Genomic DNA, 288,358 nt, shown 5'->3' on the forward strand with positions numbered 1-288,358 from the left:
AGGAAGGAAGAAAGGAAGGAAGAAAGGAAGAAAAGAAAGGAAGAAATGAAGGAAGAAAGAAAGAAAGAAAGGAAGGAAGAAAGGCAGGAAGGAAGGAAGAGGGAGGGGGGAAGGAAGGAAAGAAGGGAGGGAGGGAGGGAAGGAGGAAGGAAAGTGCAGGGAAGGAAAGGAAAGAAAAATGTTTTAGCCCCCATAACTTCAGTTAGGGCTGGCACCAGGCACAGCCTGACTTCAGGCCAACCTAGAACCCTAGGAGCCATGTTGGCTTTGCCTCCTCAGGGCTTCATCATCAATCTGGTTCCTCTCCTGATGGTACAATGGCTGCAGCAATCCCATCTTCCTCGTATCCTTAATTCCCTAAACCCAGAGGAAGAGTGAAAGCCTCTCTGTTCTTGAAGTCCCTCAAGGTCTTATTAGGCCTCATTACTTCTGTTTAGATTATGTGCATATTCCTGAGTCGGTCGCTGTGGGGACTGAGGGTTGGGATAATCTGATTGAATTGGTTTATACCAATCTGGACCTGCCCTTATGGCTGGGAGTGGGTTCCAACCCCACATACAATATGGCTGAGAACAAGGGAGGGTGTATGTTATAGAGACAATGAGTATTCAGAGGCAGTCTAGAAGACTTAGTGTGTCAGCCCACCAGTTTCATCAGAGACTTCTCCAAGGCCCTAGAAGAAGAATTTGAGCCACATAATAATTAGCAAAAAATGTTTCTAGGTTAGAAAGTGAGGATTTACAGCAAACACCTTTAATTCCTAGTCCCTGGCCATCCTCACAGTCCTCCATTCTGCTTATACTATTGCTCATGGACTCTTTTCCTCCCCAAACCAGAAGCTGCCAGGGCCAGTAAAGATTTCTCTTTGCAGAAGCCTCAAGGTTAAATCTGCTCCAAGTGTATCTGTATATACAGTTTTCAAGAGATTATGTGGCCCTGAGATACTGTTTCCATGAGAACTCTAAGATGGGTAATGTCATCACTTCTCCTGGGAACAATAGGAACTTATCTTTGTTACTATGTGTATAGACTCAGCTAAGTTTTTGTGTGCAATTCAACCAGTCTAGGACCTTAAATGTTCAGGCATGGTTTTCCCTTTCCTTAGTCCATGAACACAAATCTGCATTCATGTGTACATCCAACCTGTCATACAGAGTAGATTCTTTTAAACACAGGTTAAATTTAAAATAAGGTAAATTTTATTTCATTTCTTGTTTTTCAAAAATACAGAAAAAAGACATCCATGTGTCCATGACTGAGATTAAACAAGCATTAATTAATTGCCATATTTATTTTACTTTTTTGTTGTTATTGTTAAGTATTAGTTTCAGAACTAAGACAGTTTAGAAATAGCTTAAAAACAAACAAAACAAACAAATAAAACCCCTAACTCTCACTTTCCTCCTTCCCTCTCTTCCTCAAAAATAACCACTACCCTGAAGCTGATGTACATCATTCCCATTCTGTTTTGTTTTAAGGGGGTTGGCAACATTTTTCTGCCTGTGTGTATATCCAGAAATAAGATATGCTATGGTTAAATCAGTTAGGATCCCAGCAAGAAGGAGATGGCACACTCAAAGGAATAATTAGAGAGAGGTTACGGAGGGTAAAAAGGGACTGTTCACGGAGGGATGGGCAGTTATAAAGAAAAGCAAGACGTGGTGAAGCAGCCAGGAAGTAGCAACGGTGGGAAGTCCTGACCCCCTGTGCATTTGAAAGGGCAAGGGGAGGGAGTCCTGTTTCCAGAACCTGGTGTGAGCTGCAGTTTAGGACAGGGGTCTGATGGAGCTTCGACCTGCAGTACAGGAATTAGAGGATCTCAGTTGTTGCCTAAACCAAGGCCTTCTAGGGAAAATCAATACCAGGCTCTCTTTCCTCCCTCCTCTGATCGCTTGCCTGTGCCTTCCATTGGCCACAACCAACTAAAAGCCAAGATAGCTTGTCTGATGCTCTCCATAAAGGTCAGTTTCCTGTGGCACAGAACAGGGAATAGAAGGGTGGAAATGCGATCTGGAAAGTCAAACAGATAACACAATGGTTCTGTATTTTAAAAGTTAACATAAAGACTATCATAACGTACATAAATCTAATTTTAAAATGATATATAAACTGTTTCCTTCAACCATAAGTTAAGAAACCAAGTTACTAAACTACAAGTTTTATCTCTGAGCACTACAGTTATTCATCAATATGCATTTGATAATCAAAAAAAAGAAAGAAGAGAAAAAGAGGTTGAGGTGGAGGGCGTGAAGAGAGGGGGGGATGAGAGGGGGTTGGGGAGCGGGGGTGGGACACAGAGAGGTTGGTCGATTCCAGAGTTCGTTGAAGAAAGGGGTAGATTTATGTTTCCTCTATGGTGGCTTAGAGAAGCAGCAAGAGCACAGAAGTTTCTTATTTCCTGTCAACTGAGCATCTTCAGAATCACTACGGGTTCTACCCTTCACCTTGCCCTAGTGGAGGATAGAGATATAGCATCTGAAAAAATGCATAAGCAAATAAGCACCATTGTCCCATCTTAAAAACAAAACAAACAAACAAAAAACTTTGAGATATAATACAAATACTATACAATTCACCCATTAAAATTGTGCAATTCAATTGTTTTTGTATATTCGTAGATTTGTGTATCCATCATCACAACCAATTTTAGAACATTTTCATTATCCAAAATAGAAAGTCCACACCCCTTAGCTATCACCCCAATACTTTCTCTTTTTCAACTCTTTGGTCGCTTGCTGTAACACTGCAAAAAGTAATATTGTTATCTAATTTATGCAACTCCCTAACTTACACAATCTACAATTTTCCTGTAAATTCTGATTCCAGAAATCTAAAGAACTAGACCAGATATATTATAGTAACCTATTGAATGTACTGGAAACATTGTTAACATTCTTCCCTTATTTATTACCCTTCAACACAGATGCCCAAATTAATCCATCAAACCTGTCAATAACTATATGTTCCTTCTCACTCTAAATTACTATTAGATACGCTCTGAGGTTTTTAATTACTTTGAGGAGACTTCAATTATTTTCTGCTTCTTTCAGTATTGTCTTTGGTAAGTGAAATACCTTTTAGGATAAAATAAATTATTTAAAATCTTTGAATTATATGAATGGGGACAAACAAAAAAGACGTTGAAATTCCTTGGAGGTAGTTCTGCTTTGTTGGGGATTAATCATAACCTTTATTAATGAACTGCCTCTTATTTTAGTTCCTTCATTTAAGCATATCGTACAAAAACAAGTGAATGTCCAGAGGGGAACAAAGGAAATAAAGGATTATAAAAATGAGTAGGTACGGAGAAATTAGAAATGGGTGTTTAGTATTGTTTCACTCTGAAAAGAAGAAGGCTGAGGAACAACTTGGCTGTCCTCAAGTTTACAGAGAGGATATTAATTCATCTCCATCTCCACAGACCCTTACATATACACTCTTCTTGGACAACATCATCTACTTCCATCATTTCACCTGCCATTTATATTCAACATGGATTGTGGGTTTATAGCTTCAGCCCTAAGCTTCTCCTTTGGTTCTAGTCTCACATATCCCACTGGACATCTTTACTTAGATGTTACATGAAACTCAACATGTCCAAACTGAACTCATCTTTCCCCTCTGTGGCCCTTGATTCCAGCCTCATAGTGTTCACACCTTTGTGTAACCCTTTCCCCCTGACAGTGGGTGGGGCCTGAGACTTGCTTCTAACCAGTAGAATACGGCAAAGTTGGTGGGATGGCACTCCTGTGGTGTTAAGTTATACTAGATTCTGTCTTGCTAGCAGACTTCCTCTAGGGACTCCTTGTTGGCTAAACAAAATTAGTAGTCTGGTTGGGAGGGTTCAAGTGGTGATGATCTGTGGCCAGCCTCTAGAAACTGCAAGGGGCCTCAAGGAGCTGAGGGCAGCCTCCAGCTGTCACCATCAATAAGCTGGGGCCCTCAGTTCTACAATCACAGGACATGAATTTTGCCAACAATCTGAGTGGGCTTAGAAGCATATACTTTCCCAGTTGACCCTCCAGATGAGAATGCAAACTTGGCCAATACCTTGACTACAGCATTGTGAGACATTAAGCAGAGGACCCAACTAAGTCATGCCCAGATTTCTGGCTCACAGAAACTGTGAGATAATGTGTTGTTTTGAGCTACTAAGTTTATGGAAATTTGTTACACAGCAGCGATAACTAATATACCCCAGAATCTCATCCATTTCCGCTTTTCTCTGTCTCCTTATGGCTATATGTTCTACCCTGTTGACCAAGCCATCCTGAATTCTTCCCTCTTCACCTCTACATTCAACCAGTCTCTGTGGGTCACCATTTCTGCCTCCTGAATAGCTTCTTAATTTAACAATTCGAAAACTCGGTTCCACGGACTGTAAGTAGATACTGCACACACAAAAATTTTTCAGTGATATATCAAGTATGCCATATATAAATTCAGATCTTCAGAATCGTTTTCCTGGATATTGCTATAGCCTTTTAATCAGTTTCTCTATATCTATCCTTTCCTGTTTCCAATCTGTTCTCATAGAACTACAAATCTATCTTTCTAAAGCGTAAATCTAACCATTCCGCTCCCTAGGCAATAACTTCATATTTACTGACAAAATTCCTTAGCATAACTTTGATCCAACTACCCTTGTCTAGTTTCATTTCTCACCATTTCCGCTCTACTCACACTGCACTTTCAGTTCCCATATACATCTTACTTTTCCCCACAAACACTTGCACAGACTGTTCTTCCATCCTGGAATTCCCTTTCTGTCCTTACGTCAACAGGACAACACCTACTCATCTCTTTTTACTTAATCTTGGCATTATTTCCTCCAGAAAATTGTCTCAGACGTCACTACCTGGATCCATGTGAGATGTCCTCTTGAGATGCCTTTCCTATGTACTCTCTGGGCCTTATTAGACTTGATCACAGCAGATGGGTTGTTTGCATTTCAGTCTCTTTTATGAGATAGTGATCCCCTTGTCTTCTGGATTCTTGTCTTATTAATTTCTGTTCCCCCTGTAGTTAGCATTGTGTCTGAACCAAGCAATAAATGGTTGTTTAATTAATGAATCAATAAGCTTGCACCTTTAAGATACATGGAAGTTGGCAGAGAATGCAGTTAACTACACAGTGACAAGGTATTGACGCGTGGAGCAACATGTGAAAGAGAAAAGTAGCCTTTCGTCTGCCCTCAGCTCAAGGTTAAGTTCCCATTTCTAAGGCATGTGCTTCACAGGCACTTCATCTTTGCAGAGAGAGCTGGAGGGGTATTGAACATGGTTCTTTAAGCTTCAGTCTTGGCTCAGCACATTTCTAAGATCTTTGAGGCACTGATGGAAATAGTAGAAATCTGGGGATGGGGAAAAATGTCATCTCAGAGCTACGATCAGTCTTTGAGTATTGGAAGATATAGAGAATTGAATGCAGCTTTGATACGAGTTATTTTTAATTTGAAAAAAAGCCACCCAAGTAGAACATTTAAATATACAAAAGAAAACTGGAGCACACGGAAAATGGTGTAGAATTGGAGTTCTGTGATTTTTAGTTTGGGTCTTCCCAATACCTGAAACAGAATCAGGACTTGGGTGCACGTTGTTTATTTAGGAGGTGATCCCAGGAAGCTGAAATAAAAGGGTGGAAAGAATGAAATAGAGAAAGGAGAAGAGCTAACAAAGAGTGCCTCATTGACCTGTGGGCAATTGGGGTTTGATTCCCCCTGGGAACCCTCTGAAGAACCATGTAGAATGTGCTCCAGAATCATTTTATTAAAGAACTGGAGGGGGGCTGGTTATTCTCTCACCTCCCTCCACCAATGGTTGATAGTTGCCCACAGGGCTGTTAACTATCCCCTCTCCCAACTTTCCAGCTGAGCCTGCTTGTTCTGAGTGGCCTTCTGTGGCTTCAGAGAAAACCGTGAGCTAGAAAGGTGGAGAGATTTCACTGCCCACATTGAGACTAGACACTGGCACTGTGCTTGGAATTGTCCACCACCTCTGTGCTGGAATCACATGAGCTAATGGGATATGACATGGGGCACCCAAGTGTCTGCTTTGTGTGTTCTAAAAAGCTGAACTGAATTTGTGATCATGGATTTGTCTCTTTGCTTGAGCCAGAACTGAATCTCTGCAATCTGGTTCCTCTTTGGAGAAAAGTTTACTGTGAGTAGATTTAAACTGCACTGTGCCTATAGAATGTTGCTGGGTTCTGATGAGATGGCTGTGTTCTCACTTGAGTGGTTATCACAGATAAGACCCCGTAATCCTAAGAATGGCAGGAGCATGTGCATATATTTTCATCTCACACTGGAGAAGAGGTCATAAAAGAAACTAGACTGTGTTTGACAAAGCTCATCTCAGACTGAATTGCTGCTGTCACACGTATATTATTTAAAATATAATAACACAGGGTTGAGAAATGTTTTTAAAAATCTGTCTCTCTGCTATTTGGAAGTGGGGGAGTTAAGGTTGCAATTTCTCTGCTGCTGGGAGTGCATCTCCCGTACTCATATCAGATACTGTGCATTGAGCTGTCATGTCAGGGACGGTATTCGAGCTGTTATGAAGGGTGTGATTATTGTCACTGTGAATCATCTTTGGAAGATAAGGACCTTAAATAGGGTGAGAAGGGAATTTTCCCCCCTTCTCCAGGCCTGGGTTCCAAGTACATGAAGCTATTGATAAGAGGAGAAGGAAACCAGCCTCTGCCACAGAAGCAGTGTGGTAACTAGGCAGAAGAGAAGCTGTATGGATGAACCAGGGTTACAAAACCAGCCACACCAGGTAGCCAGTAGTCTGTACTGGGCTTCCCTTCCATATACTCTGAGACTTCAGTGGAGTATTTTTTTTTTACAGCATAGAGTCTAGCTTCAAGCTCAGCTGTGAGGATTTAAGTTTGTGCTTGATTTGGAGTGCTCTATTGTAAAATTCAAGTGCAGAGAGTATGTCCAAAAGGATAAGGGTGATAATGGGGTCATATCTGCACAGGGGTCCGGAGGAATGGTGGCAAATAAAAGCCCTTGGGATTCTGCAAAATGGAGGTCAACAGTGCCATTTCAAATGGTCGTGACAGGAAAGTATTGAAGCTAGTCACCCAATTACAATATCTACAGAGAGATAAGAGAAATGGAAAACAATCAGTTCAGAACAATCTTTCCATTACAAACTAAGAGAAATAATGTGGTTTTTTAGTTAAAAATTATTTTAACTGTCACACCCTCAAATTCAAACTGAGACTTAGATTATGACTTCACAAAGTTACAAATCTAGAAAGTTTTTCTCCCTCAAGTTCAATTATTTTCCAGCTGGAGACCTTCAAGATGACAGAGGAGTAAGACGTGGAGATCACCTTCCTCCTCATAAATACATAAAAAATACATCAACATGTGGAACAACTCTGATAGAACACCTACTGAATGCCGGCAGAAGACCTCGGACTTCTCAAAAGGCAAGAAAATACCCATGTACCTGGGTAGGGCAAAAGAAAAAAGAAAATCAGAGACAAAAGAATAGGGATGGGACCCGTACCTCTGGGAGGCAGCTGTGAAGAGGGAAAAGTTTCCACACACTAAGAAGTCCCTTCCTTTTCTTCTGAGCCATGTGGCTGTCAGGGTCTTGGTGCTCCGGCAAGGCAAGAGAATAGCTAACACCTATCTTTCTCAAACTCTTCCAAAATACAGCAGAGGGAGGAACACTCCCAAACTCATTCTACAAGGCCACCATCAACCTGATACCAAAACCAGACAAAGATGTCACAAAAAAAGATAACTACAGGCCAAAACCACTGATGAACATAGATGAAAAATCCTCAACAAAATACTAGCAAACAGGATCCAACAACACATTAAAAGAATCATACAACAGGATCAAGTGGGGTTTATCCCAGGAATGCAAGGTTTCTTCAGTATATGCAAATCAATCAATGTGATAAACCATAATAACAAACTGAAGGAGAAAAACCATATGATCATCTCAATAGATGCAGAAAATGCTTTTGACAAAATACAACACCCATTTATGATAAAACCCTCCAGAAAATAGGCATAGAGGGAACTTACGTCAACATAATAAAGGCCATATATGACAAACCCACAGCCAACATCGTCCTCAATGGTGAAAAACTGAAACCATTTCCACTAAGATCAGGAACAAGACAAGGTCGCCCACTCTCACTACTATTATTCAACATAGTTTTGGAAGTTTTAGACACAGCAATCAGAGAAGAAAAAGAAATAAAAGGAATGCAAATGGGAAAAGAAGAAGTAAAGCTGTCACTGTTTGCAGATGACATGATACTCTACATACAGAATCCTAAAGATGCTACCAGAAAACTACTAGAGCAAATCAGTGAATTTGGTAAAGTAGCAGGATACAAAATTAATGCACAGAAATCTCATGCATTCCTATACACTAATGATGAAAATTATAAAAGAGAAATTAAGGAAACACTCCCATTTACCACTGCAACAAAAAGAATAAAATACCTAGGAATGAACCTACCTAAGGGGACAAAAGACCTGTATGCAGAAATCTGTAAGACACTGATGACAGAAATTAAGGATGAAACAAACAGATGGAAAGATATACCATGTTCTTGGATTGGAAGAATCAACATTGTGAACATGACTCTACTACCCAAAGCAATCTACAGATTCAATTCAATCCCTATCAAATTACCAATGGCATTTTTCACAGAACTAGAACAAAAAATTTCACAATTTGTATGGAAACACAAAAGACTCCAAATAGCCAAAGCAATCTTGAGAAAGAAAAATGGAGCTGGAGGAATCAGGCTCCTGGACTTCAGACTATACTACAAAGCTAAAGTAATCAAGACAGTATGGTACTGGCACAAAAACAGAAATACAAATCCATGGAACAGGATAGAAAGCCCAGAGATAAACCCAAGCACATATGGTCACCTTATATTTGATAAAGGAGGCAAGAGTAAACAATGGATAAAAGATAGCATCTTAAATAAGTGGTTCTGGGAAAACAGGAGAGCTACATGTCAAAGAATGAAATTAGAACACTCCCTAACACCATACACAAAAATAAACTAAAAATGGATTAAAGACATAAATATAAGGCCAGACACTATCAAACTCTTAGAGGAAAACATAGGCAGAACACTCTATGACACACATCACAGCAAGACCCTTTTTGACCCACCTCCTAGGGAAATGGAAATAAAAACAAAAATAAACAAATGGGACCTAATGAAACTTCAAAGCTTTTGCACAGCAAAGGAAACCTTAAACAAGACAAAAAACCACCCTCAGAATAGGAGAAAATATTTGCAAACGAGGAAACTGACAAAGGCTTAACCTCCAAAATATACAAGCAGCTCATGCAGCTCAATATCAAAAAAACAAACAACCCAATCCAAAAGTGGGCAGAAGACCTAAGTAGACATTTCTCCAAAGAAGATATACAGATGGACAACAAACACATGAAAAGATGCTCAACATCACTAATCATTAGAGAAATGCAAATCAAAACTACAATGAGGTATCACCTGACACCAGTCAGAATGGCCATCATCAAAAAATTTACAAACAATAAATGCTGGAGAGGGTGTGGAGAAAAGGGAACCCTCTTGCACTGTTGGTGGGAATGTAAATTGATACAGCCACTATGGAGAACTGTATGGAGGTTCCTTAAAACACTAAAAATAGAACTACCATATGACCCAGCAATCCCACTACTGGGCAAATACCCTGAGAAACCATAATTCAAAAAGAGTCATATACCACAATATTCATTGCATCTCTATTTATAATAGCCAGGACATGGAAGCAACCTAAGTGTCCATCGACAGATGAATGGATAAAGAAGATGTGGCACATAAATACAATGGAATATTACTCAGCCATAAAAAGAAACGAAATTGAGTTATTTGTAGTGAGGTGGATGGACCTAGAGTCTGTCGTACAACGTGAAGTAAGTCAGAAAGAGAAAATCAAATACCGTATGCTAACACATACATATGGAATCTAAAAAAACAAAAACAAAACAATGCTCATGAAGAACCTAGGGGCAAGACGGGAATAAAGACACAGACCTACTAGAGTATGGACTTGAGGAGACAGGGAGGGGGAAGGGTAAGCTGACCCGAAGTGAGAGAGTGGCAATGACATATATACACTACCAACTGTAAATCAGATAGGTAGTGGGAAGCAGCTGCATAGAACAGGGAGATCAGCTTGGTCCTTTGCGACCACCTAGAGGGGTGGAATGAGGAGGGTGGGAGGGAGACACAAGAGGGAGGGGATATGGGGATATACGTATGCATATAGCTGATGCACTTTGTTGTACAGCAGAAACTAACACAACATGTAAAGCAAATATACTCCAATAAAGATTTTTTTTTAAAAAAAGAGAGACATGTACCACAATGTTCATTGCAGCACTATTTACAATAACCAGGACATGGAAGCAATCTAAATGTCCATCAACAGATGAATGGATAAAGGAAATGTGGCACATATATACAATGGAATATTACTCAGCCATATAAAGAAACGAAATTGAGTTATTTGTAGTGAGGTGGATGGACCTAGAGTCTGACATACAGAGTAAAGTAAGTCAGAAACAGAAAAACAATGGGAGGGAGATGCAAGAGGGAGGAGATATGGGGATACGTGTATATGTATAGATGACTCACTTTGTTATAAAGCAGAAACTAATGCACCATTTTGGGGCAATTGTACTCCAATAAAGTTGTTAAAAAAACAGATACCATATGCTAACACATACATATGGAATCTAAAAAAGAAAATGGTTCTGATGAACCTAGGGGTGGGACAGGAATGAGGACAGACATAGAGAATGGACTTGAGAACATGGGGAGGGGGAAGAGTAAGCTGGGACGAAGTGAAAGAGTAGCATTGATGTCTATACACTACCAAATGTAAAATAGTGGGAAGCAGCTGCATGGCACAGGGATATCAGGTCGGTGCTTTTGACCACCTAGATGGGTGGGATAGGGAGGGTGGGAGGGAGGCACAAGAGAGAGGGGATATGGGGATATATGTATGCATGTAACTGATTCACTTTGTTATACAGCAGAAACTAACACAACATTGTAAAGCAATTATATTCCAATAACGATGTTAAAAAAATATTTTCCAGTAGCTTTCAGGAAATAAGCCTGTGGCTTGAGAATGAGGCTATGTGACTATATTTTGATCAACTGGATGTGTTTAACTTCCAGGGAATATCTTTAGGAAGGAGAGGTGCTCCTCTTTATTTCTTCTTTTCTGCCTTGTGCAGTACAAAAATGATGGTTAGAGCCTGAGGAGCCATCTGGAACCATAACGTGGAAGTCCCTTTTAAGGATGGTAGACAAGAAATGTCTAGAACCCTGGCACAAAGGAGCATCTGCCAGCCCTGATCTGTCCACCTCCTGATTTCATTTACATGACCGAGAAACAATCCCTCCCCCAACACCATCTTATTTAAGCCACTGTTATTTTCAGTTTACTGTCACTTAACGCAAAATCTAACATTAACTGAGCATCTGGGGATGTGAGCAAGTGAGTGCAGCCACGTTGATAGAAAAGGAGATGGACTGTGGTCTTAGTTGGTAATCTCAATGGAAATTCAGGTTTATGTATTGACATTATCCTTGCTGGGTCTAGCTAGTAAAATTTCTAGTTGTCATGGACATTTGTTCACTTTGCCTGAATGCACCCCTTTCTCCTTCGGAGAATTTGTTACTTTTTCCACGTGCTTCTAGTGGGACTGCCATTTCATTACCTTCCACATAGTTGCGGGGGAGGGGTCTGCAGGAACCTCGGGCAATTCTGGCTTATCATTATTCCCTCTTCCATCTATTGGGATAATTGGTTCAATGGTTGGGCGCCTGACCCTAGCCAAGCCAATTGAAGTCCTCCTCTGAGATTCTAAATGGCTCTAGGGCATAAAGTCCCATTTGACTCCAAAGACACAGGGCTAGAAAGAGGTGAAATTGGCGCTGCTTACAGCCATGTTCCTTACCATGTGGGAAAAGCCTGTATCTGCAATAGAAGTGAGGTCAAGTAGAGATAAACAGAAGGAAGGGTAAGTTGGTGGAAGTTGGGGGGGAGGGGGGGAGAGAGAGGGAGGAGTTGGGCCCTAGCCTTGCTAAGAATAATTTAAGTCAATGGATCCATTTTGTGGCTGAGCTAACTGTATTAGTTTCCTCTTTCTGCCATAACAAATGGCTACAAATTTAGTGGCTTAAGACAATATAATTTATTACCTTACAGTTCTGGAGGGCAGATATCAAAAATCAGTGTCACTGGGCTAAAGTCAAGTTATTGACAGGATTTATTCCTTCTGGAGACTCTAGAGGAGAATCTGGTTCCTTGCTTTTTCCAGATTCTAGAGGCTACCTGAATTCTTTGGCTCATGGCCCTTTCCTCCATTTTCAAAGCTCTCTCTCTCTCTGACCCCTGCTTCCATTATGTCATCTTCTTCTATAATTCTGACATTCCTGCCTTCCTCTTTCCCTTATAAAGTCCCTTGTGATTACTTGGACCCAGAAAATCCAGGAGAATCTCTCCATGACAAGATCTTCACCTGTGAAGTTCCTTTGGCCATGCAAGGTAACATACTCACAGGTGCTGGGGATTAGGATGTGGACATCTTTGGGGGGCCATTGGTCTTTCTACCACACTAAATCCTCCCTGGACTTGTAAAAAATCATTTTCTTCTTCTCTTCCTCTTGTCACTTGCAAATAAGAGTCCTGGCCTCACTGACTGAGCACAAAACTCCTCATATTAAATCTTACAGAATAAATAGTTTGAGTTCACTTGGATTTATCATGGTCTGTAAACCTCTTCACCCAGGTCCATGAGGATTCATCATGGGAATTCATTCACCTGTTACATTCTAGTATAAATTCTCAGGATTCATGAGGATTGATGGTCTTGGGTAAATCAAACATGATATTGCCTTTTGCATATTCTGAATCCCACAAAGTCCAAAATTTTAGAGCAAAATTATTACCAAACAGTGCTATATGGATTATTAAGATATTGCTTAGGATGTGGTTATGCCCTGGAAATCTCAACCCCTTAATTCCATGCAGGAGCTAAAACCTTATACAAATATAAACCATGGACAGTATATGAATAGCAACTACCTGGGGACTTCAGGGAGAAAAATAACAGGTGGGCCATGGAGAGGACTCAAAATTTGAAGAATGGCCTGTGCAGGGGTTAATTTTCCTTTCTTCTTCTTTTTTTCTTTTTCTCTTTTATCTGCTGCTGTTAACCTAAGGAAAACTCCAGTTGTGTGTAACTGTGTAGTACCATGGGCAACTATAACTCTGAGAGAAATACCATCTTTCTAGTCGGAAGACTGGGAAAAGGGGCCCTAAAAAGTTGGAGAAAATGATGGAAATATCAGAGAGGAGAGAGCTAAAGGAGATCCTTTGGTTCTGTGTATGAACCAACATAAGTCAAAAGCTCACCACCGAGATGTACACACATGGAATAAATGTAAAGTAGCATAGAAAAGCCTTCAAAAATTGAAATGATATTGGAGCCACTCCCACAGAAGTTGAGACAGAGCTTAAAGTGTGAACCTAACTAGGTGGATTTCTGTTAAATCAAAAAGTAATCAACATTCTCCAGAGGACTTTAACAGGTCCCAGAGTCTCACTAGATATTATTCAAAATGTCCAGAACACAATCCAAAATTACTCAACATACAAAAAACTAGGAACATGTGGCCAATTCTTAATGGAAAAGACACTCAACAGATGCAAAGCCTGAGATAACCCAGATCAGGTGCAAACTTTTTATGTAAACAGCCAAATGGAAGGAATATTTTCGGTTATTTGGGCCATATGATGTGTGTCACAACAACTCAGCTCTGTCATTGTGGTACAAAAGCAGTCACATACAATATGTAGATGAATAAGCATGGCTGTGTTCCAATAAATTTGTATTTATGGAAAGTGAAATTTTAATTTCATGTAATTTTCACAGCACAAAATATTAGCCTTTTAAAAAATTTTTTCCCAACCATTTAAAAGTTTAGCTTTGGTTAAAACTGTAGTGTGAAAACAATTCTTTGCTCATGAACCAAACAATACCAGACAATAGGTTGGATTTGGTTTACAGGCTGTAGCTTGCTGGCTCTTGATACAGATGGTGGAAACATCAGACAAAGATTCTAAAGTAGCTACTTTAACAATACGCCATATGGTAAAGGTAAACACTTGAAATGGATGAAAAGATAGAGATCTTCTCAACTAAGAAATAGAAACTAGGGTTTCCCCGGTGGCGCAGTTGTTAAGAATCCTCCTGCCAATGCAGGGGACATGGGTTCGGGCCACGGGTTCGAGCCCTGGTCCGGGAAGATCCCACATGCCATGGGGCAACTAAGTCCATGCGCCACAGCTACTGAGCCTGAGCTCTAGAGCCCATAAGCCTCAAGTACTGAGGCCACGTGCTACAACTACTGAAGCACGTGTGCCTAGAGCCCGTGCTCCACAACGAGAAGCCACCGCAACGAGAAGCACATGCACCGCAACGAAGAGTAGCCCCCCCACTCGCCACAGCTAGAGAAAGCCAGGGTGCAGCAACGAAGACCCACCACAGCCAAAAATAATGTAAGAAATAAAGAAATTTATTAAAAAAAAAAGAATTAGAAACTATAGTAATTATAAAAAAGAACCAAATGGGAATTTTAAAACAGAAAAACTACATATCTGAAATAAATGTCAAGAAACTCAGAAAATCCTTAAATATTATTAGGAATTCTCTGCTCTACCGAGACACCCAACAGTATCAAATGTATCACATAAGTCTAAAGGTGCTTATGTGGAATGAAACCAATCATTTCTGAAGCAGAATGAAGTTTTGTAGGGGCAGGATCTGGGACCAAAATCTTCTAGGTATTAGAATTATTTTATTCTTATGTATACTGGGGAAAGGGAATGGAAAATAAGTCACCAACTAAAAAATACCTGGAAGCTAAAAACATTTTTGTCATTTTCTTTTAGTATTTTTTGTCTTATCTTTATCAGGTTTTTTATTACAAAAGTAAAACATATTCATAAAACATTTTTTCTAATAATACAAAAGTGCATAAAGCATAAAGTGGAAGGAATTTATCCCTCATCTCCCAATTCCAATCCTGAAGATAAATACTAACGGTTTGTGTATCTATGCAAGCTCTTTATTGTCCATATAAAATAAATACATGTATTCAAAGCTTTTTCTTTTAAATGAAAATAGGATCGTATGCATATCTCACAATTTGTTCTTTTCATTCAGTAATGTATTGTATACATTTTCCATTTTAGAACATTCAGATTCACTCATTCTTTCTGATGGCTGCTTAGTATGAATACACTCTATTTAGTTAGCCACTTTCCTATTGATTATGGTAGAGTAAATTGTGGATTCCAATCCTTCACTCTTCTATAGTACATTGAACATCCTTACCATGGCTTTGGGGTGGTCTTGGTATAATTTCCCACGTCTTGACTTCGGGCTTGGCTGTGTTACTTGCTTTGACCATTAGGATATTATCAGATGTGACACAAGCAGAGGCTTGAAACGTGCTTGTGCAATTGGGCTTGCCCTCTTGTTCTTCCGTCATTCCCAAGAAGAGTATGCCCCAGATAGTCACTGCCCCCTTTTGCCTGGGCCCCAGAAGGGGACACGTGGAGCAGAGTTTTCCCAGCCAACTTACAGACATCACGAGTGTGAAAATAAATGCTTGGCTTTATGACACTGAGTTTTAGAATGGCTGTGTTTGATGGTATTACTGTGGTGATAGCATTTTTATAGGATGGTCATTTATATTTATTCCAATTTTTATTAAAAATTTACAATTCATATCTAGCACTTTACACATATCTCACAACCTTCAGCCTGACAAATTCCCAGAAGTATAATTGCTAGGTCAAATCTTAGTATTTTTGATGCTAAATAATGTTGATGGTGATAAATATTAAGATTTGTTGAACATTTTCTACATTCCAGACTGCAAGACTGTCATATGTGCCAAAAACTGTAAAGGGTCTCAGATTTCACCCTACTTTCAAGCTAACAAGTTATTCTGCCACAGTTTCATGGATGCTGACAGAGACACGAGACTCCTGGGTAAGAGACAAAGGACTTTGTTACTCTGGACACAGCAAGCAGCATAAGGATCAGCATGTTTGCATTAGTTCCCTTTTCCTCAAATTACCAGAGGGGCCTCATTGCATATGAAGTGGATGGTGTTACAGGAAGGGATCCCTGAGCTTTGGGAATCCAAATCTTTTATAATGGATGGTAAGCAAGACTTCCCTTTGCTCCAGAGGCAGACTCTATCTCTATTTTCCCTCTAAAAATATTCTTGAAAAGAGAGTCCAGAGAAAGGGCAATCAGTGCCTTTCTTCACAAGTCATAGAGAAATGTGAGAGACCTAGAGACAATTGTATCCTGGTGGTATTATAAACTTACTTAATCCTCTCTACTTTACAAATATGGAAACTAAAGTACGGAGAGTCTAGTAACTTTCCCAAGATCACACAGCTAAAGAGTCAGGCATATTGGTTAATATTTCTAGAACAAAGATAGATTTCTGTTTAAGAAAAATCTTTAATACTGTAATCCTAGAATAAGGAATATATGAACTCAATTTCTTCATTATCATATTAAATAGTAGTCCTTTTAACTTCATTAAGCTGTTGAGTTTATATAATGAAAAATATTATATCTTCATAGCACTGTATCTAGAGAGAATGTTTTCCACGAAGAGTTAGTTTAAGAAGCCAGGACGCTTTCCAGGGAGAGAATACAGGGGGGTAGAAAATGAAACCAGCCAAGTTGTCAAAGGTTTCAAGAGACAGTATGCACTTCAGAGCTAATATAGAAGCTTGATTTTATCATCAATATGTTTGACTGAATTTACTATCTTTGTGGGTTTTCAGTACTGATTGTTATGGAGGAAACAAAGAAGAAAGCAATGTGAATATGGATTTTTCTGTTTGTTGAGTGCCAGAGGAGAAACAGTTCTACTTTGTCATATAATCTTATTAAATAATGTTTTATAAAGATTTAACCTTTTACCATTTGATCATTGTTTCACCGAGATATCCAAGTGATACCTTGATCTCGATTTGAATGTTTTTAGTGGAATACATATATTTATATTCTGTAGGGATTATCACTATTGTAACAAAGTGTCATCTCTGTCCAAATATAATTATGAGAGGTCTGTAAAGGAATCATAGAACCTTAGCAATAATGGAACAGATTCTGAGAAATAATATCGATAAATTGGCTGTTTAGAATTCAATGCCTGGGTAAAACATTATTTTGATTTCCACCTTTTTCACCCACCTGAAATTTCCTATATTTTAGATGAGACACATTCCTGTTGTAAATACTGACCTGTAGCTTATTCCAGAGCCTTGTGTTTTGAAGGGCTGAGTTAACCTTTGATTATTAAAAATAGGAGCATTCTTATTATTTATAGGAACACTTATCTGAATTCATTACTTACATTTAACTTATCAGATCAGTTCTTTAAGAACCTTTTTTCATTCCATAAATAAAATTTTTATTCTATTCATATGACTTATTGACTCACGGAACTCAAGGAGGTACTGAATATACAATAATGCAGCTAAATTTCAGAAACAACTGAACTAAGGTCCTTGCTGCAGTTATAACATTTCACCCATTGAATTCTAAACAACCACTTTATACATTTTATTTCTCATCAATTTTCCCGTTACTGTGCAGCTTCTCTTGGCCAAAAATTATGTGGAAAAGACTCTGGCTGTGCTGGAGACATATATACAGAACAAAGTATGAAAATGGAAATCCCCACAGTAACCCTGGAGATGAGGCACAGGTTCTGAGGAAAAGGAACAGTGCTGAGGAAACCCTCAATGATGCCCTCTGCAGGACCTCAATGATGCCCCTTTCTTTTCTCCCGATTTTCTACAGGAAGTTGCAGTTTATTCTTTCCTCATATGTAAGATGCTTCAAATAAATCAAAAAGCAGGCAAAGAAAGATATAAATAATGAGAACAATATAACCAAGTCTGAGATAATAATATTCATGTCACCAAACCTGCAGGTTAGGAATACAGAGCAAACTAATCATTCAATTCTGATACATATGTTGTAGACTTTCAGAGTTGGATATATAATGATTATCCCATTTTCTCCAATGAAACTCGGGTAATCACCAATGATAACTAATTGAGTGATTCATTCGTTTATTCAACAGCATACACTGAGATCTTACTTTATGCCAGATATTTAAAGAAGTACATTTATTTTATTTTTAATAGGTTATACATTCAAATGATTAAAAATGAAAATAATACTAAAAGGTATACACTGTAAAGTTTTATTCCCACAGAGGTTCCCAGCTACCATTTTCCCCATCCCACGTATCCTATAGGCAGAGTGACCATACACCCTGGTTTTCCTGGAACATTTCCAGTTTGTGCTTTTTATCTTGGTTTAATTATTAATAGTACCCCCTTTTTATTCTTGAAAATGTTCTGGTTTAAATAATAAACATGAGAGAAAAAAATCAATAAATATGAAAACAGAAAATCAATGGAGAGAATCAATGAAACCAAAAGCTTGTTTTTTGAAAAAAAATCAATAAAATTGATAAACCTGTAGCCATACTGACCAAGAAAACAGACAGAAGACAAAAATTGCCAATATTAGGAATGAAAGAGGAACTATCACAACAGATCCTAAAGAGAATAAAAGGACAATAAAAGAAGACTGCAAACAACTCTATGCCTATAAATCAACTCAGATAAAAGAGACCAATTATTAAAAGACAAAAATTACTTAAACTCACTAAAAAACACTGCAATACCAAGAAAAAAAAGAAAGAAAAAAGAAAAAAAACCCAGTCCTATAGCTATTAAAGAAACTGAATTTGTAGTTCAAAACCTTTCAACAGAGAAAACTCCAGGCCCAAATGTTCACTGGCAAATTCTAAAATCACTTAAGGAAGAAATAATATCAATTCTAAATAATCCCTTTCAGAAAATATAAGAAGAGGAAACACTTCTCATGTATTTTATACTGCTAGGATTATCCTAATATCACAACCAAACACATTATAATAAACTGAAAATAAATACCAGTATCCTCCCCATAAACATAGATACAAAAATCCTCAATAAACTATTAGCAATAAGATATGGTACATATATAAATGGAATATTACTCAACCATAAAAATGAACGAAATAATGCCATTTGCAGCAACCTGCATGGGCCTAAAGATTATCATACTAAGTGGAGTAAGTCAGACGGAGAAAGACAAATATCATATGATATCACTTATATGTGGAATCTGAAAAGATGATACAAATGAACTTATTTACAAAACAGAAACACTCACAGACTTAGAAAACAAACTTCTGGTTACCAAAGGGAAAAGGTTGCAGGGAGGGATAAATTAGGAGGTTGGGATTAACATATACACACTACTAAATATAAAATAGATAATCAGGGCTTCCCTGGTGGCGCAGTGGTTGAGAGCCCGCCTGCCGATGCAGGAGATACGGGTTCGTGCCCCAGTCCAGGAAGATCCCACATACCGCGGAGTGGCTGGGCCCGTGAGCTATGGCCACTGGGCCTGAGCGTCCAGAGCCTGTGCTCCGCAGTGGGAGAGGCCACAACAGTGAGAGGTCCGCATACCGCAAAGAAACAAAACAAAACAAAAACAAACAAAAAAAGATAATGAATAAGGACCCACTGTATAGCACAGGGAACTCTACTCAATATTCTGTAATAACCTATATGGGAAAAGAATCTGAAAAAGAATAAATATACGTACATGTATAACTGAATCACTTTGTGTACACCTGAAAGTAACACAACATTGTAAATCAACTATAGTCCAATATAAAATAAAAATTAAAAGAAAAACGATTAGCAAATCAAATCTAGGCATATATAACAAAAATAATACAGACTGACCAAGTCGGGCAAAACCTAGGAATACAAGGTTGGTTCAACTTCTGAAAACGCAGTGTAATTCACCACATTACCAGACTAAAGAAGAAAAAAAAACAAAACAAAACACGATTATCTCAATAGCATTTGACAAAATTCAACACCTCTTCATAATAAAAACGCTCAACAAACTAGAAATGGAAGGAAAATTCCTTAACCTGATAAAGGATAACCATAAAAAACCTACAACTAATATCAAACTTAATGGGAACATGGTAAAGATAATCTCCTTTCACCACTCCTACTCAACACCACAGTGAAAGTCCTAGCCAGTGTAACAAGGTGAGAAAAATAAAGTCATTTCAGATTGTAAGGGGGGAAAATACTCTATATACAGATGACAGGATTTTTACATACAAAATCCCCCCAAATATAGCAAAAACAGTTCCTAAAACTAGTAAGTGAATTTACCAAAGTCACAGGATAAGAGATAAATACAAAAGTCAATTACATTTCTATAAACTAACTTGGATTTAAAAATATTAAAAACACTTTACAATAGCACCAAAAAAGGAAAACTTAGATATAAATCAAACTATGAGTAGGTTCTATATGCTGAAAACTACAAAATACTGATAAAATAAATTAAAGAAGACTTAAATAAGTAGAGAGATATATCATGTTCGTGGATTGATAGACTCAATAATATTAATCCTAAATTCTCCCCAACTTGATGTACAGATTCAGCGTATTCCCCAACAAAACCTTAGCAGAATTTTTTGTAGGTATCAACAAGTTGATTTTTAAATTTCTAGGGAAAGGGAAAGGGATTAGAATAGCCAAAATAAAGTTGAAAAAGAAGAACAAAGTTGGAAGACTACGCTTTCTGATTTCAAGAAATACTGTAAACTACACTAACCAAAGACAGTGTTGCACTAGAAGAAAGGATGGATAATCTTTCCAACAATAGTGCTAGAATAATTGGATGTCCATAACCAAAAACAAAACAACTTATACCTCATACCTAATTTTAAAAAATAACTCTAGATCATAGACCTAAAAGTAAAACACCAAATGGTACAACTTCCAGAAGAAATCATAGGAAAAAATCTGCATGACCTAGGGTTAGGCAAGGAATTTTTAGGTATGACACCTAAAGAGCAATACATAAAAGAAAAAAAACTGGTAAGTTGGTTCTATCAAAATTAAAACCTTTTGCTCTGCAAAACACCGTTCAGAGAGTGAAAAGACAAGCCACAGACTAAGAGAAAATGTTGTCAAATCACATTTTGATAAAGGACTTGTATCTCAAAAAATTGATCAGAAGAAAACCACCCCATTTTTAAAATGGGCAAAATGTATGAACAGACAAATTATTATAAAAGATACCTTCATGTCAAATAAACATATGAAAATATGTTCAACATCATTAGTCACTGAGAAGATGTGAACTAAGCCACAAGATACCACTACACACTTACTAGAATGGCTAAAGAAAAAAAAATACTGACACTATCAAGTGTGGACAAGGATGAGAAGCAACTGGGAATGCCATACATTGTTGATGTATATGCAAGATGGTAGAGCCACTGTGGAAAGCAGTTTGGCAGTGTCTTACAAATTTAAACATGTACCTACTATATAATTCAGCAATCCCACTCCTAAGTGTTTAATCCAAGAGAAATGAAAAATTTATTTTTACACAAAAACTTCTATGCAAATATTTATAGAAGCTTTATTAACAACCACCTCCCCAAACTGGAAACAACTGAGATGTCCTTCAACCAGTGAAAGAATAAGCAAACTGATATATCAATAGAGTGGAATGCTAGTCAGCTATAAAAATGAATTTTTTTTTTATGGTACATGGGCCTCTCACTGTTGTGGCCTCTCCCGTTGCGGAGCACAGGCTCTGGACATGCAGGCTCAGCGGCCATGGCTCACGGGCTTAGCTGCTCTGCGGCATGTGGGATCTTCCCGGACCGGGGCACGAACCCATGTCCCCTGCATCGGCAGGCAGACTCTCAACCACTGCGCCACCAGGGGATCCCAAAAATGAATTATTGATTCATGCAACAACATGGATAAATCTTAAATGCATTTGCTAAATGAAAGAGGTCAGACCCAAAGGGTATGACTGCATTAACATGACATTTTGGAAAAGCAAAATTATGGGTATGGAAAACATATCAGTAGTTGTCAGAGGCTGGGAGGTGGGGGGGAGGGATTGACTATTAAGGGGGAGAATGATGGAATTTTGAGGGTGAGGAAACTTCTGTATACAACTGTGGTGGGAAATAGAAAACTCTAATAATTTGTTGAAACTCATTGGACTGGACACCACAAATAGTACATTTTACCATATGGAAATTAGAGAAAACCAACCAGGATTTGGACAGAACACAAGCTGGAATGCAGACTGGGACATATGAATCTAACTGTATTCCAAATAAATCCAATAGCCACCCTGAAGCAGGTGGAGAAGGAAGGAGTGACCCAAGTAACTTTGGAAAATGATGTTTGGACTGGGTGCTATAAGGCTAAAGACAAAAAGATCTGTGCCCAAGCAACATGCTCTAGTTTGAAATGTGTTTCTTATCTGGTATGGATGAGCAATTTTTAAAACTGCTTTATATGTGTACTAGGGTTGAACAAACAAGTAGATGTATTGTGGATAATGAGAGCCAGGTTTCCCACAGTCACAGAAAGAAGTTCAAAGAAAAGGGCAAAAGTTAGAATAAACTGTGGTGCTGGATTTGAGTGGGAATATCAGTATGAACTCATGTCTTGTTTATATATCCACACATTTACATACACGTAAAACATATATATATACACAGATAGATACAGAAATATAGATATATTAATGTATATGCATGGGGTGGTATTTATACATATATTTCCTATCTCTGTCTTCTGAGAGGAACTAGAAGCAGTGATAGCCTAGCATTCAGATTTTAAATACCATTCTTTAATAAAAAGAAACAGGGCTCCTTGGAGAAGTGGTTGAATCTAGGGCTGGGCCAGGAAAATAAAAGATGAGCCTGGAAATCTTGCAATGATAGAAAGTAGGGTAGTGCTTAAAGAAAAAAAAATGAGACACAGTGGCTCCTTAATGGTCTCTGAATGGCCAAAGCTGGAACAATTTCAGAAATAAAAGAATAATGGTATTGAATTATAACCCAAAGAATGAAATAAATATCCATAAGCTCATACTGATGTAAATAACTGAATAAATCAATAAATGGGAGAAAACATACAACTCGTCTCTACAAAAGAACTCAAACTAGTAAATGAGGAAAGTAGAAAGCCACCATTAACACACCATAAAAGCTGTTAGCAAGAAAAACCAGCTAAATTTAGTGGGTGAAAGTTTAAGGAGAAACAGGATATTTGCACAGGCTTGAAGTGTCTCTCCCCAAATACTTATTAGTTACAGAGAAGAACACAGTAAGATTACTGGAGAAATCTAACAGGCATCACCCTAAGCAAGGGATGAATATTAACTTAAACAGTAATAAGGCAGGCATATCATGTCCCCCCGAATATGAGGCACCAAGAAGTACACAATATCACTTCTGTGGTATTTTTCCCAAATTGCATAACCTCGATCTAGTCATGAGAAATCATGACAAACCCAAATTGGGGGACATTTTACAAAATAACTGACCAGTAGTCTTCAAAGATCCTAAGGTCATGAAAGACAAAGGCTGAGGAAGGAGACAGGACAAGTAAATGCAATGTAGGCTCCTGGATTGCATCCTGAAACAGAAAAAAGACATTAGTGGGTAAACTGATGAAACCCAAATGCAGTTTGTTGTTTCATTAACTGTATCATACCAGTACTAATTTCTTAGTTTTGATCACTGTACCATGATTATATAAGATTAGTCAGGAGAGTGAGACATAACCTCTGTAGAAGCATTCAAAATGTATTCATTAATTCATTCACTAAACAAGAACTTACCAAGCCTCTACTGTCTGCCAGGCATTGTGCTTGCTGTTGAAAACTTAAAAATCAAAATAAAGAGAACAAAGGTCCTGTCCTCAAGTAGCTTACAGCCTAATCAAGGGGAGGTAAGGCACACTGACAATTATGCTGTACAATAAACACTTTGGGAGGGAACAGAATGGCTCTACAGAAGAGGTTACATTTCTGTTGAATTCACCACACTGATAAGAGGCAGGGCATGCCTGGCGGAGGGCGCAGAGCCTGCAAGCACAAAGACGTGCCTGTAGGCTTGAATTCAAGGTTCCCTTGGGGGGCCAGATGCAGATGAGGCTGGTGGATTAGGCTGAAGCCATTAGAAACTTGGGCTTCATACTGTTCAATGGGAAACTAAAAGTTCAAGTGGGGAACTATTAAATGTTTTTAAGCAAAGGAATAAGATAATCAGATTTACTTTCTCAAAAGATCATTTTAGTAGCTATATGAAGGATGCTTTGGGAAGAGTGATCAGAAAACCAGTTAGAAGGCTATCATAGTAGTCATGAGAGAGGATGGTCCTCATGGAATCCCTAGGATTTCCATGGCTGAAAAGACCTTGTTTTGGAGTGGGGTCAACAAGTGTGAAACTATTTATCAATTGAAAATCAAGAGGGAAATCAGAAAAAAAAATCAATATGTTCAGGCACTTAGAATAAAAACAGACTTTTAGGGCTTCCCTGGTGGCGCAGTGGTTGAGGGTCCCCCTGCCGACGCAGGGGACACGGGTTCGTGCCCTGGTACGGGAGGATCCCACGTGCTGCGGAGCGGCTGGGCCCATGAGCCATGGCCGCTGAGCCTGCGCGTCTGGAGCCTGTGCTCCTCAACGGGAGAGACCACAACAGTGAGAGGCCCGCGTACCACAAAAAAAAACAAAACCCAGACTTTTAATATAGTAAATTCTCAGGTGTCCAGAAACCCCTTCTCTAACAGATGAATTAGTTTATTGACGACTTCAGATTCTTTAACTCTGTAATTGCCTGACTTAAGTTCTAATGTGGTTTACCAAATAGTAGACAGAGGAAAATAAATTAAAAACACTAAATTTAATCAATTTGGCTCCCTGACTGCTGTTTAATATGGAGAGTCAAGAAGGTGAAAACTCTCATTACGCTGAAGTGTGCAGATTATCTACCAGGTGCATACACATATCCCCCATCTTCATCCATAAATCAGAGGTCACTGCAAGAGAAAACTTACGAGTAATTGGCTCTTTGTATTGACGCTCTAAAATACTCTCCCACTTTTCATATTAAAAGCTTTATTTGGCCCCTTCACCTGAATGACGTTTGCGGTGCTCGTTTCTCCTTCACCGAATGGCCCCACAGTTTGATGAATATGCCTTACAGCTGTGGTTTGGACATTCTCTCCATCTCACGTGAGTCTCATCTATCAGAATAAGAATTGCCAGATCAATTCAGCCAGCCACTCGCTAAGCAAAGGAGGACTCATCTCGGATCTGACTGCATTCACTTGAGGGCTAAAGTTCTTCTCAGCTGCAACCCCAGAGAGACGAGAAGAATACATTAATTGCCCTGGTGCTGGTAAAAGGTGTTCTGTCCAGCTACCTAAAGCAAAGCCGTGTTGCCTTTTCACTGTAGAAGACTTCCCGGTAAGTGTGGATTCCCAGTCTTACAGCAAAACTCAGAAACGACTGTAGTTTTACTCTCGGTGCTCTCTCTCGTTTCGCAGCTACTTACAGTCAAACAGAAATACCTACTCACCTGTAGACAAAGCAAGAAATAAATTATGCTGAAGAGACAAAAAACCGGGGAGCAGACATGTGTTTTACTCTCGGTCTGGCCATGATGAATGAGGATGAAGAGGGGCTTGTTTTTTTCTTCAATGAGAATGTTTGAGCTCGGTATTTTTACCATTTTTTATGCTCATTAACAAAATCTTATTTTCCTGTCGTTCATAAGTTACTTGATACTTTCATCCTTCTAAAACTCAAAACATTTTCTTCTCTTGGACTCTGACCGGATGCAGGGAATGTGTCAAATGACCCAAACGCCGCACGCTCACCGGCATGGGACGGGTAATTGCGCAAAGCGGACGCCGCAGGACCTCCGGGACGTGAGTGGGCTGAAACTACCTATCCCGGCGTGCCCCGCTCGCGAGCACAACGAAGATCTGTAGTCGTCCGGGTCACGGGGCTGCGCGCTCCGTGCGCGCCCCCGGGTAGCAGCCTGGGTCCCGCCCAGGGCGGAGGGCCCTCCAGGGCCGGGAAAACTGTGATTCCCGGCATGCCCTGCCACGGGTGCGCCTGCGTACGGGAGCTACCGCGCGGAAGAGCGGGTAGGTTTAAGCGCTGTCTTAGTTGCATAGAAAGCAGCCCACCTGCTGCAGGACAGAGCCACAGGCGGACCGATGGACTGTGGGGTGAGGCTGCGGGGCCCTGGGAGGTCCGGAGTCCGCGGGGGCGGGTCGGCAGTTCAGATAAGGTCCCAGTCATCTCTCCCTGCCGCCCTCTCCCCTAGCTGGCGGAGTTTACTCTTGCCCTCTGGACCTCAGGAGCCTGATTAATGGCGCTTCTGCGCTGGATGCCAATGAAAACCGTTTAGGAGCGAGGTTTGCATTGACCTGGCTGCAGCGGGGGAAGGATAGCCACCAGAGAGGGCCGCGCATAAGCCCCAGTCCGACTTTTCTTTATTTATATGTTAGGTTGGCGTTATAGGTTCCTGGGAAAGCCATTTCGTTAATGTTATGGTTTTGCCACCGGTTATCTTCCCTGGCCCACTCGTTAGAATGCAGGTGTCAGGAATTTACATTCGTTCATTGCTGTTTCCCCAGCTCCTACCAATTAGGCTGGAACAAAGTTAAGTTTTTGTTGAACTCTACCGCTGTTTGCCACCCACAATGTCCCATGTACTGTCTGGGCTCTGAAGATAGAAAATGATTAAGAATCTGACCTTACTGAGGTGAAGCTCGGGTTAGTCTGGCTTAGATCAGTCTGCTCCACACTGATCTTGGAGCGCCCAGGACTGGGTCCTTGAATCTTTTCTGTTCTCTGTTATCCAGTCTCCGCGGCTTTAAAAGCCATGTATATATTGACAACTTCAGAATTTATATCCCTTATTTGGAGTCAGGGGAGAAAGGTCCACCTTTCTCCCCTGACTCCAAATCTACAAGTTCAGTCAGGTATTGGGCATCTTTCGTGTTTTTAATTTAACATTTCCAAAACAACTCTTGATCTTTCCTCCTGAAACTTGTTCTTCCTAAAGGCTTTCATTGTCTCAGTTAATGGCATCCAATGCATCCTTCTAATGCATCCTTTCTCATCTAATCTATCAACCAAACCTATCTTTAAAATATGTCTGGACTCTGACCACTTCTGCCTGTTCCGTTGCTAGCACCCTGGTCCTAGCCAGCGGCATCTCCCTTGGGTTATCGTAGTAGCTTTACAAGTGGTCTTCCTACTTTGCTGTTGTCTTTCTACCATCTCTGCCTGGCTACCATCTAGGCAGGCTGATCGAGTTAAAAGTTAAGGTAGATCACAACACTTCTCCACTCTAAACCCTCCAATAGCTCTGAAAGTAAAGGCAGACCTTTACAATAGCCTTTAAGGCTCTATGTAACCTGTCCTGTTATTACTCTCTGACCTTATCTCCCACTGTTCTCGCCTTCACTTTGTGCTTCCCAGTCAAACTGACCTCCTTACTGTTTGTGGACCCATCAGGCCTTCTGACTTGCACTCTCTGTTCACTCTTTCTGGACCTTTCTGTCCCATCCAGATGTCACTCCTGTACCTCCTTCCCAGGTCTTTGCTTAAATATCATCTCAGGGAGGTTTCCTTTGACCGCTCTGTTTAAAATGGATGCCTGCACCACAGCCTCCCTCCCATCCTCTTTCCTACTTTTTCTCCATTGTACTTATCACCAGTGAACAAACTATATATTTTACTTATTTCTTCAACTGGAATATAAGCTCCAGGAGGGCAGGGAGTTAGTCTCTTTCTATCATTGCTGTATTGCCTGGTGTCAAAAGAGTTTCTGGCTCATGGTAGGCGTTCAGGAAACGTTTATTGGACATATGAGTGAATGAAGAAAATATTTCTGACCCAATTATTTTCCAGTGATTGTGGTAAGCAACACTGAGTTCCTGGCCTGTTACTTTGGAACCGAGAGCATCTAGTTGTAGCTATTGCCAGATATAAGAATGGAGCCTGTGCCTACAGAAGCAAGTGTTGCCTTTTCAAAGCCACCTGGCTTTTACTAGTATATTACTTATGACATTTGTCTTATTCATGCCATGCTTTCAGTGAGGTAACCTGAGCTCTCTGGAAATACTTTCCCTAAACATAGAGACAGCACTGTATTAATTTGATCATGATATATTTAGGAAAGTAATTGTGAATTAACTTTTTTAAAAATAAAAGCTTATATCTTCGTATTTTTATTCTCGTTGCTATCAAGCATCAGGGCTTAGGTTCAAGGCTGCATTCAATGATATTTACTCCCTTTCAAAAACAGCAAAGCACAGATATGTTTAAGGTATAGTCTCTTTGCTGGAATATTAGCAATTAGAGCTAAGTTCTCTTCTTGTAAGAAGAGTTATGGCTTCTATCCCCATAAGTTATAGATAGAGTTGAAAGTCTGTAACTTCTTAATAACATATAGAGTTATAAGTCTACTGAGCATGGAAGTCATAGAGTTACGGCCACTGACCTCCAGGTGGCCTGTGGATTGTGTGTGGAGGCATGGTGTTTCTGTTACCCTTGCTTGGACCTGCCGGATGAGGGAGGAGAGGCAGGGGTATGAGCAACTGCAACGAAAATGAGAATCTCTCCTGACTCTAAACCTCAACTCAACGGATTCACTGGATCCCAAGTTCTTACTTTACTCTTCCTTTAACAGGCTCGCAGGTACTCAGGGACTTCCTGGTGGATATTAAGGCTGTCCTGCTCTCGCTACGGGGCCACCATTGCTTCCATTTTTGTTTCTGAGGGCTCTCCTGACCTTGACATTGTTTTTCTCCCCATGTGGAGAGGGGGTAGGGAAGAATTTTCAACTAACCCTGAGACCTGTTTGTAATAAATCCTCAAAGGGTAGATTGTCTTGTTTCGTTTTTGAATCCACTTCTTTGATGACCTGAACCTCACTGATTGACTAAGAGGATATTTCAAGGACAACACCATGTATTTCACTCAAAAGCTTTATCCTCTGCCCACCGTCAGTCAGTGCCCCAGGCACCTCGATCTCTCCCTCCTTAGCATGAATTTTCTATAAACCTCCTCTCCCTCAGAGGCTGGGGCCCAAGTTTCTTCTTCCTTTTTGTTTGAGAGTATTTTTTCTCTCCAGAAGCCTGAGACACTCCAGTCTAGACCAGGTTCAGGTGGGTGTGAGTGATGATGCCAATCAAATTCTTACCTAAACACATATAGACTTACTTTCTCTTTTCTGAGAAAATGAAGCCATTTAATTTGTGTTGTTTTCCATCTTGTTTTTATGGCTGAATGCGCACACATACCTTGTAAGGTTATGTAAGCCTTTTATATCTATTTTGGGTACCTTGGGGAAATAACAGCAAAATTATGACATTTCGACAATTACGCGAAAAAAATTTAGGTGGGAATCTGCATCTTGTTAAAAATATGCAGGAAACTTGTACTCCATTTTCTGTATTTTTTTTTCCAAAAATGAACTTTTATATTTGTGTTAGTATTATGTATCTGACTTCTGACCTAAATTAATTAGACAGTCCTCTATATTATAACCAGCTCCCTGGGCCTAACAAGTTGCCACAGAAATTGCCCTCCCCTCCCACCTCCGGCACCGCTTGTCATTTTCTTTACCTCCTCCTTCTTCCTATTTCTCTACCAACTATTATCTGGGACTACTATGTATTCCAGGACTGCTTTTGTTGCAAGCAACAGGAAAGTGTGACTAAACAGAAGTTTATATTTCTCACATAAGCAAAGTTTGGAGGTTACTAGTTTTATTTCAAAAAGTCAGGTTAATCTGAGCTTCTCTGGCCTTTTCCTTGTTTCTCAGATGCTGGTGATCCCCGACTCTTTGTTTACATTTAACAGTGAGGTACTGCATGGCTGACTTAAAGAGAGCCCTCAGAGCTCCGGGCATCATACAGGGGAAGGAAAGGACAGGTGCCACCATTTCTGTTCTTTTTATCAGAAAAAAAAAGTCTTCCCAGAAGCTTCTTGTAAACTTCTGCCTAAAGTCTCACTGGCCAGGATATGTGACATGGATGTGCCAGCTGTAAGGGAGGGTGGAGACATGAACTTTTCAACTTCTTTTGGAGGTAGGACAAAGGAGCCAACTGCCTGTCACAAACCCCATTAAACACCCTTTCCATCCTTTTCTCCCAACCCCAGGCCTGGTTTCTTTCTATGTTGGCAGTAGCCAGACAGCAGGTGACAGAAAATGGAATGGAGGGTAAACCCATCTGGTGTTTCTTCACTGTTACCTCTCTCTTTCCTTCCCACCCCACACTATTGGTGGTTCCCCCAACCCTAGCCCTGGTTTCATGGCAGTAGAACCAGCCCTAAGGTTTGTCTTCGAGGCTCTTCTTTCTGTTACCTGAGGCACACTGTCCTGGCCCATGTGGTCACCTGAGCAGGAAACTCCAAACCTGGCTTTTTTCAGAAATGTAGATGAACCTTGCTTCACATCTTTGTGTATCCAGAGACTCTATTAATATCTGTGTCTACTTTTGTCATTCCCTTCAAGAATGAATTGAAAGCATGAAAAGCAGTTAATAGAAGAGAACTTCTTTACCCCCTGTCCTTAAGCTGTTTGTTAACAGAAAATCTAAAGAATTCAAAAAGGTTATGTGTGTCGGAAATGCATTCTGTTTTATAGAGCAGCACAAAGGAGAGAAATCTTGGTCAGGAGCACAAAATAAGAATAAAAAGAAAATTTGTACCCTTTGACCCACATCATTCCATTTCCCCTATCTTCCAGCCCCTGGCAACCACCATTCTATTCTCTGTTTCTATGAAATCAGATTTTTTTGGTTTGTTTGGTTTTTAGAGTCCATATCTAAGTGATAACCACACACTGTTTTTTCTCTGTCCAGCTTATTTCACTTAGCATAATGCCCTCCAGATTCATCCTGCAAATGGCAGGATTTCCTCTCATGTGGCTGAATAACATTCCATATATATATATATGTACATCACATCTTTATCTGTTCATCCACTGAAGGACGTTTAGGTTGTTTCCATCTCTTGGCTATTGTGAATAATGGTGCAGTGAACATGGATATGCAGATATCTCAAGATGTTGATTTTAGTTCCTTCAGATATATACCCAGGAGTGGGGTTGCTGGATCATATGGTAGTTCAAGTTTTAATTTTTTGAGAAACCTCCATACTGTTTTCCATTATGGCTGTACCAGTTTACATTCCCACCAACAGTACATAAGGTTCCCTTTCCTCCACATCCTTGCCAACGTTTGTTATCTGTCTTTTAAAACTAGCCATTCTAACAGGTGTGAGCTACTATCTTGTGATTTCGATTTGCATTTCCCTGACGATTGGTGATGTTGAGCATCGTTTCATGTACCTGTTGGCCACCTGTATATTTTCTTTAGAAAAATGTCTATTTAGGCCCTCTGCCCATTTTTTAATTGGATTATTTCTCCCTTTGCTACTGAGTTGTATGAGTTCTTTATATATTTTGGATATTAACCCTTTATCAGATATATGGTTTGCGAATATTTTCTCCCATTCTGCAGGTTGCCTTTTCAAATAAGACATTCTGAGGATCAAATGTATAACATGGTGACTATAGTTAATAATATGGTATTGTATACTTGAAAGTTGCTGAGAGTAGATCTTTAAGTATTCTTACCACAAAGAAAAAAAGTTACTTACGTCAACTATGTGAGGTTGTTAATTATGTGGATGTGTTAATTATTTTGATCTTGGTAACCATTCTGCAAGGTATATGTATATAAAATCATCATGTTGTACACTTTAAATGTATACAGTTATATTTGTCAACTATTCCTCAGTAAAGTATTTGTTTGTTTGTTTGTGGTTTGTTTTGTTTTGTTTTAAGTAAAAAGAGAGAAACAGGCCGTTCTCTGGGACCAGTGGGGGAAAGACAGAAGGTGGTTAGAGAGCTGTCCTCAGGGGCTGTAACAGTGTTACATTGGCAAGAAGCTCAGCCTTTCCACTGGTGCCCCCTAAAATCCTGCCACCAGTTTTAAGACTTCTTTAATTCCTTCCCTGGGTCCTGGGGACCACCTTCAGTGACTTGAACCTAAGGGAGTCCCCACTTCCATTGCCTGGGATACCTCGGGGAGGCATCTAATCACACAGCAAGTTGGAGAGAAAGTTGTATTACGAATATCCCAGGTGGGGCCTTTGTGAACACATTCCCACAGATACACCATTGCTAGTGATGCTTAAGGTTTATGGTTTGATTAGTATAGAACTGTCTGTACAGGATAGAGTTGCAGGAAAATGTCCTTAAAGTTTCCACCAATGATCTTGTCATTGAACTTTGAGCACATGATTCGTTTAAATGTTGGGACTTCTTATAAGCTGATTCTGCTTCTGTCACTAATACCTGAAAGAATAGTCTCACTACTCCCATTTACTCTCATGTGGTCTTGCGGGAGGGGTCTGGAAATTTGATGTCAGTAAGTGTAAAAGAGTCTTTGCTATGAAGTTATGTTTGCAAGTTCTTTTTAAAAGTCACTGCTTCAGGGTAGTTGGTAAACCTATTTTATGACAACTGCTCAGAGATCCAAGTACTGTAGAGTGTTGTTTTGTTTTGTTTTCAGAACAGTTGGATGGGAGTATGTTAAAATGAAAATGGCTGGCAATGAAAAGAGGTAATAACTTCTTCTGCCAAGTCATAGGTCCTAATGTATGTCTAATAGTAGCAGACAGGTTAGACTAGACTGTGCTGCAGTAACAAACGACCTAACAATCTGCGGCTTATAACAACATTAGTTTCTTGCTCACTCACACTGTATGTCAAGGATGGGCCATGGCTCTGCTCATGTAGTCTTTACTCTGGGATCTTGGCACATGGAGCAGGCCCTCTCTGGGATGTTGCTCATCGCATGGAGAAGGGAAAAGAGATGATGAATGACAAGTTGGCTCTTAAAGCTTCTACCCACATTTAATTGAGCAAGGCAGGACACATGGCCATTTCCAAGCTCAACAGGACAGGGATGTATAATCCTCCACAGGAAGGGGCAGTGGCTATTCTGAACAATAATAGAACCGACTACACTAATATTGTGACTTTAATCTCAGGTGCATATGGAAACTACAATGTCCAGACCAGTCTTCTCTCCAGCCCGCTTCAATGTTACAGCTTCTGAAACATTCACGGTACTTCAGCAAAGGATGAGAATAGTTGAGGAACAGACCAGTTCTCTGAGGGATGACCTAATAATGTTGGACTTTGGTGAGAAAAGGTAACAAATAAAAAAATTGTGTTACAATATCTTTGTAGGTTGAAGAAATTTTGCCTCACTGGTTACTAATAAGGAGTCACAGTGTGGGTGGTTTGGCAGGTGAAATAAGTACTTAGAAAAGAATTGAGAAATAACATTAGAATACTAATTAGGAAATATTTGCAAGATAAAGAGTTGTCCTCCTGTAATGGAGCTACTACCACTATTCTAAACAGATTTTTAAAGTGTGTTAATTAGGTGCACAAACTTTGATATCCTATTCTCCCTCAATACTTGATTAAAAACAAATGTAATTTTTTACATAATTAGAAAAAAAAATTGGGGCCTTTTTTAAAAATAAAAATAGACTTTGATATTAGTTAAGGTGAACATCTACTACTTGATTCATGCCATTAATATGGTCTGTATTTTCTTTCTCCAAATTTATTGTAAATTAAAAGAAAGGTTATAAGTCTTAAAAAAAATTCATAGTTTAGAATGAAGTACTCAAAAGAAGAACTGTGTTTTTCCTTTGTGCTCCTGAAGAAGTTATTGCCATTAAAAGTTAGATTGTCAAAAGGCCTTGAGGAATCTGGGTGCTTAAGTGGCCAATGTTGAATTTACTGGTGTGATTGTCTTTAAAATTACGTATGTATTTCCTGAGTGTCTCTTATGAAGACCTAAAATTGGTATAGTTGGTATTATAGCACAGGTAGAATAAATAACTCTTCAGCAAAGATTAAATTTGTACCAGTGTTGAGTATGTTAGAACAAAATGGGAATATTTATTATCACCTTGTTTAAAAATTTTCTAAAAAGGATGTGAAATACTGCCTCCATGCTCACTTTAATTCTTAGTTTACCATTATAGAATTAGCATTTAACCTGTTTTATATATCACTTGCTTTTACATACAAAATAAGTTTACAAAAAATTCCGATTAAAATAACCGTTAAAAAATCAGTGGTCTTGGGCTTCCCTGCTGGCGCAGTGCTTGAGAGTTCACCTGCGGATGCAGGGGACACAGGTTCGTGCCCCGGTCTGGGAAGATCCCACATGCCACGGAGTGGCTGGGCCCGTGAGCCATGGCCACTGAGCCTGCGTGTCCGGAGCCTGTGCTCAGCAACGGGAGAGGCCAAAACAGTGAGAGGCCCACGTACCGCAAAAAAAAAAAAAAAAAAAAATCAGTGGTCGTTACCCATCCCACATTGGTCTCGTCCTCTTTACCTAATAGTGCTCTCTATGTTTAAATTTGCAGGGGCTATCAGATACTGGTTAACTAAAGACTATAGTTTTTATACTCAGTAGAAGTGTTACATTGATTCGATGGTTGGGATTACCCTATAATATTGTTATATTGGGATCTTTGTCCAGAGGCCACTTGGAAACTCCAAAATATTTAGAAGAGCCTGTGAGCCAGAACATCATTAGCCCTATCCAGAATGAAATAATTTGTTCAGGAAAAACAGATATTTTATGGAAGAACTGTGAGTTTCTGGTAAATCGAATGTGCCGTCTGGAAAGCCTCATCCAGTCCTTGAAGATGAACGTCTTCATCTGCAAACTGAAAAAGATTTGAACCCACAGAAAACAGGTATAGAGAGAAGAGAGTCATCAGAAATTTGGTCCTGTGTGGGTGCTTGATGAGTTCATGATTCTTTTCCTTTCCTGACCTTCTTTAAACTGCTTGATGACCCTCCTGTCCTGTCTGATAGATTTTCTGAAGGAAAGACTGAATACCACACAGGAGGAGCATTCCACGGATCTGAAGCTATTGCAACTGGAAGTGATGAATGTGTGCCAGCAACTAAGAGATGTAAAAGAGAAAGAAGACACGGCACAAGATGAGGTGCAAAGGTTGACTGTGACTCTTCAGCTTGCCTCAGAGACAAAGGTTTGAGTCCAGAGTCCTGGAATACAAACTCACTGTTAATGTGTTAGCTGGAGGAGGCAACAGACCCATAAAGCTGACTTTTAAAAATAGGTGATGTTGGTGTGAGGATTCTTGACATCTGAAATTTATCTACATCGATAGCCTATAACATTGTGTGCTGTCGGTAATTGAGTATTTATAGATTCCTACCCTCTACCTGTGACTGTGCAGATCCAGAGATATGAGGGAGTCTGTGCTCTACAAGAGCTTGTATGCTAGCTGGGAGCACAAGGCACAGCAGGAGAAAAGAGAGAAAAGAAGGGTATAAGAAATATTAAAGGACAGTGTAGGACAATAAGCAAATATTGCCAACTAAGTGTTCTGTATTCAGGTGGGTTTGAGAAGGTACACATGTCCTGTCTAGGACAGATTAGACTAGGCTTCAAGGAAGACATGGGACTTGAGATGAGCCTTTAGAAGGCAAAGCAGTGAGGTGAGGACATTTAAAAGACCTCACACAGAGGCAGCAAAAAATAAGACTAGGGAAAAAAAACTAATGATTTTGTTTTCCCTTCACAGGCCAGGCAGTGTAACAGATTTTATTTTGTTTAAAACATGTTTTGTTTAATCTCTGCAAAACCTCAAGATGTAGGATATTGTTGTCTCTCTCTTTTTTTTTTTTTGCTGTACACGGGCCTCTCACTGTTGCGGCCTCTCCCATTGCGGAGCACAGGCTCCAGACGTGCAGGCTCAGCAGCCATGGCTCATGGGCCCAGCCGCTCCGTGGCATGTGGGATCTTCCCGGACCGGGGCACGAACCCGTGTCCCCTGCATCGGCAGGCGGACTTCAACCACTGCGCCACCAGGGAAGCCCTACTGTCTCTATTTTAATGATGAGTGTACTGGGGCTCAGAGAGAAGTCATCTCTCTGAGATCACACTTGCCTGTTTTCTTCCTGTAACTCAGATTTGAACCTAGATCTTTCCCTTGGGTGCAGTTAGGAGGCAATGCATAAGCTAGCTGGAGAGGAGTGAGGATTGTTTGTGTAAAATAAGTTGGAAATTGGCAAGGGTTAACGTCATAGAGGATCTCAAAATCAAGAATAATTAAGTAGTTGGGCTTGATCCTATGGGGAGTGATTAAATTTTTGATAAGAAAGTGACATAATTGAAAACAAGAAAAGTAATCTAGCAGTAGTGTAGAGTATCAATTATAGGAGAAGAGATTGGAGATAGGAAAACCCATTAGGAATCCATTGCCTTATTTGAGACATAGACCTTATTAGGTCTGAACTACGGTTGTGGCATTTTGAGAGGAAAGATATGTTAGAATGTGGTATTGGATAGGGGCTGAAGGTAGAGAAGAAGGCAAGGACAGCTTTGAGTTTTTACATCTTAGATTATAGTGCCATTAATAATAATATAAAAGAGGATGAATAGTGAAAGCTGTGTTTTTCATCCTCAACTCCTAAGCATAGATAATATTTGAGGCTAGAAAAAATGGAGTACTTAGGGCTTCCCTGGTGGTGCAGTGGTTGAGAGTCCGCCTGCCAATGCAGGGGACACGGGTTCGTTCCCCGGTCCAGGAAGATCCCACATGCCGCAGAGCGGCTGGGCCTGTGAGCCATGGCCGCTGAGCCTGCACGTCCGGAGCCTGTGCTCCGCAACGGGAGAGGCCACAGCAGTGAGAGGCCCGCGTACCGCAAAAAAAAAAAAAAAAAAAAAAAAAAAAAAAATGGAGTACTTAAAAAAATAGGACTATACCCTGTAAGAAAAATGTCTAGCAATTACCAGGTTTTCCTCTGATTATTGAATTTTACATAGGAGGTACATGTGACTAATCATTTTTTAATTACCTGAAAGGGAAAATGATACAAGTCATGAATGAAAGTAATAAAATCACTTTAAATATCTCATTGTAATAATTACTTTAGACTCATAATAAGAAGTGTTTATAACTGTATTCAGAATAGCATTTATAGGTTGCCCCCAAGAAGTCTAGATTTGAACTGTGATATACCGTAGACAGTTTCTTCCTGTCATTTCAGATTATTTAGAACCTTTTCTCCTTCTATTTTTAGAAGAATGCAGCCATTATTGAAGAGGAACTGAAGACCACAAAATGTAAAATGAACCTTAAAATTCAGGAGGTAAGATAAAAAGGAAGCTGGAAGGTGAAGGGGGCGTTGGAATTGCAGAGGGGGAAGTCAAGGTAGTGGACAGAATGAAGAGAAACCATTGAAGAAGAAAATATGTGGCTGTTTATTCGGAAGACTTTAAAAATATGCCCCATGAAGTTATGCCTGCCCGTATGTGACATTAAGACTTCCTTTCACCCCAGTACTGCCACAAAACCAGAAATAAAAAATAAATGCTCTCTGAGCCAGGAGGGAAACAGTTACCGTGAAACTCATGCAGTTGCCCATATACTAGAGTTAAGTGGACATAAAAAGACCTTTTACACTAAAGTTGTGTTTAAAATGAAAAGCTTTTAATAAGTCTGCTCATCTAATTTTACCTTAAAACTTTCATTTCAGTCTAAATTTCAGTAGATAACAGATTGGAATTATGGAGTAGGTGGCTGCTAAAAGTTGTTGGACTAAAAATTTGCAGCCGAAAGCAGTGGAAGAGTCAGAAGAATTACCAGTTCAATACACCTTGACAGTGGCCTAAAAACCTCAATATTCCCTGACAGAATAATAGTTGACATTAGTCCAAACCAAAAGGATCAAGTTCTATTTAAAATATTCTGTTTTACAAAACAGAAATAGTTACACTATTTTAAAAATTATGAATTTCAGTGTGTTTAGGGTGGTAAGTGTGGCTATCTGGGACATTCTCTCACGTAGAGTATTTTTTTTGCCAATAGTTACTGATAAAAGCATGATTGTTCATTGTTAGTTGGAGTATATTGTTTCATGCTTTAAAAAATATTTTGGCTATTTTAATAGATTCTTTTTAGAGCAGTTTTAAGTTTTTAGAAAAACTGTACAGAAACAGAGTTCCCATATATCCTTTCTCCCCACCCCCAGAGCTTCCTCTCTTATTCACATTCTGTATTAGTCTGTGATGAACCAGTTTTGATACATGATTACTAAATTCACAGTTTAGATTAAGTTTTACTTTTTGGTCATCACAGTATACAGAATAGCTTCACTGCCCTAAAAATGCCCTGTCCTGTACATACACATCACCCCGCGCCTCTCTCCCCCACCCCTGTCTTTCCCCAAGCCCCTGGCAACCACTGATCTTTTCACTGTCTCTCTAGTTGGAATCATACAGCATGTAGCCTTTTTGGACTGGCTTCTTTCGCTTAGCATATGCATTTAATCCTCCATGTCTTTTCATGGTTTGATAGCTCATTTCTTTTTATCAGTGAACAATAATCCATTGTCTGGATATACCGTAGTTTATCCATTCACCTACTGAAGGACATCTTAGTTGCTTCCAAGTTTGGCAGTTATGAATAAAGCTGTTGTAAACATTCATATGCAGTTTTTTATATGGACATAAGTTTTCACCTCCTTTGGATAAATACCTAGGAGTATGACTCATACTTATCATATGATAAGCTTATGTTTAGCTTTCCAAGAAATTGCCAACCTGTTGCAGTGGCTATGCCATGTTGTGTTTCCACCAGCAGTGAATGAGAGTTCTTGTTGTTCCACATCCTCACCAGCATTTTGTGTTGTCAGTGTTTTGAATTTTTGCCAAATTTATAGGTGTATGTACAGTATCTTGTTTTAATTTGCAGTTTTCTACGGACGTGATATTGAGCATCTTTTCATATGCTTATTTGCCATCTGTCTATCTTCTTTGGTGAGGTATCTTAGATCATTTGCCCACTTTGCAGCTGGGTTTTTTTCTTATTGTTGAGTTTTTAGAGTTCTTTTTATATTTTGGATACCAATCCTTTATCCAGTACGTGTTTTACAAATATTTTCTCCCAATCTCTAGCTTATCTTTTCATTCTCTTAACAGTGTCTTTTGCAGAGCAGACACTTTTAATTTTTTTTTTTTTTTTTTTTTTTGCGGTACACAGGCCTCTCACAGTTGTGGCCTCTCCCGTTGTGGAGCACAGGCTCCGGACGCGCAGGCTCAGCGGCCATGGCTCACGGGCCCAGCCGCTCCGTGGCACGTGGGATCTTCCCAGACCGGGGCATGAACCTGTGTTCCCCGCATTGGCTGGCGGACTCTCAAGCACTGCACCACCAGGGAAGCCCCAGATGCTTTTAATTTTAATGAAGTACAACTTACCCATTTTTTTTCCTGGATTGTACTTTTGGTATTATATGTATTAATAAAATATCATTGCCAAACCCAAGGTCACCTAGATTTTTCTATGTTATCTTTTAGAAGTTTTATAGCTTGCATTTTACGTTTAGGTTTTGAATTATTTTTTGTGAAAGGTGTGAGGTCTGTATCTAGATTCTTTGGGTGAGTTTGTGTATGTGTATGTCTAGTTGTTCCAGCACCATTTGTTGAAAAGACTATCCTTTGGATTGCCACTTAACACTATTTTATTGGGGAAGTCGTAATTCTTGGTGCTGTAGTAAAATGTTGAATTTTCATGGAACTTGTCAAGGACCTGTAGAAGGACTGTGCTAGTCAAATAGGTACATTTTGAGGGTATGTGAGGCAGGAAGGATGTATTAGTCTGCTGGGGCTGCCATAACAAAGTACCACAGACTGGTGGCTTTAACAACAGAAATTTATGTCTCACCATTCTGGAGGTGAAAAGTTCAAGATCAAAATATCATCAGCAGGTTTGGTTTTTTCCTGAGTCCTTTCTCCTTGGCTTGCAGATGGCTGCCTTTTTTTCTGTGTCCTCACATGGTCTTTTCTCTGTGTACACATCCCTGGTGTCTCTTTGAGTACAAATTTCCTCTTCTTATAAGGACAACAGTCATGTTGGATTAGGGCCCACCCCAGCGGCCTCATAACTGAAACAACTCTTTAAAGGCCCTATCTCCAAACACAGTCATATTTTGAGATACTGGGGTTTAGGGCTTCAACATATGGATTTCAGAGGGATGCAGTTCAGCCCATAACAAAGGGCTATACAAAGATAAAGTAAATGCAGTATATATCTTTCTAAGAGATAAGAAATATATATATATATATGAAATCTGGTTCTGATGAACATGAAATAGATTAACTGATAGCCCTTCATAATGCTTTAGGGATGAATATCTTAGTAGTATAGTTATCAAATAAAGATTCCCTTTATAAGTCACTTAAATTGTATCTTGAGCAAATTATACTATATAATTCGATGTAGAGCTTAGAAAAGTATATTATGCTACTCTAAATTATAAAGTGATTATAATCTGATACTAAAATAAAACCTGAAGAATATAGCCCAAAACAAAAACTATAGCTCATTCTTAAATAAGATTCTAATATTAATATTTAACTGATTATTGGATAAGGAAGGAATTTCCAAGCTTGAAAAGAAGGAACAGGATTATAAAAAGCCCGATAAGTTTGACCATATAAAAATTAAAATCTTATATATGTATAAAAAAGCAAAACTAATACAACATAACAAAACTAGACAGTTAATAATCTTCCCTTTTAAAGAACTTAAATTGACTTAAAAAAACAGAAGGCAAAAGATAAGAACAGTTCAGAAAATATATAAAGAACTAATAACCATATTAGAAACTGTTTAATCTCACTAGGAACCAAAGAAATGCAAAAATATTAAGGTGTTGTTTTTCATTTATTAGCAAAGATTTAAGAAAGTGATAATCTGTAGTGCTGATGAGATTTATTCAAATACTACTGATAAGGTAAAATTGGAAGAATTACAAAATGTATCAAAAGTCTAAAAAATGTTTATACCTTTAACCTAGTGATTCCTTTTGTAGGATTTATCCCAAGGAAGTAATCAGAAATTCAGTGAAAGATTTATTCGCAAGCATGTTCAGCAGAACAGTATTTAGAATAACAAACCACTGGAAATGTCCAAATGTTCAATATTAGGTGTATGGTTAAGAAAATCATAGAACATTTCCAAAATGGGCTATCTTGTAACTATTTCGTGTCAACATATTTTTCAACTCATTTCACTTTTTAAAAACTTCTGAAGTTGTTAAATATATCATCCTTCAAGAAAACACATATAAAGTGCATATGTACAATGTAGAGAAGAGTTATAAAGTGTACTCTTACGTCATGTTTACTGGGGTTTAAAAATAGAATTTCTGGAACTTCCCTCATGGCGCAGTGGTTAAGAATCCGCCTGCCAATGCAGGAGTCATGGGTTCGAGCCCTGTCTGAGAAGATCCGACATGCTGCGGAGCAACTAAGCCCGTGCGCCACAACTACTGAAACCCACTCACCTAGAGCCCATGCTCCACAACAAGAGAAGCCTCCACAACAAGAGAAGCCACCACAACAAGAAACCCGCGCACCACAACGAAGAGTAGCCCCCACTCACCGCAACTAGAAAAAGCCCACGTGCAGCAACGAAGACCCAACGCAGCCAAAAATAAATAAATAAGTAAATAAATTAAAAAAGAAATTCTTTCAATTTAACGTCACTTCATGAAAGGAACAGCATTTTTCAGTTCCCATTTAAATTAGAAAGGATTTCTTTACTTCATGATAAAAGAGACTCTTAACCTTCTTTGTATCTTTATCTGACTCATTTTATAGTCATTTATTGATAGAAATAAGGTCAGTGTACCCAAATTCTTGAGTGTTGTTTTTGTCTGCTGCTTAGCAACTACTTCATTATTTGTTTTGATCTTTAAGTTCCAATACATGAAAAAAAAAATTCCAGTGCATAATTGAAACAGCTTTCAGAGGAATGTTTATAATACTATGGGATAAAAAAGATATATATATATATATATATAGGTGAAGAAATCAAAATACAGGAAAATAAAGAGTTAAAAAATAAAGTTAGAAAATAGAGGAAATACAGAAAATACATATACTAAGACATATTAGTGTTTTTCAAACTTCTTTTGACAGCAATACATTGTAAGACATATTTTACACTGCAACACCATACATACATGCATATACACAAACATTTCATGAAGCAGTACTTACCCTTCCTTACTACTTGCTATGTGCTCTGATATTTTCTTTGTATTCTTTTCTCCCCCCTTTTTCAAGTGCTTCTTGCAACTTACTAATGCGTCTTGACCCACAGTTTGGAAAACAGACTTACACAGTAGGAAGATGAGGGTAACAAATTTGACTCTGCATTTCCTAGAAGGTTATCCGTTAGGGAGAAACAAAAGCATGTTTCTGAGTAGTCATAAATGAACAAAGAATGGGGGTGAGATGGCGTGTCTGGTAAACTTTTTATGGTGACTTTGATCTTTGTTAAACTGCTATGAAGTTCCCTTGGTCTTGCCTAACTGCAGTGTTGCTCTATAGCTAAGGAGACAACTGTCTCAAGAGAAGCACCTAAGGGAATCTCTTGAGAAATCTGGATCAGCCATGCTACTCAAAATTCAAGAAATGGGACCAACAGTGGAGGTGGAACGGAAACAGGTAGAGAGATTTTCTCTCCTTGTTTATGTTGGGAAAGTGAAACCAAAAGGGAAAAGCCAATGATTTACCTACAAACCTATAGTTTTGCTTATTTCCTCTAGATTTATTAAATTCCTTTCTTTAGTATTCCTCTATTAACATTCTTACTACAATTTTAAAAATTTTAGTGCAAAATAAGAAAGGACTCTGATGCCATTTAGTCCAGCGCTCTCAATTTATGAATGAGGGAGCTAAGGACAGAGAGGATATTTTGTCTCAGGCTTTACAGAAGTGAACTCTTAGTTCCTGGGAGGGAATCCTTCCCTCTACACCATATAATCTCTGTTCCAAGAGTTGATTTTGGAAGGCACTGACCTAGTCTCATGCTATATGTATTGTATATGATGTGCATAGAAAAGAAAGATTAAACTGAGCTGACATTTGAAGCAAGGAATAAGTCAGATAATCAGGAATGTGTTTACATTGCTGTTTTCAAGTCTCATTATTTTATCAAAATATTTTTGCTTTCATCAAAGTTGTTATTTGAAATATCTATATGTTATTTAGAATATTTTAAATTCTAAGTACTGAGGCAATTAGTAGTTTCAAATCATAATACCTATTATTAGATTCCATAATTTTTATTATTTTAATGAGTGCTGTCCTTCTACAATGTCCTTAAGTAGAATAAAGAGGATTCTACTTAAAGAATTTGCAAATGATCCTTTATTGCTATACTTTATACTGCCAATATAGTAGGCACTAGCCACATGTGGCTATTTAAATGAAAATTAATTTTATTTGTTAAAATTAAACAAAATTAAAGATTCAGTTCCTCACTCACTCTGGCCACATTTTGAGTGCTGTTGAAGAGTGCACAGAAAGTTCTCCTGGACAGCACTGCTGTAAGACACTGCAGTCTGTTGAGATCTTTTAACTGTAACACATAAACACCGCTTCTTCCTGCAGGAACATTAAGATCAGAAAAATCTGCCTTACACCTGTGCTATAAGTTAGCTTAGTAGAAATCTTTACCTTACAGAAAAGGAGTTTTTCTTATACGATTTCAGGTGCAAATTTTGCAGCAAAACTGCGTTGCTGTTTTCAGACCACCCAAGAACTACTGGCACAGGAGCGACAACAGAAAGGAGAGTTGGAGACCGCTACCTCACAGCTCAAGTCTGATCTAGGTATGAAAACAGATGCTAGAAATTACACTTTTGTTAGTTTTTTGAGATTTCATGCGAAAACTCTTAAGATTCCAAATTCTCGAAGTGGCCAGTGTTACTGGTATTTCCCACAGACCTGAATGTAAAAAGTTGCTGATTTCCTTTTTATGTGTGGCACTGAAAAAGACAGAGAATGTTGGTAATAAAATAGAATTTGACCCTCTTAATTGTAAACTTATGTGGGTTTCTTTCAGGTTTATTTAGCTGTGGACTTGGGAACATTTGGGTTCTATAAATCTAGATTGAATATTGGATAATAGAATGCTAATAAGGAAATGAGGTCATTAATCCTTGCTATCCTACTGATTCTAACGATTTATCATGTCAGACTCTCCATTCTTCAGGTTATCGACCTATTTTGGTCAACTGGTATTTGTAGTAAAGGATAGTTGTAAGGTACCATAGAGAGAGGTTAGATTAACTACTCGTTTGAGGAGGAAAAAATGTCTGTTTTAAAAAATAGTCCTAAAAGGTGACAGAGCTAGGAAATGGAAGTGTCTAGACTTGATCCCAGGACGCTCAGAGACATGCTTCTTCCAACCCAACAGCCCTTATCTGACGACTGTTTGTTAATATATAATTGTAACAGCAGTGTTCAGGTAGATCTCACTATAGAGATCACACAGAGTTTCAGTGCAGTGCTTTACGCATGAATAACACTTCACGGTTTACACAGGGCTTTCACATACGTTATCTCATGTAATACACAAAACTATCTGTAATTCCTAAAGTTACAAAATGAATAAATGGTGAAGTGAGGCCTCAACCTGGATCTTCTAACTCCAAACCCAATGTTCTTGCCACTGTGGCCCGCCTGCTCTGTGGCTGTAATGAGGACAGGGAATACCAAAAGGGAAATGAAAATTAGAAAAAAGAAACCATAAAGGGTAACCCATTCAATGCTTTTACTTACTGCTTTTAGCAGAAAGTATTCTTTTTCCATATAGTTGTTGAGTAATGAATTATTCTGTGAAGTTCTCACTGATAATGTCCCTAAATAATTTTCTGTCTTCCTGTGACTGCATGCCTACAAAAATACATGTTACATTTTATTGTACTACCACATTATCCCATTTGAGCCTTACAGCAAACTAGTGAGAAAGATAAGAAAATGTACCCCATTCTACAAAAGGATGAAAAGATCAATAGTGAAGGACCCACAGTAAATAGAATAGCTGGGACTAAACACAGATTTTTCTATTATATTAGTTGTCCTTCTGATTAAGTGATTTTTTAAAATGTTACTTTCTTAATGGATTAATGCTTTTTGAATTTTGTAAGAATATATGGAAGACCATTAAAAACATTGAGATTAGAATAACAGTAATTCAAATTAACATAAAAAAGGAAGTCTGTCTGAATACCAGCTATATGCTTCATAGTGAATAATAGATGCTTTACATGCATGCAATTTTATTACTTTAAGGTACAAATAGTTATTCTAACTATATTAATAAAAGGAATGCCTTTAGATATTTGCTTCAATGAATTTTAAAATGTACTTATTTATTAATAATTGTTTATTTATTAGCAATAAACATTATGTGTGTGTGTATGTGTGTGTATTACACACACATTAATTAAAGTGATTAAATTGTTCTCCAAAGTAGGATAAACATTCCCCTTTTAGTCTTTCTTTGGCTAGTGGAATTTTCAAAATAGATCATGTAGTTTATCTTTTTGATCCTTCACATATGTTAAATTAGAATTGACTTAAAATGAGTCTTGGACTCATTTTCAAGAAGTACAGTTTTTCTGAGTATATCCTAAATAAAATGAGTTTTTATATGTTTTATAATTTTCTGGCTTTAGAATTTTTAAGTGAAACAAAACTAATAGATCTTTATGAATTTTCTATGAAGCCAAACATTAACCTCAGAAAAGTTTATATCTCTTGGCTACTAGTATACAGTGCCAAACTGTTCTCCTATTTCTGCCTTTGGTTTTATTTTCACTGTATATACATACTCTGAGTGGTTTCAAATCTTTTTTTTTCCTACACCAAATCATCCTCCTGAGCTCCAGATGGTATCTTACTGCCAACTAATCATCTATATTTAGATGCTTTGCAGATACCTCAAAACACATGATGAAAGCTTAAGTGTTGCAGTCATTTTTACTCATTATATCCCCCAAACCTGCTCCTTGCCCTGAATTCCCTGTTAGAATCCACCAACCACCCCCACTGTCCAGGTCTGTACACTAGATATTTTCCTTGACTCATCTATTGCCTTTACACCACTGGTCAGTCACCAAGTCCCGACAATTCTCCCTGCTTGCTTTTCACAAGTCTTTTCCTTCTGCATCATTACCTCAGAGCCAGCTCTCATTGTTTTACACTTGGATTACTGCAACAGCTACTAAACTGATCTCCCTGTCTTTATTGAGCCTTTGTCAGAGTAATCTAACAAAAGGCTTTTTGATCTTTTTGATTGTGTGCCTCTCTGTCTTGAAATCCCTCAGACTCATCATCATCTGTGCATTGAGTAAAACGTGACCTCATTTACCATAGTACGTGACTGTGGACTAGTTTCTTGATAATTTCAGGATTTAGTTTCCAGTCTATAAAAATATGATAGAAATACTTGCGTTCTCCTTATTTCTGCAAACTACAGACGAAAACAATTTTTTTTTAATCAAAGTTCCTCAGGGAAAATACCATGTGATTTCAATGTACTTGTAAGTTATTATCATCATAGTTGTGTGGACTTTTTTTGTTTTTAGTTTCTAGAGATGACCTCATTTCCAAGTTGGTGGAAGAAAATAAGGTAGGTTTTGAGGTTTTGAGTACAGAGGTTTTCTTTCATCTCTTCACTAAATAGTATTTCCTTACTCATGTTGGTTTACAGTCCTTCTGATTCTCCTAAAATCTTTATGAAAAAAAGTTTCAGTGTAAATGAGTGTATATCCAGAACTGTTGTCAACTGGGTATTAGGAAATAAATCATTTCATGCAGGTTAGTATAGTTTGAAAAAAGGTGAGTTGGCAAAACTAATGAGACTTATTTGCATTTTATACCTATTTCAAATGAATTGCTGTGAAGCTTTTTTTATGAAATGTAAGAAATATTAACTATTTTTGGTGATGGTTTATCAACAACATGAATGTATGTACTTACTACCACTGAATTTAACACTTAATACTTAAATAGTTTTAAGTGAACTGTACTCTTAGAAATAGTTAAAATGAGGATAGTGCTCTACAGTAGGCCCTTGCTGGTTATCTATTTTATATAGAGTAGTGTGTATATGTTAATCCCAACCTCCGAATTTATCCTTCCCCGCCCCTTTCCCCTACAGGGGAAAAGAATCTGAAAAAGAATACATATTGTTATATGTAATTATATAATAATATAATGTATATTTGTATATAATATTAATAGTATTATTATTATATATAACTGAGTCACTGTGCTGTACACCTGAAACTAACACAATATTGTAAGTCAACTATACTTCAATAAAAAAGACATTTCATTAAAAAGACTTAAAAATGGTTAAAATGAGAAATTTTGTTATGTGTATTTTACCACAATAAAAAATAAAAAATAGGATAAATGTTACTACTTTTATATCAAGACATTTCTAAATCAATCTCATGGTGTAGATGTTATATGATGTTAACTTTTCTTGAGATGCTTCTTCTGGAAAGCTAGAAAAGTGGTTCTCTCTCTGAAGGAAGAGGACTTAGACTTTGTTCTTCCCCATTTGACTAAGTACCTATTAGGTAAAACCCAGCCCAAAACTCACATCCCTATCACCTTTCCCTCATCTCAAAGAGAACATTTTTTTTTCACAGAGCAAAGGTGCTTTCTTCTGCTCCACCCTCAGGTATTCCTTGATGAAAATCTCTTCCCCTACTTATAATTTTAAAAGATCCTTGCATGTGTTTCTTTGAAATAATAAGCTCATACTACTAATAGGAAGAAATGTGTATGTAACATAAACTAAAAATATTTCATCTTAGTAGAATTTTTTTGACATAAGGATACCAGGTAAATATCAAGGTTTGTTTTTAGGCAAATTCTTTCTAATTGGAGTCCCAGTATGAGAATATTTTTAATAAATAGTTTTGATAAATAATTTATAAATTAAGAGAAGTTTGGGAGTTGGATATATCAAGATTTTAAAAAATCCTTTATAAGACACTTATCTATGTATATTAGAACTTGAATTGGTACTAGCCACAATACAGAACAGGTATTTTGATAGAGATACATGTAATAGCTCTTACATGTAGAAAAAGAGAAATTCTTTTTTTTTCCTGTAGGATATACAGTTGTCTTTCAACAAGGAACATGAAGAAAATGCATATTTGAGGTCTGAAATAATATCCCTTCGTGAAGCATCAGAAAAAGCACAGGTAAATCTTCCCGTTTCTCTAGTGTTTAGATGTTAATTTTGTTCAGTTAAAGAACCAAGAACCAAGATTGATCCTGGTTACATGAATTCATACCATTGCCATCATCCAAAATTTTTATTTCCATAAGATTTACTTCATTTGTGAAACATCATCAAATTAACCACATTTCCCATTTCACCCTCTAAATTCCTGTGATACGTAGGTATTTGAGATATACTGCTAAACCATGCACTAGTTTAAACTTTGCCTTGTTTGCTTTCTAATTTACTCACTAAATGTATACCTTTTATTTCCCCCTATGAAACTCTAAGCAGTTCAATGCCAAGGGCTATCTTATACTTTCTTTGTATCTTCTATGGCAAAGCACAGTAGGAACCGAATAAAAACTTGCTGATTTTGGAGTTATGTGTAATCATTTTACGCGGGATGGTGGTTCCCACATTCAGCTGATGTTTTCTCTATATGCATGTATATGGAAAGGAGTCACCACATATGCAAGCAACCGAGTTATTTCTCATAGGGCCCAAAGAAATAGTATCGATCGTTTAAAAGAACTTTTTGTTAGTACAATTTGATTATTTCAATGTTAGGATCATAGTGTTGTTATGCTGTCTTTATGATAAAGAAAATACAAAATGTGATCTTTCATAAAATAATGATAACAGTAACTACTACTACTCTTACTATAAATGATAGTTAACATTTACTGAATCCATACTACAGTCATGGCACAATTCTAAGCACTTCATGTTACTAACAAATTGTAATCCTCTCAATAGGACTTCTTTAGAACTATTATTATTCCCATTTTAAAGATAAGAAAGTTGATATACAGAGAAGTTTAATAATATAGCTAGGGCTTCCCTGGTGGCACAGTGGTTAAGAATCCGCCTGCCAATGCAAGGAACAGGGTTCAAGCCCTGGTCTGGGAGGATCCCACATGCTGCAGAGCAGCTAAGCCTGTGGGCCACAACTACTGAGCCTGCTCTGTAGAGCCTGCGAGCCACAACTACTGAGCCCGCGTGCCACAACTACTGAAGCCCTTGAGCCTAGAGCCCGTGCTCTGCAACAAGAGAAGCCACCGCAATGACTGGCCCACACACTGCAATGAAGAGTAGCCCCTGCTCACCGCAACTAGAGAAAACCAGCGTGCAACAATGATGACCCAACGCAGCCAAAAATAAATTTAAAAAAAATATATATATATAGCTAGTATGTGACGCAGTTGGAATTTGAGCCCAGCAATCTAGCTGTAAAGAAAATTAGCTATTTCTTTTCAAGGAGCAAGAGTTCTCCTCTGTCTTACCCCCAAGTATTCCTTGATAAGTAGTTTGTGCATCTGGTTATAACTTTAAAATGCCCATGAATGTATTCCTGTCTTATGATGCTGTCCCACTTATGATGCTGTCCAGATAATCTTTATCTCTCCTTTCTTTTTTTTTTTTTTTTTTAATCAGTTATACATATACATATGTTCCCATATCCCCTCCCTTTTGCGTCTCCCTCCCACCCTCCCTATCCCACCCCTCCAGGCGGTCTCAAAGCACCTAGCTGATCTCCCTGTGCTATGCGGCTGCTTCCCACTAGCTATCTACCTTACGTTTGGTAGTGTATATATGTCCATGCCGCTCTTTCACTTTGTCACAGCTTACCCTTCCCCCTCCCCATATCCTCAAGTCCATTCTCTAGTAGGTCTGTGTCTTTATTCCTGTCTTACCCCTATGTTCTTCATGACATTTTTTTTCTTAAATTCCATATATATGTGTCAGCATACAGTATTTGTCTTTCTCTTTCTGACTTACTTCACTCTGTATGACAGACTCTAGGTCCATCCACCTCATTACAAATAGCTCAATTTCGTTTCTTTTTATGGCTGAGTAATATTCCATTGTATATATGTGCCACATCTTCTTTACCCATTCATCCGATGATGGACACTTAGGTTGTTTCCATCTCTGGGCTATTGTAAATAGGGCTGCTATGAACATTTTGGTACATGTCTCTTTTTGAATTATGGTTTTCTCAGGGTATATGCCCAGTAGTGGGATTGCTGGGTCATATGGTAGTTCTATTTGTAGTTTCTTAAGGAACCTCCATACCGTTCTCCACAGTGGCTGTACCAATTCACATTCCCACCAGCAGTGCAAGAGTGTTCCCTTTTTTCCACACCCTCTCCAGCATTTCTTGTTTCTAGATTTTTTGATGATGGCCATTCTGACTGGTGTGAGATGATATCTCATTGTAGTTTTGATTTGCATTTCTCTAATGAGTAAAGATGTTGAGCATCCTTTCATGTGTTTGTTGGCAGTCTGTATATCTTCTGTGGAGAAATGTCTATTTAGGTCTTCTGCCCATTTTTGGATTGGGCTGTTTGTTTTTTTGTTATTGAGCTGCGTGAGCTGCTTATAAATTTTGGAGATTAATCCTTTGTCAGTTGCTTCATTTGCAAATATTTTCTCCCATACTGAGGGTTGTCTTTTGGTCTTCTTTATGGTTTCCTTTGCTGTGCAAAAGCTTTTAAGTTTCATTAGGTCCCATGTGTTTATTTTTGTCTTTATTTCCATTTCTCTAGGAGGTGGGTCAAAAAGGATCTTGCTGTGATTTATGTCATAGAGTGTTCTGCCTATGTTTTCCTCTAAGAGTTTGATAGTGTCTGGCCTTACATTTAGGTCTTTAATCCATTTTGAACTTATTTTTGTGTATGGTGTTAGGGAGTGATCTAATCTCATACTTTTACATGTCCCTATCCAGTTTTCCCAGCACCACTTATTGAAGAGACTGTCCTTTCTCCATTGTACATTCCTGCCTCCTTTATCAGAGATAAGGTGACCATATGTCCGTGGGTTTATCTCTGGGCTTTCTATCCTGATCCATTGATCTATCTTTCTGTTTTTGTGCCAGTACCATACTGTCTTGATTACTGTAGCTTTGTAGTATAGTCTGAAGTCAGGGAGCCTGATTCCTCCAGCTCCGTTTTTCGTTCTCAAGATTGCTTTGGCTATTCGGGGTCTTTTGTGTTTCCATACAAATTGTGAAATTTTTTGCTCTAGTTCTGTGAAAAATGCCAGTGGTAGTTTGATAGGGATTGCATTGAATCTGTAGATTGCTTTGGGTAGTAGAGTCATTTTCACAATGTTGATTCTTCCAATCCAAGAACATGGTACATCTCTCCATCTATTTGTATCCTCTTTAATTTCTTTCATCAGTGTCTTATAATTTTCTGCATACAGGTCTTTTGTCTCCTTAGGTAGGTTTATTCCTAGATATTTTATTCTTTTTGTTGCAATGGTAAATGGGAGTGTTTCCTTGATTTCACTTTCAGATTTTTCATCATTAGTATATAGGAATGCCAGAGATTTCTGTGCATTAATTTTGTATCCTGCAACTTTACCAAATTCATTGATTAGCTCTAGTAGTTTTCTGGTAGCATCTTTAGGATTCTCTATGTATAGTATCATGTCATCTGCAAACAGTGACAGCTTTACTTCTTCTTTTCCGATTTGGATTCCTTTTATTTCCTTTTCTTCTCTGATTGCTGTGGCTAAAACTTCCAAAACTAGGTTGAATAAGAGTGGTGAGAGTGGGCAACCTTGTCTTGTTCCTGATCTTAGTGGAAATGGTTTCAGTTTTTCACCATTGAGGATGATGCTGGCTGTGGGTTTGTCATATATGGCCTTTATTATGTTGAGGAAAGTTCCCTCTATGCCTACTTTCTGCAGGGTTTTTATCATAAATGGGTGTTGAATTTTGTCGAAAGCTTTCTCTGCATCTATTGAGATGATCATATGGTTTTTCTCCTTCAATTTGTTAATATGGTGTATCACATTGATTGATTTGCGTATATTGAAGAATCCTTGCATTCCTGGAATAAACCCCACTTGATCATGGTGTATGATCCTTTTAATGTGCTGTTGGATTCTGTTTGCTAGTATTTTTTTGAGGATTTTTGCATCTATGTTCATCAGTGATATTGGCCTGTAGTTTTCTTTCTTTGTGACATCCTTGTCTGGTTTTGGTATCAAGGTGATGGTGGCCTCGTAGAATGAGTTTGGGAGTGTTCCTCCCTCTGCTATATTTTGGAAGAGTTAGAGAAGGATACGTGTTAGCTCTTCTCTAAATGCTTGATAGAATTCGCCTGTGAAGCCATCTGGTCCTGGGCTTTTGTTTGTTGGAAGATTTTTTATCACAGTTTCAATTTCAGTGCTTGTGATTGGTCTATTCATATTTTCTATTTCTTCCTGATTCAGTCTTGGCAGGTTGTGCATTTCTAAGAATTTGTCCATTTCTTCCAGGTTGTCCATTTTATTGGCATAGAGTTGCTTATAGTAATCTCTCATGATCTTTTGTATTTCTGCAGTGTCAATTGTTACTTCTCCTTTTTCATTTCTAATTCTATTGATTTGAGTCTTCTCCCTTTTTTTCTTGATGAGTCTGGCTAATGGTTTATCAATTTTGTTTATCTTCTCAAAGAACCAGCTTTTAGTTTTATTGATCTTTGCTATCGTTTCCTTCATTTCTTTTTCATTTATTTCTGATCTGATTTTTATGATTTCTTTCCTTCTGCTAACTTTGGGATGTTTTTGTTCTTCTTTCTCTAATTGCTTTAGGTGCAAGGTTAGGTTGTTTATTCGAGATGTTTCCTGTTTCTTAAGGTGGGATTGTATTGCTATTAACTTCCCTCTTAGAACTGCTTTTGCTGCATCCCATAGGTTTTGGGTCGTCATGTCTCCATTGTCATTTGTTTCTAGGTATTTTTTAATTTCCTCTTTGATTTCTTCAGTGATCACTTCGTTATTAAGTAGTGTATTGTTTAGCCTCCATGTGTTTGTATTTTTTACAGCTCTTTTCCTGTAATTGATATCTAGTCTCATAGCATTGTGGTCGGAAAAGATACTTGATACAATTTCAATTTTCTTAAATTTACCAAGGCTTGATTTGTGACCCAAGATATGATCTATCCTGGAGAATGTTCCATGAGCACTTGAGAAAAATGTGTATTCTGTTGTTTTTGGATGGAATGTCCTATAAATATCAACTAAGTCCATCTTGTTTAATGTATCATTTAAAGCTTGTGTTTCCTTATTTATTTTCATTTTGGATGATCTGTCCATTGGTGAAAGTGGGGTGTTAAAGTCCCCTACTATGATTGTGTTACTGTCGATTTCTCCTTTTATGGCTGTTAGTATTTGCCTTATGTATTGAGGTGCTCCTATGTTTGGTGCATAAATATTTACAATTGTTATATCTTCTTCTTGGATCGATCCCTTGATCATTATGTAGTGTCCTTCTTTGTCTCTTCTAGTAGTCTTTATTTTAAAGTCTATTTTGTCTGATATGAGAATTGCTACTCCAGCTTTCTTTTGGTTTCCATTTGCATGGAATATCTTTTTCCATCCCCTTACTTTCAGTCTGTATGTGTCTCTAGGTCTGAAGTGGGTCTCTTGTAGACAGCATATATATGGGTGTTGTTTTTGTATCCATTCAGCCACTCTGTGTCTTTTGGTGGGAGCATTTAGTCCATTTACATTTAAGGTAATTATCGATATGTATGTTCCTATTCCCATTTTCTTAATTGTTTTGGGTTCGTTATTGTAGGTCTTTTCCTTCTGTTGTGTTTCTTGCTTAGAGAAGTTCCTTTAGCATTTGTTGTAAAGCTGGTTTGGTGGTGCTGAACTCTCTCAGCTTTTGCTTGTCTGTAAACGTTTTAATTTCTCCATCAAATCTGAATGAGATCCTTGCTGGGTAGAGTAGTCTTGGTTGCAGGTTTTTCTCCTTCATCACTTTAATTATGTCCTGCCACTCCCTTCTGGCTTGTAGAGTTTCTGCTGAGAGATCAGCTGTTATCCTGATGGGGATTCCCTTGTGTGTTACTTGTTGTTTTTGCCTTGCTGCTTTTAATATGATTTCTTTGTGTTTAATTTTTGACAGTTTGATTAATATGTGTCTTGGCGTATTTTTCCTTGGATTTATTCTGTATGGGACTCTCTGTGCCTCCTGGACTTGATTAACTATTTCCTTTCCCATATTAGGGAAGTTTTCAACTATAATCTCTTCAAATATTTTCTCAGTCCCTTTCTTTTTCTCTTCTTCTTCTGGAACCCCTATAATTCGAATGTTGGTGCGTTTAATGTTGTCCCAGAGGTCTCTGAGACTGTCCTCTGTTCTTTTCATTCTTTTTTCTTTATTTTGCTCTGCATTAGTTATTTCCACTATTTTATCTTCCACCTCACTTATCTGTTCTTCTGCCTCAGTTATTCTGCTATTGATCCCAGCTAGAGTATTTTTTATTTCATTTATTGTGTTTTTAATCGATGCTTGATTCATCTTTAGTTCTTCTAGGTCCTTGTTAACTGTTTCTTGCATTTTGTCTATTCTATTTCCAAGATTTTGTATCTTGGAAATAGAATCTTGGATCATCTTTACCATCACTATTCTGAATTCTTTTTCAGGTAGACTGCCTATTACCTCTTCATTTGTTAGGTCTGGTGGGTTTTTATCTTGCTCCTTCTCCTGCTGTGTGTTTTTCTGTCTTCTCATTTTGCTTATGTTACTGTGTTTGGGGTCTCCTTTTTGCAGGCTGCAGGTTCGTAGTTCCCGTTGTTTTTGGTGTCTGTCCTCAGTGGCTAAGGTTGGTTTAGTGGGTTGTGTAGGCTTCCTGCTAGAGGGGACTAGTGCCTGTGTTGTGGTGGATGAGGCTGGATCTTGTCTTTCTGGTGGGCAGGTCCACGTCTGGTGGTGTGTTTTGGGGTGTCTGCAGACTTTTTATGATTTTAGGCCACCTCTCTGCTAATGGGTGGCGTTGTGTTCCTGTCTTGCTAGTTGTTTGGCATAGGGTGTCCAGCACTGTAGCTTGCTGGTCGTTGAGTGAAGCTGGGTGCTGGTGTTGAGATGGAGATCTCTGGAAGATTTTCGCCGTTTGATATTATGTGGAGCTGGGAGGTCTCTTGTGGACCAGTGTCCTGAGGTTGGCTCTCCCACCTCAGAGGCACAGCACTGACTCCTGGCTCCTCAATTTGGGATGATTTGTTGTCTATTCATGTATTCCACAGATGCAGGGTACATCAAGTTGATTATGGAGCTTTAATCCGCTACCTCTGAGGCTGCTGGGAGAGGTTTCCCTTTCTCTTCTTTGTTCTCACAGCTCCTGGGTCTCAGCTTTGGATTTGGCCCCGCCTCTGCGTGTAGGTCGCCGGAGGGCGTCTGTTCTTCGCTCAGACAGGACAGGGTCAAAGGAGCAGCCTCTTCGGGGACTCTGGCTCACTCAGGCCGGGCGGGAGGGAGGGGCACGGAGTGCGGGGCGAGCCTGCAGCGGCAGAGGTCGGCGTGACGTTGCACCAGCCCGAGGTGCGCCGTGCGTTCTCCCAGGGAAGCCGCCCCTGGATCCCGGGACCCCGGCAGTGGCGGGCTGCACAGGCTCCCGGAAGGGTGGTGTGGACAGTGACCTGCGCTCGCACACAGGCTTCGTGGCGGCGGCAGCAGCAGCCCAAGCGTCCCACGCCCGTCACTGGGCTCCGCGCTTTCAGTCGTGACTCGCGCCCCTCTGTGGAGCCCCTTTAAGCAGCGCTCTTAATCCCCTCTCCTCACGCACCAGGAAACCAAGAGGGAAGAAAAAGTCTCTTGCCTCTTCGGCAGCTCCAGAGTTTTCCCGGACTCCCTTCCGGCTAGCTGTGGCACACTAGCCCCCCTCAGGCTGAGTTCTCGCCGCCAGCCCCAGTCCTCTCCCTGCGCTCTGACCAAAGCCCGAGCCTCAGCTTCCAGCGCCGCCCGCCCCGGCGGGCGAGCAGACAAGCCTCTCGGGCTGGTGAGTGCCACTCGGCACCGATCCTCTGTGTGGGAATCTCTCTGCTTTGCCCTACCCAGGTATGTGGGGAGTTTCTTGCCTTTTGGGAGGTCTGGGGTCTTCTGCCAGCGTTCAGTAGGTGTTCTGTAGGAGTTGTTCCACGTGTAGCTGTATTTCTGGTGTATCCGTGGGGAGGAAGGTAATCTCCGCGTCTTACTCTTCCGCCATCTTACCCGGAAGTCTCCTTTCTTGTTACTGTTGTTTTTGAGGGATTTTTCTATTAACGCTTCAGAGTTATTTGCCCCATCCTTAAAGAGTTTATACATTAAAACATAAGATCCTTACCAAATATACTTTGCAAAAATAACTGAGAATTAAGATAAATATTTTCCACAGGAATACAGATTTCAAAATACCAAAAGGACAAGAGAATTATAAACTAACTACATGTATGTTACAGAAGAGATTTTTGTTTTATTTTGGAAGGTTAATCTTGTGAAATGGCACAGTGATCTGTATTTTGCTTTTTTGAATACTGTAATTGGTGATGAAGGAGCTTAGATATTTTGTTATCAGCTAAACAGTTCTGAAAGCTCATCATCCAGTTTTGAGAATGGATTTCTATAACATGGGCCGTGCATCTACATTGTAAATTCCATTCTGTAGATGTCTTGCTGTAATTGACCAGCATTCAAAATTATGAAGAATGGAAGATTGGTAAACTGCCAAATGCTTCAGTTGTTCCACTGTATCACCAAATTTCCCCTTTTAATTTACAGTTGTTTAGGATGATGACTCCAAATATTTGAAAGTATTTTATAATCTAATGAAATATCAATTGAGATTAGGTTAAATAAATTAAGTTCACATGTATGGTGAAATACTATGCCATTGTTAAAAATGATGATACATAAGTAAAAAGACTTATTTATTGGAGTGATCTGTGCTTTGCTGTATATGTTGTCTTAGGTTTTGAATGACCAAATGACTAGAAAGTGTTCAGAGCTGAACAGAATGCTTCAGACTGTTAGAATGGAAAATACCAGAATCATTGCTGACCACCAAGCCCTTCTGCAGGTATTCATTTTTAACACTAGTCAATTTCTGGTAGAGTCATCAGGAAGCCTCCTTGGCTAAGAGATCAGGAAATACAAATAGCCAACTGGGTACGTAAAACATTTTAGCAATTAATTTCAAGGATTTTTCTGAATTATTTTATTTTTTAATTAGTTGTTTTCTGTTTTCATCAGAGGGGTCATTTGGCCTTACACTCAGAGCTTTCTTAATGGTTTCTTCTCAAATATCATTACTTTAGGAAAAGTAATTACCTGTCCCAGTATTGATAGAATTATGGAGAATACTTATGACTGACCCTAAAGTATTTATCTTTTCCCCAAAGACCTGTGCTTTCCCATTTTGCTTATGCCATTGCCTCTGCTGAGAATGGTCTTTACTTCATTTTCAACTGTTTGAGATTGTGTTCATTCTTTAAGACTCACTTTCACCCAGAAGCTTGATCACTCCAATGAGAAAAAATCAGTTTTGTCTTTTAATTTCTACTTCTAGGACACTAAACAGGCTGTAATAATAAGGCTCTCTCTTTTTTTTCTTTTTTGAGCGTACTTACTATATACCAAGCATTGTGCTAAGGATTTTACATATATTACCTCCTTTAATCCTAGCAGTTACATAAAGGGATATTTATCATCCTCGTTTTACAGATAATAAAAATAAGATTTAGAGAAGTTAATCAACTTGCCCAAAATCACCCAGCCAGTATAGGGTGGAGCCAGATTTCAATCTAGACTTGACTCCAGACTCAGTGTTTTTAATCATTTATGTTATGTTGCTTCTCTTGTTCTGCATTCTATAGTAGTAGTTTATGTGCATTGCTCATTTCCTGTACTACATTCCTAGGACATTGTCTTACATACCTTTGTTATTACCTATAGGGCTAAGCGTGTTTTGCACATAACAGGTACTCAATAAATATTTTTTATTCAGCAAGCATTTAGTGTTTACCTCATGCAAGTATGTTGCTAGATCTAGATAGAATTATGGCAGTGAACAAGACAAGTCCCTACTTTCATGGAACTTACAATTTAGTAGACTGAAGAATGTGACTTATGTATGTAACACTTTCACAAACATTTTAAAACCTTGGAATATGACACAAGTGAGATCCCATTTTACCAAGTATGAAGGTGTGAAGGTTTACCTTGCAATGAAATATTGTTCAAAAAGAAGTGTTTTAAAATATGTTTACAAATATAATTATTAATATGTACTATATTTACAAAAGCTTTGTAAATTGTAGGTAGAGGAAGTGTGCATAAAAATGCTGTTTTGATAATTGAAGTAAGCAAGAGGAAATTGTGCAGAACAGTTATAGACGTCTGCTGTAGCAGTGTCTGAGTGCAATTTCAGATACTGTCAAAAGAATTTAAACTATGAAACATGATTGTCCCTGGAGAATGGAATTATTTGGAAGAGATGTGGGGGAGATAGAGGTGGAGCGATCATTTTACTTTATATACGTTGATATTGTTTTACTTTTTAAAATATAGTATCATGTTGAAATTTTGAAGTACCAAAATATACTTAATATAGTTTTTTTTTTCATCTTTTTTGGAGTATGGTTGCTTTACAATGTTGTGTTAGCCTCCACTGCACAACAAAATGAATCAGCCGTACACATACAGATATCCCCTCCCTCTTGGACTTCCCTCCCATTTAGGTTACCACAGTGCATTAGGTAGAGTTCCCTGTGCTATACAGCATGTTCCTATCAGTTGTCTATTTTATACATGGTATCTAAAAATTTGTTCATGTTAGGAGTTTTATAAATTTTGCAGCAAGCTGGATAAATAATGCCTCTTGATTATTTGCTAGAAGAGCTATAAAATGATAGAATTGTGGTCAGGCCAGGGTAGGTACAAAGAGCAAGCTGGACATTAAGATAAATTCTTTTAAAAAGGGGTTTTATTTATATAAATTAAATTTGACCTTTGTAAATATCAGTATCTTTGATCAGTTGTTTAGAGTGATACCCTATCAAATGACTTCTGGCATCTCAACTTTTAATATTGCTTCTAACACTCAGGAAGAACAGAAAATGATGACACAGACATTTCAAGAACAAAACTTACTGCTGGATGCAGCCCATGCCAGTATCACAAGTGAACTTCAGACTGTTCAGAATGAGAAAACACAACTCCAAATGCATCTGTAAGTAAACTGTGGGCAACTTTTGTTTTTGCATTTGTATTTCTTATCTTTAATGAAAATATTTAATTCTGCATTTGCTGGGCCAGTCACAAAAATAAAGACTCTGCTCTAAAGGAACTAGTTTTGTTAGAACATTTTGGTAACTGCTCTCAGGCAGGAGATATGTTCTGTAAGAACATTTAGTCTTTCTGTTAAGGAAGAACTCTCGTTCAGCTTTCATATCTCCTTGTTCTCTTCCTGCAGGGACCATTTAGTCCTTGAGCATAACCAGTGTATCCAGAAAGCACAGGATGCTGAGAAGAGGGCAGCTGTGCAAAAAGAGCTGCTAGAATCAACTATTGCAAGATTGCGAAGTGAACTGGAAGCATCAATGCAAGAGAAGACCTCTCTGCTAGAGGAGAAAGAAGGACTTCAGGGAGAGGTAGGTAGAGGCAGATTTATGTTACCTCCTGGTTGTGGTGATGATCTTGTTTTAAAATTTTCTTGTAAGTGCAAAAGGTAAGAAATACAACCCAGATGCAGTTTGTCTGAGTTCCCCATGAAAGAAACCTTTGGGTGGCTAATCTGTGTCTTTTAGCATGTGAGTGCACTGTGCCAAATAGTTGCCCTTATATAGCGTGAGTGAATGTTAACCATTCACACATCCTCATGTTAGTTAAGGAGTCAGATTTAAAACTCGATTTTCCCAGTAGAAGTGGGAGAGTGTAGTGGAAACAATGTAAGGGGAAACAGCCCTGTCTTCCTAGTTAGGAAAGAACCGGCAGAGTCTGACATGCAGACGTGTCTTTCTACTTTCAGGGCTATTTGTGAAGTCTGCTCTGCCTCAGAGACTCCCCGAGTGGCCCCTTTTCTGAGAGGATGTGCTATCTCTGCAGTGTAGGTATTAATTGACATGCAGGGTGTAACTGCTGTAGTAGAGCCTGTCTGCTGTTTTTAAAATGACCCATTTCTTTTTTTTCCCTTCTCTTGGGCAGGTTAATAAAACTGAGAAAGAAATAGCAGAAGAAAAATGCAACTTGGAAAAGGAATTAGCTAAAAGCAAGGTATTCCACATTTTATTTGTTGTTATGTCATTATATTTAATTCCTTCTGTATTGCTGCCTCCTGTATCAGCTTATCTGAATGAGGAGATGGGTTATTTTGTTGAATACCAAAACATGGGGGAAATAGAGAAGCCGCGAAGCTGGATGCACTTGGAGCACTCCAGTCACTTCAGCATAAGGCTGCGTCTGGGGAGTGTTTGCTTGTTGAGCATCTCATGTTTGCCAGTGTGTCATCACTGCCTCGGACCCTAGTGTTCACCGAGTAGTTTAGCCACGGAGTCCCCTGAGAGTGAGCTAATGGGCCTGTGGGCTGCAAAGGGATGATTGCTGACGATGCTGGTGTTTGTTTGTTTGTTTTTTGTTTTTTTTTAAACTAAGCTTCCTAACTTGTTAGCACTTGCCACTTTATTTGTGAGATACCCCTTTCTGGGTTCTATGAAGGTAGAATGGCCAGAGAAACAAATACAATCCTTATTCAAACAAAAAAAAATCTTTCAGACATTGCTGTTTGCATTTCAAAATTTGAACAGGGTAAAGATTGTGTCTCACTATCATCTAGAGAATATATCTGGAGCATCAAGGACTCTCAGCCCATCCACATTCAATAAACCCAGCAACAGGTGTCAGATATAGTCATCAAGCCTTGACTGTTTCTTGGCTCAAGTAAATAGCATTCTTAGTACCATATATGTGAACTTTTAATTTAAGAACTGGGGAGAGAAGAAAAGCTAAATTCTGAGCTGGAGCTCAAAGACAGTTCACTAAGCTGGCAGGTACCTTCTGTGGTTTAGTCACTCATATCTAGTGATTTGAAAACAGTCCACCCAAAAAATCTTTCAAATAAAGCTGACTTCCTGTGGCAAGGACTTTGCTGGTGTCAATGTGGCCTCAAATATGTTTTTTAAAATTTGGGAATTTGGTGGATACTATTAAATTCATTAATACTTTTTGCTTTAAAATGCTAGTGAATATTTCATGGCTAAGGCAAATGCTATTTGTGATTAAAACATGGTATTATTATTTTGCTTGTCTGATTTCATTTGTTTTAATGTAGACTAAGTGTATGTTCATGGGGCTGAAAGATACTTGCTCGTTAGAGAGGTTCTATTAAGGCAAATGACAGTGCTTCTACAGAGTTCCGTTTTTTGGTCTAACTTGATGTTTTTTACATGTGTACTCATTGTAAAGCTATGTTTTCTTAAAGTCAGGCTTATTGAGTTATAATTTAGAGTGAAATTCACCCTTTTTTTACTGTACAGTTCTGTGAGCTTTGATAAACACAATCATGTAACCACCACCACAACAATCAAAATATAGAACATTTCTATCACCCCGGAAAGTTCCCTTGTGCCTTTTAGTAGTCAGCCTCTTCCTCCATCCCCATCCCCTGGCAACCACTGCTCTGTTTTTCTATCCCTGTAGTTATACCTTTTCCAGAATATCGTATAAATTGTATCATACAATATGTAGCATTATAAGTCTGGCTTCTTTTATTTAGCATAAAGCATTTGAGATTTGAGATTCATGCATGTTACTGTATGTATCAGTACTTTATGTTCCGTTATATCACAGTTTCTTTACCCATTTGCCAATTGAAGAACATTTGGATTGCTTCCAGATTTTGGCAGTTATGAAAAAACCTGTATAAATATTCATATGTGAACATGTATTTTTATTTCTCTTGGATACATATCAGGAATTGGACTTCTAGATCCTACAGTAAATATATGTTCAAGTGTCTTGCAAAGGATGTGTGCCATCTTGCATTCCTACCAGGAATATATGAGTTCCAGTTTCTCTACACTCTCACCAACCCTTGGCATTGTCAGTTCTTTCAGTTTCAGCCATTCTGATTGGTGTGTAGGGGTATGTCATTGTGGTGTACTTTGCTTTTCTCCAGTGACTAGTAACATTGAGTACCTTTTCATCTGCTTATTTGCCATCAACAACTTAAAGTGTCTCTTCAAATCTTTTAACCATTTTTAATTCAGTTGTTTGTTTTCTTATAATTTATATTTCAGAGCTTTAAAAATAGTGTCCTATTAATCCTCATGTAATAGTTATTACTATTTGTATATAAACAAATTTTCTATGTGCTTTACCTACTTTTCTTCTGTATTATGCCTTTTCATGCTCTTTTAAAGAGCAGAAGTTTTATATTTTGATTAAGTCCAGTTTATCAGTTCTTCAACTTTTATGGATGATAGTTTTTGTGTTGTAGCTAAGAAATTTTTGCCTAATCTAAGATTACATAGATTTTCTCCTTTGTTCTCTAGAACTTTTTTGTTCAATATGAGGTGTATGATCCACTTCAAGTTAATTTTTGTATATCATGCAAGATGTAGTCCAAGGTTCATTTATTCTTAGGTGGATCATCTGATTGTTTTAGTACCTTTTATTATTGAGATATAATTAATATACCATAAATTCACCTTCTTAAAATATACAAGTTAGTGATTTCTTAGTATATTCACAAGTTTGCACAAATACCACCACTATCTTATTCTAGAACCTTTTTTATCATCCTAAAAAGAAACCCAGTACCCATTAGGAGTCACTCCCTATTTACCCCTGCCCACCTCTGGCAACTACTGTTCTACTTTCTACCGCAGTGGATTTGTCTGTTCTGGACATGTCATGGAAATAGAATCAAATAGTATGTGGCCTTTTGGGTCTGGCTTCCTAGCATGATGATTTCAAAGTTTGTCCATTTTGTAGTGTATATAAGTACTTCGTTTCTTTTATGGCTGAATAATATTGCATGACTATAACACACTTCATTTATCCATTCATCAGTTGATAGACATTTAAGCCGTTTCCATTTTTTGGCTATTAAGAATAATGCTATGAACATTTGTGTACAGTCCTTTTTGTGAGCATATGTTTTCAGTTCTCCAGGAGCAAAACTACTGGGTCATGTGATAACTCTGTTTATCATTTTGAGAAACTGCCAAACTGTTTCACAAGTAAGGTAGTTGCACCATTTTACAATCCCACTAGCAATGTATGAGCATTCCACTATCTACGTCCTCACCTAAACTTGTTTAAAAAAACTTTAAAAAAAATTACACCCATCCTAGTCGGTGTGAAGTATCTCATTGCGGTTCTTTTTTTTAACTGAGGTGAAATTCACATACTATAAAATCAGCCATTTAAAAGTGAACAATTCAGTGGCATTTAGTACAATATTCACAATATTGTGCAACCACCACCTCTGTCTAGTTCCAAAACATTTCAATACCCCGAAAGGAAACTCCATACGCATTAAGCAATCACTCCTTATTCCCTCCTTCCCCCAGCCCCTGACAACCACTACTCTGCATTCTGTCTCTATGGATTTACCTATTATGGATATTTCATATGAATATAACGATACAATATGGGATCTTTTGTATGTGGCTTCTTTCACTTAGCATAATGTTTTTGAGGGTCATCCATGTTTTTGTATCAGTATGTATCAGTACTTCATTCCTTTTTATGGTTGAGTAATATTCATTTTGTGTGTGTTTGTGTGTGTGTGTGTGTGTTGAGTTGGCTAAAAAGTTCGTTTGGGTTTTTTGTAAGATTTTACAGAAAACCCAAACGAATTTCTTGGCCAACCCAATATATGTATGTGTGTGTGTATACATGCACACACACACACGTATATATATGTACACACACACATACCACAATTTCTTTATCTGTTTATCTGTTGATGGATGTTTGCATTGTATCTGCCTTTTGGCTGTTGTGATTAGTGCTGCTATAAACACTTGTATGTGTATTTGTAAGTACCTGTTTTCATATCTTTGAGATATATAGCTATGAGTGGAATTGCAGGGTCATATGGTAATTTTATGTTTAACTTTCTGAAGAACCACCAGACTGTTTTCCACAGTGCTGAACCACTTTTTCTTCCCACCAGCAGTGTACAAGGGGCCCAGTTGCTCCACATTCTCACCAACACGTTATTTATTTATTTATTTATTTATTTATTTTATTTATTTTACTTTTGGCTGTGTTGGGTCTTTGTTGCTGCATGTGGGCTCTCTCTAGTTGCATCGAACGGGGACTACTCTTCCTTGCAGTGCGTGGGCTTCTCATTGCAGTTGCCTCCCTTGTGGTGGAGCGCAGGCTCTAGGGTTGCGGGCTTCAGTAGTTGTGGCACGTGGGATCTAGAGCGCAGGCTCAGTAGTTGTGGCACATGGGCCCAGTTGCTCCACAGCATGTGAGATCTTCCTGGACCAGGGCTCGAACCCATGTCCCCTGCATCAGCAGGCAGATTCTTTTTTTTTTTTTTACATCTTTATTGGAGTATAATTGCTTTACAATGGTGTGTTAGTTTCTGCTTTATAACAAAGTGAGTCAGTTATACATATGCATATGTTCCCATATCTCTTCCCTCTTGTGTCACCCTCCCTCCCACCCTCCCTATCCCACCCCTCTAGATGGTCACAAAGCACCGAGCTGATCTCCCTGTGCTATGCGGCTGCTTCCCACTAGCTATCTATTTTGCATTTGGTAGTGTATATATGTCCATGCCACTCTCTCACTTTGTCACAGCTTCCCCCTCCCCACATCCTCAAGCCCATTCTCTAGTAGGTCTGTGTCTTTATTCCTGTCTTACCCCTAGGTTCTTCATGACATTTTTTTTTCTTAAATTCCATATATATGTGTTAGCATACAGTATTTGTCTTTCTCTTTCTGACTTACTTCACTCTGTATGACACACTCTAGGTCAATCCACCTCATTACAAATAGCTCAATTTCGTTTCTTTTTATGGCTGAGTAATATTCCATTGTATATATATGCCACTTCTTCTTTATCCATTCATCCGATGATGGACACTTAGGTTGTTTCCATCTCCTGGCTATTGCAAACAGAGCTGCAATGAACATTTTGGTACATGACTCTTTTTTTTTCCCCCAAGGTTTTCGCTTTAATGGCACCATAGATCTTTCCATGCTAAAACTTACAAAGGTCTTTCATCTACCTTCTTACTGGATTAAAAAGAATGTGCAATTTAAGGGAAAGTTATGATACATTAGTTTAAGCAGTCTAATGTAATTTTGCTAGTAATTAAGTCTAATATCTATTTCTCACTCCCAAGAAGCCTAAATATCAGAAGAATGCATTTATTCTTTTTTTTAGTTTCTGCTTTACAACAAAGTGAATCAGTCACACATATACATCTGTTCCCATATCCCTTCCCTCCTGCGTCTCCCTTCCTCCCACACTCCCTATCCCACCCCTCCAGGCGGCCACAAAGCACCGTGCTGATCTCCCTGTGCTATGCGGCTGCCTCCCGCCAGCTATCTACCTTACGTTTGGTAGTGTATATATGTCCATGACTCTCTCTCGCTTTGTCACAGCTTACCCTTCCCCCTCCCCATATCCTCAAGTCCATTCTCAAGCAGGTCTGTGTCTTTATTCCTGTTTTACCCCTAGGTTCTGCATGACAATTTTTTTTCTTAAATTCCATATATATGTGTTAGCATACAGTATTTGTCTTTCTCTTTCTGACTTACTTCACTCTGTATGACAGACTCTAGGTCTATCCACCTCATTACAGATAGCTCAATTTTGTTTCTTTTTATGGCTGAGTAATATTCCATTGTATATATGTGCCACATCTTTATTCATTCATCCAATGATGGACACTTAGGTTGTTTCCATCTCTGGGCTACTGTGAATAGAGCTGCAATGAACATTTTGGTACATGTCTCTTTTTGAATTATGGTTTTCTCAGGGTATATGCCCAGTAGTGGGATTGCTGGGTCATATGGTAGTTTTATTTTTAGTTTTTTAAGGAACCTCCATACTGTTCTCCATAGTGGCTGTACCAATTCACATTCCCACCAGCAGTGCAAGAGTGTTCCCTTTTCTCCACACCCTCTCCAGCATTTATTGTTTCTAGATTTTTTGATGATGGCCATTCTGACTGGTGTGAGATGATATCTCATTGTAGTTTTGATTTGCATTTCTCTAATGATTAATGATGTTGAGAATTCTTTCATGTGTTTGTTGGCAGTCTGTATATCTTCTTTGGAGAAATGTCTGTTTAGATCTTCTGCCCATTTTTGGATTGGTTGTTTGTTTTTTTGATATTGAGCTGCATGAGCTGCTTATAAATTTTGGAGATTAATCCTTTGTCAGTTGCTTCATTTGCAAATATTTTCTCCCATTCTGAGGGTTGTCTTTTGGTCTTGTTTATGGTTTCCTTTGCTGTGCAAAAGCTTTGCAGTTTCATTAGGTCCCATTTGTTTATTTTTGTTTTTATTTCCATTTCTCTAGGAGGTGGGTCAAAAAGGATCATGCTGTGATTTATGTCATAGAGTGTTCTGCCTTTGTTTTCCTCTAAGAGTTTGATAGTTTCTAGCCTTACATTTAGGTCTTTAATCCATTTTGAACTTATTTTTATGTATGGTGTTAGGGAGTGATCTAATCTGATACTTTTACATGTACCTGTCCAGTTTTCCCAGCACCACTTATTGAAGAGGCACTCCTTTCTCCATTGTACATTCCTGCCTCCTTTATCAAAGATAAGGTGACCATATGTGCCTGGGTTTATCTCTGGGCTTTCTATCCTGTTCCATTGATTTATCTGTCTGTTTTTGTGCCAGTACCATACTGTCTTGATTACTGTAGCTTTGTAGTATAGTCTGAAGTCAGGGAGCCTGATTCCTCCAGCTCCGTTTTTCGTTCTCATGATTGCTTTGGCTATTCGAGGTCTTTTGTGTTTCCATACAAATTGTGAAATTTTTTGTTCTAGTTCTGTGAAAAATGCCAGTGTTAGTTTGATAGGGATTGCATTGAATCTGTAGATTGCTTTGGGTAGTAGAGTCATTTTCACAATGTTGATTCTTCCAATCCAAGAACAAGATATATCTCTCCATCTATTTGTATCATCTTTAATTTCTTTCAACAGTGTCTTATAATTGTCTGCATATAGGTCTTTTGTCTCCTTAGGTAGGTTTATTCCTAGATATTTTATTCTTTGTGTTGCAATGGTAAATGGGAGTATTTTCTTGATTTCACTTTCAGATTTTTCATCATTAGTGTATAGGAATGCCACAGATATCTGTGCATTAATTTTGTATCCTGCTCCTTTACTGAATTCATTGATTAGCCCTAGTAGTTTTCTGGTAGCATCTTTAGGATTCTCTGTGTATAGCATCATGTCATCTGCCAACAGTGACAGCTATACTTCTTCTTTTCCGATATGCATAACTTTTATTTCCTTTTCTTCTCTGATTGCTGTGGCTAAAACTTCCAAAACTATGTTGAATAAGAGTGGTGAGGGTGGGCAACCTTGTCTTGTTCCTTATCTTAGTGGAAATGCTTTCAGTTTTTCACCATTGAGGACGATGTTGGCTGTGGGTTTGTCGTATATAGCCTTTATTATGTTGAGGAAAGTTCCCTCTGTGCCTACTTTCTGGAGGGTTTTTATCATAAATGGGTGTTGAATTTTGACAAAAGATTTCTCTGCATCTATTGAGATGACCATATGGTTTTTCTCCTTCAGTTTGTTAATATGGTGTATTACATTGATTGATTTGTGTATATTGAAGAATCCTTGCATTCCTGGAATAAACCCCACTTGATCATGGTGTATGATCCCCTTAATATGCTGTTGGATTCTGTTTGCTAGTATTTTGTTGAGGATTTTTGCATCTATGTTCACCAGTGATATTGGCCTGTAGTTTTCCTTCTTTGTGACATGCTTGTCTGCTTTTGGTATCAGGGTGATGGTGGCCACGTAGAATGAGCTTGGAAGTGTTCCTCCCTCTGCTATATTTTGGAAGAGTTTGAGAAGGATAGGTGTTAGCTCTTCTCTAAATGTTTGATAGAATTCGCCTGTGAAGACATCTGGTCCTGGGCTTTTGTTTGTTGGAAAATTTTTAATCACAGTTTCAATTTCAGTGCTTGTGATTGGTCTGTTCATATTTTCTGTTTCTTCCTGATTTCATCTTGGCAGGTTGTGCATTTCTAATAATTTGTCCATTTCTTCCAGGTTGTCCATTTTATTGGCACAGAGTTGCTTGTAGTAATCTCTCATGATCTTTTGTATTTCTGCAGTGTCAGTTGTTACTTCTCCTTTTTCATTTCTAATTCTATTGATTTGAGTCTTCTCCCTTTTTTTCTTGATGAGTCTGGCTAATGGTTTATCAATTTTATTTATCTTCTCAAAGAACCAGCTTTTAGTTTTGTTGATCTTTGCTATCGTTTCCTTCATTTCTTTTTCATTTATTTCTGATCTGATCTTTATGATTTATTTCCTTCTGCTAACCTTTGGGTTTTTTTGTTCTTCTTTCTCTAATTGCTTTAGGTGCAAGGTTAGGTTGTTTATTCAAGATGTTTCCTGTTTCTTAAGGTAGGATTGTATTGCTATAAACTTTCCTCTTAGAAAAGCTTTTGCAGCATCCCATAGGTTTTGGGTCATTGTGTTTTCATTGTCATTTGTTTCTAGGTATTCTTTAATTTGCTCTTTGATTTCTTCAGTGATCACTTCGTTATTAAGTAGTGTATTGTTTACACTCCATGTGGTTGTATTTTTTACAGATCTTTTCCTGTAATTGATATCTAGTCTCGTAGCATTGTGGTTGGAAAAGATACTTGATACAATTTCAATTTTTAAAATTTACCAAGGCTTGATTTGTGACCCAAGGTATGATCTATCCTGGAGAGTGTTCCATGAGCACTTGAGAAACATGTGTATTCTGTTTTTTTGGGATGGAATGTCCTATAAATATCAATTAAGTCCATCTTGTTTAATGTATCATTTAACGCTTGTGTTTCCTTGTTTACTTTCATTTTGGATGATCTGTCCATTGGTGAAAGTGGGGTGTTAAAGTTCCCTACTATGATTGTGTTACTGTCGATTTCCCCTTTTATGGCTGTTACTATTTGCCTTATGTATTGAGGTGCTCCTATGTTGCGTGCATAAATATTTACAATTGTTATATCTTCTTCTTGGATCAATCCCTTGATCATTATGTCATGTCCTTCCTTGTCTCTTGTAATAGTCTTTATTTTAAAGTCTATTTTGTCTGATATGAGAATTGCTACTCCAGCTTTCTTTTGATTTCCATTTGCCTGGAATATCTTTTTCCATCCCTCACTATCAGTCTGTATGTGTCTCTAGGTCTGAAGTGGGTCTCTTGTAGACAGCATATATATGGGTCTTGTTTTTGTATCCATTCAGCCAGTCTGTTTCTTTTGGTGGGAGCATTTAATCCATTTACGTTTAAGGTAATTATCCATATGTATGTTTCTATTCCCATTTTCTTAATTGTTTTGGGCTTGTTATTGTAGGTCTTTTCCTTCTCTTGTGTTTCTTGCCTAGAAAAGTTCCTTTAGCTTTTGCTGTAAAGCTGGTTTGGTGGTGCAGAACTCTCTCAGCTTTTGACTGTCTGTAAAGGTTTTACTTTCTCCATCAAATCTGAATGAGATCCTTGCTGGGTAGAGTAATCTTGGTTGTAGGTTTTTCTCCTTCATCACTTTAAATATGTCCTGCCAGTCCCTTCTGGCTTGCAGAGTTTCTGCTGAAAGATCAGCTGTTAACCTTATGGGGATTCCCTTGTGTGTTATTTGTTGTTTTTCTCTTGCTGCTTTTAATATGTATTCTTTGTATTTAATTTTTGACAGTTCGATTAATATGTGTCTTTGTGTGTTTCTCCTTGGATAGCAGGCAGATTCTTAACCACTGCACCATCAGGGAAGCACCTATTTTTTTGTTTTTTGATAATAGCCATCCTAGTAAATGTGAAAGTGGTACCTCATTTTGGTTTTGATTTGCATTTCCTTAATGGCTAATAATGTTGAGCATCTTATTATGTGTTTATTGGCCATTTGTATATCTTCTTTGGAGAGCTGTTCACTCAGATCCTTTACCAATTTTTAAGGTGGGTTATTTAATGTCTTTTAATTGTTGAGTTGTAAGAGTTCTTTATATATTTTGGATGGTAGACTCTTATCAGATATGTGACTTGCAGATATTTTTCTCCCATTCTGTGGGTTCTGTTTAAATTTTTATATTTTTATAAAGTCCAGTTTATCAATTTTTTCTTTAGTTGCCTGTCCTTTAAACGTCACATCTGAGAAACTGTTGCCTGATCCAAGGTCACAAAGATTTACACCTTTTTGTTTTGTTTTGTTTTTATATCGGAGTATAGTTGATCAACAATGTTGTGTTAGTTTCAGGTGTACAGCCAAGTGATTAAGTTATACATGTACCTATTCTTTTTCAATTTAGGTTATTACAGAATATTGAACAGTTTCCTGTGCTATACAGTAGGTCCTTGTTGGTTATCTGTTTTAAATATAGCAGTGTGTACATGTCAGTCCCAAACTCCCAATCCCTCCCCTCCCCCACCCTTCCCCCTGTAACCATAAGATCATTCTCTAAGTCTGTGAGTCTGTTTCTGTTTTGTAAATAAGTGCATTTGTATCTTTTTATTTTACATTCCACATGTAAGTGATATCATGATATTTGTCTTTCTCTGTCTGACTTACTTCACTTAGTATAATAATCTCCAACTCCATCCATGTTGCTGAAAATAGGATTATTTCATTCTTTTCAATGGCTGAGTAATATTCCATTATATTTATGTACCTCATCTTCTTTATCCACTCCTCTGTCAATGGACATTTAGGTTGCTTCCATGTCTTGGCTCTTGTAAACAGCGCTGCAGTGAACATTGGGGTGCATGTATCCTGTGAAACCATGTTTTTTTTGCAGATATGTGCCCAAGAGTGGGATTCCTAGATCATATAGTAGTTCTAATTTTAGTTTTTTAAGGAACCTCCGTATTGTTCTCCACAGTGGCTGCACCAACTTACATTACCACCAGCAGTGTAGGAGGGTTCCCTTTCCTCCACACCCTCTTTAGCATTTATTTTTTGTAGACTTTTTGTTAATGGCCGTTCTGACTGGTGTGAGGGGATATCTCATTGTAGTTTTGAGTTGCATTTCTCTAATAATTAACAGTGTTGAGCATCTTTTCGTGTACCTCTTGGCCATCTGTATGTCTTCTTTGGAGGAATGTCTATTTAGGTCTTCTGCCCAGTTTTTGATTGGGTCGTTTTTTTGGTATTGAGCCGCATGAGCTGTTGGTATGTTTTGAAGACTAATCCCTTGTCGGTTGCATCGTTTACAAATATTTTCTCCCATTCTGTGGGTTGTCTTCATTTTGTTTATGGTTTCTTTTGCTGTTCAAAAGCTTTTGAGTTTAATTTGGTCCCATTTGTTTATTTTTGTTTTTATTTTCATTACTCTAGAAGGTGGGTCAAAAAAGATCTTGCTGTGGTTTATGTCAAAGAGGTTTTTCCTATGTTTTCCTCTAAGAGTTTTATAGTGTCCAGTAATACATTTAGGTCTTTAATCCATTTTGAGTTTATTTTTCTGTATGGTGTTAGGGAGTGTTCTGATTTCATTCTTTTACATGTAGCTCTCCAGTTTTCCCAGCACCACTTATTGAAGAGGCTATCTTTCCTCCATTGTATAGTCTTACCTCCTTTATTGTAGATTAATTGATGATAGGTGGGTGGTTTATTTCTGGGCTTTCTATCCTGTTCCATTGAATTATATTTCTGTTTTTGTGCCAGTATGATACTACTGTTTTGATTACTGTAGCTTTGTAGTATGGTCTGAACTCAGGGAGCCTGATTCCTCCAGCTTCGTTTTTCTTTCTCAAGAGTGCTTTGGCTATTCAGGGTCTTTTGTGTCTCCATACAGATTTTAAGATTTTTTGTTCTAGTTCTGTGAAAAATGCCATTGGTAATTTGGTAGGGATTTCATCGAATCTGTAGATTGTCTTGGGTAGTATAGTCATTTTGACAATATTGCTTCTTCCAGTCCAAGAACATGGTATATCTTTCCATCTGTGTCATCTTTGATTTCTTTCATCAGCATCTTACAGTTTTCAGAATAATGGTCTTTTGCCTCCTTAGGTAAGTTTATTCCTAGGTGTTTTATTCTTTTTAATATGATGGTAACTGTGATTGTTTCCCTAATTTCTCCTTCTGATCTCTCATTGTTAGTGTATAGAAATGCAACAGATTTCTGTGTATTAATTTTGTATCCTGAAACTTGACTGAATTCATTGATGAGCTCTAGTAGTTTTCTGGTAGCATCTTTAGGATTTTCTATGTATAGTATCTGCAAACACCTGCAAACAGTGACAGTTTTACTTCTTCTTTTCCAGTTTTGATTCCTTTATTTCTTTTTCTTCTCTGATTACTGTGACTAGGACTTCCAAAACTGTGTTGAATGAAAGTGGTGAGAGTGGACATCCTTGTCTTGTTCCTGATGTTAGGGGAGGTGTTTTCAGCTATTCACAGTTGAGTATGACGTTAGCTGTAGGTTTGTCATATACAGTCTTTATTATGTTGAGGTAGGTTCTCTCTAGGCCCACTTTCTGTAGAGTTTTTATCATAAATGGGTGTTGAATTTTGTCAAAAGCTTTTTCTGCATCTATTGAGAGGATCATATGGTTTTTATTCTTCAATTTGTTGATGTGGTGTATCACACTGATTAATTTGTAGAGACTGAAAAATCCTTGCATCCCTGGGATAAATTCCACTTGATCGTAGTGTATGATCCTTTTAATGTATTGTTGGATTTGGTTTGCTAGTATTTTGTTGAGGATGTTTGCACCTGTGTTCATCAGTGATATTGGCCTATAAGTTTCCTTTTTTGTGGTATCTTTGTCTGGTTTTGGTATCAGGGTGATGGTGGCCTCATAGAATGAGTTTGCAAGTCTTCCCTCCTCTGCAGTGTTTTGGAATAGTTTCAGAAGGATAAGTGTTAACACTTCTCTCAATGTTTGATAGAAGTCGCCTGTGAAGCCATCTGGTCCTGGACTTTTGTTTGTTGGGAGTTTTTAAAGCACAGTTTTAATTTCAGGGCTTGTGGTTGGTCTGTTCATATTTTCTCTTTCTTTCTGGTTCAGTCTTGGGAGATTATATTTTTCTAAGAACTTGTCCATTTCTTCTAGGTTGTCTGTTTTATTGGCATATAGTTGCTTTTAGCAGTCTCTTATGATCCTTTGTATTTCTATGGTGATTGTTGTAACTTCTCCTTTGCCATATCTAAGTTTACTGATTTGAGTCCTCTCCCTCTTTTTCTCGATGAGTCTGGCTAAAGGTTTATCAATTTTGTTTATCTTCTCAAAGAACCAGCTTTTCGTTTCATTGATCTTTTCTGTTGTTTTCTTTGTCTCGATTTCATTTCTTTCCACTCTGATCTTTATAATTTGTTCCCTTCTACTAACTTTGGGTTTTGTTTGTTCTTCTTTCTCTAGTTGCTTTAGGTGTAAGGTTAGGTTGTTTATATGTGATTTTTCTTGTTTCCTAAGGTAAGATTTTATTGCTAGAAACTTCCCTGTTAGAACTGCTTTTGCTGCATCCCATAGATTTTGGATCATTGTGGTTTGGTTTTCATTTGTCTGTTAGTATTGTTTTATTTCCTCTTTGATTTCTTCAGTGATCCATCGGTTGTTTAGTAACATATTGTTTAGCCTCCACATGTTTGTGTTTTTTACAGTTTTTTTCTTGTAGTTTATTTCTAATCTCATAGCATTGTGGTTGGAAAAGATGCTTGATATGATTTCAGTTTCCTTAAAGTTACCAAGACTCGCTTTGTGATCAGTCCTGGAGAATGTTCCATGTGCACTTCAGAAGACTGTTTACTCTGCTGCTTTTGAATGAAATGCTCTATAAATATCAGTTAGGTCCATCTGGTCTAATGTGTCATTTAAGGCCTTTGTTTCCTTATTGATTTTCTTTCTGGATGATCTGTTCTTGGATGAAAGTGGGGTGTTAAAGTCCCCCACTATTATTGTATTACTGTCAATTTCTCCTTTTATGGCTGTTAGTATTTGCCTTATATATTGGAGTGCTCCTATGTTGGGTACATATACGTTTTCGATTGTTATAGCTTCTTCTTAGATCGATCTCTTGATCATTATGTAGTGGCCTTCTTTATCTCTTGTAACAGTCTTTATTTTAAAGTCTATTTTGTCTGATATGAGTATGGCTACTTCAGCTTTCTTTTGATTTCTATTTGCATGGAATGTCTTTTTCCATCCTCTCAATTTCAGTCTGTATGTGTCCCTAGATCTGAGGTGGGTCTCTTATAGACAACATATATACGGATCTTGTTTTTGTATCCATTCAGCCAGTCTTGTGTCTTTTGGTTGGAGCATTTAATCCATTTACATTTAAGGTAATTATCAATATGTGTGTTCCTCTTGCCATTTTCGTAATTGTTTTGGATTTGGGTTTTTTTGTGGGTTTTTTTGGCTGCATCCCTTGTTTTGGGACATGGCAGTGAAAGTGCCAAGTCCTAACCACTGGACCACCAGGGAATTCCCTGGATTTGTTTTTGTAGGTCTTTCTTCTTTCCTTCCTCTTTTGTTCTCTTATCTTGTGCTTTGATGACCAACTTTAATGTTGTGTTTCAATTCCTTTTTCTTTTTTGTGTGTATCTATTGCAGATTTTCGGTTTATGGTTCCCATGAGCTTTTGATACAGCAGTCTGTATATAAAGAAGATTGCTTTAAGTTTCTAGTCTTTTAATTTCAAATGCAATTCCAATATCCTGCATTTGTGCTCTCCTCTTCTCACAGTTACTGGTTTTGATATCATATTTGTGTGCAGATGATTTCCTACATTAACTGTATGTTTACCTTTACTGCTGAGCTTTCCATTCATAATTTTCTTGTTTCTAGTTGTGGCCTTTTCTTTTCCACCTGGAGAAGTTCCTTTAGTGTTTGTTGTAAAGGTGGTCTGGTGGTGCTGAATTCTCTTGGCTTTTGCTTGTCTATAAAGCTTTTGATTTCTCCTTGAAATCTGAAAGAGAGCCTTGGTGGGTAGAGTATTCCTGGTTTTAGGTTCTTGCCTTTAATCACTTTAAATATATCTTGCCACTCCCTTCTGGCCTGCAGAGTTTCTGCTGAGAAATCACTTGATAGCCTTACGGGAATTCCTTTGTATGTTACTTGTTGCTTTTCCCTTGTTGCTTTTAATATCTTTTCTTTGTCTTTCATTTTTGTCAGTTTGATTAGTGTGTGTCCTGGCATATTCCTCCTTGGGTTCATCCTACCTGGGAGTCTCTCTGCTTCCTGGACTTGGGTTACTGTTTCCTTTTCCATGTTAGGGAAGTTTTCAGCTATTATCTCTTCAAATATTTTCAAAGGTTCTTTCTCTCTCTATTCTTCTTCTTGGAGGCCTATAATGTGAATGTTGGTGCATTTAATGTTGTCCCGAAGTCTCTTAGACTTTCTTCATTTCTTTTCATTCTTTTTTCTTTATTCTGCTCCATAACAGTGATTTCCACCATTCTGTCTTCCACCTCATTTATCCATTCTTCTGCCTCAATTATTCTGCTATTGATTCCTTCTAGTGTATTTTTCATTTCAGTTATTGTATTGTACATCTCTGTTTGTTTGGGCTTTAGTTCCTCTATGTCTTTTTTAAACATTTCTTGTATCTTCTCAGTGTGTGCCTCCATTCTTTTCCTGAGATCGTGGAACATCTTCAATATCATTACTCTGAATTCTTTTTCCAGTAGGTGGCCTATTTCCACTTCACTTAGTTGTTCTTCTGGTGTTTTATCTTTTTCTTTCATCTGGGACATATTCCTTTGCCGTCTCATTTTGTCTTAACTTTCTGTGATTGCGGTTTCCATTCCGCAAGCTGCAGGATTGTAGTTCTTCTTGCTTCTGCTGTCTGCCCTGTGGTGGCTGAGGCTGTCTAAGAGGCTTGTGCAGGCTTCCTGGTTCCTGCCCACTGGTGGGTAGAGCTGGTTCTTGTCCCTCTGGGCAGGGCCATGCTCAGGAAGACTTTAAGCAGCCTGTCTGCTGATGGGTATGACTGTATTCCCGCCCTGTTGGTTGTTTGGCCTGAGGCGTCCCAGCACTGGAGCCTACAGGCTGTTGGGTGGGGCTAGGTCATTGGGAGGAAATGGCAGCGTCCAGGAGTGCTCATGCTAATGATTACTCCCCACAACTACTGCTGCCAGTGTCTTTGTACCTGCAGTGAGCCATAGCACCTCCCCTGCCTCTCCAGGAGACCCTCCAATACTAGCAGGTAGGTCTGGCCCAGTCTCTTATGAGGTCACTGCTTTTTTTCCCTGGGTCCTGGTGCACATGAGACCTTGCCTGTGCCCTCCAAGAGTGGAGTTTCTCTTTCCCCATTCCTGTGGAATTCCTGCGATCAAACCCCGCTGGCCTTCAAAACCAGATTCTCTGGGGGCTCTTCCTCCTCTTACCAGGTCCCCACGCTGGGAAGGCCGACATGGGGCTCTGAACTTTCAGTCCTGTGGGAGACCTTTTCAGGTATAATTACTTTCTAGTTTGTGGGTCGCCCACCCAGTGGGTATGGGATTTGATTTTATTGCAGTTGTGCCCCTCCTACCATCTCGTTGTGGCTTCCTCTTTGTCTTTGGATGAAGGGTGTCTCTTTAGGTAGGTTCTAGTGTTTTATGTTCTATGGTTGTTCAGCAGTTAGTTGTGATTTTGGTGTTTTTGTATGAAGGAGTGAGCTCATGTCCTTCTACTCCCCCATCTTGCAACTGTCATCCTGCACCCATTTTTTATTCTAACAATTTTATAGTTTTACAGATTACATTTTGGTCTTTGATCCATTTTGTGTTAAATTTTATATATGGTATGAGGTAGAGGTTTAACTTCATTATTTTGCCTGTGGATATCCAGTTATCCCAGGACGATTTGTTGGAAGACTGTTCTTTCTATTGAATGATGTTGGCTCCCTTGTCAAAATCTAGTTAACCATAGATGCATGGGCTTATTTCTGGACTCTCAATTCCATTGCATTGATATATATGACTGTACGTATGCCAGTACCACATGGTCTTGATTACTGTAGCTTTGTAATAAGTTTTAAAATTGAGATGTGTGAGCCCTCCAACTTTATTTTTTTTGAGATTGTTCTGGCTATTCTGGATCCTTGCATGTCTATATGAATTTCAGGATCAGATTTTCCATTTCTGCAAAAAAAGAGGAGCTGGAATTTTGATAGGGTTTGTATGATCCTGTAGATCAATTTGGAGAGTATTGCAATCTTAACAATAGAGTATATATTTTCTCTATATAAGGTTGTGCCATCTGCAAATGGAGATAGTTTTATTTTTTCCTTTCCAATTTGTTGCTGTTTGTCTCTTTTTCTTGTGTAATTGCTTTGGCTAGAACCTCCAGCCATGAGAGGTTGAATAGAAGTGATGAGAGCAGACATCCTTGTTTTGTTCCTGAGTTTAGAGGGTTAGCTTTCAGTTTGGCACCATTAAGTATGATGTTAGCTGTGTCCGAAATGCCCATGATCAGGATGAGGAAATTCCCTTCTATTCCTAGTTTGTTGGGAATTTTTATCATGAAAATATGTTGAACTTGTTCAGTTGCTTTTTCTATATCTGTTGGAATAATCTTGTGGATTTTGTCCTTTATTCTATTACTAAGGTGTATTACATTGATTGATTTCAAATGTTGAACCAAGTTTTCCTTTGGGGGATAAATTTCACTTGATCATGGTGTATAATCCTTTTCATATGTTGTTTGATTTGGCTTGCTATTATTTTGTTGAGGATTTAAGAATCTATATTAATAAGGGTTACCACATAGTTTTTTGGGTTTTTTTTCTTGTGACATCTTTGGTTTTGGTATCAAGGTATTGAATAATATTGGCCTCTTAAAATGATTTGATAGTGTTCCCTCTCCTATTTTGAGAAGACTTTGTGAGGGATTGGTGTTAATTCTTTCAGTGTTTTGTAGAATTCAACAGTAAAGCCATCTGGTTCTAGGTTTTTCTTTGTGGGGAGTGTTTTGTTTTTAATTATTATTATTATTGATCCAGTCTCTTTATTTGTTATAGTTCAATTCATATTTCTACTTCTTTTTGAGTTTTAGTCATTTGGGTCTTTCTAGGAATTTGTCCATTTCATCTAGGCTATGTAATTTATTGGCATACAGTTGTTCCTAGTAGCCCCTTTTTAATTTCTGGGAGTTCAATACAATCTCTCTTCTTTCATTTCTAATTTTAGCAATTTGTGTATTCTTTATATTTTTTTCTTGGTTAATACCACAGTGGTTTGTCAATTTTGTTGATCTTGTCAAAGAACCAACTTGTGGTTTTACTGATTTTCTCTATTGTTTTTCTAGCCTCTGTTTTATTTCTGCTATAATCCTTATTATTTTCTTCCTTTTGCTTGCTTTGAGTTTAATTTTCTTTTTCTAGGTTCTTAAGATGGATGCTTAGGTTATTGATACCAGATATTTCTCTTTTTTTAAATATAAGTTTATACAGCTACATATTTCCCTCTAAACACCACTTTAGCTGCATACCATACATTTTCTTTATCATGTTATATTTTCATTTTCATTCATCTCAAAATATTCTTTAATTTCCTTTGTAATTTCCTCTTTGACCCATTGATTATTTAGAAATATGTTGTTGATTTCCCCATATATGTGAATTTTCCAAATTTCCTTCTTTTATTCATTTAATTTTCTTTCATTGTTGTTGGAGAACATACTTTATATAATTTCAGTCCTTTCAGATTTATTGAGAGTTGTTTTATGGTTTAACATGTGGTATATCCTAGAGCACGCTTCATGTGCACTTGAGAAAAATGTGTATTCTATTATTGTTTGGTGGAGTGTTCTAAAGATGTGTGTTAGGTCCAGTTGCTTTATAGTGTTGTTCAAGTCATCAGCTGTTTCTTCATTGATCATGTAACTGTTCCACCTATTATTGAAAGAGGGATATTGAAGTCTTCAACTGTTAGTGTTGAATTGTTATTTCTCCCTTCAATTCTGTCAGTTTTTTCTGTATTGTTTTTGCTTCATTGGGGTTGTGTTGTTAGATGCAAATGCATTTATAAATGTTATCTTCTTAATGGGTTGATCCTTTTTTCAATATATAATGTCCTTCTTTTTTTTTTTTTTTTGTTTCGTGGGCCTCTCACTGTTGTGGCCTCTCCCGTTGTGGAGCACAGGCTCTGGACGCGCAGGCTCAGCGGCCATGGCTCACGGGCCCAGCTGCTCCGCAGCATGTGGGATCTTCCCGAACCGGGGCACGAACCCATGTCCCCTGCATCGGCAGGCGGACTCTCAACCACTGCGCCACCAGGGAAACCCTATAATGTCCTTCTTTATCTCACAGATTTTTGTCTTAATATCTACTTTGTCTCATGTTAGTGTAGCCACTCCAGCTCTTTTCAGATTACTGTTTACATCATATATCTTTTCCCATCCTTTTATTTTCAACCCATTTGTGTCTTTGGATCTAAAGTGTGTCTCTTATAAACAGCATACAGTTGGGTCTTTTAAAAAATTTATTCTGCCTGTCTCTGCTTCTTAGTTGGAGTGTTTAATCCATTAATATTTAACATCATTACCCATAAGGTAGGATTTACATCTGCCACTTTACTATTTTTTTATATGTTTTATGTGATATTTGATCCTCTGTTTCTCCAGTATTGCCTTCCTTTGTGTTAAGTAGATATTTCTGGTGCACTATTTTAATTCCCTTAACCTTTCTTTTACTATATATTTTTGATTTATAGATAACTGAGTTACAAACAAGAACTACATATTTATATGTCTTCTACATGTACCTACATTGCTACATTTTCTGGTACCCTTTATTTCTTTATGTGGATTCCAGTTATTATCTAATCCCCTTTTATTTCAGCCTGAAGAGCTCCCTTTAGCATTTCTTACAGGGCATTTTTTTCTAGCCTCACAGTCTAGACCCCACCAAAGGGCGGACACTGGTAAATTATCCCACACAATTTAAATTGGGATTAGAGAGAATTGACATCTTAGCAATATTGTATCTTCCTAATACAGGGCCACAGTATGTCTCTCCATTTTATTTAGGCTTTTGATTTGTCTTGTCAGCATACTGTAATTTTCAGCATGTCAAATATTGGACATATTTTTTCTTAGATTTGTACCTAAGAATTTCATGGATTTTGGTGCTGTTATAAATGGAACTTTTAAGAAATATCAATTTCCAATAGTTTGTTGCTAATATATAGAAATACAATTGATTTGACCTTGTATCCTTCAACCTTACTAAACTCACTTATTCTAGGATTTCTTTTGTAGATTCTTTGGGATTTCCTATGTAGACTATCATGTCTGTTGTAAGTGGAGACAGTTTTCTTTCTCCCTTTCCAATTTCTATGCTTTTTATTACTTTTTCTTACCTTGTTGCACCAGCTAAGGCCTCCCGTATGATACTGAATAGGAATGGCAAGAGCAGATATCCTTGCCTTTTTCCCAGTCTTAGGGGAAAACATTCAGTCTTCCACCAATACTGATATTAGTTGTAGGTTTTTACAGACATAATTGATCACATAGAGGTGGTTCCCTTTCATTTCTAGGTTACTGGGTTTTTATCATAAATTAATTTGAATTTTGTGAAATGCTTTTTCTGTGTCTATTGAGATGGTCATATGGTTTTTCTTCTATAGTCTATTGATGTGGTGAATTATTGTAATTAATTTTGAATGTTGAACAAGCCTTGTATTACCAGAATAAACTACACTTAGTCCTGATTTGTTATCCTTTTATTTATTGCTGGATTCATTTTGCTAATATTTTTTGGAGTATTTTTGCCTCTATATTTATATGCTCGAGTTAATATATAAATAGGTACCAAGTATCAGAAGGACTTTCACTTCTAGTAAATGTACACTATGCAATTTGTAATAACTCTCCTGCTAAAGACAACTAAAAAGCAGGGAAACACATTCATAAGATACCATTTATTTTACAGTTAAAAATGTCATTTTAAAAACAAGATAAGGGCTTCTCTGGTGGTGCAGTGGTTGAGAGTCCGCCTGCCGATGCAGGGGACACGGGTTCGTGCCCTGGTCCGGGAAGATCCCACATGCCGTGGAGCAGCTAGGCCCGTGAGCCATGGCCGCTGAGCCTTCACGTCCGGAGCCTGTGCTCCACAATGGGAGAGGCCACAACAGTGAGAGGCCTGCGTACCGCAAAAAAACAAACAAACAAAAAACAAGATAATATTTTTGGATCTGGCATAGAATTCTTTTCTCTTTTTTCTTCTAAAGGTAGGCATAAATGCATTAACCTGCAACCTGCAAACTCTAGAGCAAAAGAATAAGCAACTGGCAGATCAAATTGCTTCCCTAGAACTTGAGCAAGCAACTTCTGATTACCATTGGGGGTATAAAAAGTCAGTCTAAAGTAGCAATTAATGACTATGAGTTTTAAAAACAATCAGAAATCAGGAGATGGGTTTCCTTCATTTTTTTGATAATTATCACAAGTCTGAATAATGCAGGCTAAATATGTCAGAGAGCCCTACGGTATTCAGACAATAGAGGATTTAGGAAAACAAGAGTTTAAGACAGCCTTTAAATGTCTGCCTACACAGATGATCTATAATGCTGAAAAGCACCAATATTTCTAATGCTTTAAAATATTTTCTTTTCCATAAATTGTGAGGAAGAAACTTGTATTTTTTTTCTCTTTCTGACAGTTCGATCCATTAGGAAATGAATAGTAAGTTCGATTCCTAAAAGCTACTTGACAAGGTCAATCCATTACTAATAAATGGTAGAAGTCTTAAAACATCTCCAGGTGAAGGAGATTTAAAGAGATGATTGTTATGTTAAACAGCTAATAAGCTTTCCATGTGCTTCTGAATACTTGAGAAAGAATTAGCCATTGCTTCTATAACATGCAAATCATCTTTCAAAATTCCAAAGAAGGCCCTGTTGTGAAGTCTGCCTTAATCTGAACTAAATTCTTTCAAACTCTGTCATAAGCTGCTCATTACTTCAACTATAAAAAATTACAGAGACTAAATCTAAATCCTGGGACTTCCCTGGTGGTGCAGTGGTTAAGAATCCGCCTGCCAATGCAGGAGACATGGGTTCAAGCCCTGGTCCAGTAAGATCCCACATGCCACGGAGCAACTAAGCCCATGTGCCACAACTACTGAGCCTGCGCTCTAGGGCCCGCGAGCCACAACTGCTGAGCCCTCGTGCCACAACTACTGAAGCCTGCATGCCTAAAGCCTGTGCTCTGCAACAAAGAGAAGCCACCTCAATGAGAAGCTCATACACCCCAATGAAGAGTAGCCCCCACTCACTGCAACTAGAGAAAGCCCGTGCGCAGCAACGAAGACCCCATAGAGCCAAAAATAAATAAATAAATAAAAATTAAAAATATATGTATAAATACTCTAATTTTTCATGGCTTTAGAGCCAGACTATCTATATTTCAATTTTGGCTGTGACCTTGGGTGTGATCCTTAACCTCTCGGAGCCTGAGTTTCTTAATGTCTCAAAATGGGGATAATCATACTATTATTAGGAGGTTGTTGAGGTTAAGTAAGTTAATACATGTAAAACATGTAGAGCATTCTAACATTTATTGAATTCTTAGTATCTCAACTGTCTCAGAAGAAAGCCTGTAAGTTCCTATCAGAGCAACAAGGTGCATTAGCTCTAATTCCTGGTACTGTCTCAAACCACGCCTCCCTCCCCCAAGATTAAAGATTCATCCATGTCCTTTCCTGTTGGCCAGGCCTCAGCTGGGCTTATCCACCCACCTGGCTTGGGTCTCTCTGGAAGACCATATCTCAGTCTGCATGATTCTTTCATGCCTCTACTGCCAGTGAGCAGGCCTGTGACCTTATCCTATTAGTGACTTTGACGGGTCTTGCAAGTGATTTGCTCAATGCTGATTCTTGCCTGTCCACAGCATCTCTTGATTAAGGTCTCCCAGTGATATCCCATACCTCAATTCCAGCTTATATGTCTATGCAAAGAATCTTCTCTGACCAAACCTGCCTGGAAGTGCCTCACTTGGCTGTATGAGTCTTGAGGAAAGAGGTTAAGAACTTTTTTTTTTTTCAATCCGAGCAATGTCATTAAACCTATTGTTCTTTGAGAATTAACACTTGAAATTCTCAATAAAAACTACCCTCTAGTATAACCTCTTACTGATTTTTAGAGATACACATATGAATGTGTGTTGTGTATGCCACACCACAGATTTAAATTCAGACCTGGTTACAATACTCGGCTCCATTTACTGTGTGACCTGGGCAAGTTCTTAACCTCTATGGCCTTCAGCGCCAAGGGGATCTGCCCTAACTGTGGGGTTCTACTGTGCAAACCCATATCAAAATAGTTACTACATTTCTAACTGCTAAGTTAGAAATTGACCTGCTTATGCATCTGCCTTCACTCTCTTCTAATGCAAGAAGAGTAGTTACTCATCTGTATACTCCCTTGCCTACCGTAACGCCTAATACATAATAGGTGTTAAAGAAATGTTGATTGGGTAGAGCACAAAGAGGGTCATGTGTGTCTTACCAGGCTGTGAGGATTAAATGTCATACTGTGAGTAAAGTGCCCCTCACAGGGCCAACATATACAGTATACTTGTATAAATATAATTTCTTCTTTTTCTCACACTTCCTAATTTTAGGTTTATGTTTGCCATTTCAGCCTTTAATGACTGTGTAATTTTTAAATTTTTTTATTGAAATATAGTTGATTTACAACGTTGTGTTAATTTCTGCTGTACAGCAAAGTGACTCGGTTATACTTTTATATTTTTTTTTTTTTTTTTTTTTTTTTTTTTTTTTTTTTTTTTTTTTTTTTTGTGGTATGCGGGCCTCTCACTGTTGTGGCCTCTCCCGTTGCGGAGCACAGGCTCCGGATGCGCAGGCTCAGCAGCCATGGCTCACGGGCCCAGCCGCTCCGCGGCATATGGGATCCTCCCAGACCGGGGCACGAACCCGTATCCCCTGCATCGGCAGGCGGACTCTCAACCACTGCGCCACCAGGGAGGCCCACTTTTATATTTTTAAATATTCTTTTCCATGTGGTTTATCACAGGATATTGAATATAGTTCCCTGTGCTATACAGTAGGACCTTGTTGTTTATATAGTCTATATATAATAGTTTGCACCTGCTAACCCCAAACTCCCACTCCCTCCCTCCCCCATTCTCCCCTCCCCCTTGGCAACCACAAGTCTGTTTGCTATGAATAATGGTGTAATTTTTTTTTTTTTTTTTTTTTTTTTTTTTTTTTTTTTTTTTTTTTTTTTTTTGTGGTACGCGGGCCTCTCACTGTTGTGGCCTCTCCCGTTGCGGAGCACAGGCTCCGGATGCGCAGGCTCAGCAGCCATGGCTCACGGGCCCAGCCGCTCCGCGGCATATGGGATCCTCCCAGACCGGGGCACGAACCCGTATCCCCTGCATCGGCAGGCGGACTCTCAACCACTGCGCCACCAGGGAGGCCCCAATAATGGTGTAATTTAAGTCCGTTACCACAGGCAGTCATGCAGGGAAACACAATGAGAAAAGATCCAAATGTGAGAAGGTTACTATTCCTGGATTCAAGTTAAATGACTATTTGCCCCACTTCTCATTTGTATTTTAAACATACGTTTTCAAATGGTAGCAGCAGACAGAAGTAGAATTAGTTGCATACACAACTAGGATTATAATGACTTGAAATTAAACAATGTATTAAATGTAGTATTTCTTAAAACTAGGGTGACATTCAGTCAGTGTATACTTGTGAGGGTGACAGAGTCGGTTCCATTTGCGGGGGCCTATGTCATACTGGTTGTTAAACATTTTGAATAAAATTCGTACTTAACAATCTACTTATAAAACAGCTTTACCAAGATGCTACTATCTCTTGGTTTTATGTATCCTTCTAACAGCTTCTGCTAACTTTTAGAGCTTACCCAGATTTTTAAAATTATTTTAGAAATCACTTTGTGGCTTACTGTTGATCCTTGTCAACCTACCTTTCATATCTTAAGATAATTCTTTCTGTGTTAGCTTCCTCCTTTTCCAAGGAGTGATGTTTTTGTGCTTGAGTTAAAATGTATATTCTAACCATTAGCATTTTTCTTTGTATGCTGTTTCTGGGGTGATTCTCCAGTTTCTGTTTTGCTCTGTATATTAATAAATTTTATAGTATATTGCCAAGATTATTTAAGCAAAGGTTACATTGAGTTCTGCATTCCACAACTCAGAATCTGAGATATTCACTCATTTAAGTGGTCTCTCTCTAATTTTTGGTGTTCCACCAATTTCCTTAAGTACAGGGCCTATTTAAATAATCTGAAAACAGTCATTTAAGTGACTGCCTTAACATCTACTTTCCTTTAGCAACTGGAACAATTTATTTTTGTTTGTCATAAATTTAAATAAGTGACTTTGTGTCAAACAGTAACACATTTTGATTTTTCTTAGTTTTCACTTATCAGTGCATTAGTGTTCTCTTGGGTGGCAAAAAGGGGAAATTATTTTAAAAGTGTATTTGAAAGAGTAATAGAATTCTTTATGCCTTTGCCTAAAAGAGGGAATTTTATTGAAGAAAAAAGTGCCATTATTTTAAAAATTCTTGGACACATTTTATAAGAGACCCAGACTATCCAAGTTATTTAAAAAAAAATAAAAAGCCTTCCACATTCCAAGAAGGCAAGCAAAGTTATTTTTGAGTGTTTTTATTTGTAATAGCTAGCATATTTTTGGTTAAATCTGGCTCTTGACTTTTTATAAGCTATACCTACGTTTTGCAGCACATTGGGCACCTTGATTTATAGGACTTGGAACTGAATTTTAAGTTTTAAATAATTCAGCTTTTATGGTTATGGTGTAGCTTTGTTTTTGTAGCATTATTGGCCATCCTTGTCATATATTTTCTGCTGAAGGCTTGACCAAAACATAATCCCAGGGCTTCCCTGGTGGCACAGTGGTTGAGAGTCCGCCTGCCGATGCAGGGGATATGGGTTCGTGCCCTGGTCCAGGAAGACCCCACATGCCGCGGAGTGGCTGGGCCCGTGAGCCATGGCTGCTGAGCCTGAGCATCCAGAGCCTGTGCTCCACAACGGGAGAGGCCACAACAGTGAGAGGCCTGCGTACCGCAAAAAAGAAAAAACCCTCATTATTAAAGGCTGTTTGAATGATTAAATATGTAATTTCATGAAATACAGAGACTTCAGTAATGTTTGTCCTAGATAACATTACGTTGAGTACTTGATCAAACAATGTTGGAGTTTCCGACAAACATTTCTTTTGTTTTTTTTTCAGTTTTTTTTTCTTTTTTTACTGCCTTTTACTATGGTAACTGAGGTGTCTGCTATTGACCAAATGGTTGTGATCATTTGTAGCTCCCACTGTCTTAAATAACTACAATCATCCCTCAGTATGTGTGGGGGATTGGTTCCAGGACCCCCCAGATACCAAAATCTGTGGATGCTCAAGTCCCTTATATAAAATGGTGTGATATTTGCATATAATCTATGCACATCCTTCCATATACTTTAAATCATCTCTAGATTATTTATAATACCGAACACAATGTAATGCTATTTAAATAGTTGTCAGTTGCCCGTGTGTGGCAAATTCAAGTTTTGCTTTTTGGAACTTACTGGAAATTAATTTTTCCTGAATATTTTTGATCCACAGTTGGTTTAACCAGTAGATGTGGAACCTGTGGATACAGAGGGCCAACTGCATATAATCCTCAAACTGCATATCTGCAACCACTGATAAAACCACCCCACATCTGGGTTAGGTTGCAACTACAAAGGAATACTTGACATAACAAAAACAGAATTAGGAAACAAAGAACAACAGTGAGTCCTAAGGCACTCATATTTTCATTAGCAGTCTCTCTACATGTTTCATATTACACTATGATCAGCTGTCTAAAGACAGACTAAGTGGTAGCAGTAGCAAATAAATATGAATCCTGGATTCATTACTTTAGAAATAGTAAGGGTATAAATACTTGTTTAAGAAAGAAAATGATTATTCATTCTATGCCTAGAGGTACTGATACCTGTGTTTGCTTTATCAGCTTGCCCAACAGCAGGTGGAAAATGTCTTGGGAAAAATTACTGAGAGTAAAAATAAACTGGCCTATGAAAAGGGAAGACTACAGGTATGAGATTTCGTTTTTTGATTTTTGTTTTCTAATTTTTTAATGCCAGTTGTCAAGCTAAATTTTGCTGGATTTTGAGAGGACTTAGCTCTGTCATTTACTAATTCTATAACTTTGGACAAGATTTTAAGCCTCCCTAAGTTTGGTCCCTCATTGAAATCCAGGTGACTTCTATTTACACACCTATAATATAATACTGAAACCTAAAATTGTGAAGCCAAGGCTCATTCTGTGACAGTATAAAACTTTATTATAATTATTTTATGCATGGTCATTTGCTGCCAATGTAGAAAGCCTATGTTCTCTCTTTCTTTATCGAAGTATAGTTGATTTACAGTATTACATTAGTTTCAGGTGTACAACAGAGTGACTCAATACTTTTATAGATTATACTCCATTTAAAGTTATTATAAAATATTGGCTATATTCCCTGTACTGAACAATCAGTCATTGTAGCTTGTTTATTTTATACATAGTAGTTTGTACCTCTTAATCTCCTACCCCTGTTTTGCCCCTCCCACCTTCCTTCCCCCCACTGATAACCACTAGTTTATTCTCTATTTCTGTGAGTCTGTCTCTGTTATTTTCATTGCTTTGTTTTATTCTTTAGATTCCACATATAAGTGCTAACATATAATATTTGTCTTTCTTTGTCTGACTTATTTCACTAAGTATAATACCTTTCTGGTCTATCCATGTTGTTGCAAATGGCAAGATTTCATTCCTTTTTATGGCTGACTAATATTCTCTCTCTATATATATATATATATATATGTCTGTGTCTGTGTATATATACGTACACGTATGTATATGTATATATAGAGAGAGAGAAAGAGAGAGAATATATATATATATTCTCACATCTTCTTTATCCAGTCATCTGTTGATAGACCCTTAGGTTGATTCCATATCTTGGCTATTGTAAATAATGCTGCTATGAAGATTGGGGTTTTTTCCCTCCTAAAATAATGGGTTTATTGAGATATAATTCACGTTTAAAATGTAAAATTTAGTGGTTTATAGTACATTCACAAAGTTGTGGAATCATTACCACTGTCTAATTCCAGAATATTTTCATCATGACAGAAAGAAACCCTGTACCCACTAGCAGTCATTCCCCATTCTCCCCTTCCCTAGCCTCTGGCAACCACTAATTTACTCTCTGTCTCTGTAGATTTTCCTATTCGGGACCATGTTTAATTTTTGAAGTGTAAAAAAGAACTCTTTTTTTTTCTTTTTTTTTTTTACTACCCCCTCCCCGGAGCTGCTTTCCCCCCTTGGTGTCCATACGATTGTTCTCTACATCTGTGTCTCTATTTCTACCCTGCAAACTGGTTCATCTGTACCATTTTTCTAGGTTCCACATATATGTGTTAATATACGGTATTTGCTTTTCTCTTTCTGACTTACTTCACTCTGTATGACAGTCTCCAAGTCCAACCACGTCTCTACAAATGACCCAATTTCGTTCATTTTTATGGCCGAGTAATATTCCATTGTATAAACGTGCCACATCTTTATCCATTCATCTCTCGGTGGGCATTTAGGTTGCTTCCATGACCTGGCTATGGTAAATAGTGCTGCAATGAAATTGGGGTGCATGTGTCTTTTTGAATTATGGTTTTCTCTGGGTATATGCCCAGTAGTGGGATTGCTGGATCATATGGTAATTCTATTTTTAGTTTTTTAGGGAACCTCCATACTGTTCTCTATAGTGGCTGTATCAATTTGCATTCCCATCAACAGTACAAGAGGGTTCCCTTTTCTCCACACCCTCTCCAGCATTTGTTGTTCATAGATTTTCTAATGATGCCCATTCTAACTGGTGTGAGGTGATATGTCATTGTAGTTTTTTTTGTGTGTGTGTGTGTGGTACGTGGGCCTCTCACTGTTGTGGCCTCTCTCATTGTGGAGCACAGGCTCCGGACACGCAGGCTCAGCAGCCATGGCTCACGATCCCAGCCGCTCCGCGGCATGTGGGATCTCTCCGGACCAGGGCAAGAACCCGTGTCCCCTGCATCGGCAGGCAGACTCTCAACCGCTGCACCACCAGGGAAGCCCTGTCACTGTAGTTTTGATTTGCATTTCTCTAATAATTAGTGATGTTGAGCAGCTTTTCATGTGCTTCTTGGCCATCTGTGTGTCTTCTTTGGAGAAATATCTATTTAGGTCTTCTGCCCATTTTTGGATTGGTTGTTTGTTTGTTTATTTAATATTGAGCTGCATGAGCTATTTATATATATTGGAGATTAATGCTTTGTCCTTTGATTTGTTCTCCCATTTTGAGGGTTGTCTTTTCTTCTTGTTTATGGTTTCCTTTGCTGTGCAAAAGCTTTTAAGTTTCATTAGGTCTCATTTGTTTATTTTTGTTTTTATTTCCATTACTCTAGGAGGTGGATCAAAAAACATCTTGCTGTGATTTATGTCAGTGTTCTGCCTAGGTTTTCCTCTAAGAGTTTTATAGTGTCCAGTCTTACGTTTAGGTCTCGAATCCATTTTGAGTTTATTTTTGTGTTAGGGAGTGATCTAAGTTCATTCTTTTATATGTAGCTGTCCAGTTTTACCAGCACCACTTACTGAAGAGACTGTCTTTTCTCCATTGTATATCCATGCCTCCTTTGTGATAGATTAGTTGACCATAGGTGCATGGGTTTATCTCTGGGCTTTCTGTCTTGTTCCATTGATTTATATTTCTGTTTTTGTGCCAGTACCCTATTGTCTTGATTACTGTAGCTTTGTAGTATAGTCTGAAGTCAGGGAGTCTATTCCTCCAGCTCCGTTTTTTTCCCTCAAGACTGCTTTGGCTATTCAGGGTCTTTTGTGTCTCCATACAAATTTTAAGAATTTTTGTTCTAGTTCTGTAAAAAATGCCATTGGTAATTTGATAGCGATAGCATTGAATCTGTAGATTGCTTTGTGTTGCATAGTAATTTTCACAATATTGATTCTTCCAATCCAAGAACATGGTATATCTCTCCATCTGTTTGTATCATCTTTAATTTCTTTCATCCGTGTCTTAATAGTTTTCTGCATACAGGTGTTTTGTCTCCCTAGGTAGATTTATTCCTAGGTATTTTATTCTTTTTGTTGCAGTGGTAAATGGGAGTGTTTCCTTAATTTGTCTTTCAGATTTTTCATCATTAGTGTATAGGAATGCAAGAGATTTCTGTGCATTAATTTTGTATCCTGCAACTTTACCGAATTCATTGATTAGCTGTAGTAGTTTTCTGGTGGCATCTTTAGGATTCTCTCTATATAGTATCATGCCATCTGCAAACAGTGACAGTTTTACTTCTTTTCCAATTGGTATTCCTTTTATTTCTTTTTCTTCTCTGATTGCTGTGGCTAGGACTTCCAAAACAGTGTTGAATAATAGTGGTGAGAGTGGACATCCTTGTTCCTGATCTTAGAGGAAATGCTTTCAGGTTTTCACCACTGAGAATGATGTTTGCTGTGGGTTTGTCATATATGGCTTTTATTATGTTGAGGAAAGTTCCCTCTATGCCCACTTTCTGGAGACTTTTTTTATCATAAATGGGTGTTGAATTTTGTCATAAGCTTTTTCTGCATCTATTGAGATGATCATATGGTTTTTATTCTTCAAATTTTTACTATGGTGTATCACATTGATTGATTTGCATATATTGAAGAATCCTTTCATCCCTGGGATAAATCCCATTTGATCATGGTGTATGATTCTTTAATTTGTTGTTGGATTCTGTTTGCTAGTATTTTGTTGAGGATTTTTGCATCTATATTCATCAGTGATATTGGTCTGAAATTTTCTTTTTTTTGTAGTATCTTTGTCTGGTTTTGTTATCGGGGTGATGGTGGCCTCATAGAGTGAGTTTGGGAGTGTTCCTTCCTCTGCAATTTTTGGAAGAGTTTGAGAAGGATGTGTGTTAGCTCTTCTCTACATGTTTGATAGAATTCACCTGTGAAGCCATCTGGTCCTGGACTTTTGTTTGTTGGAAGATTTTTAATCACAGTTTCAATTTCATTACTTGTGATTGGTCTGTTCATATTTTCTATTTCTTCCTGGTTCAGACTTGGAAGGTTATACCTTTTGAAGAATTTGTCCATTTCTTCCAGGTTGTCCATTTTATTGGCATAGAGTTGCTTGTAGTAGTCTCTTAGGATACTTTGTAATTCTGCGGTGTCTGTTGTAACTAACTTCTCCTTTTTCAATTCTAATCTTATTGATTTGAGTCCTCTCCCTCCTTTTCTTGATGAGTCTGGCTAATGGTTTATCAATTTTGTTTATCTTTTCAAAGAACCAGCTTTTAGTTTTATTGATCTTTGCTATTGTGTTCTTTGTTTCTATTTCATTTATTTCTGTTCTGAGCTTCATGAATTCTTTCCTTCTGCTAACTTTGGGTTTTGTTTGTTGTTCTTTCTCTAGTTCCTTTAGGTGTAAGGTTAGATTGTTTATTTGAGATTTTTCCTGTTTCTTGAGGTAGGCTTGTATAGCTATAAACTTCCCTCTTAGAACTGCTTTTGCTGCATCCCATAGGTTTTGGATCGTCATGTTTTCATTGTCATTTTCTCTGGGTATTTTTTGATTTCCTCTTTGATTTCTTCAGTAATCTCTTGGTTATTTAGTAATGTATTGTTTAGCCTCCATGTGTTTGTGGTTTTTATGTAATTTTCCCTGTAATTGATGTCTAATCTCACAGCATTTTGCTCAGAAAAGATGCTTGATATGATTTCAATTTTCTCAAATTTACTGAGGCTTGATTTGTGAACCAAGATGTGATCTATCCTGAAGACTGTTCCATGCGCACTTGAGAAGAAAGTGTAATCTGCTGTTTTTGGATCGAATGTCCTATAACTATCAATTAAATCTATCTGGTTTATTGTGTCATTTAATGCTTGTGTTTCCTTATTAATTTTCTGTTTGGATGATTTGTCCATTGGTGTAAGTGAGGTGTTAAAGTCCCCCACTATTATTGAACATTGGGGTTTTTGAATTAGTATTTTCATTTTCTTCAGATATATACTTGGGAGAAATTGCTCGATCATATGGTAGTTCTATTTTTAGTTTTTTGAGGAACCTCCATACTGTTTTCCATATGGCTGCAACAATTTACATTCCCACCAACATTGCACTAGGGTTCCCCTTTCTCCACATCCTTGCCAATGTTTGTTATTTGTGGTCTTTTTGATGATAGCCTTTCTGACAGGTGTGAGGTGATATCTCATTGTGGTTTTGATTTGCATTTCCCTGATGATAAGCAGTGTTGAGCATCTTTTCATGTGCATGTTGGCCCTCTGTACATCTTCTTTGAAGAAATGTCTATTCAGGTTTTCTGACCATTTTTTTAATTGGGGTGTTTGGGATTTTTGATATTGAGTTGTATTTGCTGTTTACGTAGTTTGTTTATTAACCCCTTATCAGTCATTCCATTTGCAAACATTTTCTCCCACTCAGTAGGTTGTCTTTTCATTTTGTCAATGGTTTTCTTTGCTGTGCAAAAGGTTTTAAGCTTAATTAGGTCCCATTTGTTTTATTTTTGCTTTTGTTTCCTTTGCCTTAGGAGAAAGAACCCAAGAAAGATTGCTACAATGTATGTCAAAGAGTGTTCTGTGTTTTCTTCTAGGAGTTTTGTGGTTTCGGGTCTTACATTCAAGTCTTTAATCCATTTCAAGTTAATTTTTGTAAATGGTATAAGTTAGTGGTCCATTTTCTTTCTTTGTCAAGTGCCTGTCCAATTTCCCCAACACAGTTTATTGAAGAGACTACCTTTTTCCCATTGTATATTCTTGGTTCCTTTGTTGTAAAATAATTGACCATATATGTGTGGGTTTCTTTCTGGACTCTCTGTTTTGTTCCATTGATCTATGTGTCTCTTTTTATTCCAGTACCATACTATTTTGATTACTGTAGCTTTGTAGTATAGTCTGAAGTCAGGGTGCATATGTTAACTCCAACTTTGTTCATTTTTCTCAAGATTGCTTTGGCTATTCAGGATCTTTTGTGGTTCAATATAAATTTTATGATTATTCCAGTTCTGTGAAAAATGTCATGGGTTTTTGATAGGGATTGCATTAAATCTGTAGATTGCTTTGTGTAGTATGGACATTTTACCAAAATTTCTGTGAACATGGGATATCTTTCCCTTTCCTTATATCATCTTTAATTTCCTTCACCAGTGTTTTATAGTTTTGGAGAGTATAGGTCTTTCACCTTCTTGGTTAAGATCATTCCTAGGTATTTTATTCTTTTGGTGTGATTTTAAACAGGATTGTTTTGCTTTCTCTTTGTGATTGTTCATTGTAAGAGTATAGAAAAGCAACAGACTTCTGTATATTAATCTTGTATGCTGCAACTTTACTGAATTAATTTATTCTAATAGTTTTTTGGTGGAGACTTTAGGGTTTTATATATAAGTATAATGTCATCTGCAAATAGTGACAGATTTACCTTTTCCCTTCCAGTTTGATGCCTTTTATTTCTTTTTCTTGTCTGATTCCTGTGTCTAGGATTTCCAATACTGTGTAAAATATAAATGGGAAGAGTAGGCATCCTTGTCTTGTTTCTGATTTTAGAGGAAAAGCTTTCAGCTTTCCAACATTGCGTATGATGTTAGCTGCCGGTTTGTCATAAATGGCCTTTATTTATGTTGAGATATGTTTCATCTATACCAACTTTGATGAAAGTTTGTATCATGAATGTTTGTTGAATTTTTTCAAATGCTTTTTCTACATCTGTTGAGATGATCATGTGATTTTTATCCTTTGTTTTGTTAATGTGGTGTATCACATTGATTAATTTGTAGGTATTAAACCATCCTTGCATCCCTGGAATAAATCCCACTGGATCACGGTATATAATCCTTTTTATAATTGTTGAATTCAGTTTTCTAATATTTTGTTGAGGATTTTTGCAACTATATTAATCAGAGATGTTGGCCTGTAATTTTCTCTTTTTTTGTGGTGTCTTTGTCTGATTTTGGTATCAGGATAATCGTAGGCTCATAGAATGAATTTGGGAGTGTTCCCTCCTCTTCAGTTTTTTGGAGTAGTTTGAGAAGGATAGGTATCAGCTCTTCTTTATATGTTTGTTATTGATAGAATTTCCCTGTGAAGCTGTCAGGTCCTGGACTTTTGTTTCCTGGGAGTTTTTTGATTACTAATTCAATTCCACTACTAGTGATCAGTCTGTTCAGATTATCTCTTTCTTCCTCATTCAGTCTTGGAAGATTGTATGTTTCTAGAAATTTATCCATTTCTTCTAGGTTGTCCAATTTGTTGGCATATAGCTGTTCATAGTATTCTCTTCTGATGTTTTTATGTACCTCTGTGATATCAGTTGTAATTTCTCCTCTTTCAGTTATTATTTTGTTCATTTGTGTTCTCTGTCTTTTTTTCTTAAAGTGCCTGGCTAAAGGCTTATTGATTTTATTTATCTTTTCAAAAAAACAGCTCTTAGTTTCATTGATCCTTTCTATTGGTGTTTTTTTTTTTTAGTCTCCTTTTCATTTCTTCCTCTCTGATCTTTATTATTTCCTTCCTTTTGACTTTGGGCTTTGTTCTTTTTCTAATTCCTTTAGATGGTATGTTAGGTTGTTCATTTGAAATTTTTCTTTTTTCTTGAGGTAGTCCTGTGTCGCCGTAAACTTCCCTCTTAGGACTGTTTTTGCTGCATCTCGTAGATTTTGGAAAGTTGTGTTTTTATTTTCATTTGTTTCAAGGTATTTTCTGATTTCCTCTTTGATTTCTTTACCTACCCATAGGTTTTAATAGCATGTTGTGTAGTCTCCACGTTTGTGGTTTTCCCATTTTTCTTCCTGTAGTTGATTTCTAGTTACATACCATTGTGTTCATAAAAAAATGCTTGATATAATTTCTGTTCTCTTCAATTTGTTGAGACTTGTTTTATGGCCTAGCTTGTGATCTATCCTGAAAAACATTCCATATGCATTTAAATTTTATTTATTTTTTATTTTTTTAAATTTTTGGCTGCATTGGGTCTTCATTGCTGTGCGCAGGCTTTCTCTGGTTGTGGCACGCAGGGGCTGTTCTTCATTGCTGTGTGCAGGCTTCTCATTGCAGTGGCTTCTCTTGTTGTGGAGCACGGGCCCTAGGTGCACGCCCTTCAGTAGTTGTGGCACGCGAGCTCCAGAGCACAGGCTCAGCAGTTGTGGCGCATGGGCTTAGTTGCTCCGTGGCATGTGGGATCTTCCCAGGCCAGGGCTCGAACCTGTGTCCCCTGCATTGGCAGGTGGACTCCCAACCACTGTGCCACCAGGGAATCCCCCATCTGCATTTAAAAAGAATGTGTATTCTTCTGTTTTTGGACGAAAGTCCCATAGATATCTATTAAGACCAACTGGTCTAATGTGCCATTTAAGACCACTCTTTCCTTATTGATTTTCTGTCCATTGATACAAGTGGAGTGTTAAAGTCCCGTACTATTATTGTATTGTTGTCTTTTTCTGCCTTTCTGTCTGTTAATATTTGCTCTATATGTTTAGATGCTCCTGATTAGGTTCACCTGTTTTATGTACATATATGTTAATGAAAGTTAATCCTATTCTTGTACAGATCCCTTTATTATTATATAATGCTGTTTGTTTTCTTTTGTTATAGACTTTATTTTAAAGTCTACTTTGTCTGCTATGAGTATTGCTACCTCAGCATTTTTTTCCTCTTCCATTTACATGAACTATCTTTTTCCATCCCCTCACTTTCAGGCTGTGTGTGTGTCTCTGAGATGTGTCTCTTGCAGGCAGCATATAGATGGGTCTTCATTTTTATCCAGTCAGCCACCCTATGTCTTTTGACTGGAGCATTTAGCCCATTGATATTTAAAGTGATTATTGATAAGTGTGTACTTATTGCCATTTTGTCCCTAGTTTTCTGGTTGTTTTTATAGTTCTTCTCTGTTATCTTCTTCTTTTACTTCCTTCCCTTGTGGTTTGATGATTTTCTTTAGTGGTGTGCTTGTATCTATTGTAGGTTTGTGTATCTATTGTATCTATTGTAGTTTTTTTATTTGTGGTTACTGTGGAGTTCATATATGTTGACCTAGAACTTTATGTGCTTATTTTAAACCGATAGTCATTTAAGTTCAGATACATTTATACACTTTTAAAAAGCCACATTTTTTATTCCCTCCCCCCACATTTTGTGTTTTCAATGTCATATTTTACATATTCATGTCTATCCCTTAACTATTTATTGTAGTTATGGTTGATTTTATAATTTTTGTCTCTTAATCTTGTACTAGCTTATTTAAGTAGTTGATCCACAACCTTTATCTTATATTTGCCTTTTCTAGTGGGATTTTCCTTTCCTATAAATTCTTCTTGTAGCCTTTTCCACTTAGAGAAGACCCTTTAACACTTGTAACATCAGTTAGATGAGCTCTCTTAGTTTTTGCTTCTCTGAGAAGTTGTTCATCTCTCTTTCAATTCTGAATAATAATTTTGCTGGGTAGAGTATTCTGGCTTGTAGGTTTTTCCCTTTCAATACTTTAAATATATCATGCCACTCCCTTCTGACCTGCCAAGTTTCTATGGAAAAAGCAGCTGATAGCCTTACGGAGGTTCCTTTGTATGTTAGTCTTTATTTTTTTTTTCTTGCTGCCTTTAAAATTCTCTCGTTAACTTTTGCCATTTTAATTATATGTCTTGGTGTGGGTCTTTTTAGGTTCATCTTATTTGGAACTCTTTGTACTTCCTATACCTAGAAATCTGTTTCTTTCTTCATCCTCAGGAATAAATTTTTTCAGCCATAATTTCATCAAATACATTTTTAACCTTCTTCTCTTGCTCTTCTCCTTCTAGGACCCCTAAAATGGGAATGTTGTCCCAGAGGTTCCTTCAACTATCCTCATTTTTTTAAATTTGTTTTCCTTTTTGCTCTTCTGAATTGGTGATTTCCAATACTGTATCTTCCTGATTACTTATGCATTCTTCTGTATCTCCTAGTCTGTTATTAATTCCTTTTAGTGTACTTTTTTTGTTTTGTTTTTTGTGGTACGCAGGCCTCTCACTGTTGTGGCCTCTCCCGCTGCCGAGCAGAGGTTCCGGACGCGCAGGCCCAGCGGCCATGGCCCACAGAACCATCCACTCCGCGGCATGTGTGATCCTCCCAGACCGGGGCACGAACCCGTGTCCCCTGAATTGGCAGGCAGACTCTCAACCACTGCACCACCAGGGAAGCCCTTTAGTGTACTTTTCATTTCAGTTATTATGATTTTCAGCTCCAACTGGTTCTTTTTTATATTTTCTAGTCCCTTGTTAAAATTCTTACTCTATTCATCTATTCTTTCCCCAAGTTCAGTTAGCATTCTTATTACTAATGCTTGGACCTCTATATCTGGTAAATTATTTATCTCTATTTCATTAGTTGTTTTTTTCAGGGTTGTTTTTTGTTCTTTTGTTTCAAATACATTCTTTTATCTTCTCATTTTGCTTTACTTTCTGTATCTCTAGGTAAAAGTTACTTATCCCAAACGTAAAGGGGTGACCTCGTGTGGGAGTGTCCCTGTGCAGTCTGCTCGTGTCCAGTGGCTTTGTTGGGAGAGCTGAATCTGAAATGAGCACAGGTTACATCTTCCCCCAGGGTGTGCTGGCAGTTACCACCTTGGTGGGAGGCAGGGCCAGAGACGGAGGGGCTAGAACCAGAGCAAGGTGTGAGCTGGCATTTCTCCTCTGCTCAATGGCTATAGCCACCCTATCAGGTGTAGGGCCAGGTATCAAGGTGCTGGAGCAGAAGCCCTAAGGGTTAGGTCCAGGCTGGTTTTTTCCCTGTTAAGTGTGCACTCCCTCTCCCCTCCAGCAATGGCAGCCTTCAGCCTAGTGGGCAGCTGCATCGGAGCAAAAGGTTCCAGAGTAGGTACCTGGCGTTGGCTGGGGTATGCACTGGGATGGTCCCAGCACATCAGTAGGAGTTCCAGGTAGCTCCTGCCCCACCACTTCTGCACACACTGGTAATGATTGCCCTCACCCTGTTCAGATGCAGGGCCCAGTCTGAACTGCTCCATCTCCCCCAAGTGCTTATCCTCCTTGACAGTGGCAGCCTTTACCTAGTGTGGAGCTGCTCCAGAGCAAGAGGGGCTGGAGCTGTCATCCGTGCAGGCTAGGGCAGCTGTTGGGGTGGTCTTGGGAAACCGGCCAGAGCCCCAGGCCATTTTTAATCTGTTTCCTCTCCATTGTTCCTGGGAGTAAGCAAGCGTGTGTGCACTCTTCAGTAGCGGAGTCTCAGGTTCTTACAGCTCTCTGGTATGTCCCACTGATTTTCAAACCAGCTAGTGGGATTCATCTTTCCATTGTTGGTCCCCAGGACTGAGGTTCCTAATATGTGGTTCAAGCCCAAAAATCCCCAGGGAGGATCTCTGAACCTGTGATATCCCCTCCTCTTCTGTATCCCTACTAGGGACATAGGTCCCAACCTGATCACTTCTCCCTTCCTACCAAACTCTGTGGATCTTTCTTTGCAGCCTTGGTTGTAGACATCTTCCTGCCAGTCTCCAGTTTGTTTTCACTGAGAGCTGCTACACATATAGATGTGTTTTTGATTTGTTTGTAGGGGTAGGTGAGCTCAGCATCATCCTACTCCACCATCTTGATTCCCTCCATCGCATATGTTTTCCTTTTTGCAAAATTTTTATAACATTCCGAAAAAGAAATAACCCTGGAAATTGAGATGCAAGGCAATAGAATTGACTTGTGCATGAGATGATACTCTTCTTTCACTCCATGTGAGTTTTGTCCCTAAAGTGTCCTCAGAGCAGGAAGCTTGCCACTAATAAGGCTAGACCTGCCTTAAACCAACTTCAGTAGAAACACTGAAGTCTAAATTAGTGGTTCTCAGCCTTAGCTACACAGTAGGCTCCCCTGGGGAATTTTAAAAACTCTTCATGCTAGGAAGTATATGATGTCTGCCATTTACTTTGAAATGAATCATTAAAAAAAGAAAAAAGAAAATCGTTTGGTAGATCGATACAGGAAATGATGGATGGATATATGATAAGTAAGTATAAAAATGTTAATGGTTGAATTTGAAAGGCAGGTGTATGCACATTTCAATTTTTCTGTATATTTAAATTTTTTCATAATAAAATATAAAGGGAAAACTCCCCATGAGCGGGCTTGCACCCCAGAGCACTTAAATCAGAATCTCAGGAAATAAGTCATAGGCTTCAATACTTTTTAAATCCCCGTTGATTCCAATGTGCACACATAGTTGAGCACCACTGGACTGAATGGTATGAAGTGAAGTCTGGTTAGGCTTGGCAGCTATAGAGCTGACTGAATAAGTAATCTCAATAGAGATTTGCTGAACACCTCAGTGTTAATCTTATCTCATCTTCCCAAGGAACTTGCTATAGGGTTAGCAGACAAAATCCAGCCCAGAAATGGCAAGTGATCTGAAAAGCAGTTGCTAAATCATGGTTGTGCAACACTATGTTGTCCAGTAAAACGATAACGCTGGGATTCCCTGGTGGTGCAGTGGTTGAGAGTCCGCCTTCCGATGCAGGGGATGCGGGTTTGTGCCCCGGTCCGGGAAGATCCCACATGCCGCGGAGCGGCTGGGCCCGTGAGCCATGGCCGCTGAGCCTGCGTGTCCGGAGCCTGTGCTCTGCAACAGGAGAGGCCACAACAGTGAGAGGCCCGTGTACCAAAAAAAAAAAAAGTTCCTTTTCATCCATTTCTTAGGTGTCTCACAGTTTCTATAGTGTTATGTTTTTATAGTTTTATATTAGAAAATATATGGAAGGGGCAATATTAGGGTAGGAGATTAAGAAGTACAGACTACTGTGTATAAAATAAGCTACAAGGATATATTGTACATTACATGGAATATAGCCGATATTTTATAATAACTATAAATGGAGTATAATCTTTAAAAATTGTGAATCCCTATGTTGTATAGTTGAAACTTACATAATATTATAAATCAACTCTACCTCAATTTTTAAAAATATGTATCTATATATATTTAGATCATTTGAAACAGTAGGAGGACATGACCTTGACCTAAATACTGGTATTTCCGAGACTGCCTGGTAAGCTAGCTGTGGAAGCTACTTGGATTTTAATGACACAGAAACATCAGATCTCTGAGGGCAGCAGGATTTATTTGCTTCTGTGTTCTTCCCCATTTCAGTGTCCTGAATTAGAAATTCTTCCAGAAAAGAAACCCAGTATAAAAAGTAAAGTGCTTTATAGATGAGGACATGCCTTCTGACAAGTTTCAGGGCATTTTATTGAGTACTCTGAGGCTGGGGGTAGCGTCAGTTACCTGAGAAATATTGTGGAATAAGGATATTCTGTGTTTTGTTTGAAGAGAGGCAAATCGAAAATTCTTGAGTGTTCATCAGTATTTTCCACTGAGTTCTAAGGTTAACAGCAGTTTGCTTACGTTTAAAATGAGAATAAGTGTTGCATCAATACCTCTCTTTAGAGGCAGCCATTCTAATTCTGAACGTTAAGTGAATACACTTAAGGGCGAGCCATGGAACATGTTTTATACTGTACACTGTGGAAAAGAGCACCAGAAACAGGCAAAGATGAGAAAAAGGATTCTGCTGATGGAACAAGAGAGATTTCCTAAGACAAAATGTGTTTTCATGTAGCGTTCTAAAAAAAACGAAGTATTAGCACTCAAATTTTAACAGTTCTTGAAAACAATCAGTGGCTACAACCAAGAGGAGTTTGCCCTTCAGAGGTGGGAAACAAGAAAAGATACTGAGAGAGGAAAAAGTTGATTTAAATTAAAAATTTTGGATGAATTTTTTTCTGATTCAGAGATAAGCTCAGTAATGTTAATTGTCGATTTGTATTGAGAGGGTTGGGAATAAGAGGAAGAAAATGTAGAAAAACACACAATTTGGAGATTTGTGAGTAAATATTAATGATTTTATTCCCCCAAATCATCTTTTCTTTAAAGTGAAAGATGTGAGTAGTCAGCTTTATGAGTTAGTTTTCAAATATAATTCAGCCTATAAGAATTCTGTTAATTCAACTTTCGTAATTCTCTGTGGGTAAACACAAGACTCTTGTCTGCTTACATATTGACAATTCTAATTATCCGTACTCAGAAAGGGTTTTGAATACTAGATACCACAATTTCTTTAAAATTGAAATATTTTACCCACAAAGTCTCACTGTTATATTCATGAGTCATGTTAATTTGGACTTTCCATAAACGCTATAAACCAAATGAATTATCTCAGTACATGTATAAGGCTATAGCCTATTTTATTTGTTGAAATAGCTATTTTAGTAGAAGTAGCGTCATTAGAAAAACAGGATCGCTTTTTACAAGGTTTAAGGATTTTCTGTGATTTTTTTCTGCAAAACTTGTGACATCTTTTTTTTTCTGTTTTGGAGTGTGTGTGTGTATATATATATATATATATATATATATATACACACATATATATATGTATATATACGTATATTTATATATATATATATATTTCGTTAATGAGACTTGTTTTTTTATTCTTCTGTTTTTCCTCTAGATAAAAGTTAAGCAGCTAGAAGAACAACTACATTCTTTTTCTGAAACCAGTTCACAGAACGACCATCTACGCAAGTTGAATAAGGCACTAGAGGGCAAATATGCTCAGGTGTGATTAATAGCTATAAAACAGATTGCTTCTATGTTGTTTTAATTAGCTTTTAAGAAATTGGTGACTTTCTCCCCACCTCACCGTATGATCCCAGAAAGATGAATATTCTCTCACTTGACTCAATTTATCAAAAATATTTTAAACACCCTCGATGTACAAGGTTCCACTCAACCACAGAAGAGTTCATAAAGATGCCTGAAGCAGTATTGGGACATTGAACTTGCATGCTCTAATTGCAGGATTAGGAATGTACTCGGCAGACTTTATTATAGAATAGAAGGTTATGCCTTTCAGAAACAAAATAGATTGTATTGTGAGCATGCATAGGGAACATCATCATGATGAAAGCCTCGAGAATCTCTATCATAGAGGAAGTGTTTTTTTAATTTGAACCTTAAAACTTTTGGCAGAGGTGAGGAACAAGTATCTTTGGGTTTTTAATTACAGGCGAACGCAGAACTCATTGCCAACAAGATATACTTGCAATAGCGCACTAGAAAGAGGTATTAGTAGTGAAGGTGCTTACTTGTTAGCATGGTGGCTATTGAGACTGAGACTATTGAGACTATTAACAATGATTTACAAATTTATCACATTATTTATTTTTAATTTTTAACAGTGTAAGCGTGTGTAACTTCTTTAACTATAACGTTTGTGTATGTATACCCTTGGTAACCAAGCAACTAGAATGTGTCTTCAAATGGGTTCTAACAATCTGACTATACTGGCAAAGGGGACCTCATTAGATATGCTTTGTTTCTTCATGAGGACATACTTTACACTAGTATTTTCTTCATTCTGAAAGCAAAGGAACACATTTTAAAGTATATTTTCCATCCCAGCTTCATTTAGAACGTTGTGCTGTTTCTCATAGTAAAGGGGGCACTCACTGAAAAATAATTCTAGGTTTAGTTGATTTTGTCTTTTTAAATTGCTGATGCTTCCAAGAAGGAGGAAGTCTCCAGAGAGGCCTGCATCTTCAAAATTACTTTAAAGCCATAGGCCCCGTGTCAACAATGTAAAGGAACGAAGTTCATCAGTTGTTTTGCCCAGTGTTAGGCCAAACCCTACACACCATGTGACCTTTGCACCTACCGTGACTTCTGTGAGGTCTTCTCAGGAGATTGGAGACTCTGGGATCTCTCTAAAGACTCTTTTGAATGCCATTAAAACCATGGAGGGAAGACTGGAAGGTAAAATAGACATTCTTGCCTCAAGACCATTAAAAAATGATGAGTCACCAAATTTTCTTCACCGGGATTCGGTAAGTGAAGGCCACAAATTAAATCATAAGGAAATTTCAGATTTATACAACAATGAAGAAAAGTAGTAACATCTAGAAAGATAACGTTTGGAGGTGTGAGTAACAACAAGGAAAGAACTTCTTCACAAACAGCAAAAACTGATGATGTAGATCAAAACCATCATTCTGGCTATTGCATACTTAGTTTTTGATTTGGACACAGAAATGTCATATTTGGCTTAAGAGTAACCATTGAGATTTTTAATCTAATTTTCACTTTAAAAATTAATGCTAATAGTCTTAACATTTACAGTAAAATGGGTAAAGCCTGATTTTCAAGTAGAAATACATAAATAGAAGCCCTGAGAACTTGAACACTGGAAAATACTTCCCAAAGAAAACTTACTAGAGCATCCATCTTTGTTTGGTATTTAAAAATAGAAAGTACTGTAGCTTGTCTTCTAGAGTTAACTACAATTTAGACCCTTTCTGTAAGCACTTTTGCTAGTGGCCTTTTCATTTTTATAAATAATTTATAAGCACTGGTAAAATTATAAAAACTATATTCTTCCTAATGTGCTTTTCTAGAACAAAATCCAATAGGTTTTCAAAACCTTATAAGTTAGCATCTTTTGTAGTATTCTTGAACCCTTACAGAAGACGTTAAAGTATTTTTAACGTTACAGGTTAAAAGTTATAAGGAAGTATAATTTGAGGAAGATGTGGGGAAAAGGCATTCTTCTTTGCTGCTGTTTGGAGTGCCCTTTTCCTGTGGAGGACAAGTTGGCTTTGTTTATCACCTTACACCCACAGTTGTACTTTTTCCTACAGATACACTAGCTTGTACATAAGACATGTTTACAAGGTTACTTTCTGAAGTATTGTTTGTTATTAGCAAAAGACTAGAAACAATCAAAATTCCATCAGTAAGAGGCTGGCTAAATAAATCATGGTATATCCATAGTTTGGAATACTGTTTGAAGATATATTTATCTTAATCATAACATATCTATTATTAGGTTAAAACAGTCAAGGTTCAGAAGAGTATACAGAGTATTTTACTATTTGTGTGCAAAAGGGTTGGGGCGATGAAGTATACATATGTATTCACTTTTGAATAGAGTCTCTCTAAAATGAATCGTAATAAATTGGCAACATTATTTTCGAGGAAGGAAACTGGGTGGCTGGGAGATTTTTCACTTTATCCTTTTGTACCTTAAGAGTAATGTGAATGTGCTACCCATCCAGAAAAAATTTATGAACATTTTATTTTCAACAGAAGTAAAAGTAGAGAAAGGATGGTCTTTTCAACAAATGTGCTAAAGCAATTGGGTATCATATGCAGAAACAAAAAAACAAAATACCTTTGATCCATACCTCTTGCCATACATAAAAATTAACTCAAAATGGATGAAAGCCCTAAAGGTAAAACTTAAAACTGTAAAACTTCTGAAACATAGGATGAAACCATTGTGATCTTGGATTACACTAAGATTTCTTAGATTTGACATCAAAAGCATGATCCATAAAGGAAAAAATGTAACATTGACAACGTATGCTCTTCAAAGACATTGTTAAGAAAATGACAAGCTACAGGCTGGGGGAAGAAAACATTTGCAAATCACATATCTGATAAAGGTCTTGTCTCCACAGTTTATTAAAAACTCTCAAAACTCACTAAGAAGGAAAAACAATCTGAAAAAAAAAAAGGCGCAAAGTATTTTATTTATTTGGTGAACACACGTTTCACCAAAAAAGATATACGGATGATAAATAAGCACCTGAAAAGATGTTAAACATCAGTCATTAGGGAAATGCAAATTAAAACTGCAGTGAGGTACTACCACACACTATTAGAATGTCTAAGATTGAAAAACTGATTACCCCAAGTGTTAGTGAAGATGTGGAGGAACTCTCATACATTGCTGAAGGGAATGTAAAATCACTCAGCCACTCTGGAAAATAGTTTGGTAGTTTCTTTAAAAGTGAGACATACTACGACCATACAACCCAGGCATTCCACTCCTATGCATTCACCAAAGATAAATGAAAGCATATATCTACACGAAGATCTGTATACAACTGCCCAGAGCAACTCTACTTGTAACAGCTTAAAACTGGAACAACTCCAGTGTTCAGCAGAACACTCTTCAGCAACAGAAAGGAAGAAGTATTGATATATAAAGAAGAGTGAGTGAATCTCACAATAATTGTGCTGAGTGGAAAATCGTTCAAAAATGAGTACATCAAATATGATTTCATTTATATAAAATTCTAGGAAATAAAAGTGAATTGATTGTGACAGAAAAGAGGTCAGTGGTAGCCTTGGGTGGATGTGTAGGAACAGGGAGAGATAGAAGTGGGGGAAATTACAAAAAGGCATAAGGGAACTTTTGGGATAATGGAAGTGTTCATTATCATGATTATGGTTTATACATATATCAAAATTGTACACTTTAAATATACATAGCTTATTGTATTTCAACTATATCTCAGTAAGGCTGTTTTAAAAAATGTGAATGTATTATACTAAAATTAATTATTTTTAAATGTTTAAAATAACATTCTTGAAATGACAAAAGCAGTAGCGATAGAGAACAAATTACTGGTTGCCAGGGGACATGGGATGAGTTTGGGGGAGGGTGTGAACACAGAGAAGTAGCACAAGTGAGTTCTTTGCGGCAGTGGAGCAGTTCTGTATCTTGATTGTCGTGATCACAGGAATATGTGCATGGGGTCAAATTACATAGAGCTACGTGCATGTGTGCATACACAGATGAATGCAGGTTAAAAAAATGGTGAAGGGCTTCCCTGGTGGCACAGTGGTTGAGAGTCCGCCTGCCGATGCAGGGGACGCGGGTTCGTGCCCCGGTCCGGGAAGATCCCACATGCCGCGGAGCGGCTGGGCCCGTGAGCCATGGCCGCTGAGCTTGCGTGTCCGGAGCCTGTGCTCCGCAACGGGAGAGGCCACAACAGTGAGAGGCCCACGTACCACACACACACACACAAAAAGTTCCTTTTCATCCATTTCTTAGGTGTGTCACAGTTTCTATAGTGTTATGTTTTTATAGTTTTATATTAGAAAATATATGTAAGGGGCAATATTAGGGTAGGAGATTAAGAAGTACAGACTACTGTGTATAAAATAAGCTACAAGGATATATTGTACATTACATGGAATATAGCCGATATTTTATAATAACTATAAATGGAGTATAATCTTTAAAAATTGTGAATCCCTATGTTGTATAGTTGAAACTTACATAATATTATAAATCAACTCTACCTCAATTTTTAAAAATATGTATCTATATATATTTAGATCATTTGAAACAGTAGGAGGATATGATCTTGACCTAAATACTGGTATTTCCGAGACTGCCTGGTAAGCTAGCTGTGGAAGCTACTTGGATTTTAATGACACAGAAACATCAGATCTCTGAGGGCAGCAGGATTTATTTGCTTCTGTGTTCTTCCCCATTTCAGTGTCCTGAATTAGAAATTCTTCCAGAAAAGAAACCCATTATAAAAAGTAAAGTGCTTTATAGATGAGAACATGCCTTCTGACAAGTTTCAGGGCATTTTATTGAGTACTCTGAGGCTGGGGGTAGCGTCAGTTACCTGAGAAATATTGTGGAATAAGGATATTCTGTGTTTTGTTTGAAGGGAGGCAAATCGAAAATTCTTGAGTGTTCATCAGTATTTTCCACTGAATTCTAAGGTTAACAGCAGTTTGCTTACGTTTAAAATGAGAATAAGTGTTGCATCAATACCTCTCTTTAGAGGCAGCCATTCTAATTCTGAACCTTAAGTGAATACACTTAAGGGGGAGCCATGGAACATGTTTTATACTGTACACTGTGGAAAAGAGCACCAGAAACAGGCAAAGATGAGAAAAAGGATTCTGCTGATGGAACAAGAGAGATTTCCTAAGACAAAATGTGTTTTCATGTAGCCTTTCTAAAAAAAACGAAGTATTAGCACTCAAATTTTAACAGTGCTTGAAAACAATCAGTGGCTACAACCAAGAGGCGTTTGCCCTTCAGAGGTGGGAAACAAGAAAAGATACTGAGAGAGGAAAAAGTTGATTTAAATTAAAAATTTTGGATGAATTTTTTTCTGATTCAGAGATAAGCTCAGTAATGTTAATTGTCGATTTGTATTGAGAGGGTTGGGAATAAGAGGAAAAAAATGTAGAAAAACACACAATTTGGAGATTTGTGAGTAAATATTAATGATTTTATTCCCCCAAATCATCTTTTCTTTAAAGTGAAAGATGTGAGTAGTCAGCTTTATGAGTTAGTTTTCAAATATAATTCAGCCTATAAGAATTCTGTTAATTCAACTTTCGTAATTCTCTGTGGGTAAACACAAGACTCTTGTCTCCTTACATATTGACAATTCTAATTATCCGTACTCAGAAAGGGTTTTGAATACTAGATACCACAATTTCTTTAAAATTGAAATATTTTACCCACAAAGTCTCACTGTTATATTCATGAGTCATGTTAATTTGCACTTTCCATAAACGCTATAAACCAAATGAATTATCTCAGTACATGTATAAGGCTATAGCCTATTTTATTTGTTGAAATAGCTATTTTAGTAGAAGTAGCGTCATTAGAAAAACAGGATCGCTTTTTACAAGGTTTAAGGATTTTCTGTGATTTTTTTCTGCAAAACTTGTGACATCTTTTTTTTTCTGTTTTGGAGTGTGTGTGTGTGTATATATATATATATATATATATATATATATATACACACATATATATATGTATATATACGTATATTTATATATATATATATATTTCGTTAATGAGACTTGTTTTTTTATTCTTCTGTTTTTCCTCTAGATAAAAGTTAAGCAGCTAGAAGAACAACTACATTCTTTTTCTGAAACCAGTTCACAGAACGACCATCTACGCAAGTTGAATAAGGCACTAGAGGGCAAATATGCTCAGGTGTGATTAATAGCTATAAAACAGATTGCTTCTATGTTGTTTTAATTAGCTTTTAAGAAATTGGTGACTTTCTCCCCACCTCACCGTATGATCCCAGAAAGATGAATATTCTCTCACTTGACTCAATTTATCAAAAATATTTTAAACACCCTCGATGTACAAGGTTCCACTCAACCACAGAAGAGTTCATAAAGATGCCTGAAGCAGTATTGGGACATTGAACTTGCATGCTCTAATTGCAGGATTAGGAATGTACTCGGCAGACTTTATTATAGAATAGAAGGTTATGCCTTTCAGAAACAAAATAGATTGTATTGTGAGCATGCATAGGGAACATCATCATGATGAAAGCCTCGAGAATCTCTATCATAGAGGAAGTGTTTTTTTAATTTGAACCTTAAAACTTTTGTCAGAGGTGAGGAACAAGTATCTTTGGGTTTTTAATTACAGGCGAACGCAGAACTCATTGCCAACAAGATATACTTGCAATAGCGCACTTGAAAGAGGTATTAGTAGTGAAGGTGCTTACTGGTTAGCATGGTGGCAATTGAGACTGAGACTATTGAGACTATTAACAATGATTTACAAATTTATCACATTATTTATTTTTAATTTTTAACAGTGTAAGCATGTGTAACTTCTTTAACTATAACGTTTGTGTATGTATACCCTTGGTAACCAAGCAACTAGAATGTGTCTTCAAATGGGTTCTAACAATCTGACTATACTGGCAAAGGGGACCTCATTAGATATGCTTTGTTTCTTCATGAGGACATACTTTACACTAGTATTTTCTTCATTCTGAAAGCAAAGGAACACATTTTAAAGTATATTTTCCATCCCAGCTTCATTTAGAACGTTGTGCTGTTTCTCATAGTAAAGGGGGCACTCACTGAAAAATAATTCTAGGTTTAGTTGATTTTGTCTTTTTAAATTGCTGATGCTTCCAAGAAGGAGGAAGTCTCCAGAGAGGCCTGCATCTTCAAAATTACTTTAAAGCCATAGGCCCCGTGTCAACAATGTAAAGGAACGAAGTTCATCAGTTGTTTTGCCCAGTGTTAGGCCAAACCCTACACACCATGTGACCTTTGCACCTACCGTGACTTCTGTGAGGTCTTCTCAGGAGATTGGAGACTCTGGGATCTCTCTAAAGACTCTTTTGAATGCCATTAAAACCATGGAGGGAAGACTGGAAGGTAAAATAGACATTCTTGCCTCAAGACCATTAAAAAATGATGAGTCACCAAATTTTCTTCACCGGGATTCGGTAAGTGAAGGCCACAAATTAAATCATAAGGAAATTTCAGATTTATACAACAATGAAGAAAAGTAGTAACATCTAGAAAGATAACGTTTGGAGGTGTGAGTAACAACAAGGAAAGAACTTCTTCACAAACAGCAAAAACTGATGATGTAGATCAAAACCATCATTCTGGCTATTGCATACTTAGTTTTTGATTTGGACACAGAAATGTCATATTTGGCTTAAGAGTAACCATTGAGATTTTTAATCTAATTTTCACTTTAAAAATTAATGCTAATAGTCTTAACATTTACAGTAAAATGGGTAAAGCCTGATTTTCAAGTAGAAATACATAAATAGAAGCCCTGAGAACTTGAACACTGGAAAATACTTCCCAAAGAAAACTTACTAGAGCATCCATCTTTGTTTGGTATTTAAAAATAGAAAGTACTGTAGCTTGTCTTCTAGAGTTAACTACAATTTAGACCCTTTCTGTAAGCACTTTTGCTAGTGGCCTTTTCATTTTTATAAATAATTTATAAGCACTGGTAAAATTATAAAAACTATATTCTTCCTAATGTGCTTTTCTAGAACAAAATCCAATAGGTTTTCAAAACCTTCTAAGTTAGCATCTTTTGTAGTATTCTTGAACCCTTACAGAAGACGTTAAAGTATTTTTAACGTTACAGGTTAAAAGTTATAAGGAAGTATAATTTGAGGAAGATGTGGGGAAAAGGCATTCTTCTTTGCTGCTGTTTGGAGTGCCCTTTTCCTGTGGAGGACAATTTGGCTTTGTTTATCACCTTACACCCACAGTTGTACTTTTTCCTACAGATACACTAGCTTGTACATAAGACATGTTTACAAGGTTACTTTCTGAAGTATTGTTTGTTATTAGCAAAAGACTAGAAACAACCAAAATTCCATCAGTAAGAGGCTGGCTAAATAAATCATGGTATATCCATAGTTTGGAATACTGTTTGAAGATATATTTATCTTAATCATAACATATCTATTATTAGGTTAAAACAGTCAAGGTTCAGAAGAGTATACAGAGTATTTTACTATTTGTGTGCAAAAGGGTTGGGGCGATGAAGTATACATATGTATTCACTTTTGAATAGAGTCTCTCTAAAATGAATCGTAATAAATTGGCAACATTATTTTCGAGGAAGGAAACTGGGTGGCTGGGAGATTTTTCACTTTATCCTTTTGTACCTTAAGAGTAATGTGAATGTGCTACCCATCCAGAAAAAATTTATGAACATTTTATTTTCAACAGAAGTAAAAGTAGAGAAAGGATGGTCTTTCCAACAAATGTGCTAAAGCAATTGGGTATCATATGCAGAAACAAAAAAACAAAATACCTTTGATCCACACCTCTTACCATATATAAAAATTAACTCAAAATGGATGAAAGCCCTAAAGGTAAAACTTAAGACTGTAAAACTTCTGAAACATAGGATGAAACCATTGTGATCTTGGATTACACTAAGATTTCTTAGATTTGACATCAAAAGCATGATCCATAAAGGAAAAAATGTAACATTGACAACGTATGCTCTTCAAAGACATTGTTAAGAAAATGACAAGCTACAGGCTGGGGGAAGAAAACATTTGCAAATCACATATCTGATAAAGGTCTTGTCTCCACAGTTTATTAAAAACTCTCAAAACTCACTAAGAAGGAAAAACAATCTGAAAAAAAAAAGGCGCAAAGTATTTTATTTATTTGGTGAACACACGTTTCACCAAAAAAGATATACGGATGATAAATAAGCACCTGAAAAGATGTTAAACATCAGTCATTAGGGAAATGCAAATTAAAACTGCAGTGAGGTACTACCACACACTATTAGAATGTCTAAGATTGAAAAACTGATTACCCCAAGTGTTAGTGAGGATGTGGAGGAACTCTCATACATTGCTGAAGGGAATGTAAAATCACTCAGCCACTCTGGAAAATAGTTTGGTAGTTTCTTTAAAAGTGAGACATACTACGACCATACAACCCAGGCATTCCACTCCTATGCATTCACCAAAGATAAATGAAAGCATATATCTACACGAAGATCTGTATACAACTGCCCAGAGCAACTCTACTTGTAACAGCTTAAAACTGGAACAACTCCAGTGTTCAGCAGAACACTCTTCAGCAACAGAAAGGAAGAAGTATTGATATATAAAGAAGAGTGAGTGAATCTCACAATAATTGTGCTGAGTGGAAAATCATTCAAAAATGAGTACATCAAATATGATTTCATTTATATAAAATTCTAGGAAATAAAAGTGAATTGATTGTGACAGAAAAGAGGTCAGTGGTAGCCTTGGGTGGATGTGTAGGAACAGGGAGAGATAGAAGTGGGGGAAATTACAAAAAGGCATAAGGGAACTTTTGGGATAATGGAAGTGTTCATTATCATGATTATGGTTTATACATATATCAAAATTGTACACTTTAAATATACATAGCTTATTGTATTTCAACTATATCTCAGTAAGGCTGTTTTAAAAAATGTGAATGTATTATACTAAAATTAATTATTTTTAAATGTTTAAAATAACATTCTTGAAATGACAAAAGCAGTAGCGATAGAGAACAAATTACTGGTTGCCAGGGGACCTGGGATGAGTTTGGGGGAGGGTGTGAACACAGAGAAGTAGCACAAGTGAGTTCTTTGCGGCAGTGGAGCAGTTCTGTATCTTGATTGTCGTGATCACAGGAATATGTGCATGGGGTCAAATTACATAGAGCTACGTGCATGTGTGCATACACAGATGAATGCAGGTTAAAAAAATGGTGAAGGGCTTCCCTGGCGTCACAGTGGTTGAGAGTCCGCCTGCCGATGCAGGGGACGCGGGTTCGTGCCCCGGTCCGGGAAGATCCCACATGCCGCGGAGCGGCTGGGCCCGTGAGCCATGGCCGCTGAGCTTGCGTGTCCGGAGCCTGTGCTCCGCAACGGGAGAGGCCACAACAGTGAGAGGCCCACGTACCACACACACACACACAAAAAGTTCCTTTTCATCCATTTCTTAGGTGTCTCACAGTTTCTATAGTGTTATGTTTTTATAGTTTTATATTAGAAAATATATGTAAGGGGCAATATTAGGGTAGGAGATTAAGAAGTACAGACTACTGTGTATAAAATAAGCTACAAGGATATATTGTACATTACATGGAATATAGCCGATATTTTATAATAACTATAAATGGAGTATAATCTTTAAAAATTGTGAATCCCTATGTTGTATAGTTGAAACTTACATAATATTATAAATCAACTCTACCTCAATTTTTAAAAATATGTATCTATATATATTTAGATCATTTGAAACAGTAGGAGGATATGACCTTGACCTAAATACTGGTATTTCCGAGACTGCCTGGTAAGCTAGCTGTGGAAGCTACTTGGATTTTAATGACACAGAAACATCAGATCTCTGAGGGCAGCAGGATTTATTTGCTTCTGTGTTCTTCCCCATTTCAGTGTCCTGAATTAGAAATTCTTCCAGAAAAGAAACCCAGTATAAAATGTAAAGTGCTTTATAGATGAGAACATGCCTTCTGACAAGTTTCAGGGCATTTTATTGAGTACTCTGAGGCTGGGGGTAGCGTCAGTTACCTGAGAAATATTGTGGAATAAGGATATTCTGTGTTTTGTTTGAAGGGAGGCAAATCGAAAATTCTTGAGTGTTCATCAGTATTTTCCACTGAGTTCTAAGGTTAACAGCAGTTTGCTTACGTTTAAAATGAGAATAAGTGTTGCATCAATACCTCTCTTTAGAGGCAGCCATTCTAATTCTGAACCTTAAGTGAATACACTTAAGGGGGAGCCATGGAACATGTTTTATACTGTACACTGTGGAAAAGAGCACCAGAAACAGGCAAAGATGAGAAAAAGGATTCTGCTGATGGAACAAGAGAGATTTCCTAAGACAAAATGTGTTTTCATGTAGCCTTTCTAAAAAAAACGAAGTATTAGCACTCAAATTTTAACAGTGCTTGAAAACAATCAGTGGCTACAACCAAGAGGCGTTTGCCCTTCAGAGGTGGGAAACAAGAAAAGATACTGAGAGAGGAAAAAGTTGATTTAAATTTAAAATTTTGGATGAATTTTTTTCTGATTCAGAGATAAGCTCAGTAATGTTAATTGTCGATTTGTATTGAGAGGGTTGGGAATAAGAGGAAGAAAATGTAGAAAAACACACAATTTGGAGATTTGTGAGTAAATATTAACGATTTTATTCCCCCAAATCATCTTTTCTTTAAAGTGAAAGATGTGAGTAGTCAGCTTTATGAGTTAGTTTTCAAATATAATTCAGCCTATAAGAATTCTGTTAATTCAACTTTCGTAATTCTCTGTGGGTAAACACAAGACTCTTGTCTCCTTACATATTGACAATTCTAATTATCCGTACTCAGAAAGGGTTTTGAATACTAGATACCACAATTTCTTTAAAATTGAAATATTTTACCCACAAAGTCTCACTGTTATATTCATGAGTCATGTTAATTTGCACTTTCCATAAACGCTATAAACCAAATGAATTATCTCAGTACATGTATAAGGCTATAGCCTATTTTATTTGTTGAAATAGCTATTTTAGTAGAAGTAGCGTCATTAGAAAAACAGGATCGCTTTTTACAAGGTTTAAGGATTTTCTGTGATTTTTTTCTGCAAAACTTGTGACATCTTTTTTTTTCTGTTTTGGAGTGTGTGCGTGTGTATATATATATTTATGTGTGTATATATATATATATACACACATATATATATATGTATATATACGTATATTTATATATATATATATATATTTCGTTAATGAGACTTGTTTTTTTATTCTTCTGTTTTTCCTCTAGATAAAAGTTAAGCAGCTAGAAGAACAACTACATTCTTTTTCTGAAACCAGTTCACAGAACGACCATCTACGCAAGTTGAATAAGGCACTAGAGGGCAAATATGCTCAGGTGTGATTAATAGCTATAAAACAGATTGCTTCTATGTTGTTTTAATTAGCTTTTAAGAAATTGGTGACTTTCTCCCCACCTCACCGTATGATCCCAGAAAGATGAATATTCTCTCACTTGACTCAATTTATCAAAAATATTTTAAACACCCTCGATGTACAAGGTTCCACTCAACCACAGAAGAGTTCATAAAGATGCCTGAAGCAGTATTGGGACATTGAACTTGCATGCTCTAATTGCAGGATTAGGAATGTACTCGGCAGACTTTATTATAGAATAGAAGGTTATGCCTTTCAGAAACAAAATAGATTGTATTGTGAGCATGCATAGGGAACATCATCATGATGAAAGCCTCGAGAATCTCTATCATAGAGGAAGTGTTTTTTTAATTTGAACCTTAAAACTTTTGGCAGAGGTGAGGAACAAGTATCTTTGGGTTTTTAATTACAGGCGGACGCAGAACTCATTGCCAACAAGATATACTTGCAATAGCGCACTAGAAAGAGGTATTAGTAGTGAAGGTGCTTACTTGTTAGCATGGTGGCTATTGAGACTGAGACTATTGAGACTATTAACAATGATTTACAAATTTATCACATTATTTATTTTTAATTTTTAACAGTGTAAGCATGTGTAACTTCTTTAACTATAACGTTTGTGTATGTATACCCTTGGTAACCAAGCAACTAGAATGTGTCTTCAAATGGGTTCTAACAATCTGACTATACTGGCAAAGGGGACCTCATTAGATATGCTTTGTTTCTTCATGAGGACATACTTTACACTAGTATTTCTTCATTCTGAAAGCAAAGGAACACATTTTAAAGTATATTTTCCATCCCAGCTTCATTTAGAACGTTGTGCTGTTTCTCATAGTAAAGGGGGCACTCACTGAAAAATAATTCTAGGTTTAGTTGATTTTGTCTTTTTAAATTGCTGATGCTTCCAAGAAGGAGGAAGTCTCCAGAGAGGCCTGCATCTTCAAAATTACTTTAAAGCCATAGGCCCCGTGTCAACAATGTAAAGGAACGAAGTTCATCAGTTGTTTTGCCCAGTGTTAGGCCAAACCCTACACACCATGTGACCTTTGCACCTACCGTGACTTCTGTGAGGTCTTCTCAGGAGATTGGAGACTCTGGGATCTCTCTAAAGACTCTTTTGAATGCCATTAAAACCATGGAGGGAAGACTGGAAGGTAAAATAGACATTCTTGCCTCAAGACCATTAAAAAATGATGAGTCACCAAATTTTCTTCACCGGGATTCGGTAAGTGAAGGCCACAAATTAAATCATAAGGAAATTTCAGATTTATACAACAATGAAGAAAAGTAGTAACATCTAGAAAGATAACGTTTGGAGGTGTGAGTAACAACAAGGAAAGAACTTCTTCACAAACAGCAAAAACTGATGATGTAGATCAAAACCATCATTCTGGCTATTGCATACTTAGTTTTTGATTTGGACACAGAAATGTCATATTTGGCTTAAGAGTAACCATTGAGATTTTTAATCTAATTTTCACTTTAAAAATTAATGCTAATAGTCTTAACATTTACAGTAAAATGGGTAAAGCCTGATTTTCAAGTAGAAATACATAAATAGAAGCCCTGAGAACTTGAACACTGGAAAATACTTCCCAAAGAAAACTTACTAGAGCATCCATCTTTGTTTGGTATTTAAAAATAGAAAGTACTGTAGCTTGTCTTCTAGAGTTAACTACAATTTAGACCCTTTCTGTAAGCACTTTTGCTAGTGGCCTTTTCATTTTTATAAATAATTTATAAGCACTGGTAAAATTATAAAAACTATATTCTTCCTAATGTGCTTTTCTAGAACAAAATCCAATAGATTTTCAAAACCTTATAAGTTAGCATCTTTTGTAGTATTCTTGAACCCTTACAGAAGACGTTAAAGTATTTTTAACGTTACAGGTTAAAAGTTATAAGGAAGTATAATTTGAGGAAGATGTGGGGAAAAGGCATTCTTCTTTGCTGCTGTTTGGAGTGCCCTTTTCCTGTGGAGGACAATTTGGCTTTGTTTATCACCTTACACCCACAGTTGTACTTTTTCCTACAGATACACTAGCTTGTACATAAGACATGTTTACAAGGTTACTTTCTGAAGTATTGTTTGTTATTAGCAAAAGACTAGAAACAACCAAAATTCCATCAGTAAGAGGCTGGCTAAATAAATCATGGTATATCCATAGTTTGGAATACTGTTTGAAGATATATTTATCTTAATCATAACATATCTATTATTAGGTTAAAACAGTCAAGGTTCAGAAGAGTATACAGAGTATTTTACTATTTGTGTGCAAAAGGGTTGGGGCGATGAAGTATACATATGTATTCACTTTTGAATAGAGTCTCTCTAAAATGAATCGTAATAAATTGGCAACATTATTTTCGAGGAAGGAAACTGGGTGGCTGGGAGATTTTTCACTTTATCCTTTTGTACCTTAAGAGTAATGTGAATGTGCTACCCATCCAGAAAAAATTTATGAACATTTTATTTTCAACAGAAGTAAAAGTAGAGAAAGGATGGTCTTTCCAACAAATGTGCTAAAGCAATTGGGTATCATATGCAGAAACAAAAAAACAAAATACCTTTGATCCACACCTCTTACCATATATAAAAATTAACTCAAAATGGATGAAAGCCCTAAAGGTAAAACTTAAGACTGTAAAACTTCTGAAACATAGGATGAAACCATTGTGATCTTGGATTACACTAAGATTTCTTAGATTTGACATCAAAAGCATGATCCATAAAGGAAAAAATGTAACATTGACAACGTATGCTCTTCAAAGACATTGTTAAGAAAATGACAAGCTACAGGCTGGGGGAAGAAAACATTTGCAAATCACATATCTGATAAAGGTCTTGTCTCCACAGTTTATTAAAAACTCTCAAAACTCACTAAGAAGGAAAAACAATCTGAAAAAAAAAAGGCGCAAAGTATTTTATTTATTTGGTGAACACACGTTTCACCAAAAAAGATATACGGATGATAAATAAGCACCTGAAAAGATGTTAAACATCAGTCATTAGGGAAATGCAAATTAAAACTGCAGTGAGGTACTACCACACACTATTAGAATGTCTAAGATTGAAAAACTGATTACCCCAAGTGTTAGTGAGGATGTGGAGGAACTCTCATACATTGCTGAAGGGAATGTAAAATCACTCAGCCACTCTGGAAAATAGTTTGGTAGTTTCTTTAAAAGTGAGACATACTACGACCATACAACCCAGGCATTCCACTCCTATGCATTCACCAAAGATAAATGAAAGCATATATCTACACGAAGATCTGTATACAACTGCCCAGAGCAACTCTACTTGTAACAGCTTAAAACTGGAACAACTCCAGTGTTCAGCAGAACACTCTTCAGCAACAGAAAGGAAGAAGTATTGATATATAAAGAAGAGTGAGTGAATCTCACAATAATTGTGCTGAGTGGAAAATCATTCAAAAATGAGTACATCAAATATGATTTCATTTATATAAAATTCTAGGAAATAAAAGTGAATTGATTGTGACAGAAAAGAGGTCAGTGGTAGCCTTGGGTGGATGTGTAGGAACAGGGAGAGATAGAAGTGGGGGAAATTACAAAAAGGCATAAGGGAACTTTTGGGATAATGGAAGTGTTCATTATCATGATTATGGTTTATACATATATCAAAATTGTACACTTTAAATATACATAGCTTATTGTATTTCAACTATATCTCAGTAAGGCTGTTTTAAAAAATGTGAATGTATTATACTAAAATTAATTATTTTTAAATGTTTAAAATAACATTCTTGAAATGACAAAAGCAGTAGCGATAGAGAACAAATTACTGGTTGCCAGGGGACCTGGGATGAGTTTGGGGGAGGGTGTGAACACAGAGAAGTAGCACAAGTGAGTTCTTTGCGGCAGTGGAGCAGTTCTGTATCTTGATTGTCGTGATCACAGGAATATGTGCATGGGGTCAAATTACATAGAGCTACGTGCATGTGTGCATACACAGATGAATGCAGGTTAAAAAAATGGTGAAGGGCTTCCCTGGCGTCACAGTGGTTGAGAGTCCGCCTGCCGATGCAGGGGACGCGGGTTCGTGCCCCGGTCCGGGAAGATCCCACATGCCGCGGAGCGGCTGGGCCCGTGAGCCATGGCCGCTGAGCTTGCGTGTCCGGAGCCTGTGCTCCGCAACGGGAGAGGCCACAACAGTGAGAGGCCCACGTACCACACACACACACACAAAAAGTTCCTTTTCATCCATTTCTTAGGTGTCTCACAGTTTCTATAGTGTTATGTTTTTATAGTTTTATATTAGAAAATATATGTAAGGGGCAATATTAGGGTAGGAGATTAAGAAGTACAGACTACTGTGTATAAAATAAGCTACAAGGATATATTGTACATTACATGGAATATAGCCGATATTTTATAATAACTATAAATGGAGTATAATCTTTAAAAATTGTGAATCCCTATGTTGTATAGTTGAAACTTACATAATATTATAAATCAACTCTACCTCAATTTTTAAAAATATGTATCTATATATATTTAGATCATTTGAAACAGTAGGAGGATATGACCTTGACCTAAATACTGGTATTTCCGAGACTGCCTGGTAAGCTAGCTGTGGAAGCTACTTGGATTTTAATGACACAGAAACATCAGATCTCTGAGGGCAGCAGGATTTATTTGCTTCTGTGTTCTTCCCCATTTCAGTGTCCTGAATTAGAAATTCTTCCAGAAAAGAAACCCAGTATAAAATGTAAAGTGTTTTATAGATGAGAACATGCCTTCTGACAAGTTTCAGGGCATTTTATTGAGTACTCTGAGGCTGGGGGTAGCGTCAGTTACCTGAGAAATATTGTGGAATAAGGATATTCTGTGTTTTGTTTGAAGGGAGGCAAATCGAAAATTCTTGAGTGTTCATCAGTATTTTCCACTGAGTTCTAAGGTTAACAGCAGTTTGCTTACGTTTAAAATGAGAATAAGTGTTGCATCAATACCTCTCTTTAGAGGCAGCCATTCTAATTCTGAACCTTAAGTGAATACACTTAAGGGGGAGCCATGGAACATGTTTTATACTGTACACTGTGGAAAAGAGCACCAGAAACAGGCAAAGATGAGAAAAAGGATTCTGCTGATGGAACAAGAGAGATTTCCTAAGACAAAATGTGTTTTCATGTAGCCTTTCTAAAAAAAACGAAGTATTAGCACTCAAATTTTAACAGTGCTTGAAAACAATCAGTGGCTACAACCAAGAGGCGTTTGCCCTTCAGAGGTGGGAAACAAGAAAAGATACTGAGAGAGGAAAAAGTTGATTTAAATTTAAAATTTTGGATGAATTTTTTTCTGATTCAGAGATAAGCTCAGTAATGTTAATTGTCGATTTGTATTGAGAGGGTTGGGAATAAGAGGAAGAAAATGTAGAAAAACACACAATTTGGAGATTTGTGAGTAAATATTAATGATTTTATTCCCCCAAATCATCTTTTCTTTAAAGTGAAAGATGTGAGTAGTCAGCTTTATGAGTTAGTTTTCAAATATAATTCAGCCTATAAGAATTCTGTTAATTCAACTTTCGTAATTCTCTGTGGGTAAACACAAGACTCTTGTCTCCTTACATATTGACAATTCTAATTATCCGTACTCAGAAAGGGTTTTGAATACTAGATACCACAATTTCTTTAAAATTGAAATATTTTACCCACAAAGTCTCACTGTTATATTCATGAGTCATGTTAATTTGCACTTTCCATAAACGCTATAAACCAAATGAATTATCTCAGTACATGTATAAGGCTATAGCCTATTTTATTTGTTGAAATAGCTATTTTAGTAGAAGTAGCGTCATTAGAAAAACAGGATCGCTTTTTACAAGGTTTAAGGATTTTCTGTGATTTTTTTCTGCAAAACTTGTGACATCTTTTTTTTTCTGTTTTGGAGTGTGTGCGTGTGTATATATATATTTATGTGTGTATATATATATATATATATACACACACATATATATATATGTATATATACGTATATTTATATATATATATATATATATTTCGTTAATGAGACTTGTTTTTTTATTCTTCTGTTTTTCCTCTAGATAAAAGTTAAGCAGCTAGAAGAACAACTACATTCTTTTTCTGAAACCAGTTCACAGAACGACCATCTACGCAAGTTGAATAAGGCACTAGAGGGCAAATATGCTCAGGTGTGATTAATAGCTATAAAACAGATTGCTTCTATGTTGTTTTAATTAGCTTTTAAGAAATTGGTGACTTTCTCCCCACCTCACCGTATGATCCCAGAAAGATGAATATTCTCTCACTTGACTCAATTTATCAAAAATATTTTAAACACCCTCGATGTACAAGGTTCCACTCAACCACAGAAGAGTTCATAAAGATGCCTGAAGCAGTATTGGGACATTGAACTTGCATGCTCTAATTGCAGGATTAGGAATGTACTCGGCAGACTTTATTATAGAATAGAAGGTTATGCCTTTCAGAAACAAAATAGATTGTATTGTGAGCATGCATAGGGAACATCATCATGATGAAAGCCTCGAGAATCTCTATCATAGAGGAAGTGTTTTTTTAATTTGAACCTTAAAACTTTTGGCAGAGGTGAGGAACAAGTATCTTTGGGTTTTTAATTACAGGCGGACGCAGAACTCATTGCCAACAAGATATACTTGCAATAGCGCACTAGAAAGAGGTATTAGTAGTGAAGGTGCTTACTTGTTAGCATGGTGGCTATTGAGACTGAGACTATTGAGACTATTAACAATGATTTACAAATTTATCACATTATTTATTTTTAATTTTTAACAGTGTAAGCATGTGTAACTTCTTTAACTATAACGTTTGTGTATGTATACCCTTGGTAACCAAGCAACTAGAATGTGTCTTCAAATGGGTTCTAACAATCTGACTATACTGGCAAAGGGGACCTCATTAGATATGCTTTGTTTCTTCATGAGGACATACTTTACACTAGTATTTTCTTCATTCTGAAAGCAAAGGAACACATTTTAAAGTATATTTTCCATCCCAGCTTCATTTAGAACGTTGTGCTGTTTCTCATAGTAAAGGGGGCACTCACTGAAAAATAATTCTAGGTTTAGTTGATTTTGTCTTTTTAAATTGCTGATGCTTCCAAGAAGGAGGAAGTCTCCAGAGAGGCCTGCATCTTCAAAATTACTTTAAAGCCATAGGCCCCGTGTCAACAATGTAAAGGAACGAAGTTCATCAGTTGTTTTGCCCAGTGTTAGGCCAAACCCTACACACCATGTGACCTTTGCACCTACCGTGACTTCTGTGAGGTCTTCTCAGGAGATTGGAGACTCTGGGATCTCTCTAAAGACTCTTTTGAATGCCATTAAAACCATGGAGGGAAGACTGGAAGGTAAAATAGACATTCTTGCCTCAAGACCATTAAAAAATGATGAGTCACCAAATTTTCTTCACCGGGATTCGGTAAGTGAAGGCCACAAATTAAATCATAAGGAAATTTCAGATTTATACAACAATGAAGAAAAGTAGTAACATCTAGAAAGATAACGTTTGGAGGTGTGAGTAACAACAAGGAAAGAACTTCTTCACAAACAGCAAAAACTGATGATGTAGATCAAAACCATCATTCTGGCTATTGCATACTTAGTTTTTGATTTGGACACAGAAATGTCATATTTGGCTTAAGAGTAACCATTGAGATTTTTAATCTAATTTTCACTTTAAAAATTAATGCTAATAGTCTTAACATTTACAGTAAAATGGGTAAAGCCTGATTTTCAAGTAGAAATACATAAATAGAAGCCCTGAGAACTTGAACACTGGAAAATACTTCCCAAAGAAAACTTACTAGAGCATCCATCTTTGTTTGGTATTTAAAAATAGAAAGTACTGTAGCTTGTCTTCTAGAGTTAACTACAATTTAGACCCTTTCTGTAAGCACTTTTGCTAGTGGCCTTTTCATTTTTATAAATAATTTATAAGCACTGGTAAAATTATAAAAACTATATTCTTCCTAATGTGCTTTTCTAGAACAAAATCCAATAGGTTTTCAAAACCTTCTAAGTTAGCATCTTTTGTAGTATTCTTGAACCCTTACAGAAGACGTTAAAGTATTTTTAACGTTACAGGTTAAAAGTTATAAGGAAGTATAATTTGAGGAAGATGTGGGGAAAAGGCATTCTTCTTTGCTGCTGTTTGGAGTGCCCTTTTCCTGTGGAGGACAATTTGGCTTTGTTTATCACCTTACACCCACAGTTGTACTTTTTCCTACAGATACACTAGCTTGTACATAAGACATGTTTACAAGGTTACTTTCTGAAGTATTGTTTGTTATTAGCAAAAGACTAGAAACAACCAAAATTCCATCAGTAAGAGGCTGGCTAAATAAATCATGGTATATCCATAGTTTGGAATACTGTTTGAAGATATATTTATCTTAATCATAACATATCTATTATTAGGTTAAAACAGTCAAGGTTCAGAAGAGTATACAGAGTATTTTACTATTTGTGTGCAAAAGGGTTGGGGCGATGAAGTATACATATGTATTCACTTTTGAATAGAGTCTCTCTAAAATGAATCGTAATAAATTGGCAACATTATTTTCGAGGAAGGAAACTGGGTGGCTGGGAGATTTTTCACTTTATCCTTTTGTACCTTAAGAGTAATGTGAATGTGCTACCCATCCAGAAAAAATTTATGAACATTTTATTTTCAACAGAAGTAAAAGTAGAGAAAGGATGGTCTTTCCAACAAATGTGCTAAAGCAATTGGGTATCATATGCAGAAACAAAAAAACAAAATACCTTTGATCCACACCTCTTACCATATATAAAAATTAACTCAAAATGGATGAAAGCCCTAAAGGTAAAACTTAAGACTGTAAAACTTCTGAAACATAGGATGAAACCATTGTGATCTTGGATTACACTAAGATTTCTTAGATTTGACATCAAAAGCATGATCCATAAAGGAAAAAATGTAACATTGACAACGTATGCTCTTCAAAGACATTGTTAAGAAAATGACAAGCTACAGGCTGGGGGAAGAAAACATTTGCAAATCACATATCTGATAAAGGTCTTGTCTCCACAGTTTATTAAAAACTCTCAAAACTCACTAAGAAGGAAAAACAATCTGAAAAAAAAAAGGCGCAAAGTATTTTATTTATTTGGTGAACACACGTTTCACCAAAAAAGATATACGGATGATAAATAAGCACCTGAAAAGATGTTAAACATCAGTCATTAGGGAAATGCAAATTAAAACTGCAGTGAGGTACTACCACACACTATTAGAATGTCTAAGATTGAAAAACTGATTACCCCAAGTGTTAGTGAGGATGTGGAGGAACTCTCATACATTGCTGAAGGGAATGTAAAATCACTCAGCCACTCTGGAAAATAGTTTGGTAGTTTCTTTAAAAGTGAGACATACTACGACCATACAACCCAGGCATTCCACTCCTATGCATTCACCAAAGATAAATGAAAGCATATATCTACACGAAGATCTGTATACAACTGCCCAGAGCAACTCTACTTGTAACAGCTTAAAACTGGAACAACTCCAGTGTTCAGCAGAACACTCTTCAGCAACAGAAAGGAAGAAGTATTGATATATAAAGAAGAGTGAGTGAATCTCACAATAATTGTGCTGAGTGGAAAATCATTCAAAAATGAGTACATCAAATATGATTTCATTTATATAAAATTCTAGGAAATAAAAGTGAATTGATTGTGACAGAAAAGAGGTCAGTGGTAGCCTTGGGTGGATGTGTAGGAACAGGGAGAGATAGAAGTGGGGGAAATTACAAAAAGGCATAAGGGAACTTTTGGGATAATGGAAGTGTTCATTATCATGATTATGGTTTATACATATATCAAAATTGTACACTTTAAATATACATAGCTTATTGTATTTCAACTATATCTCAGTAAGGCTGTTTTAAAAAATGTGAATGTATTATACTAAAATTAATTATTTTTAAATGTTTAAAATAACATTCTTGAAATGACAAAAGCAGTAGCGATAGAGAACAAATTACTGGTTGCCAGGGGACCTGGGATGAGTTTGGGGGAGGGTGTGAACACAGAGAAGTAGCACAAGTGAGTTCTTTGCGGCAGTGGAGCAGTTCTGTATCTTGATTGTCGTGATCACAGGAATATGTGCATGGGGTCAAATTACATAGAGCTACGTGCATGTGTGCATACACAGATGAATGCAGGTTAAAAAAATGGTGAAGGGCTTCCCTGGCGTCACAGTGGTTGAGAGTCCGCCTGCCGATGCAGGGGACGCGGGTTCGTGCCCCGGTCCGGGAAGATCCCACATGCCGCGGAGCGGCTGGGCCCGTGAGCCATGGCCGCTGAGCTTGCGTGTCCGGAGCCTGTGCTCCGCAACGGGAGAGGCCACAACAGTGAGAGGCCCACGTACCACACACACACACACAAAAAGTTCCTTTTCATCCATTTCTTAGGTGTCTCACAGTTTCTATAGTGTTATGTTTTTATAGTTTTATATTAGAAAATATATGTAAGGGGCAATATTAGGGTAGGAGATTAAGAAGTACAGACTACTGTGTATAAAATAAGCTACAAGGATATATTGTACATTACATGGAATATAGCCGATATTTTATAATAACTATAAATGGAGTATAATCTTTAAAAATTGTGAATCCCTATGTTGTATAGTTGAAACTTACATAATATTATAAATCAACTCTACCTCAATTTTTAAAAATATGTATCTATATATATTTAGATCATTTGAAACAGTAGGAGGATATGACCTTGACCTAAATACTGGTATTTCCGAGACTGCCTGGTAAGCTAGCTGTGGAAGCTACTTGGATTTTAATGACACAGAAACATCAGATCTCTGAGGGCAGCAGGATTTATTTGCTTCTGTGTTCTTCCCCATTTCAGTGTCCTGAATTAGAAATTCTTCCAGAAAAGAAACCCAGTATAAAATGTAAAGTGCTTTATAGATGAGAACATGCCTTCTGACAAGTTTCAGGGCATTTTATTGAGTACTCTGAGGCTGGGGGTAGCGTCAGTTACCTGAGAAATATTGTGGAATAAGGATATTCTGTGTTTTGTTTGAAGGGAGGCAAATCGAAAATTCTTGAGTGTTCATCAGTATTTTCCACTGAGTTCTAAGGTTAACAGCAGTTTGCTTACGTTTAAAATGAGAATAAGTGTTGCATCAATACCTCTCTTTAGAGGCAGCCATTCTAATTCTGAACCTTAAGTGAATACACTTAAGGGGGAGCCATGGAACATGTTTTATACTGTACACTGTGGAAAAGAGCACCAGAAACAGGCAAAGATGAGAAAAAGGATTCTGCTGATGGAACAAGAGAGATTTCCTAAGACAAAATGTGTTTTCATGTAGCCTTTCTAAAAAAAACGAAGTATTAGCACTCAAATTTTAACAGTGCTTGAAAACAATCAGTGGCTACAACCAAGAGGCGTTTGCCCTTCAGAGGTGGGAAACAAGAAAAGATACTGAGAGAGGAAAAAGTTGATTTAAATTTAAAATTTTGGATGAATTTTTTTCTGATTCAGAGATAAGCTCAGTAATGTTAATTGTCGATTTGTATTGAGAGGGTTGGGAATAAGAGGAAGAAAATGTAGAAAAACACACAATTTGGAGATTTGTGAGTAAATATTAATGATTTTATTCCCCCAAATCATCTTTTCTTTAAAGTGAAAGATGTGAGTAGTCAGCTTTATGAGTTAGTTTTCAAATATAATTCAGCCTATAAGAATTCTGTTAATTCAACTTTCGTAATTCTCTGTGGGTAAACACAAGACTCTTGTCTCCTTACATATTGACAATTCTAATTATCCGTACTCAGAAAGGGTTTTGAATACTAGATACCACAATTTCTTTAAAATTGAAATATTTTACCCACAAAGTCTCACTGTTATATTCATGAGTCATGTTAATTTGCACTTTCCATAAACGCTATAAACCAAATGAATTATCTCAGTACATGTATAAGGCTATAGCCTATTTTATTTGTTGAAATAGCTATTTTAGTAGAAGTAGCGTCATTAGAAAAACAGGATCGCTTTTTACAAGGTTTAAGGATTTTCTGTGATTTTTTTCTGCAAAACTTGTGACATCTTTTTTTTTCTGTTTTGGAGTGTGTGCGTGTGTATATATATATTTATGTGTGTATATATATATATATATATATATATACACACATATATATATATGTATATATACGTATATTTATATATATATATATATATTTCGTTAATGAGACTTGTTTTTTTATTCTTCTGTTTTTCCTCTAGATAAAAGTTAAGCAGCTAGAAGAACAACTACATTCTTTTTCTGAAACCAGTTCACAGAACGACCATCTACGCAAGTTGAATAAGGCACTAGAGGGCAAATATGCTCAGGTGTGATTAATAGCTATAAAACAGATTGCTTCTATGTTGTTTTAATTAGCTTTTAAGAAATTGGTGACTTTCTCCCCACCTCACCGTATGATCCCAGAAAGATGAATATTCTCTCACTTGACTCAATTTATCAAAAATATTTTAAACACCCTCGATGTACAAGGTTCCACTCAACCACAGAAGAGTTCATAAAGATGCCTGAAGCAGTATTGGGACATTGAACTTGCATGCTCTAATTGCAGGATTAGGAATGTACTCGGCAGACTTTATTATAGAATAGAAGGTTATGCCTTTCAGAAACAAAATAGATTGTATTGTGAGCATGCATAGGGAACATCATCATGATGAAAGCCTCGAGAATCTCTATCATAGAGGAAGTGTTTTTTTAATTTGAACCTTAAAACTTTTGGCAGAGGTGAGGAACAAGTATCTTTGGGTTTTTAATTACAGGCGGACGCAGAACTCATTGCCAACAAGATATACTTGCAATAGCGCACTAGAAAGAGGTATTAGTAGTGAAGGTGCTTACTTGTTAGCATGGTGGCTATTGAGACTGAGACTATTGAGACTATTAACAATGATTTACAAATTTATCACATTATTTATTTTTAATTTTTAACAGTGTAAGCATGTGTAACTTCTTTAACTATAACGTTTGTGTATGTATACCCTTGGTAACCAAGCAACTAGAATGTGTCTTCAAATGGGTTCTAACAATCTGACTATACTGGCAAAGGGGACCTCATTAGATATGCTTTGTTTCTTCATGAGGACATACTTTACACTAGTATTTTCTTCATTCTGAAAGCAAAGGAACACATTTTAAAGTATATTTTCCATCCCAGCTTCATTTAGAACGTTGTGCTGTTTCTCATAGTAAAGGGGGCACTCACTGAAAAATAATTCTAGGTTTAGTTGATTTTGTCTTTTTAAATTGCTGATGCTTCCAAGAAGGAGGAAGTCTCCAGAGAGGCCTGCATCTTCAAAATTACTTTAAAGCCATAGGCCCCGTGTCAACAATGTAAAGGAACGAAGTTCATCAGTTGTTTTGCCCAGTGTTAGGCCAAACCCTACACACCATGTGACCTTTGCACCTACCGTGACTTCTGTGAGGTCTTCTCAGGAGATTGGAGACTCTGGGATCTCTCTAAAGACTCTTTTGAATGCCATTAAAACCATGGAGGGAAGACTGGAAGGTAAAATAGACATTCTTGCCTCAAGACCATTAAAAAATGATGAGTCACCAAATTTTCTTCACCGGGATTCGGTAAGTGAAGGCCACAAATTAAATCATAAGGAAATTTCAGATTTATACAACAATGAAGAAAAGTAGTAACATCTAGAAAGATAACGTTTGGAGGTGTGAGTAACAACAAGGAAAGAACTTCTTCACAAACAGCAAAAACTGATGATGTAGATCAAAACCATCATTCTGGCTATTGCATACTTAGTTTTTGATTTGGACACAGAAATGTCATATTTGGCTTAAGAGTAACCATTGAGATTTTTAATCTAATTTTCACTTTAAAAATTAATGCTAATAGTCTTAACATTTACAGTAAAATGGGTAAAGCCTGATTTTCAAGTAGAAATACATAAATAGAAGCCCTGAGAACTTGAACACTGGAAAATACTTCCCAAAGAAAACTTACTAGAGCATCCATCTTTGTTTGGTATTTAAAAATAGAAAGTACTGTAGCTTGTCTTCTAGAGTTAACTACAATTTAGACCCTTTCTGTAAGCACTTTTGCTAGTGGCCTTTTCATTTTTATAAATAATTTATAAGCACTGGTAAAATTATAAAAACTATATTCTTCCTAATGTGCTTTTCTAGAACAAAATCCAATAGGTTTTCAAAACCTTCTAAGTTAGCATCTTTTGTAGTATTCTTGAACCCTTACAGAAGACGTTAAAGTATTTTTAACGTTACAGGTTAAAAGTTATAAGGAAGTATAATTTGAGGAAGATGTGGGGAAAAGGCATTCTTCTTTGCTGCTGTTTGGAGTGCCCTTTTCCTGTGGAGGACAATTTGGCTTTGTTTATCACCTTACACCCACAGTTGTACTTTTTCCTACAGATACACTAGCTTGTACATAAGACATGTTTACAAGGTTACTTTCTGAAGTATTGTTTGTTATTAGCAAAAGACTAGAAACAACCAAAATTCCATCAGTAAGAGGCTGGCTAAATAAATCATGGTATATCCATAGTTTGGAATACTGTTTGAAGATATATTTATCTTAATCATAACATATCTATTATTAGGTTAAAACAGTCAAGGTTCAGAAGAGTATACAGAGTATTTTACTATTTGTGTGCAAAAGGGTTGGGGCGATGAAGTATACATATGTATTCACTTTTGAATAGAGTCTCTCTAAAATGAATCGTAATAAATTGGCAACATTATTTTCGAGGAAGGAAACTGGGTGGCTGGGAGATTTTTCACTTTATCCTTTTGTACCTTAAGAGTAATGTGAATGTGCTACCCATCCAGAAAAAATTTATGAACATTTTATTTTCAACAGAAGTAAAAGTAGAGAAAGGATGGTCTTTCCAACAAATGTGCTAAAGCAATTGGGTATCATATGCAGAAACAAAAAAACAAAATACCTTTGATCCACACCTCTTACCATATATAAAAATTAACTCAAAATGGATGAAAGCCCTAAAGGTAAAACTTAAGACTGTAAAACTTCTGAAACATAGGATGAAACCATTGTGATCTTGGATTACACTAAGATTTCTTAGATTTGACATCAAAAGCATGATCCATAAAGGAAAAAATGTAACATTGACAACGTATGCTCTTCAAAGACATTGTTAAGAAAATGACAAGCTACAGGCTGGGGGAAGAAAACATTTGCAAATCACATATCTGATAAAGGTCTTGTCTCCACAGTTTATTAAAAACTCTCAAAACTCACTAAGAAGGAAAAACAATCTGAAAAAAAAAAGGCGCAAAGTATTTTATTTATTTGGTGAACACACGTTTCACCAAAAAAGATATACGGATGATAAATAAGCACCTGAAAAGATGTTAAACATCAGTCATTAGGGAAATGCAAATTAAAACTGCAGTGAGGTACTACCACACACTATTAGAATGTCTAAGATTGAAAAACTGATTACCCCAAGTGTTAGTGAGGATGTGGAGGAACTCTCATACATTGCTGAAGGGAATGTAAAATCACTCAGCCACTCTGGAAAATAGTTTGGTAGTTTCTTTAAAAGTGAGACATACTACGACCATACAACCCAGGCATTCCACTCCTATGCATTCACCAAAGATAAATGAAAGCATATATCTACACGAAGATCTGTATACAACTGCCCAGAGCAACTCTACTTGTAACAGCTTAAAACTGGAACAACTCCAGTGTTCAGCAGAACACTCTTCAGCAACAGAAAGGAAGAAGTATTGATATATAAAGAAGAGTGAGTGAATCTCACAATAATTGTGCTGAGTGGAAAATCATTCAAAAATGAGTACATCAAATATGATTTCATTTATATAAAATTCTAGGAAATAAAAGTGAATTGATTGTGACAGAAAAGAGGTCAGTGGTAGCCTTGGGTGGATGTGTAGGAACAGGGAGAGATAGAAGTGGGGGAAATTACAAAAAGGCATAAGGGAACTTTTGGGATAATGGAAGTGTTCATTATCATGATTATGGTTTATACATATATCAAAATTGTACACTTTAAATATACATAGCTTATTGTATTTCAACTATATCTCAGTAAGGCTGTTTTAAAAAATGTGAATGTATTATACTAAAATTAATTATTTTTAAATGTTTAAAATAACATTCTTGAAATGACAAAAGCAGTAGCGATAGAGAACAAATTACTGGTTGCCAGGGGACATGGGATGAGTTTGGGGGAGGGTGTGAACACAGAGAAGTAGCACAAGTGAGTTCTTTGCGGCAGTGGAGCAGTTCTGTATCTTGATTGTCGTGATCACAGGAATATGTGCATGGGGTCAAATTACATAGAGCTACGTGCATGTGTGCATACACAGATGAATGCAGGTTAAAAAAATGGTGAAGGGCTTCCCTGGCGTCACAGTGGTTGAGAGTCCGCCTGCCGATGCAGGGGACGCGGGTTCGTGCCCCGGTCCGGGAAGATCCCACATGCCGCGGAGCGGCTGGGCCCGTGAGCCATGGCCGCTGAGCTTGCGTGTCCGGAGCCTGTGCTCCGCAACGGGAGAGGCCACAACAGTGAGAGGCCCACGTACCACACACACACACACAAAAAGTTCCTTTTCATCCATTTCTTAGGTGTCTCACAGTTTCTATAGTGTTATGTTTTTATAGTTTTATATTAGAAAATATATGTAAGGGGCAATATTAGGGTAGGAGATTAAGAAGTACAGACTACTGTGTATAAAATAAGCTACAAGGATATATTGTACATTACATGGAATATAGCCGATATTTTATAATAACTATAAATGGAGTATAATCTTTAAAAATTGTGAATCCCTATGTTGTATAGTTGAAACTTACATAATATTATAAATCAACTCTACCTCAATTTTTAAAAATATGTATCTATATATATTTAGATCATTTGAAACAGTAGGAGGATATGACCTTGACCTAAATACTGGTATTTCCGAGACTGCCTGGTAAGCTAGCTGTGGAAGCTACTTGGATTTTAATGACACAGAAACATCAGATCTCTGAGGGCAGCAGGATTTATTTGCTTCTGTGTTCTTCCCCATTTCAGTGTCCTGAATTAGAAATTCTTCCAGAAAAGAAACCCAGTATAAAAAGTAAAGTGCTTTATAGATGAGAACATGCCTTCTGACAAGTTTCAGGGCATTTTATTGAGTACTCTGAGGCTGGGGGTAGCGTCAGTTACCTGAGAAATATTGTGGAATAAGGATATTCTGTGTTTTGTTTGAAGGGAGGCAAATCGAAAATTCTTGAGTGTTCATCAGTATTTTCCACTGAGTTCTAAGGTTAACAGCAGTTTGCTTACGTTTAAAATGAGAATAAGTGTTGCATCAATACCTCTCTTTAGAGGCAGCCATTCTAATTCTGAACGTTAAGTGAATACACTTAAGGGGGAGCCATGGAACATGTTTTATACTGTACACTGTGGAAAAGAGCACCAGAAACAGGCAAAGATGAGAAAAAGGATTCTGCTGATGGAACAAGAGAGATTTCCTAAGACAAAATGTGTTTTCATGTAGCCTTTCTAAAAAAAACGAAGTATTAGCACTCAAATTTTAACAGTGCTTGAAAACAATCAGTGGCTACAACCAAGAGGCGTTTGCCCTTCAGAGGTGGGAAACAAGAAAAGATACTGAGAGAGGAAAAAGTTGATTTAAATTTAAAATTTTGGATGAATTTTTTTCTGATTCAGAGATAAGCTCAGTAATGTTAATTGTCGATTTGTATTGAGAGGGTTGGGAATAAGAGGAAGAAAATGTAGAAAAACACACAATTTGGAGATTTGTGAGTAAATATTAATGATTTTATTCCCCCAAATCATCTTTTCTTTAAAGTGAAAGATGTGAGTAGTCAGCTTTATGAGTTAGTTTTCAAATATAATTCAGCCTATAAGAATTCTGTTAATTCAACTTTCGTAATTCTCTGTGGGTAAACACAAGACTCTTGTCTCCTTACATATTGACAATTCTAATTATCCGTACTCAGAAAGGGTTTTGAATACTAGATACCACAATTTCTTTAAAATTGAAATATTTTACCCACAAAGTCTCACTGTTATATTCATGAGTCATGTTAATTTGCACTTTCCATAAACGCTATAAACCAAATGAATTATCTCAGTACATGTATAAGGCTATAGCCTATTTTATTTGTTGAAATAGCTATTTTAGTAGAAGTAGCGTCATTAGAAAAACAGGATCGCTTTTTACAAGGTTTAAGGATTTTCTGTGATTTTTTTCTGCAAAACTTGTGACATCATATTTTTTCTGTTTTGGAGTGTGTGTGTGTGTATATATATATATATATATACACACATATATATATATGTATATATACGTATATTTATATATATATATATATATTTCGTTAATGAGACTTGTTTTTTTATTCTTCTGTTTTTCCTCTAGATAAAAGTTAAGCAGCTAGAAGAACAACTACATTCTTTTTCTGAAACCAGTTCACAGAACGACCATCTACGCAAGTTGAATAAGGCACTAGAGGGCAAATATGCTCAGGTGTGATTAATAGCTATAAAACAGATTGCTTCTATGTTGTTTTAATTAGCTTTTAAGAAATTGGTGACTTTCTCCCCACCTCACCGTATGATCCCAGAAAGATGAATATTCTCTCACTTGACTCAATTTATCAAAAATATTTTAAACACCCTCGATGTACAAGGTTCCACTCAACCACAGAAGAGTTCATAAAGATGCCTGAAGCAGTATTGGGACATTGAACTTGCATGCTCTAATTGCAGGATTAGGAATGTACTCGGCAGACTTTATTATAGAATAGAAGGTTATGCCTTTCAGAAACAAAATAGATTGTATTGTGAGCATGCATAGGGAACATCATCATGATGAAAGCCTCGAGAATCTCTATCATAGAGGAAGTGTTTTTTTAATTTGAACCTTAAAACTTTTGGCAGAGGTGAGGAACAAGTATCTTTGGGTTTTTAATTACAGGCGAACGCAGAACTCATTGCCAACAAGATATACTTGCAATAGCGCACTTGAAAGAGGTATTAGTAGTGAAGGTGCTTACTTGTTAGCATGGTGGCTATTGAGACTGAGACTATTGAGACTATTAACAATGATTTACAAATTTATCACATTATTTATTTTTAATTTTTAACAGTGTAAGCATGTGTAACTTCTTTAACTATAACGTTTGTGTATGTATACCCTTGGTAACCAAGCAACTAGAATGTGTCTTCAAATGGGTTCTAACAATCTGACTATACTGGCAAAGGGGACCTCATTAGATATGCTTTGTTTCTTCATGAGGACATACTTTACACTAGTATTTTCTTCATTCTGAAAGCAAAGGAACACATTTTAAAGTATATTTTCCATCCCAGCTTCATTTAGAACGTTGTGCTGTTTCTCATAGTAAAGGGGGCACTCACTGAAAAATAATTCTAGGTTTAGTTGATTTTGTCTTTTTAAATTGCTGATGCTTCCAAGAAGGAGGAAGTCTCCAGAGAGGCCTGCATCTTCAAAATTACTTTAAAGCCATAGGCCCCGTGTCAACAATGTAAAGGAACGAAGTTCATCAGTTGTTTTGCCCAGTGTTAGGCCAAACCCTACACACCATGTGACCTTTGCACCTACCGTGACTTCTGTGAGGTCTTCTCAGGAGATTGGAGACTCTGGGATCTCTCTAAAGACTCTTTTGAATGCCATTAAAACCATGGAGGGAAGACTGGAAGGTAAAATAGACATTCTTGCCTCAAGACCATTAAAAAATGATGAGTCACCAAATTTTCTTCACCGGGATTCGGTAAGTGAAGGCCACAAATTAAATCATAAGGAAATTTCAGATTTATACAACAATGAAGAAAAGTAGTAACATCTAGAAAGATAACGTTTGGAGGTGTGAGTAACAACAAGGAAAGAACTTCTTCACAAACAGCAAAAACTGATGATGTAGATCAAAACCATCATTCTGGCTATTGCATACTTAGTTTTTGATTTGGACACAGAAATGTCATATTTGGCTTAAGAGTAACCATTGAGATTTTTAATCTAATTTTCACTTTAAAAATTAATGCTAATAGTCTTAACATTTACAGTAAAATGGGTAAAGCCTGATTTTCAAGTAGAAATACATAAATAGAAGCCCTGAGAACTTGAACACTGGAAAATACTTCCCAAAGAAAACTTACTAGAGCATCCATCTTTGTTTGGTATTTAAAAATAGAAAGTACTGTAGCTTGTCTTCTAGAGTTAACTACAATTTAGACCCTTTCTGTAAGCACTTTTGCTAGTGGCCTTTTCATTTTTATAAATAATTTATAAGCACTGGTAAAATTATAAAAACTATATTCTTCCTAATGTGCTTTTCTAGAACAAAATCCAATAGGTTTTCAAAACCTTATAAGTTAGCATCTTTTGTAGTATTCTTGAACCCTTACAGAAGACGTTAAAGTATTTTTAACGTTACAGGTTAAAAGTTATAAGGAAGTATAATTTGAGGAAGATGTGGGGAAAAGGCATTCTTCTTTGCTGCTGTTTGGAGTGCCCTTTTCCTGTGGAGGACAATTTGGCTTTGTTTATCACCTTACACCCACAGTTGTACTTTTTCCTACAGATACACTAGCTTGTACATAAGACATGTTTACAAGGTTACTTTCTGAAGTATTGTTTGTTATTAGCAAAAGACTAGAAACAACCAAAATTCCATCAGTAAGAGGCTGGCTAAATAAATCATGGTATATCCATAGTTTGGAATACTGTTTGAAGATATATTTATCTTAATCATAACATATCTATTATTAGGTTAAAACAGTCAAGGTTCAGAAGAGTATACAGAGTATTTTACTATTTGTGTGCAAAAGGGTTGGGGCGATGAAGTATACATATGTATTCACTTTTGAATAGAGTCTCTCTAAAATGAATCGTAATAAATTGGCAACATTATTTTCGAGGAAGGAAACTGGGTGGCTGGGAGATTTTTCACTTTATCCTTTTGTACCTTAAGAGTAATGTGAATGTGCTACCCATCCAGAAAAAATTTATGAACATTTTATTTTCAACAGAAGTAAAAGTAGAGAAAGGATGGTCTTTCCAACAAATGTGCTAAAGCAATTGGGTATCATATGCAGAAACAAAAAAACAAAATACCTTTGATCCACACCTCTTACCATATATAAAAATTAACTCAAAATGGATGAAAGCCCTAAAGGTAAAACTTAAGACTGTAAAACTTCTGAAACATAGGATGAAACCATTGTGATCTTGGATTACACTAAGATTTCTTAGATTTGACATCAAAAGCATGATCCATAAAGGAAAAAATGTAACATTGACAACGTATGCTCTTCAAAGACATTGTTAAGAAAATGACAAGCTACAGGCTGGGGGAAGAAAACATTTGCAAATCACATATCTGATAAAGGTCTTGTCTCCACAGTTTATTAAAAACTCTCAAAACTCACTAAGAAGGAAAAACAATCTGAAAAAAAAAAGGCGCAAAGTATTTTATTTATTTGGTGAACACACGTTTCACCAAAAAAGATATACGGATGATAAATAAGCACCTGAAAAGATGTTAAACATCAGTCATTAGGGAAATGCAAATTAAAACTGCAGTGAGGTACTACCACACACTATTAGAATGTCTAAGATTGAAAAACTGATTACCCCAAGTGTTAGTGAGGATGTGGAGGAACTCTCATACATTGCTGAAGGGAATGTAAAATCACTCAGCCACTCTGGAAAATAGTTTGGTAGTTTCTTTAAAAGTGAGACATACTACGACCATACAACCCAGGCATTCCACTCCTATGCATTCACCAAAGATAAATGAAAGCATATATCTACACGAAGATCTGTATACAACTGCCCAGAGCAACTCTACTTGTAACAGCTTAAAACTGGAACAACTCCAGTGTTCAGCAGAACACTCTTCAGCAACAGAAAGGAAGAAGTATTGATATATAAAGAAGAGTGAGTGAATCTCACAATAATTGTGCTGAGTGGAAAATCATTCAAAAATGAGTACATCAAATATGATTTCATTTATATAAAATTCTAGGAAATAAAAGTGAATTGATTGTGACAGAAAAGAGGTCAGTGGTAGCCTTGGGTGGATGTGTAGGAACAGGGAGAGATAGAAGTGGGGGAAATTACAAAAAGGCATAAGGGAACTTTTGGGATAATGGAAGTGTTCATTATCATGATTATGGTTTATACATATATCAAAATTGTACACTTTAAATATACATAGCTTATTGTATTTCAACTATATCTCAGTAAGGCTGTTTTAAAAAATGTGAATGTATTATACTAAAATTAATTATTTTTAAATGTTTAAAATAACATTCTTGAAATGACAAAAGCAGTAGCGATAGAGAACAAATTACTGGTTGCCAGGGGACCTGGGATGAGTTTGGGGGAGGGTGTGAACACAGAGAAGTAGCACAAGTGAGTTCTTTGCGGCAGTGGAGCAGTTCTGTATCTTGATTGTCGTGATCACAGGAATATGTGCATGGGGTCAAATTACATAGAGCTACGTGCATGTGTGCATACACAGATGAATGCAGGTTAAAAAAATGGTGAAGGGCTTCCCTGGCGTCACAGTGGTTGAGAGTCCGCCTGCCGATGCAGGGGACGCGGGTTCGTGCCCCGGTCCGGGAAGATCCCACATGCCGCGGAGCGGCTGGGCCCGTGAGCCATGGCCGCTGAGCTTGCGTGTCCGGAGCCTGTGCTCCGCAACGGGAGAGGCCACAACAGTGAGAGGCCCACGTACCACACACACACACACAAAAAGTTCCTTTTCATCCATTTCTTAGGTGTCTCACAGTTTCTATAGTGTTATGTTTTTATAGTTTTATATTAGAAAATATATGGAAGGGGCAATATTAGGGTAGGAGATTAAGAAGTACAGACTACTGTGTATAAAATAAGCTACAAGGATATATTGTACATTACATGGAATATAGCCGATATTTTATAATAACTATAAATGGAGTATAATCTTTAAAAATTGTGAATCCCTATGTTGTATAGTTGAAACTTACATAATATTATAAATCAACTCTACCTCAATTTTTAAAAATATGTATCTATATATATTTAGATCATTTGAAACAGTAGGAGGATATGACCTTGACCTAAATACTGGTATTTCCGAGACTGCCTGGTAAGCTAGCTGTGGAAGCTACTTGGATTTTAATGACACAGAAACATCAGATCTCTGAGGGCAGCAGGATTTATTTGCTTCTGTGTTCTTCCCCATTTCAGTGTCCTGAATTAGAAATTCTTCCAGAAAAGAAACCCAGTATAAAATGTAAAGTGCTTTATAGATGAGAACATGCCTTCTGACAAGTTTCAGGGCATTTTATTGAGTACTCTGAGGCTGGGGGTAGCGTCAGTTACCTGAGAAATATTGTGGAATAAGGATATTCTGTGTTTTGTTTGAAGGGAGGCAAATCGAAAATTCTTGAGTGTTCATCAGTATTTTCCACTGAGTTCTAAGGTTAACAGCAGTTTGCTTACGTTTAAAATGAGAATAAGTGTTGCATCAATACCTCTCTTTAGAGGCAGCCATTCTAATTCTGAACCTTAAGTGAATACACTTAAGGGGGAGCCATGGAACATGTTTTATACTGTACACTGTGGAAAAGAGCACCAGAAACAGGCAAAGATGAGAAAAAGGATTCTGCTGATGGAACAAGAGAGATTTCCTAAGACAAAATGTGTTTTCATGTAGCCTTTCTAAAAAAAACGAAGTATTAGCACTCAAATTTTAACAGTGCTTGAAAACAATCAGTGGCTACAACCAAGAGGCGTTTGCCCTTCAGAGGTGGGAAACAAGAAAAGATACTGAGAGAGGAAAAAGTTGATTTAAATTTAAAATTTTGGATGAATTTTTTTCTGATTCAGAGATAAGCTCAGTAATGTTAATTGTCGATTTGTATTGAGAGGGTTGGGAATAAGAGGAAGAAAATGTAGAAAAACACACAATTTGGAGATTTGTGAGTAAATATTAATGATTTTATTCCCCCAAATCATCTTTTCTTTAAAGTGAAAGATGTGAGTAGTCAGCTTTATGAGTTAGTTTTCAAATATAATTCAGCCTATAAGAATTCTGTTAATTCAACTTTCGTAATTCTCTGTGGGTAAACACAAGACTCTTGTCTCCTTACATATTGACAATTCTAATTATCCGTACTCAGAAAGGGTTTTGAATACTAGATACCACAATTTCTTTAAAATTGAAATATTTTACCCACAAAGTCTCACTGTTATATTCATGAGTCATGTTAATTTGGACTTTCCATAAACGCTATAAACCAAATGAATTATCTCAGTACATGTATAAGGCTATAGCCTATTTTATTTGTTGAAATAGCTATTTTAGTAGAAGTAGCGTCATTAGAAAAACAGGATCGCTTTTTACAAGCTTTAAGGATTTTCTGTGATTTTTTTCTGCAAAACTTGTGACATCTTTTTTTTTCTGTTTTGGAGTGTGTGCGTGTGTATATATATATTTATGTGTGTATATATATATATATATATATACACACATATATATATATGTATATATACGTATATTTATATATATATATATATTTCGTTAATGAGACTTGTTTTTTTATTCTTCTGTTTTTCCTCTAGATAAAAGTTAAGCAGCTAGAAGAACAACTACATTCTTTTTCTGAAACCAGTTCACAGAACGACCATCTACGCAAGTTGAATAAGGCACTAGAGGGCAAATATGCTCAGGTGTGATTAATAGCTATAAAACAGATTGCTTCTATGTTGTTTTAATTAGCTTTTAAGAAATTGGTGACTTTCTCCCCACCTCACCGTATGATCCCAGAAAGATGAATATTCTCTCACTTGACTCAATTTATCAAAAATATTTTAAACACCCTCGATGTACAAGGTTCCACTCAACCACAGAAGAGTTCATAAAGATGCCTGAAGCAGTATTGGGACATTGAACTTGCATGCTCTAATTGCAGGATTAGGAATGTACTCAGCAGACTTTATTATAGAATAGAAGGTTATGCCTTTCAGAAACAAAATAGATTGTATTGTGAGCATGCATAGGGAACATCATCATGATGAAAGCCTCGAGAATCTCTATCATAGAGGAAGTGTTTTTTTAATTTGAACCTTAAAACTTTTGGCAGAGGTGAGGAACAAGTATCTTTGGGTTTTTAATTACAGGCGGACGCAGAACTCATTGCCAACAAGATATACTTGCAATAGCACACTAGAAAGAGGTATTAGTAGTGAAGGTGCTTACTTGTTAGCATGGTGGCTATTGAGACTGAGACTATTGAGACTATTAACAATGATTTACAAATTTATCACATTATTTATTTTTAATTCTTAACAGTGTAAGCATGTGTAACTTCTTTAACTATAACGTTTGTGTATGTATACCCTTGGTAACCAAGCAACTAGAATGTGTCTTCAAATGGGTTCTAACAATCTGACTATACTGGCAAAGGGGACCTCATTAGATATGCTTTGTTTCTTCATGAGGACATACTTTACACTAGTATTTCTTCATTCTGAAAGCAAAGGAACACATTTTAAAGTATATTTTCCATCCCAGCTTCATTTAGAACGTTGTGCTGTTTCTCATAGTAAAGGGGGCACTCACTGAAAAATAATTCTAGGTTTAGTTGATTTTGTCTTTTTAAATTGCTGATGCTTCCAAGAAGGAGGAAGTCTCCAGAGAGGCCTGCATCTTCAAAATTACTTTAAAGCCATAGGCCCCGTGTCAACAATGTAAAGGAACGAAGTTCATCAGTTGTTTTGCCCAGTGTTAGGCCAAACCCTACACACCATGTGACCTTTGCACCTACCGTGACTTCTGTGAGGTCTTCTCAGGAGATTGGAGACTCTGGGATCTCTCTAAAGACTCTTTTGAATGCCATTAAAACCATGGAGGGAAGACTGGAAGGTAAAATAGACATTCTTGCCTCAAGACCATTAAAAAATGATGAGTCACCAAATTTTCTTCACCGGGATTCGGTAAGTGAAGGCCACAAATTAAATCATAAGGAAATTTCAGATTTATACAACAATGAAGAAAAGTAGTAACATCTAGAAAGATAACGTTTGGAGGTGTGAGTAACAACAAGGAAAGAACTTCTTCACAAACAGCAAAAACTGATGATGTAGATCAAAACCATCATTCTGGCTATTGCATACTTAGTTTTTGATTTGGACACAGAAATGTCATATTTGGCTTAAGAGTAACCATTGAGATTTTTAATCTAATTTTCACTTTAAAAATTAATGCTAATAGTCTTAACATTTACAGTAAAATGGGTAAAGCCTGATTTTCAAGTAGAAATACATAAATAGAAGCCCTGAGAACTTGAACACTGGAAAATACTTCCCAAAGAAAACTTACTAGAGCATCCATCTTTGTTTGGTATTTAAAAATAGAAAGTACTGTAGCTTGTCTTCTAGAGTTAACTACAATTTAGACCCTTTCTGTAAGCACTTTTGCTAGTGGCCTTTTCATTTTTATAAATAATTTATAAGCACTGGTAAAATTATAAAAACTATATTCTTCCTAATGTGCTTTTCTAGAACAAAATCCAATAGGTTTTCAAAACCTTATAAGTTAGCATCTTTTGTAGTATTCTTGAACCCTTACAGAAGACGTTAAAGTATTTTTAACGTTACAGGTTAAAAGTTATAAGGAAGTATAATTTGAGGAAGATGTGGGGAAAAGGCATTCTTCTTTGCTGCTGTTTGGAGTGCCCTTTTCCTGTGGAGGACAATTTGGCTTTGTTTATCACCTTACACCCACAGTTGTACTTTTTCCTACAGATACACTAGCTTGTACATAAGACATGTTTACAAGGTTACTTTCTGAAGTATTGTTTGTTATTAGCAAAAGACTAGAAACAACCAAAATTCCATCAGTAAGAGGCTGGCTAAATAAATCATGGTATATCCATAGTTTGGAATACTGTTTGAAGATATATTTATCTTAATCATAACATATCTATTATTAGGTTAAAACAGTCAAGGTTCAGAAGAGTATACAGAGTATTTTACTATTTGTGTGCAAAAGGGTTGGGGCGATGAAGTATACATATGTATTCACTTTTGAATAGAGTCTCTCTAAAATGAATCGTAATAAATTGGCAACATTATTTTCGAGGAAGGAAACTGGGTGGCTGGGAGATTTTTCACTTTATCCTTTTGTACCTTAAGAGTAATGTGAATGTGCTACCCATCCAGAAAAAATTTATGAACATTTTATTTTCAACAGAAGTAAAAGTAGAGAAAGGATGGTCTTTCCAACAAATGTGCTAAAGCAATTGGGTATCATATGCAGAAACAAAAAAACAAAATACCTTTGATCCACACCTCTTACCATATATAAAAATTAACTCAAAATGGATGAAAGCCCTAAAGGTAAAACTTAAGACTGTAAAACTTCTGAAACATAGGATGAAACCATTGTGATCTTGGATTACACTAAGATTTCTTAGATTTGACATCAAAAGCATGATCCATAAAGGAAAAAATGTAACATTGACAACGTATGCTCTTCAAAGACATTGTTAAGAAAATGACAAGCTACAGGCTGGGGGAAGAAAACATTTGCAAATCACATATCTGATAAAGGTCTTGTCTCCACAGTTTATTAAAAACTCTCAAAACTCACTAAGAAGGAAAAACAATCTGAAAAAAAAAAGGCGCAAAGTATTTTATTTATTTGGTGAACACACGTTTCACCAAAAAAGATATACGGATGATAAATAAGCACCTGAAAAGATGTTAAACATCAGTCATTAGGGAAATGCAAATTAAAACTGCAGTGAGGTACTACCACACACTATTAGAATGTCTAAGATTGAAAAACTGATTACCCCAAGTGTTAGTGAGGATGTGGAGGAACTCTCATACATTGCTGAAGGGAATGTAAAATCACTCAGCCACTCTGGAAAATAGTTTGGTAGTTTCTTTAAAAGTGAGACATACTACGACCATACAACCCAGGCATTCCACTCCTATGCATTCACCAAAGATAAATGAAAGCATATATCTACACGAAGATCTGTATACAACTGCCCAGAGCAACTCTACTTGTAACAGCTTAAAACTGGAACAACTCCAGTGTTCAGCAGAACACTCTTCAGCAACAGAAAGGAAGAAGTATTGATATATAAAGAAGAGTGAGTGAATCTCACAATAATTGTGCTGAGTGGAAAATCATTCAAAAATGAGTACATCAAATATGATTTCATTTATATAAAATTCTAGGAAATAAAAGTGAATTGATTGTGACAGAAAAGAGGTCAGTGGTAGCCTTGGGTGGATGTGTAGGAACAGGGAGAGATAGAAGTGGGGGAAATTACAAAAAGGCATAAGGGAACTTTTGGGATAATGGAAGTGTTCATTATCATGATTATGGTTTATACATATATCAAAATTGTACACTTTAAATATACATAGCTTATTGTATTTCAACTATATCTCAGTAAGGCTGTTTTAAAAAATGTGAATGTATTATACTAAAATTAATTATTTTTAAATGTTTAAAATAACATTCTTGAAATGACAAAAGCAGTAGCGATAGAGAACAAATTACTGGTTGCCAGGGGACCTGGGATGAGTTTGGGGGAGGGTGTGAACACAGAGAAGTAGCACAAGTGAGTTCTTTGCGGCAGTGGAGCAGTTCTGTATCTTGATTGTCGTGATCACAGGAATATGTGCATGGGGTCAAATTACATAGAGCTACGTGCATGTGTGCATACACAGATGAATGCAGGTTAAAAAAATGGTGAAGGGCTTCCCTGGCGTCACAGTGGTTGAGAGTCCGCCTGCCGATGCAGGGGACGCGGGTTCGTGCCCCGGTCCGGGAAGATCCCACATGCCGCGGAGCGGCTGGGCCCGTGAGCCATGGCCGCTGAGCTTGCGTGTCCGGAGCCTGTGCTCCGCAACGGGAGAGGCCACAACAGTGAGAGGCCCACGTACCACACACACACACACACACACAAAAAGTTCCTTTTCATCCATTTCTTAGGTGTCTCACAGTTTCTATAGTGTTATGTTTTTATAGTTTTATATTAGAAAATATATGGAAGGGGCAATATTAGGGTAGGAGATTAAGAAGTACAGACTACTGTGTATAAAATAAGCTACAAGGATATATTGTACATTACATGGAATATAGCCGATATTTTATAATAACTATAAATGGAGTATAATCTTTAAAAATTGTGAATCCCTATGTTGTATAGTTGAAACTTACATAATATTATAAATCAACTCTACCTCAATTTTTAAAAATATGTATCTATATATATTTAGATCATTTGAAACAGTAGGAGGATATGACCTTGACCTAAATACTGGTATTTCCGAGACTGCCTGGTAAGCTAGCTGTGGAAGCTACTTGGATTTTAATGACACAGAAACATCAGATCTCTGAGGGCAGCAGGATTTATTTGCTTCTGTGTTCTTCCCCATTTCAGTGTCCTGAATTAGAAATTCTTCCAGAAAAGAAACCCAGTATAAAATGTAAAGTGTTTTATAGATGAGAACATGCCTTCTGACAAGTTTCAGGGCATTTTATTGAGTACTCTGAGGCTGGGGGTAGCGTCAGTTACCTGAGAAATATTGTGGAATAAGGATATTCTGTGTTTTGTTTGAAGGGAGGCAAATCGAAAATTCTTGAGTGTTCATCAGTATTTTCCACTGAGTTCTAAGGTTAACAGCAGTTTGCTTACGTTTAAAATGAGAATAAGTGTTGCATCAATACCTCTCTTTAGAGGCAGCCATTCTAATTCTGAACCTTAAGTGAATACACTTAAGGGGGAGCCATGGAACATGTTTTATACTGTACACTGTGGAAAAGAGCACCAGAAACAGGCAAAGATGAGAAAAAGGATTCTGCTGATGGAACAAGAGAGATTTCCTAAGACAAAATGTGTTTTCATGTAGCCTTTCTAAAAAAAACGAAGTATTAGCACTCAAATTTTAACAGTGCTTGAAAACAATCAGTGGCTACAACCAAGAGGCGTTTGCCCTTCAGAGGTGGGAAACAAGAAAAGATACTGAGAGAGGAAAAAGTTGATTTAAATTTAAAATTTTGGATGAATTTTTTTCTGATTCAGAGATAAGCTCAGTAATGTTAATTGTCGATTTGTATTGAGAGGGTTGGGAATAAGAGGAAGAAAATGTAGAAAAACACACAATTTGGAGATTTGTGAGTAAATATTAATGATTTTATTCCCCCAAATCATCTTTTCTTTAAAGTGAAAGATGTGAGTAGTCAGCTTTATGAGTTAGTTTTCAAATATAATTCAGCCTATAAGAATTCTGTTAATTCAACTTTCGTAATTCTCTGTGGGTAAACACAAGACTCTTGTCTCCTTACATATTGACAATTCTAATTATCCGTACTCAGAAAGGGTTTTGAATACTAGATACCACAATTTCTTTAAAATTGAAATATTTTACCCACAAAGTCTCACTGTTATATTCATGAGTCATGTTAATTTGCACTTTCCATAAACGCTATAAACCAAATGAATTATCTCAGTACATGTATAAGGCTATAGCCTATTTTATTTGTTGAAATAGCTATTTTAGTAGAAGTAGCGTCATTAGAAAAACAGGATCGCTTTTTACAAGGTTTAAGGATTTTCTGTGATTTTTTTCTGCAAAACTTGTGACATCTTTTTTTTTCTGTTTTGGAGTGTGTGCGTGTGTATATATATATTTATGTGTGTATATATATATATATATATATACACACATATATATATATGTATATATACGTATATTTATATATATATATGTATATTTCGTTAATGAGACTTGTTTTTTTATTCTTCTGTTTTTCCTCTAGATAAAAGTTAAGCAGCTAGAAGAACAACTACATTCTTTTTCTGAAACCAGTTCACAGAACGACCATCTACGCAAGTTGAATAAGGCACTAGAGGGCAAATATGCTCAGGTGTGATTAATAGCTATAAAACAGATTGCTTCTATGTTGTTTTAATTAGCTTTTAAGAAATTGGTGACTTTCTCCCCACCTCACCGTATGATCCCAGAAAGATGAATATTCTCTCACTTGACTCAATTTATCAAAAATATTTTAAACACCCTCGATGTACAAGGTTCCACTCAACCACAGAAGAGTTCATAAAGATGCCTGAAGCAGTATTGGGACATTGAACTTGCATGCTCTAATTGCAGGATTAGGAATGTACTCGGCAGACTTTATTATAGAATAGAAGGTTATGCCTTTCAGAAACAAAATAGATTGTATTGTGAGCATGCATAGGGAACATCATCATGATGAAAGCCTCGAGAATCTCTATCATAGAGGAAGTGTTTTTTTAATTTGAACCTTAAAACTTTTGGCAGAGGTGAGGAACAAGTATCTTTGGGTTTTTAATTACAGGCGGACGCAGAACTCATTGCCAACAAGATATACTTGCAATAGCGCACTAGAAAGAGGTATTAGTAGTGAAGGTGCTTACTTGTTAGCATGGTGGCTATTGAGACTGAGACTATTGAGACTATTAACAATGATTTACAAATTTATCACATTATTTATTTTTAATTTTTAACAGTGTAAGCATGTGTAACTTCTTTAACTATAACGTTTGTGTATGTATACCCTTGGTAACCAAGCAACTAGAATGTGTCTTCAAATGGGTTCTAACAATCTGACTATACTGGCAAAGGGGACCTCATTAGATATGCTTTGTTTCTTCATGAGGACATACTTTACACTAGTATTTTCTTCATTCTGAAAGCAAAGGAACACATTTTAAAGTATATTTTCCATCCCAGCTTCATTTGGAACGTTGTGCTGTTTCTCATAGTAAAGGGGGCACTCACTGAAAAATAATTCTAGGTTTAGTTGATTTTGTCTTTTTAAATTGCTGATGCTTCCAAGAAGGAGGAAGTCTCCAGAGAGGCCTGCATCTTCAAAATTACTTTAAAGCCATAGGCCCCGTGTCAACAATGTAAAGGAACGAAGTTCATCAGTTGTTTTGCCCAGTGTTAGGCCAAACCCTACACACCATGTGACCTTTGCACCTACCGTGACTTCTGTGAGGTCTTCTCAGGAGATTGGAGACTCTGGGATCTCTCTAAAGACTCTTTTGAATGCCATTAAAACCATGGAGGGAAGACTGGAAGGTAAAATAGACATTCTTGCCTCAAGACCATTAAAAAATGATGAGTCACCAAATTTTCTTCACCGGGATTCGGTAAGTGAAGGCCACAAATTAAATCATAAGGAAATTTCAGATTTATACAACAATGAAGAAAAGTAGTAACATCTAGAAAGATAACGTTTGGAGGTGTGAGTAACAACAAGGAAAGAACTTCTTCACAAACAGCAAAAACTGATGATGTAGATCAAAACCATCATTCTGGCTATTGCATACTTAGTTTTTGATTTGGACACAGAAATGTCATATTTGGCTTAAGAGTAACCATTGAGATTTTTAATCTAATTTTCACTTTAAAAATTAATGCTAATAGTCTTAACATTTACAGTAAAATGGGTAAAGCCTGATTTTCAAGTAGAAATACATAAATAGAAGCCCTGAGAACTTGAACACTGGAAAATACTTCCCAAAGAAAACTTACTAGAGCATCCATCTTTGTTTGGTATTTAAAAATAGAAAGTACTGTAGCTTGTCTTCTAGAGTTAACTACAATTTAGACCCTTTCTGTAAGCACTTTTGCTAGTGGCCTTTTCATTTTTATAAATAATTTATAAGCACTGGTAAAATTATAAAAACTATATTCTTCCTAATGTGCTTTTCTAGAACAAAATCCAATAGGTTTTCAAAACCTTATAAGTTAGCATCTTTTGTAGTATTCTTGAACCCTTACAGAAGACGTTAAAGTATTTTTAACGTTACAGGTTAAAAGTTATAAGGAAGTATAATTTGAGGAAGATGTGGGGAAAAGGCATTCTTCTTTGCTGCTGTTTGGAGTGCCCTTTTCCTGTGGAGGACAATTTGGCTTTGTTTATCACCTTACACCCACAGTTGTACTTTTTCCTACAGATACACTAGCTTGTACATAAGACATGTTTACAAGGTTACTTTCTGAAGTATTGTTTGTTATTAGCAAAAGACTAGAAACAACCAAAATTCCATCAGTAAGAGGCTGGCTAAATAAATCATGGTATATCCATAGTTTGGAATACTGTTTGAAGATATATTTATCTTAATCATAACATATCTATTATTAGGTTAAAACAGTCAAGGTTCAGAAGAGTATACAGAGTATTTTACTATTTGTGTGCAAAAGGGTTGGGGCGATGAAGTATACATATGTATTCACTTTTGAATAGAGTCTCTCTAAAATGAATCGTAATAAATTGGCAACATTATTTTCGAGGAAGGAAACTGGGTGGCTGGGAGATTTTTCACTTTATCCTTTTGTACCTTAAGAGTAATGTGAATGTGCTACCCATCCAGAAAAAATTTATGAACATTTTATTTTCAACAGAAGTAAAAGTAGAGAAAGGATGGTCTTTCCAACAAATGTGCTAAAGCAATTGGGTATCATATGCAGAAACAAAAAAACAAAATACCTTTGATCCACACCTCTTACCATATATAAAAATTAACTCAAAATGGATGAAAGCCCTAAAGGTAAAACTTAAGACTGTAAAACTTCTGAAACATAGGATGAAACCATTGTGATCTTGGATTACACTAAGATTTCTTAGATTTGACATCAAAAGCATGATCCATAAAGGAAAAAATGTAACATTGACAACGTATGCTCTTCAAAGACATTGTTAAGAAAATGACAAGCTACAGGCTGGGGGAAGAAAACATTTGCAAATCACATATCTGATAAAGGTCTTGTCTCCACAGTTTATTAAAAACTCTCAAAACTCACTAAGAAGGAAAAACAATCTGAAAAAAAAAAGGCGCAAAGTATTTTATTTATTTGGTGAACACACGTTTCACCAAAAAAGATATACGGATGATAAATAAGCACCTGAAAAGATGTTAAACATCAGTCATTAGGGAAATGCAAATTAAAACTGCAGTGAGGTACTACCACACACTATTAGAATGTCTAAGATTGAAAAACTGATTACCCCAAGTGTTAGTGAGGATGTGGAGGAACTCTCATACATTGCTGAAGGGAATGTAAAATCACTCAGCCACTCTGGAAAATAGTTTGGTAGTTTCTTTAAAAGTGAGACATACTACGACCATACAACCCAGGCATTCCACTCCTATGCATTCACCAAAGATAAATGAAAGCATATATCTACACGAAGATCTGTATACAACTGCCCAGAGCAACTCTACTTGTAACAGCTTAAAACTGGAACAACTCCAGTGTTCAGCAGAACACTCTTCAGCAACAGAAAGGAAGAAGTATTGATATATAAAGAAGAGTGAGTGAATCTCACAATAATTGTGCTGAGTGGAAAATCATTCAAAAATGAGTACATCAAATATGATTTCATTTATATAAAATTCTAGGAAATAAAAGTGAATTGATTGTGACAGAAAAGAGGTCAGTGGTAGCCTTGGGTGGATGTGTAGGAACAGGGAGAGATAGAAGTGGGGGAAATTACAAAAAGGCATAAGGGAACTTTTGGGATAATGGAAGTGTTCATTATCATGATTATGGTTTATACATATATCAAAATTGTACACTTTAAATATACATAGCTTATTGTATTTCAACTATATCTCAGTAAGGCTGTTTTAAAAAATGTGAATGTATTATACTAAAATTAATTATTTTTAAATGTTTAAAATAACATTCTTGAAATGACAAAAGCAGTAGCGATAGAGAACAAATTACTGGTTGCCAGGGGACCTGGGATGAGTTTGGGGGAGGGTGTGAACACAGAGAAGTAGCACAAGTGAGTTCTTTGCGGCAGTGGAGCAGTTCTGTATCTTGATTGTCGTGATCACAGGAATATGTGCATGGGGTCAAATTACATAGAGCTACGTGCATGTGTGCATACACAGATGAATGCAGGTTAAAAAAATGGTGAAGGGCTTCCCTGGCGTCACAGTGGTTGAGAGTCCGCCTGCCGATGCAGGGGACGCGGGTTCGTGCCCCGGTCCGGGAAGATCCCACATGCCGCGGAGCGGCTGGGCCCGTGAGCCATGGCCGCTGAGCTTGCGTGTCCGGAGCCTGTGCTCCGCAACGGGAGAGGCCACAACAGTGAGAGGCCCACGTACCACACACACACACACAAAAAGTTCCTTTTCATCCATTTCTTAGGTGTCTCACAGTTTCTATAGTGTTATGTTTTTATAGTTTTATATTAGAAAATATATGTAAGGGGCAATATTAGGGTAGGAGATTAAGAAGTACAGACTACTGTGTATAAAATAAGCTACAAGGATATATTGTACATTACATGGAATATAGCCGATATTTTATAATAACTATAAATGGAGTATAATCTTTAAAAATTGTGAATCCCTATGTTGTATAGTTGAAACTTACATAATATTATAAATCAACTCTACCTCAATTTTTAAAAATATGTATCTATATATATTTAGATCATTTGAAACAGTAGGAGGATATGACCTTGACCTAAATACTGGTATTTCCGAGACTGCCTGGTAAGCTAGCTGTGGAAGCTACTTGGATTTTAATGACACAGAAACATCAGATCTCTGAGGGCAGCAGGATTTATTTGCTTCTGTGTTCTTCCCCATTTCAGTGTCCTGAATTAGAAATTCTTCCAGAAAAGAAACCCAGTATAAAATGTAAAGTGCTTTATAGATGAGAACATGCCTTCTGACAAGTTTCAGGGCATTTTATTGAGTACTCTGAGGCTGGGGGTAGCGTCAGTTACCTGAGAAATATTGTGGAATAAGGATATTCTGTGTTTTGTTTGAAGGGAGGCAAATCGAAAATTCTTGAGTGTTCATCAGTATTTTCCACTGAGTTCTAAGGTTAACAGCAGTTTGCTTACGTTTAAAATGAGAATAAGTGTTGCATCAATACCTCTCTTTAGAGGCAGCCATTCTAATTCTGAACCTTAAGTGAATACACTTAAGGGGGAGCCATGGAACATGTTTTATACTGTACACTGTGGAAAAGAGCACCAGAAACAGGCAAAGATGAGAAAAAGGATTCTGCTGATGGAACAAGAGAGATTTCCTAAGACAAAATGTGTTTTCATGTAGCCTTTCTAAAAAAAACGAAGTATTAGCACTCAAATTTTAACAGTGCTTGAAAACAATCAGTGGCTACAACCAAGAGGCGTTTGCCCTTCAGAGGTGGGAAACAAGAAAAGATACTGAGAGAGGAAAAAGTTGATTTAAATTAAAAATTTTGGATGAATTTTTTTCTGATTCAGAGATAAGCTCAGTAATGTTAATTGTCGATTTGTATTGAGAGGGTTGGGAATAAGAGGAAAAAAATGTAGAAAAACACACAATTTGGAGATTTGTGAGTAAATATTAATGATTTTATTCCCCCAAATCATCTTTTCTTTAAAGTGAAAGATGTGAGTAGTCAGCTTTATGAGTTAGTTTTCAAATATAATTCAGCCTATAAGAATTCTGTTAATTCAACTTTCGTAATTCTCTGTGGGTAAACACAAGACTCTTGTCTCCTTACATATTGACAATTCTAATTATCCGTACTCAGAAAGGGTTTTGAATACTAGATACCACAATTTCTTTAAAATTGAAATATTTTACCCACAAAGTCTCACTGTTATATTCATGAGTCATGTTAATTTGCACTTTCCATAAACGCTATAAACCAAATGAATTATCTCAGTACATGTATAAGGCTATAGCCTATTTTATTTGTTGAAATAGCTATTTTAGTAGAAGTAGCGTCATTAGAAAAACAGGATCGCTTTTTACAAGGTTTAAGGATTTTCTGTGATTTTTTTCTGCAAAACTTGTGACATCTTTTTTTTTCTGTTTTGGAGTCTGTGCGTGTGTATATATATATTTATGTGTGTATATATATATATATATATATATACACACATATATATATATGTATATATACGTATATTTATATATATATATATATATATTTCGTTAATGAGACTTGTTTTTTTATTCTTCTGTTTTTCCTCTAGATAAAAGTTAAGCAGCTAGAAGAACAACTACATTCTTTTTCTGAAACCAGTTCACAGAACGACCATCTACGCAAGTTGAATAAGGCACTAGAGGGCAAATATGCTCAGGTGTGATTAATAGCTATAAAACAGATTGCTTCTATGTTGTTTTAATTAGCTTTTAAGAAATTGGTGACTTTCTCCCCACCTCACCGTATGATCCCAGAAAGATGAATATTCTCTCACTTGACTCAATTTATCAAAAATATTTTAAACACCCTCGATGTACAAGGTTCCACTCAACCACAGAAGAGTTCATAAAGATGCCTGAAGCAGTATTGGGACATTGAACTTGCATGCTCTAATTGCAGGATTAGGAATGTACTCGGCAGACTTTATTATAGAATAGAAGGTTATGCCTTTCAGAAACAAAATAGATTGTATTGTGAGCATGCATAGGGAACATCATCATGATGAAAGCCTCGAGAATCTCTATCATAGAGGAAGTGTTTTTTTAATTTGAACCTTAAAACTTTTGGCAGAGGTGAGGAACAAGTATCTTTGGGTTTTTAATTACAGGCGGACGCAGAACTCATTGCCAACAAGATATACTTGCAATAGCGCACTAGAAAGAGGTATTAGTAGTGAAGGTGCTTACTTGTTAGCATGGTGGCTATTGAGACTGAGACTATTGAGACTATTAACAATGATTTACAAATTTATCACATTATTTATTTTTAATTTTTAACAGTGTAAGCATGTGTAACTTCTTTAACTATAACGTTTGTGTATGTATACCCTTGGTAACCAAGCAACTAGAATGTGTCTTCAAATGGGTTCTAACAATCTGACTATACTGGCAAAGGGGACCTCATTAGATATGCTTTGTTTCTTCATGAGGACATACTTTACACTAGTATTTCTTCATTCTGAAAGCAAAGGAACACATTTTAAAGTATATTTTCCATCCCAGCTTCATTTAGAACGTTGTGCTGTTTCTCATAGTAAAGGGGGCACTCACTGAAAAATAATTCTAGGTTTAGTTGATTTTGTCTTTTTAAATTGCTGATGCTTCCAAGAAGGAGGAAGTCTCCAGAGAGGCCTGCATCTTCAAAATTACTTTAAAGCCATAGGCCCCGTGTCAACAATGTAAAGGAACGAAGTTCATCAGTTGTTTTGCCCAGTGTTAGGCCAAACCCTACACACCATGTGACCTTTGCACCTACCGTGACTTCTGTGAGGTCTTCTCAGGAGATTGGAGACTCTGGGATCTCTCTAAAGACTCTTTTGAATGCCATTAAAACCATGGAGGGAAGACTGGAAGGTAAAATAGACATTCTTGCCTCAAGACCATTAAAAAATGATGAGTCACCAAATTTTCTTCACCGGGATTCGGTAAGTGAAGGCCACAAATTAAATCATAAGGAAATTTCAGATTTATACAACAATGAAGAAAAGTAGTAACATCTAGAAAGATAACGTTTGGAGGTGTGAGTAACAACAAGGAAAGAACTTCTTCACAAACAGCAAAAACTGATGATGTAGATCAAAACCATCATTCTGGCTATTGCATACTTAGTTTTTGATTTGGACACAGAAATGTCATATTTGGCTTAAGAGTAACCATTGAGATTTTTAATCTAATTTTCACTTTAAAAATTAATGCTAATAGTCTTAACATTTACAGTAAAATGGGTAAAGCCTGATTTTCAAGTAGAAATACATAAATAGAAGCCCTGAGAACTTGAACACTGGAAAATACTTCCCAAAGAAAACTTACTAGAGCATCCATCTTTGTTTGGTATTTAAAAATAGAAAGTACTGTAGCTTGTCTTCTAGAGTTAACTACAATTTAGACCCTTTCTGTAAGCACTTTTGCTAGTGGCCTTTTCATTTTTATAAATAATTTATAAGCACTGGTAAAATTATAAAAACTATATTCTTCCTAATGTGCTTTTCTAGAACAAAATCCAATAGGTTTTCAAAACCTTCTAAGTTAGCATCTTTTGTAGTATTCTTGAACCCTTACAGAAGACGTTAAAGTATTTTTAACGTTACAGGTTAAAAGTTATAAGGAAGTATAATTTGAGGAAGATGTGGGGAAAAGGCATTCTTCTTTGCTGCTGTTTGGAGTGCCCTTTTCCTGTGGAGGACAATTTGGCTTTGTTTATCACCTTACACCCACAGTTGTACTTTTTCCTACAGATACACTAGCTTGTACATAAGACATGTTTACAAGGTTACTTTCTGAAGTATTGTTTGTTATTAGCAAAAGACTAGAAACAACCAAAATTCCATCAGTAAGAGGCTGGCTAAATAAATCATGGTATATCCATAGTTTGGAATACTGTTTGAAGATATATTTATCTTAATCATAACATATCTATTATTAGGTTAAAACAGTCAAGGTTCAGAAGAGTATACAGAGTATTTTACTATTTGTGTGCAAAAGGGTTGGGGCGATGAAGTATACATATGTATTCACTTTTGAATAGAGTCTCTCTAAAATGAATCGTAATAAATTGGCAACATTATTTTCGAGGAAGGAAACTGGGTGGCTGGGAGATTTTTCACTTTATCCTTTTGTACCTTAAGAGTAATGTGAATGTGCTACCCATCCAGAAAAAATTTATGAACATTTTACTTTCAACAGAAGTAAAAGTAGAGAAAGGATGGTCTTTTCAACAAATGTGCTAAAGCAATTGGGTATCATATGCAGAAACAAAAAAACAAAATACCTTTGATCCACACCTCTTACCATATATAAAAATTAACTCAAAATGGATGAAAGCCCTAAAGGTAAAACTTAAGACTGTAAAACTTCTGAAACATAGGATGAAACCATTGTGATCTTGGATTACACTAAGATTTCTTAGATTTGACATCAAAAGCATGATCCATAAAGGAAAAAATGTAACATTGACAACGTATGCTCTTCAAAGACATTGTTAAGAAAATGACAAGCTACAGGCTGGGGGAAGAAAACATTTGCAAATCACATATCTGATAAAGGTCTTGTCTCCACAGTTTATTAAAAACTCTCAAAACTCACTAAGAAGGAAAAACAATCTGAAAAAAAAAAAGGCGCAAAGTATTTTATTTATTTGGTGAACACACGTTTCACCAAAAAAGATATACGGATGATAAATAAGCACCTGAAAAGATGTTAAACATCAGTCATTAGGGAAATGCAAATTAAAACTGCAGTGAGGTACTACCACACACTATTAGAATGTCTAAGATTGAAAAACTGATTACCCCAAGTGTTAGTGAGGATGTGGAGGAACTCTCATACATTGCTGAAGGGAATGTAAAATCACTCAGCCACTCTGGAAAATAGTTTGGTAGTTTCTTTAAAAGTGAGACATACTACGACCATACAACCCAGGCATTCCACTCCTATGCATTCACCAAAGATAAATGAAAGCGTATATCTACACGAAGATCTGTATACAACTGCCCAGAGCAACTCTACTTGTAACAGCTTAAAACTGGAACAACTCCAGTGTTCAGCAGAACACTCTTCAGCAACAGAAAGGAAGAAGTATTGATATATAAAGAAGAGTGAGTGAATCTCACAATAATTGTGCTGAGTGGAAAATCATTCAAAAATGAGTACATCAAATATGATTTCATTTATATAAAATTCTAGGAAATAAAAGTGAATTGATTGTGACAGAAAAGAGGTCAGTGGTAGCCTTGGGTGGATGTGTAGGAACAGGGAGAGATAGAAGTGCGGGAAATTACAAAAAGGCATAAGGGAACTTTTGGGATAATGGAAGTGTTCATTATCATGATTATGGTTTATACATATATCAAAATTGTACACTTTAAATATACATAGCTTATTGTATTTCAACTATATCTCAGTAAGGCTGTTTTAAAAAATGTGAATGTATTATACTAAAATTAATTATTTTTAAATGTTTAAAATAACATTCTTGAAATGACAAAAGCAGTAGCGATAGAGAACAAATTACTGGTTGCCAGGGGACCTGGGATGAGTTTGGGGGAGGGTGTGAACACAGAGAAGTAGCACAAGTGAGTTCTTTGCGGCAGTGGAGCAGTTCTGTATCTTGATTGTCGTGATCACAGGAATATGTGCATGGGGTCAAATTACATAGAGCTACGTGCATGTGTGCATACACAGATGAATGCAGGTTAAAAAAATGGTGAAGGGCTTCCCTGGCGTCACAGTGGTTGAGAGTCCGCCTGCCGATGCAGGGGACGCGGGTTCGTGCCCCGGTCCGGGAAGATCCCACATGCCGCGGAGCGGCTGGGCCCGTGAGCCATGGCCGCTGAGCTTGCGTGTCCGGAGCCTGTGCTCCGCAACGGGAGAGGCCACAACAGTGAGAGGCCCACGTACCACACACACACACACAAAAAGTTCCTTTTCATCCATTTCTTAGGTGTCTCACAGTTTCTATAGTGTTATGTTTTTATAGTTTTATATTAGAAAATATATGTAAGGGGCAATATTAGGGTAGGAGATTAAGAAGTACAGACTACTGTGTATAAAATAAGCTACAAGGATATATTGTACATTACATGGAATATAGCCGATATTTTATAATAACTATAAATGGAGTATAATCTTTAAAAATTGTGAATCCCTATGTTGTATAGTTGAAACTTACATAATATTATAAATCAACTCTACCTCAATTTTTAAAAATATGTATCTATATATATTTAGATCATTTGAAACAGTAGGAGGATATGACCTTGACCTAAATACTGGTATTTCCGAGACTGCCTGGTAAGCTAGCTGTGGAAGCTACTTGGATTTTAATGACACAGAAACATCAGATCTCTGAGGGCAGCAGGATTTATTTGCTTCTGTGTTCTTCCCCATTTCAGTGTCCTGAATTAGAAATTCTTCCAGAAAAGAAACCCAGTATAAAATGTAAAGTGCTTTATAGATGAGAACATGCCTTCTGACAAGTTTCAGGGCATTTTATTGAGTACTCTGAGGCTGGGGGTAGCGTCAGTTACCTGAGAAATATTGTGGAATAAGGATATTCTGTGTTTTGTTTGAAGGGAGGCAAATCGAAAATTCTTGAGTGTTCATCAGTATTTTCCACTGAGTTCTAAGGTTAACAGCAGTTTGCTTACGTTTAAAATGAGAATAAGTGTTGCATCAATACCTCTCTTTAGAGGCAGCCATTCTAATTCTGAACCTTAAGTGAATACACTTAAGGGGGAGCCATGGAACATGTTTTATACTGTACACTGTGGAAAAGAGCACCAGAAACAGGCAAAGATGAGAAAAAGGATTCTGCTGATGGAACAAGAGAGATTTCCTAAGACAAAATGTGTTTTCATGTAGCCTTTCTAAAAAAAACGAAGTATTAGCACTCAAATTTTAACAGTGCTTGAAAACAATCAGTGGCTACAACCAAGAGGCGTTTGCCCTTCAGAGGTGGGAAACAAGAAAAGATACTGAGAGAGGAAAAAGTTGATTTAAATTTAAAATTTTGGATGAATTTTTTTCTGATTCAGAGATAAGCTCAGTAATGTTAATTGTCGATTTGTATTGAGAGGGTTGGGAATAAGAGGAAGAAAATGTAGAAAAACACACAATTTGGAGATTTGTGAGTAAATATTAATGATTTTATTCCCCCAAATCATCTTTTCTTTAAAGTGAAAGATGTGAGTAGTCAGCTTTATGAGTTAGTTTTCAAATATAATTCAGCCTATAAGAATTCTGTTAATTCAACTTTCGTAATTCTCTGTGGGTAAACACAAGACTCTTGTCTCCTTACATATTGACAATTCTAATTATCCGTACTCAGAAAGGGTTTTGAATACTAGATACCACAATTTCTTTAAAATTGAAATATTTTACCCACAAAGTCTCACTGTTATATTCATGAGTCATGTTAATTTGCACTTTCCATAAACGCTATAAACCAAATGAATTATCTCAGTACATGTATAAGGCTATAGCCTATTTTATTTGTTGAAATAGCTATTTTAGTAGAAGTAGCGTCATTAGAAAAACAGGATCGCTTTTTACAAGGTTTAAGGATTTTCTGTGATTTTTTTCTGCAAAACTTGTGACATCTTTTTTTTTCTGTTTTGGAGTGTGTGCGTGTGTATATATATATTTATGTGTGTATATATATATATATATATATACACACATATATATATATGTATATATACGTATATTTATATATATATATATATTTCGTTAATGAGACTTGTTTTTTTATTCTTCTGTTTTTCCTCTAGATAAAAGTTAAGCAGCTAGAAGAACAACTACATTCTTTTTCTGAAACCAGTTCACAGAACGACCATCTACGCAAGTTGAATAAGGCACTAGAGGGCAAATATGCTCAGGTGTGATTAATAGCTATAAAACAGATTGCTTCTATGTTGTTTTAATTAGCTTTTAAGAAATTGGTGACTTTCTCCCCACCTCACCGTATGATCCCAGAAAGATGAATATTCTCTCACTTGACTCAATTTATCAAAAATATTTTAAACACCCTCGATGTACAAGGTTCCACTCAACCACAGAAGAGTTCATAAAGATGCCTGAAGCAGTATTGGGACATTGAACTTGCATGCTCTAATTGCAGGATTAGGAATGTACTCGGCAGACTTTATTATAGAATAGAAGGTTATGCCTTTCAGAAACAAAATAGATTGTATTGTGAGCATGCATAGGGAACATCATCATGATGAAAGCCTCGAGAATCTCTATCATAGAGGAAGTGTTTTTTTAATTTGAACCTTAAAACTTTTGGCAGAGGTGAGGAACAAGTATCTTTGGGTTTTTAATTACAGGCGGACGCAGAACTCATTGCCAACAAGATATACTTGCAATAGCGCACTAGAAAGAGGTATTAGTAGTGAAGGTGCTTACTTGTTAGCATGGTGGCTATTGAGACTGAGACTATTGAGACTATTAACAATGATTTACAAATTTATCACATTATTTATTTTTAATTTTTAACAGTGTAAGCATGTGTAACTTCTTTAACTATAACGTTTGTGTATGTATACCCTTGGTAACCAAGCAACTAGAATGTGTCTTCAAATGGGTTCTAACAATCTGACTATACTGGCAAAGGGGACCTCATTAGATATGCTTTGTTTCTTCATGAGGACATACTTTACACTAGTATTTCTTCATTCTGAAAGCAAAGGAACACATTTTAAAGTATATTTTCCATCCCAGCTTCATTTAGAACGTTGTGCTGTTTCTCATAGTAAAGGGGGCACTCACTGAAAAATAATTCTAGGTTTAGTTGATTTTGTCTTTTTAAATTGCTGATGCTTCCAAGAAGGAGGAAGTCTCCAGAGAGGCCTGCATCTTCAAAATTACTTTAAAGCCATAGGCCCCGTGTCAACAATGTAAAGGAACGAAGTTCATCAGTTGTTTTGCCCAGTGTTAGGCCAAACCCTACACACCATGTGACCTTTGCACCTACCGTGACTTCTGTGAGGTCTTCTCAGGAGATTGGAGACTCTGGGATCTCTCTAAAGACTCTTTTGAATGCCATTAAAACCATGGAGGGAAGACTGGAAGGTAAAATAGACATTCTTGCCTCAAGACCATTAAAAAATGATGAGTCACCAAATTTTCTTCACCGGGATTCGGTAAGTGAAGGCCACAAATTAAATCATAAGGAAATTTCAGATTTATACAACAATGAAGAAAAGTAGTAACATCTAGAAAGATAACGTTTGGAGGTGTGAGTAACAACAAGGAAAGAACTTCTTCACAAACAGCAAAAACTGATGATGTAGATCAAAACCATCATTCTGGCTATTGCATACTTAGTTTTTGATTTGGACACAGAAATGTCATATTTGGCTTAAGAGTAACCATTGAGATTTTTAATCTAATTTTCACTTTAAAAATTAATGCTAATAGTCTTAACATTTACAGTAAAATGGGTAAAGCCTGATTTTCAAGTAGAAATACATAAATAGAAGCCCTGAGAACTTGAACACTGGAAAATACTTCCCAAAGAAAACTTACTAGAGCATCCATCTTTGTTTGGTATTTAAAAATAGAAAGTACTGTAGCTTGTCTTCTAGAGTTAACTACAATTTAGACCCTTTCTGTAAGCACTTTTGCTAGTGGCCTTTTCATTTTTATAAATAATTTATAAGCACTGGTAAAATTATAAAAACTATATTCTTCCTAATGTGCTTTTCTAGAACAAAATCCAATAGGTTTTCAAAACCTTATAAGTTAGCATCTTTTGTAGTATTCTTGAACCCTTACAGAAGACGTTAAAGTATTTTTAACGTTACAGGTTAAAAGTTATAAGGAAGTATAATTTGAGGAAGATGTGGGGAAAAGGCATTCTTCTTTGCTGCTGTTTGGAGTGCCCTTTTCCTGTGGAGGACAATTTGGCTTTGTTTATCACCTTACACCCACAGTTGTACTTTTTCCTACAGATACACTAGCTTGTACATAAGACATGTTTACAAGGTTACTTTCTGAAGTATTGTTTGTTATTAGCAAAAGACTAGAAACAACCAAAATTCCATCAGTAAGAGGCTGGCTAAATAAATCATGGTATATCCATAGTTTGGAATACTGTTTGAAGATATATTTATCTTAATCATAACATATCTATTATTAGGTTAAAACAGTCAAGGTTCAGAAGAGTATACAGAGTATTTTACTATTTGTGTGCAAAAGGGTTGGGGCGATGAAGTATACATATGTATTCACTTTTGAATAGAGTCTCTCTAAAATGAATCGTAATAAATTGGCAACATTATTTTCGAGGAAGGAAACTGGGTGGCTGGGAGATTTTTCACTTTATCCTTTTGTACCTTAAGAGTAATGTGAATGTGCTACCCATCCAGAAAAAATTTATGAACATTTTATTTTCAACAGAAGTAAAAGTAGAGAAAGGATGGTCTTTCCAACAAATGTGCTAAAGCAATTGGGTATCATATGCAGAAACAAAAAAACAAAATACCTTTGATCCACACCTCTTACCATATATAAAAATTAACTCAAAATGGATGAAAGCCCTAAAGGTAAAACTTAAGACTGTAAAACTTCTGAAACATAGGATGAAACCATTGTGATCTTGGATTACACTAAGATTTCTTAGATTTGACATCAAAAGCATGATCCATAAAGGAAAAAATGTAACATTGACAACGTATGCTCTTCAAAGACATTGTTAAGAAAATGACAAGCTACAGGCTGGGGGAAGAAAACATTTGCAAATCACATATCTGATAAAGGTCTTGTCTCCACAGTTTATTAAAAACTCTCAAAACTCACTAAGAAGGAAAAACAATCTGAAAAAAAAAAGGCGCAAAGTATTTTATTTATTTGGTGAACACACGTTTCACCAAAAAAGATATACGGATGATAAATAAGCACCTGAAAAGATGTTAAACATCAGTCATTAGGGAAATGCAAATTAAAACTGCAGTGAGGTACTACCACACACTATTAGAATGTCTAAGATTGAAAAACTGATTACCCCAAGTGTTAGTGAGGATGTGGAGGAACTCTCATACATTGCTGAAGGGAATGTAAAATCACTCAGCCACTCTGGAAAATAGTTTGGTAGTTTCTTTAAAAGTGAGACATACTACGACCATACAACCCAGGCATTCCACTCCTATGCATTCACCAAAGATAAATGAAAGCATATATCTACACGAAGATCTGTATACAACTGCCCAGAGCAACTCTACTTGTAACAGCTTAAAACTGGAACAACTCCAGTGTTCAGCAGAACACTCTTCAGCAACAGAAAGGAAGAAGTATTGATATATAAAGAAGAGTGAGTGAATCTCACAATAATTGTGCTGAGTGGAAAATCATTCAAAAATGAGTACATCAAATATGATTTCATTTATATAAAATTCTAGGAAATAAAAGTGAATTGATTGTGACAGAAAAGAGGTCAGTGGTAGCCTTGGGTGGATGTGTAGGAACAGGGAGAGATAGAAGTGGGGGAAATTACAAAAAGGCATAAGGGAACTTTTGGGATAATGGAAGTGTTCATTATCATGATTATGGTTTATACATATATCAAAATTGTACACTTTAAATATACATAGCTTATTGTATTTCAACTATATCTCAGTAAGGCTGTTTTAAAAAATGTGAATGTATTATACTAAAATTAATTATTTTTAAATGTTTAAAATAACATTCTTGAAATGACAAAAGCAGTAGCGATAGAGAACAAATTACTGGTTGCCAGGGGACCTGGGATGAGTTTGGGGGAGGGTGTGAACACAGAGAAGTAGCACAAGTGAGTTCTTTGCGGCAGTGGAGCAGTTCTGTATCTTGATTGTCGTGATCACAGGAATATGTGCATGGGGTCAAATTACATAGAGCTACGTGCATGTGTGCATACACAGATGAATGCAGGTTAAAAAAATGGTGAAGGGCTTCCCTGGCGTCACAGTGGTTGAGAGTCCGCCTGCCGATGCAGGGGACGCGGGTTCGTGCCCCGGTCCGGGAAGATCCCACATGCCGCGGAGCGGCTGGGCCCGTGAGCCATGGCCGCTGAGCTTGCGTGTCCGGAGCCTGTGCTCCGCAACGGGAGAGGCCACAACAGTGAGAGGCCCACGTACCACACACACACACACAAAAAGTTCCTTTTCATCCATTTCTTAGGTGTCTCACAGTTTCTATAGTGTTATGTTTTTATAGTTTTATATTAGAAAATATATGTAAGGGGCAATATTAGGGTAGGAGATTAAGAAGTACAGACTACTGTGTATAAAATAAGCTACAAGGATATATTGTACATTACATGGAATATAGCCGATATTTTATAATAACTATAAATGGAGTATAATCTTTAAAAATTGTGAATCCCTATGTTGTATAGTTGAAACTTACATAATATTATAAATCAACTCTACCTCAATTTTTAAAAATATGTATCTATATATATTTAGATCATTTGAAACAGTAGGAGGATATGACCTTGACCTAAATACTGGTATTTCCGAGACTGCCTGGTAAGCTAGCTGTGGAAGCTACTTGGATTTTAATGACACAGAAACATCAGATCTCTGAGGGCAGCAGGATTTATTTGCTTCTGTGTTCTTCCCCATTTCAGTGTCCTGAATTAGAAATTCTTCCAGAAAAGAAACCCAGTATAAAATGTAAAGTGTTTTATAGATGAGAACATGCCTTCTGACAAGTTTCAGGGCATTTTATTGAGTACTCTGAGGCTGGGGGTAGCGTCAGTTACCTGAGAAATATTGTGGAATAAGGATATTCTGTGTTTTGTTTGAAGGGAGGCAAATCGAAAATTCTTGAGTGTTCATCAGTATTTTCCACTGAGTTCTAAGGTTAACAGCAGTTTGCTTACGTTTAAAATGAGAATAAGTGTTGCATCAATACCTCTCTTTAGAGGCAGCCATTCTAATTCTGAACCTTAAGTGAATACACTTAAGGGGGAGCCATGGAACATGTTTTATACTGTACACTGTGGAAAAGAGCACCAGAAACAGGCAAAGATGAGAAAAAGGATTCTGCTGATGGAACAAGAGAGATTTCCTAAGACAAAATGTGTTTTCATGTAGCCTTTCTAAAAAAAACGAAGTATTAGCACTCAAATTTTAACAGTGCTTGAAAACAATCAGTGGCTACAACCAAGAGGCGTTTGCCCTTCAGAGGTGGGAAACAAGAAAAGATACTGAGAGAGGAAAAAGTTGATTTAAATTTAAAATTTTGGATGAATTTTTTTCTGATTCAGAGATAAGCTCAGTAATGTTAATTGTCGATTTGTATTGAGAGGGTTGGGAATAAGAGGAAGAAAATGTAGAAAAACACACAATTTGGAGATTTGTGAGTAAATATTAATGATTTTATTCCCCCAAATCATCTTTTCTTTAAAGTGAAAGATGTGAGTAGTCAGCTTTATGAGTTAGTTTTCAAATATAATTCAGCCTATAAGAATTCTGTTAATTCAACTTTCGTAATTCTCTGTGGGTAAACACAAGACTCTTGTCTCCTTACATATTGACAATTCTAATTATCCGTACTCAGAAAGGGTTTTGAATACTAGATACCACAATTTCTTTAAAATTGAAATATTTTACCCACAAAGTCTCACTGTTATATTCATGAGTCATGTTAATTTGCACTTTCCATAAACGCTATAAACCAAATGAATTATCTCAGTACATGTATAAGGCTATAGCCTATTTTATTTGTTGAAATAGCTATTTTAGTAGAAGTAGCGTCATTAGAAAAACAGGATCGCTTTTTACAAGGTTTAAGGATTTTCTGTGATTTTTTTCTGCAAAACTTGTGACATCTTTTTTTTTCTGTTTTGGAGTCTGTGCGTGTGTATATATATATTTATGTGTGTATATATATATATATATATATACACACATATATATATATGTATATATACGTATATTTATATATATATATATATATTTCGTTAATGAGACTTGTTTTTTTATTCTTCTGTTTTTCCTCTAGATAAAAGTTAAGCAGCTAGAAGAACAACTACATTCTTTTTCTGAAACCAGTTCACAGAACGACCATCTACGCAAGTTGAATAAGGCACTAGAGGGCAAATATGCTCAGGTGTGATTAATAGCTATAAAACAGATTGCTTCTATGTTGTTTTAATTAGCTTTTAAGAAATTGGTGACTTTCTCCCCACCTCACCGTATGATCCCAGAAAGATGAATATTCTCTCACTTGACTCAATTTATCAAAAATATTTTAAACACCCTCGATGTACAAGGTTCCACTCAACCACAGAAGAGTTCATAAAGATGCCTGAAGCAGTATTGGGACATTGAACTTGCATGCTCTAATTGCAGGATTAGGAATGTACTCGGCAGACTTTATTATAGAATAGAAGGTTATGCCTTTCAGAAACAAAATAGATTGTATTGTGAGCATGCATAGGGAACATCATCATGATGAAAGCCTCGAGAATCTCTATCATAGAGGAAGTGTTTTTTTAATTTGAACCTTAAAACTTTTGGCAGAGGTGAGGAACAAGTATCTTTGGGTTTTTAATTACAGGCGGACGCAGAACTCATTGCCAACAAGATATACTTGCAATAGCGCACTAGAAAGAGGTATTAGTAGTGAAGGTGCTTACTTGTTAGCATGGTGGCTATTGAGACTGAGACTATTGAGACTATTAACAATGATTTACAAATTTATCACATTATTTATTTTTAATTTTTAACAGTGTAAGCATGTGTAACTTCTTTAACTATAACGTTTGTGTATGTATACCCTTGGTAACCAAGCAACTAGAATGTGTCTTCAAATGGGTTCTAACAATCTGACTATACTGGCAAAGGGGACCTCATTAGATATGCTTTGTTTCTTCATGAGGACATACTTTACACTAGTATTTCTTCATTCTGAAAGCAAAGGAACACATTTTAAAGTATATTTTCCATCCCAGCTTCATTTAGAACGTTGTGCTGTTTCTCATAGTAAAGGGGGCACTCACTGAAAAATAATTCTAGGTTTAGTTGATTTTGTCTTTTTAAATTGCTGATGCTTCCAAGAAGGAGGAAGTCTCCAGAGAGGCCTGCATCTTCAAAATTACTTTAAAGCCATAGGCCCCGTGTCAACAATGTAAAGGAACGAAGTTCATCAGTTGTTTTGCCCAGTGTTAGGCCAAACCCTACACACCATGTGACCTTTGCACCTACCGTGACTTCTGTGAGGTCTTCTCAGGAGATTGGAGACTCTGGGATCTCTCTAAAGACTCTTTTGAATGCCATTAAAACCATGGAGGGAAGACTGGAAGGTAAAATAGACATTCTTGCCTCAAGACCATTAAAAAATGATGAGTCACCAAATTTTCTTCACCGGGATTCGGTAAGTGAAGGCCACAAATTAAATCATAAGGAAATTTCAGATTTATACAACAATGAAGAAAAGTAGTAACATCTAGAAAGATAACGTTTGGAGGTGTGAGTAACAACAAGGAAAGAACTTCTTCACAAACAGCAAAAACTGATGATGTAGATCAAAACCATCATTCTGACTATTGCATACTTAGTTTTTGATTTGGACACAGAAATGTCATATTTGGCTTAAGAGTAACCATTGAGATTTTTAATCTAATTTTCACTTTAAAAATTAATGCTAATAGTCTTAACATTTACAGTAAAATGGGTAAAGCCTGATTTTCAAGTAGAAATACATAAATAGAAGCCCTGAGAACTTGAACACTGGAAAATACTTCCCAAAGAAAACTTACTAGAGCATCCATCTTTGTTTGGTATTTAAAAATAGAAAGTACTGTAGCTTGTCTTCTAGAGTTAACTACAATTTAGACCCTTTCTGTAAGCACTTTTGCTAGTGGCCTTTTCATTTTTATAAATAATTTATAAGCACTGGTAAAATTATAAAAACTATATTCTTCCTAATGTGCTTTTCTAGAACAAAATCCAATAGGTTTTCAAAACCTTATAAGTTAGCATCTTTTGTAGTATTCTTGAACCCTTACAGAAGACGTTAAAGTATTTTTATCGTTACAGGTTAAAAGTTATAAGGAAGTATAATTTGAGGAAGATGTGGGGAAAAGGCATTCTTCTTTGCTGCTGTTTGGAGTGCCCTTTTCCTGTGGAGGACAATTTGGCTTTGTTTATCACCTTACACCCACAGTTGTACTTTTTCCTACAGATACACTAGCTTGTACATAAGACATGTTTACAAGGTTACTTTCTGAAGTATTGTTTGTTATTAGCAAAAGACTAGAAACAACCAAAATTCCATCAGTAAGAGGCTGGCTAAATAAATCATGGTATATCCATAGTTTGGAATACTGTTTGAAGATATATTTATCTTAATCATAACATATCTATTATTAGGTTAAAACAGTCAAGGTTCAGAAGAGTATACAGAGTATTTTACTATTTGTGTGCAAAAGGGTTAGGGCGATGAAGTATACATATGTATTCACTTTTGAATAGAGTCTCTCTAAAATGAATCGTAATAAATTGGCAACATTATTTTCGAGGAAGGAAACTGGGTGGCTGGGAGATTTTTCACTTTATCCTTTTGTACCTTAAGAGTAATGTGAATGTGCTACCCATCCAGAAAAAATTTATGAACATTTTATTTTCAACAGAAGTAAAAGTAGAGAAAGGATGGTCTTTCCAACAAATGTGCTAAAGCAATTGGGTATCATATGCAGAAACAAAAAAACAAAATACCTTTGATCCACACCTCTTACCATATATAAAAATTAACTCAAAATGGATGAAAGCCCTAAAGGTAAAACTTAAGACTGTAAAACTTCTGAAACATAGGATGAAACCATTGTGATCTTGGATTACACTAAGATTTCTTAGATTTGACATCAAAAGCATGATCCATAAAGGAAAAAATGTAACATTGACAACGTATGCTCTTCAAAGACATTGTTAAGAAAATGACAAGCTACAGGCTGGGGGAAGAAAACATTTGCAAATCACATATCTGATAAAGGTCTTGTCTCCACAGTTTATTAAAAACTCTCAAAACTCACTAAGAAGGAAAAACAATCTGAAAAAAAAAAGGCGCAAAGTATTTTATTTATTTGGTGAACACACGTTTCACCAAAAAAGATATACGGATGATAAATAAGCACCTGAAAAGATGTTAAACATCAGTCATTAGGGAAATGCAAATTAAAACTGCAGTGAGGTACTACCACACACTATTAGAATGTCTAAGATTGAAAAACTGATTACCCCAAGTGTTAGTGAGGATGTGGAGGAACTCTCATACATTGCTGAAGGGAATGTAAAATCACTCAGCCACTCTGGAAAATAGTTTGGTAGTTTCTTTAAAAGTGAGACATACTACGACCATACAACCCAGGCATTCCACTCCTATGCATTCACCAAAGATAAATGAAAGCATATATCTACACGAAGATCTGTATACAACTGCCCAGAGCAACTCTACTTGTAACAGCTTAAAACTGGAACAACTCCAGTGTTCAGCAGAACACTCTTCAGCAACAGAAAGGAAGAAGTATTGATATATAAAGAAGAGTGAGTGAATCTCACAATAATTGTGCTGAGTGGAAAATCATTCAAAAATGAGTACATCAAATATGATTTCATTTATATAAAATTCTAGGAAATAAAAGTGAATTGATTGTGACAGAAAAGAGGTCAGTGGTAGCCTTGGGTGGATGTGTAGGAACAGGGAGAGATAGAAGTGGGGGAAATTACAAAAAGGCATAAGGGAACTTTTGGGATAATGGAAGTGTTCATTATCATGATTATGGTTTATACATATATCAAAATTGTACACTTTAAATATACATAGCTTATTGTATTTCAACTATATCTCAGTAAGGCTGTTTTAAAAAATGTGAATGTATTATACTAAAATTAATTATTTTTAAATGTTTAAAATAACATTCTTGAAATGACAAAAGCAGTAGCGATAGAGAACAAATTACTGGTTGCCAGGGGACCTGGGATGAGTTTGGGGGAGGGTGTGAACACAGAGAAGTAGCACAAGTGAGTTCTTTGCGGCAGTGGAGCAGTTCTGTATCTTGATTGTCGTGATCACAGGAATATGTGCATGGGGTCAAATTACATAGAGCTACGTGCATGTGTGCATACACAGATGAATGCAGGTTAAAAAAATGGTGAAGGGCTTCCCTGGCGTCACAGTGGTTGAGAGTCCGCCTGCCGATGCAGGGGACGCGGGTTCGTGCCCCGGTCCGGGAAGATCCCACATGCCGCGGAGCGGCTGGGCCCGTGAGCCATGGCCGCTGAGCTTGCGTGTCCGGAGCCTGTGCTCCGCAACGGGAGAGGCCACAACAGTGAGAGGCCCACGTACCACACACACACACACAAAAAGTTCCTTTTCATCCATTTCTTAGGTGTCTCACAGTTTCTATAGTGTTATGTTTTTATAGTTTTATATTAGAAAATATATGTAAGGGGCAATATTAGGGTAGGAGATTAAGAAGTACAGACTACTGTGTATAAAATAAGCTACAAGGATATATTGTACATTACATGGAATATAGCCGATATTTTATAATAACTATAAATGGAGTATAATCTTTAAAAATTGTGAATCCCTATGTTGTATAGTTGAAACTTACATAATATTATAAATCAACTCTACCTCAATTTTTAAAAATATGTATCTATATATATTTAGATCATTTGAAACAGTAGGAGGATATGACCTTGACCTAAATACTGGTATTTCCGAGACTGCCTGGTAAGCTAGCTGTGGAAGCTACTTGGATTTTAATGACACAGAAACATCAGATCTCTGAGGGCAGCAGGATTTATTTGCTTCTGTGTTCTTCCCCATTTCAGTGTCCTGAATTAGAAATTCTTCCAGAAAAGAAACCCAGTATAAAATGTAAAGTGCTTTATAGATGAGAACATGCCTTCTGACAAGTTTCAGGGCATTTTATTGAGTACTCTGAGGCTGGGGGTAGCGTCAGTTACCTGAGAAATATTGTGGAATAAGGATATTCTGTGTTTTGTTTGAAGGGAGGCAAATCGAAAATTCTTGAGTGTTCATCAGTATTTTCCACTGAGTTCTAAGGTTAACAGCAGTTTGCTTACGTTTAAAATGAGAATAAGTGTTGCATCAATACCTCTCTTTAGAGGCAGCCATTCTAATTCTGAACCTTAAGTGAATACACTTAAGGGGGAGCCATGGAACATGTTTTATACTGTACACTGTGGAAAAGAGCACCAGAAACAGGCAAAGATGAGAAAAAGGATTCTGCTGATGGAACAAGAGAGATTTCCTAAGACAAAATGTGTTTTCATGTAGCCTTTCTAAAAAAAACGAAGTATTAGCACTCAAATTTTAACAGTGCTTGAAAACAATCAGTGGCTACAACCAAGAGGCGTTTGCCCTTCAGAGGTGGGAAACAAGAAAAGATACTGAGAGAGGAAAAAGTTGATTTAAATTAAAAATTTTGGATGAATTTTTTTCTGATTCAGAGATAAGCTCAGTAATGTTAATTGTCGATTTGTATTGAGAGGGTTGGGAATAAGAGGAAAAAAATGTAGAAAAACACACAATTTGGAGATTTGTGAGTAAATATTAATGATTTTATTCCCCCAAATCATCTTTTCTTTAAAGTGAAAGATGTGAGTAGTCAGCTTTATGAGTTAGTTTTCAAATATAATTCAGCCTATAAGAATTCTGTTAATTCAACTTTCGTAATTCTCTGTGGGTAAACACAAGACTCTTGTCTCCTTACATATTGACAATTCTAATTATCCGTACTCAGAAAGGGTTTTGAATACTAGATACCACAATTTCTTTAAAATTGAAATATTTTACCCACAAAGTCTCACTGTTATATTCATGAGTCATGTTAATTTGCACTTTCCATAAACGCTATAAACCAAATGAATTATCTCAGTACATGTATAAGGCTATAGCCTATTTTATTTGTTGAAATAGCTATTTTAGTAGAAGTAGCGTCATTAGAAAAACAGGATCGCTTTTTACAAGGTTTAAGGATTTTCTGTGATTTTTTTCTGCAAAACTTGTGACATCTTTTTTTTTCTGTTTTGGAGTCTGTGCGTGTGTATATATATATTTATGTGTGTATATATATATATATATATATATACACACATATATATATATGTATATATACGTATATTTATATATATATATATATATTTCGTTAATGAGACTTGTTTTTTTATTCTTCTGTTTTTCCTCTAGATAAAAGTTAAGCAGCTAGAAGAACAACTACATTCTTTTTCTGAAACCAGTTCACAGAACGACCATCTACGCAAGTTGAATAAGGCACTAGAGGGCAAATATGCTCAGGTGTGATTAATAGCTATAAAACAGATTGCTTCTATGTTGTTTTAATTAGCTTTTAAGAAATTGGTGACTTTCTCCCCACCTCACCGTATGATCCCAGAAAGATGAATATTCTCTCACTTGACTCAATTTATCAAAAATATTTTAAACACCCTCGATGTACAAGGTTCCACTCAACCACAGAAGAGTTCATAAAGATGCCTGAAGCAGTATTGGGACATTGAACTTGCATGCTCTAATTGCAGGATTAGGAATGTACTCGGCAGACTTTATTATAGAATAGAAGGTTATGCCTTTCAGAAACAAAATAGATTGTATTGTGAGCATGCATAGGGAACATCATCATGATGAAAGCCTCGAGAATCTCTATCATAGAGGAAGTGTTTTTTTAATTTGAACCTTAAAACTTTTGGCAGAGGTGAGGAACAAGTATCTTTGGGTTTTTAATTACAGGCGGACGCAGAACTCATTGCCAACAAGATATACTTGCAATAGCGCACTAGAAAGAGGTATTAGTAGTGAAGGTGCTTACTTGTTAGCATGGTGGCTATTGAGACTGAGACTATTGAGACTATTAACAATGATTTACAAATTTATCACATTATTTATTTTTAATTTTTAACAGTGTAAGCATGTGTAACTTCTTTAACTATAACGTTTGTGTATGTATACCCTTGGTAACCAAGCAACTAGAATGTGTCTTCAAATGGGTTCTAACAATCTGACTATACTGGCAAAGGGGACCTCATTAGATATGCTTTGTTTCTTCATGAGGACATACTTTACACTAGTATTTCTTCATTCTGAAAGCAAAGGAACACATTTTAAAGTATATTTTCCATCCCAGCTTCATTTAGAACGTTGTGCTGTTTCTCATAGTAAAGGGGGCACTCACTGAAAAATAATTCTAGGTTTAGTTGATTTTGTCTTTTTAAATTGCTGATGCTTCCAAGAAGGAGGAAGTCTCCAGAGAGGCCTGCATCTTCAAAATTACTTTAAAGCCATAGGCCCCGTGTCAACAATGTAAAGGAACGAAGTTCATCAGTTGTTTTGCCCAGTGTTAGGCCAAACCCTACACACCATGTGACCTTTGCACCTACCGTGACTTCTGTGAGGTCTTCTCAGGAGATTGGAGACTCTGGGATCTCTCTAAAGACTCTTTTGAATGCCATTAAAACCATGGAGGGAAGACTGGAAGGTAAAATAGACATTCTTGCCTCAAGACCATTAAAAAATGATGAGTCACCAAATTTTCTTCACCGGGATTCGGTAAGTGAAGGCCACAAATTAAATCATAAGGAAATTTCAGATTTATACAACAATGAAGAAAAGTAGTAACATCTAGAAAGATAACGTTTGGAGGTGTGAGTAACAACAAGGAAAGAACTTCTTCACAAACAGCAAAAACTGATGATGTAGATCAAAACCATCATTCTGGCTATTGCATACTTAGTTTTTGATTTGGACACAGAAATGTCATATTTGGCTTAAGAGTAACCATTGAGATTTTTAATCTAATTTTCACTTTAAAAATTAATGCTAATAGTCTTAACATTTACAGTAAAATGGGTAAAGCCTGATTTTCAAGTAGAAATACATAAATAGAAGCCCTGAGAACTTGAACACTGGAAAATACTTCCCAAAGAAAACTTACTAGAGTATCCATCTTTGTTTGGTATTTAAAAATAGAAAGTACTGTAGCTTGTCTTCTAGAGTTAACTACAATTTAGACCCTTTCTGTAAGCACTTTTGCTAGTGGCCTTTTCATTTTTATAAATAATTTATAAGCACTGGTAAAATTATAAAAACTATATTCTTCCTAATGTGCTTTTCTAGAACAAAATCCAATAGGTTTTCAAAACCTTATAAGTTAGCATCTTTTGTAGTATTCTTGAACCCTTACAGAAGACGTTAAAGTATTTTTAACGTTACAGGTTAAAAGTTATAAGGAAGTATAATTTGAGGAAGATGTGGGGAAAAGGCATTCTTCTTTGCTGCTGTTTGGAGTGCCCTTTTCCTGTGGAGGACAATTTGGCTTTGTTTATCACCTTACACCCACAGTTGTACTTTTTCCTACAGATACACTAGCTTGTACATAAGACATGTTTACAAGGTTACTTTCTGAAGTATTGTTTGTTATTAGCAAAAGACTAGAAACAACCAAAATTCCATCAGTAAGAGGCTGGCTAAATAAATCATGGTATATCCATAGTTTGGAATACTGTTTGAAGATATATTTATCTTAATCATAACATATCTATTATTAGGTTAAAACAGTCAAGGTTCAGAAAAGTATACAGAGTATTTTACTATTTGTGTGCAAAAGGGTTGGGGCGATGAAGTATACATATGTATTCACTTTTGAATAGAGTCTCTCTAAAATGAATCGTAATAAATTGGCAACATTATTTTCGAGGAAGGAAACTGGGTGGCTGGGAGATTTTTCACTTTATCCTTTTGTACCTTAAGAGTAATGTGAATGTGCTACCCATCCAGAAAAAATTTATGAACATTTTACTTTCAACAGAAGTAAAAGTAGAGAAAGGATGGTCTTTTCAACAAATGTGCTAAAGCAATTGGGTATCATATGCAGAAACAAAAAAACAAAATACCTTTGATCCACACCTCTTACCATATATAAAAATTAACTCAAAATGGATGAAAGCCCTAAAGGTAAAACTTAAGACTGTAAAACTTCTGAAACATAGGATGAAACCATTGTGATCTTGGATTACACTAAGATTTCTTAGATTTGACATCAAAAGCATGATCCATAAAGGAAAAAATGTAACATTGACAACGTATGCTCTTCAAAGACATTGTTAAGAAAATGACAAGCTACAGGCTGGGGGAAGAAAACATTTGCAAATCACATATCTGATAAAGGTCTTGTCTCCACAGTTTATTAAAAACTCTCAAAACTCACTAAGAAGGAAAAACAATCTGAAAAAAAAAAAGGCGCAAAGTATTTTATTTATTTGGTGAACACACGTTTCACCAAAAAAGATATACGGATGATAAATAAGCACCTGAAAAGATGTTAAACATCAGTCATTAGGGAAATGCAAATTAAAACTGCAGTGAGGTACTACCACACACTATTAGAATGTCTAAGATTGAAAAACTGATTACCCCAAGTGTTAGTGAGGATGTGGAGGAACTCTCATACATTGCTGAAGGGAATGTAAAATCACTCAGCCACTCTGGAAAATAGTTTGGTAGTTTCTTTAAAAGTGAGACATACTACGACCATACAACCCAGGCATTCCACTCCTATGCATTCACCAAAGATAAATGAAAGCGTATATCTACACGAAGATCTGTATACAACTGCCCAGAGCAACTCTACTTGTAACAGCTTAAAACTGGAACAACTCCAGTGTTCAGCAGAACACTCTTCAGCAACAGAAAGGAAGAAGTATTGATATATAAAGAAGAGTGAGTGAATCTCACAATAATTGTGCTGAGTGGAAAATCATTCAAAAATGAGTACATCAAATATGATTTCATTTATATAAAATTCTAGGAAATAAAAGTGAATTGATTGTGACAGAAAAGAGGTCAGTGGTAGCCTTGGGTGGATGTGTAGGAACAGGGAGAGATAGAAGTGCGGGAAATTACAAAAAGGCATAAGGGAACTTTTGGGATAATGGAAGTGTTCATTATCATGATTATGGTTTATACATATATCAAAATTGTACACTTTAAATATACATAGCTTATTGTATTTCAACTATATCTCAGTAAGGCTGTTTTAAAAAATGTGAATGTATTATACTAAAATTAATTATTTTTAAATGTTTAAAATAACATTCTTGAAATGACAAAAGCAGTAGCGATAGAGAACAAATTACTGGTTGCCAGGGGACCTGGGATGAGTTTGGGGGAGGGTGTGAACACAGAGAAGTAGCACAAGTGAGTTCTTTGCGGCAGTGGAGCAGTTCTGTATCTTGATTGTCGTGATCACAGGAATATGTGCATGGGGTCAAATTACATAGAGCTACGTGCATGTGTGCATACACAGATGAATGCAGGTTAAAAAAATGGTGAAGGGCTTCCCTGGTGGCACAGTGGTTGAGAGTCCGCCTGCCGATTCAGGGGACGCGGGTTCGTGCCCCGGTCCGGGAAGATCCCACATGCCGCGGAGCGGCTGGGCCCGTGAGCCATGGCCGCTGAGCTTGCGTGTCCGGAGCCTGTGCTCCGCAACGGGAGAGGCCACAACAGTGAGAGGCCCACGTACCACACACACACACACAAAAAGTTCCTTTTCATCCATTTCTTAGGTGTCTCACAGTTTCTATAGTGTTATGTTTTTATAGTTTTATATTAGAAAATATATGTAAGGGGCAATATTAGGGTAGGAGATTAAGAAGTACAGACTACTGTGTATAAAATAAGCTACAAGGATATATTGTACATTACATGGAATATAGCCGATATTTTTTAATAACTATAAATGGAGTATAATCTTTAAACATTGTGAATCTCTATGTTGTATACTTGAAACTTACATAATATTATAAATCAACTCTACCTCAATTTTTAAAAATATGTATCTATATATATTTAGATCATTTGAAACAGTAGGAGGATATGACCTTGACCTAAATACTGGTATTTCCGAGACTGCCTGGTAAGCTAGCTGTGGAAGCTACTTGGATTTTAATGACACAGAAACATCAGGTCTCTGAGGGCAGCAGGATTTATTTGCTTCTGTGTTCTTCCCCATTTCAGTGTCCTGAATTAGAAATTCTTCCAGAAAAGAAACCCAGTATAAAAAGTAAAGTGCTTTATAGATGAGAACATGCCATCTGACAAGTTTCAGGGCATTTTATTGAGTACTCTGAGGCTGGGGGTAACGTCAGTTACCTGAGAAATATTGTGGAATAAGGATATTCTGTGTTTTGTTTGAAGAGAGGCAAATCGAAAATTCTTGAGTGTTCATCAGTATTTTCCACTGAGTTCTAAGGTTAACAGCAGTTTGCTTACGTTTAAAATGAGAATAAGTGTTGCATCAATACCTCTCTTTAGAGGCAGCCATTCTAATTCTGAACCTTAAGTGAATACACTTAAGGGGGAGCCATGGAACATGTTTTATACTGTACACTGTGGAAAAGAGCACCAGAAACAGGCAAAGATGAGAAAAAGGATTCTGCTGATGGAACAAGAGAGATTTCCTAAGACAAAATGTGTTTTCATGTAGCCTTTCTAAAAAAAACGAAGTATTAGCACTCAAATTTTAACAGTTCTTGAAAACAATCAGTGGCTACAACCAAGAGGAGTTTGCCCTTCAGAGGTGGGAAACAAGAAAAGATACTGAGAGAGGAAAAAGTTGATTTAAATTAAAAATTTTGGATGAATTTTTTTCTGATTCAGAGATAAGCTCAGTAATGTTAATTGTCGATTTGTATTGAGAGGGTTGGGAATAAGAGGAAGAAAATGTAGAAAAACACACAATTTGGAGATTTGTGAGTAAATATTAATGATTTTATTCCCCCAAATCATCTTTTCTTTAAAGTGAAAGATGTGAGTAGTCAGCTTTATGAGTTAGTTTTCAAATATAATTCAGCCTATAAGAATTCTGTTAATTCAACTTTCGTAATTCTCTGTGGGTAAACACAAGACTCTTGTCTGCTTACATATTGACAATTCTAATTATCCGTACTCAGAAAGGGTTTTGAATACTAGATACCACAATTTCTTTAAAATTGAAATATTTTACCCACAAAGTCTCACTGTTATATTCATGAGTCATGTTAATTTGCACTTTCCATAAACGCTATAAACCAAATGAATTATCTCAGTACATGTATAAGGCTATAGCCTATTTTATTTGTTGAAATAGCTATTTTAGTAGAAGTAGCGTCATTAGAAAAACAGGATCGCTTTTTACAAGGTTTAAGGATTTTCTGTGATTTTTTTCTGCAAAACTTGTGACACCTTTTTTTTTCTGTTTTGGAGTGTGTGTGTGTGTATATATATATATATATATATATATATATATATATATATACACACATATATATATGTATATATACGTATATTTATATATATATATATATTTCGTTAATGAGACTTGTTTTTTTATTCTTCTGTTTTTCCTCTAGATAAAAGTTAAGCAGCTAGAAGAACAACTACATTCTTTTTCTGAAACCAGTTCACAGAACGACCATCTACGCAAGTTGAATAAGGCACTAGAGGGCAAATATGCTCAGGTGTGATTAATAGCTATAAAACAGATTGCTTCTATGTTGTTTTAATTAGCTTTTAAGAAATTGGTGACTTTCTCCCCACCTCACCGTATGATCCCAGAAAGATGAATATTCTCTCACTTGACTCAATTTATCAAAAATATTTTAAACACCCTCGATGTACAAGGTTCCACTCAACCACAGAAGAGTTCATAAAGATGCCTGAAGCAGTATTGGGACATTGAACTTGCATGCTCTAATTGCAGGATTAGGAATGTACTCGGCAGACTTTATTATAGAATAGAAGGTTATGCCTTTCAGAAACAAAATAGATTGTATTGTGAGCATGCATAGGGAACATCATCATGATGAAAGCCTCGAGAATCTCTATCATAGAGGAAGTGTTTTTTTAATTTGAACCTTAAAACTTTTGGCAGAGGTGAGGAACAAGTATCTTTGGGTTTTTAATTACAGGCGAACGCAGAACTCATTGCCAACAAGATATACTTGCAATAGCGCACTTGAAAGAGGTATTAGTAGTGAAGGTGCTTACTGGTTAGCATGGTGGCAATTGAGACTGAGACTATTGAGACTATTAACAATGATTTACAAATTTATCACATTATTTATTTTTAATTTTTAACAGTGTAAGCATGTGTAACTTCTTTAACTATAACGTTTGTGTATGTATACCCTTGGTAACCAAGCAACTAGAATGTGTCTTCAAATGGGTTCTAACAATCTGACTATACTGGCAAAGGGGACCTCATTAGATATGCTTTGTTTCTTCATGAGGACATACTTTACACTAGTATTTTCTTCATTCTGAAAGCAAAGGAACACATTTTAAAGTATATTTTCCATCCCAGCTTCATTTAGAACGTTGTGCTGTTTCTCATAGTAAAGGGGGCACTCACTGAAAAATAATTCTAGGTTTAGTTGATTTTGTCTTTTTAAATTGCTGATGCTTCCAAGAAGGAGGAAGTCTCCAGAGAGGCCTGCATCTTCAAAATTACTTTAAAGCCATAGGCCCCGTGTCAACAATGTAAAGGAACGAAGTTCATCAGTTGTTTTGCCCAGTGTTAGGCCAAACCCTACACACCATGTGACCTTTGCACCTACCGTGACTTCTGTGAGGTCTTCTCAGGAGATTGGAGACTCTGGGATCTCTCTAAAGACTCTTTTGAATGCCATTAAAACCATGGAGGGAAGACTGGAAGGTAAAATAGACATTCTTGCCTCAAGACCATTAAAAAATGATGAGTCACCAAATTTTCTTCACCGGGATTCGGTAAGTGAAGGCCACAAATTAAATCATAAGGAAATTTCAGATTTATACAACAATGAAGAAAAGTAGTAACATCTAGAAAGATAACGTTTGGAGGTGTGAGTAACAACAAGGAAAGAACTTCTTCACAAACAGCAAAAACTGATGATGTAGATCAAAACCATCATTCTGGCTATTGCATACTTAGTTTTTGATTTGGACACAGAAATGTCATATTTGGCTTAAGAGTAACCATTGAGATTTTTAATCTAATTTTCACTTTAAAAATTAATGCTAATAGTCTTAACATTTACAGTAAAATGGGTAAAGCCTGATTTTCAAGTAGAAATACATAAATAGAAGCCCTGAGAACTTGAACACTGGAAAATACTTCCCAAAGAAAACTTACTAGAGCATCCATCTTTGTTTGGTATTTAAAAATAGAAAGTACTGTAGCTTGTCTTCTAGAGTTAACTACAATTTAGACCCTTTCTGTAAGCACTTTTGCTAGTGGCCTTTTCATTTTTATAAATAATTTATAAGCACTGGTAAAATTATAAAAACTATATTCTTCCTAATGTGCTTTTCTAGAACAAAATCCAATAGGTTTTCAAAACCTTATAAGTTAGCATCTTTTGTAGTATTCTTGAACCCTTACAGAAGACGTTAAAGTATTTTTAACGTTACAGGTTAAAAGTTATAAGGAAGTATAATTTGAGGAAGGTGTGGGGAAAAGGCAATCTTCTTTGCTGCTGTTTGGAGTGCCCTTTTCCTGTGGAGGACAATTTGGCTTTGTTTATCACCTTACACCCACAGTTGTACTTTTTCCTACAGATACACTAGCTTGTACATAAGACATGTTTACAAGGTTACTTTCTGAAGTATTGTTTGTTATTAGCAAAAGACTAGAAACAACCAAAATTCCATCAGTAAGAGGCTGGCTAAATAAATCATGGTATATCCATAGTTTGGAATACTGTTTGAAGATATATTTATCTTAATCATAACATATCTATTATTAGGTTAAAACAGTCAAGGTTCAGAAGAGTATACAGAGTATTTTACTATTTGTGTGCAAAAGGGTTAGGGCGATGAAGTATACATATGTATTCACTTTTGAATAGAGTCTCTCTAAAATGAATCGTAATAAATTGGCAACATTATTTTCGAGGAAGGAAACTGGGTGGCTGGGAGATTTTTCACTTTATCCTTTTGTACCTTAAGAGTAATGTGAATGTGCTACCCATCCAGAAAAAATTTATGAACATTTTATTTTCAACAGAAGTAAAAGTAGAGAAAGGATGGTCTTTTCAACAAATGTGCTAAAGCAATTGGGTATCATATGCAGAAACAAAAAAACAAAATACCTTTGATCCATACCTCTTACCATACATAAAAATTAACTCAAAATGGATGAAAGCCCTAAAGGTAAAACTTAAAACTGTAAAACTTCTGAAACATAGGATGAAACCATTGTGATCTTGGATTACACTAAGATTTCTTAGATTTGACATCAAAAGCATGATCCATAAAGGAAAAAATGTAACATTGACAACGTATGCTCTTCAAAGACATTGTTAAGAAAATGACAAACTACAGGCTGGGGGAAGAAAACATTTGCAAATCACATATCTGATAAAGGTCTTGTCTCCACAGTTTATTAAAAACTCTCAAAACTCACTAAGAAGGAAAAACAATCTGAAAAAAAAAAAGGCTCAAAGTATTTTATTTATTTGGTGAACACACGTTTCACCAAAAAAGATATACGGATGATAAATAAGCACCTGAAAAGATGTTAAACATCAGTCATTAGGGAAATGCAAATTAAAACTGCAGTGAGGTACTACCACACACTATTAGAATGTCTAAGATTGAAAAACTGATTACCCCAAGTGTTAGTGAGGATGTGGAGGAACTCTCATACATTGCTGAAGGGAATGTAAAATCACTCAGCCACTCTGGAAAATAGTTTGGTAGTTTCTTTAAAAGTGAGACATACTACGACCATACAACCCAGGCATTCCACTCCTATGCATTCACCAAAGATAAATGAAAGCATATATCTACACGAAGATCTGTATACAACTGCCCAGAGCAACTCTACTTGTAACAGCTTAAAACTGGAACAACTCCAGTGTTCAGCAGAACACTCTTCAGCAACAGAAAGGAAGAAGTATTGATATATAAAGAAGAGTGAGTGAATCTCACAATAATTGTGCTGAGTGGAAAATCATTCAAAAATGAGTACATCAAATATGATTTCATTTATATAAGATTCTAGGAAATAAAAGTGAATTGATTGTGACAGAAAAGAGGTCAGTGGTAGCCTTGGGTGGATGTGTAGGAACAGGGAGAGATAGAAGTGGGGGAAATTACAAAAAGGCATAAGGGAACTTTTGGGATAATGGAAGTGTTCATTATCATGATTATGGTTTATACATAAATCAAAATTGTACACTTTAAATATACATAGCTTATTGTATTTCAACTATATCTCAGTAAGGCTGTTTTAGAAAATGTGAATGTATTATACTAAAATTAATTATTTTTAAATGTTTAAAATAACATTCTTGAAATGACAAAAGCAGTAGCGATAGAGAACAAATTACTGGTTGCCAGGGGACCTGGGATGAGTTTGGGGGAGGGTGTGAACACAGAGAAGTAGCACAAGTGAGTTCTTTGCGGCAGTGGAGCAGTTCTGTATCTTGATTGTCGTGATCACAGGAATATGTGCATGGGGTCAAATTACATAGAGCTACGTGCATGTGTGCATACACAGATGAATGCAGGTTAAAAAAATGGTGAAGGGCTTCCCTGGTGGTGCAGTGGTTGAGAGTCCGCCTGCCGATGCAGGGGACGCGGGTTCGTGCCCCGGTCCGGGAAGATCCCACATGCCGCGGAGCGGCTGTGCCCGTGAGACATGGCCGCTGAGCCTGCGTGTCCGGAGCCTGTGCTCCGCAACGGGAGAGGCCACAACAGTGAGAGGCCCACGTACCACACACACACACACACACACACACACACAAAAAGTTCCTTTTCATCCATTTCTTAGGTGTCTCACAGTTTCTATAGTGTTATGTTTTTATAGTTTTATATTAGAAAATATATGTAAGGGGCAATATTAGGGTAGGAGATTAAGAAGTACAGACTACTGTGTATAAAATAAGCTACAAGGATATATTGTACATTACATGGAATATAGCCGATATTTTATAATAACTATAAATGGAGTATAATCTTTAAAAATTGTGAATCCCTAGGTTGTATAGTTGAAACTTACATAATATTATAAATCAACTCTACCTCAATTTTTAAAAATATGTATCTATATATATTTAGATCATTTGAAACAGTAGGAGGATATGACCTTGACCTAAATACTGGTATTTCCGAGACTGCCTGGTAAGCTAGCTGTGGAAGCTACTTGGATTTTAATGACACAGAAACATCAGGTCTCTGAGGGCAGCAGGATTTATTTGCTTCTGTGTTCTTCCCCATTTCAGTGTCCTGAATTAGAAATTCTTCCAGAAAAGAAACCCAGTATAAAAAGTAAAGTGCTTTATAGATGAGAACATGCCATCTGACAAGTTTCAGGGCATTTTATTGAGTACTCTGAGGCTGGGGGTAACGTCAGTTACCTGAGAAATATTGTGGAATAAGGATATTCTGTGTTTTGTTTGAAGAGAGGCAAATCGAAAATTCTTGAGTGTTCATCAGTATTTTCCACTGAGTTCTAAGGTTAACAGCAGTTTGCTTACGTTTAAAATGAGAATAAGTGTTGCATCAATACCTCTCTTTAGAGGCAGCCATTCTAATTCTGAACCTTAAGTGAATACACTTAAGGGGGAGCCATGGAACATGTTTTATACTGTACACTGTGGAAAAGAGCACCAGAAACAGGCAAAGATGAGAAAAAGGATTCTGCTGATGGAACAAGAGAGATTTCCTAAGACAAAATGTGTTTTCATGTAGCCTTTCTAAAAAAAACGAAGTATTAGCACTCAAATTTTAACAGTTCTTGAAAACAATCAGTGGCTACAACCAAGAGGAGTTTGCCCTTCAGAGGTGGGAAACAAGAAAAGATACTGAGAGAGGAAAAAGTTGATTTAAATTAAAAATTTTGGATGAATTTTTTTCTGATTCAGAGATAAGCTCAGTAATGTTAATTGTCGATTTGTATTGAGAGGGTTGGGAATAAGAGGAAGAAAATGTAGAAAAACACACAATTTGGAGATTTGTGAGTAAATATTAATGATTTTATTCCCCCAAATCATCTTTTCTTTAAAGTGAAAGATGTGAGTAGTCAGCTTTATGAGTTAGTTTTCAAATATAATTCAGCCTATAAGAATTCTGTTAATTCAACTGTCGTAATTCTCTGTGGGTAAACACAAGACTCTTGTCTGCTTACATATTGACAATTCTAATTATCCGTACTCAGAAAGGGTTTTGAATACTAGATACCACAATTTCTTTAAAATTGAAATATTTTACCCACAAAGTCTCACTGTTATATTCATGAGTCATGTTAATTTGCACTTTCCATAAACGCTATAAACCAAATGAATTATCTCAGTACATGTATAAGGCTATAGCCTATTTTATTTGTTGAAATAGCTATTTTAGTAGAAGTAGCGTCATTAGAAAAACAGGATCGCTTTTTACAAGGTTTAAGGATTTTCTGTGATTTTTTTCTGCAAAACTTGTGACACCTTTTTTTTTCTGTTTTGGAGTGTGTGTGTGTGTATATATATATATATATATATATATATATATATATATATACACACATATATATATGTATATATACGTATATTTATATATATATATATATTTCGTTAATGAGACTTGTTTTTTTATTCTTCTGTTTTTCCTCTAGATAAAAGTTAAGCAGCTAGAAGAACAACTACATTCTTTTTCTGAAACCAGTTCACAGAACGACCATCTACGCAAGTTGAATAAGGCACTAGAGGGCAAATATGCTCAGGTGTGATTAATAGCTATAAAACAGATTGCTTCTATGTTGTTTTAATTAGCTTTTAAGAAATTGGTGACTTTCTCCCCACCTCACCGTATGATCCCAGAAAGATGAATATTCTCTCACTTGACTCAATTTATCAAAAATATTTTAAACACCCTCGATGTACAAGGTTCCACTCAACCACAGAAGAGTTCATAAAGATGCCTGAAGCAGTATTGGGACATTGAACTTGCATGCTCTAATTGCAGGATTAGGAATGTACTCGGCAGACTTTATTATAGAATAGAAGGTTATGCCTTTCAGAAACAAAATAGATTGTATTGTGAGCATGCATAGGGAACATCATCATGATGAAAGCCTCGAGAATCTCTATCATAGAGGAAGTGTTTTTTTAATTTGAACCTTAAAACTTTTGGCAGAGGTGAGGAACAAGTATCTTTGGGTTTTTAATTACAGGCGAACGCAGAACTCATTGCCAACAAGATATACTTGCAATAGCGCACTTGAAAGAGGTATTAGTAGTGAAGGTGCTTACTGGTTAGCATGGTGGCAATTGAGACTGAGACTATTGAGACTATTAACAATGATTTACAAATTTATCACATTATTTATTTTTAATTTTTAACAGTGTAAGCATGTGTAACTTCTTTAACTATAACGTTTGTGTATGTATACCCTTGGTAACCAAGCAACTAGAATGTGTCTTCAAATGGGTTCTAACAATCTGACTATACTGGCAAAGGGGACCTCATTAGATATGCTTTGTTTCTTCATGAGGACATACTTTACACTAGTATTTTCTTCATTCTGAAAGCAAAGGAACACATTTTAAAGTATATTTTCCATCCCAGCTTCATTTAGAACGTTGTGCTGTTTCTCATAGTAAAGGGGGCACTCACTGAAAAATAATTCTAGGTTTAGTTGATTTTGTCTTTTTAAATTGCTGATGCTTCCAAGAAGGAGGAAGTCTCCAGAGAGGCCTGCATCTTCAAAATTACTTTAAAGCCATAGGCCCCGTGTCAACAATGTAAAGGAACGAAGTTCATCAGTTGTTTTGCCCAGTGTTAGGCCAAACCCTACACACCATGTGACCTTTGCACCTACCGTGACTTCTGTGAGGTCTTCTCAGGAGATTGGAGACTCTGGGATCTCTCTAAAGACTCTTTTGAATGCCATTAAAACCATGGAGGGAAGACTGGAAGGTAAAATAGACATTCTTGCCTCAAGACCATTAAAAAATGATGAGTCACCAAATTTTCTTCACCGGGATTCGGTAAGTGAAGGCCACAAATTAAATCATAAGGAAATTTCAGATTTATACAACAATGAAGAAAAGTAGTAACATCTAGAAAGATAACGTTTGGAGGTGTGAGTAACAACAAGGAAAGAACTTCTTCACAAACAGCAAAAACTGATGATGTAGATCAAAACCATCATTCTGGCTATTGCATACTTAGTTTTTGATTTGGACACAGAAATGTCATATTTGGCTTAAGAGTAACCATTGAGATTTTTAATCTAATTTTCACTTTAAAAATTAATGCTAATAGTCTTAACATTTACAGTAAAATGGGTAAAGCCTGATTTTCAAGTAGAAATACATAAATAGAAGCCCTGAGAACTTGAACACTGGAAAATACTTCCCAAAGAAAACTTACTAGAGCATCCATCTTTGTTTGGTATTTAAAAATAGAAAGTACTGTAGCTTGTCTTCTAGAGTTAACTACAATTTAGACCCTTTCTGTAAGCACTTTTGCTAGTGGCCTTTTCATTTTTATAAATAATTTATAAGCACTGGTAAAATTATAAAAACTATATTCTTCCTAATGTGCTTTTCTAGAACAAAATCCAATAGGTTTTCAAAACCTTATAAGTTAGCATCTTTTGTAGTATTCTTGAACCCTTACAGAAGACGTTAAAGTATTTTTAACGTTACAGGTTAAAAGTTATAAGGAAGTATAATTTGAGGAAGATGTGGGGAAAAGGCATTCTTCTTTGCTGCTGTTTGGAGTGCCCTTTTCCTGTGGAGGACAATTTGGCTTTGTTTATCACCTTACACCCACAGTTGTACTTTTTCCTACAGATACACTAGCTTGTACATAAGACATGTTTACAAGGTTACTTTCTGAAGTATTGTTTGTTATTAGCAAAAGACTAGAAACAACCAAAATTCCATCAGTAAGAGGCTGGCTAAATAAATCATGGTATATCCATAGTTTGGAATACTGTTTGAAGATATATTTATCTTAATCATAACATATCTATTATTAGGTTAAAACAGTCAAGGTTCAGAAGAGTATACAGAGTATTTTACTATTTGTGTGCAAAAGGGTTGGGACGATGAAGTATACATATGTATTCACTTTTGAATAGAGTCTCTCTAAAATGAATCGTAATAAATTGGCAACATTATTTTCGAGGAAGGAAACTGGGTGGCTGGGAGATTTTTCACTTTATCCTTTTGTACCTTAAGAGTAATGTGAATGTGCTACCCATCCAGAAAAAATTTATGAACATTTTATTTTCAACAGAAGTAAAAGTAGAGAAAGGATGGTCTTTTCAACAAATGTGCTAAAGCAATTGGGTATCATATGCAGAAACAAAAAAACAAAATACCTTTGATCCATACCTCTTACCATACATAAAAATTAACTCAAAATGGATGAAAGCCCTAAAGGTAAAACTTCAAACTGTAAAACTTCTGAAACATAGGATGAAACCATTGTGATCTTGGATTACACTAAGATTTCTTAGATTTGACATCAAAAGCATGATCCATAAAGGAAAAAATGTAACATTGACAACGTATGCTCTTCAAAGACATTGTTAAGAAAATGACAAGCTACAGGCTGGGGGAAGAAAACATTTGCAAATCACATATCTGATAAAGGTCTTGTCTCCACAGTTTATTAAAAACTCTCAAAACTCACTAAGAAGGAAAAACAATCTGGAAAAAAAAAGGCGCAAAGTATTTTATTTATTTGGTGAACACACGTTTCACCAAAAAAGATATACGGACGATAAATAAGCACCTGAAAAGATGTTAAACATCAGTCATTAGGGAAATGCAAATTAAAACTGCAGTGAGGTACTACCACACACTATTAGAATGTCTAAGATTGAAAAACTGATTACCCCAAGTGTTAGTGAGGATGTGGAGGAACTCTCATACATTGCTGAAGGGAATGTAAAATCACTCAGCCACTCTGGAAAATAGTTTGGTAGTTTCTTTAAAAGTGAGACATACTACGACCATACAACCCAGGCATTCCACTCCTATGCATTCACCAAAGATGAATGAAAGCGTATATCTACACGAAGATCTGTATACAACTGCCCAGAGCAGCTCTACTTGTAACAGCTTAAAACTGGAACAACTCCAGTGTTCAGCAGAACACTATTCAGCAACAGAAAGGAAGAAGTATTGATATATAAAGAAGAGTGAGTGAATCTCACAATAATTGTGCTGAGTGGAAAATCGTTCAAAAATGAGTACATCAAATATGATTTCATTTATATAAAATTCTAGGAAATAAAAGTGAATTGATTGTGACAGAAAACAGGTCAGTGGTAGCCTTGGGTGGATGTGTAGGAACAGGGAGAGATAGAAGTGGGGGAAATTACAAAAAGGCATAAGGGAACTTTTGGGATAATGGAAGTGTTCATTATCATGATTATGGTTTATACATATATCAAAATTGTACACTTTAAATATACATAGCTTATTGTATTTCAACTATATCTCAGTAAGGCTGTTTTAGAAAATGTGAATGTATTATACTAAAATTAATTATTTTTAAATGTTTAAAATAACATTCTTGAAATGACAAAAGCAGTAGCGATAGAGAACAAATTACTGGTTGCCAGGGGACCTGGGATGAGTTTGGGGGAGGGTGTGAACACAGAGAAGTAGCACAAGTGAGTTCTTTGCGGCAGTGGAGCAGTTCTGTATCTTGATTGTCGTGATCACAGGAATATGTGCATGGTGTCAAATTACATAGAGCTACGTGCATGTGTGCATACACAGATGAATGCAGGTTAAAAAAATGGTGAAGGGCTTCCCTGGTGGCGCAGTGGTTGAGAGTCCGCCTGCCGATGCAGGGGACGCGGGTTCGTGCCCCGGTCCGGGAAGATCCCACATGCCGCGGAGCGGCTGAGCCCGTGAGCCATGGCCGCTGAGCCTGCGTGTCCGGAGCCTGTGCTCCGCAACGGGAGAGGACACAACAGTGAGAGGCCCGTGTACTGCAAAAAAATAAAAAATAAAAAATGAAAATTGTAAATTTTGTAGTGTAGTTATTCTCATTAAAGTCAATTTCCTGGTTTTAATGTTGAACTACAATATAAGATGTCATCATTAGAAGCAGGGAAAAGAGTGCATGGGGACTCTGCACTAATTTTGTAAACTCCTGTGACTCTGTATTTCAAGATAAAGTATTTTTTAAAAGAGTAGTATTTAGAATAGTATGATGAATCTGAAACAACTGTGTAGATATACTAAAAGTATTTCAGATATGTAAAAGTCGAATACTTCTAATTAGGATTAGGACACTATTTAGAAGACTTCTGTAACACTATTTTCTTGACACTATTTAGTTCTTATTCACCTTTGCTTTTATGATATTAATTTATGTTGTATTTTCAAATTCTGTGATAATCAATTTCTCCCCCATTTTTCATCTTAGCATCATTGTCTCATCTACCTTACCTTCATTCTGCGCTGTCATAGAGATTGACATATATTACAGATTTGCCCATGTTTATTAACAGATTTTTTTTGCTTTGTAGTTTTAAGGGGGAAAACAGCTACTAAAGCTAGTTTTTATTTACAATAATATATAAGCATATTTAATTAAACATTTTAAATTTGGTTTCTAAATTGCTGTGTCTTATTCTAATTGCTGATTGACTGTGCTTTGGGAGAATCATTTATCATTTCTTTTTTTCTACTAAGGTGAAATCCATTCTTGAAAAGAAAGAACGTGAGCTCTCACGAGTTGTGAAGGGTCGTGCTGCAGCCCTGAAAGAGAGTCAGAAGTTGAAACATGACCTCAAAGCTTTGGAGGACTGGGAGAACAAGAAGGCAAGACATCAATCCTTTCTGAAGTCTGTTACTGAAATGAAGCACTTCTGAAATCTTTCATGAGCCATATTCTTTCTTTTCTTGTGACCTTTAGTAAAACAGAATGAGGATTGATCAGAAGAGGATTTTTTTTTCCTAAAGAAAGGATAACTTTAGAAGAGCTCTAAAATATTTCCTTTAAAAATACATGATTTAACTCCCAATGTTTTTTTTTCTTCCTGTCTTAAAATAATCAAAAGTCCTATTTTTTTCTGTTGAAACACATCTGACCTTGTTAATAATAACCACATACTTATGTATTATTAATGTGATATAACACTGTTAAGAGTTTATGTTAAGTCAAATTACCAAATGCTTTCTGCTTAACAGTGTGTGTACTTAGTGGGAAGAGAGGTAACATCCCAAAATTCTTGACAGCAGGGGCTAGATTTTGCCCCTCTGAAGAGGGCTGTGAGTCACATCATTCTTCAGCAGCTTCCACTTATGGTCCTCTTTCCTCAGATAATTCTGATGGGCTTCAAAGGTGTTATCTTCTTCTGACCCCATGGTAAGATAGCTGAGGAGGGCTAGCACAGGCCAGTCTGGGACCACCTCTAGACCCAAGAAGCTGTTGGTCCTTATGTCTCTAGTTAATATATGTGCTGTGACACGACAATAGTTAGGATGCACTGCAGAGCTCTTCATAGGATCCATATGATCTAGGGTTTAGTTTTCTTTTTCTCAGAGTCAAAATAACTTAAGAAACAAAATAAATATAAAATATACTTTAATTATTCCTCTTAGCATTCTACCAGACCTGGTTTCCATACTCTTCTAGAAGTCATGGGACTCAGCAGAAGAATAACCAGAAAGGATCAAATATCTTTGTCTTATTTCATTTTCTATTAGGTGGGAAACTTTCAGCAACAACTGGCAGAAGCTAAAGAAGACAACTGCAAAGTTACAATCATGTTGGAGAATGTGTTGGCTTCTCACAGTAAGATGCAAGGCTCTCTGGAAAAAGTGCAAATAGAGCTTGGGCGGAGGGATGCAGAGATTGCAGGCCTCAAGAAAGAAAGGTACCAGAGATTATTTTTCTGTCTTTGTACTTGTATTTTTCTGCTGCGTTGTAGTAAAGAACAGAGTGCAGTCAACAAACAGTCATTTTCTATTGATCCCCTTGTGAAAATAAAGTAGTAAAATGGTATTTAAAGAACTAGCAAATTCAGAAAAATCTGGAATTATAAATAAAAATGATATCCAAAAATTCTCATATTTTGTAGCGATGTAAATAAGTATGTATTCTAGAAATTCATGTGATATATGCTGTTTTATCCTTGCTGTTTTCTACACCATTTATACCTGCCCTTGGGTCTACAGAATGGTAATTGTCAAGATTAAAGCCAAGTGTCTACTTCTGTTTGAATTAATTATCCATTAATTAGTATCCTATTTATTTTAGATGAATCATTCTGAGAACTACTTTTAGCCATGTTTTGTAAGTGAACTCCTTTAAATGTTTCAAAAATTACATAAAAGTTTCCCTTTTAGGTTAATGAACAAATGGTTTGAGTTTAATCAGACCTCTAAGACATATTGTAATACATTAGTGGTGAATATTGCCTCTGTGTTATGGGAGAACAAGTGAGTTTTATATTCTTCATTGTGCTTCTTTTTTTACATATTATGAATCTGTATTACCTCTGAACTTAAAAAAAAGTCAAGGGGATGGTATTAAAAATTGTTTACTATTCACAATAAAATTCTGGGTAAAAAGCAGAAATCTCAACAGCAAGCCAGTCCATACAGAGGTGATATATTTTTGTACTAGTAATATATATATAGTATAAAGTTACCAGCCCATAAGTTAGTCATTAACATGTACTGATACTTTAATATATAAAGCCAAATTGAATCATAAATGGGACAAGTTTTTAATCCATAGGAAAATTAGTTTCTTAACCTGAAGCTGAGGCTACTAATTGTCACCTGCCAACTCTCAGATATTCTGAGCATCTGTAGCCCACTACATATGCCATTTGGGCTTCCTGGAAGGTGCCCTGTAACTCCCAGTGGTATCACTCCTAGATGGTACTTTTCTGTGGTCACTCTCCCTGTGCCCTTCATTTACAGGGCTCTAAATCAACAGCGGGTACAGAAGCTGGAAGCAGAAGTGGACCAGAGGCGGTCCAGAATCCTTGTCATGGATGCCCAGCACAACAGTAAGGTAGAAGCCAGGTTTTTATAGATGATAACGTTGATATTTTTTATTTTATTGGCATATTGCTAATTTGGAAAAATGGAGTAAAACAATCGGGTAAATTTCCTTTCCATTCAAGTCTGAGTTTTGAACAGTGACATATTTCCAAATGGGAAATGGGTCTGTGATCTTATAGTGAACCATTTATTGGCAAACCAGGACCATAAATATGCCTAACTCTCTTTGTCTTATATGGTCTGCATTCTTTTCATGTATTAATGCATAAGTGAACTTAAAGGGCTTAGAAAACAACATTACTTTAGTCAGAAGTAGCGAGAGTGATCCCACTTAATAAGGAGGCATACTCACATGTTTATAGGTGTATACACACATAAATATGTATCGACACGTATGCACACATATAAAATAGAGATATTTCCTATAAAAAGCTTTTTCTAGAAGGATATACAAGGGACAGTTGCCAGTTCTTATCTCTCTAGGCAGTGAGACCAGAGGGTCATAGGATCAGGAAGGGGAGTTCAACTGGTTTAAAACCTTAGAAATTAGGATAAATAAGTTGGCTCTATTTTCCAAAACTCTCTAGTGACCAGTGGAGCATACCCTTCCCATCACCTTCTAAGAGTCTCCTAAGGACTGTCTGTAATAAGTTCTCACATATATATATTCCAGGCATCTGGAGTCTTTGGTTCTCTTTCCAAATAATTATTGTTTCAAAGTTTAAAGAGTGAATATACAGTGTTATGGACTTCTTGTATCTGTTACAGTGGAATTATAAACAATCTTCTTCCTTCTCTCTTTCAGATGGAGGCTCTACAAAAAGCTCTAGATGTAGCTAGAGAAGAAAACAGGAGACTGGCTATGAGCCTGGAGCAAGCTCTCCAGACAAATCATCAGCTGCAAACAAAGCTTGATCCTGTTCAAGAGAAATTGGAAAGCAAAGAACTTGAGCTACGGAATTTGGAAACCTTCATGTAAGGGCAGTATAGTCACAGTGGAATTAGGCAAGAGCCTCTGGGAGAGAAAGTTTGGCTAATTCACATAAACCAGTTAAACCCTTTTTCCCTACTTTGAGCTAGTACTCCCAGCAGAGCCATGTGAAGGAAGCAGGCATAGTTGAGCAGAGCAGATATTAGCTGGCTGGGGTACGCTCCTTTTCAGCTCTTCCCTCATATAGTGTCGGTCTTCTTCTGTACATGAAGGTTTAAACCAAGTTGGAAGGGATACTTACATGTTTCTGCCAAACCTTTTCTATCAGAAGCTTATGTGTCCTTTAAAAGCATGATTTGGAAAAGTAGAAACAGAAGGATGGATGGGAATAACCCGTCCAGGAGTGGGATAATGCCATTTAAGCAGCTGCTAAACCATTCATTGTTTTCAACTTTTTCCCTGAGATTAGTGAGGTCAAACCCATCAAGTTCAGGTCAACCCACTAAAGTTTATTTGTTAAACTTTATCTAGGCAAATAGGATTTAGATATTAATAACATCCCATGAAAATTTATACCCAAGGGAAATGCATTGTGCACGTGGATCTTTATTCCTTTCATGTAGTGGACATACTGATATAGCAGACAAGTATAAGCTAAAGCAAAGAAGGTAGTTTTCATATTTGTAATCTGTACAAATTTTATATTCTGGTGAAATGTTGCTGGCTCAAGACTACTCAGTATTGGTTAAAACAAGAGTATGTGTTTCACTCTTTTGGGTGGATCTCTTTATATTGAATAACTTTTTGTTTTTTAATGCTGTAGGTAAATGCTTATTTCTTCTTCTGCTAATGAGTTCCAGATCAGTGATTTTTTACCCGGTGACTGATCTGCTTCTCATTGGTAAATGACGCCTACTAAGATGTTTTCTAAAGGTGATTTATCATGTCTCTTTTTCAAAACAGAGAACAGATGAGTGAAGAATCCAAAATAGAAGCAGAATTGCATGCTGAACGCATAGATGCTCTAAGGAAGCAGTTTCAAATTGAGAGAGAAACTGCAAAGAAAGCAGCACAACGGGAAGTGACTGAGGTATGGAGGCAAGTGACAAAAGCCTCCCTCTAGGTGAATGCCTTTGAAGAGGAGAACCAGCTACAGGATTTCCGAGAATGGCTACAGTTGTTCTTTGGTTCTTCTAATCCCCATTTTGCCAGCAAGCCAGATACATCTCTATGCTGTTTGTAAATTAACACAGAAAAAGTTTCTGATATAGTTATCTGCCCAATGAAGGAATGCCTTGATGACAGCCTTCCCATTGGAGAATAATAACTGAGTGGGAAGGAGGAGACCGCCATCTGCTAGACAGATGGCAAATCACCTGTCTCCTCAATTCACTTAACTAGCATCCATCATGCACCTACCTCCTCCTAAGAGGCACAAGTAAAAACAGCAGAAGATGTGGTCCGTGCTAAATTACCCCTTATTTAATTGTCATCTCCACTCTTTACATGAGACAACTAGGAAGACATCAGAAGATGTTTCCTGGATAGCTAGAAGCTGTGTACAATTTTAAAGGAATTCAAAAGTAAGGGAAAGTTTGTTTTAGGCTGGTTGGGTGATCGAAGAAGAGGGGAAGCTTGACGAAATTCTACAGGGTTGAGACTGGCAGAGCTGACAGGGCTGTGACACTCTATGTAAGAGGATGAACAAAGCTTAGTTACAGAAATAAATAGGACATGTGAGCAAAGAAAAAGGATTTGCCTCTCTTGATCAGAGCAGAGACTTTAGGAAATTTCTGAGAAAAGGGGGTTAGCTTAGATGAGACCAGCTGGTAGATGGCCTTGACTACCAGAATGTTGGATGGAAAGTATTAGGTAAAAGGAGAGCACTGTAGGTTTCTGAGAAGGCTGTGAGCACAATGTTAGGTCAGTTAGTCTGTTAGCAGTGGAGAGTAGGTAAGAATGAAGAGAAACTGGAAACATGGAGGCTAAGGGGAACTACAGCAGTTACTCTGGGCTTCAGATGATTAGAGCCAAGCAAAGTGTTTCTGTTGAAAATAGAGAACAATCAAATCAAAAATCCATTTTAATTAATAGAAAAATCAGACACTAAATGTATCATAAGCAAAGGGGAGGGAGTAATTAAAATAATTCGAAGACTTGGTTGGGGTGGCCAGTCTGTATTTTGCCAAATTTAGCGTATTTAGCAATTGCACTTGACAGCGCACAGTCACAAAATCAGATTCAACCGTTTATAGGATGCTTTGTAAATTGAAAAAGCACTGTATAAGTGTTAAAAATATTATAGAAATAATTTCTGTGGGAAACAAAAATGGGCACTGAAATTAAAAGTACCTTTATTCAGAGAGAGTTGTTCAGAATATTTAAAGGTTTAAATCCTTTTAACAGGGATCAGTAAAGATGGTGAACTTGTGCAGGAGAGACCAAGGAACAGTATGAGTGTGATGTCTTGAGCAGTTAGTGGCAGGGGTGGGTTCAGGATACACTGTTTAAGATTCCCAGCGCTGCCTCTTATTAGCAATGTGTAAATTTACTATCTGTGCAGAAGACTTCACTTCTGAGTCTCAGTTTCCTCAATCAAAATGGAAATCATCACAACTGCTTTCCAGGGTGGTTTTGAGGGTTAGTTTTTAGGGCTTACCCAGTTTTGACAAAGCTGTGATTGAGGTAATGGTGGAATATCTAACAGAAATTTAGTTGGGTGACAATAAAAGAGTAACACTGTAGTGTGAGGTTAGGATCTGAGGGAATGAGCTAGTATAAAGAGAAAAGGTAACACATAATTTTGACTTTTTTCTTTCACATGTTAAATACTTACCAGCCACAGAGTATACCACCCTCCTATCATCTCCCTTCTCAGCTGCCGACTCTTCTTCCTACAAATCCAGTGGTACTCATTTAAGGGCATATGGGGAAGAGGGGGAACTCTGTAAAATGATTTAAGTAATGTTAAAAGATAAATTGAGGAATAATAAAATTAAGAGTTTATTTGAACAAAAGTCAATTTGAGTCAGGCAGTATGCAATCAATTGCAATAGAAAGGCGCTCTGAGGAGTTGTATAAAATGAAAGACTTTTATAGGCAGAGGGGAGCAGGAACAAGGAAGTTATACTAGGCAAAAAAGTAGATTAGTTACTAGTAGCAGAGTTACTTCCTTTAAGGGATGGCAGGGGTCTGTCAGGCAGATTACTCACCTAATGCTGATCAGGCCATTCCTGATTGACTGGTTTAAGAGTCCTTTTCTGGGAGAGCCAAAACTGTAATTAAGTCTCAGTTTGGTGACATAAGGTTTAGCATAAGTGACTTCATTGTGGGTCTGTTGTCTTGTTTTGAATAGTAATCACTATGTTATTTTTCCACTAGACAAGTTTATTAAAATTTCTAAACATAAAGCAATATTCATAAGAAGTATAAACTACTATGTAAATAAGCTACAAGGATATATTGTACAGCACAGGGAATATAGCAAGTATTTTATAATAACTGGAGTATAATCTATAAAAATTTTTAATCACTATGTCCTACACCTAAATCTAATATAATATCATAAATCAACTATACCTCAATAGAAAAAAAAGCAAGATTATGAAAATACATGCAAGGATAGTCAATAACTGACAGGTGTATTTACATACACTCCATATAATTTATTTTCACTTCTCCATACATGAGGTTACAAGTGACAGAAAGAGATCAGCTTAAGCTTTAAAAAGAAAAAAAAAACCTTTAAAGCACAGCAATGAGCACTGAGCAATTAGTGTGTGCCAGGCTCTATATTGCTTTTCTACCTCCTCTTGTTTAACTGTTACATGAATCCTATGAAGTAGGCTATTCTCATACTTTTCCAATGATGAACTTTTAGCTTAGGGAAGTTAATTATCTGAAATTACTTGACTAGTGTGTGGTGAAGCTGAGATTTTAACTTCTGTCTGATTCCAAAGCCATGCTCTTAGAAAGCAAATGACGAACATACATTTACATTATCTGTTGTAAGAAAAATTGTGTTCTTTAGTGTTAAACATTATGAAAATCACTGAGAGTGTTTCTCCACAAATCTACTTCTTATTATTGCCTCACTTACCCTCCTTTTTAAAATATCTATTTATTTGGCTGTGCCAGGTCTTAGTTGCAGCACACAGGATCTTTAGTTGTGGCACACAGGATCTAGTTCCCTGACCAGGGATCAAACCCGGCCCCCATGCATTGGGAGCACACAGTCTTAGCCACTGGACCACCAGGGAAGTCCCATCACTTAACCTCCTTTTTAAAAGAAAGGTCCAAAGAGAACAAAATATAGGGACACAGCTAAACATAAGCTTCTCTTACTGTATGGAAGGTTAAAATGTTCTAATTTTCCCTTTGTATCCCACAGCTGAAGAAAGCCCTTGATGAAAGCAACTTCAGAGAAGTGGAAGTATCCCAGACCAACCGGGAGCTGTGGCAGACACTTACAGAGTTGAGAAAGGTACTGAACGGCAGCAAGGAGAAAATAAAGGATCAAAAGGCCCAAATTAAGTTCCACTTATCAGCTAAGGCGAATAATGCTCAGAACATAGAGAGGAAGAAGGTTGTATGAGAAACCCTAACTCTCCTCTCCTCCTTATTATCTGATGAGGATCCAGGCAGGAAGTGATGTCTGGGGAATATGGTTTCAGAGCCCCACCACCACCATGTGTTCTCTGGGAATTACAGCTACACCTGGGAAGTGGGCAGGTTGCCTGGGGGGAGGTGGGGGGAGACTCTTTGTCCCGCGGAGATACTGCTGCATCCGTGTTTGGTTTCTCATTAGCTGCCAGTGTCACATTCTGGCTCCCCAGCTGTCTCTTCCACAGTGATTGTACAAGACTTTGCTCTTTCGGGGTCAGGGGGCTGGATGGGAAGGAGAGCCCAGCAGGAACTGGTAACAGTGGATCTCATGTGGGATTCTTTCTGTCAGCCTATAGGCAAAAAGAGCAAGCCAGTTTTTCCACTGACCATCTTTCTATGTTATTTCCACATTTACATTCACCAAATAGAAACAGAATTGAGGCAAAAGGAGCTAATTAAGGATCAGTATCAGAAACAAGGCTATGAACGGGTAGATGATTTCCACACACTGTTTACCATTCACATGAAATCCCAAACTTGGACAGGTTCAGCAACCGTCTCCCTCTTTGTGCCTTACCAGTCACTGAGTATCCAGAAATGTGTATCTGAAATGACTAACCTACAGCAGGAGATGCAGCTGTTGGCCAAGAGCCAACATGATCTGTCAGCTCAGAAGAAACAGCAGGAGCTGCAACTCGAGGCAGAGCAGAAGAGGAGGTGGGAGCTGGAGCATCGGTGCCAGGTAAAAGGGTTCCTAAGATTCATCTCAGAGATTACCAGCAAAGGCCATGTGCAAAACCCAGCATGAGGGCACCTGGCTTTTCTAGGCTCTATAGAAGAAGACAAACTTACAAGTCGTTCACCTTAGCTAAGTCCTTAGAACCTTATTTAGGAATGAAGCCTGGAGCTTTGACTATGGCACCTCGTCTTCATGTTCAACGTAATAAAAATGATACTCATTTTTGAAGAACGGCTAAAGCTCACATATGCAAAGTACTAGTTACTAAGTAAGACTTGTGAACTTCATAGTCTTTCAGGAACTTTACACCCCTTGGTTCTTCCCCATAGCTCAGATACATCTGTTGCCGTTACAGGACTTTTATCTACTCCCAAACTAATGAAAAGCACATTTTATTACTAAAAAGGGATTTCAAGAGACCATCAAGCTCTTGCCTTCCAACAGAGATTGTCTGCTATGAAAAGTATTCTCCAGTTCTGGAAAGAGATGTTAATCATCTTTTCTCAGGAGAATCTGTAAATCAAAATCTATAATCATATACACAAATGTATACTGTAGGTTAAACTGAAAATAATAGTTTTTATCCTATAGTCTGGTAGCACCTGGAGTTAGAAAGTACCCCATCATACTTTCATAATTTGGTGGCTCATTTATTACAATATTGAAGCTTTTTCTTCCATATATAGTACATTGGGAGTTTGTCAAAAATCTCTGTATCACGTTTTCAGGAATTGGAAGAAACATTTAGACACCTGAAGAAATGTAAAGAGGCAACAGAGGATAAACTGAAAGAAGCTAGTGTGGAATCAGAACAGGTAAGGCAGACCCACGGACATGAAGACTTAGACAAGCTTCCTCAGACACGATGACCCTGAAACACAAGTGCGTATAATATCCTTCAGTAACACAGTTGTCAGGAGTGCATAAGGCAAGAACCAATACCTTAGTATAGCTTCCGTTATAAAGAATAGTTTTAGATTAAGATTCTGTGTCTTGATGAGACATCATAGAATGCTAAAAGATTGATTGACATTGACTAATATTAACTTGGTCATCCAAGCCCCTGAAATTCCAGAAATCCCTGGAATTGGGATTGACATATCTACACTAATATGTATAAAATAGATAACCAATAAGAACCTGCTGTATAATAAATAAATAAAATTCAAAAAAGAAGAGATACTTAAGCTAAAGGTATCACAGTGACCTTGCTGCCAGTTTATCCCTTTTGTAGCCATTAAGTTACATGATAATATGACTGCCAGAATGGTATATTAAAAGGAATATGGGGGGCGGGGTGAAGACTGTGCACTAGGATGATGCGGAATTCGCGTCTGCTCACAACGAGGGCACCTGGGGGACCACGGACACCTAAGGGGACGGGAGGAACCCCCAGAGACCAGGTAGGACCTGGGGTGTGTGGGGGAGTGAAGGAGGAGGAGAGCTGCCGTCTCTTCTTCCTACAAATCCAGTGGTACTCATTTAAGGGCATATGAGGAAGAGGGGGAACTCTGTAAAATGATTTAAGTAATGTTAAAAGATAAATTCAGGAATAATAAAATTAAGAGTTTATTTGAACAAAAGTCAATTTGAATCAGACAGTATGCAATCGATTGCAATAGAAAGGCGCTCTGAGGATTTGTATAAAATGAAAGACTTTTATAGGCAGAGGGGAGCAGGAACAAGGAAGTTATACTAGGCAAAAAGGTAGATTAGTTACTAGTAGCAGAGTTACTTCCTTTAAGGGACGGCAGGGGTCTGTCAGGCAGATTACTCACCTAATGCTGATCAGGCCATTCCTGATTGACTGGTTTAAGAGTCCTTTTCTGGGGGAGCCAAGACTGTAATTAAGTCTCAGTTTGGTGACATAAGGTTTAGCATAAGTGACTTCATTGTGGGTCTGTTGTCTTGTTTTGAATAGTAATCACTATGTTATTTTTCCACTAGACAAGTTTATTAAAATTTCTAAACATAAAGCAATATTCATAAGAAGTATAAACTACTATGTAAATAAGCTACAAGGATATATTGTACAGCACAGGGAATATAGCAAGTATTTTATAATAACTGGAGTATGATCTATAAAAATTTTTAATCACTATGTCCTACACCTAATACTAATATAATATCATAAATCAACTATACCTCAATAGACAAAATCAATATTATAAAAATATATGCAAGGATAGTCAATAACTGACAGGTGTATTTACAAAACTCCATATAATTCATTTTCACTTCTCCATATATGAAGTCACGAGCTTAAGTTTTTAAAAAAAAAAAAAAACCCTTAAAGCACAGCAATGAGCACTGAGCAATTAGTGTGTGCCAGGCTCTATATTCCTTCTCTGCCTCCTCTTGTTTAACTGTTACATGAATCCTATGAAGTAGGCTATTCTCATACTTTTCCAATGATGAACCTGAAGCTTAGGGAAGTTAATTATCTGAAATTACTTGACTAGTGTGTGGTGAAGCTGAGATTTTAACTTCTGTCTGATTCCAAAGCCATGCTCTTAGAAAGCAAATAACGAACATACATTTACATTATCTGTTGTAAGAAAAAGTGTGTTCTTTAGTGTTAAAAATTATGAAAATCACTGAGAGTGTTTCTCCACAAATCTACTTCTTATTATTGCCTCACTTACCCTCCTTTTTAAAATATCTATTTATTTGGCTGTGCCAGGTCTTAGTTGCAGCACACAGGATCTTTAGTTGTGGCACACAGGATCTAGTTCCCTGACCAGGGATCAAACCCGGCCCTCATGCATTGGGAGCACAGAGTCTTAGCCACTGGACCACCAGGGAAGTCCCATCACTTAACCTCCTTTTTAAAAGAAAGGTCCAAAGAGAACAAAATATAGGGACACAGCTAAACATAAGCTTCTCTTACTGAATGGAAGGTTAAAATGTTCTAATTTTCCCTTTGTATCCCACAGCTGAAGAAAGCCCTTGATGAAAGCAACTTCAGAGAAGTGGAAGTATCCCAGACCAACCGGGAGCTGTGGCAGACACTTACAGAGTTGAGAAAGGTACTGAACGGCAGCAAGGAGAAAATAAAGGATCAAAAGGCCCAAATTAAGTTCCACTTATCAGCTAAGGCGAATAATGCTCAGAACATAGAGAGGAGGAAGGTTGTATGAGAAACCCTAACTCTCCTCTCCTGCTTAGTATCTGATGAGGATCCAGCCAGGAAGTGATGTCTGGGGAAGATGGTTTCAGAGCCCCACCACCACCATGTGTTCTCTGGGAATTACAGCTACACCTGGGAAGTGGGCAGGTTGCCTGGGGGGAGGTGGGGGGAGACTCTTTGTCCCGCGGAGATACTGCTGCATCCGTGTTTGGTTTCTCATTAGCTGCCAGTGTCACATTCTGGCTCCCCAGCTGTCTCTTCCACAGTGATTGTACAAGACTTTGCTCTTTCGGGGTCAGGGGGCTGGATGGGAAGGAGAGCCCAGCAGGAACTGATAACAGTGGATCTCATGTGGGATTCTTTCTGTCAGCCTATAGGCAAAAAGAGCAAGCCAGTTTTTCCACTGATCATCTTTCTATGTTATTTCCACATTTACTTTCAGCAAATAGAAACAGAATTGAGCCAAATGGAGTTAATTAAGGATCAGTATCAGAAAAAAAGCTATGAACAGGTAGATGATTTCCACACACTGTTTACCATTCACATGAAATCCCAAACTTGGACAGGTTCACCAACCGTCTCCCTCTTTGTGCCCTACCAGTCACTGAGTATCCAGAAATGTGTATCTGAAATGACTAACCTACAGCAGGAGATGCAGCTGTTGGCGAAGAGCCAAAATGATCTGTCAGCTCAGAAGAAACAGCAGGAGCTGCAACTCGAGGCAGAGCAGAAGAGGAGGTGGGAGCTGGAGCATCGGTGCCAGGTAAAAGGGTTCCTAAGATTCATCTCGGAGATTACCAGCAAAGGCCATGTGCAAAACCCAGCATGAGGGCACCTGGCTTTTCTAGGCTTTATAGAAGAAGACAAACTTACAAGTCGTTCATCTTAGCTAAGTCCTTAGAATCATATTTAGGAATGAAGCCTGGAGCTTTGACTATGGCACCTCGTCTTCATGTTCAACTTAATAAAAATGATACTCATTTTTGAAGAACGGCTAAAGCTCACATATGCAAAGTACTAGTTACTAAGTAAGACTTGTGAACTTCATAGTCTTTCAGGAACTTTACACCCCTTGGTTCTTCCCCATAGCTCAGATACATCTGTTGCCGTTACAGGACTTTTATCTACTCCCAAACTAATGAAAAGCACATTTTATTACTAAAAAGGGATTTCAAGAGACCATCAAGCTCTTGCCTTCCAACAGAGATTGTCTGCTATGAAAAGTATTCTCCAGTTCTGGAAAGAGATGTTAATCATCTTTTCTCAGGAGAATCTGTAAATCAAAATCTATAATCATATACACAAATGTATACTGTAGGTTAAACTGAAAATAATAGTTTTTATCCTATAGTCTGGTAGCACCTGGAGTTAGAAAGTACCCCATCATACTTTCATAATTTGGTGGCTCATTTATTACAATATTGAAGCTTTTTCTTCCATATATAGTACATTGGGAGTTTGTCAAAAATCTCTGTATCACGTTTTCAGGAATTGGAAGAAACAGTTAGACACCTGAAGAAATGTAAAGAGGCAACAGAGGATAAACTGAAAGAAGCTAGTGTGGAATCAGAACAGGTAAGGCAGACCCACGGACATGAAGACTTAGACAAGCTTCCTCAGACACGATGACCCTGAAACACAAGTGCGTATAATATCCTTCAGTAACACAGTTGTCAGGAGTGCAAAAGGCAAGAACCAATACCTTAGTATAGCTTCCGTTATAAAGAATAGTTTTAGATTAAGATTCTGTGTCTTGATGAGACATCATAGAATGCTAAAAGATTGATTGACATTGACTAATATTAACTTGGTCGTCCAAGCCCCTGAAATTCCAGAAATCCCTGGAATTGGGATTGACATATCTACACTAATATGTATAAAATAGATAACCAATAAGAACCTGCTGTATAATAAATAAATAAAATTCAAAAAAGAAGAGATTCTTAAGCTAAAGGTATCACAGTGACCTTGCTGCCAGTTTATCCCTTTTGTAGCCATTAAGTTACATGATAATATGACTGTCAGAATGGTATATTAAAAGGAATATGGGGGGGCGGGGTGAAGACGGTGCACTAGGAGGATGCGGAATTCGCGTCTCCTCACAACGAGGGCACCTGGGGGACCACGGACACCTAAGGGGACAGGAGGAACCCCCAGAGACCAGGTAGGACCTGGGGCGTGTGGGGGAGTGAAGGGGGAGGAGAGCTGCCGTCTCTTCTTCCTACAAATCCAGTGGTACTCATTTAAGGGCATATGAGGAAGAAGGGGAACTCTGCAAAATGATTTACGTAATGTTAAAAGATAAATTGAGGAATAATAAAATTAAGAGTTTATTTGAACAAAAGTCAATTTGAGTCAGGCAGTATGCAATCGATTGCAATAGAAAGGCGCTCTGAGGAGTTGTATAAAATGAAAGACTTTTATAGGCAGAGGGGAGCAGGAACAAGGAAGTTATACTAGGCAAAAAAGTAGATTAGTTACTAGTAGCAGAGTTACTTCCTTTAAGGGATGGCAGGGGTCTGTCAGGCAGATTACTCACCTAATGCTGATCAGGCCATTCCTGATTGACTGGTTTAAGAGTCCTTTTCTGGGAGAGCCAAAACTGTAATTAAGTCTCAGTTTGGTGACATAAGGTTTAGCATAAGTGACTTCATTGTGGGCCTGTTGTCTTGTCTTGAATAGTAATCACTATGTTATTTTTCAACTAGACAAGTTTATTAAAATTTCTAAACATAAAGCAATATTCATAAGAAGTATAAACTACTATGTAAATAAGCTACAAGGACATATTGTACAGCACAAGGAATATAGCCAGTATTTTATAATAACTGGAGTATAATCTATAAAAATTTTTAATCACTATGTCCTACACCTAAATCTAATATAATATCATAAATCAACTATACCTCAATAGAAAAAAAAGCAAGAATATAAAAATACATGCAAGGATAGTCAATAACTGACAGGTGTATTTACATAAACTCCATATAATTTATTTTCACTTCTCCATACATGAGGTCACGACCTTAATTTTTTTAAAAAAAAAACCCTTAAAGCACAGCAATGCGCACTGAGCAATTAGTGTGTGCCAGGCTCTATATTCCTTTTCTGCCTCCTCTTGTTTAACTGTTACATGAATCCTATGAAGTAGGCTATTCTCATACTTTTCCAATGATGAACTTTTAGCTTAGGGAAGTTAATTATCTGAAATTACTTGACTAGTGTGTGGTGAAGCTGAGATTTTAACTTCTGTCTGATTCCAAAGCCATGCTCTTAGAAAGCAAATGACGAACATACATTTACATTATCTGTTGTAAGAAAAATTGTGTTCTTTAGTGTTAAAAATTATGAAAATCACTGAGAGTGTTTCTCCACAAATCTACTTCTTATTATTGCCTCACTTACCCTCCTTTTTAAAATATCTATTTATTTGGCTGTGCCAGGTCTTAGTTGCAGCACACAGGATCTTTAGTTGTGGCACACAGGATCTAGTTCCCTGACCAGGGATCAAACCCGGCCCCCATGCATTGGGAGCACAGAGTCTTAGCCACTGGACCACCAGGGAAGTCCCATCACTTAACCTCCTTTTTAAAAGAAAGGTCCAAAGAGAACAAAATATAGGGACACAGCTAAACATAAGCTTCTCTTACTGTATGGAAGGTTAAAATGTTCTAATTTTCCCTTTGTATCCCACAGCTGAAGAAAGCCCTTGATGAAAGCAACTTCAGAGAAGTGGAAGTATCCCAGACCATCCGGGAGCTGTGGCAGACAGTTACAGAGTTGAGAAAGGTACTGAACGGCAGCAAGGAGAAAATAAAGGATCAAAAGGCCCAAATTAAGTTCCACTTATCAGCTAAGGCGAATAATGCTCAGAACATAGAGAGGAAGAAGGTTGTATGAGAAACCCTAACTCTCCTCTCCCCCTTAGTATCTGATGAGGATCCAGGCAGGGAGTGGTGTCTGGGGAATGTGGTTTCAGAGCCCCACCACCACCATGTGTTCTCTGGGAATTAGAGCTACACCTGGGAAGTGGGCAGGTTGCCTGGGGGGAGGTGGGGGGAGACTCTTTGTCCCGCGGAGATACTGCTGCATCCGTGTTTGGTTTCTCATTAGCTGCCAGTGTCACATTCTGGCTCCCCAGCTGTCTCTTCCACAGTGATTGTACACGACTTTGCTCTTTCGGGGTCAGGGGGCTGGATGGGATGGAGAGCCCAGCAGGAACTGGTAACAGTGGATCTCATGTGGGATTCTTTCTGTCAGCCTATAGGCAAAAAGAGCAAGCCAGTTTTTCCACTGACCATCTTTCTATGTTATTTCCACATTTACATTCAGCAAATAGAAACAGAATTGAGGCAAATGGAGCTAATTCTGGATCAGTATCAGAAAAAAGGCTATGAACGGGTAGATGATTTCCACACACTCTGTTTACTATTCACATGAAATCCCAAACTTGGACAGGTTCACCAACCGTCTCCCTCTTTGTGCCCTACCAGTCACTGAATATCCAGAAATGTGTATCTGAAATAACTAACCTACAGCAGGAGATGCAGCTGTTGGCCAAGAGCCAACATGATCTGTCAGCTCAGAAGAAACAGCAGGAGCTGCAACTCGAGGCAGAGCAGAAGAGGAGGTGGGAGCTGGAGCATCGGTGCCAGGTAAAAGGGTTCCTAAGATTCATCTCAGAGATTACCAGCAAAGGCCATGTGCAAAACCCAGCATGAGGGCACCTGGCTTTTCTAGGCTCTATAGAAGAAGACAAACTTACAAGTCGTTCATCTTAGCTAAGTCCTTAGAATCATATTTAGGAATGAAGCCTGGAGCTTTGACTATGGCACCTCGTCTTCATGTTCAACTTAATAAAAATGATACTCATTTTTGAAGAACGGCTAAAGCTCACATATGCAAAGTACTAGTTACTAAGTAAGACTTGTGAACTTCATAGTCTTTCAGGAACTTTACACCCCTTGGTTCTTCCCCATAGCTCAGATACATCTGTTGCCGTTACAGGACTTTTATCTACTCCCAAACTAATGAAAAGCACATTTTATTGCTAAAAAGGGATTTCAAGAGACCATCAAGCTCTTGCCTTCCAACAGAGATTGTCTGCTATGAAAAGTATTCTCCAGTTCTGGAAAGAGATGTTAATCATCTTTTCTCAGGAGAATCTGTAAATCAAAATCTATAATCATATACACAAATGTATACTGTAGGTTAAACTGAAAATAATAGTTTTTATCCTATAGTCTGGTAGCACCTGGAGTTAGAAAGTACCCCATCATACTTTCATAATTTGGTGGCTCATTTATTACAATATTGAAGCTTTTTCTTCCATATATAGTTCATTGGGAGTTTGTCAAAAATCTCTGTATCACGTTTTCAGGAATTGGAAGAAACAGTTAGACACCTGAAGAAATGTAAAGAGGCAACAGAGGATAAACTGAAAGAAGCTAGTGTGGAATCAGAACAGGTAAGGCAGACCCACGGACATGAAGACTTAGACAAGCTTCCTCAGACACGATGACCCTGAAACACAAGTGCATATAATATCCTTCAGTAACACAGTTGTCAGGAGTGCAAAAGGCAAGAACCAATACCTTAGTATAGCTTCCGTTATAAAGAATAGTTTTAGATTAAGATTCTGTGTCTTGATGAGACATCATAGAATGCTAAAAGATTGATTGACATTGACTAATATTAACTTGGTCGTCCAAGCCCCTGAAATTCCAGAAATCCCTGGAATTGGGATTGACATATCTACACTAATATGTATAAAATAGATAACCAATAAGAACCTGCTGTATAATAAATAAATAAAATTCAAAAAAGAAGAGATTCTTAAGCTAAAGGTATCACAGTGACCTTGCTGCCAGTTTATCCCTTTTGTAGCCATTAAGTTACATGATAATATGACTGTCAGAATGGTATATTAAAAGGAATATGGGGGGCGGGGTGAAGACGGTGCACTAGGAGGACGTGGAATTCGCGTCTCCTCACAACGAGGGCACCTGGGGGACCACGGACACCTAAGGGGACGGGAGGAACCCCCAGAGACCAGGTAGGACCTGGGGTGTGTGGGGGGAGTGAAGGGGGAGGAGAGCTGCCGTCTCTTCTTCCTACAAATCCAGTGGTACTCATTTAAGGGCATATGAGGAAGAGGGGGAACTCTGCAAAATGATTTACGTAATGTTAAAAGATAAATTGAGGAATAATAAAATTAAGAGTTTATTTGAACAAAAGTCAATTTGAGTCAGGCAGTATGCAATCGATTGCAATAGAAAGGCGCTCTGAGGAGTTGTATAAAATGAAAGACTTTTATAGGCAGAGGGGAGCAGGAACAAGGAAGTTATACTAGGCAAAAAGGTAGATTAGGTACTAGTAGCAGAGTTACTTCCTTTAAGGGATGGCAGGGGTCTGTCAGGCAGATTACTCACCTAATGCTGATCAGGCCATTCCTGATTGACTGGTTTAAGAGTCCTTTTCTGGGAGAGCCAAAACTGTAATTAAGTCTCAGTTTGGTGACATAAGGTTTAGCACAAGTGACTTCATTTTGGGCCTGTTGTCTTGTTTTGAATAGTAATCACTATGTTATTTTTCCACTAGACAAGTTTATTAAAATTTCTAAACATAAAGCAATATTCATAAGAAGTATAAACTATTATGTAAATAACCTACAAGGATATATTGTACAGCACAGGGAATATAGCCAGTATTTTATAATAACTGGAGTATAATCTATAAAAATTTTTAATCACTATGTCATACACCAAAATCTAATATAATATCATAAATCAACTATACGTCAATAGAAAAAAAGCAAGATTATAAAAATACATGCAAGGATAGTCAATAACTGACAGGTGTATTTACATAAACTCCATATAATTTGTTTTCACTTCTCTATACATGAGGTCACAAGTGACAGAAAGAGACGAGCTTAAGCTTTTTTGTAAAAAACAAAAAACAAACAAAAAAAAACACCTTTAAAGCACAGCAATGCGCACTGAGCAATTAGTGTGTGCCAGGCTCTATATTCCTTCTCTGCCTCCTCTTGTTTAACTGTTACATGAATCCTATGAAGTAGGCTCTTCTCATACTTTTCCAGTGATGAGCCTTTAGCTTAGAGAAGTTAATTATCTGAAATTACTTGACTAGTGTGTGGTGAAGCTGAGATTTTAACTTCTGTCTGATTCTAAAGCAATGCTCTTAGAAAGCAAATGGCGAACATACATTTACATTATCTGTTGTAAGAAAAATTGTGTTCTTTAGTGTTAAAAATTATGAAAATCACTGAGAGTGTTTCTCCACAAATCTACTTTTTATTATTGCCTCACTTACCATCGTTTTTTAAATATCTATTTATTTGGCTGTGCCAGGTCTTAGTTGCAGCACACAGGATCTTTAGTTGTGGCACACAGGATCTAGTTTCCTGACCAGGGATCAAACCCGGCCCCCATGCATTGGGAGGACAGAGTCTTAGCCACTGGACCACCATGGAAGTCCCATCACTTAACCTTCTTTTTAAAAGAAAGGCCCAAAGAGAACAAAATATAGGGACACAGCTAAACATAAGCTTCTCGTACTGAATAGAAGGTTAAAATGTTCTAATTTTCCCTTTGTATCCCACAGCTGAAGAAAGCCCTTGATGAAAGCAACTTCAGAGAAGTGGAAGTATCCCGGACCAACCGGGAGCTGCGGCAGAAACTCACAGAGTTGGAAAAGGTACTGAACTGCAGCAAGGAGAAAATAAAGGATCAAAAGGCCCAAATTAAGTTCCACTTATCAGCTAAGGCGAATAATGCTCAGAACATAGAGAGGAGGAAGGTTGTATGAGAAACCCTAACTCTCCTCTCCTCCTTAGTATCTGATGAGGATCCAGGCAGGCAGTGGTGTCTGGGGAAGAAGGTTTCAGAGCCCCACCACCACCATGTGTTCTCTGGGAATTACAGCTACACCTGGGAAGTGGGCAGGTTGCCTGGGGGGAGGTGGGGGGAGACTCTTTGTCCCGCGGAGATACTGCTGCATCCGTGTTTGGTTTCTCATTAGCTGCCAGTGTCACATTCTGGCTCCCCAGCTGCCTCTTCCACAGTGATTGTACAAGACTTTGCTCTTGCCTTCCAACAGAGATTGTCTGCTATGAAAAGTATTCCCCAGTTCTGGAAAGAGATGTTAATCATCTTTTCTCAGGAGAATCTGTAAATCAAAATCTATAATCATATACACAAATGTATACTGTAGGTTAAACTGAAAATAATAGTTTTTATCCTATAGTCTGGTAGCACCTGGAGTTAGAAAGTACCCCATCATACTTTCATAATTTGGTGGCTCATTTATTACAATATTGAAGCTTTTTCTTCCATATATAGTACATTGGGAGTTTGTCAAAAATCTCTGTATCACGTTTTCAGGAATTGGAAGAAACAGTTAGACACCTGAAGAAATGTAAAGAGGCAACAGAGCATAAACTGAAAGAAGCTAGTGTGGAATCAGAACAGGTAAGGCAGACCCACGGACATGAAGACTTAGACAAGCTTCCTCAGACACGATGACCCTGAAACACAAGTGCGTGTAATATCCTTCAGTAACACAGTTGTCAGGAGTGCATAAGGCAAGAACCAATACCTTAGTATAGCCTCCGTTATAAAGAATAGTTTTAGATTAAGATTCTGTCTTGATGAGACATCATAGAATGCTAAAAGATTGATTGACATTGACTAATATTAACTTGGTCGTCCAAGCCCCTGAAATTCCAGAAATCCCTGGAATTGGGATTGACATATCTACACTAATATGTATAAAATAGATAACCAATAAGAACCCGCTGTATAATAAACAAATAAAATTCAAAAAATAAGAGATTCTTAAGCTAAAGGTATCACAGTGACATTGCTGCCAGTTTATCCCTTTTGTAGCCATTAAGTTACATGATAATATGACTGCCAGAATGGTATATTAAAAGGAATATGGGGGGCGGGGTGAAGACGGTGCACTAGGAGGATGCGGAATTCGCATCTCCTCACAACGAGGGCACCTGGGGGACCACGGACACCTATGGGGACGGGAGGAAGCCCCAGAGACCAGGTAGGACCTGGGGCATGTGGGGGAGTGAAGGGGGAGGAGAGCTGCCGTCTCTTCTTCCTACAAATCCAGTGGTACTCAGTTAAGGGCATATGAGGAAGAGGGGGAACTCTGCAAAATGATTTACGTAATGTTAAAAGATAAATTGAGGAATAATAAAATTAAGAGTTTATTTGAACAAAAGTCAATTTGAATCAGGCAGTATGCAATCGATTGCAATAGAAAGGCGCTCTGAGGATTTGTATAAAATGAAAGACTTTTATAGGCAGAGGGGAGCAGGAACAAGGAAGTTATACTAGGCAAAAAGGTAGATTAGTTACTAGTAGCAGAGTTACTTCCTTTAAGGGATGGCAGGGGTCTGTCAGGCAGATTACTCACCTAATGCTGATCAGGCCATTCCTGATTGACTGGTTTAAGAGTCCTTTTCTGGGGGAGCCAAGACTGTAATTAAGTCTCAGTTTGGTGACATAAGGTTTAGCATAAGTGACTTCATTGTGGGTCTGTTGTCTTGTTTTGAATAGTAATCACTATGTTATTTTTCCACTAGACAAGTTTATTAAAATTTCTAAACATAAAGCAATATTCATAAGAAGTATAAACTACTATGTAAATAAGCTACAAGGATATATTGTACAGCACAGGGAATATAGCCAGTATTTTATAATAACTGGAGTATAATCTATAAAAATTTTTGATCACTATGTCATACACCTAAAATTAATATAATATCATACATCAACTATACCTCAATAGAAAAAAAGAAACATTATAAAAATACATGCAAGAATAGTCAATAACTGACAGGTGTATTTACATAAACTCCATATAATTTATGTTTACTTCTCCATACGTGAGGTCACAAGTGACAGAAAGAGACGAGCTTAAGCTTTTTAAAAAAAGAAAAAAAAAAAACCTTTAAAGCACAGCAATGAGCACTGAGCAATTAGTGTGTGCCAGGCTCTATATTCCTTCTCTGCCTCCTCTTGTTTAACTGTTACATGAATCCTATGAAGTAGGCTCTTCTCATCCTTTTCCAGTGATGAGTCTTTAGCTTAGAGAAGTTAATTATCTGAAATTACTTGACTAGTGTGTGGTGAAGCTGAGATTTTAACTTCTGTCTGATTCCAAAGCCATGCTCTTAGAAAGCAAATAACGGACATACATTTACATTATCTGTTCTAAGAGAAATTGTGTTCTTTAGTGTTAAAAATTATGAAAATCACTGAGAGTGTTTCTCCACAAATCTACTTCTTAATATTGCCTCACTTACCCTCCTTTTTAAAATATCAATTTATTTGGCTGTGCCAGGTCTTAGTTGCAGCACACAGGATTGTTAGTTGTGGCACACAGGATCTAGTTTCCTGACCAGGGATCAAACCCGGCCCCCATGCATTGGGAGCACAGAGTCTTAGCGACTGGACCACCAGGGAAGTCCCATCACTTAACCTTCTTTTTAAAAGAAAGGCCCAAAGAGAACAAAATATAGGGACACAGCTAAACATAAGCTTCTCGTACTGAATAGAAGGTTAAAATGTTCTAATTTTCCCTTTGTATCCCACAGCTGAAGAAAGCCCTTGATGAAAGCAACTTCAGAGAAGTGGAAGTATCCCGGACCAACCGGGAGCTGCGGCAGAAACTCACAGAGTTGGAAAAGGTACTGAACAGCAGCAAGGAGAAAATAAAGGATCAAAAGGCCCAAATTAAGTTCCACTTATCAGCTAAGGCGAATAATGCTCAGAACATAGAGAGGAGGAAGGTTGTATGAGAAACCCTAACTCTCCTCTCCTCCTTAGTATCTGATGAGGATCCAGGCAGGCAGTGGTGTCTGGGGAAGAAGGTTTCAGAGCCCCACCACCACCATGTGTTCTCTGGGAATTACAGCTACACCTGGGAAGTGGGCAGATTGCCTGGGGGGAGGTGGGGGGAGACTCTTTGTCCCGCGGAGATACTGCTGCATCCGTGTTTGGTTTCTCATTAGCTGCCAGTGTCACATTCTGGCTCCCCAGCTGCCTCTTCCACAGTGATTGTACAAGACTTTGCTCTTGCCTTCCAACAGAGATTGTCTGCTATGAAAAGTATTCCCCAGTTCTGGAAAGAGATGTTAATCATCTTTTCTCAGGAGAATCTGTAAATCAAAATCTATAATCATATACACAAATGTATACTGTAGGTTAAACTGAAAATAATAGTTTTTATCCTATAGTCTGGTAGCACCTGGAGTTAGAAAGTACCCCATCATACTTTCATAATTTGGTGGCTCATTTATTACAGTATTGAAGCTTTTGCTTCCATATATAGTACATTGGGAGTTTGTCAAAAATCTCTGTATCACGTTTTCAGGAATTGGAAGAAACAGTTAGACACCTGAAGAAATGTAAAGAGGCAACAGAGGATAAACTGAAAGAAGCTAGTGTGGAATCAGAACAGGTAAGGCAGACCCACGGACATGAAGACTTAGACAAGCTTCCTCAGACACGATGACCCTGAAACACAAGTGCGTGTAATATCCTTCAGTAACACAGTTGTCAGGAGTGCAAAAGGCAAGAACCAATACCTTAGTATAGCCTCCGTTATAAAGAATAGTTTTAGATTAAGATTCTGTCTTGATGAGACATCATAGAATGCTAAAAGATTGATTGACATTGACTAATATTACCTTGGTCGTCTAAGCCACTGAAATTCCAGAAATCCCTGGAATTGGGATTGACATATCTACACTAATATGTATAAAATAGATAACCAATAAGAACCCGCTGTATAATAAACAAATAAAATTCAAAAAAGAAGAGATTCTTAAGCTAAAGGTATCACAGTGACCTTGCTGCCAGTTTATCCCTTTTGTAGCCATTAAGTTACATGATAATATGACTGTCAGAATGGTATATTAAAAGGAATATGGGGGGCGGGGTGAAGACGGTGCACTAGGAGGACACGGAATTCGCGTCTGCTCACAACGAGGGCACCTGGGGGACCACGGACACCTAAGGGGACGGGAGTAACCCCCAGAGACTAGGTAGGACCTGCGGCGTGTGGGGGAGTGAAGGGGGAGGAGAGCTGCCATCTCTTCTTCCTACAAATCCAGTGGTACTCATTTAAGGGCATATGAGGAAGAGGGGGAACTCTCTAAAATGATTTAAGTAATGTTAAAAGATAAATTGAGGAATAATAAAATTAAGAGTTTATTTGAACAAAAGTCAATTTGAATCAGGCAGTATGCAATCGATTGCAATAGAAAGGCGCCCTTAGGAGTTGTATAAAATGAAAGACTTTTATAGGCAGAGGGGAGCAGGAACAAGGAAGTTATACTAGGCAAAAAAGTAGATTAGTTACTAGTAGCAGAGTTACTTCCTTTAAGGGATGGCAGGGGTCTGTCAGGCAGATTACTCACCTAATGCTTATCAGGCCATTCCTGATTGACTGGTTTAAGAGTCCTTTTCTGGGGGAGCCAAGACTGTAATTAAGTCTCAGTTTGGTGACATAAGGTTTAGCATAAGTGACTTCATTGTGGGCCTGTTGTCTTGTTTTGAATAGTAATCAATATGTTATTTTTCCACTAGACAAGTTTATTAAAATTTCTAAACATAAAGCAATATTCATAAGAAGTATAAACTACTATGTAAATAAGCTACAAGGATATATTGTACAGCACAGGGAATATAGCCAGTATTTTATAATAACTGGAGTATAATCTATAAAAATTTTTAATCACTATGTCATACACCAAAATCTAATATAATATCATAAATCAACTATACCTCAATAGAAAAAAAGCAAGATTATAAAAATACATGCAAGGATAGTCAATAACTGACAGGTGTATTTACATACACTCCATATAATTTGTTTTCACTTCTCTATACATGAGGTCACAAGTAACAGAAAGAGACGAGCTTAAGCTTTTTTTTAAAAAACAAAAAACAAACAAAAAAAAAACACCTTTAAAGCACAGCAATGCGCACTGAGCAATTAGTGTGTGCCAGGCTCTATATTCCTTCTCTGCCTCCTCTTGTTTAACTGTTACATGAATCCTATGAAGTAGGCTCTTCTCATCCTTTTCCAGTGATGAGTCTTTAGCTTAGAGAAGTTAATTATCTGAAATTACTTGACTAGTGTGTGGTGAAGCTGAGATTTTAACTTCTGTCTGATTCCAAAGCCATGCTCTTAGAAAGCAAATGGCGAACATACATTTACATTATCTGTTGTAAGAAAAATTGTGTTCTTTAGTGTTAAAAATTATGAAAATCACTGAGAGTGTTTCTCCACAAATCTACTTTTTATTATTGCCTCACTTACCATCGTTTTTTAAATATCTATTTATTTGGCTGTGCCAGGTCTTAGTTGCAGCACACAGGATCTTTAGTTGTGGCACACAGGATCTAGTTCCCTGACCAGGGATCAAACCCGGCCCCCATGCATTGGGAGCACACAGTCTTAGCCACTGGACCACCAGGGAAGTCCCATCACTTAACCTCCTTTTTAAAAGAAAGGTCCAAAGAGAACAAAATATAGGGACACAGCTAAACATAAGCTTCTCTTACTGAATGGAAGGTTAAAATGTTCTAATTTTCCCTTTGTATCCCACAGCTGAAGAAAGCCCTTGATGAAAGCAACTTCAGAGAAGTGGAAGTATCCCGGACCAACCGGGAGCTGCGGCAGAAACTCACAGAGTTGGAAAAGGTACTGAACAGCAGCAAGGAGAAAATAAAGGATCAAAAGGCCCAAATTAAGTTCCACTTATCAGCTAAGGCGAATAATGCTCAGAACATAGAGAGGAGGAAGGTTGTATGAGAAACCCTAACTCTCCTCTCCTCCTTAGTATCTGATGAGGATCCAGGCAGGCAGTGGTGTCTGGGGAAGAAGGTTTCAGAGCCCCACCACCACCATGTGTTCTCTGGGAATTACAGCTACACCTGGGAAGTGGGCAGATTGCCTGGGGGGAGGTGGGGGGAGACTCTTTTTCCCGCGGAGATACTGCTGCATCCGTGTTTGGTTTCTCATTAGCTGCCAGTGTCACATTCTGGCTCCCCAGCTGCCTCTTCCACAGTGATTGTACAAGACTTTGCTCTTGCCTTCCAACAGAGATTGTCTGCTATGAAAAGTATTCCCCAGTTCTGGAAAGAGATGTTAATCATCTTTTCTCAGGAGAATCTGTAAATCAAAATCTATAATCATATACACAAATGTATACTGTAGGTTAAACTGAAAATAATAGTTTTTATCCTATAGTCTGGTAGCACCTGGAGTTAGAAAGTACCCCATCATACTTTCATAATTTGGTGGCTCATTTATTACAGTATTGAAGCTTTTTCTTCCATATATAGTACATTGGGAGTTTGTCAAAAATCTCTGTATCACGTTTTCAGGAATTGGAAGAAACAGTTAGACACCTGAAGAAATGTAAAGAGGCAACAGAGGATAAACTGAAAGAAGCTAGTGTGGAATCAGAACAGGTAAGGCAGACCCACGGACATGAAGACTTAGACAAGCTTCCTCAGACACGATGACCCTGAAACACAAGTGCGTGTAATATCCTTCAGTAACACAGTTGTCAGGAGTGCAAAAGGCAAGAACCAATACCTTAGTATAGCCTCCGTTATAAAGAATAGTTTTAGATTAAGATTCTGTCTTGATGAGACATCATAGAATGCTAAAAGATTGATTGACATTGACTAATATTAACTTGGTCGTCTAAGCCCCTGAAATTTCAGAAATCCCTGGAATTGGGATTGACATATCTACACTAATATGTATAAAATAGATAACCAATAAGAACCTGCTGTATAATAAACAAATAAAATTCAAAAAAGAAGAGATTCTTAAGCTAAAGGTATCACAGTGACATTGCTGCCAGTTTATCCCTTTTGTAGCCATTAAGTTACATGATAATATGACTGCCAGAATGGTATATTAAAAGGAATATGGGGGGCGGGGTGAAGACGGTGCACTAGGAGGATGCGGAATTCGCGTCTGCTCACAACGAGGGCACCTGGGGGACCACGGACACCTAAGGGGACGGGAGTAACCCCCAGAGACCAGGTAGGACCTGGGGCGTGGGGGGGAGTGAAGGGGGAGGAGAAGCTGAGGTGGGACAGGACTGACGGGCAGGTAGGGGAGGGGAAGGGATTCCATGCCTGTCGGGGGCAATTTTGGTACCAATGGGAGGGCAGAGGATCAAAAGGGACCAGGACCAGGTGTCCCCTGCCCACTTGGGCCCCTCGGGGCCTGCTGAGATCCCGGGCCTGACCCTCTGCTCACTGAGGCCCCCTCCAGCTGTGCGGGTCCTGAGGGAGTCGGATGGAAGGGGGAAGAAAAGTAAAGGCTGGACCTGTGTGACTGGCACCCCTGAGGGGTGGCTGGGCGAGGGGAGGAGTTCCTACACTCAGTGGGACACACCCACGGCTAGGGGTCCTGCAGCAACGGGGGAGACCCTGGAGGAGACAGTGGTGGAGGGCACAGAGCAATGGAAGGAAACAGGGCCAGCACTTTCCCTGTTGGGCTCCTGGGCCTAATCCTCAGAGCCTCCCTCCTACTATGCAGAGCCCAAGCCCTGCCCCTACACCCCCCCACCCAGGGCCCCACCTCTACACTCAGAGACCCCGTCCAAGGCACTGGGCCTAAACCCCACCCACACACCCTCACTCAGGGCCTTACCTCCAAACTCCAGAACTCCACACTGCAGAGGCCCTCCCTTCCTTCCACCCAGGTCCTAAGCAGAGGCCCTGCCCCACACTTGAACATCACCCCACCTAGGCCCCACCCCCAGTGCCTTTTCCTGCTATGGGGGTTCTGAGCCTAGGTCCTGCCCCACCTTAAACCCTGACCCTGCCTAAGTTCCACTCCTGCCTATACCCCACCCCCCCATATCTAAGGCTTTTTTTCTTTTCCTCTCTTAGATTGGGTTCTGTTTTACCTTGTTGACTCATTGTTGATTCTCTTATATTTTTATATTTCCTAATCTTTTATTTTTCTAATTTTATTTTATTCTTTATACTTTGTTATTATTCTCTCCTTTTGGCTTGTACCCCCCCCTTTTTTCTGTTGTGGTTTTATTTTACCTTGTTGCACTTGTTTCAATTATAGTTTTATATTTCCTAATATATTTTGTATGTTTCTAATTTTATTTTCTTTTTTATTCTTTGATATTGTGCTGCTCTGGTCCTTTTTTTCCTTTTTCTTTTTCTTTTTTACAATACCACAAAACTTGCAAGATCTTGGTTCCCAGGACAGAGGTGAGGCCCGAGCTGCTGTGGTGGGAGCTCCAAGTCTGCTGCACTAACAGAGAACATCAAACCCCAGGGAAAATTAATGGGAGTGAGGCATCCTGGAGGTCCTCATCTCAGCACCAAGACCCGGCTCTATCCAACTGCCTGCAAACTCCAGTGCTGGATGTCTCAGGCCAGACAACCAGTAAGATAGATAGGAATACAGCACCACCCATCAAAAAAAAATGAAATGACAAAAAAAATGTTACAGATGAAGGAACAAGGTGAAAACCTAAAAGACAAATAAGTGAAGATGAAATAGGCAAGCTACCTGAAAAAGAATTCAGAGTAATGATAGTAAAGGTGATCCAAAATCTCGGAAACAGAATGGAGAAATTACAAAAAAACATTTAACAAGGATCTAGAAGAATTAAAGAGCAAACAAACAAACAGTTACTGAAATTAGAAATACTCTAGAAGAAATCAGTAGCAGAATAACTGAGGCAAAAGAATGGATAAGTGAGCTGGAAGACAAGATGGTGGAAATAACTGCCAGGGAGCAGAATAAAAGAATGAAAAGAATTGAGGGCAGTCTCAGAGACCTCTGGGACAACATTAAACACACCAACATTTGAAATATAGGGGTCCCAGAAGAAGAAGAGAAAAGAAAGGGACTCAGAAAATATTTGAAGAGATTATAGTTGAGAAGTTCCCTAACATGGGAAATGAAATAGTCAATCAAGTCCAGGAAGCACAGAGAGTACCACACAGGATAAACCCAAAGAGAAACATGCCGAGACACATTAATCAAACTATCAAAATTTAAATAAAAGGAAAAAATGTTAAAAGCAGCAAAGGAAAAGCAACAAATAACATACAAGGGAATCCCCATAAGGTTAACAGCTGATTTTTCAGCAGAAACTCTGCAACCCAAAAGGGAGTGGCAGAACATAATTAAAGTGGTGAAAGGGAAAAACCTACAACCAATATTACTCTACCCAGCAAGGATGTCATTCAGATTCAACAGAGAAATTAAAACCTTTAAAAGAAAAATCTAAGAGAAATCAGCACCACCAAACCAGCTTTACAACAAATGCTAAAGGAACTTCTCTAGGCAGGAAACACAAGAGAAGGAAAAGACCTACAATAACAAACCCAAAACAATTAAGAAAATGGTAATAGTAGCATACATATCAATAATTACTTTAAATGTAAATGGTTTAATTGCTCCAACCAAAAGACACAGACTGGCTGAATGGATACAAAAACAAGACCCATATATATGCTCTCTACAAGAGAGCCACTTCAGACCTAGGGACACATACAGACTGAAAGTGAGGGGATAGAAAAAGATATTGCATGCAAATGGAAAGCAAAAGAAAGCTGGAGTAGCAATTCTCATATCAGACAAAATAGACTTTAAAATCAAGACTATTACAAGAGACAAGGACACTACATAATGGTCAAGAGATTGATCCAAGAAGAAGATATAACAATTGTAAATATGCACCCATCATAGGAGCACCTCAAAACATAACGCAAATGCTAACAGCCATAAAAGGGGAAATCAAGAGCAACACAATCACAGCAGGGGACTTTAACACCCCACTTGCACCAATGAACAGATCATCCAAACTGGAAAGAAATAAGGAAACACAAGCTTCAAATGATACATTAAACAAGATGGACTTAATTGACATTTATAGGACATTCCATCCAGAAACAACAGAATATACTTTCTTCTCAAGTGCTCATGGAACACTCAGAATAGATCATATCTTGGGTCACAGATCAATCCTCAGTAAATTTAAGAAAACTGAAATCGTATCAAGTATCTTTTCTGACCACAATGCTATGAGACTGGATATCGATTAACTACAGGCAAAAATCTGTAGGAAATACAAATACATGGAGGCTAAACAATACACAGCTAAATAACCAAGAGATCACTGAAGAAATCAAAGAGTAAATCAAAAAAATACCTAGAAACAAATGACAATGAAAACGACGACACAAAACCTATGGGATGCAGCAGAAGCAGTGCTAAGAGGGAAGTTTATAGCAAAAAAATCCTACCTCAAGAAACAAGAAACATCTCAAATAAACGACTTAACCTTACACCTAAAGCAATTAGAGAAGGAAGAACAAAATAACCCCAAAGTTAGCAGAAGGAAAGAAATCATAAAGATGAGAAATAAATGAAATAGAAATGAAGGAAACAATAGCAAAGATCAATAAAACTAAAAGCTGGTTCTTTGAGAAGATAAACAAAATTGATAAACCATTAGCCAGACTCATCAAGAAAAAAAGGAAGAAGACACAAATCAATAGAATTATAAATGAAAAAGGAGAAGTAACAACTGACACTTCAGAAATACAAAGGATCATGAGAGATTACTACAAGCAACTCTATGCCAATAAAATGGACAACCTGGAAGAAATGGACAAATTCTTAGAAATGCACAACCTTCCGAGACTGAACCAGGAAGAAAGAGAAAATATGAACAGTCCAATCACAAGCACTGAAATTGAAACTGTGATTAAAAATCTTCCAATAAACAAAAGCCCAGGACCAGATGGATCCACAGATGAATTCTATCAAACATTTAGAGAAGAGCTAACACCTATCCTTCTGAAACTCTCCCAAAATATAGCAGAGGGAGGAACACGCCCAAACTCATTCTGTGAGGCCACCATCACCCTGATATCAAAACCAGACAAAGATGTCACAAAGAAAGAAAACTACACGCCAATATTGCTCATGAACATAGATGCAAAAATCCTCAACAAAATACTAGCAAACAGAATCCCTACAGCACATTAAAAGGATCATACACCATGATCAAGTGGGGTTTATCCCAGGAATGCAAGGATTCTTCAATATACACAAATCAATCAATGTGATACAACATATTAACAAACTGAAGGAGAAAACCATATGACCATCTCAATAGATACAGACAAAGCTTTTGACAAAAGTCAAAACCCATTTATGATAAAAACCCTCCAGAAAATAGGCATATCATCCTCAATGGGGAAAAACTGAAACCATTTCCTCTAAGATCAGGAAGAAGACAAGGTTGCCCACTCTTACCACTATTATTCAGCATAGTTTTGGAAGTTTTAGCCACAGCTATCAGAGAAGGAAAAGAAAAAAAGGGAATGAAAATCAGAAAAAAAGAAATAAAACATTACTTTTTGCAGATGACATGATACTATACATAGAGAATCCTAAAGATGCTACCAGAAAACTACTAGAGCTAATCAATGAATTTGGTAGTGTAGCAGGATACAAAATTAATGCACAGAAATCTCTAGCATTCCTATACAATAATGATGAAAAATCTGAAAGTGAAATTAAGGAAACACATTTACCATTGCAACAAAAACAATAAAATACCTAGGAAGAAACCTACCTAAGGAGACAAAAGACCTGTATGCAGAAAACTATAAGACACTGATGAAAGAAGTTAAAGATGATACAAACAGATGGAGAGGTATACCATGTTCTTGGATTGGAAGAATCAACATTTGTGAATATGACTATACCACCCAAAGCAACTTACAAATTTCACAATTTGTATGGAAACACAAAAGACCCTGAATAGCCAAAGCAATCTTGAGAAAGAAAGACAGAGCTGGAGGAATCAGGCTCCCAGACTTCAGACTATACTACAAAGCTACAGTTATCAAGACAGTATGGTACTGGCACAAAAACAGAAATATAGATCAATGGAACAGGATAGGAAGCCCTGAGATAAATCCACTCACATATGGTCAACTTATCTTTGACAAAGGAGGCAAGAATATACAATGGATAAAAGACAGCCTCTTCAATAAGTGGTGCTGGGAAAACAGGAGAGCTACATGTAAAAGAATGAAATTAGAACACTCCCTAACACCATACACAAAATAAACTCAAAATGGATTAAAGACCTAAATGTAAGGCCAGACACTATCAAACTCTTAGAGGACACTCTATGACATAAATCACAGCAAGATCCTTTTTGACCCACCTCCTAGAGAAATGGAAACAGAAACAAAAACAAATGGTACCGAATGAAACTTAAAATCTTTTGCACAACAAAGGAAACCACAAACAAGATGAAAAGACCACCCTCAGAATGGGAGAAAATGTTTGCAAATCAAGCAACTGACAAAAGATTAATCTCCAAAATATACAAGCAGCTCATGCAGCTCAATATCAAAAAAACAGAAAACACAATCCAAAAATGGGCAGAAGACCTAAAGAGACATTTCTCCTAAGAAGATACAGATGGCGAACAAACACATGAAAAGATGCTCAACATCACTAATCATTAGAGAAATGCAAATCGAAACTACAGTGAGGTATCACCTCACACCAGTCTGAATGGCCATCATCAAAAATTCTACAAACAATTGGGCTTCCCTGGTGGTGCAGTGGTTGGGAGTCCACCTGCCGATACAGGGGACACGGGTTCATGCCCCGGTCTGGGAAGATCCCACATGCCACGGAGCAGCTGGGCCCGTGAGCCATGGCCGCTGAGCCTGCGCGTCCAGAGCCTGTGCTCCACAACGGGAGAGGCCACAACAGTGACAGGCCCGTGTACTGCAAAAAAAAAAAAAAAATCTACAAATAATAAATGCTGGAGAGTGGGTGGAGAAAAGGGAACCCTCTTGCACTGTTGGTGGGAATGTAAATTGATACACCCACTATAGAGAACAGTATGGAGATTCCTTAAAAACCTAAAAATAGAACTAGCATATGACCCAGCAATCCCACTATTGGGCATATACCCTGAGAAAACCATAATTCAAAAAGAGTCATGTACCACAATGTTCATTGCAGCTCTATTTACAATAGCCAGGACATGGAAGCAACCTAAGTGTCCATCAACAGATGAATGGACAAAGAAGATGTGGCACATATATACAATGGAATATTACTCGCCATAAAAGTAAACGAAATTGAGTTATTTATACTGAGGTGGATGGACCTAGAGTCTGTCATAAAGAGTGAAGTAAGTCAGAAAGAGAAAATCAGATACCATATGCTAACACATATATATGGAATCTAAAAAAAAAAGAACAAAAAAGGTCATGAAGAACCTAAGGGCAAGACGGGAATAAAGACACAGACCTACTAGAGAATGGACTTGAGGATACAGGGAGGGGGAAGGGTAAGCTGGGACGAAGTGAGAGAGTGGCTTGGACATATACACACTACCAAACGTAAAATAGATAGCTAGTGGGAAGCGGCTGCATAGCACAGGGAGATCAGCTCAGTGCTTTGTGACCACCTAGAGGGGTGGGATAGGGAGGGTGGGAGGGAGGGTGACACAAGAGGGAAGAGATATGGGGACATATGTGTATGTATAACGGATTCACTTTGTTATAAAGCAGAACCTAACACCACTGTAAAGCAATTATACTCCAATAAAGATGTTTTAAATAATTAATTAATTAATTAAAAGGAATATGGACTCGTCTCTTGTGAGTTTGCCAACAATGACACTTACTGGGCCCTTAAGGAAGTTACATTTACTTTCTGTAACTCATCAGTTACCACTTCTATAATAGTCAGGAAGTTATTACCTACCACTGTTACTCTGATAGATGGCTTGGAGTAAGTTTCAATAAACGTTGGCTCCATTCTCATTCACCATACAAGACGAGACATGATGTACAATGAATGTCATTTCAAGCATCTTTCCCTCCACTTCTGATAAAGAGAAAAGTGGGGTTTGGTTTGTGGGTGGATGGGAGTGTGTCTGTCGTCAGGATGCACAAACAAACCTGGAAAATACTTTAGCTTTGTAGCTTTATAAAAGTTAAATGACAAGCAGAGCTCTATTTTCTCGTCTCACTATTTTGTACTCACACTGTGACCTGGTTAATAGGGGACAAGTACATAGTAGCACAAATTTATAAAGGACCTATTATATGGCTTGTACCGTGCTAGGTGATGGAGCTATAGGGTGAATAAGCCAGAAGAAGCCCCTGGTCTCATCGAACTTGCCTTCTCCCAAGCAAGAGAGAAATACACTAGTCTCTGAGACCTCAGAGTCAAAACATGAAAATGCTGTCCATGAAACATAAATAATCAAAGGGGGAAAACCAGTCATTTTGCTTTTTATTCTAGAGGATATGTTCTACAGCTATTTTGAAGCAACCTTTATATATAATAAAAACCTGTTGGCGCTACCTTCAAAATAATATCCCAAATACATAGAAAAGTGCTAGGCACATAGAGGCACTCAATAAATATTTGTCAAGTAAATGAATACTGATTCTAGATCATCTTCAAAGGCAGACTATTAGAGGGACTGTTTTCAAGTCTAACAGATCATTTGGAAGTTTGTGCTTAGGAGCTAAAGTATAAAATATTTTGATAAAGGAAATAAAAAATACCATTTACACTAAGCTGGTCCAGTGTTTTTACTAATTCGTTCTATTACCTTTATAAAGCACAGCAGGAAAATCTAGGCTTTACAGTTCAGGGACTTTGGAGAAGTGTTTAGTCTCAGAGAACAGAACTCAAAGTGTGGTTTGAATTACCACATGAATTTTCAATGGCATCTTGTACTTTCACTCCTACCTTAACTTTCTCCCGAGCCCTCTCACCTCAGTTCACGTCCAGGAAATATTAACAAATGCATGAAAATCAGCAGGTTTGTATTCATTGTTTAACTCCATATTCAGAAATTATTCTCTCATCTATAGGAGGATGTGTATTATACAAACAGGTTGCAAAGACCATGCAGTTAGAATGTGAGTCTTTTAATATCTAGGTAAAGTCTCTTGAACTGGCAACTATAGGAAGAATACTTCCAGTTTAACTAATATGAAGCCCATTTGCTAATTGTGGGGGGAAATAAAGCTTTTAAATTATACAGTGTAAAAAGAAAGAGTCTCAGGCTTCCCTGGTGGCACAATGGTTGAGAGTCCGCCTGCTGATGCAGGGGACACGGGTTCGTGCCCCGGTCCGGGAAGATCCCACACGCCGCGGAATGGCTGGGCCCATGAGCCATGGCCACTGAGCCTGCGCGTCCGGAGCCTGTGCTCCACAACAGGAGAGGCCACAACAGTGAGAGGCCCGTGTACCGCAAAAAAAAAAAAAAAAAAAAAAAAAGAGTCTCTTGAACTAATACACAAAATGATTAAGTGTTCCTTTGTTGTAAATTTTAATGAGAACATTTGTATGTGCAGATAACAGCTAACCTGGAACAAGCTTGGTGCTGGTTTAAGTGCAAACGCGATGGCCTACAACTTGAGCTGACCAAAAACCCGTTGCAGAGGGAAGACAGGTGGCGGAAAGAGGTGGAATATTTGTCTGTCTTAAGCAATTCTGGATTTGTTCCTTCTCAGATTTCTAATTACACAAGTTCTGTCTTCATCCAGCTACTCTCCACTAATCTGTAGATCTCTTTAAACTGCTGTTTGGAAAACCAATGAACTGAATTTCTTTCTTAAAAGTTCTACCTCTCCCAAGCTGTCTAGTTTAGAACCACCTATCTTGAAAAGAAAATGACATCCATAAAGACAAAATAGGTCCTCAGCTCTGCAGTTAGTTTCTAACAGTTTTGGGGTGTGTTTTCTTTCCAATAGGACCAAGATGAAAGGCACAGCAGCATATCCGATCAGTCTACTCTACATCGATGGGAGAATAAAGTGAATCTTAGACTTGTGCCGAAGAAGTGTCATTCTGAACTAAAGAGAGGTGGTGTCCTTGACAGAGGAGCTTCTTCACTTAGAACAGCTACATCACCCTGATTCCCTGAGCCCAGCAACTAGGGCTGGGCTGTTTCCACCGTCATCAGGACATGAAGTCTTTGATGTGGACTGAAGGTTTTGGACCTGAGTTTATCCTTTTATGAACTCTTTGATATCAATACAGAACCACCCCATCTTTTTTGTCCCTTTCCCCATTTTCCACCCAGTAAATTTATATTAATGTGTTGTATGATAGGAGATGCTGTTGCATGATACTTGGCTATTGTTTTAAGTAAATTTTATCAAAAAGCATTTAATGAGGTACTGGATGATTTGGCAACTAAATGATATGATACTTTATTTCAGTGAAATGTCCTAGTCTAACATCTAGTAGATACTCCCTGGAAATACGATCACCTGAAAAGTGGTAAAAACTCTCCCACTGTCTAGTAAACATATACCCTTCTATGCTGGGTAATTACTAGCACACCTTTTATAAGACCATATCTCTATTCGCATATAAGATATCTCAGAGGTTGTATTTGCAGTTTCCTTGGACATTTACAAAGAAGTTTATTCAACTCTGTTCCAGGAGATTATGCCTGACCAATGTAGCTCTCCCTTACTATAGTAAGCAATAAATTCAGCTTTATCTTCTCATTTCAGATTAAATAATCCAGATTTAAAGTATGTAAACAGCTGGCATAATACCTGGCTTAATTGATGCTCAAGTAATGGTAGCTGCTGATAATAGTATTAGGACCTAAATCAAATGAGCAATTATAAAATTAGAATATCAAATATAAGACTCAGAGGTTGATGAGCCCAGCACTCAATATCTAATATAAAAAAACACAGCTGGGGACTTCCCTGGTGGTGCAGTGTTTAGGAATCCACCTGTCAATGCAGGAGACATAGGTTCAATCCCTGGTCCAGGAAGATCCCACATGCCGCAGAGCAACTAAGCCCATGTGCCACAACTACTGAAGCCTGCACTCTAGGGCCTGCGTGCTGCAACTACTGAGTCCGCATGCTGCAACTACTGCAGCCCGCACACCTAGAGCCCATGCTCCGCAACAAGAGAAGGCACCACAATGAGAAGCCCACGCACTGCAACAAAGTGTAGCCCCTGCTCTCTGCAACTAGAGAAAGCCACACGCAGCAACGAATACCCAATGCAGCCCAAAATAAATAAATTTTAAAAATAGAACAAAATACTAAAAAATAAAAAAACACCACTGAATGTATTGCTTACTGTGGTAGGGGAGAGATGTTAGACAGACAGTGGCCCCCCTGATGAGAGCAAACTGCTGATCTTATATAGGGTTTTGAGAAAGCATGGAGTTCAAGCACTGGAAGAGTTTCAGAGGTTTAAGTGGGTTGACATCATCTGCAGGTGTGTAGTACTTGAGTGAGACTATTGTTGATTAATTGACATTCAGAGGCAAGTTTCCTGGAGGGCATCCATTTGTGTGTCTGACTTTCAAGAGTGAGGGGCTCACTGATTGGCAGGCTGGTAAAAGCCTCCTTAAGTTGTCTAACTCCTATAGTATTTATCCCTTTGGGGGTAAGAAGGTATTGTCAATTTGATGGTATTGGGGAGTCAGAATCTTGAAACAGCCTAACTAAGAGCCCCAGAGAACAATTAACCTGGTCCTGGGGTGGCACTGAAAACCTTGGTCCTGAAATATGCATAGGAACAAAGATCCCAATTGCTGCACAGGAGAGATGATCAGTCTTAATGGGTTGCAAATGAGTGTTGTCGTAACAGTCACATGCCAAGAATATTAATATCCTCATCCAGAACAAGAGGAGAATTATAGAGTTAGACTGATGATCATTTCTAGTCAAGATTATAGTTAAAACAGCCTATTTAGTGTGATGATTTGTTAAAGCATTTCTATGATACTTTAGAAGTGTTTCTATAGTACGTTTAGAGTATCTATCATATATACTAGCTTCTATTGTGACCCTCTACTTTCATTTGAAATAACAAAAAAACAGACAAAATATGAAACAATGGTTTTTAAGAGACTGGACATCAAGTAACAAAGCACTCTCATCCCTGAAAGAAAGGGAACAAGTGAGGTGAGCCCTATTGTTGCCTCGACTTACAGCCTTGAGGGAGTTCAGCCTGTGATGCAAGGAGTGGAAATCAGGATGGGTTCCCTGGGTTAAGGAATGAGAATTGAGAGTCCAGGGAGACACAGGCTGCAAGCGTTCCAGGACACAGGACGGGAGAGGAGAGAGCCGCACAGAGACGCCCACAAGGTCCTCTCTGAGTACTGAGCTGAGTACTGGGCAGCACATGCCTTTGAGGAATCTACCTAAGGCTGGAGAAAAGGCCATCCAAAAGGGTTAGAAGTGACAGTGCCCAGCATGCCCATGCATGCACACACACGCGCACACACACACACAAGCGTGCAGTACCAGTTCTCACCAGCCAGAATTGGAAACCTTGTGATTTCCGGGCACTGGGTAGTATACAACAGGGCTTGGCCTCAGTAGTAGTGAATAGTGAGCCCTGGAGTCAACACAGCTCTGCTCCTAACACGTCTTCACAGCATGGCCCCAAATGACCCATTTCCAAGTAACTGTGTTCCAAAACAGAGCTTAAGAATATTTAGAAGGATACAAAAAAATATGGTATCCATCAAGGTAGAATCACGATTTCTGGCAAAATTATCAGGCATGCAAAGAAGCAGGAAAATAGGGCCCATAATGAGAAAATCAAAATTGACCCAGAACTAACACAAACATTAGAGTTGACAGACAAGGACATTAAAACAATTATTGTAACTACTCTGTATATTCAAAGAATATTATACCAGTAGATGGTAATATGAGAAAAAGAAAGTGGCAATAGTTTATAATTATGTAGTTAACTAGTAGAAAAATGATGAGTGATTTCCTTTAGCAATAGAGATATACTGCCTGTGGTAACATCAGATTTAAAGGTGAGCCTAACACAAGATCTGAAGATGCTTTGACTAATTTCTTGAAGACTGTAATTGTTCTGAAGCAAGGAGACTAAGCCACGGCTTCTACTGATTTAAGGGACAGGCAGTGCCATGTTTTTAACACCCCTAGAGCATGGCCTAACCTTTTCACGTCAGTACAAAAAGAGATTTATGAAAATCTAGGAAGAATCCATCTGAACTCTAATTGACTTTGTTCCAGTTAGCCTGTCTGTAAAGTCATTTACCCTTGGGGATTCTGAGACCATAGCTATTTCTTTGGTAATTTTTTGGTCAGCTTTATTGAGGTATAACTGACATTAAATTATAAGATATTTAAAGTATACATTGTAATAATTTGATATTCACTGTGAAAGATTCTTCTCATCTTGCTAATTAACACATCCATCACCTCACATCTTTTTTAAAAAAATTTGGTGACAGCATTTAATTTCTACTGTTAGTAAATTTTACTTATACAAGACAGTATTTTCAACCACAATCATCATGTTATACATTATCTTATAACTGAAACTTTGTACCCTTTTCCCAACTGCTTCCTATTTCCTCTACCTCCCAACCCCTGGAAATCACTTTTCTAATCTCTGTTTCTATGAGTTTGAACTTTTTTGGGGGGATTCCACATGTAAGTATCTTTGGTAATTCCTTGAGTCATTTCTTTAGGCTAGTGTAGGTAATCTAATGTCACATCAGCTATAATCTGATAATATGAAAGGGCTGCAGTATATTTTCTCTGGAAGTAGATCCTGCCTATTAAATCTGTAGGTGCCACAAAGAATAAAGAAATATTTCTCCAACAGAGATCCCAAAGTATCAGATATGGGTTGAGACTTAGAGTTGTTGTAAATTCTCAGTTTTCAGAGTGGTTCTAGTAGACCAAATCAAATAAAGTTGATTTCTTCTCAAGCTTCTATGATTACATTTTCAAATTCTTCATCATCTTTTATCATGTCAGTCATTTTTACATTAAGACAAAATCCTCTCTGTCTCTCTCACCGTAAGTCATTTTGCTTTTTAGACAACCTCAAAACTCCTCTGAGGATCTGATGTTCCAGAGTAGCAGGATTAAGGATAGAGAACACTAATATCAACAAGAATGCTATATTGTTCCACTTGGGAGTTTAGAGGAAGGACGAGGAACTGTTGTGGACTCAGGTCTCCTTCAGAGCGGCCATGATTAGACAGATTTTGGATTGTCCTTCAGCTTCTTAGCCAGAATTGAACAATTGTTATTTCAGTGCTCCTTTCACTTGCACTATTCTCCTGGCTTCTTTACCTACAGGCTTCCAATTCTTAACAGAAGACCTTTTGGTCTAGTTTTTATCTCAGGGGTCAATTTTTATCTAGAGAGCCATAGCTTGTTTACTCTCTAAGCCTCTCTAAAAACATCTGGCCACATATTATATATTTTCTAAAAATAGTTTCACATTTCAATTTTTTTCTTAATAAGTTCTCTAGTTTATATTTGAGCCTGTTTTAAAAAAGGGAGGACTAGTCCTCCTTTACTTCAGCTGTGGGGTCTACCCCAGAATACTTTCGAAAAAAGAGGAGGTTTTCTAAGAAATTTGACTATTTGATAATATTTGACATCTCTCTTCTCAAGAGTGTTTATTCTGGGCTTTTATCTCTGGTGATCTCTCACTTCACTGAGTGAGATGGCTCTATGGTGGCACCATACTATAATATTTTCTCCACCTTGGATTTCCTTGGGCAATAGGGACTCTGTAAACCATTTGCTAATGTAATCCTTTTTCTAAATGGTCAGAAATGATGAACAATATATAGAAGACTAAAACAGACTGGAATATTTCCTGATTACCAGCCCCAGCAGAGTGTTTTTCTTTTCTTATATAGTTCTAATAAGAGATCAGGATTGAGTCTTATTGGAAGGATTGGTTCAATGCCACCCTCAAACAATCACTGTGACTTGAAAGCTGAATTGTATACTGACTGGTTAGGTCTCTATGTGAGATGTGTCCATCTCTGAAACTGAGGGTGGTCCCCAAAGGAAATCTAAGTGATATATCCAGAAGTAAGGGGAAAAGGAGGTAGACCAGATCAAAACCATAGATGTCAAAAGTTTGTAAGTGGAGAAAAAACACCAAGGTCACTAGTGAACTTCATTTACACTGCAGCCAGAAAACTTTGAGTAGAGGATAGGGTCCTCATACTGACACTCGTTTTTCTCCAGAGCACTAATGGACAGCCACAAGCTGTCAAGTTCTTCCTAAAGCTTTTAAAACTATTTCGTTAGTAACCTATGTATAGGGGCTTTCAGGTAAATAAAGACATGGCAGCCACTTAGCTGTCTGCCTCCTAATACTCCCTTCACAAGCAATATGAAACAAGAAAGAAAAAGTAAATTCTACACAAAATCATACTCTATATAACTCGAAGGCAGATAATGTCAAATCTTCAAAATAATTAAGTAAAATGAGGAGAAAAAAAATCACCAAATCCCCATGCATGGCTCTCTCACACTTCTGCCCCACCTCCCTCAATAAAAGGCTCTGTGGCAGACAAAGGTAGACCAAAATAAGTGCAGTGAAGACAGAAAAAGGAAACAAGGGAAGGAGTCTAAGGTTGATCTTGAACTGCCAGCACAAATACTAATTGCACCCTAAATCTGGAAATACTAAAAAGTGTCCAGGCAGATCAGAGCATGAACTACAGGAAAGGGACTTCAAAGTACATACATGATTTAAAAGGTACAGGCATGTTTTAAGGGGGCAGTCATCAAAATGCATAGATTCTGGAGGAGTAATAAAGGCAAAAGGGAGAAGCCCTCTTTCCAAAGTGTTAAGGGGAAAGAGAAAAAGGGAAAATTTTAGGGCCAGTAAGAAAAAAGACAAGCATAAAATACCATACCTGTGAACAAGAGGAAAGTTAAGTCCGTACAGAGCTACTGCAGAAAGTCAGGAAGTGAAATTCCCTACATTTCAACTGAGGAAAATTTCCAATAAGCATTCATGGAGGAGGACAGGAAAAGTGAACATTCCAAACAAATGTATTTCAGACAAACTTTTGAGGACACGATAAACCACTGGGAAACAAATTCAAAAACTGAGAACAGAAATGGACAAACATCAGAAGTAAAAGGAGAGTTGTTTAAACTCAGGAAAGAAATAGAAAAAAAGACAAAATTGTCTCAGAAATGAGGAATAAGTTACAAGATGCTCAAGGGAGAACGGATTCAGATGAGAATAACAGTCATTGAAGAAAGGCAGGAAAACAACCAAGAAAATGAAAATTGTATAAAGAAGTTCAGAGAAAATGTAAATGGAATGGAAAATAGGCAAAGAAGGAAAAATAATTGTGTTATTGGAGGCCCTGAGGAAAAAAACAGTAGAATAGAAGTAATATTTTAACCTACAGCCCAAGCACACTTTCCAAAAGTAGAAAAAAAACGTATATATGAATCTACATTATAAGGACGCTGTGGGTACCCTGGGAAAACTGATCAACTTTGAGACATATTCTAATAAAACTATTAGATTTCAAAGACAAAATGTTATCAAAGTCTACAGGCAAAAAGATCAAATAACTTAAAAGGCAAAAGAAACTGGCAATAGACATTTAAAAACCAACACACCAAGCAAAGCAACAGTGCAGCAGTGTGGTAGGCAGAATTCTAAGGCCCTGAGATTTCCTACACTCTGATATGCATGCCTACACCATCCCTGCGACTGTGAAAATGGTGATTTTCCTCATGATTCAATTATATGTTACAATTGACTTTAAGAAAGGAAGAGTATCCTGGTCTAATCACGTGAGTCTTTTAAAAACTGTTTTCCCCACCTGGTTACAGAAGGGGAAGTCGGAGATTTGAAGCACAAGATTTCACATGCCCTTGCTGCCTTGAAGATGGAGAAGGCCACATGGCAAAGAATGCAGGTGTCCTCTAGGAGCTGAGAGCAGCCCCCGGCTGAAAACCAGCAAGGAAATGTTGACCTCAGTCCTAAAACTGCAAAAAAAAAAAAAAACTGAATTCTGCCAACAACCAGGTTGAGCTTCAAAGCAAATTCTTCCCTAGACCTCCAGATAGAAGCACAGCCTTGCTGATACCTTGCTTTCAGCCTATGAAACCCTGAGTGAGACTCTAGCCTCTCTGTGTCTGTATTCCTGATGCACAAAAAGTATGAAATAATAAGTGTGTATTATTTTAAGGGTTTAAGGTAGCAGCAATAAAAAGTTAAAACAAGTAGCATTTTTTTAAAACTCTAAGAATGTGTTAAAAAAAAACTCAAAGAATGTGTGTGAACCAAGGATTTTATATCCAGATACATTGTCCTTCAAATAGCAAGACTAAGAAAATTAGTTAGAAACATATAAAAACTTAGAGGATTCTGTACCCATCAGCCCTTCTTAAGGAATTTGCAAGAGCAGAGGTCAGCAAACTTGCTCTGTAAAGGGCCTGATGGTAGATATTATGGGCTTTGAGGGTCATATACGGTTTCTGTCACTCATTATTCTTTGGTTTGTGTGTGTGTGTGTTTTATACAATCCTTTAAAAATAAGGAGAAAAATTCTTAGCTCAGAAGCCATATAAAAATGGGCTATGGGCCATATTTGGACTGTGGGCCTTATTTGAACAACCTCTGTATTAAGGATGAGCCTCATCCAACCAAGTGATAACTGGGAAAATTTCAGGCAAAGGACTGATGGTGTGAGCATTTAAAAATATATAAAGCAATATATGAAGCAAAGGTCAGAATGACAATGAAAAACTGATGTACAAGTGTTACATATTATGACAAAGCAGAAACGCAACTACAAAAATGGCAAAAAGAAGGAAATACAAAAATAGAATAATGCTATGTAGGCCACAGGAAGGCATTAAAGGATAAAAAAAACTTGATAAACCAGATAGCCAAAGGTTAAATAAGGAAACTGGAGTAACAGCTTTTTAAAAAGTACAAGCAAGGGAGGCAGCCCAAGACGATGATGTAAGAAGATTCTGGACCCACCTCCTCCTACGCACACACTGAATCTACAGCTATATATGGAACAATTTCCTCTGAAAACTAGCTGAGCATCTCTACATGGGGAAAATGAGCAAAAGGCCACATCAAAGCGGTAGGAGAGGCTGAGATCCAATCTCATCACAAACCCCATCCCTGGCATGGCAATCCACAATCAGGAGGAAACATAAACCCAGAGCTGCTCCCAGAGGAGTGAAGGGTTTGTACCCAAAAAAGGCACCCCAACTTTTAAGATTTGCACATGAGAGACAAGCCTCCAAAACATCTGGCTTTGAAATCCAACAGGGCTCATGTCTGTGAGACCCAAAGGGCTGCGGCAATCTGAGAAATGGCCCTTGAAGGGCTTGCATGAACTCACTTACCACGGGGCCCAGCACAGAAGCAGCCATTTGAAAAACACTTCGACTTTACAAGAAAGAGATTCAACTGCTAATCTTAAAGCATCCACCAGAAGGGTGGGATGCGCTGCAATACTCTCCAGGGACGGAGGATGGTGGGCACCATTTTCACACTCTCCCTCTGCATTGCTAAAGCCAGTGGGTGCCTTTTTTTCTCACCCCTTGGCAAGTGTCATCTCTACCCTCCAACCAGGGAGTGCCATCCTCACTAAAACTTTAATTTTGCTAAACCTAGAGGTGCCATCTTTTTTCCCCACTCTAGACCTTTGTTTTCTCTTCTTGGGGTGGGCTCCATCTTTGTGCTCTCTCTCTACTGTGCTCCAGAGTGTCAGCATCTCCCAGAGGAGAGGTTTTATATGCATCTGGTGCCTGGTTTTTGTGGATGCCGCCCACAGGATGCCCCTTGATCACATGGCTCTGGAGGCCTGGGGGCTTACATTTTTGGGTGCCAGAGGACTGTCACAATCAGAGACAGTTCTTGGCAGACTACTACCTCCAGGGCACTGCAAAAATAGCCTGCTAAAACATACTCACAGTGTTTCTGAGAAAGAGGTCTATTTGCTCGTCCAGGAGCTCTGACCTGAGCAGCAGGCTTTACTGGTCTGGCACTCTTCTAGGAGGTGACCTTGGGTAAGACAGGCTGGTGGGCACAATCTTTGTGCTCTCCCCATGCTTCACTGCAGCTTGCTGGTATATTCCAGAAAGCAGCTTATACCCTTGTTTTGTGCCCCAATATTTGCAGCTGCCACCAGGGAACACCTCTACATTTTCTGGCTCTGGGGGCTTACACTATGGGTCCCACAGAACTATAGCCAGGAGAAAGAGTTCTTAAACAGCTACCACCCTTAGGGCACAGCAAGCGGCAAGGAGATCAGGAGAGCCAGGAGCTCAGTCTTCTTATGAAAGAGGCCCAAAAGTTTAGCATCACTGATGCAGCATAGGGGCAAGGCTTCTAATTATAAACACACCAAGGGCTGACTGTAAACCTTTCTAGAGACTGCAGAGGGCAGACACAGCCTTCATGCTCTCCCTCCAGAGCAGGTACTGGCACTCCAGAACGCCAGCATTGCTTGGGCAGGAGCTCTTACACATGTCTAGGGCCCCAGTTTTTACCTCTGGTGCCCTGGTTTCTGTGGCTGCCACCCAGGAAACATCCCTTTATCACCTGGCTCTGGTAGCCACAGGGGCTCACCTTCCTGGGTTCCACAGGACTGTAACAATAGAAGAGAGAATTCTTGGCAGACTGTCACCCCCAGGGCACTTCACAGACAGAAGCCTGAAACACACCTTTGGTCTTTCTCTGAAAGAGGTATTTACTTATCCTGGAGCTTTGGCCTAAGGGACAGGATTCAGGTATAGCATGCATTTAGAGGCATGTGGAGGTGCTCTCAAGAAATATGGGCAAGAGGACACCATCTACACTCTCTCCCTCTGCCTCACTCCCAGAAAAGCAACTTATACACTCCTCTGGAGCCTTGATTTTTGCAGCTGTTGCCCAGGGAACACCTCCAGATCACCTGGCTCTAGGGGCCAGCAGGACTTATGCTTGCAGTTCCACAGGACTGTATATATTTGCATGCTTTAAAAGCTGCTGCCTGAAGGTCTGGCTTCTAAATCTGCCTGAATCAAGGTGCTGACTGAAATACCCCTCTTTGGAACACTGACAGGTCTTGGCACACCCTCAACTACTGGGAACCATTAAAAATAAAATAGGCCGTGTGGACAGTCACAAAGGATTGAGAGACAACGAAGAGCTGGGGCAGGGCCGAATGATAAGGTTCATCTCCTACACAAGGTCACTCCTTCAAGACAGAGGGGTAGTTGTTTCGTCTACTATATAGAAACCAACAAAGAGTCACATAAAATGAAGAAATTGAGGAATATGTTCCAAATAAAGGAAGAAGATAAAACCTATGAAATAGAGATAAGTAATTTAGCTGATAAAGAGTTCAATAATGGTCATAAAAATGCTCACCAAACTGGGGAGAACAATGGATGAACCTAGTGAGAACTTTAATAAAGAGATGAAAAATATAAGATAGTATCAAATAGAAGTCACAAAACTGAAGAACACAGTAACAGAACTCAAAAATACACTAAAGGGATTCAACAGCAGAGTAGATGAAGCAGAAGAAAGGATCAATCAACTCAAAGGCCAGGCAGTGGAACTCACCCAATCAGAGCAGCAAAAAGAAAAAGAATGAAAAAAGTTAAGATGGCCTAAGCGACTTATGGGACATCAAGCATATTAATGGTCACATTAAAGGGGTCCCAGAAGGAGAAGAGAGAGAGAAAAGGGCAGGAAACTTATTTGCAGAAATAATGGCTTAAAACTTCCCTAACATGGGAAAGGAAATAGACATCCAGATCCAGAAAGCCTAGGGAGTTCCAAAAAAGATGAACCCAAAGAGATCCACACAGAAACACATTACAATTAAAATTTCAAAAGTGAAAGACAATGAAAAAATCTTAAAAACAGCAAGAGAAAAACAGTTTGTTACATACAAGGGAACCCTCTCATAAGACCCTGAACAGATTTTTCAGCAGAAACTTCACAGGCTAGAAGGTAGTGACACAATATATTTAAAGTGCTAAAAGAAAAAAAATGTTCCAACCAAGAATACTCTACCTGGAAAAATTATTATTCAGAATTGAAGGAGAGATGAAGAGTTTTCCAAGCAAGCAAAAACTAAAGGGATCCATTACCATGAAGCCAGCCTTAAAAGAAATGTTAAAGGGATTTCTTTAAGCTGAAAAGGAAGGGCACTAATTAGTAACAGAAAAACATATGAAAGTATAAATCTCACTGGTAAATGTAGTGGATCATTCACTTATAAAACTAAAAAGAAAAAAGTAGTAAAAATAACTATAATAATTAGTTAAGGGATACATAAGATTAAAAGATGTAAAATGTGACATCAAAAATATAAAACGTTGGGGGTGCATAAAAAGGTAGAACTTCAAAATATGTTCAAACTTATTATTAACTTATTGACTATTATAAGTTGTTATATATAAGCCTCATGGTAGCCACAAAGCAAAAACCTATGGTAGATACACAAAAGATAATGAGAAAGGAATCTAAGTATACCACTAAAGGAAGTCACCAATCCACAAAGGAAGAGATCAAGAGAAGAAAGGAACAGAGAAGAAGTACAAAATAGCCAGAAAACAATTAACAAAATGGCAATAAATACTTATCTATCAATAATTACTTTAAATGTAAATGAACTAAATTTTCCAATCAAAAGACAAGGAGTGGCTAAATGCATTAAAAAAACACACATAAAAACTAAGACCCATCTATGCTCACAAGACACTCCATCTGTAAGAACACAGACTGAAAGTGAAGGGATAAAAAAAGAGATTCCATGCAACAGAAACAAAAAGAAAGCTGAGTTACCTATACTTATCAGACAAAATATTAGTCTTTAAAACAAAGACTGTAATAAGAGACAAAGAAGGAGATAATGATAAAGGGGTCAGTCCAGCAAAAGGATATACCAGGTATAAATATTTAGGTTCCCAACATAACAGCCACCTAAATATATACAGCAAATATTAACAGGCTAAAAAGAAGGAGAAATAGACAGCAATACAATAATAGTAGGGGACTACAATACTTCACTTACATCAATGTATAGATCATCCACATGAAAAATCAATAAGGAAACATAGACCTTAAATGACACATTAGATCAAACAGACTTAACATATACACACAAAATATTCCATCCAAAAGCAGCAGAATACACATTCTTCTCAAGTGCGCTTGGAATACTCTCTAGGATAGATCATATGTTAGGCCACAAAACAAGTCTTAATAAATTTAAGAAGACTAAAATCGTATCATGCATCTTTTCTAACAACAATGGTATAAAAGTAGAAATTAATTACAAGAAGAAAACTGGAAAACTCACATATATGTGGAGAATAAACAACATGCTACGGAACAATCAGTGGGTCAAAGAAGGAATCACAAGAGAAATAAAAAATACCTAAGACAAATGAAAATGGGAATAAAACACACCAAAATTTATGGAATACAGCAAAAGCAGTTCTAAGAAGGAAGTTTATAGCAATAAACACCTACCTCAAGACATGAGAAAAATCACAAACAAACAACCTAACACTACACCTCAAGAAATCAGGAAAAGAAAAACATGAAGCCCAAGTTAGTAGAAGGAAAGAAATAAAGAACAGAGCAGAAATGAATGAAATAGAGACTAAAAAGACAGCATAAAAGATTAATGAAACTAAGGATGGTTCTTTGAAAAGATAAACAACACTGACAAATTTTAAGCTAGACCCACCAAGAAAAAAAGAGAGGTACCACAGAAATACAAAAGATCATAACAGACTACGATGAAGAATTACACACCAACAAATTTGACAACCTAGAAGAAATAAATTCTTAGAAATATACAACCCTTGAGACTGAATCATGAAAAATAGAAAATCTGAACATACTGAAGAGAAATAAGGAGATTGCATCAGTAATCAAAAACCTCCCAACAAGGTAAAGTCCAGGACCAGATGGCCTCACTGGTGAGTTCTACCAAACATTCAAAGAATAATTAATACCAATCCTTGTCAAACTCTCCCAAAAAATACAAGAGGAATGCACACTTCCAAAACTCATTTTATGAGTCCAGCATTACCCTGATACCAAACTAGACAAGGATACCATAAAACTACAAGCCAATATCCCTGATGAATAGAGATGCAAAAATCCTTACCAAAATATTAGCAGTGATCAGAATTCATAGCACTAAACATTTTTATCAATAAAAATGAAAAACTGAAAACCAAAAAATCAAGTTTCAAGCTCATAGAAACTAGTGAAAGAAAAAAGTAAACCAAAAGAATATACAAAGAAGGGAATAATAAAAGCAGAAAAGGATGATAGAGAATTTAAAAATAGATCTAGTAAATAAATTAAAATCCTATTTTAAAAAATTAACAAAATAGACAAAACCACTAGTTAATTTGATCATTAAAAAGGGAAAAAGCATAAATACTGAAAAATGACAAGGTAGAAATAACCATTGAAACAAAAGAAATTTTAAGTCATGAGAGACTACTTTGCACATCTTGCTGCAAATAAATTTGAAAACTTAGATGAAAGGGATAATTTCCTAGGGAAATACAGCTGATCAAAATTGATGCCCTTGGGCTTCCCTGGTGGCACAGTGGTTGAGAGTCCGCCTGCCGATGCAGAGGACATGAGTTCGTGCCCTGGTCCGGGAAGATCCCACATGCCGCGGAGCAGCTAGGCCAGTGAGCCATGGCCACTGGGCCTGCACGTCCAGAGCCTGTGCTCTGCAACGGGAGAGGCTACAACAGTGAGAGGCCCACGTACCACAAAAAAAAATTAATGCCCTTAATTATAGAAGCTTAAACAGACGAATTTCTGTAGAAGAAATAGAGAAAGTTATTAAGAAATTACCTAACATAAACGTGGAATTCTACCAAAGCTTCAAAGACTGGTACCCAAATGTTTCATCATTATTCCAGAGCATTAAAATGAAGGAAAACTTCCTAATACCTTTTTTAAGGCAAGTATAACATTGATACCTAAACCTGATAAAGATGATTAAAAAAAACTACAGAGCAATATCACTCATGAATATTCATGCAAAAATACTAAAGAATCGGCAAACAGAATTCAACACCATACCAAGAAAGTAATATACTATAACCAACTTGGATGTATTCCAGGAATGCAAGGTTGGTTCAATATTAGAATATCTGTTAATATCATATACCATAATAAAAACCAAAAACGAAAAATATTAAAAATCTATGGGAAAAATCATAATTATTTTCATAGACGCTGAAATAGCCTTCAATAAAAATCAACATCCATTGAAGATAAAAATACTCAAGAAAATAAGAATTGAGTTTTTAACAAGAGCAAACATATATAAAAATACAGATTTCACTTTATTTATCTATAAATATATGTTTATAAAATATATTATATAAAATTATATATATATATATGTGTGTGTGTATATATACACATAGGTGATCCTTAAACAATATGGGTTTGAACTGCACAGGTCCATTTGCATGCAAATTTTTTCAATAAATATAGCACTTGTATTTCATTTTACAAAACCTTAAATTAACTAAGTGTGGGGAAAAGCCTGTGTTCAATCAGAGGTCACAATATGTAGAATCAAAAAAACTAGGATTTGAGTCCTGATTCTATACAAACGGTTTTACCTTCCTGCCCTTGAGTGAGGCATCTATCAATTCCTTTGTCTTTGAGGTAGAAATAGCAGCATATGGATTTCTAATGCAGTGGGGTGGGGTTAGGGGGAGCAGTCAACTGCACAAACATAAATTTTATACACACACACACACACACACACACACACACACAAACTCCCCAGGCCAACCTTAACATGGAACCACTCAGAGAAAGGAATTCTGGAAAACGTAGTTCCACCTTAATTAGACTGACACAGTTCAAACCGCACATTCTGACCAGCAATGAGTATAGGTGGCCTGTAGGGGAGCTGGTCACATTCTATTTCTTGATTTGGGTGGTGATTTCATGGTTGTGTTCACTTTGAAATAATTCACTGGCCCCTACACTTGTGATCTGAGCCCTTTTCCCTAAGTATATTATACTTTCACTAAATAAGCCATTTTTAAAAAGAAAATAAATGTGTTATGAAGTTATAAATATTAAAATAATTTGGTACTGGCTCAGAAATAGACAAACAGTTCAGTGGAATAAAACAGAAGACATACAGATGGCCAAAAAGCACATGAAAATTTGCTTAATCACTAATTATTAGAGAAATGCAAATCAAAACTACAATGAGGTATCAGCTCACTTTGGTCAGAATGGCCATCATCAAAAAGTCTACAAACAATAAATGCTGGAGAGGGTGTGGAGAAAGGGAACCTTCCTACACTGTGAGTGGGAAGGTAAATTGGTACAACCACTATGGAGAACAATATGGAGGTTCTTTAAAAAACTAAAAACAGAACTACCATATGATCCAGCAATCCCACTCCTGGGCAGATATCCAGAGAAAACCATAATTTGAAAAAATACGTGTACCCCAATGTTCATTGCAGCACTATTTACAAGACCCAAGACATGGAAGCAACCTAAATGTCCATCGACAGAGGAATGGAGAAAGATGTGGTACATACATACAACAGTGGAATATTACTCAGGCATAAAAAAGAATGAAATAATGCCATTTGAAGCAACATGGATGGACCTGGAGATTATTATACTAAGTGACGGAAGTCAGACAGAGAAAGACAAATATCATATGATGTCACTTAGATGTGGAATCTAAAAAGATGATACAAATGAACTTATTTACAAAACAGAAACAGACTCACAGACTTTGAAAACCAACTTATGATTACCAAAGGGGACATGTGGGGGGGGAGATAATTTAGAAAGTTGGGATTAACATATACACACTACTATATATAAAATAATCAACAAGGACCTACTGTATAGCACAGGGAACTCTACTCGGTATTCTATAATAACCTATACGGGAAAAGAATCTAAAAAAGAATGGATATATGTATATGTATAACTGAACCACTTTGCTGCACACATGAAACTAACACAGCATTGTACATCAACTATACCCCAATATAAAATAAAAATTAAGCTCAAAAAAAAGAAAGAAATTAAATGTGTTGTAAAGTTATAATCATTAAAATAATTTGGTACTGGCTCAGAAACAAACAGTTCAATGGAACAAAACAGAAAGTCCAGAAATAGTCACCATTTGAATTTGCTATGTAATTAAGATGGTGGGAATAAAGAGTTAACCAAACCCTTTCTCCTTTTCCAAAAGGAAAAGACCTTGGATTCACTTTCTCCCAGCATTATTTGCCTGGAAACCTAATAGGGTAGGGTGTCAGCTGTGTTACCAGGCAGCATTGCTTATAGTAAACATGACCCCCTAATGAGTAAATTGCACCTAGTCTGGGAGGCTTTTAACGCCTGGTGGGAAGCAGGGCCCTGGGGCTTCACTATGAGGTTCACCCTGTGAGCGAGTGCGTACTTCCACGCAGGGCCCTGGAAGTGATGTTCATGAGCTTTTACAAACAATATTGGTTCCTATGGTGGTCTTGGTTCTTGGGTGGCTTTGATCTGTTATACCTGTGCTGCTCCTTGGAGGCCAAAATTCTAGTTCCTGGACTCTGTAAGGACCCCTGGTGATGACACATCTGATGCTGTTCTGCTGACATGCTGTAATTCCTGTCCTGTGTCCTTCTATAGATCTAAATGAGGCTGATGCCAGGTGTGGCCTATTGGTCTTGTGACTGTGAGTGTCCAACTGGACTGAGTCACTGTGCTGGTCAAGCAGAGAGGACATTGCAGGTGGCATTTCAAAACAGTGGTAAAAAATTATTCCGTAAAGTCAATCGAGACACAGCCTTGTTAGTCAGCCTTTTAGTAAAACAAAGGTGGGTTTCCACCTCATCCTACCTCAGTACCAGCCTTTATATTCAGATGGATTTCACACTTAAAGGGGAAGAACACCACATCTGGGTATATACTGAAAAGAATTGAAAGCAGGACCTTGAACAGAAATTTGTGCACCAATGTTCATTGCATTATTCACAATAGCAAAAGGCAGAAACAACCCAACTGCCTATCAATGGTTGAATGGATAAATAAAATTTGGTATATCATAGAATGGAATATTATTCAGCCTTCAAAAGGAAGGAAATTCTGATACATACTGCAACGTGAATGAACCTTGAAGACATTATGCTAAGTAAAATAAGCCAGTCACGAAGGACAAAAATGGTATGATTCCACTTATGAGTAGTCAAATTCAAGTTCCTAGAGACAGAAAGTAGAATGACAGTTGCCAAGGGCTGGGGGAGAGAGAATAGAGAGCTCTCATTTAACAGGTACAGCGTTTCAGTTGAGAAAGATGTAAAAGTTCTGGAGATGATGGTGGTGATGGTTGCACAAAAATGTCAATGTACTTAATGTCACAGAACTATATGCTTAAAAATGGCTAAAATGATAAATTTCATGTTATGTCCATTTAACCACATTTTTAAGAGGTGGGGACAAAACCATAAAAGTACTAGATTATATGAGTGGAAAGTTTTGTCATCTTGTGGAGAGAAAGACATTTCTAAGAATGACACCCCAAACAGAAAACCTATAGGGAAAAAAAAAGACTAGAGGGCTTCCCTGATGGCACAGTGGTTAACAATCAGCCTGCCAATGCAGGGGACACAGGTTTGATCCCCGATCTGGGAATATCTCACATGCTGCAGAGCAACTAAGCCCGTGCGCCACAACTACTGAGCCTGTGCTCTAGAGTCCGCGAGCCACAACTACTGAAACCTGTGCGCCTAGAGCCCGTGCTCTGCAACAAGAGAAGCCACCGCAATAAGAAGCCCGTGCAACACAACAAAGAGTAGCCCCCGCTCGCGGCAACTAGAGAAAGCCCACGCGCAGCAACAAAGACCCAACGTAGCCAAAAATAAAATAAATTTTTAAAAATACCAACTAGAAAAAAGAGTCCTTTATTTTATAAGCAAAATTAACAAGCCAACAACATACCCACTGAGTTTTCTCCTCCTCATCTACCTGTGTCTTGCACCTGTGGCCCACCTGGTATGGTGATGGGGCCCCCACCTCTGGGCAGGCAGTTGGCACCCACACGGGTCCTGGCTTACAGCTGGGAGAGACCACTTCAGTCTGAACCTCACAGAGGATACACAAGGCCTCCTCACCGTCAGATGAGCAACCATGGCAAATGCAACAGGTTTCTTTCCCCCAAATCCTCCTGAAATAAAAAGATGTGTGATAAGCAAGACTTTGGGGGGTTTTCAAAGCCTCCGGTGGCACTGGGGTTGCCCCTCATCCACAGCCAGGTGCTCTGCCCTCTTTCCAGACCCAGAAGAGGTCCTCCTGCTGCCAAGTTACTCGAGTCAAATTGGTGAATGGTTGGTGATTTCAGGACTGTCTCCAACAAACCACCTATCATACCCATTAAACTCAAAACATAGCCTTAGTTCTCAGCAGCTGATGGACCAGGGAAGAAATCTATTTGAATCCGATGCTTATTAAAAATGATGTGTTTCACATACTTCTCTGAAATGCAAGAGAAATGATGCTTTTCAAGTGACAGATTTCTTCCCTCCTTACTTCCTGCAGGAGAGCCACCAGTTCAGGGACCTGTTTCTCATGCTCTTCCAAAGCCCTTTCCACATCATTGAATCGTTACCCACAGTAGCACCACCAACTACTTCATATCCCAACCACTCTCCAGTGACTCCCTGTACCGGCAAATGTGAGCTGTCTTCTCTTTCTTCTCCACCGTGAGCATCTGGGAACCCCTATTCCTGACACGCTAGTTCTGTTTGGCAGTTGAGGGCATCCTGAACTCAGGACAAACTCAAGTTTGCTTGTTCAGTACCTGTAATTCATACACAGCCTCTACCACTGGGAGACTATTTAAAATGCCTAAGAACTTTAAAATTCAGATAATGGCATTAATTAAGAATGTCTTAATATGGTCCCTCAAATCTGTACAGTCCAATATGGCAGCTAAAGCTATTTCAATTTTAATTTCAATTAAATTTAAATAAATTAAAATTAAGTATAATTTAAAATTCAGCTCCTTAGTCACACTAGCCCCATTTCAACAGCTCAATAATGTCTAGTGCCCACCGAATTGGACCGCACAGACATGGAACATTGACATCACAGGAGGTTCTATTGGACAGCACTACCTTAAACCATGGATCTCTGCCCAAACTCTTTCCAGCACTCATTAAATGTCTGTGCTTCTATAATTACCAGGTGTAGTGAGATGACATGCCTGTTCCTAGCCTTCAACTTCCATATTAACCTTCTTTCCATTTCTAGGTTGGGTGCTGGGGGAGCACAAAGCACTACCCTGCTCTTAATACCCTGACCTTACCACTCCCAGGAATTCTGGGGAACACTGAAGGGCTGTACCATAAAAAGGGGACATAAGCATGTGTATGATACCTTCCTTAGCCTATTGCCAACAACAGCGAGTTCTAGGAGCTGGTTATAATCAGTTCCCCTGTTGCTGTGAGCCCAGGGATCCCTGGCACGACAATGCAGTGTGCCTACAAATTCTCTTAACTCTGCAAAGTGCTTGGAAATTAACAAGTGCATCACAGGATATCCCAAGTATCAGTGACTTTCTATTTTCAAGCCACAGAGACCTTATAAGTATTAGCTCATAGAATGACTAGTAAAAGGCAGTTATTTGGGACCAACAATTCTTGGCATGGCTCCCCTTGTGACAGCTTTTCACCACCACCACCACCCCATCTAGAAGACAGCCAGGAGTTGCTTTATGGCCTGGAGCCAAGTAGAGACTGAGGTAATGCTGGGTCAGTCTGGACCCCCAGTCCATTCCTGGCAGCCTCTCAGCACTTCTGCACCTTTTCCAGTTACCAAGGGAGTGCGCCTTTGGGTAGGTAGACTCTGCCACCAGTCAGTCATAAAGGATTCCCGCCAAAGAAAACCCCATGACCTACAATGGAAGGTCTATTCTGGACAGGTGAGGCTTAAAGGTTTCTGATTCCTACTGCCTTTAATGGATTATTACCAACTCTTCTCACACCTACAAGGCCAGTTCTGCCTCACCTGCTCCAAGGTGCTAGCTGATGGGAGTTGCCCTGTGTTGTTTTCTCTGATTCCCTGCAGTATAGTCCCCGCTTTCCCCTCTTCCTTCAGAATTAACAATTAGAAGAATCTCGGGAGTTTCTTTTGCTTCCTGAGATGCCTGAAGTTGGCCCACAGAAGCCAGTAGGCCTCCCCATCTCCACTGCCTTTAAAAACATATATAAGTTCTTGACTCTTCCTAGAGAAGACCTCTGGCTTGTGATGAGACTAGAATCATTTGTATAAGGCAAAGCCAAAGCTTGCTATAAAGCCCTTCAGCAGGCAAGTACCTGGGCCATGTACCCTCTCCGTATTTTTAATTCTTACATCTCCAGGAGGGCCTTGTAAATCCTCCAAAAGCCACCTCTGTCTCTTAGTCTCTAAGAAGTTTAGCCGTGTTTCTATAGACGCCTCTCCCTCCCCCAGCACGCACTTTCTGCTTCCAGAAACCACCAGCTTTACAGCCAGGCTATTTCAGTGGTCCTACCATTTGTTCCCTAATTCCTGTCAGTCCAGATGGAGGTGGGGTTAGTCTGCCTTCTACGGGGATCTTCCTTGGACTCCACCTGATGTTCCAGAATCTTCCTGACTTTCCTAAACACAGTCCAACTTACTGCTGAAGTTTCATGATGGCCATAAATCCTCTTCTTTAGCAGGTGGCAGCCTGACAACTCCTTCAGAAAGTCCAGCAGAGCCCCACTCACACCGGACCACCCACAAAGCCGTGGCCCCTCACTCCCTCCCACCAGCACAGCCCCGAGACTGCTGACAGGGCACAGAATATGGCGTCAGGCACAGCTGCAGTGCCTCTTGCTGCCTGGAGTGGTGTTTATATTGACCTCACCACAGGCACACCTGGGGAGGGCTGGCCGGCAGGGTCAGGCTGCCCAGGTCAGCCAATCCTCAGCCCTCAGGGGCTCACATTGCAGAAAATGGACCTCGTTGAACCGACCAGGTCCAAGAAACAGGTGTGGGCTCCTGAGAGTCAGGATAGACAAGGGGCTGAAGCTCCGGCTTGTTTTCTAATCATTTTATCTGGCCCATGAGTGGGAGACAACTTCAAGAAGACCCTCTCCTAATGAGAAGAACCCAGGAGTCAGGGAGAGGAGGGGTGATGGGTGGAGACAGAGGCCTGGTGCCCCGTCTGCACTGGAAGTCTCTGGAAGACCAGGCAGAGGGAGGCCGCACAGAGTGATGCCCAAGGTCACAGCACTGTCGGAGATGCTGTTTGTTAGTTCAAGTCCTACTCTGAGGTGCTCTGTGTCAGCTCTGAGTGACAGGCGATCTGGGGAGCTCTGCAATGACGGCTATGTTCACGGTTCCTGTGTGCCCAGGCCTGCCGGCGTACCTGCCCAGGGGAGCTCCTTATACTGGGAGGGTACTGACCACGAGAGCACCGTGGTCGGCCGGGTAGTTGCACAGGTGAGCTCCATTTCCTGGGAGTGGCCTGACCAAAATAGCTCCGTGGGCTGCTGGGGACCCACCCAGGTGAGCCCCATATCCTGGGAGGGGCCTGACCACGAGAGCCCCATGGGCTGCTGGGTAATTGCGCAGCTGAGCTCCATAAACTGTGATTGCCCTGACCACGAGAGACCCGTGGGTTGCTGGGGACCTGGTAAAGGATGTCAGAACACTCAGTGAAGCCACCGTGGATGTACATCCACTAGTTCCTAATTGTTACACCCTGCTGGTCATTCTACCATTCACCAGGACATGCTATTCTGTATTAGACTTCAATGATGCCTTTTTCTGTATTCCATTGGTCCCAGAAAAGCTCTGCTGCCCTAGTAACTAGATTTGGGAATGGAGAAATGCTGCCGCCTTCTGGCCATTTCCCACAACAGCAGCATTAAACCCAGTGCTAATGGTCACTAAATATTCACACTCATTGCAGGCCTGTGAATGACACCTGCCCTCAAAAACAATCCTGGGGTAGAAAATTGACCAAAAAATTCAAAAGAGGGCAACCATCCAAGAAGACAATTTCAAGAGGTTAATTGTACTCTCCGTTTTTTTCTGTTTTTCTGTACAAGAAATTTAAAAATGCATGGAAAAAGGCTGAACATTAGGAATAATTAAAGATATGCAAATCCAAATTACAAAAACCTATCAGCTCACACCAGTCAGAATGGCCATCAGCAAAAATTCTGCAAACAATAAATGCAGAAGGGGTTTTGGAGAAGAGCATAACCTCAACTTTAAGTGGCACGTAACCTGGTAAGAGCCACTAATGAGAACAGAATGGAGGGTCTTCTACAAGGTAAACATTTTGCTACCACATGATCCAGCAGGCCCACTCCTGGGCCTATAACCTAAGAAGAGAGAATTGGAAAGACACAGGCAGGCAAATGTGCATTGCCTCAGCATTACAATAGCCATGACATGGAAGCAACCAAAAAGTCCATCAACAGATGAGTGGACAAAGAAGAAGTGGTACATGTACAGACAGAATATTAGCCAAGGAAAAAAAGGACACAATGCCATGTGCAGCACAGTAGATGAGTCTAGAGGTAATCACGTGAATTGCTTTAAGTCAGAAAGAGAAAGATACATATCGTATGATATCACTTATAGGTGTTACCAAAAAATTGATAGCAGTGAAGATATTTCCACAGAGAAGGGCAATCACAGATTTATTAAACAAACTTATGGTTCACCAATGGAAAGCTGTGAGGATTGGATACATTAGGATATTGGGGTTAACAGACATATACAAACACAGGTGAAATATATAATCACCAAACACCTACGGAATACCAAGAGAAGACTACTTCACATTCTGTCATAACGTACATGGGGAAAGGATCCCAGGAAGAACAGACATATGTATATGTGTAAAAGAACCACATCTTGCAACCTACAACAAGCCAAACATTGTAATCAAACTTGCTGTGATCAAAAATAAAAATTAAATTAAAAAAAACGAACAAGACGTAGCAAGACAAACTTTAGGGGCCTTTTCCTGGCACATTCCATTCTAAATTACAACCTAGAACAGGACTTCCATTGAGGCTCTGTTGCCCCAGTAACCAGAATTGGTAAAGAGAACTGCTGCCACCTTGTGGCCGTTTCACACAACAGCAGCTTTAATCCCAGCGCTAATGGTCAGTTGATATTCAAAATAATTGCAGGTCTGTAAATGACACCTTCCCTGAAAACAAATCCTGGGGTTGTATATCGACCAAAAAATTCAAAACACGCCCATATTTCAAAACGACAGTTTCAAGAGGCATATTTTATGCACATTTGTGTTCTGCTTCTTTTTCTTTCTTTCTTTCTCTTTTTTTTAAAAAACGGGAATGGAAAAAGGCAACCCTCAGAATGGGAGGAAATATTTGCAAACGAACAAATGGACAAAGGTTTTATCTCCAATATACATAAACAGCTCATGCAGCTTAATATTAAAAACAACAACCCAATACAAAAATGGGTGGAAGATCTAAATAGACATTTCTTCAAAGAAGACACAGAGATGGCCAAGACGCACATGAAAAGCTGCCCAACATCACTAATTATTAGAGAAATTCAAATCAAAACTACAGTGAGGTATCACCTCACCCCTCTTAGAATGGGCATCATCAGAAAATCTACAAACAACAAATACTGGGGAGGGTTTGGACAAAAGGAACCCTCTTCCACTATTTGTTGGAATGCAAATTGATACAGTCACTATGGCGAACAATATAGAGGGTCCTTAAAAAACTAAAAATAGAATTACCATATGATCCAGCAATTCCACTTCTGGGCATATACCCAGAGAAAAACATAAATCAGAAAGACACATTCACCATAATGTTCATTGCAGCACTATTTACCATAGGCAAGTAATGGAAGCAACCTAAATGCCCACAGACAGATGAATGGATAAAGATGTGGTACATATATAAAATGGAATATTACTCAGCCATACAAAGGAATGAAACTGGGTCATTTGTTGAGACATCGATGGATCTAGAGACTGTCATACAGAGTGAAGTAAGTCAGAAAGAGAAAAACAAATATTGTATATTAATGCATGTATGTGGAACCTAGAAAAATGGTACAGATGAACCGGTTTGCAGGGCAGAAATAGAGACACAGAGGTAGAGAACAAACGTATGGACACCAAGGGGGGGAAGCCATGGGGTGGTGGTGGTGGGATGAGTTGGGAGATTGAGATTGACCTGTATACATGTATATGTATAAAATAGATAACTAATAATAACCTGCTGTATAAATAAATAAATAAATAAATAAAATTTCAAACTTTTTAAAAATAAATAAAATTTAAAAATAAAACAGAAAAATGTTCTTCCCTTCACACAGATGTACTTATATGAATGAATTATTTCCATGCTTATATCTATAAATACATAAAAGAGGAATAAAATCTACCTTGAACCAAAAAAGAAAAAAAAACAGAACCCACCAGTTATACAGAGGAAAACCCTATCAGGGCACTTGCTCCTGTGGTAAACAATTCTGAAGATGGTCAGAGGTGGGGAATCATCTCCCATGCAGCCAGCAGCCCCCCCGCAAGGAGCGTCCTCATTGAAAAGCTGGGGGACCGTGCCGAGGCGTCTGTGAGTAAACGTGAGCTGAGCCCCAGGCCAGCTGCTGCTGAACTGTTCCCACCCTTCCCAGGTAAAACACCATTTTGTCTTTAAGTTACTTGTTGAAACAACTGCACAAATATGAAAAAGATATAATATCAGGCATCCTCTGCCCCCAGTGCCTACTAATACATGATTTTCTGCCACTTTAATGATAAAGACAGAACATTTCAGCATTCCACTGCCCTTATTATTTTTCATTTTTCTTGATATTTGTACTGAATACATCTTTCAATATTTTAAAAACGGAACATTTATTTAGGTTGTTCCACACACAGCCTTTAGTGGTAAGGGTTTTGTTGTTATACTTCTATTATGTTTCCTTTAAAAATCATTATACTGTTTAAATAAAGTCCGTTTTATAGGCATTTATCCTATGATATTGATGAAATTAATACATAGAGAGCAATAGTAGAAGGTGATTGGACTTGAGAGCCTCTATTAGCACAGTTAAATATAAATATTATATATATATATAAGCTAAATTATATGCTGAGTGAGATTCTCCTGCTCTTTTCACTCTGTGCCCCTCAAGCCTGTAAGAAATGGAATATTTGTTGCCATCTCAGTAAACAAAGGATGTCACAGTCATCAGCCCTTGCAGCCCTCCAGTGTGAGGCGCGGGCCCTGAGGAACACAGGATATGCAAATACAGAATATGCAGGCCCCAGAGCGCTGAGGTGCATAACAAAAGAAGGAATTCAGTGCGCCCAGACTCTGGCATCTTCGCACAGAAAGAATAGCGCTACATTCCTCACGTTGGGAGAGCTGGTTTTCCTTAGTTAACAATCAGCTGTTGATGGTCCCCATTACCTGCGCCAGTCCCCTGCCCTGTCACCAGCCCCCCCGTACTTTAGCTCAGGGAGGAAGGAGCGCAGAGGGACTCGGCTGAATAAGGGGCCTGCGAGCCTCGGGAGGAGTTTTTAGCCGCTTTCCCCGCAGTCAGGAGGAGGGGCGCTGACGCTGCAGCCGGACCCTGCGCCTCGCTTGCCCCGTTTCCCCTCAGGACGCTCAGGCCGACCCCCTCCCCACGCCCTCCGGGCCCCACCAGCCAGGCCGAGGGCAGGGGCGAGAGGAGGGACCGAAATTCCCAGGGACCAGAGGCTGGGGGCCGCCCTTTCTGCACAGCAGCGGCGGGTGGCAGCGAACCCCTGCCCCTCAGAACCTGGTCTTGCGCTGCCGCCCGGGCACCGGACCAGGCGGAGGGTCGGCGCCCACTTACCCGGCCCGCCATCCCCACGACTGTCGCGGCTTCAGCAGCCGGGGCCCCTCCAGAGCCGGTAGCCTCAGTGAGGCCGCCCTCCCCGCGGGCTCCGGGGCAGTTCCGTGAAGGCGGAGGGAAGAGACCCCGAGCCGGGAGCTCCAGCTCTGCGGAAACACGGGCTCCGTTCTGGGCGCAGGGGGTGGGACCGCTCTGCCCCGAGGCCTTCTGGGAGTGAGGGGGGCGCCGGGGGAGGGAGCCGCCAGGAGCGCAGGGCCCCGTCGGGGGTCCTGGAGGGGCGGCACGGCCTGAGGGCCCCGCCCACTCTGACCGCAGCCCAGGCCTTTTTCCTGGAATCCTACACATACATGTTAGAAAGAAACGCGCTCTACAGTAAATATTCATAAATGATTGTCGCTGCTGTGCTTCCTATTCTATTAAACGTGTAAAGTCCATAAAACACTTTAAGTTCGGAGTTATCTATGAATTTTTACCTGTCCTTATTATGTCTCCGCTTCTCCCAATTGTGGTTAATGAATCAGAGACTGTGGCATCACTAGTTAAAAATGAGCTTGTTAAAAAATAGAACACAGGCACACCGGACCTACTGAACCACCATCTGCACTTTTACAATCTCCCCAGTGTACTTTTGTACCCATGAATAGTTGGAAGGTTCATTTCTACCTCGACATGTCTTTTCTGTCTGAGAAATACACACATTTTATCCAGTTTGATATAAATAGAACACTCAAAAATGCATATGCCTGTGTTGAAACCATCCTTTTATCATTTCTTTTCCAGATAAGTATAGTCTCTATACTGGTTTTGTGGATCACATGCCATACTCTTTTCTTGTAGTTAGAAATAAGATAGAGAAACTTATTTTCTAAATTATATATATATATATATATATATATATTTCTTCTTGGGTCACATTATGAACTGTTCCCGTGGCCACATGGCATGTGTACTTTTAATTTCAGGGACTGCTGACATTCAAGGTTGTGCCCATAGATTTCTCTCAAGAGGACTGGGGGTCTTCCCTGGTGGTGCAGTGGTTGAGAGTCCGCCTGCCGATGCAGGGGACACGGGTTCGTGCCCCGGTCCGGGAGGATCCCACATGCCGCGGAGTGGCTGGGCCTGTGAGCAATGGCCTCTGAGCCTGTGCGTCCAGAGCCTGTGCTCCGCAACGGGAGAGGCCACAACAGTGAGAGGCCCACGTACTGCAAAAAAAAAAAAAAAAAAAAAAAAGAGGACTGGGAATGCCTGGACCAAGATCAATGGGAATTGTACAGGGATGTGATGTTAGAGAAGTATAGGGGCCTGCTACCCTTGGGTGAGGATACCTTCCTTCCAGCATTCCTTATCCACCCACAGGGTTTAGAGTCCTTCATTTGTAGAATGTCTCCTGGAATCTTCTGCTTCCTACAATAGGGTTTCAGATTGCAACGTTTCAGGAAATATTGGGAGTTTGTCGGTATACTTTATCTTATTCTTTAATATTGCAGTCTCTCTTTTAATATACTTTGTAACTGCTTGGGATGTGTCTATATGAACTGTGTACTATATGCTTCTGTTATAGTCCTTACAATATTTTATTGTCTTATTTTCTGTAACAATTTCCGAAGGATTCTTTGGGCTTAAGATATATTAAAAGGGAGACTGCAATTCTGGGACTTCTCTGGTGATGCAGTCGTTAACAATTCACCTGCCAGTGCAGGGGACACGGGTTTGATCCCTAGTCTGGGAAGATCCCACGTGCCATGGAGCATCTAATCCAGGGGGCTACAACACTGAACCTGCACACCACAACTACTGAAGCCGGTGTGCCTTGAGTCCGTATGCCACTTATTTTTTGGAGAATCACACCACCTCTGAGTGATTAAAATTTAGACCAGCTAGTGAAAATGCTTTATCACCTGTTCTTCTAAAACACTGATCAACGGAACAAGTTTTACTAGGGATAACAGTGTTATTGTATCCTACAGTTCATATCAGCAATATGGTTTATGACCTTGATGCTGGATCAGGACATTTCAATGGTATAACTGCTATTAACTGTCTGTTTGTTCAACGATTAAAGTCTCACGTGATCTGAGTTCAGACTGGAGTCATCCTGCTTCGTTTCTGTCTATTGCAGATTTCTCCCAGTAATGAAAGGACAAGAGCAATACGGCTTACTTTACAAAATGTCTTCAAACTAAATGATGATATAATCTACATTCAATTAATTTATACATACCCTACTGTAGCACAGGTTTCATTACAGTGGCAGACCCCAGTACTTATGTGAAACTGAAACCTTTATCTGCACTGGTTCAAGTCCTCTTCCTAAGAATACGTTTATAATCAACATTCTTTCACAAATGACCCAATTTAATTCACCATAGCATTCCTCATATTAACTAAATGGAAAATCCTAGGCTATATACAAATACAGAAAGGGCCAACAATCATCAGCCCCCATGGATGATTACAAACCATTGCTGAGGCATCCAAATTACTTATTAAAGAACTACTGGGCTTCCCTGGTGGCGCAGTGGTTGAGAGTCCGCCTGCCGATGCAGGGGACATGGGTTCGTGCCCCGGTCTGGGAAGATCCCACGTGCCGCGGAGCGGCTGGGCCCGTGAGCCATGGCCGCTGGGCCTGTGCGTCCGGAGCCTGTGCTCCGCAACGGGAGAGGCCACAACAGTGAGAGGCCCACATAACGCAAAAAAAAAAAAAAAAAAAAAAAAAAGAACTACTATGTCCATCAACATCATCAATTTATATATTATTGCCCCAATGCTAAACTTAACCGTGGCTCTCACAACATGAATTCCTCTTCCCATATCTTATGCACTAATTCATATAAATGTAGGGATACTATTTATATTAGCCATATCACACCTAGCCATTTTTTCTATCTTCTGAGCTGGATGATCTTCAGATTCAAAATACTCACTCACTGGAGCCCTAGGGACAGTAGAACATACAATCTCATATGAAGTAATGTACCAGTTATTCTACTCTCAGTCTTACTGATAAATGGATCATTTACACTTTCAACCATAATTATTACACGAGAACACCTATGACTAATTTTCTCCTGACCACTACCCAGAATTTGATTGTCTCCACAGTAGCAGAAATCCAATGAAGCCCCACTTGATTTAACAGAAGTAGAATCAAAACCTGTAATTGTCTTCAGTGTAGAAAATGTAGCAGGCCCATTCACCCCGTCCTTCCTAGAGAATTTGTCAATTTCCTTATAATAAACATTTCCACAACAATCTATTTTTAGGAGCATTCGACAATCCCTAGGTGCCAGAGTTATATACAGCCCAAGTCATCATTAAAACACATCTAACAATCTCCTTTCTATGAATTCGAGCATCCTACCCACAATTTTGATATGATCAACGTCTACATCTCTTATAAAAAGTGTTTTTTTTACTACTAACATTAGCCCGACGTATATGAGAGTTTTCACTACCTGTCATCATACCAGGCAACCTATCACAAACTTAAGAAATATGTGTGACGGGGCTTCCCTGGTGGCGCACTGGTTGGGAGTCCGCCTGCCAATGCAGGGGACACGGGTTCGTGCCCCGGTCCGGGAGGATCCCTTGTGCCGCGGAGCGGCTGGGCCCGTGAGCCATGGCCACAGAGCCTGCCTGCGGCGTCCGGAGCCTGTGTTCTGCAGTGGGAGAGGCCATGGCAGTGAGAGGCCCGCGTACCGCAGGAAAAAAAAAAAGAAATATGTCTGACAAAAGAGTTACTTTGATAGAGTAAATCATGAAGTTTCAATGCTCTTATTCCTGGAATTGAATTCTTCCTAAGAATTTTACATTCTCCATGCTACCACATTACACCACATGCTATATAGTAAGGTTCTCTAAGTAAGGCTCAGGCCCATACCCCCAAAATATTGTCGTATATCCTTCCTGTACTAATAAACTCTCATTGTTTTTACTATCATTCTACTGACTATTATCTCAGGAAATATAATTGTACAAGAAGCTCACACTGGTTAATGGTATCCCCATTCTAATAAAAAACACAAACCCATAAGCTACAGAAGCATCCAAGAAATATTTCCTAAAACAATCCACCACATCAATACTACTTATAATGGCTATTGTCATTAATCTAATACACTCTGGTCAAAGAACACAAAGAATAACAAAAATCTTTAATCCAGCAGCATCCACCCTCATGAAAATCGCCCTTGTCACAAAAGTAGGACTTTCCCCATTTCACTTCTGAGTGTCTGAAGTAACACAAGGCATTCCATGAACAGCAGGCCTGATGTTATTTACATGACAAAAGTGCACCCCTATCAGTTTTATACCACATGTCACCATCCATCAACCTAAATATACTATTAATCATAGTGATATTATAAATCATAGCTGGAGGCTGAGGCAGACTTAGCCATACTCACCTGGAATAAATTACACCCTCATCATCAATTGCCCATATACGATGAATAACAGCTATTGTAAAGTATATTGCAATTATAACAATCCTAAACATACTAATTTATATCATAACAACACTCTCTGCTTCTTATTTATGCCCAGATCATGTACTACAAGAGTATCATTATCACACACGTGAGATAAAACACCTCCCATCACAATCCTTTTCCTCACCATTATAGTATCATTAGGACATCACCCATAACTATCAGGGTTTTTACCCAAATGAATAATTATCCAAGAGATTACAAAAATGATAACATCATTCTACCAACACTGATAGCCATCATAGCCGTCCTCAACATATATTTCTACTTGCAGCTAACATACTCCACATCACTAACTATGTTCCCTTCATTAAACAACAGAAAAATAAAACAATTTGAACATACAAAGAAATAACCTTCCTACCATTACCAATCATAATATCCACACGATTCCTACCCATACACCCATTCTATCAGTGCTGGACTAGGAATTTAGGTCAGTTCAGACCAAGAGCTTTCATAACCCTAAACAAGTAAAATTTACTTAATTCCTAAAAATAAGGATTGCAAGACGTCATCCTACATCAATTGAATGTAAAGCAAACATTGTAATTCAGCCAAATCTTTAGGAGATTGATGAGCTTTAACCCCAGGAAACTTTAGTTAACAGGCAAATCCTCTAGTCTACTGGCTTCAATCTGCTTCTCCTTCATTTGAGAAAGAAAAAAAGAGAAAAAAGTCAGGAAAATCTCTGGCAGAATTGAAGCTGCTTGTCTGAAATTACAGTTCAATTCGTTGATTCACCACAGGGTTTGCGACAAAGAGGGCTCGATCTCTGTCTTTACATTTACAGTCTAAAGATAGCTCAGTCATTTTACCTCTGTTCACACACTGCAGATTATTTTCTACAAATCACAAAGATATCGGCATTTTATATTTACTATTTGGTGCTTGAGCTGGAGTAGCAGGCAGCACCTTAAGTATATTAATCCAGGCTGAGATATGCTAACCTGGAGCACTACTTGGAGATGCCCAAATCTGTAAGGTAGTCATAACAGTCCCTTCACTTGTAATAATTTTCTTTATAGTTGTACCCATTATATTGCAGGGTTTCAAAACTGACTTGGGCCACTAATAATTAGGACACCTGAAGTAGCATTTCCCCAAATAAATCATATAAACTTTTGACTATTTCCCCCATCATTCTTACTCCTACTCATATCACCAACAGTAGAAGCTGGTTCTGGTACCAGTGGAACCGTGTATTCAGCTCTAGCCTGCAATCTGGCCCACACAGGAGCCTCTGTCGACCTAACCATTTCCTCCTTACATTTAGCAGGTGTCTCTTCCATTCTTGGTGCTATTACTTTTATCACTATAGTCTTTCATACAAAACCAGCAGTCATATCCCAATACCAAACACCATTATTTGTTTAATCTTCCCCAACTATAGCCATATTACTATAATTACCAACGTCAGTCCGAGCAGCCAGAATTGCCATACAGTTAAGAGACAGAAATCTCAACACTACTTTCTTTGACCCTGCAGGAGGAGACCGAATCCTATACCAACACGTATTTTGATTCTTTGGTCACCCTGAAGTCTGTATTCATGGCCTATCAGGGTTTGTTATAAACTCACATATCATTACATACTATTTAGGATGAAAAGGGCCTTTCAGCTATTTGGGAATAGTATGAGTCATGTCTACTGGCTTTTTAGGATTTCTCTTGTGGGCCCATCATATGTTTACCATAGGGATAGCAACACTTTCTTTAATTTTTCTTTTTTTTTCTTTCTTTTGGCTGTGTTGGGTCTTGGTTGCTGCACGTGGGTTGTTTCTATGGTTGCGGTGAGCGGCAGCTACTCTTCGTTGTGGTGTGCGGCCTTTTCATTGCAGTGGCTTCTCTTGTTGCAGAGCACAGGCTCTGGTGCGTGGGCTCAGTAGTTGTGGCTCGCGGGATCTAGAGGGCAGGCTCAGTAGTTGTAGCGCACAGCCTTTTTGCTCCGCGGCATGTGGAATCTTCCTGGACCTGGGATCAAACCCGTTTCCCCTGTATTGGCAGGCCAATTCTTTACCACTGCATCACCAGGGAACTTCCTGATTAGCAACTCTTCACAGAGGCAATATTAAATGAGATCCCACTCTATTATGAGTTTTAGACTTTATTTTCCTTTTTACAGTAGGTGGTTTGACAGGAATCATCTTAGCCAACTCATCCCTGGACATTGTCCTCCAGAATACATACTATGTAGGAGCACACTTCCGTGACATAGGGAGCAGTCTTCACTATTATAGGAGGCTTCCTACACTGATTCTCACTATTCTCAGGTTACACAGTTAACTCAGCAGTAGCAAATCTCACTTCACAGGTATATTTGTAGTAGTAAATATGACTTCCTGCAGCACTTTCTTGGCCTCTCAGGGAGGTTACTACATTCCTCTGAGGCACACACAACATGAAATATTTTGTCTTTAGGCTCATTCATCTCAGTAGCAGCAGTAATGCTAATAATCTTCATACTGTGAAAAACATTTGTGTCCAAACGAGAAGTCTCAGCAGTGGAAACTGCTACTCGTAACCTAGAATGGTTGCACGGATGCCCTCCACCATATCCTATATTTGAAGATCCTACCTACGTAAATGTAAAATAAGGAAGGACTCAAGTCCTTTTCAAGCAGTTTGAAGCCAACAGCATAACAATTATGTCTTTCTCAATAAATGAGATAAAAGTAAAAAGTGATGTAAATTTTTCAATGTGAAATTATAGGCTAAAATAGTGTATATCACGAAGGCATATCAATTTCATCTAGGCTCTCAAGACACAACATCACCGATTATGGAAGAAATTTTACATTTTCATCACACACATTAATAGTGATTTTTAAAAGAAGTTCTCTAGTCCTCTATATTATTTCACTAATATTGACAACTAAACTAACTCATATGCGTACAATAGATGCACAGGTAGAGAACATTTGAACAATTTACCAGCCATTATTGTAATCTTAATTGCCCTATCATCATTGTGAATCCTTTACATGATACATGAAATCAATAACTCTTCCCAAACCATAAAAACTATGGGTCAGTAATGATACTGACACTACAAATACACAGATTATGAAGATTTAAATGTTGACTCCTCTGTAATCCCCACATCAGAGCTAAAACCAGGAGAATAGTGATTAATAGAAGTCAACAAGCTAGCAGTATAGAGATAGTCATTGAATGTTAGTTCAATGAAATTGTTGTACACTCCTGAGCTGTTCCTTCTCAGGCCTAAAAAGAGCTGCTATCCCAGGATGCCTAAATTAAAGAATCTTAATACCGACAGAACCAGGCCTATGTTGTGGACAATGATCGGTAGAGGTCGTTTTCCTGAGTTCAAAGACAGGACAGAGGGATATGGCTGAGATATGGGGTGAATCTGGAGCCCATGGGGATGCACTCCCCAAGCTCCAGGATAGGAATGGGGCCTCTGGGGTCCCAGGCCACCCACCACGCCCTCCCGAGCAGGATCTTGGCAACATGTTCTGTCAGTGATGAGGCAGCCCTAGCACTTGTCATGCCCCAATGCTGTGTCCTATGTGGGTCCCATGCTCTTGGGACCACACCCACACTCTGCAGGTCCACGCTGCAGGGTCCTTCCTGCCTCAGGAGTAGAGACCACACAGCAAGCAATTTCCTCCCCAACCAGCAGGAGGAGGGAAGGAGAGCAGGAGCACCAGGGGAATCTCACTCAGGCACCCAACAACACCCCAGGGGTGCCAGCGGGGACAGTGATTATGCAGATGAGGCACAGACCAAGAGACGGAACCAGAGGGCCCAAAAGGCAGCTGGTCAGGTCCTGGCTCATCTGCACGCCGGACACCTTTGTCCCTCATACACCCCCTTCCTCATACACCCTCTCCTTAAATGCAGATTCTTCAGATGCAAACAGGCAGAGCTTCAGACTGAAAGTCAGCTCTTCCAAAGTGACCCGCCAGCAAACACTGCAGGATTCCACTCCAGTGGGCGCCCTGGAGTCCACAACTCAGGGACTGAAGTGGATATCAGTGCCAGGGGCAGTGGGAGGGAATGGGGAGTGAGACGTTCATGGTTGTGGAATTTTGGTTTTGCAAGATGAAAAGTTCTAGGAATGGTGGTGATGGCTCCACGAGAAAGTGAATAGATCTGATGCCTCAGAATGTGCACTTAAAATGGTGATGATGGTAAAGGGTATGGGACGTGTGTTTTATTTCACTTAAAATAAATTCTTAAAATAATGTCTTGTTAATTGAGATTCCATTTCAACTCCCCTTCTTCAAAAATGTCAGAGGCCCAGACACAGTCCCCTACCTTAGGGACCATCATGGTACCCTCACACGGCACAAGGGAGACCATTCTTGGGGGGGGCTAGTCTGTGCTCACCTGACCTCTGTCCAGGGGTACCCTGGACAGTGGTGACCCCCATAGATTAGACATATGATATGATATGTTATTAATATGATTCCACCAAGTGTTGTCACTCACCAGAACACAGAGTGGCAACCCACTCACAAACATGCCTGACCTCATAAGAATGTGAGAAGACTAAGAGAAGAAAAGGTACCACAGGTTAATCAGGGCAACACCCTTAATGCAGAGGTTGGAAATCTCAAAGGGGAAAAGACACACTGCAGGCAAAGAGCACATATGGGGTCTCCCCGTACATGTGATGCTGACCCATGCAGATGTGGTGAGACCCACACATTCCCCACACCCTTTACCTTCGGTTGCACGTCCACACTCACCACGGTGACCCCACCTCCCCAGACCCTGCACCTAAAGTCACACGTTCTGTCTCAACAGGTGACCCTTCCTACACAGACCCCTCCACCTGAGTCACATGTCCACAGTCCCAGGGTGAACCACCCTCCCCAGACTCCCCCAACTGGGCTCACATGTGCACAGTCTCCAGGGTGACCTCACCTCCCCAGACCCTACACCTGGGGTGAATTGTCCCTTCAGTCAGGACACAGTGGCTCTCCTGGTAGCTCCCTCCCCTCATGTGGAAACAAGCTGTGTTCCTGGGACCTCCTGGGATGGGAAAAAGTGGCAGGTGGGTCTCCTCTCCCCACATTTGTCCCAGAGAAGTCCTCTTCTTTTCACTTTGCTTCTGTTGATTTTACATGTTTTTAAAGCTTTCATGATAGAGTTGAACACACTACTTGGTTCTGGCAGGCTCAGTCCTTTCTTGTCTCACATACTTTTTGAGATAACTCACAGGACAGCAGGGCTGAAAGCCGAGGGGCAGCTCTGGCCGCTTCTGAGTAGGGATGGTAGACTGGAAGGAGAGCTCAGCAGCAGCTTCAGCTGTTACCCATCGGCCTTTTGCCCGATCTGCGTGCCCTGCAATCAATTCACCAGCTAAACCTGCCTCCCTACACACCATGCAAGTGCTGGTGAATTAGAATTATTGCCAGGTAGCCCTCCTGTGGATTCTCCACGAGCCCCAGGGAAGGTGAACCTTGCAGAAATTAAGACTAAGGCCCCGACCATAACACTGACCCTTGGGAGGACCAGGTAACCACACTCAGAAGAGAGGCTGTTACTTAGACAAGCGCACCTCAGCTCCAGACCACAGACATCTAAGCTCTGACTTTCAGATGCAGGCACGGAGCTTCCCAGTCCTGAGGCCAGTCCGGGTTTCCACCCAGGTTCCCATAGTCCTAGTGTACAGAGAACATGGTCAGGTCTAAATCTTCTTAGTATAGACAACACATGGTCAGCTCTAATCATAAACAGTAGACAGGACATGCAGAGGTCTAAATCTACCGTGTAGACAGAACTTGATCATGTTTAAACTAGCTTAGGGCTGATCTCATAGGAGGTACAGATCACACACATGGGTCTCTCATCTTTGGACACCCACATCAGGAAACTGAACAAAATCTTTGTCATTAAACATTTCAACAGGCAAAAGAGAAACGTTACCAATATCTCTGGCCACCTGATGGTCAGGATCCGCGGGTGAGCCACGAACTTCTGAGAGTGCAGCCCAGTCTGCTGCCAGGACAGACAAGAAGTGGCCTGATTCCAGCCTCCCAGGCTTCCAGAAGGAGGCGGCTGCACTGGAAGCCCAGGCAGGACAGTCCTGCATGGTCCTGGCCCAGAGATCCAGTCTGTCCATTCTGCTGGCCGATTCTGGGCGGGGCGCTCAGGGCCGCTGAGAGCCCTGCACTCAGGTCCTGCTTCCCTGTAGTGTGTGCGTGTTTGTGTGCGTGTGTGTGTTTGTGTGTGTAGAGGGGCCAGTGGCTGACGGCTCCCATGGCTCTGGTCCCGGGCACCACACTGCCTTCGAGGGGAGGCACGGGGAGAGATAGGGGCACAGAAGCCGTTGGAGAGGAGAACCCACCGCAGAACTCCTTGCACACTGGCCCGCCCCACCTGGTGACCCGCCTGCCCATCGTGGGCCACATGTCACCCCCCAGCCCCCACCCCCGAGGGCAGGGCGCCTGCTCTTTCAAAAGCACAAGGTCTCACATGAAGGAGACCCAGTGGGGACTGTCACACCCCCACTCCTGATGCTGACTTTGGGAGAATGAACCCCCTTGACTGGGCGATGGGACCCTGTGAGGAAAGAGGTGACGGCCCAATCCAAGTCGGGGCCTGGCTGAGAGATGGGAACACAGGAGCCAAGTGCAGAGCCTGGAAGCCAGGCCAACAGTTGGGGCACCCCCAGCCTTGGCCAGGCTCTCCAACTGTGACATTGGAGCTTTAGGGGACCTGGGGTAGGTGACTGATTGTAATGGGGGTCTAAACTGGACCCAGAATGGGGCTTAAAGAAGGTGTGAAGTATGTTACTGAGAAAGTGACAGTCATTGGAAGACAGACTCTGTGTCAGGACATTCTGCTCCATCCATTTAAATCCCTGAGATCTGTGACCTTTACGTGGCTACACAGGATTGTTAGAGCAGCTGCGTGTGGATATATCTGCAAGTGGTTCCAGCAAACACACAGTTGTGCACACAGGCAGGCACAGCACACACACAAACATATGCAGGTGCCCAGCACAAATATATTCACACACTAGCATATGAACACACATGCACGCATATGCCCATGCACACACTAACGTGAGCAAATGCACACTAACTAACGTGTTCAAGTGCACATACATATGCACATGCACAGCATCAGTATGCAAGCAGGCACATGCACACGCATGTACATAGCACACACGCAGGGAACAAAGTGATTCCATAAAGTTAATCCGTAAAGCAATAAGTCCTGAACACAAGTTAAACTGACATGTATTTTTCCCTTTTCTTAGCTTTGATGTTTTTCACAATAAAAAGTTTAAGAAAAAAGTTAATGGCAAATGACTTTTGATTCATAGGAATTTCTGACTTATTCTACAAATATTATGACAGGAGAAATGAATGTAGATATTACATGTGTCCACTAATGGAGGAATGGAGAAGAAAAACATGGTCCATCAATACAAGGGAATGTTATTCAGCCTAAAACGGAAGGCAATTGTGACACAGGCTGCAGCAGGGATGAACCTTGAGGGCATTAATGCTCAGTGATGTAAGCTAGACACAAACAAACAAACAGTGCTTGATCCATTCATACAAGGCCCCTAGAGCAGTCAGAAACATAGAGACAGAGTGTAGGATGTTGAGTGCCAGGGGCTCTGGGAGGGACAATGGGGACTGAGTGTTTAATGGGGACTGTTTCAATTTTGCAAGATGAAAAATTCTGGAGGACGATGGCGGTCAGGTTTGCACAACAGTGCGAATTACTTCTGGACCCTGAAATGTGCACTTAAAAATGGTTAAGATAGTAAAGTTGATGTTTTGTGTATTGGACCACAATTTTTAAAACATTTTTTAAAAAACAACAGGAAGTAGTCCATGAATACCACAAGATGCACAACTGAGGGATTAAAACCATAAGAAAACTACTGTGCACACATCTACCAGAATGGAAGACATGAAGACATAGTATCAAATATCAGCAGGATGTGGAGCAATGGAAAGCCTGGTGCACAGCGCGGGGTGCAACCACTTCTGAAGCAATCGGGCCTCAGAGAGTGAAGTCCGTGCACACAGACCCACAGCGTTCCTCCCAGCTGAACACAAACACCCCATCCCTGCACCAGGACACACGGACATAGACTCTGCAGCCACAGGAGCCAAACCTGAAAGAACCTGAAGGCCATCACATGCGGATGCAGAAATGAACCATGCACGCTCCTATGAAGGAATATTCCACAGCAATGGAGGATATTTTGTTTAAAGGTAGTAAAACTATAAAAAATATTTTTTAAAAAATCTATATTCACAAGAAGAAAGTATCTATCATTCTGGCACCTAGGGAATGTCAAATGCTCCTAAAATAGATTGTTGTGGAAACGTTTATTATAAGGAAATTGACATATTCTCTAGGAAGGACGGGGTGAATGGGCCTGCTACATTTTCTACATTGAAGACATATACAGGTTTTGATTCTACTTCTGTTAAATCAAGTCAGGCTTCATTGGATTTCTGCTACTGTGGAGATAATCAAATTCTGGGTAGGGGTCAGGAGAAAATTAGTCATAGGTGTTCTCGTGTTATAATTACTGTTGAAAGTGTAAATGATCCATTTATCTGTAAGACTGAGAATACAAAAACTGCTACATTACTTCATAGGAGATTGTGTGTGCTACTGTCCCTAGAGCTCCAGTGAGTGAATATTTTGAATGTGAAGCTCATCCAGATCTGAGGATGGAATAAATGGCTAGGTGTGATATGGCTAATATAAATAATATGCCTCTGTTTATATTCATTAGTGGATAAGATATGGGAAGAGGAATTCATGTTGTGAGAGCCAGGGTTAAAGCTAGCATTGGGGCAATAATATATAAATTGATGATGTTGATGGATGTAGTGGTTCTTTAATAAGTAATTTGAATGCCTCAGCAATGCCTCATCCATGGGGGCTGATGATTTTTGGCCCTTTCTGTATTTGTATATAGCCGAGGATTTTCCATTTAGTTAATATGAGGAATGCTATGGTGAATTAAATTGTGTAATTTGTGAAAGAATGTTGATTATAAACATATTCTTAGGAAGAGGACTTGAACCAGTGCAGATAAAGGTTTCAGTTTTACATAATTACCAGGCTCTGCCACTGTAACAAACCCGGTTCTACAGTAGGGTATGTATAAATTAATTGAATGTAGATTATATCATCATTTAGTTTGCACACATTTTGTAAAGTAAGCCGTATTGCTCCTGTCCTTTCCTACTGGAAGAAATCTGCAATAGACAGAAAGCAACCAGGATGACTCCAGTCTGAACTCAGACCACGTTAGACTTTAATCGTTGAACAGACAATTAATAGCAGTTATACCATTGAAATGTCCTGATCCAGTATCAAGATCATAAACCATATTGCCGATATGAACTCCAGAATACAATGACACTGTTCTCCCTATTAAAACTTGTTCCGTTGATCAGTGATTTAGAAGAACAGGTGATAAAGCATTTTGACTAGCTGGTCTAACTTTTGATCACTCAGAGATGGTTTGATTCTCCAAAAAATAAATGGCCCAAGGGTCCAAGGCACACCTGCTTCAGTAGTTGTGGCACACAGTCTCAGTAGTTGTGGCCCACTGGCTTAGTTGCTCCGTGGCAAGTGGGATCTTCTGGGACCAGGGATCGAACCCGTGTCCCCTGCATAGGCAGGCAAATTCTTAACCAGTGCATGACCAGGGAAGTCCCAGAATCACAATCTCCCTTCTAGTAAACCTTAAGCCCAAAGAATCCATTGAAAATTGTCACAGAAAATAAGACAATGAAATATTGTAAGGACTATAACAGAAGCATATAGTACACAGTTCATATAGACACATCCCAAGCAGTTACAAAGTATATTAAAAGGGAGACTGCAATTTTAAAGAATAAGATAAATTATACCGACAAACTCCCAATCTTTCCTGAAACGTTGCAATCTGAAACCCTTTTGTAGGAAGCAGAAGATTCCAGGAGACATTCTACAAATGAAGGACTCTAAACCCTGTGGGTGGATAAGGAATTCTGGAAGGAAGGTATCCTCACCCAAGGAGAGCAGGCCCCTATACTTCTCTAACATCACATCCCTGTAAAATTCCCATTGATCTTGGTCCAGGCATTCCCAGTCCTCTTGAGAGAAATCTATGGGCACATCCTGGAATGTCAGCAGTCCCTGAAATTAAAAGTACACATACCGTGTGGCCACGGGAACAGTTCATAATGTGACCCAAGAAGAAATATATATATATATATATATATATATATATATATATATATATATATATATATATATATTAGAAAATCAGTTTCTCTATCTTATTTCTAACTACAAGAAAAGAGTATGGCATGTGATCCACAAAACCAGTATAGAGACTATACTTATCTGGAAAAGAAATGATAAAAGGATGGTTTCAACACAGGCATATGCATTTTTGAGTCTTCTATTTATATCAAACTGGATAAAATGTGTGTATTTCTCAGACAGAAAAGACATGTCGAGGTAGAAATGAACCTTTCAACTATTCATGGGTACAAAAGTACACTAGGGAGATTGTAAAAGTGCAGATGGTGGTTCAGTAGGTCCGGTGTGCCTGTGTTCTATTTTTTAACAAGCTCATTTTTAACTAGTGATGCCACAGTCTCTGATTCATTAACCACAATTGGGAGAAGCGGAGACATAATAAGGACAGGTAAAAATTCATAGATAACTCCGAACTTAAAGTGTTTTATGGACTTTACACGTTTAATAGAATAGGAAGCACAGCAGCGACAATCATTTATGAATATTTACTGTAGAGCGCGTTTCTTTCTAACATGTATGTGTAGGATTCCAGGAATCAGGCCTGGGCTGCGGTCAGAGTGGGCGGGGCCCTCAGGCCGTGCCGCCCGTCCAGGACCCCCGACGGGGCCCTGCGCTCCTGGCGGCTCCCTCCCCCGGCGTCCCCCTCACTCCCAGAAGGCCTCGGGGCAGAGCGGTCCCACCCGCTGCGCCCAGAACGGAGCCCGTGTTTCCGCAGAGCTGGAGCTCCCGGCTTGGGGTCTCTTCCCTCCGCCTTCACGGAGCTGCCCCGGAGCCCGAGGGGAGGGCGGCCTCACTGAGGCTGCCGGCTCTGGAGGGGCCCCGGCTGCTGAAGCCGCGACAGTCGTGGGGATGGCGGGCCGGGTAAGTGGGCGCCGACCCTCCGCCTGGTCCGGTGCCCGGGCGGCAGCGCAAGACCAGGTTCTGAGGGGCAGGGGTTCGCTGCCACCCGCCGCTGCTGTGCAGAAAGGGCGGCCCCCAGCCTCTGGTCCCGGGGAATTTCGGTCCCTCCTCTCGCCCCTGCCCTCGGCCTGGCTCGCGGGGCCTGGGGGGCGTGGGGAGGGGGTCGGCCTGAGCGTCCTGAGGGGAAACGGGGCAAGCGAGGCGCAGGGTCCGGCTGCAGCGTCAGCGCCCCTCCTCCTGACTGCGGGGAAAGCGGCTAAAAACTCCTCCCGAGGCTCGCAGGCCCCTTATTCAGCCGAGTCCCTCTGCGCTCCTTCCTCCCTGAGCTAAAGTACGGGGGGGCTGGTGACAGGGCAGGGGACTGGCGCAGGCAATGGGGACCATCAACAGCTGATTGTTAACTAAGGAAAACCAGCTCTCCCAACGTGAGGAATGTAGCGCTATTCTTTCTGTGCGAAGATGCCAGAGTCTGGGCGCACTGAATTCCTTCTTTTGTTATGCACCTCAGCGCTCTGGGGCCTGCATATTCTGTATTTGCATATCCTGTGTTCCTCAGGGCCCGCGCCTCACACTGGAGGGCTGCAAGGGCTGATGACTGTGACATCCTTTGTTTACTGAGATGGCAACAAATATTCCATTTCTTACAGGCTTGAGGGGCACAGAGTGAAAAGAGCAGGAGAATCTCACTCAGCATATAATTTAGCTTATATATATATATATATAATATTTATATTTAACTGTGCTAATAGAGGCTCTCAAGTTCAATCAACTACTATTGCTCTCTATGTATTAATTTCATCAATATCATAGGATAAATGCCTATAAAACGGACTTTATTTAAACAGTATAATGATTTTTAAAGGAAACATAATAGAAGTATAACAACAAAACCCTTATCACTAAAGGCTGTGTGTGGAACAACCTAAATAAATGTTCCGTTTTTAAAATATTGAAAGATGTATTCAGTACAAATATCAAGAAAAATGAAAAATAATAAGGGCAGTGGAATGCTGAAATGTTCTGTCTTTATCATTAAAGTGGCAGAAAATCATGTATTAGTAGGCACTGGGGGCAGAGGATGCCTGATATTATATCTTTTTCATATTTGTGCAGTTGTTTCAACAAGTAACTTAAAGACAAAATGGTGTTTTACCTGGGAAGGGTGGGAACAGTTCAGCAGCAGCTGGCCTGGGGCTCAGCTCACGTTTACTCACAGACGCCTCGGCACGGTCCCCCAGCTTTTCAATGAGGAAGCTCCTTGCGGGGGGGCTGCTGGCTGCATGGGAGATGATTCCCCACCTCTGACCATCTTCAGAATTGTTTACCACAGGAGCAAGTGCCCTGATAGGGTTTTCCTCTGTATAACTGGTGGGTTCTGTTTTTTTTTCTTTTTTGGTTCAAGGTAGATTTTATTCCTCTTTTATGTATTTATAGATATAAGCATGGAAATAATTCATTCATATAAGTACATCTGTGTGAAGGGAAGAACATTTTTCTGTTTTATTTTTAAATTTTATTTATTTTTAAAAAGTTTGAAATTTAATTTTCTTTATTTATTTATACAGCAGGTTATTATTAGTTATCTATTTTATACATATACCTGTATAAAGGTCAATCCCAATCTCCCAACTCATCCCACCACCACCACCCCATGGTTTCCCCTCCGTGGTGTCCATACGTTTTTTTCTCTACCTCTGTGTCTCTATTTCTGCTCTGCTATCCAGTTCATCTGAACTATTTTTCTAGGTTCCACATACATGCATTAATATACAATATTTGTTTTTCTCTTTCTGACTTACTTCACTCTGTATGACAGTCTCTAGATCCATCGACGTCTCAACAAATGACCCAGTTTCATTCCTTTGTATGGCTGAGTAATATTCCATTTTATATATGTACCACATCTTTATCCATTCGTCTGTCTGTGGGCATTTAGGTTGCTTCCATTACTTGCCTATGGTAAATAGTGCTGCAATGAACATTATGGTGAATGTGTCTTTCTAATTTATGTTTTTCTCTGGGTATATGCCCAGAAGTGGAATTGCTGGATCATATGGTAATTCTATTTTTAGTTTTTTAAGGACCCTCTATATTGTTCGCCATAGTGACTGTATCAATTTGCATTCCAACAAATAGTGGAAGAGGGTTCCTTTTGTCCAAACCCTCCCCAGTATTTGTTGTTTGTAGATTTTCTGATGATGCCCATTCTAAGAGGGGTGAGGTGATACCTCACTGTAGTTTTGATTTGAATTTCTCTAATAATTAGTGATGTTGGGCAGCTTTTCATGTGCGTCTTGGCCATCTCTGTGTCTTCTTTGAAGAAATGTGTATTTAGATCTTCCACCCATTTTTGTATTGGGTTGTTGTTTTTAATATTAAGCTGCATGAGCTGTTTATGTATATTGGAGATAAAACCTTTGTCCATTTGTTCGTTTGCAAATATTTCCTCCCATTCTGAGGGTTGCCTTTTTCCATTCCCGTTTTTTAAAAAAAAAGAGAAAGAAAGAAAGAAAAAGAAGCAGAACACAAATGTGCATAAAATATGCCTCTTGAAACTGTCGTTTTGAAATGTGGGCGTGTTTTGAATTTTTTGGTCGATATACGACCCCAGGATTTGTTTTCAGGGAAGGTGTCATTTACAGACCTGCAATTATTTTGAATATCAACTGACCATTAGCGCTGGGATTAAAGCTGCTGTTGTGTGAAACGGCCACAAGGTGGCAGCAGTTCTCTTTACCAATTCTGGTTACTAGGGCAACAGAGCCTCAATGGAAGTCCTGTTCTAGGTTGTAATTTAGAATGGAATGTGCCAGGAAAAGGCCCCTAAAGTTTGTCTTGCTACGTCTTGTTCGTTTTTTTAATTTAATTTTTATTTTTGATCACAGCAAGTTTGATTACAATGTTTGGCTTGTTGTAGGTTGCAAGATGTGGTTCTTTTACACATATACATATGTCTGTTCTTCCTGGGATCCTTTCCCCATGTACGTTATGACAGAATGTGAAGTAGTCTTCTCTTGGTATTCCGTAGGTGTTTGGTGATTATATATTTCACCTGTGTTTGTATATGTCTGTTAACCCCAATATCCTAATGTATCCAATCCTCACAGCTTTCCATTGGTGAACCATAAGTTTGTTTAATGAATCTGTGATTGCCCTTCTCTGTGGAAATATCTTCACTGCTATCAATTTTTTGGTAACACCTATAAGTGATATCATACGATATGTATCTTTCTCTTTCTGACTTAAAGCAATTCACGTGATTATCTCTAGACTCATCTACTGTGCTGCACATGGCATTGTGTCCTTTTTTTCCTTGGCTAATATTCTGTCTGTACATGTACCACTTCTTCTTTGTCCACTCATCTGTTGATGGACTTTTTGGTTGCTTCCATGTCATGGCTATTGTAATGCTGCGGCAATGCACATTTGCCTGCCTGTGTCTTTCCAATTCTGTCTTCTTAGGGTATAGGCCCAGGAGTGGGCCTGCTGGATCTTGTGGTAGCAAAATGTTTACCTTGTAGAAGACCCTCCATTCTGCTCTCATTAGTGGCTCTTACCAGGTTACGTGCCACTTAAAGTTGAGGTTATGCTCTTCTCCAAAACCCCTTCTGCATTTATTGTTTGCAGAATTTTTGCTGATGGCCATTCTGACTGGTGTGAGCTGATAGGTTTTTGTAATTTGGATTTGCATATCTTTAATTATTCCTAATGTTCAGCCTTTTTCCATGCATTTTTAAATTTCTTGTACAGAAAAACAGAAAAAAACGGAGAGTACAATTAACCTCTTGAAATTGTCTTCTTGGATGGTTGCCCTCTTTTGAATTTTTTGGTCAATTTTCTACCCCAGGATTGTTTTTGAGGGCAGGTGTCATTCACAGGCCTGCAATGAGTGTGAATATTTAGTGACCATTAGCCCTGGGTTTAATGCTGCTGTTGTGGGAAATGGCCAGAAGGCGGCAGCATTTCTCCATTCCCAAATCTAGTTACTAGGGCAGCAGAGCCTTTCTGGGACCAATGGAATACAGAAAAAGGCATCATTGAAGTCTAATACAGAATAGCATGTCCTGGTGAATGGTAGAATGACCAGCAGGGTGTAACAATTAGGAACTAGTGGATGTACATCCACGGTGGCTTCACTGAGTGTTCTGACATCCTTTACCAGGTCCCCAGCAACCCACGGGTCTCTCGTGGTCAGGGCAATCACAGTTTATGGAGCTCACCTGCGCAATTACCCAGCAGCCCATGGGGCTCTCGTGGTCAGGCTCCTCCCAGGATATGGGGCTCACCTGGGTGGGTCCCCAGCAGCCCACGGAGCTATTTTGGTCAGGCCACTCCCAGGAAATGGAGCTCACCTGTGCAACTACCCGGCCGACCACGGTGCTCTCGTGGTCAGTACCCTCCCAGTATAAGGAGCTCCCCTGGGCAGGTACGCCGGCAGGCCTGGGCACACAGGAACCGTGAACATAGCCGTCATTGCAGAGCTCCCCAGATCTCCTGTCACTCAGAGCTGACACAGAGCACCTCAGAGTAGGACTTGAACTAACAAACAGCATCTCCGACAGTGCTGTGACCTTGGGCATCACTCTGTGCGGCCTCCCTCTGCCTGGTCTTCCAGAGACTTCCAGTGCAGACGGGGCACCAGGCCTCTGTCTCCACCCATCACCCCTCCTCTCCCTGACTCCTGGGTTCTTCTCATTAGGAGAGGGTCTTCTTGAAGTTGTCTCCCACTCATGGGCCAGATAAAATGATTAGAAAACAAGCCGGAGCTTCAGCCCCTTGTCTATCCTGACTCTCAGGAGCCCACACCTGTTTCTTGGACCTGGTCGGTTCAACGAGGTCCATTTTCTGCAATGTGAGCCCCTGAGGGCTGAGGATTGGCTGACCTGGGCAGCCTGACACTGCCGGCCAGCCCTCCCCAGGTGTGCCTGTGTTGAGGTCAATATAAACAGCGCTGCAGGCAGCAATAGCCCCTGAAGCTGTGCCTGACTCCATATTCTCTGCCCCGTCAGCAGTCTCGGGGCTGTGCTGGTGGGAGGGAGTGAGGGGCCACGGTTTGTGGGTGGCCCGGTGTGAGTGAGGCTCTGCTGGACTTTCTGAAGGAGTTGTCAGGCTGCCACCTGCTAAAGAAGAGGATTTATGGCCATCATGAAACTTCAGCAGTAAGTTGGACTGTGTTTAGGAAAGTCAGGAAGATTCTGGAACATCAGGTGGAGTCCAAGGAAGATCCCCGTAGAAGGCAGACTAACCCCACCTCCATCTGGACTGACAGGAATTAGGGAACAAATGGTAGGACCCCTGAAATAGCCTGGCTGTAAAGCTGGTGGTTTCTGGAAGCAGAAAGTGCGTGCTGGGGGATGGAGAGGCGTCTATAGAAACACGGCTAAACTTCTCAGAGACTAAGAGACAGAGGTGGCTTTTGGAGGATTTACTAGGCCCTCCTGGAGATGTAAGAATTAAAAATACGGAGAGGGTACATGGCCCAGGTACTTGCCTGCTGAAGGGCTTTATAGCAAGCTTTGGCTTTGCCTTATACAAATGATTCTAGTCTCATCACAAGCCAGAGGTCTTCTCTAGGAAGAATCAAGAACTTATATATGTTTTTTTTTTTTTTTTCCTGCGGTACGCGGGCCTCTCACTGTTGTGGCCTCTCCCGTTGCAGAGCACAGGCTCCGGACGCGCAGGCTCAGCGGCCATGGTTCACAGGCCCAGCCGCTTCGCGGCACGTGGGATCCTCCCGGACCGGGGCACGAACCCGTGTCCCCTGCATCGGCAGGCGGACTCTCAACCACTGCGCCACCAGGGAAGCCCCTTATATATGTTTTTAAAGGCAGTGGAGATGGGGAGGCCTACTGGCTTCTGTGGGCCAATTTCAGACATCTCAGGAAGCAAAAGAAACTCCCAAGATTCTTCTAATTGTTAATTCTGAAGGAAGGAGGGAAAGCGGGGACTATACTGCAGGAAATCAGAGAAAACAACACAGGGCAACTCCCATCAGCTAGCACCTTGGAGCAGGTGAGGCAGAACTGGCCTTGTAGGTGTGAGAAGAGTTGGTAATAATCCATTAAAGGCAGTAGGAATCAGAAACCTTTAAGCCTCACCTGTCCAGAATAGACCTTCCATTGTAGGTCATGGGGTTTTCTTTGGCGGGAATCCTTTATGACTGACTGGTGGCAGAGTCTACCTACCCAAAGGCGCACTCCCTTGGTAACTGGAAAAGGTGCAGAAGTGCTGAGAGGCTGCCAGGAATGGACTGGGGGTCCAGACTGACCCAGCATTACCTCAGTCTCTACTTGGCTCCAGGCCGTAAAGCAACTCCTGGCTGTCTTCTAGATGGGGTGGTGGTGGTGGTGAAAAGCTGTCACAAGGGGAGCCATGCCAAGAATTGTTGGTCCCAAATAACTGCCTTTTACTAGTCATTCTATGAGCTAATACTTATAAGGTCTCTGTGGCTTGAAAATAGAAAGTCACTGATACTTGGGATATCCTGTGATGCACTTGTTAATTTCCAAGCACTTTGCAGAGTTAAGAGAATTTGTAGGCACACTGCATTGTCGTGCCAGGGATCCCTGGGCTCACAGCAACAGGGGAACTGATTATAACCAGCTCCTAGAACTCGCTGTTGTTGGCAATAGGCTAAGGAAGGTATCATACACATGCTTATGTCCCCTTTTTATGGTACAGCCCTTCAGTGTTCCCCAGAATTCCTGGGAGTGGTAAGGTCAGGGTATTAAGAGCAGGGTAGTGCTTTGTGCTCCCCCAGCACCCAACCTAGAAATGGAAAGAAGGTTAATATGGAAGTTGAAGGCTAGGAACAGGCATGTCATCTCACTACACCTGGTAATTATAGAAGCACAGACATTTAATGAGTGCTGGAAAGAGTTTGGGCAGAGATCCATGGTTTAAGGTAGTGCTGTCCAATAGAACCTCCTGTGATGTCAATGTTCCATGTCTGTGCGGTCCAATTCGGTGGGCACTAGACGTTATTGAGCTGTTGAAATGGGGCTAGTGCGACTAAGGAGCTGAATTTTAAATTATACTTAATTTTAATTTATTTAAATTTAATTGAAATTAAAATTGAAATAGCTTTAGCTGCCATATTGGACTGTACAGATTTGAGGGACCATATTAAGACATTCTTAATTAATGCCATTATCTGAATTTTAAAGTTCTTAGGCATTTTAAATAGTCTCCCAGTGGTAGAGGCTGTGTATGAATTACAGGTACTGAACAAGCAAACTTGAGTTTGTCCTGAGTTCAGGATGCCCTCAACTGCCAAACAGAACTAGCGTGTCAGGAATAGGGGTTCCCAGATGCTCACGGTGGAGAAGAAAGAGAAGACAGCTCACATTTGCCGGTACAGGGAGTCACTGGAGAGTGGTTGGGATATGAAGTAGTTGGTGGTGCTACTGTGGGTAACGATTCAATGATGTGGAAAGGGCTTTGGAAGAGCATGAGAAACAGGTCCCTGAACTGGTGGCTCTCCTGCAGGAAGTAAGGAGGGAAGAAATCTGTCACTTGAAAAGCATCATTTCTCTTGCATTTCAGAGAAGTATGTGAAACACATCATTTTTAATAAGCATCGGATTCAAATAGATTTCTTCCCTGGTCCATCAGCTGCTGAGAACTAAGGCTATGTTTTGAGTTTAATGGATATGATAGGTGGTTTGTTGGAGACAGTCCTGAAATCACCAACCATTCACCAATTTGACTCGAGTAACTTGGCAGCAGGAGGACCTCTTCTGGGTCTGGAAAGAGGGCAGAGCACCTGGCTGTGGATGAGGGGCAACCCCAGTGCCACTGGAGGCTTTGAAAACCCCCCAAAGTCTTGCTTATCACACATCTTTTTATTTCAGGAGGATTTGGGGGAAAGAAACCTGTTGCATTTGCCATGGTTGCTCATCTGACGGTGAGGAGGCCTTGTGTATCCTCTGTGAGGTTCAGACTGAAGTGGTCTCTCCCAGCTGTAAGCCAGGACCCGTGTGGGTGCCAACTGCCTGCCCAGAGGTGGGGGCCCCATCACCATACCAGGTGGACCACAGGTGCAAGACACAGGTAGATGAGGAGGAGAAAACTCGGTGGGTATGTTGTTGGCTTGTTAATTTTGCTTATAAAATAAAGGACTCTTTTTTCTAGTTGGTATTTTTAAAAATTTATTTTATTTTTGGCTACGTTGGGTCTTTGTTGCTGCGCGTGGGCTTTCTCTAGTTGCCGCGAGCGGGGGCTACTCTTTGTTGTGTTGCACGGGCTTCTTATTGCGGTGGCTTCTCTTGTTGCAGAGCACGGGCTCTAGGCGCACAGGTTTCAGTAGTTGTGGCTCGCGGACTCTAGAGCACAGGCTCAGTAGTTGTGGCGCACGGGCTTAGTTGCTCTGCAGCATGTGAGATATTCCCAGATCGGGGATCAAACCTGTGTCCCCTGCATTGGCAGGCTGATTGTTAACCACTGTGCCATCAGGGAAGCCCTCTAGTCTTTTTTTTTCCCTATAGGTTTTCTGTTTGGGGTGTCATTCTTAGAAATGTCTTTCTCTCCAGAAGATGACAAAACTTTCCACTCATATAATCTAGTACTTTTATGGTTTTGTCCCCACCTCTTAAAAATGTGGTTAAATGTACATAACATGAAATTTATCATTTTAGCCATTTTAAGCATATAGTTCTGTGACATTAAGTACATTGACATTTTTGTGCAACCATCAGCACCATCATCTCCAGAACTTTTACATCTTTCTCAACTGAAACGCTGTACCTGTTAAATGAGAGCTCTCTATTCTCTCTCCCCCAGCCCTTGGCAACTGTCATTCTACTTTCTGTCTCTAGGAACTTGAATTTGACTACTCATAAGTGGAATCATACCATTTTTGTCCTTCGTGACTGGCTTATTTTACTTAGCATAATGTCTTCAAGGTTCATTCACGTTGCAGTATGTATCAGAATTTCCTTCCTTTTGAAGGCTGAATAATATTCCATTCTATGATATACCAAATTTTATTTATCCATTCAACCATTGATAGGCAGTTGGGTTGTTTCTGCCTTTTGCTATTGTGAATAATGCAATGAACATTGGTGCACAAATTTCTGTTCAAGGTCCTGCTTTCAATTCTTTTCAGTATATACCCAGATGTGGTGTTCTTCCCCTTTAAGTGTGAAATCCATCTGAATATAAAGGCTGGTACTGAGGTAGGATGAGGTGGAAACCCACCTTTGTTTTACTAAAAGGCTGACTAACCAGTCTGTGTCTCGATTGACTTTACGGAATAATTTTTTACCACTGTTTTGAAATGCCACCTGCAATGTCCTCTCTGCTTGACCAGCACAGTGACTCAGTCCAGTTGGACACTCACAGTCACAAGACCAATAGGCCACACCTGGCATCAGCCTCATTTAGATCTATAGAAGGACACAGGACAGGAATTACAGCATGTCAGCAGAACAGCATCAGATGTGTCATCACCAGGGGTCCTTACAGAGTCCAGGAACTAGAATTTTGGCCTCCAAGGAGCAGCACAGGTATAACAGATCAAAGCCACCCAAGAACCAAGACCACCATAGGAACCAATATTGTTTGTAAAAGCTCATGAACATCACTTCCAGGGCCCTGCGTGGAAGTACGCACTCGCTCACAGGGTGAACCTCATAGTGAAGCCCCAGGGCCCTGCTTCCCACCAGGTGTTAAAAGCCTCCCAGACTAGGTGCAATTTACTCATTAGGGGGTCATGTTTACTATAAGCAATGCTGCCTGGTAACACAGCTGACACCCTACCCTATTAGGTTTCCAGGCAAATAATGCTGGGAGAAAGTGAATCCAAGGTCTTTTCCTTTTGGAAAAGGAGAAAGGGTTTTGTTAACTCTTTATTCCCACCATCTTAATTACATAGCAAATTCAAATGGTGACTATTTCTGGACTTTCTGTTTTGTTCCATTGAACTGTTTGTTTCTGAGCCAGTACCAAATTATTTTAATGATTATAACTTTACAACACATTTAATTTCTTTCTTTTTTTTGAGCTTAATTTTTATTTTATATTGGGGTATAGTTGATGTACAATGCTGTGTTAGTTTCATGTGTGCAGCAAAGTGGTTCAGTTATACATATACATATATCCATTCTTTTTTAGATTCTTTTCCCGTATAGGTTATTATAGAATACCGAGTAGAGTTCCCTGTGCTATACAGTAGGTCCTTGTTGATTATTTTATATATAGTAGTGTGTATATGTTAATCCCAACTTTCTAAATTATCTCCCCCCTCCACATGTCCCCTTTGGTAATCATAAGTTGGTTTTCAAAGTCTGTGAGTGTGTTTCTGTTTTGTAAATAAGTTCATTTGTATCATCTTTTTAGATTCCACATCTAAGTGACATCATATGATATTTGTCTTTCTCTGTCTGACTTACGTCACTTAGTATAATAATCTCCAGGTCCATCCATGTTGCTTCAAATGGAATGATTTAATTCTTTTTTATGCCTGAGTAATATTCCACTGTTGTATACATGTACCACCTCTTTATCCATTCCTCTGTCGATGGACATTTAGGTTGCTTCCATGTCTTGAGTCTTGTAAATAGTGCTGCAATGAATATTGGGGTACACGTATTTTTTCAAATTATGGTTTTCTCTGGATATCTGCCCAGGAGTGGGATTGCTGGATCATATGGTAGTTCTGTTTTTAGTTTTTTAAAGAACCTCCATATTGTTCTCCATAGTGGTTGTACCAATTTACCTTCCCACTCACAGTGTAGGAAGGTTCCCTTTCTCCACACCCTCTCCAGCATTTATTGTTTGTAGACTTTTTGATGATGGCCATTCTGACCAAAGTGAGCTGATACCTCATTGTAGTTTTGATTTGCATTTCTCTAATAATTAGTGATGTTAAGCAAATTTTCATGTGCTTTTTGGCCATCTGTATGTCTTCTGTTTTATTCCACTGAACTGTTTGTCTATTTCTGAGCCAGTACCAAATTATTTTAATATTTATAACTTCATAACACATTTATTTTCTTTTTAAAAATGGCTTATTTAGTGAAAGTATAATATACTTAGGGAAAAGGGCTCAGATCACAAGTGTAGGGGCCAGTGAATTATTTCAAAGTGAACACAACCATGAAATCACCACCGAAATCAAGAAATAGAATGTGACCAGCTCCCCTACAGGCCACCTATACTCATTGCTGGTCAGAATGTGCGGTTTGAACTGTGTCAGTCTAATTAAGGTGGAACTACATTTTCCAGAATTCCTTTCTCTGAGTGGTTCCATGTTAAGGTTGGCCTGGGGAGTTTGTGTGTGTGTGTGTGTGTGTGTGTGTGTGTGTGTGTGTGTGTATAAAAGTTATGTTTGTGCAGTTGACTGCTCCCCCTAACCCCACCCCACTGCATTAGAAAATCCATATGCTGCTATTTCTACCTCAAAGACAAAGGAATTGATAGATGCCTCACTCAAGGGCAGGAAGGTAAAACCGTTTGTATAGAATCAGGACTCAAATCCTAGTTTTTTTGATTCTACATATTGTGACCTCTAATTGAACACAGACTTTTCCCCACACTTAGTTAATTTAAGGTTTTGTAAAATGAAATACAAGTGCTATATTTATTGAAAAAATTTGCATGCAAATGGACCTGTGCAGTTCAAACCCATATTGTTTAAGGATCACCTATGTGTATATATACACACACACACACATATATATATATATATATAATTTTATATAATATATTTATAAACATATATTTATAGATAAATAAAGTGAAATCTGTATTTTTATATATGTTTGCTCTTGTTAAAAACTCAATTCTTATTTTCTTGAGTATTTTTATCTTCAATGGATGTTGATTTTTATTGAAGGCTTTTTCAGCGTCTATGAAAATAATTATGATTTTTCCCATAGATTTTTAATATTTTTCCTTTTTGGTTTTTATTATGGTATATGATATTAACAGATATTCTAATATTGAACCAACCTTGCATTCCTGGAATACATCCAAGTTGGTTATAGTATATTACTTTCTTGGTATGGTGTTGAATTCTGTTTGCGGATTCTTTAGTATTTTTGCATGAATATTCATGAGTGATATTGCTCTGTAGTTTTTTTTAATCATCTTTATCAGGTTTAGGTATCAATGTTATACTTGCCTTAAAAAAGGTATTTGGAAGTTTTCCTTCATTTTAATGCTCTGGAATAATGATGAAACATTTGGGTACCAGTCTTTGAAGCTTTGGTAGAATTCCACGTTTATGTTAGGTAATTTCTTAATAACTTTCTCTATTTCTTCTACAGAAATTCGTCTGTTTAAGCTTCTATAATTAAGGGCATTAATTTTTTTTTGTGGTACGTGGGCCTCTCACTGTTGTAGCCTCTCCCGTTGCAGAGCCCAGGCTCTGGACGCGCAGGCCCCGTGGCCATGGCTCACTGGCCTAGCTGCTCCGCGGCATGTGGGATCTTCCCGGACCAGGGCACGAACCCATGTCCTCTGCATCGGCAGGCGGACTCTCAACCACTGTGCCACCAGGGAAGCCCAAGGGCATCAATTTTGATCAGCTGTATTTCCCTAGGAAATTATCCCTTTCATCTAAGTTTTCAAATTTATTTGCAGCAAGATGTGCAAAGTAGTCTCTCATGACTTAAAATTTCTTCTGTTTCAATGGTTATTTCTACCTTGTCATTTTTCAGTATTTATGCTTTTTCCCTTTTTAATGATCAAATTAACTAGTGGTTTTGTCTATTTTGTTAATTTTTTAAAATAGGATTTTAATTTATTTACTAGATCTATTTTTAAATTCTCTATCATCCTTTTCTGCTTTTATCTTTATTATTCCCTTCTTTGTATATTCTTTTGGTTTACTTTTTTCTTTCACTAGTTTCTATGAGCTTGAAACTTGATTTTTTGGTTTTCAGTTTTTCATTTTTATTGCTAAAAATGTTTAGTGCTATGAATTCTGATCACTGCTAATATTTTGGTAAGGATTTTTGCATCTCTATTCATCAGGGATATTGGCTTGTAGTTTTATGGTATCCTTGTCTAGTTTGGTATCAGGGTAATGCTGGACTCATAAAATGAGTTTTGGAAGTGTGCCTTCCTCTTGTATTTTTTGGGAGAGTTTGACAAGGATTGGTATTAATTATTCTTTGAATGTTTGGTAGAATTCACCAGTGAGGCCATCTGGTCCTGGACTTTACTTTGTTGGGAGGTTTTTGATTACTGATGCAATCTCCTTATTTCTCTTCAGTATATTCAGATTTTCTGTTTTTCATGATTCAGTCTCAAGAGTTGTATATTTCTAAGAATTTATTTCTTCTAGGTTGTCAAATTTGTTGGTGTGTAATTCGTCATAGTAGTCTGTTATGATCTTTTGTATTTCTGTGGTACCTCTCTTTTTTTCTTGGTGGGTCTAGCTTAAAATTTGTCAGTGTTGTTTATCTTTTCAAAGAACCATCCTTAGTTTCATTAATCTTTTATGCTGTCTTTTTAGTCTCTATTTCATTCATTTCTGCTCTGTTCTTTATTTCTTTCCTTCTACTAACTTGGGCTTCATGTTTTTCTTTTCCTGATTTCTTGAGGTGTAGTGTTAGGTTGTTTGTTTGTGATTTTTCTCATGTCTTGAGGTAGGTGTTTATTGCTATAAACTTCCTTCTTAGAACTGCTTTTGCTGTATTCCATAAATTTTGGTGTGTTTTATTCCCATTTTCATTTGTCTTAGGTATTTTTTATTTCTCTTGTGATTCCTTCTTTGACCCACTGATTGTTCCGTAGCATGTTGTTTATTCTCCACATATATGTGAGTTTTCCAGTTTTCTTCTTGTAATTAATTTCTACTTTTATACCATTGTTGTTAGAAAAGATGCACGATATGATTTCAGTCTTCTTAAATTTATTAAGACTTGTTTTGTGGCCTAACATATGATCTATCCTAGAGAGTATTCCAAGCGCACTTGAGAAGAATGTGTATTCTGCTGCTTTTGGATGGAATATTTTGTGTGTATATGTTAAGTCTGTTTGATCTAATGTGTCATTTAAGGTCTATGTTTCCTTATTGATTTTTCATGTGGATGATCTATACATTGATGTAAGTGAAGTATTGTAGTCCCCTACTATTATTGTATTGCTGTCTATTTCTCCTTCTTTTTAGCCTGTTAATATTTGCTGTATATATTTAGGTGGCTGTTATGTTGGGAACCTAAATATTTATACCTGGTATATCCTTTTGCTGGACTGACCCCTTTATCATTATCTCCTTCTTTGTCTCTTATTACAGTCTTTGTTTTAAAGACTAATATTTTGTCTGATAAGTATAGGTAACTCAGCTTTCTTTTTGTTTCTGTTGCATGGAATCTCTTTTTTTAATCCCTTCACTTTCAGTCTGTGTTCTTACAGATGGAGTGTCTTGTGAGCATAGATGGGTCTTAGATTTTATGTGTGTTTTTTTAATGCATTTAGCCACTCCTTGTCTTTTGATTGGAAAATTTAGTTCATTTACATTTAAAGTAATTATTGATAGATAAGTATTTATTGCCATTTTGTTAATTGTTTTCTGGCTATTTTGTACTTCTCCTCTGTTCCTTTCTTCTCTTGATCTCTTCCTTTGTGGATTGGTGACTTCCTTTAGTGGTATACTTAGATTCCTTTCTCATTATCTTTTGTGTATCTACCATAGGTTTTTGCTTTGTGTCTACCATGAGGCTTATATATAACAACTTATAATAGTCAATAAGTTGATAATAAGTTTGAACATATTTTGAAGTTGTACCTTTTTATGCACCCCCAACGTTTTATATTTTTGATGTCACATTTTACATCTTTTAATCTTATGTATCCCTTAACTAATTATTATAGTTATTTTTACTACTTTTTTCTTTTTAGTTTTATAAGTGAATGATCCACTACATTTACAAGTGAGATTTATACTTTCATATGTTTTTCTGTTACTAATTAGTGCCCTTCCTTTTCAGCTTAAAGAAATCCCTTTAACATTTCTTTTAAGGCTGGCTTCATGGTAATGGATCCCTGTAGTTTTTGCTTGCTTGGAAAACTCTTCATCTCTCCTTCAATTCTGAATAATAATTTTTCCAGGTAGAGTATTCTTGGTTGGAACATTTTTTTTTCTTTTAGCCCTTTAAATATATTGTGTCACTACCTTCTAGCTTGTGAAGTTTCTGCTGAAAAATCTGTTCAGAGTCTTATGGGAGGGTTCCCTTGTATGTAACAACCTGTTTTTCTCTTGCTGTTTTTAAGATTTTTTCATTGTCTTTCACTTTTGAAATTTTAATTGTAATGTGTTTCCGTGTGGATCTCTTTGGGTTCATCTTTTTTGGAACTCCCTAGGCTTTCTGGATCTGGATGTCTATTTCCTTTCCCATGTTAGGGAAGTTTTAAGCCATTATTTCTGCAAATAAGTTTCCTGCCCTTTTCTCTCTCTCTTCTCCTTCTGGGACCCCTTTAATGTGACCATTAATATGCTTGATGTCCCATAAGTCGCTTAGGCCATCTTAACTTTTTTCATTCTTTTTCTTTTTGCTGCTCTGATTGGGTGAGTTCCACTGCCTGGCCTTTGAGTTGATTGATCCTTTCTTCTGCTTCATCTACTCTGCTGTTGAATCCCTTTAGTGTATTTTTGAGTTCTGTTACTGTGTTCTTCAGTTTTGTGACTTCTATTTGATACTATCTTATATTTTTCATCTCTTTATTAAAGTTCTCACTAGGTTCATCCATTGTTCTCCCCAGTTTGGTGAGCATTTTTATGACCATTATTGAACTCTTTATCAGCTAAATTACTTATCTCTATTTCATAGGTTTTATCTTCTTCCTTTATTTGGAACATATTCCTCAATTTCTTCATTTTACGTGACTCTTTGTTGGTTTCTATATAGTAGACGAAACAACTACCCCTCTGTCTTGAAGGAGTGACCTTGTGTAGGAGATGAACCTTATCATTCAGCCCTGCCCCAGCTCTTCGTTGTCTCTCAATCCTTTGTGACTGTCCACACGGCCTATTTTATTTTTAATGGTTCCCAGTAGTTGAGGGTGTGCCAAGACCTGTCAGTGTTCCAAAGAGGGGTATTTCAGTCAGCACCTTGATTCAGGCAGATTTAGAAGCCAGACCTTCAGGCAGCAGCTTTTAAAGCATGCAAATATATACAGTCCTGTGGAACTGCAAGCATAAGTCCTGCTGGCCCCTAGAGCCAGGTGATCTGGAGGTGTTCCCTGGGCAACAGCTGCAAAAATCAAGGCTCCAGAGGAGTGTATAAGTTGCTCTTCTGGGAGTGAGGCAGAGGGAGAGAGTGTAGATGGTGTCCTCTTGCCCATATTTCTTGAGAGCACCTCCACATACCTCTAAATGCATGCTATACCTGAATCCTGTCCCTTAGGCCAAAGCTCCAGGATAAGTAAATACCTCTTTCAGAGAAAGACCAAAGGTGTGTTTCAGGCTTCTGTCTGTGCAGTGCTCTGGGGGTGACAGTCTGCCAAGAATTCTCTCTTCTATTGTTACAGTCCTGTGGAACCCAGGAAGGTGAGCCCCTGTGGCTACCAGAGCCAGGTGATAAAGGGATGTTTCCTGGGTGGCAGCCACAGAAACCAGGGCACCAGAGGTAAAAACTGGGGCCCTAGACATGTGTAAGAGCTCCTTCCCAAGCAATACTGGCGTTCTGGAGTGCCAGTACCTGCTCTGGAGGGAGAGCATGAAGGCTGTGTCTGCCCTCTGCAGTCTCTAGAAAGGTTTACAGTCAGCCCTTGGTGTGTTTATAATTAGAAGCCTTGCCCCTATGCTGCATCAGTGATGCTAAACTTTTGGGCCTCTTTCATAAGAAGACTGAGCTCCTGGCTCTCCTGATCTCCTTGCCTCTTGCTGTGCCCTAAGGGTGGTAGCTGTTTAAGAACTCTTTCTCCTGGCTATAGTTCTGTGGGACCCCTAGTGTAAGCCCCCAGAGCCAGAAAATGTAGAGGTGTTCCCTGGTGGCAGCTGCAAATATTGGGGCACAAAACAAGGGTATAAGCTGCTTTCTGGAATATACCAGCAAGCTGCAGTGAAGCATGGGGAGAGCACAAAGATTGTGCCCACCAGCCTGTCTTACCCAAGGTCACCTCCTAGAAGAGTGCCAGACCAGTAAAGCCTGCTGCTCAGGTCAGAGCTCCTGGACGAGCAAATAGACCTCTTTCTCAGAAACACTGTGAGTATGTTTTAGCAGGCTATTTTTGCAGTGCCCTGGAGGTAGTAGTCTGCCAAGAACTGTCTCTGATTGTGACAGTCCTCTGGCACCCAAAAATGTAAGCCCCCAGGCCTCCAGAGCCATGTGATCAAGGGGCATCCTGTGGGTGGCATCCACAAAAACCAGGCACCAGATGCATATAAAACCTCTCCTCTGGGTGATGCTGACACTCTGGAGCACATTAGAGAGAGAGCACAAAGATGGAGCCCACCCCAAGAAGAGAAAACAAAGGTCTAGAGTGGGGAGAAGAGATGGCACCTCTAGATTTAGCAAAATTAAAGTTTTAGTGAGGATTGCACTCCCTGGTTGGAGGGTAGAGATGACACTTGCCAAGGGGTGAGAAAAAAAGGCACCCACTGGTTTTAGCGATGCAGAGGGAGAGTGTGAAATTGGTGCCCACCATCCTCCGTCCCTGGAGAGTATTGCAGCGCATCCCACCCTTCTGGTGGATGCTTTAAGATTAGCAGTTGAATCTCTTTCTTGTAAAGTCGAAGTGTTTTTCAAATGGCTGCTTCTGTGCTGGGCCCCGTGGTAAGTGAGTTCATGCAAGCCCTTCAAGGGCCATTTCTCAGATTGCTGCAGCCCTTTGGGTCTCACGGACATGAGCCCTGTTGGATTTCAAAGCCAGATGTTTTGGAGGCTTGTCTCTCATGTGCAAATCTTAAAAGTTGGGGTGCCTTTTTTGGGTACAAACCCTTCACTCCTCAGGGAGCCGCTCTGCATTTATGTTTCCTCCTGATTGTGGATTGCCATGCCAGGGATGGGGTTTGTGATGAGATTGGATCTCAGCCTCTCCTACCGCTTTGATGTGGCCTTTTGCTCATTTTCCCCATGTAGAGATGCTCAGCTAGTTTTCAGAGGAAATTGTTCCATATATAGCTGTAGATTCAGTGTGTGCGTAGGAGGAGGTGGGTCCAGAATCTTCTTACATCATCGTCTTGAGCTGCCTCCCTTGCTTGTACTTTTTAAAAAGCTGTTACTCCAGTTTCCTTATTTAACCTTTGGCTATCTGGTTTATCAAGTATTTTTTTTATCCTTTAATGCCTTCCTGTGGCCTACATAGCATTATTCTATTTTTGTATTTCCTTCTTTTTGCCATTTTTGTAGTTGCATTTCTGCTTTGTCATAATATGTAACACTTGTACATCAGTTTTTCATTGTCATTCTGACCTTTGCTTCATATATTGCTTTATATATTTTTAAATGCTCACACCATCAGTCCTTTGCCTGAAATTTTCCCAGTTATCACTTGGTTGGATGAGGCTCATCCTTAATACAGAGGTTGTTCAAATAAGGCCCACAGTCCAAATATGGCCCATAGCCCATTTTTATATGGCTTCTGAGCTAAGAATTTTTCTCCTTATTTTTAAAGGATTGTATAAAACACACACACACACAAACCAAAGAATAATGAGTGACAGAAACCGTATATGACCCTCAAAGCCCATAATATCTACCATCAGGCCCTTTACAGAGCAAGTTTGCTGACCTCTGCTCTTGCAAATTCCTTAAGAAGGGCTGATGGGTACAGAATTCTCTAAGTTTTTATATGTTTCTAACTAATTTTCTTAGTCTTGCTATTTGAAGGACAATGTATCTGGATATAAAATCCTTGGTTCACACACATTCTTTGAGTTTTTTTTTAACACATTCTTAGAGTTTTAAAAAAATGCTACTTGTATTAACTTTTTATTGCTGCTACCTTAAACCCTTAAAATAATACACACTTATTATTTCATAGTTTCTGTGCATCAGGAATACAGACACAGCGAGGCTAGAGTCTCACTCAGGGTTTCATAGGCTGAAAGCAAGGTATCAGCAAGGCTGTGCTTCTCTCTGGATGTCTAGGGAAGAATTTGCTTTGAAGCTCAACCTGGTTGTTGGTAGAATTCAGTTTTTTTTTTTTGCAGTTTTAGGACTGAGGTCAACATTTCCTTGCTGGTTTTCAGCCGGGGGCTGCTCTCAGCTTCTAGAGGACACCTGCCTTCTTTGCCATGTGGCCTTCTCCATCTTCAAGGCAGCAAGGGCATGTGAAATCTTGTGCTTCAAATCTCTGACTTCTCCTTCTGTAACCAGGTGGGGAAAACAGTTTTTAAAAGACTCACGTGATTAGACCAGGATACTCTTCCTTTCTTAAAGTCAATTGTAACATATAATTGAATCATGAGGAAAATCACCATTTTCACAGTGGCAGGGATTGTGTAGGCATGCATATCAGAGTGTAGGAAATCTCAGGGCCTTAGAATTCTGCCTACCACACTGCTGCACTGTTGCTTTGCTTGGTGTGTTGGTTTTTAAATGTCTATTGCCAGTTTCTTTTGCCTTTTAAGTTATTTGATCTTTTTGCCTGTAGACTTTGATAACATTTTGTCTTTGAAATCTAATAGTTTTATTAGAATATGTCTCAAAGTTGATCAGTTTTCGCAGGGTACCCACAGCGTCCTTATAATGTAGATTCATATATACATTTTTTTTCTATTTTTGGAAAGTGTGCTTGGGCTGTAGGTTAAAATATTACTTCTATTCTACTGTTTTTTTCCTCAGGGCCTCCAATAACACAATTATTTTTCCTTCTTTGCCTATTTTCCATTCCATTTACATTTTCTCTGAACTTCTTTATACAATTTTCATTTTCTTGGTTGTTTTCCTGCCTTTCTTCAATGACTGTTATTCTCATCTGAATCCATTCTCCCTTGAGCATCTTGTAACTTATTCCTCATTTCTGAGACAATTTTGTCTTTTTTTCTATTTCTTTCCTGAGTTTAAACAACTCTCCTTTTACTTCTGATGTTTGTCCATTTCTGTTCTCAGTTTTTGAATTTGTTTCCCAGTGGTTTATCGTGTCCTCAAAAGTTTGTCTGAAATACATTTGTTTGGAATGTTCACTTTTCCTGTCCTCCTCCATGAATGCTTATTGGAAATTTTCCTCAGTTGAAATGTAGGGAATTTCACTTCCTGACTTTCTGCAGTAGCTCTGTACGGACTTAACTTTCCTCTTGTTCACAGGTATGGTATTTTATGCTTGTCTTTTTTCTTACTGGCCCTAAAATTTTCCCTTTTTCTCTTTCCCCTTAACACTTTGGAAAGAGGGCTTCTCCCTTTTGCCTTTATTACTCCTCCAGAATCTATGCATTTTGATGACTGCCCCCTTAAAACATGCCTGTACCTTTTAAATCATGTATGTACTTTGAAGTCCCTTTCCTGTAGTTCATGCTCTGATCTGCCTGGACACTTTTTAGTATTTCCAGATTTAGGGTGCAATTAGTATTTGTGCTGGCAGTTCAAGATCAACCTTAGACTCCTTCCCTTGTTTCCTTTTTCTGTCTTCACTGCACTTATTTTGGTCTACCTTTGTCTGCCACAGAGCCTTTTATTGAGGGAGGTGGGGCAGAAGTGTGAGAGAGCCATGCATGGGGATTTGGTGATTTTTTTTCTCCTCATTTTACTTAATTATTTTGAAGATTTGACATTATCTTCCTTCCAGTTATATAGAGTATGATTTTGTGTAGAATTTACTTTTTCTTTCTTGTTTCATATTGCTTGTGAAGGGAGTATTAGGAGGCAGACAGCTAAGTGGCTGCCATGTCTTTATTTACCTGAAAGCCCCTATACATAGGTTACTAACAAAATAGTTTTAAAAGCTTCAAGAAGAACTTGACAGCTTGTGGCTGTCCATTAGTGCTCTGGAGGAAAACGAGTGTCAGTATGAGGACCCTATCCGCTACTCAAAGTTTTCTGGCTGCAGTGTAAATGAAGTTCACTAGTGACCTTGATGTTTTTTCTCCACTTACAAACTTTTGACATCTATGGTTTTGATCTGGTCTACCTCCTTTTCCCCTTACTTCTGGATATATCACTTAGATTTCCTTTGGGGACCACCCTCAGTTTCAGAGATGGACACATCTCACATAGAGACCTAACCAGTCAGTATACAATTCAGCTTTCAAGTCACAGTGATTGTTTGAGGGTGGCATTGAACCAATCCTTCCAATGAGACTCAATCCTGATCTCTTATTAGAACTATATAAGAAAAGAAAAACACTCTGCTGGGGCTGGTAATCAGGAAATATTCCAGTCTGTTTTAGTCTTCTATATATTGTTCATCGTTTCTGACCATTTAGAAAAAGGATTACATTAGCAAATGGTTTACAGAGTCCCTATTGCCCAAGGAAATCCAAGGTGGAGAAAATATTATAGTGTGGTGCCACCATAGAGCCATCTCACTCAATGAAGTGAGAGATCACCAGAGATAAAAGCCCAGAATAAACACTCTTGAGAAGAGAGATGTCAAATATTATCAAATAGTCAAATTTCTTAGAAAACCTCCTCTTTTTTCGAAAGTATTCTGGGGTAGACCCCACAGCTGAAGTAAAGGAGGACTAGTCCTCCCTTCTTTTAAACAGGCTCAAATATAAACTAGAGAACTTATTAAGAAAAAAATTGAAATGTGAAACTATTTTTAGAAAATATATAATATGTGGCCAGATGTTTTTAGAGAGGCTTAGAGAGTAAACAAGCTATGGCTCTCTAGATAAAAATTGACCCCTGAGATAAAAACTAGACCAAAAGGTCTTCTGTTAAGAATTGGAAGCCTGTAGGTAAAGAAGCCAGGAGAACAGTGCAAGTGAAAGGAGCCCTGAAATAACAATTGTTCAATTCTGGCTAAGAAGCTGAAGGACAATCCAAAATCTGTCTAATCATGGCCGCTCTGAAGGAGACCTGAGTCCACAACAGTTCCTCGTCCTTCCTCTAAACTCCCAAGTGGAACAATATAGCATTCTTGTTGATATTAGTGTTCTCTATCCTTAATCCTGCTACTCTGGAACATCAGATCCTCAGAGGAGTTTTGAGGTTGTCTAAAAAGCAAAATGACTTACAGTGAGAGAGACAGAGAGAATTTTGTCTTAATGTAAAAATGACTGACATGATAAAAGATGATGAAGAATTTGAAAATGTAATCATAGAAGCTTGAGAAGAAATCAACTTTATTTGATTTGGTCTACTAGAACCACTCTGAAAACTGAGAATTTACAACAACTCTAAGTCTCAACCCATATCTGATACTTTGGGATCTCTGTTGGAGAAATATTTCTTTAATCTTTGTGGCACCTACAGATTTAATAGGCAGGATCTACCTCCAGAGAAAATATACTGCAGCCCTTTCATATTATCAGATTATAGCTGATGTGACATTAGATTACCTACACTAGCCTAAAGAAATGACTCAAGGAATTACCAAAGATACTTACATGTGGAATCCCCCCCAAAAAGTTCAAACTCATAGAAACAGAGATTAGAAAAGTGATTTCCAGGGGTTGGGAGGTAGAGGAAATAGGAAGCAGTTGGGAAAAGGGTACAAAGTTTCAGTTATAAGATAATGTATAACATGATGATTGTGGTTGAAAATACTGTCTTGTATAACTAAAATTTACTAACAGTAGAAATTAAATGCTGTCACCAAATTTTTTTTTTTAAAAGATGTGAGGTGATGGATGTGTTAATTAGCAAGATGAGAAGAATCTTTCACAGTGAATATCAAATTATTACAATGTATACTTTAAATATCTTATAATTTAATGTCAGTTATACCTCAATAAAGCTGACCAAAAAATTACCAAAGAAATAGCTATGGTCTCAGAATCCCCAAGGGTAAAAGACTTTACAGACACACTAACTGGAACAAAATCAATTAGAGTTCAGATGGATTCTTCCTAGATTTTCATAAATCTCTTTTTGTACTGACGTGAAAAGGTTAGGCCATGCTCTAGGGGTGTTAAAAACATGGCACTGCCTGTCCCTTAAATCAGTAGAAGCCATGGCTTAGTCTCCTTGCTTCAGAACAATTACAGTCTTCAAGAAATTAGTCAAAGCATCTTCAGATCTTGTGTTAGGCTCACCTTTAAATCTGATGTTACCACAGGCAGTATATCTCTATTGCTAAAGGAAATCACTCATCATTTTTCTACTAGTTAACTACATAATTATAAACTATTGCCACTTTCTTTTTCTCATATTACCATCTACTGGTATAATATTCTTTGAATATACAGAGTAGTTACAATAATTGTTTTAATGTCCTTGTCTGTCAACTCTAATGTTTGTGTTAGTTCTGGGTCAATTTTGATTTTCTCATTATGGGCCCTATTTTCCTGCTTCTTTGCATGCCTGATAATTTTGCCAGAAATCGTGATTCTACCTTGATGGGTACCATATTTTTTTGTATCCTTCTAAATATTCTTAAGCTCTGTTTTGGAACACAGTTACTTGGAAATGGGTCATTTGGGGCCATGCTGTGAAGACGTGTTAGGAGCAGAGCTGTGTTGACTCCAGGGCTCACTATTCACTACTACTGAGGCCAA

General features: G+C 38.1%; 1 pseudogene across 1 annotated transcript; it reads left to right on the forward strand.

The window, feature by feature from the left end:
* Positions 1-25,901: 25,901 nt before the first annotated feature.
* LOC307057539 (coiled-coil domain-containing protein 150-like) lies at positions 25,902-223,362 on the forward strand (annotated as a pseudogene). The gene is made up of 28 exons: positions 25,902-25,994; positions 33,151-33,314; positions 34,668-34,887; positions 35,009-35,187; positions 37,247-37,315; positions 42,564-42,680; positions 43,730-43,849; positions 46,613-46,656; positions 48,158-48,250; positions 57,000-57,107; positions 59,134-59,258; positions 59,502-59,679; positions 60,233-60,301; positions 81,385-81,500; positions 87,177-87,260; positions 182,548-182,655; positions 183,779-183,922; positions 187,601-187,729; positions 188,618-188,787; positions 189,842-189,935; positions 190,731-190,900; positions 191,820-191,946; positions 199,137-199,331; positions 199,773-199,841; positions 199,932-200,093; positions 200,819-200,905; positions 222,799-222,909; positions 223,198-223,362. The product of its transcript is annotated as a coiled-coil domain-containing protein 150-like (transcript).
* The last annotated feature ends 64,996 nt before the right edge of the window (positions 223,363-288,358 follow it).

The sequence above is a fragment of the Hyperoodon ampullatus genome (genome assembly GCF_949752795.1).
Source record: "Hyperoodon ampullatus genome assembly, chromosome: 8".
Classification (NCBI taxonomy): domain Eukaryota; kingdom Metazoa; phylum Chordata; class Mammalia; order Artiodactyla; family Ziphiidae; genus Hyperoodon; species Hyperoodon ampullatus.